This window comes from Falco punctatus (assembly GCF_963210335.1).
Source record: "Falco punctatus genome assembly, chromosome: 8".
NCBI lineage: Eukaryota > Metazoa > Chordata > Aves > Falconiformes > Falconidae > Falco > Falco punctatus.
This window is the reverse complement of record NC_137588.1, coordinates 20,601,582-20,820,892: the sequence shown is the minus strand read 5'-3', so window position 1 is coordinate 20,820,892 and position 219,311 is coordinate 20,601,582. Positions and strand designations below refer to the sequence as shown.

Sequence of the window (219,311 nt, the reverse complement as noted above, 5' to 3'; positions counted from 1 at the left end):
GGAAGGTGTGTGAATTGATCTGATATGTATGTCACATTGCCTCACTACTAATAATTTCATGGCATATCTGATCCTTTTCTAAATCTTTTATTTATCTCCATGAACTGAAGAAATTTAAAAAAAGAACCCAGACACTTCCTGCAAAAATGTTACTTTTGAGGAATGGATGAATAGTATAGTAATTGCCAAATAGCCCTGTTCATACTTGAAGAAAGTTTCTGTGTATCAACATGAATTCCAGGTGTCTCTCGTGGTAGGCAGACTGAGTAGGTTATGAGCACTGAAAGAAGGAAACAAGTTTTCCAGTATTTAAACCAATGTTAGAGATCTTTAACCGAACATCTTGGTTTTGCAGCTATTTCACAATCTCAGATTTTCAGAGAGGACCACTTGACTCTGGTTGGTAGACTTGGCATTTACACAACTATAACTTTAGTATTTGTTTCTGCTTTGCTGACCAAAATTATGACTGAAATAACCTTCAGGAGCTCCAAAAGAATTTTCTATCAATGCATTCTAATGTTTATAGATTAAATAAATTTAAAGTAGTCAGACTGCTTGCTTCGGATGACAAGAGAATAAAATGAATACAAAAATATGTTTTTAAAAAAAATAAAAGGAACCAGGTATCCTAGCAGAGTGAAGAGTTACAGTAATAACAGCAGAGTGAAGAGTTACAGTAATAACAGCAGAGTGAAGAGTTACAGTAATAACAATTGTAAGAACTGCTTTGGCTGGTACAGCTTAACAACATCCTAGTAAACTAGGAGTATAAATGCCTTATTCCTGTCTGAGTGGGTAAGGAATATGGTGTTCTTAGGAATATTACATTTTTAGAGAAGAATACATGCACATTCTTCTCGGGAAAAGATAAAAGAAGTGTGGAAGGGGAAGATAAAATTCCCTGGAATTACTCTGCAGAGTGGCTCAAGAGCTCTGGCGTACTTGAGATGCTGCAGGAGCAGCAATGCACTCCACGTGATCCACAGGATTTCAGGGTCACCAGCCAGCCCCCAGCAACAGCTGCTTGCCAGAAGCCAGATGGAGAAAATCAGTCTGTTAATGTGTTTGCTTGGATGCCCCACATTCAGACTCACACATTGACAGTTTTCCTGATTATCTTCTGGATCTGCATTTAGTCTCAGCTTTGGGTACGTACGTGTGTTGCCTGCCTCTAACATGCAACTTGCAGCATGGTCACAGTGCATTTGCATGCTCCTGGGCTGAGATCTGTTTAGCCCTCTGGAATGCCATTGCCCTTTCTTTCTACTGCCTGGAAGCTGGCTTGGTTTTATAACTGTCTTATAAACATTTGTTTTGTGGCCAAAGCAGCATACTTCCAGCATTTCTGCTTCAACAAAATCACTTTTTATTTTCTACTTCACCATGATGTCTCAATGATCAGCTATCTGGCCAGAGAGGCAAAAATGGGATCCCAGAAGTGCTACCGCTGTCTCTGTTTGTATTTGATAAATGTAGGAGGAGTTTCCCAGACAGTGCCTAGGGACTGAAAAGATGGGAAGGACTGGTCTCTCTTGAAAAGATTTGCTTAGAGCATAAAAAGATTGCACATCCTGTCTTTCTCTTGTCATCGAGTACATATTCACTGACAAGGCTGCTGAGCAATGGGGAAGAAAATGAGAAAGCACAAGCCAAATAAAAAGTGCAAGCCGTAAAATTTTACAGTCTTGCTTTGGCAGTTCCAACTACTGCCCCACAGTTCCACAATTTTCAAAAAATTTTACAAAATACTTTATTAGAAAAGTATTTCATAACTCACAGAAGCAAAATGTCTACAGATTGAAGGACAATAAAGAGTTTCATTGCACAGGTAGTAATGACTGGCCTATAACTAGTATAGAATTTTGGACAAAAGCTGCACTGCGTACCTTATGCTATTTCAGTGAAAGCTCTCTCCAGGGTGGAAAGTACAAAAAGATTATTTCTAGGAAGGGTCCCATTCAACAGTCACAATTTTTGCAAAGATAAGTAAGTAATGCCCTCAAAAGCAAAGGTCAAATGGTTCTGCTGCTTAGACATGGAACTCAGTGCCAAAAAGAGTGAAAGGATCATTCTGGTTTGTTTGTGCCACTGAAACACTAACTACCTAAGCTCATTGGTCAGCGTTACTCCTGGTAAGGTAACTTCTGAGGGACTAATTTCTAAAGCTTCCACAAGAGTCAGTGAAATGGGCTGCCAGAGCAAACCTGGCTGGACTATCTCAGCAGTTTTGTTTGTTTACAAGATGAACAGCCACCAGGGCTTCTGAAAAACTCATCCAAATCTTTTGAAGGAGACTGTAACTCGTCTGGAATGTCCTGTTTTAAGGCTGGGATCTTCAAGGACTTGTCCAGCATGGAAAAACAGAGATAAAGTTGTAGCTGGTAAAAGAGACTATAGCCACATGCTAACTACAGCTGTGACAAGTTACCGGTCACTGGAAACAACTTCCTGTATTAAAAAAGTTACATCAAAAGCACAAAATAACGATCTATGGTGACATGGTGTGTTGCTTAGATAAACATTCATGTATATTTATGCCCAGGCTGCTGCCCTCAAAATACATGAATGCTTTAGCAATAACGACAGGAGTTGCCAAGCAGCCACATACTGCAGCCACACAACAGGCATGGGTCCGCTCCATCCTCCTCAAAGTAATCTGTGAATCTCTGTCTGGTTTATGGGTCTTATTTTGTCTGTCTGCTTTGTAGGTTCTTCCAGGTCTGAAGTCACAGCCATCCTACTCCTAGATCTGACAATGCAGCAATGCAGATAAAGAAGTGTGTATGAGATGGTGTCCTGACAGAGCTGCTAAGAGGGAGCACCATGCTGACAGAGCTGGTGTTGTACTGGAAAAAATCAACATTGTCCTGGTTTCGGCTGGGATAGGGGTAATTTTCTTCTTAGTAGCTGGTGCAGTGCTGTGCTCTGGATTCGGTGTGAGAACAATGTCAGTAGCTCACTGTGGTTTCGGTTGTTGCTGAGTGGTGTTTACACTAAGTCAAGGACTTTGCAGCTTCTCAGGCCCTGCCAGCGACAGGGGCTGGAGGGGCACAAGCAATTGGGAGGGGACACAGCCAGGACAGCTGACCGCAACTAGCCAAAGGGATATTGTATACCATGGAATATCATGCTGAGTGTATACAATAAGCTGGGGGAAGAAGAAGGAAGGGGGAGACATTCGGCCTTACAGCATTTGTCTTCCTGAGTAACCATTACACGTGATGGAGCCTTGCTTTCCCAGGCATGGCTGAACGCCTGCCTGCCCAGGGGAAGTGGCTGATGAATTCCTTGTTTTGCTTTGCTTGCGTGTGCGGCTTTTGCTTTACCTATTAAACTGTCTTTATCTGAACCTACGAGTTTTATTACTCAGCCTTCTGATTCTCTCCTCCATCCCACCAGGGGGGAATGAGAGAGCGGCTGCGTGGTGCTTGGTTGCCAGCTGAGGTTAAACCATGACAGTCCTTTTTCATCACCCAATGTGGGCCTCAAAGGGTTCAGGATAATGACAGATTTGATTGGAATGTACTAGTTTAAATTCATAGCTGTTGTCGCTGTTTAGCTATTACAGGGCAGGTGTCTGTGCTTGTCATAGGGCCGGCTTGCCTTACTGTGTATTAGAGCCTAGTGCTCGTTAGTGGCTGCTTTTTGCTTTTGCTGCTTGCTGTGCTGCCGTACTGCTTATCATCTTACTCTGCTGTGCCCAGGAACATTTTGATAACAGCAGTGGCAAAATGCCTGGGCTGACAGATAGCCAGGGCATCACTGCTGTACTGGACAGGCTGGGACTCCAGTGTGAACTCAGGTCTAAGGGGCTGTGACCTGTAGATGAGTCCATGGGGGAGCAGGACACCCCAAAGCATCTGTGGCCATGAATAAGTCCATGCCAGAGCAGCTATACCTCAAAGCATCTGTGGCCATGGTCATGTCTGTGCCACAGCAGGTATGCCTCTAAAGGGACTGTGGTCTGAGGACCAGTCCATGCTGGAGAAGGTACACCTCCAAGCATCTGTGGCTGTGGATAAGTTCATGCTGCAGCAGCCATAGCCCTGGAGAGACAGTGGCTCATAGCTAGGGCTCCACTTGGAGCAGGTACCACCCTAAGGGACTGCCAACAAAAAGGCTGGAGGGGCACAAGAAACTGGGAGGGGACACATCCAGGACACCTGACCCAGACTAGCCAAAGGGATATTCCATACCATGGGATGTCATGCTCAGTATATAAACTGGGGGAAGAAGAAGGAAAAGGTAAATATTGGGCATTATGGCATTTGTCTTCCCAAGTCACCATTATGTGTGATGGAGCCCTGCTGTCCTGGAGATGGCTGAACACCTGCCTGCCCAGGGGAAGTGGCTGATGAATTCCTTGTTTTGCTTTGCTTGTGTGTGCGGCTTTTGCTTTACCTATTAAACTGTCTTTATCTGAACCTACGAGTTTTATTACCTTTATGATTCTCTCCCCCATCCCACCAGTGGGGAGTGAGCAAGTGGCTGCGCGGTGCTTGGTTGCCAGCCAGGGTTAAACCACGACAAACATGCTCCAGGAGAAGGAGGCTGTAGAAAAGAACAGAGATGACATACTGCTGTGGCACCTATCCACAGTAATGGTTAACAAAAGCAGGTGTTCATTGATCCAAGAGACTTAAAAGCCCCATACGGGGCAGTTTCATTTTTATGCCAGTGGGGGTTTATGTTCCAAACAGATCATCAAGTGCGTCATTCAGCCCTCAGCAGTCAGCTGTATGATGGTGAGCTCCCACCCCCGTGTAAACATGCAATCCCCTTGGACATCGTTGCTGTGCTAAATATTGCTTCTGATCCTGTACCAATCCGACATTTGCATCAAGTGGGCATGAAGAGGTGGAAGAACAGCAAACAAGGAGAAATACAGATGGAAGTTACTAATTGTGCTGCTTGAAATATCTTCTGCATTACAGATGTTCCATAAAACACATTTCACTTTGTCTAACAAATTATTTAGCGCTTGGTTCAGGTTTGGTTTATTTAGCACTCTGTAAGCTTTCATGTTTCTTCAGTTCTGTTTTAAAAACAACTTGTTCACGGTTAGCTGGAAAAACCGGGCTTCATTTTTCAGTTCAATAAAATTCTGTGTTTGCTCTTGTTATAGACTGCTTTAACAAGGTGCACCAGTTTGAGCTATAGGAATTGATCGTCTTCTGTAAGACAGTTTTAGGCATAATTAAAATCCACTTGGGTAGAAGGTTCCTATATGGGACTGTCGGGGTGACTGGATGTAATCAAAGCTTGTGAAATCAGTGGGAACTGGAAGCATTTTGCAATTTGGAGATTTAGGTTCATAGAATGCAGATTACAATAAATATTTTATGTTAGTTTGTAGGCTTTACAGAGACAAAAGGCATTTTGTTAGACCACATCATGTAACTGGAAAGAATAGACACATTTGGGGTCCTATGAATCCTTTTTTTTTTAATTACATGTAATCATTTTGTGATTCCCTGCATGGAATTGACAAGCAGTATGAAACTGAGGCTTTGTGATATGTAACATTTCAACACAAATCTGAAGCTTTTACAATACTCTATAACTAAACATTAAATTTTTGAAAATACAACAGAGACAATTTGATGGTTTAAGAGACAATGAGTAAAGGATTCCAGAAAAGTAGAGAAAAATATATTTTTAACTTCATTTCAGCAGTCCACAGAAAACTCAGTAAAATTTTTATAAACATAATATTGAGACGACCTACTTGCCTCACGAGCTACTGACAAGCTGGCATCCTTGGAAGTTCACACGAGTGCATTCATCAGCAGGGCTTGGATCTTGACTTCTTTTAGATGCTGTGACTTGTGAACCTGAACAATAGCAATGTTCTAGTTACCATTGTGACTAGGATGAGCAGCTACTTAAATGCTGAGAACAGGTCACACCAAATCCATGCAAATTAAAGCTGAACATCATTACAAAAGTGATGCTCAAGCTGAGTTCTTTAAAACGTCGGGGACCAACATCTATTTTTCAGAGATTAGAGAGAATGATGAAGTATATTTGCATCCCACTCCAATCTGGCTTGGTCTTCATGTCTCTGTGTAGATGTTTCCAACACTTCGGTAAGCACTGGGTTTGTAATTGGCAGTTATTCTACTGAAGCTATTTTAAGTTCCCTAAAACTGTTTCCTTTCATTTTTTAAACTTCAATTTGAGCATAAGATACCAGACAGCTCAAAGACTAGCCAGAGAGGATAGTAGGTTTTTTTTCTCTCAATTAATGCATTTCTAATCCTTATGTATTTTGACACTATGTATGTCTCAAAAGTAAGCTAATCGAATACCAGAAAAGCAGCGCTGAATGTATGTTTGGCCGTATCCTCCTGCTCCGTCGGACAGGATTCAGAGCCAGCTGAACGTTCTACAGCGAAGGAAAAAGTGACCGAATGCGGTCTGACAGACCTGGCCTAATCTACCGAGTTACGGTTTTGGCTGGCATTGCCCGTCGCCTCCGTGGCGAGGCTGCTGTGCCCGCCCGCTCCGCGCCCGCTCCCGCCACGGCGCTTCCCGAGCCTGCGGGCACTGCCCTGGCTGCTCCCTCGCCGAGGCCCGATGCCGCGGCGCTCGGGGGATCCGCCGGGACCGGACGGGATCATCTCGCCGGGGAGCGTGTCCTGCCCGTCACGTTCTGCACGCGCTGCCTGCCTCCCGTGGCAGCGGCGCCGGCCTGCGCGAACTGCGGAGGGGTTACGGCTGTGCCGGCACCGGTACGGCACGTCTCTAAATTCCTGCACCCACCGGCCCTCGCCCACCGCCCGGCCCACCCCGCGGCAGCCGCGGCGCAGACCCCGCCGAGACCCGCTCCTGGCTGCGCTGCGGGGCAGCCCGGCCTGGCGGGCGGAGCTGCGGACGCCAGGGGAACGCTCCCGGCGAGCCCCTAAAAACGGGCTTTGAAACAACTCCAAGCGGCACCTCCCCGGGAAGGAGCGGGCTGGGGCGGCCGGCGGAGGCTGGCCTGCCGCCGGGCAGGGCGGGGGGTGCGGAGGGCCGCCCTGCTCCCGCCCCTGCGGCGCGGCCTCCCCGCCGGCCGGGCTGCGCGCTGCGGCCCGCCACCGCCCGCCGCCCCGCCACCGGCCCCGCCACCGCCCGCCGCCCCGCCACCGGCCCCGGGCCCGGCCCCGCCGCCCGCCCCGCCCGCCCCCCCCCGCCCCGCCTTCGCGGCGCCCGCTGCCGCGCACGGGGCTCGGAAGATGGAGGGCTACAGGCGGTTCTTGGCGCTGCTGGCCTCGGCGCTGCTGGCCGGCTTCGTGTCGGTCATCTTCTCCCTCGTCTGGGTCTTCCACTACCGCGAGGGGCTGAGCTGGGACGGCAGCGCGCGCGAGTTCAACTGGCACCCCGTCCTCGTCGTCACCGGCTTCGTCTTCATCCAGGGCATCGGTGCGTGGGGCCCGGGCCGGGGCTGGCAGGGGCGGGGGCGCGGCGGGGCCGGGGGCGGCCGGCAGCGCTGACAGCGGGTCACCGAGGAGGGACAAAGGGTCCCTTGTAAGAAGCCCGCAGTGCCGTGTGTGTTTCTCCTGCGAGCACTTGTGTAGCCTGGCCGGGGATGGCCCGGCGCTCGGAGCGCTGCTGGCGACGTGCCGCTTCCCCGCCAGCCCGGGTTTATGCAAAGCTGCGGGTCCACACGCCAGGAATGCCCCCTAGGAAAGTTTTGGCTTTGGCTCCCGCTCTTCTGGCTCTCCCATGTCCCAAGAGGAGAAAGGGAAGCTCAGTACCACTGAAGCCAGATCCAGGATGGGGGTTGTGCCAGAGAAAATGTAGCGTCATAAGCATCGTCCAAACGCAGTTCATCGGCCCAGACTTAGCATAAATTGTTTCGTAAACCACAGCTTTTAAATTCATTCTGAAGCCCGTTGCCTAAATAATATAAAACGATTACGGTGCAGTGGTGGCTTTGGGGTTTGGTTTGTTTGTTTTTTAATAGAGTATATGAACTTTTGATTGCACAGAGCTCAGCCTTGGAGTGGCTTTTAAATGCTTCCCATGACACTTACAACATGAACAGTATCTCCTTTTCCATCCCACACAATTAGTATGTTAGGTCTTAAGTACAGGGGTTGTTCCTCAAGGCCAGCAGGAATACTGGACTTTGAACTGTTTTTGCTGTTAGCGTAAGTGGCTAATTCAAAGAAAAAACCTAAATAAGACGCGCTGCAGTTAATAGTATCAATTTAGGAAAGAAATACACTGTGCTCCCAGTAAAGTTTGAGAAGCAGATAACGTTAGAGCACCACAGAGGCACTTATCTAGCCTGTGAATGTATTTAAATGAGACCTAAATACTGCAAAAATAAAGGCACCTTATTTAAGGTACCTTAAACCCCCTGAAATCTGGGAGTGTCAATTTTTTGCTGATGGCATTAAAACTTAACGGAGAAATCTGACACAGGTAACAGCTTCCCACAGTAATTTTTTATAAATTCAGTGACAAAATTCTTGCTAGTTTCAACATGAAGAGAACCAAGTGAAACATTAGTAACTCCTCCAAGAAAGGCAAATAAATATTGCAGAGAACAGTGGAAATTCTCCCACAGCTTTACCACTGACTTTTGAGGGGCGAGGACGGAGATTGTACTGTTCTTAAGTAACAAAGACCTCCTGAAGACTTAAGGTATAAATGTAAGCAGGAGTATTTTTTCTTTGTAACAGAAGATAAGCTCGAATTTTGTCTAGACAAACTTAGAATTTAATTTTTAATAATGTTACATACACTTGCTTCACTGCTGAGTATTATATTGCATTTGTCCAGCCAGAAAGCTTGTCCAGCACATCCGGATGTTCATTCCAGTGGAACATGGTTGCATCATGTGTGCTGGTTCATCTGCTTCGGCAGGAGCCTCGCCAGTGAGAGGCTGGAAGATGCAGGAGGAGGTGGCTGTCCAGTTCTGGCTATGAAGGGAATGTTGTGATTTGAACATGCACTGCAAATTTCGTTTTTTCAGTGGGTGTGGGGGGTGTTCTCAGCTTTGTGGCTTCAAGTTACAAATTGCTATTGAGCAATAAACAATATTTTGAAGTTGTTTTATGTAATATTGCTCAATAGGAAGTGTGATTTCAGGCTATAAATAAGCAATGAGAAACACCTGGTGACTTCACTAAGATCTGTACTGTGATCAAACTACTGTTTTTTTATATAAGCATAGGCTTTGCGAAGAAAGTAGGGGGGAGTTTTTCTGCAGGTTTTTCCTACACATTTTCTTTTTTTTTCCCCTCTGAAACTCAGTTTTTCCCTATGTCACAGAGTAAGAATGTTGCCTCAAGCCTTGTGTAGTTAAAGTTATATGTAAAGTAAATGGAAGTTTACCATAGCTTAAAAAAAAGGAACATATACAAGGAATTCATTGATAATAGAGTATTATTTGTATTTAGGGAGGAAATCCTGTTATATAACAAGAAAAGCAAAGCTGGAGAATGAAGGAGTATTGTGGTAAATAAGATGAAACAACATATATGATACCACTGTGAGTCTGATTCTAATTCGGCTGACAGAAGTCTGCCATTGAACTAAAAGTGATTTGGATAAGACTAGGGAACAGGATACCTCTTTCACACATACAAGAACTCTTTAAGTAGTTAAAAGAAGAAAGGAACAGCTAATAAATATCTTGGTTAAATGTGTGGAGTGTTTGAAATAATAACTGTATCAACTGTTTCTTGAGTTCATGAAGGTCTATACAAAGGACAGAAATGTTACATTGTTGTCTGTAGGAGGCAAAGGGGTGACTATAATTGCATATTAGGAAGAACATGTGCCCCGATAAATGTGTTGTATATATCTTGTCAATCAAATGAAAAGGCTGTAGGCATGTTAGTATTAATACTTACTATTTGTAGATCAGCATCTATAGGTAAATGATACCTGACAAAACACTGTCAGTGCACAGTAATTGTCCAGATGATTTTCTAGACTTAAAGTGGGAAAAACACAGGCAATAAAAGTCTGTGTGCATATTTGTAAAGCAACATTTTTGAAAAAAAAAAAAAAGATAGGAAAAAACCACATGTAAACACTATACAATAAAGTTGTAGGTTGACACTAGAAATCTTGAGAGATGCTTGCACAATTATATTGATAAATATCATATAACTTGTATTTTAAACAGGCTTAAAACATAAGGCTGTAGCCTAATGTCAGCACTATATTAATAAAAGAATACAACAGGAATGTTACTTAAGAGTTCTTACAGAGAAAAGAGAAGGAAAAATCCTGGTCTGCCACATTATCATGTGGTATTACAGAGTCAATTAAATTTCACCCGTATGGATGAAATTACTTAGGTGGGTGAGAGAATCTAACAGCTCGCTGTGGCTGAAATATTCCTACTCTTTTCCTATACTTCTTCCTTTCAGCTTTCTCCTTGACTCAGATTTCAACTTCCTACTGGTTGGTTTGTTCCAGCTCTGCCCCTCGTCAGACCCAAAAACTGAATTAACTCAACTAGCAGAAAACTAACACCCACCCAGCCACACCAAGTACAATTTTTGCTGGAATAGAAAGTTGAATCGCCTGCACAAAGGGTCTCTAAAGTGCCATAGATGGGAGAAGGGAGATGGTGGAAATGTGCAAAAGCAAGGAGAAGGAGTGCAAATATATCCTAAAGTAAGCAGTCTTTCATCTTGAAATCACATCTAAAAATAATGCTTGCTCTGAGTTATCTGACAAACATGATTACCTCTGCTTCAAACATAACAAAACAACTGTTCAAAGGAAAAATATCTAATTGCTGGAGTTGCTAACATCCAATGGGCTGTGGAATTCTCAAGAACTGGAAGGGCAAATGACTGCTGAGCTCTAAGGGTCTCATCACAACCAAGTTGTCAAGATGCAGGTAGCTCTCATGATGAGCTTGGCTTGAGTCCCTGTCATGGTTTAACCTCAGCCAGCTCACTCCCTCCCCCTTCGCCTCAGGGGGATGGGGAAGAGAATTCGAAAAAAGGTAGAACTTGTAGGTTGAGATAAGAACAATTTAATAATTAAAATAAAATAAAATAATAATAATAACAACAACAACAACAATTGTAATGAAAAGGAGAAAGAAAGGAATAAAACCCAAAGGGGGGAAAAAACCCCCATCCAAGTGATGCACAATACAGTTGCTCACCATGCACTGACTGATGCCCAGCCAGTCCCTGAGCACTGATCAGCTGGCTCTGACCAACTGCCTCCCGTTCAAATACTGAGCATGACGTTCCATGGTATGCAATATCCCTTCGCTAGTTGGGGTCAGCTGTCCTGGCTGTGTCCCCTCCCAATTTCTTGTGCCCCTCCAGCCCCTCTCGCTGGCAGGGCCTGAGAAGCTGCAAAGTCCTTAACCTGGTATAAACATTACGTAGCAACAGCTAAAACATCAGTGTGTTATCATCATTATTCTCATGCTAAATCCAAAACACAGCACTGCACCAGCTAAGAAGAAAATTAACTCTATCCCAGCCGAGACCAGGACAGTCCCTTTGAAGTCATAAATGGGCACTTGTCCATTCTGGTGTTAAAGTGGTTCCCAAAGAATCTAGTGGGCATTCAAAACTTGCTGAAGGTAAGCAACAGGATCAGCCAAGAAGGAGCAGGAGAGGAACTAGGTGGAGTGAAGAGGAACATTTCTTTCTGGCAGCTGCGAGGTGCTGTGCGGTGACCCCCCAGTGCACTCTCAGAGCCACGCTGTGTGCCTTCTAAGGTGGAAGGCATCTCATGAGCAATCCATGACATCTCCCTACAGCATGTGAAGCACATGCCAGTCAGAAATACACAAGAGCTAACCCTAGAATTCTGCTTTGTACGTTTGGCAAAGAACAGGTGTCCCATGCCACATACAAGATAATGCAAGACCACTCTCCCCTATGTGATGTGCTTTAAAATCAGAGATCGAAACAGGAGCTGAGATCTGAGTGAAGAAGCTGTGTCAAAGGATGCCTAGACTGTCAATTCTCTTAACAGTAGTAGAGTTGTATGTAGAGAAAGTTCTTCACAGGACTGCTTTAGCATGTCACCACTGAAAATGCTGTAACTGTGTATGTCCTTCTAACCCAGGCTATTTTCATTTTGAGATGAAATTACACATCATGTCTGAGTCAGCTTTTAAGGGCTTGCACCACTGAAAGCAGATGCTTCCTCCTATCCCCTTTGCTCCCCACATCGTCTTGCTTCTTCCTGCTGGTTATAAAAACATCAGTTACGACAAAGGCAGGGGGAAGCACACAAGAGGGGAACAGAAGAAATGGGACTAATCAACAGTCAGGTCTGCTCCAGTTGCAGTGTATGACTTCATGCACAGCCCTGACGGAAAGAGGATTAAACCAAATTGTACTATCATGCACATGTCCTGGGCTGTGGCATGTAATATGCTAATGCACAGGACTGTTAACAAGTGTCCAAACCATCAGTCTGTAATCTTTGCTTTCCTATCATACTGTTTATGGGAAACAGCCCAGAAAATTCATGGCCCAGACAGAGATCTGAGACTATGTGAACGTATGACTAGGGAGTTTGATAGTGATTTTGGACATTAAATCAACTAGATGACAGCATCTTATGCACCAAAGAAAAATGTTACACAAAAATTTTACTCTGGACTTGATCCTCTGAGATCAAAGACTGAAAAGTGAGACAAGCATTTACGCATATCAAGTTTACTTCAAGACATACAGAGTCCAGTACTCTGTTGCACTTGGAATAAATCACTGACAATACTATGGGCCATATGGTAAGATAGAGTAAGGAGGTTTTAATGGGAATATCCTCGTGGGACACTAAGGCTTGTTTGGGGCCTTTTGGCATACAAAATTAGAGATCATAATCATTAGTACTAAGTTAATTAATAATAGTCTGATGCAGGCAATTATGTCAATATTAACAAGGTATAAGACTACCTTGTGTCTTTTGGGGAACTGTTGGAGGTGATCATAAGCTTGGTGTGCTGAATCATACCGGTGTCTATAAAAATAATTTTAATTAATGTTAAACTGTCTTAAAACCAAGGCTTTTATCTTCCTGGGTTTGTAGGATTTACTATTGTTACTTTTAAAAAGTAGAAAGCTGAGAACTACCTAAGTACTGTATGCACTTAAATATTCTAAGAGACACTTTCATTCCAGTACTATATTTTCACACAGTATGTAAAAGCATACATTGATTTAAAATCTGATCGTAGTCTGGAAATTTCATTTGTGAACAGTGTTTTCTTTGTGAATTATTTAGTGCACTACTGTATTTCCTGGCATGCATCCAAGCTTAAAAAAAGTGTAAACAGACCTTGGAAATTAGTAATTTATTATTATTCATCATGACATACAGAATGAATATTTCTGTTTATTTTCTATAACCTATGCTTTTTGCATAAAAAGCTATGGTTATGCAGAAGTAAGGAGTAAGGCATATGAGAATCACTTAAGTAACTTCCTCATGTTTGCATTTATCAGGTAAAACTCTTTCCTGGTACATTAAGAAAACTATTTCTTGATGTTTGGAACCGGAACAGGAACTTTTTAAAAAACCTGCATATATTCATATTCTTTTTTTTTTTAGTATAGCTAATTGTGTGTAAATATTTTAATGTAATTTCATAAGCAGAAAACTTAAATGAGGATGTGATGAATCAGATGAATGGAGCTCAGTCGTCTTGCTCAGGCAAGACATTAAGGATGTAGGTATTAGCCTTATTGGTCAAGTGATCAGGTGTCCTCGTAAATATTTGTCCCCTGTTATCTGAATATACTTATGGGCTGTCACACATCCAGAATTACTACCTAGCTTGTAATCAGATGTACCTGGGGCTTCAGTGATCTAATCTGGTCAGTGTGTCCCCCCTGTGGAAAGCACCTGGGTCATATGACAGGGAGGGGACCTTGGGGCAGGGAAGGAGCTGTGGGGACCTTGAGAAAAGAGCTTGGCAAGAAGCAGCCCTAGGCCAAGGTATTCTTACTACCATGTGGAGTTAGATCACTAGAATTTGTTGTTTTGTTCAGACTGGACAAAACGCTGTCCGCTAGTTATTAATGCAAAACCAGGTAAAACTCCCTTATATTCATCTAACAGTGGTGGGAGAGTTGTAGTTGCCAAATCCTTTGGTCTCTTAAGAGTCCGATTATGATTCCCTTATGCTGAGAAGCATTTTTGCATTTAAAGTAGTCCTATTAATATCAATGCAATGGATTGTCACACAAGTATCTACACAATTAGTGACAACAGCTTTATCCAAAGTTGGCAAAGAGAATAAATATTACAAAATAACCTTACACACTTTCTCAATAGGTGGTCTTTCGAAGAATTGGGCCCTGTTCCTCCCATCTGACTAGTAGTAGAAAAATCAAAATCCCGTGCAGAATCCCTGTTAGATCAATTTAAGGAATGAGGAAAGGATGACACCAAGTTTGCTGTTTTTTTTTAAACATGCTGAAGGTTTTATTTTAAACTAGGAAGAAATCTCCCTAAAGCTGTACTTAAGCCTCAGTTGTATATTTGGAATATGCTGTGCTATATGTAGGAGAAAAAGCCTTTTAATAGACTGTTTTAGAGGATTAAAGGTTGGATTTTCCTGTAATTTACAACGGAACTATGTGAATGAGGCATGATTATTAAAATCTGAGAGAAGTTACCCTGTAAGGCATAACATCTTGTTTCTGTTCTTTCTTCAGCTATTATTGTGTACAGGTTGCCCTGGACCTGGAAGTGCAGCAAACTCCTAATGAAGTTCATACATGCTGGATTAAATACCATAGCTATGATTCTTGCAATTGTTTCTATGGTAGCCGTCTTTGAATACCACAATGCCAGGAACATTCCTAACATGTACAGTCTGCACAGCTGGATTGGGCTGGCTGCTGTTATATTTTATTCCCTCCAGGTCAGAATCTAACTGTATTTATAAACAAGTTGTAAATTTGAAGAATGTGTTGAGTAATTCAGGCACAATAGGCCCTCACTAATACCCTCTAACTACTGGGATACCCATTTTATATTCTGTGATTTGGCAAATTAGTATGTACATGTGCAAATACAGTATCTTTAACTTCAAAGAAAAACGTATTTTAAAGCATATTTTGTTGATTTGCTGAGATAACGGCAGTTTATTTACTATTCAGTTATACAGTTGTGCGTTTCCAAGCTCTATAAACTGCTGAAGTTAAAGCAAGTTATTTGGTTTGTTGGCAGCATATTTAAATAGAGTTAGAGCTTTTATTAAGGAAGTCTCAAATGAAGTTATTGTTTTTCTTTTTTTCCAACTATCATTATTTTAAGTAGTCACGTCTTGGCCTCAAGACTTTTGTTTATCAGCAGAACAAGTGCAGCAGGGAGCAGTGCAGATCTAAAGGATCTGACATTTGAATGAGCTACTGCTGGCTAACCAGTTTTCCTGAATCAGCAAAACTTTGATAAATGTTCGTGTGCATACTTGTAACTGCTCTTGTTGGCAGAGAATTCCAGTTATCATAATCTAAAATGAGCTTAGTATGTTTTGCATTTGACATAGAAGATGAGCAGACATGCCGTGACATTTAGTGTGTACACATACAGATGTGATGTTTCTGCATATACATTTTGAATTCCCTATATTGTATTATTACACTATGGAAATTTATTTTGTTCCTTCAAATTATGATTCTTGATTTTTTTTTTGCCAAAACACTAAAAAGAAAAAATAAGACTTAATTATCTGGTGACCAAGCACAGAAGATCCCCAGCTGAGGGATTTGAACTTTTTTGAGGGTTCTGAACTTTTATCCTTCACTGCTCAGGCCAGGAGGTACAGGAAATAGTGTTGAAACAGTGCTTTTAATGCTTGGAAAAAAAAGCATATTACAGCATTGTTGAGTATATTCTTTATAGTTGAACAAATGAATGAGGAGCTATGTTAAGATTTTCCTTATCCTAATAATGCACTCATTTCAGGGCTGAAATGCTACTACTACTGCTGCTGTGTGTTGCTACTATACTGAATATCAGCACTTTTTCTAATGGTTAAGATAAAGAATTGTAAGATCTTAATTCTACTTTTAATATTGCTACCATAAACATGATCAATGGCTCTTAATGCCTTGCCTGTCACGTCAAGAGAACTGTGGCGTTACTTATGGCAGACTGGGATGTAAGTCTCCAGTCAGAGACTGATGTTTGTTAAGTGATTGAGCACTGTTGTTAAAAAATATTCGTAAAGTAGGATCTCTGCTAATAGAGAAGACACTTGGCATTTGCCAGAAATGGCATGTTAATCTCAGAATTGAAAAATTATCAAGGAGGGATGCTCACATAATACTATACCTACAGGAACAATAGTGTACATATATTGTATTTAAGCCAAACATATGTTAGTATAGTATAGCACAAGAACATACATTTAAGCATAGGGCAAAAATGTAAATAGTTCTCACAATGCTGTGACAACAGGAAAAGTAAATTCTCTAATAAGAGATTATCTTATTGCCATATATGGCATTAGCAAAACTAATATGAAATGCTATGGAATACATTCTTTTTAATGGAAAAAAAATGCAAGGAAAATCTGGAAAAGTAATTTGAGAGCTGGAAAAACTATCTTCCAGTGAATGACTTTAAAACCTCCAACTGCTTAGCAGATCTAAAGAAGATTAAGAGACAACTTGATTACAGTGTATTAAAAAGCTTCCCAGGGAGAAAATACTGGGTCTTTTCTCCAGCATGGAAAGACAAACCAAGGACTAAGACTGGAAGTTAAAGCAAGATGAAATACAAATTCATACACTATTTCTAATTTAGCAGCAGGGATTAATAATGGTAGAACAAACCAAAGAAGGGATGCAGCTTCAGTATTACTGGGGAAGCCTGCGACTGCAACCATGTGACATGATGGGTTATCTTCCATCACAAAATTAGTGCTACTGGGAGGACTCGTGTCCCCTGAATAACTTTATGCCACCACACACATCTTCACTCTGTAAATGCCAACTGATTGACATATTGAGAGACCAATGGCTTTCTAAAGGAATGTACTTTAATTTAAACTTTAATATATTGCTGAATTAGTGACACTAAAAACTTATGTTCCCAGTACTTAGTTTGGTTGCAGTTCTAGCGTTACTAGTAACTTTGGACATTGAGATTAGGTGGGATTATTTAAAAAATATTTCATGTCTTCTTCCCAGGGGCTAATCCTGAATTATTGGTTTGGTTTTGAAGGGAAACACATTCAGAAATAAAAACGCAAATTCTTCTCAAATATGTACCTGAAGCTGTCTCAAAATGGATTTTTTATGATGATTTTTATTCTGCTTGAGAAGTGTAGCTTGTTTCCCATATAGCTTTAACTATGAATCTGTTTTGTGTTTAGCTTTTCTTGGGTTTTGCTGTCTTTCTGCTCCCTTTTGCTCCAGTTCCTCTCCGAGCAGCGTTCATGCCAATACACGTTTATCTGGGTCTTACCATCTTTGCAACAGTGATTGCAACAGCTCTCATGGGAATCACAGAAAAGCTTATATTTTCATTGTAAGTATTTAATTTGCACTTATTAAGGTTATTCATTGCAAACTGTACTTCTTTTTGCACAGAATAATAACCACCTAGTATTGGGACAGTTTTGTTTTGGTTTGTTTTAAAAAGACCTCCTACTCAGCAGGAGACTGCTGGGTTTAGACCAGGATTATCTTTAAAACAACTGACCTTTTTTTCTTTTTCCCTTCCAAAGGAAAAATCCTGCATACAGTGCATCCCCACCAGAGGCAACTTTGGTCAACTGTCTTGGTCTTTTGCTTGTCATATTTGGTGCACTTATTTTGTGGATGGCAAGCAGACCCCATTGGAAGCGGCCCCCAGAAGAGAATGCTAAACTTCTGCAGCCCATTGGAGAGACTCCTGAAGGCACGGAAGCAGAATCCACAATGACAGACGGTAGTAATGCAGATAAATCTGATCTGAGGACCAATAGTGAAGCAGCCAGAAAACAAAACCTCAAACTTGATGAAGCAGGCCAACGATCAACTATGTAAAGTAACAATACTATGATACTGCCAACCCCTCCTTGGTTCCTTCCAATTTAGTTATATTGATAGATATATAGGTTGGAGTTATATTTTCAGTATGGCTTGCTCAAAGATACTCAAGTTTTCTGCATATGAATATAAATTCCAGTAAGTCCCAAATATATTATATTGGTTCATGCCCAGTCCACATTTAAAAAATGAGAGTGTGAATGACATCACATAATGGGAAAATCATAAAATTGGAAAATGTCTTAACTTAATGCTTATATCTCTTATAATCATGTAAAGTTAACAAGACAGACTAAATTTTGCTCTGAGTGATTTTGCAGGTTATGAATCAGACTCATGAAGTATACCAGACAGCAGAATTTAGTTGGTCACTCATAATTTTTCTGATAATGTTCACTTTTTTAAAGCCTTGATTTTTCAGGCTGATTAACCCCCTCACCAGCTGCTAAGATCTATAGGACTTGAGGTCACTCAGCAATTTGCAGAGTTGCACCATAAAAATGTTTAGTCTAAAATTTTGAATTCAGATCTTTAGGTTACCTTTAAAAACTTCTATGTTGGGTGTTTGGGGTTTTTTTAATCAGAACATATCTGTTGGACTCTTAACTGACTCTGCCAAATATATTGTATACAGACAACATCTGGCTTTGGATTATGCACAATCATTACTGAAAGCGAAGAAAACTGTAAGACATCCAAATGCAGAATTTGTCTTATTTGGAAAGCTACATATACACACTTAGGAAAATATGTATCACTTAAGCCAAGTCTTCCTTTTCTCCGAGAAGGTAGTATTTTACTATCTTATTTGATTGCATGGTTCTATTGATTTAGAGCATAGACTAGAAACTAGGATGTTATAAACCAGAGAAGACTGCTAGCAGTCTCCCAGAGGAAAGGAGCTTGAAGTGAGACATGCTTCCTCCAAGAAACAGCTGAGCTTTGCTCATTTGATTAAAACACTACCCATTTAATGAAAGCCAAATCTCAAAATCATTATCGTGATGGGCATGAAGACATACCTTAGTCTGTAAGCAAACTATATAAACTCTATGACTTTTTTATTTGAAATTAAAGTGTTAAATAATGCAGTTTAAGTCTCTACTGGCACTTTACTTTTATAGCTCTTTCTAGAAATTAGAATATTAAAGTATTAACCTCATTCATTATTTTCACAGATATAAACAATATTTATATTTTTATTAGTATAGAAGAATAATTATGGTAGATTATTTTGATTGCACATGGCCAAAATTGTGAGCCTTTCTATTGTAATCTCTTGTAAAAGCTGCAGAGCCCACTACAAGTCCAAATTTACCACTGTGCTGCAATAAAGACAGTTTCAGGCAGCATATAATTTCCTATTTTTTTAAAGACTACATAAATTTTTATCATCTTCAGCCTTTTAAAATGTTTAAATATTAACCTTTAGAAAATATGCAATTTTTGTAGTTCAGTGTTGCATTAGTACAAACAATTTTGGTCATGAGTTATTTTGCATCTTGTCTGACAAGAAGCACCTCAGTTCCTGTTACTTGATTTGTACTAACATTTGATTATTTGCTGAATGTGTTATAAAAAGCTAGCACAGTAAATTATTTGAAATACTTTTCTGCTGTACCATTTGGTACTCAAGGACTACATCCCCAAGTTCTGGGTTTTCACTTACATACATTGGTGGGTGACTGCAACCCACCTAGCACTAGTGTATTGTTTAATTTGAGAAAACGGCTGTTTTTAAATGCACTAGCACAGAATCCAAGTATGACGGAAGGAATACTAAACTATTGTGTGAGCATTCCTCCAGTCCCACAGCATGCAATGGATCAGACAGCTTTTTCCCTGTGTTTTAAGTTCCACACAATTATCTGTCTTCCCTAAAAATGTTCTGTGCAGCTTCAGCATAAAATCCATATAGTACTGATAGCAGCTTTCTGAGAGAAAAACAAGAACGCTTGTTTTACACGACATTAGTGCTCACCTGACACAACGTGATTATGTTATGCATCCTATTACAAATTTATATATTGAACATTAAGTAGGAGGAGGGATTAGCAGCAGCTTCTGGAGAACACTGAACTGTGCTGTCTTCTTCTGATCTTGTTCTGTTCAACAAGTCTGCTTTTATTGGTGAGATCAGTAAGCATCTTACAGCTGGTGGATGCACATTTAGTCTTTGTGAGAGGTGCTGTATTAATGCTTTTGAAGTGTAACAGGTGAAGTGAATAAAGGAACTCAACTGTTCTAGTAATTTACTGTGCTAGCTTTTTATACTGCACTCACACAGGCGACAGCCTTTGAAGTTAGTATGTATTGGCCTGTTACTGTGTCTCATCCACCTGTGAAAATGAGCTCATTCAATACTTGCATAGTAGTAAGTCATCTGTTTATGCAGAAGGTAGACAATTGTCTAAGGATGGTTCTGGAAAAAACTTTAACTGTACAGTATATTGGGGAAAAAAACACAAAATCTGTTACTGATTTTGTTACAACACTGACTTGGATGTATTGAAATCAACTGCTTTTAGGTGAATGGTTCTATATGCTATTGAAGTTAAGCTATAGTAACCAGTGTGCCTTCTGTTTTCCATTTTATTCCATGTACTGTACTATTCAAGTGTAATGATACTTGAAAAAGAATGGTGGCATTTCTTTACTTCTCTATTCTGATGATACAAAACTAATCAAAAATCAAGGATTAGCAACCTTTTGAGGGTAGTCTGCCAGACTATATCTTTGTTTTTTCAACTTTGATGTTAAACATCATAGTGGAAACTCAGTGGGAGCTGGAAGATTCCATGCTGGGAAATTATCATGATCAGTGTTATCTCATGTGTACGAACTGTGGGCTTCTGGCTCCTTTGGTCTTTGGAAGATCCCAGTGAGATGCAGTAGCTATGAGCTCCTAAACCTTGCTCAACCTTGCTGCATGCAATTTAAAACAGATTCAACATGCTATAGGCTTTTAGCTTCTGTTCTAAACTGTTTTAAAAGGTCTTTAAGAATCCTTGCAACATATAAGGTTAGTTCAAGTGCTAAATAAAAATACATTGGACTTTGGAGAGTAATTTTCTCGGAAAAAAACCCAACCCATAGTCCTAAAGCTGCTTCTCAAAGTGGCCTTCCATTAACTTCCCTTTCATGTAACTTTTCTTACCTGTACTTACAGGTAATAGCAGCGACACAGGAAATAAAAAGGTGTATTTTCAAAGATAGAAGTGGCAGGTAGAACTTCAGGGGTTTTACCGGGATTTCTGTGCACATTTGAAAATCTTCTACATTGTTGTTTTTAGAGGGACATGACTGTAGAACTTACATTCCAAGTCTGGATTCCTGTAAAAACATAGGAAGTTACAAAAGCTAACATTAAAAGTGCTACCTTTTTAAGATGCCTGAAAAAAATACTTTTAAATGTATTTACATGCTGTCATGCAGTAACAGAAGCAGAACAGTGTTTCCAACATGAATAAAAGTGAGAAATGATGGTGCAAATTAGACTTTAAAATTGAATGTACAGTAATTACACATACACTTCTTACTACATGTAACCAAAAAGATTGCTTATGATATTGTAAATATGGATTACTTGTTTACGTGGATATTTTATTGAGAGACTAAAAAGATATTGCCAAATATTTTCTATTTCAGAAGACTTTCTTTTGCATCTATTTCAGAAAATTCCTTCCTCTGATTCTATCTGTTCACGAGACCATAAAGAATTATTTTGTTACTCGCAGTACTTATTTGTAGATGAAAGCAAATGTTTAATTACAATGTCTATTTTCCTTATTCTTTTTTGTATGTCAATAAAAATTATTTTTCAAGCTTATGATACCACTGAGTACAGTTTTATATTATTATACTAAAATACAACTTTCTTAAATTTGGCAACAGATCAAATTATGATTACTTTTTTGAATACAGGAGGATAGTTGTACAAAATTTCTTAAATATTTCTTAATTCCAAGTATTCCTGATGATCTTCCTGATGGAATTTATGTACTCTGTAATGTTAGAAGGATAATCAGTATATAACAGAAAGTAAAGGAAGTTGTTGTATAAAGAAAGAATGTGTATTTCACCTTCTGATCACAATAGAAATTCCTCATAGCAGTTGTTAGATGGGGAAAAAACCCCAAAACTATCCTCAGTCATAAGATTGCCACAGCAAACAAGGAAAGATCATAAATTGTCATGTATGATGGTCACATAATACACTGTAAGATCCAAATACCCTCAGACAAAAATGAGCATAGAGCAAAAGTTTTGACCCCATGGAATCCTCTGGCCCAGATTTAACACCTGCACAATTATTAAGTTATTGATCATAAAATGCTATAAATGGCAAAACCATCTATATGAATATATCTGTAACAAGTAAGAATTAAGGTATGTTCTCGATCTTAGTAAGATTAATTGGAAACTCTTCTAAAAGTATAAAGCATAAACTGATTATTCCTGAATATCATACAACTGTTGGTTAAAACTTCCCAAGATCATCGTCATCATGGAAGAGTAAAACATACTGTTAGAATCATCAGTATAGCAGAAAAATTGCTGTATTCAAACCTGACAATTCCCTGTTGCTGATAACTTCTCTTAACAGTCTCCTGTAGGCTGGATTTTGGGGGGAAAATTATGATAAAATGGTCTCTATTTTTTCAATATGTTGGTTATTACAAAATTCAGTAAAAGCTCAATTGTATTCACACTTGAAAGAGGGAACTCAAAATTTTGGCAGGAGGACTGTGTTTGTGTGGAGAAGTGTTTGTAAGTAGTTGATGGAACCCTTGTAACCTATGTACAGATTTTTGTGTTAAGGTATGTGCAACACTTTTGATCTCTGTAAGGCTAGTGGGCAGTAATGAAGGGTAAATTACTCTACAGGAAGAGACTAAAGTCCAGGTCAACAAAATGCATGACAACCATTCCAAGTGATGTGGCTAATAGAAGAGAGGATGTAACATTGAGAAAATCCAGTTACTACTGTATGCATATCAGAACTCTAAAAAAATGACAAGGCCACAGCTAACTCTAATAAAGGAAGTAGAAACAACTGGTATAATAAGCTCACTTATGTCTGGCAATTACGGTCACCAGAGACTAGCAACAAACATATGTTAGCTTGGGGCTTGAATTTACAGTTGACTCCATGTCCATGTATACTGACTACTTGTTGGCTCTCAAATTCCATCTTTTGCCTATCACCAAGTCAAGCAATAGCTATAAACAGAGCTATCGGAAAATGGGTAAAAGTTGTGAAAATGTTTGCAATTTTTATTTGTTTTCACTAGCATTTCATTTCAATATAAAAAAAATCCATCTAGTGGTACTCAAACCTGTAGGATATTATTAAATAGTGTGATTAATAAGCAGATTTTCAAATATTTTTGTAGCAGATGATCCTTCATATATGTGTATACAAGCAGTAATCCACTAGGTGGCAAGCAGCACCAAGACGGCCTTTGGCAGATGCTAGTTTATCATTGTTTTAGATTATTCAGTATGATGAGTCATCTGCTTTAAAATAAAATTACAAGGTCTGTAGACATAAAACACACAGTCATGTCAGAATTTATATATTTAGTTTTATATTCTTTTAAAGGGATCACTTAAAATACAGTATTTCTTCATCTCAGATGTTGGGCAACTGTTCTACATTATGCTGTACCTCAGACTTCTGTGTGAGTGCAAGCTCGGTTAAAAGGCACAACAAAGAGAACATAAGAGCATGAAAGTTTAAGGATAAGCTCATATATGAGATAGGAAAGTAGCAAGAATCAGAAAAAACCAGGAACTTGTAGTATTTTTGCCACTTCATGTTGCAGTCTCACATAAAATTTGAGCCTCAAAAAGTGAATATTACGGCCATTTTCAAATAACCAAAAAGTAAAGTTCTTACCTCTGATACATGCAAACTGTTTTTAATTTACTTTACTTGTGGATACTGACTTTGTAAGCATGTTTTCTGATATATTCAACTGAATATACTGGTTTGAGTACTACTGACAGCTATTTTCTACATGGCTTGCTAGTGCTACTCCTTTAACTGACTTGCTTACCTGTCCTCTCAGGCTATACTGGAAGCTATTTTGTCTCCTATAGCTAACTGTGGCAATGAGTTTATGGTGCTAGTAATAGTGGGAGTAGGGATGTAGACAGGGCACCATAGTTTTTCAGAAAGCTTAGTATTTGTATTTAGGTGAACAAAGTGGCAAAACTCAGTGTAATTATGGTCCTCCAGGACATTACTCTCATTGCTGCTGTGATTATTGGATCTGGTAGCATGTTAAAAGACCTCCCATACAGGCAGTACCCCAGCAATTCAGCTTGAACTTTTTGTTAGAAACACCAGTTGCCATTACAGTTAAGAGACAGCCCATTAGATCACTGTGGCAATGGGACGACTAATACTGTCTGGCTACTGTTTCTGAGCAGATACAGAGAACAGGATTAAAAATACAAGAAAATTTACACCAGTGTTTGTTGCTGTTATTACTGCATCTGTAATAAGGAATTCAAACCAAAGTTAAACAAGACACAGCCCCTGAAATCACTTTAGTCTGTCCCAAATGCAAGCCTCCCATGGATAATTTATTGTTACAATTGTCAGGGCCCCGGATGCACTAATAGGCCTCAATGGCCCTGACCAGCCTCACCTGGGACCCTCGCCCACACACCCCTGCTCATGAGCCCCAGGGCTCTCATTAAGCCCACCCTGGGTGCCTTGGACCTTGCCTGTGCCCTGTTCCTGGCCTGGTTTCTGCCTGGCCCCACCACTGCGGACTTGCTTGGTGGTCACAGGGCCCCATACCTCAGCAGGCCTGGCTATGGCGGGTGGGTTGGCTTCCTAGCACCACTGCCGGCCTGCCTCAGCACCATGGACTGGCCTGGTGGTGCTGAGCCTGGCGGCCACTTCCACACCTGCCCTGCTCCCGGCCAGCTCCTGACAGCAACCTTCCTGCACACCCAGCCTGCGTTCTGAGCCGAATGGATCAGTCTTCGTGGACTGTTTGCTGTAGACAGGCTGCAGCTTCTCCATTTATAACTATTTCTTCTCTTCATATGCTTGAAGTACTGAGGCCTGAGCAACAGGCCCTGAGCCAAAGCTGACCTCTAGAAGAATCTGCCAACCAAACATTATATACATATATATTTAGTATCCAATCATTAGCAAAATACATGTGATCATTAGTGAAAGATGTAGCTTAGATAGAATTTAATCATTAGTGAAGATACAGGGCACCCTTCCTTGCTTAGAGGCAGGTAGTCAAGGCTATGAAACCAGGTACATGGCCTTGTTTGCCAGCTGGTGGTTAAAATCAAGTAGATAAGGAAGACTCCCTTGGTTCCTCACGGGGCCCTGGCCAGGCTTTGGTGAGGTCTAAGACAAGAGTGAAACCAGATGTTTCCACATTTGAAACTAGGTAAGCTTGTTTATTTAACAGTATAAAAGCTGGGCCCTCTTATAGTGACTTTGGAGACCTCACCTATGAGTAGGTGCACTGTGTAGGACCTCCCTGTCGCTGGCTCTTTAAATCCTTGCTGTGACTGTGGATCTGGATGATGGTAAAAATATTAAGGCAATTGGTGATGTTTCTTTTTTAACCACTATAGTCTGTTATATGTACTAGCGAGTGGGTGCATTACCTTGTCTTGTTTTATTCTTGTTGTATTATTTCACTTACTCTTCTGTTGCCTTAAATGTAAGTATAGAAAAACTCACTTCTTTAACTAGGTGTCTGTTTCCTTTGTGCTGATGCTGTCTATTGGCAAAAAATGGTTTTATGGAAATACTTTGCTTATAAAGCCTTAAAGTTACATTTTTAGTTATAATTCACAAATAATGGATGAGGCGTGTGGAGTAAACAAAGATGTTTGCTGGACAGTTACTCAATAAAAATAAAGCACCACTTTTTTCTGCTTTTACACAGCGATACTAAATGATACCATCACTTCACAGGCCCCCCATACCTAGTAAGAGCAGCAGCTGGAAATGTGTGAGCATGCTTCTCAAAGTTGTAGCAATGTAAAATCAGAGGCAAAACTGGTCTTCACTTCATTGCATACTGTAAGCACAAGTTGGAAGGGCCTTGCAAAACAAGCAGCAGCTTTCAAAATGCTGCAGTAGAAGGCTTCGTAGTTCTTTTGTCTGTCTTGACAGTTATACAGCTGGTGACTTAAAATTAACGACCACAGCCCAGGAAACAAAGCACTGTTATATGTGGATTTGTATGAACTGTTCTGTGCTACCAAGCAGCGGGCCCCTGACAATGGTACTGCAAAATAAAAATAAATGAAAGTTCACAGGTAGGCAGCCGTTCCCACAGCAGCTGGGGTTCAAATCCCCCACAGCAGTGTTACTCCACTTTGGAAAAAAAGGTATCTTAAGACTTGCTTCCAGAGTTTTTAGTGGACTTCAGAGAGAGTATAGTTCAATGCTATTGCAATCTCTGACTGTACATCTACTCTGTACCTGCGTTTTCTACAAAGTCAAATATTCTGGCACAGAATTACACATAGTGCTTATATTTGCTTCTTCCTTCATAAGCCTATGCCAGTCATCATGGAGTCTTATGTACTCTGAGCCTCTTTGTAATTTTCAATTGTTACTCAAGTACTAACACAGAAATAAACATGGGAACCTCTATCGGAATCTACACACGGTTTGAGCTCTTCACAGCAATGCCCAGGTCTCCTTCCTAAGTTAAGAGGTATTTACAATCCTGTGAGAGTTCAGACATTTCTTCACATTTTCCCTACAAATTACATTATTTTGCACGTACTAATGTTAAACTTTCCAAGCCACTGAGTTACATGTGCTCTATTCACTAAATACTTCCTTACTTCAAGCTCCCTTCTCCAGTGCTTCTAAGGACATTTTATTCCTGACTGTATTCCCTGAATCTCTGCTCTAGCAAACAAAATCTTTTTATCTCCGAGTACGTTTTCTCTGGTTTATAGCACTGGTAATAATTCTGTCATTTTGGGGAAGGCAAGTCAGTTTAGTCATACTAAGACATAACAAGACAGTTCCTCCTAATGCCTTAAAGGACTAATTCACTCTGAAATAAGCTCTTGTGGAATGTAATAACTGGATACAAAGACATTTTGCACTTCAGTCCAACATGTACAAATTCAGATTATAATACAGACCACATTTTTAGTTTTATTATGTTGTCAACATGTTTATATGATAGTTATTTGTATTAGACTTTGTCTTCCTTTGTCTATCTCTAAACATTTAAAATACCCCTTATCAAATTATTATTAATATCTTTGAATACGCAAGATTGTAATAATAAAGAATACCTTGGGGTTTTGATCTAACATTGAATTTTCCATTAAAAATATTTTTGGTGGCTTTAGAGTCAGTCTATATGTAAAATGCATAAAATCCATCCCAGTGGCTACATCCAACAATTTTTGGTTACTTTAAATCTATAATTTGAGGTGTGACCCTTTTTGAGAGAAGACAGCTTGTGTAGCCTTTATGCAAAACACTAGGAAAAGCAGAAACTTCAATTTGTTCTCTTTATAGATTTGTTTATTCAGAAAGAAGCTTTGAAATAAAAGGCTTTGAAAAGCTGGCAAGCTTGCTGAACAATGAATTGTTATTCTTTGAAGGCATATTATCTTAAAAATTACAAGAAAACCCGAGTGTGTCTAATGATTAGAACTCTTATTCCTGAGAGAAAATAAATGGAAGAGTTTGAGAAGATTTTTTTTTGTTGGGGTTTTTTTCCTCCTGGGGTTGCCTGTTGCGTTTATGTGGAAGTTTCCTGCTGATTTGACTTTTTATTCTGCTGTGAGACTGATGCCAAGATTTACATGATTGCTGTGGATAGGAACTAGATTTAGCATAAGGAAGATAACTGCTTTTCCCCCAGGGAGAGACAGAAAAGGGAAAGACAGAGTGGGGCACATAGACAACATTATCTGAAGCTATATTCTTGGTCAATTATTTTATTCAGCCTCTATTTTAGATTATGCTGCAACTAATAAAAGGCAGGAAAGCCACTAGCCTCAAACCAAGAACACAGATAAGCAAAGAAACTATTTGTGTTTTAATGCAAATGTCCAACTACAATGGAAACAATATACCGGTTTTATATAGAGCTGACCATAGTGCATCTTGTAGCATATGTGTAATTAAGAAAAACTGTCATTACCATTTGCTAGGTGGAGATTTGCCTTATGTGCAGGGTCCTTCAGCAGAGAGAAAATGGTGATTGTAGAACTGTGCATCATTACAGTTATTTTAGCAATTCATTGTCTGTGTAGTCTTTTGTGCATTCTTTGATTTTGGATTACATGCTATGAACGTTGTAAGATTTTTTTGCTTATAAATTAGCCTTGTGCAACATGAAATCATTTACAGCCAGTTGTCAGACTGTTGTCTTTTGTTAACCTACAGTATCTATGGAAAATGCAATGTTTTGAGATGCTGACATATGTTTGTATCACAAGCAAAGCAAGACTCCACAGTAAGCAGACAATAAATACTGAGGACAGAAGGCAGTTTGAGGGAGTTTAGCACTGAGAGGATATAGGTTTTCAAATGTAATTATTAACAGATCACTTAACAAAATGTTAGTAATTTTTCTAATTAAACCTTATATACTGAGTAAATTAAAATAAATCCCATAATTAGTCAGTAATTAAATAAATTACAAATAAATATTATCTACTTGGTTTAAAAGTTTAAATCAAGTTTTTGGAAGACAGTATCATATTACCAAGGTAAATATTCTGGAGTTCCTAAACTAGACGTATATAATATTAAAATGGCTTAGAATTCCCATCATTCCCTTTTCCTTCAGTTAGTTGCATGGACAACAGTTTATCCTGATATTAAAATCAAATCATCTAAGTAGCATGACTGAGTTTCTGTTTTCACATCTTATTGATTGCAAAGTTATGATTATCTATCCCATGAAATTTAGTTATTAAGGATAACCGATACTTTCATTAAATTGTGCCTGTTGCAGTACTGGTCTTGCTGCTAGAAAATAGCATATTTGAGACTGCAGGTGATAACTGACTACATTTTCAAAGGTTTTTTCTTGGAAAAAAGTGTCATCTTAGGGCCACTGATTGCTTGGTATTTTTGCATATACTAAAGATGACCTTTAGCATCAGTGTTTCTTGAATAAAACTTTTAGCAAAGCCTTTAATTGGGGTATATAGACAAGCTTCCTGGAGTTTAGAGCAATTGGTACTACCCAAAGCCGTAGTGAACCCTCCATTCTACTGAGATGCCCCTGAACACAGAATTATTTTGAAGAGAAACCTAATAACCTCATACATAGCTACAAAATTACCATGAAGGTTATGGCAGACTCATTAGCATTAATCTACCTTCCAGAACCATTTATTTTCTTTTCAAAACATGGTATAATGAGACTTGGGTTTACATTTTTTCCCCCTCTTTTAAAATGGAGTGATGACATGGTGCTTCTCTGTTTCAAAACCTCTTATTTATTTTTTACTACTTCCTGCTATGTCACATCAGACTTTTATTTCTCTTTCATGGGGGGGGGAGAGCACCACGGGGAACAACAGGTGCCTTATTTCTCCCCTGTTTTCCATGGTTGCCTAATGAGATTTCTAATAATGAAATTCAGGGCAAAAGGTCTTACCAGGAAATTCAGAGAGTGTGAGTCCAGCTCATGTGAACTATTCTCACCTCCTACAAATCACATGTTGTAGGCCTTTAATCAATAATTCTCCTCTCAGTTCAGAAATCGTGCCTCAGGCATACAGGAAAAAAAAAAAGGCTATTAAAGAATTTAGATGATAGAATATTCCTCCTACCCTACATTAATTCTTCAAAACTGTAATGAATCAAATTTTTTTGAAGTACTTAATATTTTAAATTATCTACCTTCAACATTTGATCACTGGATTCTATGCTTTTATGTGGTAACTAGAAGATCCTCTACTATAAGCTGTTTTCCTTCTATATAGGTATTTATAACTATGACCGAGACAACCTGTCATCTTTGCTATGAAGCTAAATTCAGGGGACTCTGCATATCAAAAAGGTAGACTGTAAGGAATAAAATGTTCGTTCTTCTGTCCAAAATGAAAGAACCTACCTCACAAAATTGACAACACAGAGGAGGATCAGTCTGCAACCTTACACAGGGCTATAACCAAGTTAAAACCTTTAACAGCTCGAGCTTGGGCTTGTCACTGCGAGCTCAAACTGTCACCATATTCATTATGTTCCAACAGGGTTCAGCAGGCTCAGTGCAGAGGCAGAACAGGTTCACATTTATTCCTGCAGAATACAATATAGAACTACCCTACATATAGTAAAGGTGGCTTTAGGACTTCTTTTGAGATATAGATGCTTACATAAATTTTCACAATTTCATTTGAAAAATAAAGTCTTTTTTAGTTTTGTAAAGATTTGGAATGATACTGACCTTTGTAACAGGATAACAGGTAACTTTCTTTCCAGTAGTTCTTTGGGCCATTTCATTAACTCATACGGTGCAGTGCAGGACTGGGACAAAACTACCAGCAGCTGACAGCACTTCTTTGCCTCACTTCTTTTCTACAGTTGCAGCACAGGTCAGGGAGGTGACATTATGAAGATGAAAGACAATTCATCAGATTGATCAAAAAGACAAAACGGTGGATACTATTTCCACCCGACAGAAAAACCTGTACAATGAGGGTTTTTTAAAAGCTACCTACTGGACATGATTACAGTCAGCAGTATAACTAGGAGAGCTTTTCTGAAAGGAAAGGAAAAAGTGCCAATGAAAAGGAAACAGTGTATGGAGCTATATATATACACCACATCAGTGGAAAATAGCTAGAAACATAGTGCTTTCCTATCAAATAGGAAAAAATGTCAAAAATCTTAAATATATGTCCAAACTGGATTTCAAATAGAAAAACAGAAGTCTTGCTGACAGCTTCCCAACTTTCCAGACTGCTGTTGCTTTATTAACTGAATCCTATTGAGCTATTTTTGCAAAACGACAAGCACGTTGCCCCTATACTTAATAATAAAATATAAATAAATATATACTGCAAGGATATTTTCAAGAATATCACTGCATGTGCTTTCATACTGTTTAAAAAATATCTAGAGGGTAAATATGATTTTATAACATATATAATGCCTTCTTGCACTATTACTGTCATCTGTATCAATCACCTATACAATTGGAAATTTAGAGATGTCAAATGATGCTACATCAATTAATTATGTAAATGTCACAGGTCATTGCACATCAGTTTTAGGGCACTCTGTTTTGCTTTGTATGACCAACATACCTTATCTCTGGCAAGAGACTTTGTTTTGACATAGTTTCATTTGACAACTCATCAAATGGCTCTTGATTGCTAGACTATCTCATTTTCCTCTTTCTCTGCCTGGCTGTAGCAGTGCCAGCAGGTCTAACTTTGTCCACTGCCAGGTTCAACTGAGGGACTGATGATTGCACTGATGGAACTGACTGTGCTTCTAAATGCAAGGCATTCATTAATTTCTGATGCTTTAAAAGTATAATAAAATCTAACTAATGCTTATTCAAAGATACATCTACACTGGAAAATCACTGCATAATGAAACATGCTAAAAGCCATATACACAAGTTCTACTCCGCACAACTGCCCGTCAAGTGTTTTTAGTGTATACTTAAGCATGGGTTAGCTTCTGCTAGTTTGAGAGGACTCGTATCCTATTTGTAGTAAAAGTAAGAAAGCTAGCCAGAGCGTATAAAAATATGCCATGATTTAAGTGTTGCTTACCAATCATCAGTTGCCTAAGCAGTTGTCTAAGCTGTTGGGATCCAGTTTTGCCAGCTCCCTGGCACTCTTCCCTTAAAACTACCTTGTTCCATGGCACTTCACAAAACCTGACAGTGCTTCAGTTACGGATACACTGAAACCGCTATTTATCATACTAGCCAATAGTCTTGGTCTTTTTAATACTAAACTGTCTACCTCTGTCCAACCTATTTTCTATTTTTTTTGTAGGACCCATCAGTGAAGAACCATCTTTTTCCTTTTTATTTGTACAGGCACTGTACAGCAAATTCCTTGTTCCTGACTGGGGCCCCTATTTATGTCAGTAATACAAAGATACAACAGTAGATAAGGTCCAAAGTATTGATTGCAAGTGAGTACTATGACTGAAGATCAGGACTATATTTCTACAGTAAAAATGTCTGTATATCACCCCAAAGATGAAATTATGAATACATCTGCTTTTCCTAAAATAAACATACTTTCTGGATGAGATTTTTCATTAACACTCCACAAGTCAATGTTGTTTATGAGTGTTATCACACGCATGCAGCCATTTGTTATAGAATAAACAAAATGAAAGATCTTTTATGCTTCTCTGGGTCAAAAAGCACTGGCAAAGATGTGCTGCAATTCATTACTATGTTACTGGAAATCTAGTTTTCAGAAACACGGACCCTCCTTTCCGGATATATTGTCAAATCACATGGAATTTTATGTCAGACAGCTTATCAAGTTAGTTTTCACTGACTTGAATATATGCTTACGTTTCTTTACAACAGTGTTTTTCATTAAAGGTTGGCAAAACTATTTAACCATATCTTAACTTCTGCACAGTTCTCATTGCTGGGATATTCTGCTAAAACATTTTGATTCTTCAGAACAGTTTTGTATATGATAAGCCCTAATCCACTATCTTTATGCAGTTGGACACAGGACTGAAAAACAAAAAGTTACAAAGCCTTGCAGAATTAACAGAATAGTCCTGCATTCATGTTTTCTATGGGTGCACTCACAAACGTTGCTGAAAATTGATTAAACTAACATATTCTACCTTACAGTAAGGATAAGATGAGCACATGGACAGAACTTCCGTGACCTCCTGCCTCCTGTTTCTGACTCTTAACTTCCTCCTCCATCATGGTAATGTAAGTGTCGGCAGGGTTATGTGCTGAACTGTATTGGAATACTGCTCCAGTTCTTCACACGATCACACAAACAACAAACCAAATTAAAAGAGGAACACAGGTGAGAATGGGTGTCCACAGTGAAACCTATATTAGCCAGGAGAGTCACTAAAAGAAATGTTTATGCAAACCATATCCTAAGTTAAAATTACATATCTTAAAGTAAGCTCGGGGATTCTGTAAAAAGGATCTGTACTTGCTCAATTAAAACTGCATTAAATTTTAATCAGAAGTTTATTTAGTTAAAAATACTTCTTAGTGCAAACAAGGCTTACAAATAAAAGATAAGGAAAGGATGACCTGGATAAAATCACACTTTTTACATTGGCAAAGTCAATCAGGGAACAGTGTTTAAGAGAGAACTGGCACACTGTTTCTAAAATAAATAAAAAAAAAATTAAAAAAAGGTCTGTCACAGGTTTCCTGATCATATAAGAAGTAAAACACATGACAGCGAGCCTGCCACTTGAATGTGTGGCAGAAATACAAATGACAAAGTTTAAAAGAAATAGTAAAAGTGTAAAGTCTTTTGTAGTATTCATTTTACAGATCACATTACCTCTCGAGTGCAGAGACAGAATCTCCTAACATGTTCCTTTTCCAAACAAAACAGGTATCCAAGTAAAAAGACAGTTGTACTGGTTGACCACAGTTTTCAAGGGGACTGTTGACTTGGCATGTGTCCATTTACATGTGTCTACTTTGAAATGCGTTAGGACTTTTTTTTAGAACTGTTGAACATCCGTAATTGACTGTTGAGGTCATTATAGTTCTTGGTGTTCATTTTAGCTACAAAATTAGACCCCAAAGTAATACCCTTTGGTCACCAAAAATCATTGTCACTTTGAAAGAAATAATTTCATGATTTTATCCTCACTTACTTATCTCCTATCTCTTTGACAGCTGTTAAAATATATATGTTTTAAATTACTACACTCAGCGCTTCAAGTAGAAAAGCTTTTTTGTGACAGGCATTATACATATGTTATTAACATCATCTCTGACTTACATCCAATCTGTTATTATCTTGTTCAGCAGTTCTTTCTATTTGCTATACCATATTAATAGAGGTATAAAAAAAAATCTTTTCTCTCTTCAACTCACTATCCATTGATAATTTCTTTGCTCTGGAGTGGTCTAGCGTGGTGTCCTGGAAGTTGTCAGAGCCATATGCAATACATGTAGGATGTTCCTGCATCAATATATTCTAGCACCGTAATTCTGGCAGGTCCTCCAGTACAAAATCAGTTCTGATTTATGCCTAATACCTTTATACTGTAGCCTCAGAAATGTCTTCCTCCACACTTCCCCAGTTTCCTGACACCTAGTTTCACAGATCTGGTTGTCTTTATGTTTTTTGCTTTGGACAGCCTCTTTCCACTTCAACCTAAATACAGAATAAAGTATATGTCCATAAATGCTTTTCTCTTTTCCTGTTATTACTGTTACTATTGCAAGCTTGCACATTCAGTAGCATTTTAGAACCTTCTATTCACCTTTCAAGCCATTTCAGCATGTCACAATATTTTTGTTCTTATTTTAATACATTTAGAAAATCAGAACTTCTTTCTTGCATTCAAATGCAAAGCAACAGCAAAGAGAACCTAGCTGTACTTTTAAAAACTCAGAACACCAAAGTCTGATTAGTATTCTGAAAGAAGTCTTTTAAAAAGGGAAATCTGGGGAACGTGTACTTTTCTGCACTACAGTACAGTGCACAGGTCTTTGGTGTACTGATGACAGAATCTGCAGATTCCCTTTTAGCTCTCTAGGGAGCCCTACGAATTTCAGATGCAGTAGTCCATGGTTCAATTTCTTGCTGGAATGGATTCTTCACAAGTAGGGATAATCCCTCATTTGATGTTTACTCACTTGGATACATTTCTGTATTCCATAGTGCCCATATCAGGCTTTGCAATGTTTATTTATTCTTGCCAGAATGCACTCCTACATTAGCTGATTTTATTACACTTACATGGTTGAAATGGCACTTTTATTCTATGACCTTCTTTTCATTAGCTTAAAATAACTTTTCAAAACAATTACCTCCAGGCCAATACTTCCCATGTTTGTTCCCAGACTAACAGTCACATCTTTACCATTTTCAGTTTGAAGAGAATGCATTCAGTAGTGCATTCAGTAGCGCATTCAGTAGCTTTTGAGGATCAGGCTTTCAAATACATATAGATACATTTGCTTTTAAAATATTTATCAATTACAATAGTTTCTTATTCCCATTCAAATTTTTTATTTTTTCCCCTCCTAATTATAAATAAGTAATATATAATAACTCCTCAAACATTGCTTTAAAAAATATTTTGTTTTGAATTATCTCCTGAAGTTTGTTTCCTCTCTGGTTCTGTTAGAGTTATAAAGTAATTACAGAATCTTTTGACTTGACTCACTATCTGAATTTATTCAATAAAACTAATAATAAGCTCAATATTATATGAATCATGCATAAATGAATATAAATTCTGTATGCATGTATTGATACATTACCTACATTACATATTCATAATTTATATAATAATAAATATATGGTACTATAATATCTCAATTTAAATGTATCTTAATTACATAAAATAGATGTTAACATAATTTTAAATCTATAAAAGCTATATAACTAGCTAAGATTTCAAAAGAATATGCTGTTCTCTAGGTAAATACAGCACGTAGTATAATATATCACACAACATTATATGATTTCATGGTCAATATAACATTTACCAATAATGCAGTTTAAGGAAACAGATTATTGAGCCTGAAAGACAGCAGATGAAGATGGGAGAAGTAGAAAAATTAGCTTTATGCAGACCTTATGCTGTACCACCTTGCCAGCTTGTGTCATGTACTCTTCAGCTACCACTGAATCTCCTGTGAACAATGGAAGATTCAAAATAAATCCAGATCAGAATAAGCCACAGTTTTTACATTAAAAATTTCTTAGTCTTCCCTAATGATTGTATTTTGGGTTATCCACTGTTACTGAACTGGCAAATTTAGTATTGGTTAAGAAAGTTGTAAAGCGTTTCCAACATTTTCTTAGCAGACACTGAATCATAGTTTTCAGTTGCTACAGTACATACAAAAAGTCTATTTAAAATGTATTTCAGCCCAATGCCTGACATAGCAATTTCTCATCTTTCAGCTTCCTAGTAGCAGCGCTATTCTTCGCAGTGCAGAAACAATTCAAATACACAGAGTCACATCAGCATTCTGTTGAGTCCTACATGTTTCAGCAAATAAACCAAGGTGATCTGACATTCCCTGATATAGCTTAATCTTTTTGGATAAATAAAAAGCCAGTAAATTACAGCATTTGCTTTCATTTTACACAACATTGTGGAATTTATTTTAATAAAATGAACTCCAATATCTAATTGATTGGTTTCCAACAGTAATTTAGAGACAGATTTTCAAAGGCATGAAAGCCTATTAAGAACGCATCTAATTGATGTTCAGAAAGAGTTGAGGACTTGATCCTGCATTCACTGCAGTCAGCAGTGAAATTTCCATCGATTTAAATCAGAACAGGTTCATACCAGCAAAGACTAGCTGCTATTTATGCTTTTCACAATATCCCTTCCATAGCTAGAGATCTCGTCCCATATTTTTTGCACAAATAATCTACACACTTGATGTGAACCGAAAATGCTAAGAGCATATATTCATGTAAAAACAAAAGAAGGAAAAAAATACTGATTTTGTACATACACTTGGTATAACTGACCTTATATTATAAAAAAATAAGTCACATTTGCAAAGAAAGGTAATGAAAGTTTCAGCACTGAAGATGAGTGAACACACTGCAAGTGCCACTCAGTTTTATGGTGCCTCTCTTCACTGAAGTTAATTGGATTATTTATGAGTAAAACAATCAAAATGTTGAATACATAGTCTAGTTTCTAGGTATTTAGAAGTAAATGAGTTTCCTATTGAGTAATTATATATAGAACTATTGTTTTACTTCTGCAAAAGTGAGGAAAATGTTATCAAATATTCAGTTCTATCAAATGATGAAATACATTACCAACAAATGAAACATTGTGATCTTATTCTGCTTTATTTAGTAAAGAATTGTACCTGAGTATTTAAAATGTATTACTGTCTAGGGAATAATTGGCTTTTAAGAGAACTGTCACCGATACACGCGAAGACCAAAAAGCAGCAGTAGTGTTAGCATTCCAAATTAATCTAGATGAAACAGTAAGATAATTAGGTGTAAAAAATTCACAGTCTTATGTTCAACACAGTAAAGGATCAATTTCATCTAAAGGCAAGTGGAGTGTACACCATATCATCTGATCCCAAGTAGTGACCTTCTTGATTCAAATGCAAAATGCCTATTCCTATTGCAGATGGCATTTACCAGGACAAAATGTTCAATAGAAAGCTTACATTTCCAGTGGGGCAGAAAGGTATTTGTCAGTGTCTCGTTACAGCTTTGCTACAAACATCTTGGATTTCAATTAACTTTGAGACAGAACAGCAATAATCCGGCATTGACACCACAAACCGTTCTGCTCCATTATATATGTGGATTTTTGTTTCATTTGCAATAAGCTATTGTAACATTTCCAAAAGAAAAGCAATAGAAAGAAATGAGATTCCAGTCATTTTAATGTCAGAGATATCACTTAGTGATGTCTGATAACTTTGCACCAGGAGGCGAGGGTGACATCATTTACATTTTTTCCAGCATAAATGAAAAGTGTTGAATCCCTTGAACCTTAAGTGTCCCATCAGTTCTTCTACCCTCACTGTCTCACCTCCTGTTATTAACATAGCATATCCACTCTGACACTTTTGATCATTTTCTATGTAAAGTAATTCACCTTCTTAATGGAAATTAATATGAAATTTGCTTTAGTACGTTTCAGGGGTTCAAACAATGGTCCATAGAAATCTATAACTTGTAGAGGTCATCTTTTAACTTTACAAATTTAGAATTTGCAGTCATTTAAAATGTTTACTTTAAGTATTATTTGGTATTAAGAAAACTAGTATGTTCTTCTGAGTTAAACATGGATCTAGGAGTTGGAAGGGCAATTTTTAACCATCCCTTGAATATCTGTGACTGTTTTTGAGTTAACTCCTGTAAAAATCTGGATAATATTTGTCACCCTTAATTTATACCTATGTCATGAGGGTAACTCTATCACCTTGTAAAATATGGCAGGAGGAAAAGCTCAGAAATCATGCAGGTATGATTCATTGTTAATTTCTTTGTTAGTAAAGAAGTTAGATCTCTGCAATCTAGGCCATGCAGATCTGATTTTAATAACACTCAAAATTCTATCTGTTGTCTTCCACTCAAAAAGCTTCCTTTCAAATACCAATTCACATAGCTTTATCTGTAAGAAATATTGAAACAAATATGGTTTATTTGACACATTAAGAAACACAGACTAAGAGAAAATAAAGATATGTCTGTAACCTAGGAACCACTGGTGGCAAAACACCAGTTTTCCTCCTTCGATACCAAGGCGAAGGAGTCTTAAGAAGTGACTTAAGTCACTTGTCCCCACAATTCCAGAGCAAGGACAAGAGCTGGGAGAATGGTCCCTTCAAAGGGGAACTGTTCTACATACTAGACACAACCTGCTTTCTCTCAGAGAATGAAATTCTAAAATATGTTTGATTTATCAGTAAACATTAAAATGATAAATACAAAATTATAAAATCTAATGGGTCTGTATTTTTTACTTCATCTTGAACTCCAAATAGCTGCTTTAAATATAACATTTGGTCAGTAACCGTCTGCAGACATACACAACGAATTAAGCAGGTATCTAGAATGAATTTTTTTCTCACTCCTGAACTACAGCCACCTTTAGGGTAATGAGTAGCAAGAAAAGATGTAATACTTTATAACTATAGTGAAATGAAAGATAATTTTCCTGATTAATGAGACTATTGCTTAAATATCGCATACTTCCGCTGACTTTAAAAACACCTGTAAGTACATTTTGCTCCTACATACATATCTGTAAATACGTGTTGGAGCTTGCTAGCATTACTACTAGATGCAATACTAACAAAAATAATGTTGTTTAATTTTTGTCATATCGCTATAAAAAATTAGATTTAACAGGTTAGACCCCTGCTTTGTATATGTAATGCAGAACAAAACCTGCCAAATCAAACATGTAGATTTTTTCAAGAATATCTGAACATACTCTATTTCATGCAACATAAATGCAAGTCCACAGCTATAAACATATATTTAATATTTTATTATAATGAAATTAAAAACATTTTTTAAAAATATTTTTCTGCAAGTATAATGTAGTTGAAGAACTGAATTTTTTCAAATTGTTTACTTTTTGCAAAGAAGCACAGTTTGACTGTAAGCCACTAAAGCTGCAAAAGATTCCAGATTGCTGTTTCACAAGAAGGTGTTGCATGAGAAGAATTACATCAGTTTTTCTTTTTTCTTCCTGTACTCACAGCACCTTAGGGAACACAGACTTGGAAAGATATCCAGAGATCTAGTCCAACCTGCATTAGCAGAATCAGTGTACTTTAACATATAATAGCTGTCTAATCGCCTGTTAAAAATACCCAGATAGAAGAGATTCCAGTAGCAAATTTAACAAAACGAAAACACAAACTGTTTTTCTCTAGGATAAACAGGCTCATATCTTATAAAAGTTTTTCTAACAGAAATGAGAGATTTGACTCCATGGAAAACTGAACGCTGACAGCCATCAAGACCTGTGATGACTATGCCTATGGTTAAAAGCATTTATTGGATAAAAATTTGCCAGCAGTACAGTATCCACTTATACACATACCTACCAGCAAAATATGTGGGTATTTCCTTATTTGCAGGAAACTGTATACTTCTCTCAGTCTTTAAAAACCTGAAAGCAGCAGCTATTTAAATTTGTATTTAATATTATATAATGTGTGCATTTCATTGTCTTATGTTTTTCTTGAGTTTTAAAATCATGTGTCATGGGAAAGATATACACTTAATTAAATCTATACAAGCTCACACATATATGCTCCATTTACAAGCCTTACAGAAGGCCTTTTGCAATTTTTTCTCTTTTCCTGTCTTAATACAGATGCACTTACCATTAAAAACTAAATAATTACTTTTTTCGTAATTTTTTTTTAAACAAACTACTTGCACAGATAAGACTGTTTCACAAGAAAACACAACCCAAAACACTTGTCAAATAAATAACAGGATATTAATGTGGTCAAATTTTTTTCAAGCCAAGTAGAAAGATCAAATTTATCCTGATTTTAAAAAATCCAACAAACAGGTTAAGACAATATGATGTGTTAGTGTAGAAAACCAATCTATAAATAAAAGTCTGAATCAAATTCAAATACAGTTTAGCTGCAACAGTCTCCACTGACAGTCAGCCAGATTTTCAAAACAGGTTGTCTTACACAAAAACTTGCAAGATCCACAGGATGTCCCTTACAAGCATTCCAAATTACACAAGGCTTAAACACCACTGTTGGCACATTACTTCTGTGAACAACAAGGATGAAGTTCTATCATACTCTGGTAAATATTCATCCATAGAAGGGCTACTTCCAGTATGGACCAAGTCTCTATATTGGGTCATGGAACACATCCCTGTTACCTTGTCCCTTCTCACTGCATTTGCTCTGCCACTTGTGACGTGCCAGCAGGTGCTTACTATAAACCAGATGGCTGCAGTAATTGTTACAGATTTACTATGCCATCCCCTTTGCGCTCAGGTGTTTTATAAAATACAGCCCAGGAGCTTGTGTTCTGCTAGTAATAACTGCATTGCCAACTATCTACTGCCTTGCAACTTGTGTTAGAAGTACAGATTTATTTAAGTTAAAAAGTAGGTGATATTATGAGAATTTTTTTATATTAAAAATTGCTGTTTATGTGTTTGCTCTATAGTTTAATGCCATGTAATTTTTCAGACCTCCCTCCAACACATTGGCAAGTTTCTTAGCAAAGAACAAGAAAAGGAACAAACTCTACCTTTATTTACTTTGCTATTAGCAGTAAAATGACTCCATGGCACCAGTCTTTATTGACTAGAACTGGCTGATGCTGTGAGTCAGTGACTCAACTAACTCTCAGTAGAATGTGAAAACATGAAAAGTTAATTTTACAGGAGAATAAATATTGCTTTATGTAAAGAAGAACAGAAGCTAGGAATCCTAAACTCTAATCTCTGTGGTCTTGTCACTTGAGTCTTTTTAACTCTCTTATTTGTAATTTTTTTGTAATTTGTAAGTTAATATGAAGTACTTGATATGGGTAATTGTTCAACATTTCTAGAGTGAGATAATTTGATGTCACTGGGTGGAAAGTGCATTCATTTTTAGCAGAAGTTAGTATTTTAGTGTGCCTTTGATCATATTAATTCTAGTCTAAAATATACTTTAAGATTATATGAGATACTCTTTCTGCTTACATACAGAAAAACAATTGAATTCCTAATGAAAAGTTTAAAAAAATCCCCTGAAAAAGTGAACACTTACTCTCTCCCTATTTATCCTATTATCTTTTTGGCTAGTAACGCTAACATACTACACACAAAAGGAACTCTATCATCTTAATGCATAGCCAAATATATTCTCCCTTTGATGAATACACAAAACTGCCATGAAGGTAAATGGAAGATAGGTGCACAAACTGAGGGTAGAGCATAGCCTGGCATACAACATATCTGAAAACAGTTCTTTTCGCTGATCTCTTGACAGTTTTCATACTCTCTCTTAAAATCATTAGAACTAGTAAAGGTTTTGGTGCATTATAGGATCCCTTAAGAAGCTCTCATTGCCTCCTATCTTAACCACATAATAGAAAAAAATGAGAATACCATTCAGACCACACTGAGGAAGGAGAACTTGCACTGGAATTTTTCAGCTGGTAAACCTATTTTCTGTAATGCTTAGTAGTGAATCACTCCTAAGTGCTTGACCATTCACTAGTGTATGTGTTTTGTACCAAAGGTTACCAGATTGCAAAAGTGTTCTCATCTCGGAAAGGACCATCACCTTATTTTCACACAACAGAAAAAACGTATGTTCATCTAGCAGGAACAGGAAAAGGGGTGTGTGTGTCTAGAAACCTGTATTAGGATTGCAGCAAATTTTCTAAGGGAAAGGCACAGACTATTAAATGATACCAGAAAAGTTCTGCCTTTATATTCTGGGATGAGATCTTCCTGATGATTTCAGCTCCAGTAAGTCTGTAAGATGGACTTTTATTTTCCTGAAATATGAGAAGAAAAAGTAAATTACAATGGAGCCTTAATGGAGAAGGGTATGCTAGCTGCCTTTTCCCAGACTCTCGTACTGCTAGAGAAGACAGCACAGCAGTGGCAGTTACTTGAGGAGGGAACTGCCCTCTCCAGCATAGATCTTGGGCTCATGCTACAGAACAAATCACTGTTCTCCAGCAGTACAATGACATGACAAAGCAAGGTAAGGGCCCACTTGCCTTTACTATCTACCCTTCTTCTGATTCAGGCAGTATGGAAGTCTAATGTTCTCCAAAAGACAGAAATAGAGGCTCTTCTGAATCACATGATATCTTCTTGTGTTTAGCCTGGATTCTTGCCCATCTGCAGCAGAGACCTGGTGTATTTTTATCATTCCTTTACATGTCTCAAAATAACTTCTCAATAATACACTATTTCTGTTTACACAGGTACACAATCGCTTAAATCTGGTGTTCATGTCTCAACCAAGCTGCGTTCATCCTAGACCCAATGCATAGGATGGGTGCATAAAATGCCCCACAACCTGTTTTCCCAGTCCTAGATATGTAAAGAGCCCATGTCACAGTACGAGTTCTTCACACTTGCAGAAACCATACAAAATGGGAGTTCACTATACCAAAAGATACTGTCACCAGGAAGCTGAGGCTAGAAGGAAACATTCACTTGCAAACACCTACAAACAGTGTGCTTTCTCAAACCTGTCCTCCCACCATATACCTCATGAGCCTTTCAGCTGATGAAAAGTGTATCGGATTATTTAAACTGCCATTACTTGTGAGATCGATGACTGCTAAAAAATCACAAATGCATTTGTGTACAGCATTCTGTCACTGTTTGTGTACTGCTAAACTGATCCAGATAGAGCGATTTGAAAACTACAGCTAGCCTTTACAAAGAAAAAGGGGGAAGTCAGTGCTGCAAAAATTAGCTATTGTAGTTTCTGGGTTCTAAAATGAAGTGTTGAAGATCAATTTCAAAAATCAATTGGTTAAATTCATTACAAACATGAAATACATTCATAATTTTAAATGTAAACTTGAAAAATATTACTGGAAAGCTTCAAATAAAAAATTCATACTTTATGGCCAAACAAGAAGCATATGTAAAGTACAGAAATAAAACACACATTCCTGTTCTGAGGTGCACACATTCTTGTAAGTGTTGTTAGAAAACTCTGGCAAATAAATTCAAAGGCAACAGCCGTTCGTGGAAGTTCATTACTATCATCTTCATATTTCCATCTCTGAAGAAAAATACAACCTCTTCTCTTGCACATCATACAATTTTCTTTGACAGTTTCACTTACAGTTTCTCTGAATGGTAACACCCATACTCTCACAAAAGGCACGGGGGTTATTCAATGATCAGAAGCCATCTAGACAACAGACAGTTTTTCTAATTTTTCTTAAGGTGTAGTACGAATCCTGACTCACACAGAAGACTACAGAGGAGTGAATAATCAGTGCTGATTCCTGCAGCAACTGAAGTTCTCCTGGGAGCTATCTCAGCGAAATACCAAGCAACCTGGTTTATGGTACCTAACACTGGATTGCAGCCTGAGAGATCTTGATTGCAAATGCAGTCTTTTTCCAGTGCTCATGAGTGGGATTTTAGACAGACATAAATGTTTGTAGATCCAGTGATTTTAAAGAAATTATTCCAATTTTTAATAGCAGAAATGTAACCCTCTCTGGAGCTGATAGCTACTGTTTCTAAAAACTAAAAATTTCATAGAGTGCTGTGAACATCTGCCTCACTTGAAGCTGTATGAGTTGTCCATATTAATTCCCCTTTGGTTAGCACAAGTTTTGGAAGATCAGCGGTCTGAGGAACCAAGCTCTCCACTGAGAGAGCAGTCAGCACCACCGGCTCAGCAGGTATGAAAAAAAGGGAGAAAAACCTGACGCGTGTTTCCACAGGATACAAGTGGCAATACATTTACTAACTTAGGAAACCGGGGAGCGGCCAAGTCACTACCCGTCGGTACACGCACCAAAACGAGCCGTGTGCCCGCAGTGGCGCCCGACGGGCAGCGCGGGGTGCGCGGGGCACGCCCCGCCCCGGCTCGCGCCCACCGTCACGCCCCGTCCCGCCGCCCGCCGAGCTCCCCCTGCCGGCACCCACGCCGGGCAGGGCTAGGGTGGGCAGCTTTGTCCCTAGCCTGGCACTGACAGTAAATGAGGCTTTAATGCATTTTATCCTCAGGCTACTGAGGCGGTGATGGCCACCAGCCCGCCCAGCCGATCGGCAGTTCAGCCCGTGGGGCGCTGGGCCGCCGCGTGTCACCGCTGGGCCGCTGGCACGCCGGCGGCTGCCCGGCACGGAGCCTCGCTCCCCGGGAACCCACACCGAAGGAGAAAGCGAAGCCCCGCACCGGCGTCCCTCCCGGGCTTGCGCTGCCCGGCACCGCCCGATCCCTCGGGCGCGGGGCGCAGCGAGGCCCCCCGGCCCCCGCCAGGCGACACCGCGAGACCCCGACACGGCCACTGCCTCCGCGCTGCCGCTCGCCCCCCCCCGACTACAGTTCCCATCATGCAACGCGGCCCGCGCCACACTCACGCGGCAGGGCGCTGGGGCCGGAGCCCTCCCAGCGGGGCGCGCTGCAGGTTGGGCGGCGCTGTTCTGCGCCCCGCGGCGGGGTCTGGGTGCCAGGCCTGTGGCGGCGCCCCGCTGCCGCGTCCCTTCGCCCGCGTCCCCCGCGCGAGTTCCTGTCAGATCGCTCTCCCTGACGGCGTGAACGAGCGGGGCGTTGGTGGCTGAGCGTTCCGCGTACTATACGGGCCACTGTGTACTTCCGCGGTTCCTGTAAGTTCCTGCGCATCCCGCAACGCTTTCGGAGCTGGTGTGATCCTCGGCGCCCGCCGTAGGCTGCCGCTTGTCAGCTGCCGGCGCCTTTGTGAGGCGGCGGAAGCGGGGAAGGGTGCTGCGGCCGAGCGGCGCTTGGAGCGGAAGGCGGTCCCGCTGCCAGGTGCGCGGCTGTCCAGCGGCGGCCGAGCCGCGCCCGTCGCCGCGGTTCCTCCCGGCTCGGCGCCGCCGCCGCCCGGCGGGGACCCCACTGTGTGCGGCCGAGCCCTGTCAAGTGAGGGGCGCGGCAGACAGGGTGGGGCCGCGGGGTGGCCCGCGCCGGGGCTCGGCCCTCAGTAGCTGGGAGAGGGTGGGGTCGGGCACTGGGGCTGTTCGGCGGCGCTGCTGCCTTCGCTGGGGCCTCGGGGCGTGCAGGGTCCCGTCAGGGTGAGGAGCGTTCCGCCGGGCTCCCCCTGGGGTTGGGGTGGGGAGCTCGGTCCCGGCGCACCCGGTTGGCACCGCGCCCCGCTGAAGGTGGGGCGGGCGCCCCTCTCCTCGGGGGTGGCGCCGTCTGAGCCGCTCGGCGGGCCCGGCTCGGCGTTAGAAAGGCGGGTGGGGGGCAGGAATCCGTGGTGTGGTGACAGCGCACCCTCCCAGCGCTGTTTTAAAGCGGCACGGGAATGCCCCTTGAAACTGCTGACAGTAAATTTATTTATTGGCACTTAAATGTTTGCAGACAACATGGAGGAATGCATACACTTACCCTGATATACGTACTTTTAAGTATATTGGGGTAGATGTATGAGGCTTACATCATTTTGCATCCTTTCTTGTGCTTAGAAGCAAATGCTTCCAGGTTTTCTTAATTTTGAATTAGTGAACAGCTATATTACTGATGCTTGCTGTAGCATCTTTGTTATCAAGCTTAGTGTAAAAGTATTACAGATCCGTCATCTGTTGTGGAACCACTGCTGTGCTTTCTTTACTGACTTAGATTTGCTTAAAAACACTTCTTTTCACGCAGCCCATTCATGGAGTTTTTCATACCTGTGTTCTAAATATTTGTTAAGTTCTGAAGTGTGGGGTTTTTTTCACCTTTTGTTTGTTGTTGACCTTCTTGTCTGTATTTAGTTATGTAGCGAAACTTTTTGTAGAATTTTCACCTTAAAAGATCCACCATTTTCTTAGTACACAAAACATTTGGAGGGGTGGAAGATAATGTGTATACTTTAGAGTTTTTCTGACCGTCGCACTTGTATTTACTTTGCCTTGCAATTTATAGTAATCCCACTAAGTCTTTTAATAAATCTGTATTTTGAATCCTGCAACTCTATGTGGAAGGATATATAGCTTACATGCTTCTAAGTTATAGCATGCCAATATTTAAGCTGTTGAAGTGAAAAGTTAAGATGGTGTCGGTACTTTTCTTGCTGTTTTCAGTCTCATAGTTAGCTCTGTAGCTGTACCGAATCCTGTGGTAAGATCAGATGACACCGTTTTTGGTGCCTAATGTTTATTTCAAAGCAGTTCCTTTGGTGTCAGAACTACCTTAGGAATGGAGGCTGTCACCATATCATAGTTCTGTTTTAAATCAGTCCCTTTAATATTGAAAAAGTGTTAAGTGAAATGTGGACGTAGAAATGTGATTTTTTCTTTTTCTAAATTATTACTTTAAGACTTTTCAGAGTTCTGTTGTTTGTAAGTTAGGGTAGTTCCTTTAGTAGCTTCTTTAAAAGAAAGCTGCTATCTTTTTTTTTTTTTTTTTAAAAAGGGGAAAATCCCCAAACCAAACAGTGGTATCTTTTCTGTTGATCAGTATTTCAGCCATGTCTGACAAAAGTGAACTGAAGGCAGAGTTGGAGCGCAAGAAGCAACGCTTGGCTCAAATCAGAGAGGAGAAGAAAAGAAAGGAGGAAGAAAGAAAGAAAAAAGAAGTAAGAAATAATTTTCTCTTAGAAATTTGACTACATGTGTAACTTGCTGAAAATTTAAGGGTAGGTTCTCTTAATCATTTGCTACATGTTGTTCAGGGAGTTGTCTGTTTAATGATCAGTTGCTGATGCAAACATAGCACTTTTCTGGTAAGAGCAAACACCTACTGTTTTCTTTATAATTACCCATCTGGTGAGTTAGGCTTCTGATTTTTCTTTTAAATCCTATGCTTGCATTAAATTTGGATTTCTAAAACTAGTGTGTGCATGGGACATCATTAATCAAATCACTGTAAGGTATTACATAAAAGCTCTGCTTAATGAGTTGTGATGTTATTTAGAGAACTCATTTCTGAAGTGCAGTTTGGACGATATCCATATGAATTGTCAGACTGTCAGTATTGTTATTGTACAAACAACTTGCTACACTCTTCTGGTCTTTGATTCGTCTTTAGTCTGATTTTTGAAATCAAAGCAACACTCAAGATGTATACGCTACTTGTGTGTCAGACTTTGTTAAGTCTTCTGGATTTCTCTTTGCTGAAGTATGTGACAGTCAAGTGTTTTTCCTCAATGCAGATTATACCTCATAAAAGAAACTTCTGCTGGAATGTTTTGGTATTTTGGGGTACTTTTTCAAGACTTCCCTGTGGTTTGGTTATCTTGTAGGTGTTCAAAATTAGCGTGTGACTTTAGACTGGGCAGCTGCCAGCTATACGATTCAGACAAAAAGGAGAGGGAAATATTTTAAATTATGATCCTGTAAGAATGTATCACCTGTATCAGAGATTCCACATATGATACAACAGCTTATCAGTTGAGAACTTGCTCTAAAATTTCAAAATTCCTTTTGTAAAAGGAATTGTGCGATAGATTAGAAGCACAATGTGCAGTCACGTGAGGAGCAGTTAGTCCTTAATCATGGCATAGGGATGGAATAGCTTGGTCTGGATTTTGATGCTTCTGTTAAAGACTTGTATTTGTACCATCAATTTATATTTATAAAAATATTCACTTGCCAATGACTGAGTTGTGAACACCTTAGGCTATGAATTATACTTCTGTAAATGAATGAGCAGTTAAATTAGAAGGGGAAGATAGGGAGTGTTCAAGCGTGTTTTACATGTAGAGCTTGTGTTATTTCTGGTTTTGAAGATGAGGATTATTTTTTTTTTTGCATGAAATCTAGCAGGTAATAGCACAACTTAAAGAAAACTACTTAAATGCTCTGTAAACTTGAAGTTACTGCAGAGTTATTTTTTTAAGACTTCCTTTTTTTTTTTTGAAAACCTGAGGTTCAAAAGAAAGCTTTCGCACCAAACAGCATGTTGATGTTTTTGTTTTAAAAAATAACTTAAAGTGCACACATGGGCAATCATTGCTTTACATCTTACGTATATTTTCTTAATTGCTACACAGTTGAGTATGTGCTCTGTCTAGCAAGTGTCCTAATACTTTCTTGACCAGAAGGGTGTGTCTTACTGTCATTCTAACTCTAGAGTGTTTTCTCTGACAGTTATTGTCACTTCAAAATTGGAACAATAAAATACTTTTATACACAGATACATAATATGTTTTTAAGTCCTTGCATTTTACAGTGCTTAGCATTAGTGTAAAAAAGGTATTCTTGATCTTATAAAGTGGCAGTCATTTTGGCAAATGAGAAGACAATTTTTGCATGTTTATGTCTTTTAAAGACAGTACCAAAGCTACAAAATTTTGTGATTCTTGTCTGCCGATTGCTTTATCTACAGAAAGGACCATCAGAATTACTAGAGTCAAATATCTAACTTGTATGATGATAGGCTTCAGTAGCATAAAAAAACCTCTATGAGATCTCAAAAAAAAAATGAAACTGTTTTTAATACCTGTTGAATGCTGTAACTTGAGTATGGAATTATTTTTAGACTGATCAGAAGAAAGAAGTTCTTCCTGTGCAAGAAGAATCTGATCTTGAAAAGAAGAGAAGAGAAGCTGAGGCATTACTTCAGAGCATGGGGTTGACACCCGAGTCTCCTGTTGGTAGGATTGTTAATACTAGTTTGGGAGTTTTTTTGTTTGGGTTGTTTTTTTTTTGTGGGCATGGTTTTGGATTTCTTGGAATATTTTTTTGGGGGGGTGGTTGGTCAGTTTGTTTTTTTTTTTTTTTTAGGACTGTGGTATTTATATAGCTAGCATGAAAATTCTCTGGCCAGTATTTTGTGATGTGTACATGGTTTTGTACTGTTTCGGTTTGGGTTTTGTACTGTTTTCTCCTGCATGATCTCTTTTAAATGTCAAGTGATGTGCTTCAGTACACGTTACTAATGTGTAATTACATTCACTTCTGTCAAAGATAGGTTTTAAACTTAGTGGATTATTTAGAATATTTTAGTTAAAATATATAAATATAATGTATTTTTTCTTTTTTCTCCTGTTTTCCCTGCACATTATTCTTCTTTATTTTATTCCTTTCTCTTTTTCATAATGCCAAATTTTAATTCCGACTTTTTTGTGCAGTTGGTTTGTTTCCTGTGTCTTTTACACCCTAATTTTCCTTATCTCAAATACCTGGCTGACTTTGATGGAATAATAGCAAAGCTAAGAATAAAATTTAACTATCAAGAATGATGATTAATGCCATTCTTGGATGGGTTAGCGTATTGGTTGTTGCTTTTTGCCTTTACCTAGCCACATCTTTCTGGAAGATGAAAGTGAAGAGTGGTAATTCAACTCTGCTTTTTGTCTCTAGCTCTGAAATCAAAGGGGTTTAAAACTTATTTTTCAGTTTGACTCAGTGTTGAAGGTCAATTGCAACTGGTTTGCAAATAAAATAATTTATATATATGCTCATCTGTGATTCTGTCTTCATAATTGCTTTTGCATAGTCCTCAAGTGTTCAAAAGTGAATGTGGAATAAACAGCATTATAGCTGTTCCCATTCCAACAGCCACAGCAGTCATTTTTAGTAATTTGAACTGTTCGCACAGACTAGAGCCTGCATTTGGGTTATTTTGGCACTAGTGCACAGCACTTAAAGTTACCAGTTCTCATCTAGTAGAAACTTTGTTTGGCAGACTAATAGTTGAACACTTTCTTGTGTGAGGTTTTACTAAGGCAGCTGATGAGACTTGCTGAAATGCGTATGGTGGTGGTTGTTGATTATTTATTTTTTTAAAAAAATCTGTGACGGAGAATCTGAAAACTACAGTGTAGACAGTCTTTAAAGCAAGTAATTGATAGACTTTGAGTAGCTGTTTGTTGAAAGCTCTTTGAGGTGCTGACACTGAGTCACACCCCTGCAAGTGTTGTTTAATTCTATTAGGCATCTATTTAACCACACCCTTCGACGTACACAGATTCACAGGGAATTAATTCTGTTCCTTTTCAAGATACCTAGATCTAATCTGTATCCTAAATCGAGCTAAAATGCCCTACTCACAGTTCTGTGCCTGAGGCACAGGCTGGCTCTGCTGACTGGGTACTGGCAAACTGTGATACTACAGTGATCTTATTCCTGAACTGAAGCTCGCTCACAGCTGACCAGCTTGGTGTGCAGATAGATTGAGCTTGCATTGTCGTATAGTGGATAGTTTGAGATTAGATTAATTCACAGAAAATCGTACTAAAAATCCCTAAGGCAATTCCTGTAAACTGCCGGAGAGAGGGAGCTCTTATGGGAGAAGGGACCTTATCGATGCGAGTACACTTTTGATACCTACCATACTCGTTATATAAGAAGCCATACGTTAGTGAACCGAAACGACTTCCAGGAAGGTATTATAGTTTCATTCTGTGCTGGGGCTGGTGGAAATTCGCATGGTCTTTTCGTAAGACTCCTGGTCTTTCCCACCTCGCTAATGGGAAGACTCTGTTGAAGGCAGTTTGCCCCACGAGAGGGCGTTGTAGCATCAAACCGGAGCTCCTGGGGTCCCTTGGCCGGCTGGCTGCTCGCTGGAGCTGCCCGACTTGTCAACAGCAGCAACACGTTTCTCGTGTCACCTATTCGGTTAAGAAAGGGTGACGTTAAAATCTCATCTTTTCTGATAACGCATAAAAATAATGTATGAATAAAGGCCTATGGACATTTCCTTTAGTATAGATTATTCAGTAGATAATAATGATAAGCTGAAGAATACATATATGTGCTCTTATATATACCCATATTTAAATAAAATATAAAATCTATGTGTGTGCATATATGAATTTGAGATATAACTCTAGATCTGTATGAAAATCTCTTCCTGTGGGAGGAATGAATTTTTATTAAATTGAAGAATTCACTGTGATTTTTGTAAATTTAGGGTGGAATTTTTGGCAGCCAGAGCCATGTCTGTTTTGGGACTGGATGGGAACATTCTTCAGAATTTAAAGTATACTTGTGATTGTGGGAATTCTGTAGGAACATTGCAGCTCTAAATTCAGAACTTTTCCTTGTCTGACCCCTGACAGAATGGATACCAATTTATATTTGTAACTTGTGTTCGGTTGACTTAAGGATTGCTAAGGAATGGATGTGTTCTATGAATGTTTTATGTATTGCTTGTAATAATATTATAAGGGCCTTCAAAACCCCCCTGATTCTTAAGCATAAGCCTAAGTTTCATTAAATAATTAGTTTAACCATTTTGAAAAAGAAAAGTTGAAAGAAATACTGAAATAACTTCATGTGTGTATCAGATTGCATGATATCATTCACTATTATGTATCAGTTCCAAGAAGCATGTTGCTCTTTGATTGCAGTCGTCATCTACATGTTGAAAATGAACTGACTTCAAAGGAAGTTTCAATACAACAGTACTAGACTGTTTGTCAAGTAAAATGAAAGAAAACATGAAAATCCCCCAAAACCCAACACTAGAAACTTTGTTGTACTATGCAGGGTTTATATTGATTTGATTCCAGCTAGAACAAAAATAACAGTATGCTGTATGACAAAGCCACTTTTTTGGTCCATGCTTTGGTGTTTATATATTTTGAAACAAAATTGCCTGTTAAATACATTCAGTGTCTAATTTTTAAGAAAAACTGATGTCAAAGCTACATTAACCACTGTCTTCCTTTTAAGTTTAAGCAACATGATTTAGTAGAAATTACCCTTTGAAAATTGATGCCATCGTTTGTCAGAAGTTCAGTTTAAAAATATATTTTCAATTCATTTTTCTTAAACGTCTTTCCTTCCATGTATTTTTTTTTTTTTTTTTTTTTTTTTTTTACACTCTAGATGCATAAATGCCAAACAATTGCATGGAAGTCCAGCATGATTTGTTAACATTGTCTTTTCCCCTCTCTTTCTACTGTTCATTTTCATCCATGTATTTTTTGTTTGCCATTGCTTTTTTTTAATACTTCATGTTAAATTCATTTGAAAACATCCTAAGCTGTGCAACCTCTGCGAGTAGTAACAGCGGATACCTGTCTGTTTCACTATTTAGTCCCTCCTCCTACCTCTCCATCTTCCAAATCTGTGAGTACACCAAGTGAGGCTGGAAGCCAGGACTCTGGTGATGGCGCCGTTGGATCTAGGTATGTCACTTTCCTTGTCATAATCCTTTGCTTAGTACTTGTATTCTGAATAATTAAGCTTTAGAAGAAATCAAGGTAATTAATTATAATATAATAATATGAAGTTACAGTGTTACTTAATCTGTGAACAGTGATTGTTTTACAGAAGTATTTTACTTTAAAATTCAAAATGCAACTACGCTTCCTAATTTGAAATTGCCAACATGAACATAGAGTTGTTTAAACTTGCAAATTTAAAATAAAATTATTCTGAATGTCTTGTGGTAATGTTCTTGTAAGCATGAATGTCTCAGGACAATAGAAAACTGGAAAAATCCAACTTCGGCGCTCTTCCTAGCCTCTTCTAAAGGAGGGTGTGTATGGATGATAGGCTATCTCCTTTTCCCCCCTCTGTATAGTTGGCCTAAGAGAAGATACTGTCTACAAACTGCATTGCTTCTAATTTTATGCTTTTCGTTACTTAGAACAGTATTTCTCATTATTTCACTCAGCCTCTTTCATTTGGCCATGTTAGTACAGCCACAGGTTGTTGGGGTTGTTTTTTCAGTTCTAGTACTTGCCACATCTATTTTGTCTTTTTTGTGTGCATGGCAGTTGGAGAAATGCTGCTTTAAAAAGAGTCAGATAAATATTTCTGTTAAACTAGGAATTCCAAATGGCAATATATGGGTGATAGGTGGGAAACACTACTTCCAAAGGGTATTTCTGCCATTTCCCATGTACAGTCTGCAAATAAGAGCAGTATTTGCATATCAGTATTGGTAAAGTACATTTTCTTGGCAAATTAAGTTCACGCAGCTACAATTTACTGAGTATGCATTATGGATGAAGTTTAGTTAGAGCACAGTAACTAAAGCAGTTATCAGTACTTTTGTGCTTACATGAGTAGTTGTTTTGGAGAAAGAGTGTATACTTGCACCTCTCTGAAACATCTTTTAAAAAGACTGTAGTAATGCCTTGTATGCGTGTGGATTACACATGCATAACTATATAGAACCTTAATCTGAAAATAAATCAGTGACTTAATGACCTGACCAAAGGTTGCAAGGTACCTATTTCTAAGTAGCAACCATTAAGTTAAAACAGAGAAGACATCAGGCAGTGAACCCAAACTTTCTTTTTCTTTTTCTTTCTTTTTTTTTAACAGTGCCCTATCTTGTGCATAGCTTATTCATTACACAATTGAAGTTCACCTGTCATGTTAATAAAGAACCAATGTAATTGTTCGTTAACTGAGTAACAAGCAAGTTTTATTTTAAATCTGTGATTATTGCTTATTAAATTGTTATCATATATTTCAATTCACTGTCTAGAAGAAAAAACAGGAAATTATTTGTTGATGACTTTTTAAAAAATAATTTATTTCCATTCATATATAATTTACATTTAATATGAAACTATGTCTGTAGGCCACATATCTGTAATTGAAAGTCGTGTTGCATATGGAATTTATCTGCCTCAGGTGTACTGTGCTCTCCGATTGTATGTTCCTAGGACACAGTAACATAATGTTCTATGCATACACTTTCTTAGGAAGCCTTGAGAAAACTGGTATCCTAAGCCTCTATAGCTTCCTGTGTCTGTAAACTTTAAAACCACGTCTGTCTCTTGACAATTCCTCAGATGCGGAAGCATAAAAAGATTGTGGTCTTGAACATGTGGAGGTATGAATGTATAGCTAAATTGAAGGCGATAGAGTCACTGTTAAGAGTCTCCCTTGCTTATTCTCCAGCCAGTGGCTAACATTCTTCTCTTCTCCCAGTAGTACAAGTTTGTACAGCATTCCTAATGTACATATATACTTGAACCTGAAAGTTAATGGCAAAAGTTGGACTGTGTGATATCCCCTTAGCATTATACCTGGCATTTCACAGGTGGCTTTAATATAAATGAGATGTTTTAGAAGGCCCAGGTTGTTCCACCAGTATGCTTGATAATCTTAAAACAAACCCTTTCATATTAGCATATTGTTTCAGGTCTCTCTTTTTTTTTTTTTCCATCTGTGGCTATTTGTTCTCTAGTGATGCTGCAAATATACAGACTGTCTGCTCTGTTAGCTTAGTCTTTTCTCCTCTGTGATGCTGAATCTTGCTGGTAACTTTACTTATTTAGTAATTAGAGCAGAGTTCAGACTGTGTTCCTGCTGTTACTTCCTCCTGTCTTTATTTTCATCAGTACAGATTTTTTGTTCCCAGTTTGATACTGTTCTTTCTTCCTTTTCCTCAGTTAAAGGTATAGATACAAGACTGGAAATTAATACAGTTGATTTTGGTTATGTGGATGCTTCATAGAATTAGTTTAAATATCAAAAATACTTTTTAGAGTTATAGGAAGTTTTAGGAATATGCTTGGATACAGAGAAGTTTGGGCATGCGTAGAAGAATAGGAACTTATATTCATTGAAGCTTGTATATAAATTAATTTAACTTAAGGCATGACAAATAACTGGAAAGCAAAAGGAACAGTATTTTACATCATTTTGGTACACATATAATAGGTACATTTTATCTCAGAATCTTAGGTTTATTCTAAAATAACATCTCTGAGAAACATTTAACTGTATATGCTGTACTGCTTGTTGATTTGAACGATTTTGAAAGGCACACTATCCCTGGTACCACTGAAGCAACTGTTGAAAGTTAAAAGAATGCTTTGAAAGCAGGAAAGCTACCTCAGTAAGAGCTAGGTTTTAAGCAGGCACAAAACTTGGAGCCTCTTAAATTTGTAGCCCTTTTCTCCAAGTTTGTCTCAAGTGTATTGAAGAAGTTGAGAAAATGTTTGACAGGTGGTGTGGTAATGCAGCATTTGGATCTGTAGATAAGTCATCCTTTGCAGAACAACATGAAGGTAGAGGTGGTGGTGATTTGGGTGTTGCCTTTCTTTTTCTTTTTTTTTAATGGATGATTGAACAACATATGAGCGATACCCAGCTTGAAGTCTCAGGCACCAAATTAAACTCCAAGCTTAAATTTATTTGGTCAAGAAAAATAGCAGAGACCTAAAGAATAAGTACACTCAAAGTAATTAACTTTATGGTAAAAGGCTGTTTTCTGATAAGGAAAAGATATGGAAAGGTTTTAGAGGGTTAGGTGTTGCGCTACTGTTGTGGATGCGATAGCAGTTTGTAGAATGATTTTCTAAATATGAATACAGTGGATTTGTAATTCTTAATTAAACTATAATTAATGATTCTTCTGAAGCATACTTTCTACAAGAACAAGGTAGTGCATGACACACCTGTATTTATGAGCTTTTTTGGCATTGCCTGTACATTTTTGAGATCAACTTTACCTTTAGAAATTCTGCACCTGGTTTATAAGAACATTACCGTGTATGGGATAGAAATGTAAAATTACCTTTTATTGACTTATAGTAAATATTACATATTCCTTATTTTTTTAATGTGTTATAAAGTATGATTTTAAACCCAAAAATAATAGCACCTAAGAACTTCAGAAAAAACATGCATGCTCTTCTGTTAATCCCTCTTACAAGCTTGTGTTAAAACTCTGCCTAAGACTAAATGAAAACTTGTGGGGAAGGGGTGAAGGCTAAAAATCAAAGGAGAGGGAAGATTTATTTCCCCCTCCATATTTCTTCTGATACAGAAGAAACTTGGAATGGATCTTTTCTGCTCATTATTCCACATGACTTTGAAACGTGTTATTAATATGAAGCCCACTATTTCTGAGAGATTTAAATATCTTAAATGGACTTTGCTCTAAATCAGATGACACTTACAAGCCCAAGGCAGTGCTTAACCCATAATTACTGCAGTGTCACGTCTTGGAAACTCTAGCAGTTCTGTATCCCAGTGGAAATGCATTTTTGCCCTGCTACCAAAAGGCTTATGTGTTGACTCATTTCCTTTACCAATATGACAGTTTCCTCCACGTATTTACTGCTCTGGGCAAGATTGCATTACGTTAACAAATCTGTCTTCATATGACATGAACAAATCTGAACTGATTTTAAAAGGGATTTGAAGTTTTTAATGGTTCTTGTCAGTATTTAAAATATTTTTATTTGCCTCTCATAAAGGTTACATTTGTTTGCAGATCTTCAACTTTCAATCTTTAAAATAGTTTAATTCTTTTCTAATAGCTCTGAATTCTGTGTTTGCTTTTTAACTTTTGTATTTACTGCATGTATTATTGCACTGAATGTTTGCTGAATTTCCCTTAACTGATGTTACATTGCTTTGTTTCTTGTGAACAATGAAATAACTATAAGCTTACTGTAACTCTAGCATTTCATAGTGTGTATTTGCTTCACTAATCTCTGGCCTTTTTTGCTAACGCTGCATGATTGTTCAACCTGGGGTATCAGGACGCTGCATTGGGATACTGATCCATCAGTTCTTCAGCTTCACTCTGATTCCGATCTGGGGTATTGCATAGATTTCTTATATTCCCTCTTTCATGTACTTATGGATAATAAATATAAGAGCTTATTTTTTCATGAAGACTTCAAGTTGTTGTTAAGAAACTGTTCTGTAAGTAACAGAAATTCACTATCCCTAGACTTAGTGCGGTTTGCTTGCAATAGGAAATTTTTACAATGTACATAAGATGCTTATGTCTAGTAACAAAACGTACCTATTCATGTTTTTCTTTGAGTTTCTTTGACAAAATATAAACTTTAAAAAGTCATTTATTTAAAATAAAAAGCTTAGAATAACTGTATTTTAAAAGTGACCCCTATCTTTTCTTGTGAATATGTTTATAAAAGCTGTAGCTCATTGTAAGCATGTACTAAAACCCATATCATGCTAAAAGAATTATGATTCAGCCCACCAAAACTTTTCAAAGGGGGTTACTCTTTTTCTTTTGCTTTTATCTTAGGAGTGGGGTGGATAATAAAAAGAAAATTAATTGATTCATTGTAATATTACAATAGTACATACTAAAATTAGCTCTTTATAGGAAGCTGCAATGGCTGAATGAATGTGTGGTTTTTGGAAGTACATTATACATTGTAGTTTGATACTGGCTATATCTGCGTTTATAGGATCTTCTGTAAGCTAAGGTCAGAAAGCTCAGAGACTTTCCGTATTGTATTCTGGAGTAATGTGTTATGGGTAAATCACTTGATGTGTGGGTTTCAGGTTAGACTTGCAGTTCTGCATTCTCAGTAGTATCTCAGAGGTAGACAAAAAAGGGCAGCAAAGTTAAAAGGGCTAGGACATGCTTTTTCCTGCTGAATAACTAAGCTGTTCTTAAACTTTAAAATCATAGAACTGTGCTTACAAACGAGACTCTCGTGAGCAGATCTGTTCCATTGAAAATAAGGATGTGTCATATATGTAGCAGTACTCTTGTCAACCACAAAGAGAAAACTTGAAAATTATACCTTATAATCCAGATATTTATATATATTTCCACATCTTTCTTTTTGTTGCAAATGTATAAATAGCTGCTGATTTTGGATAATAATGATAACAAAATATTAGTCATAATCACATGACTTCTTCAGAGTAAAGTTTTTACTGGATTTAAATTTGACTAAGCAGTGCTGTGACATGATGACTTGGGTATTGTTCTAGGCAAAATGTGAAGTAATTCATAAAGCTAAGTGTTTTTTCTGACTTGTCTATTAATTTTATTTAGACGTGGACCTGTTAAACTCGGAATGGCCAAAATTACACAAGTTGACTTTCCTCCTCGAGAAATTGTTACATATACAAAGGAGACACAAACACCTGTTATGACTCAGCCAAAGGAAGGTGAATGATTAACTTCTTACTACGAAAGTTATTTTTCTTTTCTTTTATTATAATAGTGCTGACTGTCTCATTTAGAACCAGCACCTGTGATCTTGAAACTTAATGAGGTAAATGAAAGTTGATATGTGAGGTAATTGAACTAATTGATATAAATTCTATTATTAAATTCATGTTACTGTGATTCTGCATCTCGTTTAACATTACTCTTATTACTAATACATGGTATTTTCTTACTTCTAGTAAACATTCAGATTAGACATAGAGTTGCTTAATTAGCTGACAACTGATAAAAGTGGGATATATATTGCATTTATGACACTTAAGAATCCACACACAAATTACTTGAAGGCTGTGTATCCTTACAAAAAACTTAGCAGTTACTCCCCAGCCCTTCTTAAGAATCTGAGGTTTTGTACCTGGAGCTTTTTACATTGAGTATAATAGAAGGAAATAATTTCCTTATTAACCTGTGCAGTTTCTGTTCTCAGCAATTGAACCTATGCTTTCTTTCAGTCATGACTTGTTTGCTTTTTGGGAAAGAATTTTTTCCAAAGAAAACAGTTGGTTAATGAATTTGCTTTTTGATGTTGAAACGCTTGAATTTAGCTCCAAATGAAAATACTGATCCTGACCTATTTGCATTGTACAACAAAATCTCGTAGTTATTTAATAAGACTGACTGAGTATGTGTCTTTGCTAAAAAATTTAGGACTGAATTCTACATTCATAGTTTTGCATTTTCCTGCTCTTTGGTGTGTGAACTTTTGGGTGTTTATGCAAGGAAATAAAAACACTTTTTAAAACAAAAAGGGAATACTCAACTGAAATCTTATGCTGGTGTTTCTAGAAACTGTATAATTTCCTGAAAGTGTAATACAAATGATATAGAGTGTGAAGTGTATTACAAATGATGCAGCGTTGTTGCTCTAATCTACATCAGTATGCCACTCTTGTCTGAAGTCTTGAAGTCACTTTGGCAAGTTTAATTAGATGCAAAGGACTGTGAATGAGTTCAAATGGGGAGGGAAAAGAAAGGAAGTAAATTGCAATAATTGTGTTGAGAAGTTTCTTCCCTTCTTATCTTTGGATATCCAGTATAAGGGACCTGTGTGTCTTCAGAACACAAACCAGATCTTTCAAACTTCATTATTCAGTAATCCAGAATAACAGAGGATATGCTTTTTCTTTGACTGTTGCTCCCTCCTTCATTTTATCTATATCCCTGCACAGACAGGCATTTGGGATTTTCCTGCTTTCATTTCTCCAGTGCCCTTTTCAGTTTTCTAATCCCTCAGGTTTTTTTCCTGCTCTCTGTCAGGTTCATGGAATCTGAAGAGTTAATTTGTAGTTCATGTGCTTAAAGAGTTTTACTTCTACTGCCTGCTGTCAGTGGAAATTGCCTGCGATTGTATGATCTTAGTTTCACGTTCAGGTTTACTATAGTGGAGTTGTAAAGATGGGTCATCTGTATGTATTTCTGCATTTACCAGAAAGCTCTCAATACAGATGTTGTCTCCTGATCTATTCCACCCTAAAAATACTGTTTTCTTGAAGGCCCGCGCCATTTATTTTATATATGTGTACTTCACAGAAGTCACAGATGCTTTTTCATCATTTCAGTGTTGGGGGTCTTTTTAAGGTCTGTTTTAAAGAGTACCTAAACACATTCGTAATTAAGTTCCATGTTCACAGTTTATGGTGACATCTGAAATAGGACGTAGGTTTAAAAAAAAAATTATGCTTCCTTCAAAAAGAAAGGAGTCACTAGGTGGGAGATTTTGATTCTGGGAAGAAAATTTTGAAGTCTTTAATACAATTGACAAAAGCAATATGCTGAATTTTCACAGAGTGCAATTAGATAAAATTAGAATATAATTTATCTCATTGATTCTTATTCTTACAATCTGAGTTGTGGTTTTAATTTATTTTAGTGAGTATACTGTAAACTAAAGATAATCTTACCAAGTACACTTGAAAGTTGAGCTTGCAACTGAATTTACACATGCAAATAATCTTCAGTAATTCCCTTGTATAGCAACAAGTTGCATCTCAGCTAGGTTAGATCCAGTGTGCCTTTCTTGTAAAATGGACTGAACCTTTCTTAATTATTGTAACTTGACATTTTATAAGGCTGTTGGATCTGTGCTTTTGAACAAAGAAAATAGAAGCAGTTTTATTAGATATGCTGTGCAGTCATTCTGCAGGTTTAGGTCCACTTGTGCTGTAGGTTGAATTGTGCTCATTTGGGGGACAGATGCACACCTCATCACAATAAAACACCAAACTAAAAATACAGTTATCTTTGTTCCATTTGTATGCCACAATGGTTTGTGGTTACATTTATTGTAAGCTGAATTGGGAAACATTCAAACTACAACCAATCTGTTTCATGGAACAGATAGGAGGTAGGAGTAAACTAGTTTTAAACTAAAACAGTTCCTAATTGTCATGGAAACAATTATGGCAACACAGAGTGAGTTACGTAGGGGAGATTTCATATCCTCAACTTAAAGTTGGCCTTTGGAGATGCTGATTTTGGATTCAGTGTAACAAACAGTTGAATTTAAATCGTGTACCTTTTACCTGAACACTCTTGGTTTTAAAATGCAAAGGTCACTTATATCAGAAGTTGATAGAAAAGACTGCATTCAGTAGTTGAGAAATCCAAACCAGGAAAATTCCATAGAGGAGTGAGGTAGACTTAAGTTTATATGTTCAGGCTTTCGTATAGTGCGGACATGTTGCACCATTCTAGTCAATATTCAAATATGAAGTAACTCCCCTGACCCTGTCTTGCAGTTACAAGCTTCTTGGCTGCAACTGAAGAGCCAGTGGTTGTCTCCATTTGTAATGAAAGAATGATGCAGCCCTAGATGCTAGAGCTAGAATGTGACCTCAGTGCTAATCGCAATATAGCCTCTTTATGTTAAGACAAAAAGTATCACTGCTGGAATTGTATGACTTTTTTACGGATCTTCACCCCCACCCCTTTGAAGTGTTGTATCCAAAGTAGTAGATAGGCCTTGTCTTTTTCTTAGGCTATGCTCAGCTCTTAAATTTGAAATGTGACAGATTCCTTAGGAGACGGAGGCATTTACAGCAGTTCTCACAACTTCCTTTTTTTTTTTTTTTTTTACTGCAGTACTAATGACCTGCAAGTATTTGAGAAACTGCTTGTCTTAGGCAGATGGATTCTTTTTGTAATATTGTAAAACAATAGAGTCAGGATCTCGTAGAAATCAGTTTTGTTCTGATTAGAGATTGAGTCATTTTTAGAGTGCTAAGTCTTTTGCCACAGGAAGTCATTCAGTGTATTCTGAACAGTATGGAATATTGAATTTCCCTATTAATTGAAGTTAATAAATGTGTTTCACAGTTCTTATAATAAGGTGCCGATATCCAAAGTAGACTTAGAAGGTAAAACTGCAATACTTGTTTTACGTACTTTTTGTACGATGGGTGTAACCCACAGCTGTTCTTTCCTTGAGGTCCCATACAAAAGCCTAAGGGTGTAGCAAAGAGATGCAGTACGAAGTGGTGTCAGGGTGGCAGTCTTGTGCTTTCAAACTTCTTGCTTTGATGAAAATACTGACACATATCTGTCTTCAGTACTCCCCCTGGCCTTGACACATACATATTCTTGGGTTTTTTCCTCCAGACTTTTCAACAGCCGTAGTCTTCTAACCCTTCTGTTCTCTATTTATTATGTAAAAGAAATGAAATAATGAAATGGTTCATTGTTCAGAGCAATACAACAGAGAAAATATGCCCAGGTTTTTTCTTTTCTTGTTCTCTTAGCACATTCTGTTACTCAGTTTTGGGATTTTGTCATTCTGTGATACAGTGGTGATGGCAGTCTTTTTTGTTCAGGAATCAAATTTATTTTGGCTTGGTAAGTGCTGTGCCATACTCAGTGCTGTTCTCCCTTACTTTATAACTAATAAGCCTAAGCATTAATGCCTCTATGCTGTTACTACACTTCAATAACTTTTGTTGCCATCATAACATCCTGTGATTAGGCTGCTCCATTCCCTAGCATCCTTGTTCTGCCATCCCCTTTTCCTACTATCTAAATGCATTTCTCAGTTGCTGTGATGCTATATGTAACGCTGCTCCCTGTTTCACTCATTGTCCAATTTTGGTGGACATGGTTTTTTAGTTACTGTGGTCAACTGGTTATTGGGGTTGTTATTTAGTCTCTATTTGGCATGCTGTATCAGGCAGCAGATTTTCAGATTACTCTCTGAAAATACATTTGAAATTGCGTTCTCTTTGTACCTCATTTCTTTCTAGCAGACAGCAGAAGCAGTATCGGCAACAGTGATGCAATTCAGACGTGAACTCTGCTATGTATCTTAATGTTCTGCAGACTCGGTCACCACGCAGAGTACTATAATCATTGATGCTATTTTTTTTTCCTATCTCTACTTCTTGCTATACTCTTCTGCACTATACTGTTCAATCTCTTCCTTTGTGATTTGTTAACATACTGTTCAAATTCACATGGAAAGAAATTAGTCACCAGTATGCTGAGTAAAGATGTGTTATGGAGTCCTTGAAGTAGTTAATCCAAAGACAGGCATATAGGGGAATGTGTTTCTGCTCAGCTGTCACAATTAAGGCTTTTCCTGGGCTAACAGGATACTTGTTTAGCACTGCTGTACAATATTGTGCATGTGCAATCACAACTAACTGCAGACAGTATTACTGAATTAGCTCTACTCTTTGAGGAACTAATGCCTGGTAGGGTCTACAAGACAGAGAATGAAAATATTAAGCATTTTTGTCCTTTTAATTCTGGACTTGAGTAATAACAATTTGTTGTACAGGATTGGCTTCTTGGATGTTGTTGCAGTGAATGCAGTGCTTTTCCATTTTAATAATTTAAAAAGAAAAATGGCCTCTTATATATTATCCTGTACATACCTTAAATATACAGTGAAATATAGATGGGAAAATGTGATATGAAGACATTTGGCTTAACAAAAGCCACCCATTTCACAGATGATTTAACTTTGATTAACCTACTCTGCAGCAACAGATTACGCAGACAACAGCAACTTCACTCTAGTGTTATTGCTAGGTGCAGTCTAATTTACAGTACTGCTTTTCCTTCTGTCTTGGCAAAATACATCACAATTTTGATGTTAAAGCAAAAAAATAAGTGGTTCGTTAAACCTTTTTAGCATTCATTGACAAATTTGTCACTATTAAAGTAGCTGCTATTTTTATGTAATCCTTACTGCTCAGTTTATAACGTTAGATCCCCTGTTCACCTGTCAGAAGGAACATGGAGTTAGTTGCTTAGCATATCATAATGAATATTCATCATACATTGATGTGACATAGAGTCCCATTTCCTGTCTTTGTGGCCTTATGATTTTTCTATGTCTTAGCAGCCTTTATTTAAATGAGAAATTGTATTTGTGTACTGACAATTGAAGTGGCATAAAATGTCAGTGGGTACAGTCAATAACGAATAAGGAGGATGAAGTTAGGCAGTGCCTTTAAGGTTTCCAAATTCATGTACCTGACTTGAAATAAATGCAGTACACATGACTGGATCATGGGTTCTTGACTTAGTAGACGTGGAACTGTTTCAGCAATAGTATGTCAAATCTTGCAGCATTTGCTGGGTAATATATTATTGTTATGCCAATTCCTTGCAAATACCAGCACCTGGCCTGTTACGAAATAAATTCAAGATAAAGGAGAGACACGAGGAGTAATTAAGACAAAAATTTCTTACCTCTTTTGTTTTCCAAAAGCTTCGTGCTGCCTTTTTTGTTTGTAAACTTCTGTGAGAAAGCATCCTAGTTTTGAATAATGAGGTCAAGAACTTGTAGGGGGGGGGGGGGGGGGGGTTGTGTTATTTGGTCTTAGTTTTTTTTTTTCTCCAGATCCCTTAATGATGAAGTTTGCATATGACTCTTCTTTAGAGGGAAGGTTTTAGGTTTATGTAGTTACAGATAAATCACAGTGAGATGACATGTTCAATTTCAAGTCTGATACTTTGAGAATATTAAAATAAGTGCTGTATCCTGCATTTAAATGCAGTAATATAAGCTGGCTGTATGCAGTGAAAGTACTATGAAGGAATTTAGAGTGCTGTATAATATATGCCATTTATGTTTCAAACATTAAAAGGCAGGAGCAATCAACTATATGATCTTTTGAATAAAATATGTAGATTAGGAGGTCACTTAGCACTAAGGGGCTGACCATCTGCATTTGAAAAGAATTTGACTCCTGTCACTGAAAATGGTACTTAGAATCAGTGTAGTATGACTAATGGGGGATTGGGCTGAAATTTCTAATTTGGGACTTCCCAAGCTAGAATAATGTATCCAGGGTGACCCAAAACCAAATTTCTAAATTTGAAGGCATCGTTTAAATCTGCAGGATTGATTGGCATGGCATGCAAGAGGAGGGGTTTTATCCAAGTGGCTGTAATGTGAATATGTGGTCCTGTATTTGTTGTTCGCAAAATCATGTGTGTTAACTCATATTACATTTTTTAATTAATCAGTGTTTACACCTATAGTGATTTGACGTCAAGAAATCCATTCCATTCTTTATTGGAATTGCTACAAGTTATACAGTTTTCAGATTACTAGTCCGCTGTACATGTGAATCCATCTAAAAAGGAGCAGTGTCTTTCTGTTTCTCTCCATGATTATTTTGCCAAAAAAGCTTTCATTTTTTTTTAAGTAGCACAAAAGCTGTAATTGGCATGCTTTGTAAGGAAGTGTCAATGTGCAAGAGAGTGGAGATCACTAAGAATTCTTTTACGCGTTCTTTCCCCTTTGCACCACCGCCTCCTCAGCAGGGTCACTGAGATCACTAGCTTTTCTTGAAATGGCCATTTTCACTGGCAGGTGCATTATACCCTGTATTTTCAGATTGTTTTTCCATTCTGAATGTTTGGCAGGTTGATTGCTCTGGCTGCATTGACGGAGAAAGGGCTGACAAATGCGGTTGGGCTGGCTGAAAAGACAGTGATTACTGTTTTCCTTTGTGGCTGATTGAGGCCCTTGAAAGGAAAGATTTTAACCTTCACCATTTGGTTCAAAAGTATGAGCATATATTGAAATCATTCATGCCACTTATCCTAGTTCTGTAAACTTGTCAGAACGTAAAAATCGCTCAATTTCAAGTAATGTAGGATTGGCATACGTCATTATCATTTTGATTAAGTTGGAGTTTGTATTATTGTGTGCATTATACAGTGTCATTTAAAGCTTTCTTTCCTGCAGGTACAGTTATATTTTTATTGCCTATACTATGGAGTTAGAAAGATTTTCAGACCTCTTTAAACCTATCACTATGTGTGTGGTTTGGCAGCTGGTAGGGCCTACAAGCTGTATTTTGTTTGCAGGGTAAAGGCTTGTCTGTAGACCTCCTGGAGTGCTGGTAATTGCACAGGCTTGCCATTGGGGAAAGACGTGATTGGAAGCAGTCAGGCAGAAAAATGTTGTGCCATCCCGTTGCCACCTCATAGCAGAGAGACAATCCTAGCAGTACCATCTGGTTGTTGCTATCTAGTCAGCTGGCCTCACTGCTGGGACCATGGCTTGGCAGCTGGTTCCCATCTCTCGACCACCCCCCCTTCCCCCCCTCTTTTCTTTTTTTGGTGTGCGTGTGTGTGTATTTTTTTTTTTTTTTTACTTTTGTTGTATAACTTTGAACGTGGGTCAGGGAGAAGACTGCAACAAACAAGCCTAGTCCCTGTTGCATACTGTCTCATTACTTGTGATGAGGCATGCAGCAAACTCCTGCTGCCATTCCCTTATAAACAGATGACATAGCTGTTTAACCAATAAAAATAGTCTTTTCAGAAGCTTACTCTAGAAAGTAGGCGAAGAAAGGCCAAGAAATGCATATTCCACAACACCAAGTAATTTAAAGTTATTTTCTGGTTTACAGTATTCAAAGAATAAAATGTAGAAATGCAGAAAGTGCTGTAAACCTCGTCAGTATTCGCGAACATTAACATTTTATGCTATTCATTGCAATTAGGGAAAACACATTTTGCTATAAAGTTCTCATTGCCAAACATGATACAGGTAATGAGACTTGCATTTAGAATGACAGAAAAAATGTAATCTCCCAGCTATTATCTTTAGCAAAATTTGCCTCTTGGAATAGCAACCTGAAAGCTAATGTAAGCCATCTTCATGCCATGTGAAGACCCATTAGACTGATGGTTTCAGATCGCAAGTAAGCAGCTGCTCTGTAGACTATTTTAGACATTTGATTTTTCTTTATTCTACAGCATTAACGTGTCAGTATGTTACACAGAACATGCATCCACCACATGGTTTTGTGTGGAATCATAAATGCTTGTAAGAGATTTCCACTTTGGATTCTTTACAATTTCTTATGCATCTTATTTCAGTTTATACAAGTACATAATTTAGTGCAACTAAATGCCAGGTGTAGAGAGTGTTCCAATGATCTTTTCGTTTGAGGTAATGTTATCCTGGGGGCTACATTTTACAAATGTAACCATTTTAAGCTAAATGATACCATTTACATGAGCTTATTTGAGACTCATATGGAAAGTTACTGTTCCTCTTTAAAAACATTGACAGTCTCAAAATAATGTTTCTCCTTAGATGAGGAAGATGAAGATGATGTAGTCGCACCAAAACCATTAGTTGAACCTGAGGAAGAAAAAACATTAAAAAAAGAGGAGGAGGAAGAAGGTACAGTTCATTTCAAAGAATTCAGTGTACCGTAAAAGACATCAATAATTTTTTTAACTTTCTTTTCATTAAGCTGAAATTAATTTGATTTATATTTTAACAATCAACTAGTAAAATATAAAACATAAATACTGTTTTAAATCTATGGATGTTAGGAAATAAAATTTCCAACATTTTGGTAAATACTCCGGTTTCCTTTCTTGGAAAGAATTGATGAAAGTATGCTGTCCAGAGAATATACGTGTAATTCTCTTCCAGCTGCCCCTCATGAACTTACAGAAGAGGAAAAACAACAAATTTTGCATTCTGAAGAATTTTTAAGTTTCTTTGACCACTCCACACGGATTGTTGAAAGAGCTCTTTCGGAGCAAATCAACATTTTCTTTGATTACAGTGGAAGAGACTTAGAAGACAAAGAAGGGTAATGTGAATGTTGAATACTTTACTATGAATGTGTAATACTTGCAACTAAAAAGTGATCCAAGATTAATATCTACTAATTGCTTTTCTAGAGAGATTCAAGCAGGAGCAAAACTGTCCTTAAATAGGCAGTTTTTTGATGAACGTTGGTCAAAGCATCGTGTTGTCAGTTGTTTGGACTGGTCATCTCAGGTAAAAATTAATGCTTACATTAAACAGTTATCTTCGTAAATTCTTCTAGTTCTATGCGCTTGACCCTTCTGTAAGTACAGTTGCTAGAGGCTGTATATAAGTGTGTTCTTTACATGCTCCATAGTTCACAGAAAGTAGACAGAGCTGTTAATCTTTCATGAAAAATAGCAAAAGGTTGTTTATATTATGAAGAAAGTCTTTGGCATATTTGTTTCTGGTTTATGGCCTACTTTGTAGAGGTAAACTGTTAGCTTCGCTAAAAAAAGCTCACTTAAGAGTACCGGTTTTTATGTTTAAAAACAAGTTATGATGAAAGACAGAGCAAGACTAATGTCTATGTTAATTGCTGGTTTATGAGCTAAATTTGAAACAATTACAGTTTTAACTGACAATTTCTCATTTATGTATATTGTAAGGTGGCTTTTGGTTTTCGGTAGGTTTTTTTAACTGTATTTTAGCAAAAGAAAATAAAGATCGTCTGGACCATTAGCTAATCATCTTGCTTACTTTGAGTCTTTTTTGCTTATTGTACAGTACCCAGAATTACTTGTAGCCTCTTACAACAACAATGAGGATGCACCTCATGAGCCTGATGGGGTGGCCCTTGTATGGAATATGAAGTACAAGAAAACTACCCCAGAGTATGTCTTTCACTGCCAGGTATGATTCCATCTCAGGAGGCTTAACAATTTTATGTTGATGAACTTGGACAAGTGCCTTCCTTATGCTTGTCAACATAATGATTTAGTTGGGGTGGCATTACCTTTAACTGCATGTTTTTGCAAACAGATGTTGATAGCTAGAATTTCAGTTTAGAAACATTTTGTTTCAGAATTTCTGACATCATTCGGAATTCAGTCTTGTTTGAGAACTCATTTTCTTGTTTTAATTTATTTTAAAACAAAAAAACTTTCTTGTGTAATAGTTGAACTACAAGGAATGTTTTTATGTAAGGGGATTGAGTGGGATTGTATACTACTAGAGCTTAGTTTACTGAATAGAATGAAGATGGCCTGAGGAGATGGAGCAAGGATGAAAACTAGAAACATGTGTCCAGAAAAAGGCGATGGAGGTTTTCTAATAGTTTTATGAGAGACAAAAACACGCAAATTTCTTCCATTATGCCAGACCTAGGATAGCCACTTTATTTTCAAAATGCCATAATTCTGAAAAATTGAATCAAAATTTAATCTCATGTTGTCAGATTACTGTCAAACCCTAATTTGCAAAAGTAACTTTATTGTATCAAAACAGATGTGTATGTTCTCTAAGAAAACAACCACAAAGTGTGTCCAGACATTCTTAGAATCTTGTGTGTTTCTGGGCCTTCGCTTGCTAACAAACTATGCTAGGAGGAATATAAATGTATACATATGAAAAAAAGAGGAGGAAACCTTCATTTTATAAATACAGGTTAAAACGAAGACTGGGGCTTCACAAAGGGTTTGTGAATACTTAAGTAGTTGGACAGTGAATTAATGTAACAAATCTAGGTAAAGAACTTACTCTGATATTTGGCCCCATTTTCTTTAGTTTTAGACATAGCATAGTTGAATGATAGTTTGTTATGTATTTTGTTGTTGGTTTGGTTTTTTTCCTTTCAGTCAGCAGTGATGTCAGCTACATTTGCAAAATTTCATCCCAATCTGGTGGTTGGTGGCACATACTCAGGCCAAATAGTGCTATGGGATAATCGCAGCAATAAGAGAACCCCAGTGCAGAGAACTCCACTTTCAGCTGCTGCTCACACGGTAGGGGGTGAAATATCTTCAAGGACTGATCCCTGTTGAGATGTATTTAACCTCTAGGAAACTCTGTCCAGTGCACTTGATTGATAATGCTTAAATGTTTGTGTCCTTATTTTGCCAATGCTATCACTGGAGAACTGGGCTATTTGTAAAAATCAGTGTCAGAAAAACAAATACTGCTTTTCTAGGGGAGTATGTATACATACACTGTACCATGATCCGTCTCTTAGGCTTTGTTAAATGGTGAAGTTATGTATTTTACTTTATATTAATTATATTAGAATAGGTTGTGCCCTGGAAATCACTTTTTCTGATAGTATTTTACATTTCTTAGCACCCAGTCTACTGTGTAAATGTTGTTGGGACCCAGAATGCTCATAATTTGATTAGCATCTCAACTGATGGGAAAATATGCTCTTGGAGTCTGGACATGCTTTCCCAACCACAGGTAAGATAATTTTGGATATATACAGTATCTACTCCAGATGAGTATTTTGTAAAAACTCGATGAATCCAAAAAGCACTAATAAACATTTTCCCAACGTACAGAGTTTTACTTAAGGTAGCATGATAAAATATTTCCCCACCTGTGGAATCAAATATTGTCTGTTGAGCCTTTTGTACATTGTTGTTGCACTTGTGTTAGTGGTGAACACAATTTTAGCAAGAAACAACTTTCTTATTCCTGCCCAAACAAGTAAAATACAAGAAACCCACCCACCCTCCTATTGAGAAATCTATAAAAAATTGAAATATTAACATCTGAAAAGTCATTTAAAGTAAGTTGCCGATATTTTCACTACAGGATAGCATGGAGCTGGTTCACAAACAGTCCAAGGCTGTGGCTGTTACCTGCATGTCCTTCCCTATTGGTGATGTCAACAACTTTGTTGTTGGCAGTGAAGAAGGCTCGGTGTACACTGCGTGCCGTCATGGAAGGTGAATACAAACTTTATGTATTCAGAGGAAGTAGAAATAGTGAAAGGGTGAATCCCTGCATGCTTTATACTCCTAAATTTATTTATAGAGCACATTTACTCCTTTGCCTTTAAAGAGTTCAAAATAGCTTGTATATGAATTCCTGTGCGTGCTTTTTCCTGAGTAAGAACTTCATTAAAAACAGAAGTTGGAATATTGAGTTGGTACTCTGCTGCCTCCAGTGACTAAGAGTTGTTTGTGTTGATGAGGGCAGCATAGGTCACTGCTGTTCTATTAATTTGAATTGTAGCAGAATGTGCCAAACTTCGTATCGGTTCTATAGATAATTGTACAGTAGCATCACGCACAAATCTTAAATTGGCTAGCTTTTCTCCTGCTGTTCAATCTATTTTGAAATTGTCTGACTGTATCTTATCAATTGCTTTCTTAAATATAATTGAGTGTCCAGATTTCATCTCAAATACACATCACCCTTGCTGCACAGCTTTTTGGTTCCAAAATACCCAAAATTGTATCACTTTTGTGTAACATCCTTTCCATCTGTTACCCCCTTCTTTTTCATTGCTCCAGATAGAAGACTATTAGGGATATATTGTTACCATTTTCTGTCTGAACACTGTGTCCATAAGGTACATGCAACTTCACTTAAGTGAGTTGGAGGTTCATGCTCATCCCTGAAGACTGCATTTTGTTCTTCATATGAATGGAAACTTTAGCTATTGCTTGGAGAACAATGTAGTTAAATGTGTGTGGACTGGTACCTTCTGAATGAATCTCTTCTCCCTGTGCTATATTTTGGCACTCACGGTTAGCAGAAGATCGATGTTGAAATTAAGGTCCATGTTCAAGCCTGGTCTTCTGTGATCCTGTTGTCATGAAGCCTTTTGCACTGGGGTAACATCCATACAAAGCAGCAAAATCTTCTTGTGGCTATATTTGAATTGCTATCTCTGTCTGCAGATATATGGTTTCCAGGTAAATTAACCGTGGTTATATATTCTGAAACAGCAAAGCGGGAATCAGTGAGATGTTTGAAGGACACCAGGGACCAATCACAGGTATCAACTGCCATGCAGCTGTTGGACCCGTAGACTTCTCACATCTTTTTGTCACCTCTTCTTTTGACTGGACAGTAAAGCTTTGGACAACTAAGGTAACTTAGTTCAGTGGTTTTCTTCATAGTCCTTGACACAAGGTGGTGCTATAATGTAAGAAACTCCAGTAAACTTAATGTGAAGTCACAAATATCCTAGCAGCAGTCCTGCAAAGAGGAGACAGCTGATGAGCAAAACTATAGTTAATAACATAAAAGCTTTGCTTCTAGATTCTACATCACTTGTATATTTCTCATCCATTCTGTTCATCCTTTTGTGCTTTATCAACAACAATTACAATGTAATCAAATGTAAATCATGTTGTAAAATCAATTACTTCGTATGATGCTTAAGCAAATGTTTTGCTACAATTTGTGAAGGACTAGAGGAGTCAAAAGCTGGTGTCTGTTAAACTCTGAGGCTCACAACTGAAATACCTGTCATTCCCGTTGCCAGAATTACCTCTCTCACTGTTAGTCTGATGTCCTGAGGAATGCCAAGCAGAGTTGGAATCTGCCAGTAATAGCCTGAAGTGCTGTCACTGAATTATACTTGGCTTGATTTGTAATTTTAATGCATTAAGAGTCTTTTAATCTCTTACAATATTGGCTTGCTACTAATTATTTTGTAATAGCAGCCAGCAAAAAGGCTGCATGCTTTGGGAAGCATCCCTTTAATAACAACAACAATTTTGGCAGCTTTTTGCAGAGCCTTTTTTTAAAGCAAGTCAAAATGTGAATCTCTTTGTAGTTATTGCTGATAATGCTGTTCAAGTTCTGTATTTTGCTTTACCCATTAGCTTTATGGTTTTGAAGCGCAGAGTTTGGGTATTGCATTGTTATATTTGCTTTTTTCAGAATAACAAACCTCTCTACTCCTTTGAAGACAACTCAGATTATGTTTATGATGTGATGTGGTCTCCAACTCACCCAGCCTTGTTTGCCTGTGTGGATGGGATGGGAAGGCTTGACCTGTGGAATCTCAACAGTGATACTGAGGTGAGGCAGTCAGGTTAATGGGCAAATGTAGCTGGAAAACTGTTCATAAACATGGGAGGCGGGGGTAATGTCAGGAGTTTACCGTACCATTTTGGTTTGGTTTTATGTTGTTGTTAAGTATTCTGTAGTTCCAGTAGTTTCTGCGTAACAGATAGAGTTCTTTCATTATGGGGTTGTAACTCGGATGACTCCTCATAATGAATAGCAGTGGTAATTAAAGTGTTTTACCTGTAACAAGAGTGCGGAATATCTGTTGGTGTCGCACTGATCCGTGTTGTGGAAGTGATTATAGACCTCTCCCAATACGGCCTTGGCAGCGTAACAGTGTGAACAAACCCATTACCCACACACCACATTCCTGTTGTCGTTCCTGTTGCCATATTACTATTGCTATAGCAGTACTGCAGTGAAATTGTGATTTGTTTCTAGACTTCAATAATTGAATGTTTGGGTTTTCTGGTGTGAGTTATAAACTTTTAATTATAGTACAAATCTCTGAGACTCAGACTTGTTGGAGGTAGGTGGGAGGAAGAACCTGACAAATACTCAGTACTTGAAAAATTTCACCTTCTTAAAACTGCATGTAGAAGAGCAGTTCTGTAGGACCATATGCCAGCCTATGGCTTGAAGTTGGAATTACCTGGTTCTAGCCTTTGGGCAGGGTTTGACCTGGCAAAGCAGCTGAATTCATCCCTGCCTTCTGTCATAATAGTTTTTGAGATCCCAGGGCTCCTCCTTGCTGTCTGACTGAATGCCTGTTCGTGCCTCCTGTCTCATGATGTGCTTTTTGATAAGAGAATGTCTGTCCTTTGGCCAAGGGATAGAAGATGTGTTGTTTTGGTCCTGTCTGGTGATAGCTTAAGGCCACTGAAGAATCTTTTGAGATCTACGTACGCTGCATCAGTTGAAATGTTGGGCATTTTTGATACAACACTAAGGAACTAGGTGTGTTATGTAATTTATAGCTTATGGAATCCTCATGTGTTTTTACCGATGTGTTTTAAATGGATATAGGTGCCAACTGCAAGCATTACTGTGGAGGGCAATCCTGCTCTGAACCGTGTGAGATGGACGCATTCTGGGAGAGAGATTGCTGTAGGTGACTCGGAGGGACAAATAGTTATATATGACGTGGGAGAGGTATGTATACCGTGTATTGTGCAAAGTACATTACAAAACACTTGAGTTTCTTTGACTTTTATTTAGCAACCTGCTTTAACCTTTTTTCCCTGTGATTAGAGGAACAAAGTTTTAATTTTTACTTCCAAATTTATGTTTCCTTTTTGTGTTTATTTCAAGTATTCTATCGTAACTTTCTAGCATGTTATCTGGCAACCAATCAAAAAGTAAAAACATTATCGGAAGGCTGGTGAAATAAGGTGAAAGAATCAATCATTTTGTTTGTAGAGACTTTTGTGTTCTTTATCTGTGGCACATGTGAATCTGGCCATAGCTTGTCAGGTACCGAACACGAGATTTTGCAGTGAGGCAGTTCTTGATGTTGTTTCTCCAGGGAAGCTGTTGCTATTGCAGGTATGTATGCTGCAGTAGTGTGTAACTAACTGATTGGATGAAGGCATTAGTATTGCCTTTTGGAGGCAGTCTCTTGGATGGTGATGTATCATGTGAGCTTGTCATAGTACCATTACGTACTTAAATAGACGATTCTCAAATTCTGCTTCTTTTATTAGTTAATCTTTTGATTATGTTCCGATGTATTTTAAGTTACACTAAATAAAGGTAAGCTTTTTTATTGGAACCTCTTCTGAACATTTCTTAAGCGCTGTGCTGCTCAGTATGAGCTCAGGTTTTATTTATCAGTAGGCTTGAATAACGTTCTCTTTGTCAACAGCAAATTGCCGTTCCTCGCAGTGATGAGTGGACTCGATTTGGTCGAACACTGGCAGAAATAAATGCTAACAGAGCTGACGCAGAAGAGGAAGCTGCAACCCGCATACCAGCGTAGATCTTTGAAGACAGGCAGCAGTAGTAGACTTCTGAATGATTTGATGCAAATCTTAAAAGTGTAAGCATGTGTCAGTTCAAATAATAGCTTAAGGGGGCAATATATGGATTCAACTATGGACTTTAAAAACTTAAGATTACTGAAACTCAGATCTTGCGTTGTCACTTTTTATATATAAATTACAAGCACATTCTTGGATTTGTGTAACTTTTAATACAGTTAACTTTGACTTTGCAAGAAACTTCTTTTGCTGAAACACTAACCTGGTGTAAATTTGCTGTTGGGCTTCTGGAATTTCCACTTTGTAACAGTATCTATTTCTGAAAAGTACAAGTTCTGTTTCTAAACTTTCTATATTACATAGACTTACCTTCGTTAGGTAGTAAATGTCTGAAGCATTCTTTAATTTGAACTCTTCAAATTACCCATAGATATGCATGCATATGTTCCAAGTAAGTTTCATTGTTTATATATAGATAAGCCTCAGACTCTGGTAGTGGGTTACATATGTGAATAAAAATTTGTCTGTAGTTACAAACTTATTTGATAATTGGACCTGAATTAATGAAATACATATTTAATACCAAGTTCTTTTGTTTGAATTGGTGCATTAAAAGGTGAGACTGATTCATAAATAAATATTACATGAGCACTTGTCAGCTGCCCTGACCCCTAATCTGTATCACTTCAGTAGTTTTAAGAGTAGAAAGTTCCTGGGAGCAGCTGCTTTCATTTTATTACACACATCACAGAGTTGTTTTCTACCCCCAACCTCCACCTCCTACCATGGCAATCCGCCAAAAGGAGAAAGGCTACTGTTGTCAAATTTTTCTTTTCCAGCGGATGAGGAAGTAGACTCTGACTTAACAGAACGCAAACCGTCATGCTATAGAAATTAACTATAGACTTGCTACTAATTTTCTGTATTAAAGAAAGAGCTTTCATTGCGTTTCAACTTTTTTTCTGGTATTGAAACAAAATCTCTCAATGGCTTGAAACAGAACGGTTGATCAGTGGTTAATTTCTGTTAAAGGTTTAATTTCTGGAGTACACCTTAATACCTTATAAAGTTTCCCATCAAGACGGGGGGTGGGGGGGTGGAGGGGATGAGTTTTGTTTGCTGTTTTATTTTTAGTAAATATTCTGACTTGTACTAATCAGGCACTAGAACAGTATTGATGCCTTTAAGTCAGGACTATAGGTTTGTTTCTGGTATTAATCTGCTACACGCTTATCATTTTGCCAGAAGAGCTATTTTGTATGCTTAAAAGTAGGAAATAGCTTTACATTTCTTAACCGGCTTTATGTCCAGAAGTATTCTTACTGCTTCTGCATTGTTTGTGCTTTAAGTGTGGGGTTTTGTGTTTGGGTGGCTTTTTTTTGCGTGTGTCTCATCTCAGTTCTGTTACAAGCAGCTCACAGAGACAAAGGCAGCAGTAACAGCAGCTCTGTCTTCAGGAGGTTCTCTTCTTTCAATGGGCTTGAAAGTGAAATGTGTTTAGGCTTTCATTGCTGTTGGCTTGTCAAAAGTCGCCCCTCTTTTCAATGCAAAGTCATGCTGTTCAGTTTGACATTTACCTTGTATATTTTCCTCAACCTTGTAACAGCAGCTATCTATTCAGTTGAGAAATGTGAACTATAGAAGGAACAGGCACACCGTGTAATGATTTTTACCCTTTAGGCACAAGAACTCTTAACGAGCAGAATGTTCTGTTGTCTTACTGGTTTCTTGGGGGGGGTGGTGGTGTTTCGGAGTTGTGGTTTTTGTCGTGTTTTTTTTTTTTACTGAGACTGTTACTTCTCATTTAGTAATACATTTCCTTCAGACTTACACTTTGAGAAATTCAGTGGATAAGGCTTTCTTTCAGTGGATTGTGGCATAAACATATAGGTCATATGGCACTAGTTTTACATAATTTCAGCCTTCTAACAATCTTCTATTATTAGATTTCAGTACTGTTCTGTGTATTCATTCCTGCTTGTGTTCCTCCCTCACAAAACAGTTGAGTACAGGTTAAAAACGTTGTAAAACCTCCACCTGCAATGTAAGAGACAAACAGTGATGCTAGATACTATAAATGATCCTCCTGGGAGGTACACTGTCCAGTTTTGGAGCTGTAAGAAATACAAATGCTGTCTTGTGTTGTAAAGTCTCCTAAGGCCTTGATCAAGTCAGTCAACAAGCTGTGAGTAAAATGAAATGCCAGTGGGTACCTACCATTTTTGTATCTATTTAGAAAAGCACAGAACAAAAAATGCATGGATATGGGGGAGAGCTCCTGGGAAACTTGTCTCTAGAATAAACTGCACAGAACAGGTGATTCTTTATAAAGCCAGGAAGCCTTCTAATGGGGTTTTATATACGCATGTTGCAAAACTGTGGTCTAACTCCCAAGTTCAATGTATTGTAACCTCTAGCTCATTGAATAATATTGACGACTGAAAGATTCTACATCTTGCTTAGAGGCCAGAACTGAAGGAGGGCTTGTCTGTGTTTGTAGTCTTCAGTTTTTAAGAAGCTATTTCTTCATCAGCTGACTAAAACTCTTCATATTGGCCTGCTGTCACCTGAGCAAGAAAATAACAGAGCTTCAGGTCAGTTTATACCGTGGGGATGCAGTGTCAGGATGTTGAACCTTGAAGATGGGAGGTTGTTGTACTTCAGTAAGGCTGGAAACTCACCCACCTCTCCTCAGGCTATAAGGGTAGTGTAACTGTTTTTCCTCTAGGTCTGTAGAAATCTGGATACCCCTGTTCCCTCTCACATATTTTTGCATTTAAAAATTCCACCAGATAAAGTTTTGGCAGACATTAAGCCAGAAACAGTTCAAGCGTTCCGTTTCTCCTGTCCTTCTACTTGGCATTCCGCTCAACCGGAAATGTAAATGATCAGTTTTGCATACAAAAATAAGTCTTTTTTCCAGAATAACCTAATCTTTCAGCAGTGAAGCAATCTAGAAATAAAGAGAATGCCTTCAATGTTGTTTTTTTTTTTATATTAAAAGCTTTCAATTCTGGAAAAAAGCACCGAGTAATAAATCCTGTAAAAATTCTTGAGCCTGTTAATAACTGGCAAATACCTCACTGTGTTTTCAATCTGCTACCATAGAGGTAAGATCTATTACACATTTCGCATTACCTTGTATTTCAAGGGAATTTCTTCTTACAAAGTAGTACTGCAAAATAAAATACTGCATGTGCTCATCTCGCCACCGTGTTCTTGCACTTACATTGCATTTTAATACCTTTGCTGTAACTAGCAGTGAAACACACGCCTGCAGAGGCTGGGCACTGTACATTCATTCTTTTACATTTTAATCTGTGATTTGTGATCTGTGGAGGAAAAAACCTCACACTGGACCACTTTTCTGTAAACACAAACTAGTGAACTGATTTGAAGTGTGTTTAAATATTTTATTGTCACAATTGTTAACAAAACAACTTCAAAACATTCTGTACATTTCAAACTATTTTGAACTGCAATACCCATTATATAAATGTATGTGTATAGATGCCATGATGTCTCTGTACAAAGATGTACAATATGTACAGTAACATTAAATGCAAGCTGTGCAAGGCAAAGTCTAGGCTACAGATTCATGCCACTGGTTAAAACAAGGCATAGAACCACAGCTTCAATCAGTTCCTTGTGTGCAAATAAACAAATGCAGTATGTATAAATATTAGAAAGGAGTAATTAATTTGCAAGCTCAGTTCAGCTAGAACAACATGCAGCTGACTGGAGAAAATACAGTACTACTCTTGGGAAATTTTTCCACTGCATCACTTTGTTAGGTTGAAACATCTTTTCAGGATTCAGCTGCTACTTTTTGGTTGAGCTGCGGCGACGCCAGGAGATCGAAACTTTGGAAGATATAAACCAAATTTATTTTCTATACCAGCAAACGTAGCTGTAGCAAGTCTGTATCCACCTATGTGCTCAGGGTTAGCAGGAGGAAGATCTGTAATTCGAGTTTTTGGGGAGGGTTCTGATCCAGGACTTTTACTGTTTGAAGAAAGAGGAAAAAGAAAAAAGCTTTAAAGTTTTTTCTTAAGCCTGAATAACTTTACAAAATCTAGAGTAAATACTATAAGGCTTTTGTTTGAGTACAGAAGACAGTTAAAGTTGACCTTTGTTCATTCATTTCTATGGTCAAGTAGAATTCAGGCCACTATTTAATGGGAAATCAAGGCCATAACTGAAGTTACGTTTTTACTGATAGCTTTGTACATTCTTCTGACTTCCAGTGACAAGGGGAAAATGGGCAAAATATCTTGCTACAGTGGAAATACAAATTAGTGTATTGAATAAAAAATGGCTTTTTATCTCCTCATCTGTTTGGAAGTAGCATGCAGGTTTCCCTCAATTACATAAGGACAGGAGGATTTGAAGTACAGGTGCTCAAAGTCACTGAGTTTAAGTGGTCCCATGTCTGAAAAAAAATTCTTTTGGTACAAGCTAAAAGGAAAATATGACTTACAGGCCTCCAAAATCGACATAAAGCCATCTCTGCAGAAGTTCGTAAGTGACCAAAGTAACACCAAACTGGGGTGAAGATCTGAACACACGAGCTGTTAAATATTACAAATTGTAGCGTCAAACAAAAGAGTGTCTCGGGAGAGAAGCTAAACATTTTTAACAAGAGGTTATGTTTTTCAGAACCAGACCTGGTAAATACTGCTCTAATGTCAGTCTTTAACAAAGCAAGTGCTAAATTTGCAGATTTGGGGTCAGCCTTAATATTCAGAGCAGATTTCTCACCTCCAGCTCCCTTCCAAAAAGCTGAAGGGCCTTCTTCCCTTAGAATCTTTCTAAAGCAGTCGATAACTCCACTGTATGTTGTCTGACCAGCGCGAGCTGCCACTTGCAGTCTTGTCTTGATGACATCAGCAGGGGTTACCAAAGAAGCAGCAGGCACACCTTTTAGAAGAAAACCACATTTAATTTGCACAAAGAATCTTGTAAAAGATGAAGCACTTCTAACTGAAAAATACAACTTCAAACTTTAATACTTTTTAAAGGATTAGACACTACTAAAATTGCAAGTTCTTAACACTTCATGCTAATAAAAACCGTTGTGCTTGGTATAATAGTGTTGCATTTCTTCTACATTTAAACAATAGTAAGGAAAGTAATAATGAACTATCAACAGCAATTCTGTCAACATCTTCTAATGGTCTGTCATTAACAGTAGTTTCAAAAAGATAAAGGAGGCATTTTTGAATTTACACATATGCTATATATGCAGTAAGATCTCCATGACAAAATTTAATGGTGCAACCTTACCGTATTTGTTAATATTTTACAACATATTTTGTAAATTGCATATATAGATGATTTGGGAACATGAATCCTACGTATCCATTTGTTAAAGGTGTTAATAAGAAAGCTACTGCTTAAAACACCTATTTGACAGAAATATGTCTGCGCTGCTGTTTGGACTGTTCTGTAGGAGAGCAGATGCTGCTTACTCAGTCTTTTTATGGGTTGCCTATTGAAGGACAGTGAAGGTGTTTTACAAGCCTGCTTAGTACCAACAGCGTGATACTAGCCAACAGTGATGGAAGAACAAATCTCCACTTTCAAGGCACCACTCTCAGGCATCTAGTCAAAGGAAAGGAGAAAGTTTTCAGAAATGTACTCCACAGTATATAACTGTGTTATCTGAGATATTTCTGAATACTGTAAAAATTTCATCCTCTTTTTAAAAAAAGAGGAGCCATCTTAAATCTGACTTAAAATTTTGAAACTGATTTTGACTTCTGCTTAACTTTTACAACTGGTTAATAATTAAAAAATTAACAAGTCACTGATTTGCATACGTGTGAAAAGATTATAAACTCTAACGTGTCGCTGATCAGTTCAGGAGGTTTCAAAGGAAAACAGAAGCACCGTAGTTCAGCCTACAAGCATACACTAATAGCAACCATATGCAGATTTTCCTTTACATTCCTGCAGATACATTCAGACTGTATTCTCTGCTGCTGCACGTGCTTAGCAGGAATAGATCAAGCAATCGAGAATTTGAAATATGCAATTCTGAAAGGCAGATTCCAATACACAGTATAAAACTAGGCCTACCAGATTGACATATGTTTTTAATAGGGTTCATCGCTTGTCCTGAGTGACCCAGAAACACTAATCAAAGAGAAGCCGTGAAGCTTGCAATCTAAAAAGTCTTTATACAAGTTAAATAAAAATATTTATATGTGCTTCTATGAGTACAGTAAGCTAAATAATTTTCCATTTCTGTCAGCTCTGCATTACTTGAGAATAAACAGGGCTACGTATCTGTTCCTAGTTTCCTAGCTGGTCTCTCCCTGCCCTCTGGCACAAGGAAGAGACCAAAATGGCAAAGAGCCGGTGCGGCCAAACTCTGTATCATAAAATCCAGTGTGGGAGACTGACACACAGACAGCTCGTGACTGATGCATCTACAGTGATTCCTTATGACTGTAACAAGTAACAAAAGTTCTGTTCGGCCCAATGATGTTTCTAAACTGCACAGATGCCATCACTGAATCGTTCACAACTGAGGCTACAGGTACCTGGTTTTCATCTTAGTGATCTAATCCTTGGCAGCACAGAATCTGCCCATCTGTATCCACATTTTTAAATATCCACCACTAGAGTTCCTACATCTAGTATTCACTTGCCATTTAGTACAACCAACTTTTTATCACAGCAGCATATTCTCTTTATACTAAACGTTTTTGAGAAGCCTTAAAATACTTCAGATTTCAGAGTGTGATACTCTTAACTTCAGCTTCTTTACAAACTAATGCCCTATTTTTAGCAACTACATTTAAACAAAGTTTCTTCTCAGTTATTCAGGAATCCAAAACTAGGTAAGTCATTTTCTTCTTAGCTCTTATGATCTCTCATTTTATGTTCATCAAAGATTCAAATTAGCCTTCAACTCCGAGAGCACAGTAACAAGTAAAACCCCATTGAGACAGACAGATCAAATTTGACTACAAGTTGCTGAGCTGCATTACGCTGTTTATCCACATTATGCAAATGTAATTAGCTCTCATCAAAATTACATCGCCTCCCACTAAGGATAACAGTGATCAAATTTAGATTAAATCAGATACAATGGTACAGTACCCTTCCATTATATGGGGCTACTGAATGAATATTAAATATTACTAAAAGGAAAAAAAATTACTTCTAGAAAACAGCCTGCAGAATTACCTGCAATGGCTCCAGCTGTAAGGAGATTAAGCCCTCCCACGTGGCCATTTTCATCAGCAAGCATCAGTTTACTATGAGCATAAACAGGAAAGTAGATTGCAGAAAAGGGAATGTCTCTGAGGAAACATGCTTTGGCACCCTGTCACACAGAAAACAGACATAATACAAATAAATTTTGTAAGTAAGGTTAAAATTGATAACCAGTAAGCAGCCTGCGCCCAGAAGGTACCAATTGTTTTGATCTACCAGGTAAAGAACACGAAAAATGTCTTAGGAAACAGAAGATGTAGGGTTGAACTTGAAAAAACAATGAACCACATGTAAGTTTCTAGAAGAAGAAAGATTCAAGGTTCATGTCTAGTTCTGGTAAGCAATACATGGTACCAATCCTGCCATCGGTACCTAGGATAAACACCTTTTACGTTCGATGTGTCCCAATGTGATGAAGAAAGTGACAAAGCTCTGTCCTTACGTCTGACAACAACCCACAACCACGGAAGCAGCAAGGCAAGTCCTTGCATGCCATTTTTTCTACCAAACACAAAAGCATTACTAAAATATCAGTGAGGGCTGTAAGACCTCATACTGATCTCCACTGATCATCACCTGGTTGACTGCAGAAGCTGCACTGGAAGATCAACAAAAAGAGGGAAACCACCACGAAATAGGAGCCGTTTAGTAAGGGGAAGATGCAGGGAGACAAAGCTAGCAGCCTATGACAATACTGCAAGGAGTAGCTCCTGGCCACAAACTGGCTTAAAGAGTTCCTTAACAGAACCTTCCATGCTGTAAACACAGTGGAATACTCCTAATAAAATATACCTAATATTCTTCTTTCAGTAACTTCAGTCATCAGTCTGTTACAACTAAAACAACTCCTGTACAAAGCTCAAACAAGCCCCTATATGTTTAAAAAAATCTTATTTGCAGACCTTGAAAGCATGCATGTTACAAAACCACCGCTCCCTGCCTAAACACCCAGCTGGTGTACACCAAGCCAGCAGCCTCCACACAGGGGACCCACCTGGGGGCAGTGGCCCAGCACTTTTATTAACAGACAGCACATTGTACGAACTCTACATGGCTTAAGCAGAAGACCTGATAAAGAGAAACTCGCTCTTTCAATATTTCTACACAGATACTTTATGCCCTAAAATGAGTTATTACAGTTATTGACAAATGATAATGTAATTCTAAAGAACGGCAGAATTTTTAGTAAGCTCAATTGTTTAATTGCTGCAAACAGAAGTGTAATTTTGTCCCATGTACCTAAACACCTGCAATCTTTACGAAATGTAATGGTCATGAACTGAATTCAAAACACAAGCTTCAGCTCTAGAAGTAAATTTGCACGTTTTTATAGCATTATTGCAGGTCTATGGACAAATCACATAAGCCCATGTTTTGTAAGTGCACAGCTAATATAACTGCTGAACTTACGTATCACCCCTTGCACTGGCAGCAGATAGAGGAAGAAATACTCTTCCTTGTTTAAGAAAACTAATAGCTTCTGCTCCATTACATCTGATCTGTAATGATGGTAGTAAGTATTCCTGCAGGGAAGGAATCTGTTGACTGGCATTCTGCTGAGGTACGGTACAGTACGGGCTTTTTTTAGTGGAATTTGTTATTGACAAATCCCACCACTTAACTTCTTAGAAATCTGAATCCCACTAAACTCCCCTACTGTTTCACTGCCATCAAATTATTAAGACAAAGAGAATACCCTGCTGCAAAAGATAACAATAGAGATAACAGAGATTCAAAATAAACATAAGGAAAACACAGAGGGAAAACTAAAGAAACTTTTCACAAAACCCCACCAAACGAAATGATCAGTGCCAGAAGCCAGCAGGTCTGCAATACAGGACTCCCTGTAGCTTGGCATAAAAGCCTGAAGGATAGAATGGGGGAGTATTTTTTGTATCCCACTGCCATTAATATAGAAGTGGGTTTTCTTCTGTTTTCCACTGTGGGGCTGCCCTGCAGGAAGAGACTGGTTTTAAATTCAAGAGGTATCTTTGTTTTTAACAGTTTTTATTTCAGCAATGTAAAACTTCAGCATAAAACATAAAATGATGAAGCCACTCAAAGCAGAAATACATACCTTATAAAGACCAAGAAGGCCTAAATCTTTTATAACAGAGAGGGCACTGACTCTGGGTCCTGTAGTAATTTCTCCTGCCACCTGCAACCGAATCTTAACAATTTCCAGAGGATTAGTGAAGATGACCTGGGAAGCTCCTGCCTGCAAACCCAAAGAAAAAGAAAGTACATTGCATTACTAGAGCATGTGGTGACAGATTGGCAACTGCAAGGTGCTGAGTGCCTTCACTTCTCACTGCATTGGTTGATATTCTCATGTAAAAATATATGATAGAGTTTTAATAAAGGACCTGTTTGGAAGTTAAAAGCCTCGAATCAAAAATCATAGGTTTGTACAAAAAAAAATTTTACATTTATATGTTTATAGTCCACAGAGGTGGATTAATTCAGTTTGTCTCCGCTTTCCTCCTTTGACATCACTTTCTAGAAGTAATGGCTGTGTTTAAAAGTCTATCAGATATTACATGAAATACTAAACTAAAATAATCATTAGACTTGTGCTCCTAGAGCACCAAACACATATAAAGAATACCTTATGTTTATTCAATAATAATGCATCACCAGTGTGTAGACATATTATTTGCATTTAGTGGTGATGCTGTTTAAAAGGTGAATTTGCATTTAATGGTGTAATTTTAAATTATTAGAAAAGATGTTTGGAATTTTGTTTGGCAGCCTTTAATTGTCCTAAGTGGAAACAAAATACAAAATTTAAATAGGAAGAGTAACATTTCAAGATATGATACCAGACAGAAACAGGAGTTGTATCTTTCTCGGAGCTGAGCACGACAGATTTTACATGCAGGGAACCCTGTTAGCAGTGCTGAAGGTCTGTCTTGCAAACCTCCGAGCCACAGTGTTGCAGAGCTGCTTCAGATTCTGCACTTTAACCAAAGACTTTCAAAGAAGTAAGTTTCAGATTTGAGCAAGATTCAGTCTGACAGTTCAGTTTCAGGAGCATGTAAATCTACTTAAAAGACATGTTTAGGTTTCTCCCTGGTTTGCTGTAGGTACCACCGTTCACTTCTGGAGAAGTATGTGGTTCATCACAAAACAGCTGAATTTTGCCAAGCTTTCTTTTTCCCCTCTTCCTATGCCACCTTTTTTCAGTTAAAAATTAAAACCACTTCCTTAAAATTTATAGGGTATAACCGCTTGAATACAGCCAACTTTTAAAGGCATTTCTTCCACAATCTAAAAGCTGCTCTTAGTCCTGATCTATTCCTCCAACCCATCACATTTTAGCAAAGGAAACAGATGCAGAACATCTGCAATTAAAGCTTTTTTGACTTCTAAATCGCCCAGGAAATAAACACTCTTTGTGATGCTGGGTGGGGTGTGTGTGTGTGTGTGTGAAGTGAAATCAATAGTCTGCTGCAGCACCTCCTGGTCAGCACGCATGGTGTTCTCTGCTAATTGACTCAGAACTAATGAACATTAATCCTTTCTGCCTACAGCACAATCTTCCCCTCTCCAGCAGCAGGCAGAATGAACTTGAGATTAGCCTTGAAGCATGCTTCAGAAGTTGGTAACTTGAATTATTCTAGACTTGAGGCACAAGAGCATTGTGAATCTCAGCAGCTCTTACCGAGAATGGCCAAGCACTTGGGTAGTATCTACAAGGGGGGGATGCAGGGTGTGAAGCATCAAAATCTTCACTGACCAGGCATCCGATACCTCACTGAACCTTTACTGAGCACACTGCCATCCTTTTATTGCAAGCTCTGTTTATTACTTCACTCAATAATGACATTTAAAATCATCATTGTTATGGCTTTACTAAAGCACCTTGACCCAAACAGTGGGAGATCAACCCCTGCTTTTAATGATCTCCACTGTAGTAGTTACTGTCTTTTAATACTTCCCACTCAAATAATCTGTCTAGGTTGCTAATCTTCGTTTTATTCCCTCACTTCTTCACCTCTGAAAGAAAACCAAAGCCTACATTTTTGTGGACATTTACTGCAGCCATCAGGAAGATCACTAGAACTCCCAGGCCAGCCAAACAGATCCCATCTTCCCTGTTCCTTGGACTTGCTGCATGGTGTTTACTCAGATACCTGACACCACTTGTGTCCAAAGCCATCCTTCAGGCTCTCTTTACTTCTCACCTTTTCCTTCCCAGTTCATACACACCTATGTGGGCAAAACGGAATGGCTGTCTGCTAGGCAAAGTTCCAATCTAAATAAAATATATAAAATTCACATCTGGCAATTGTTATTTTAAACAATAACCGGTCTTTTTGTTCATATTACATTAAACAGAAAACCATTTTCAAATGTTTATCATTTCCCTACATCACTGTTAAAAGTAATTTTTGAAGATGAAACATTAAGCAGAATGCTCTTACTAAATAATACAATGCACCACACAAAAAATTCAAATAACTTTATATTTAGATGCTAAGCTAGAAATTCACTTCTAGATAATTACTAGCTACCTGCCTATTAAATATGCATCCTTTGTTTACCCATATATATGAAATTCCATTTTTTATTTTTTATGTTATAAATTAGCACATCCTACAGAGCAGCCAAAATAACTCTTTCTATTTGCCTAACACCCACCATAGAAACACAAATAGGCCAATTTGAAAACATTTCTATTTCCTACCCTGAATTCAATCTTCCTGCAATTAACATTCGCCTCTCTTAAGTGCACAACTGCCTACCTTTCTGTTAAAATCAGCAACATCCCTCTTCTGATATAGAAATGCAAAGGGAAGACTCTGAACACAACACATTTTTATAAATTAGCAGCAATACTAACTATAAATGCAATGTTACAAATTGTATATGGTTAATACAGAATTATATATTATGACTATTAAAATATGACTTGATGATTGGGGATATTGACCAAAATAAAATGTAAGGAAAACTCTAACATATGCTTATATTATCAGTAGAAAGTCATTTGAAATGCTCTTTGATTAACACTTCAAACACTGAGTATTTACAGTGTTGACAAACTTCTCAACCAGCAGCTTTCCCAAAAAGAGCTGTGACTGCCAAGATACATGGTTAAATACTCCCTATTAGCAATACGTGCTTCTATCCAAGTCTTGCCTTTTCTACCGTTAAACCTGCAGCTCAGCAAACTTTCCTGCACAGCAGTGATCCAGTTCACACGAGGAGGAGCACTGAATTCCGGGGAGCTGCCTGAATGAGTTGGGTCCTTGTACATATCACAAGTACAAATAAGAGAAGCATTGACTTTAACATAGAACATGTAACACAAGAAAACTCACTTTTTAAAAAATACACCATGAAAAAACAAATTTGAGGGTTGTTTTTTGTTTGTGTTTTCCTTTTAAGCAAAGGATCATTTCTCTATCTGACAAAGAATGTGTGATGCAGACAGCGCTGCCTGGGGAGCTGAGGAAGGGCACTCCCCAGAAGAGGATGCACAGGAGAATGACTCAAAGGATCTCCAAATAAAAATGAACGGGCAGCGTGCAGGGCTGCCATACAAATATCCACGCTTCTGTGCCAGTCATTGGCAATCGTCATCATTCTTTCTCAAAGTATCTTACTTCAGCTGTCAGCTAGGTATGTTAAATACACGCGCACATGTATATACACAGAGAGGTATACATTGCAGTCCTTGAATTTCTTTTGGAGAAGGTGCACTAAATCTAGATTTTCCCCCCATAAAAACCTCTCTTCACACATAAATTACAACAGACACTTTAAAAAAGGTTGACAAATTTGTTTCTGAATGGAGGTTATTCATACACATCAAAAATACCCGTAATAAAAGCTTCTACTTAACCTTAATGTCATGTAAAATAACTCTACAAGGAGCAAATAAAGGAACTAAATCTGACAGCAAAGGTTATGAGAGAAAAGATGTAGTTTGAGATCCCACAGCAAACGCCCCGTGACATGCCAAAGGCTAAAGGAAATACACAAATGACCTTGCAACATGAGACCTCTTGCCCTTTCCAATTCCACCCGAGAGGCATATGCTGCAGAGGGGGAGAGGCCTGTTTCGAGCCCTTCCTTCCTTCCTTTTCGAAACCACCATATCCTGGATCACAACTGTGTCCCACACAGGCAGCTAAAATAAGAAGTTACTTAAAACAGTCTGGTTTAAAAACATCAAAAGACCTTGCACTTCTTTCTCAAGGCAAAGCTGTCATTGTTCATGCACCTACAGTAATCTTACTGTCTCTTCTACTAAACAATAATGTTCTCCCTAACTTCAAATGTCTGCAACAGAGACCGACATAAAGCAGTGAAGTTTAATTCTGCTTCTAACTGTTGCTGTTTAAAGTATTATTAAAAAAGATCTTGAAGGAAAAGTAGTCTGACAGCTGTAATTCTATATTTTTTTATTTATTAAATAAAAAGAGTAACATTTTGAATTATTTTTAAAAAAAAAAAAATACTTGACATGTTCCTATTTGACTGATAAGCATATGTGTTTGTGTGTATGTATGTATATATGTAAAAATATGTATGAATATTATTTTACAAGTACATCAAAGTATTTAGACTGTTAGATTTAATATTTAAATATATAAAAGTTCTTTAATTGGTGGTAAATTTAGACCTCTAGGTGTATATATGTGCAAACACACACACACACACACACATCCTCCCACCCCCCACCCCAACTCCTAATCATCAGCAGATGCACTGCCTACACCTCCAAGGATTCTAGACCATTTCTGCGTGGCACCCCACATCCTCTTCCTCCCTGCAGCACAAATCGGAAACGTCTTTCTGATGAAACAGAATTCACCTATTCAAAATGCTAAGCACCATGCACATCGCACTGATGGAAAGAATCCATTTCTTCCTGTGTAACTCAGGAATTACAGCTTAAAATCACAGCATCTTTGTCTACTGTAACAGTACTTATGAATCATTTACATAACATTAGATGTCTACTTCAACACTGCTTCCCAGCTGAGGACGAACAGCTGCCCTGCAGCATCTTGCCCTTCACGATGTACTCACATGTGTCATGCGTGTAAGTTCCTTTGGGAAGCACTGTCCATATCAGGTATGCGCTCTCTCCTTCCCCAGCCGCTCTCGGGATACAGGCAGGCATTGCCAAAGCCTCACTCAGTCTCCCTGCAACTCAAAGCTAATGGTAGCTGAAAACTCCAAAGGCAAGAATGCAGGCTAATCACTGAATTACAATGAAATGTAATTCAATTAATTACAGTAACAGTAGGGAAAGAAACTGTTTGCTCTGAACATGCATCAGTGTGGGTAGTGCTGTTGATGATTAACAAACCAGCATACTCTCTGGAAGGTAGGAAGATGGGATATCAGTTTCATCCACCAGGGACCACAGCCCCTCTCATTGACGGGTATGACATGAGCACTCTTAACCAGGCTGTCCCACGTAGCTGTTCTGCAGTTTTCACATACAGTTTGGGAGCAGCTGGGAATAGTGGGCTCTGGCAGAGCAGACCCTGTACTTCCCAGTGCCATTTACGCTGCCCAGTGGCTAGCAGGTAGGTTTCACGGAGCACAGGGCACAGGCTGCCCACAGGAGGTCCCTGCCCTGCAGCAAGGAAGGAACCACAGCAGACCAGCAGCTGACCATATGCAGAGGCTGCTGCGTGGGGCAGTGTCTTTGTTGACAGACACAAGAATGAGACATTTCCTCTCACTGGGAACGGGAGTTTATTCCATCAGTTTATAAGAGCTGAGAAGAATTGGGGCCTGAGAGGTAAGGTTCTGGCCAAAGAGATCCAGTCTCTTGAAGTTACCGTTTCTGGAGAAGGCACATGGCTGTGGGCAGCCCCTCTGCTGGATGGCAGAGCACTTCTCGCAGACACGCCAGAGCTGAGGGCACTGAACAGCCTAGGCAGGTTCTCTTGAATCACTACTGTCTTAATGTCAAAAGGTTTCACCTGTCCTCACGGGCGGGTCTTAGAAGACCATAACACCATACATAGGCTTTGCTATGGCACTGCCATCCAGGGAGGAGAATTTGCTAGGTCTGCTGCAGCCTCTCGCAAGCTGCCTCCTCTTCCTCACAAGAATTTTTTTGGTTCCCGGTTGAGGACTGTGGCATGCATGGCGTGCTTCTGTACGGCTCCCAAGGGGGTGGGCCTTCAAAGATCAGGAAGGCCTCTGCTGTGAGCTCTATAAAATGGCTGAAAATATGGCTCCCTCATCTTGCTCACCCACTACCAGTTCCATGCCAGAAATGGTGAAAAAGTTCCTGTTAATCAGGAGAATGTTCAACACTAAACACAGGCAAATGATGGTCAGAGACAGTAATAAGTACATCTCTGAGAACTACATATGGGCATGATGCTGTTTCTTCTGATATTATGACAAGGTAAAAAGCATGTTTTGAATTTATCCTATATTTATACTGTCCTATTAGCAAAGTATTTAAGTGTCAAACAATAAAGAAAAGCCACAAAGAACCAAGTTACCCAAACCCATGTGCTGAAATAATTTTTATATATATAAAACCCAAAGAGTCCCACAGTAAACCATCATTTTATACCAACAGAGAGAGAAGGAACAGAACAAAAGAAAAATGAAGAAAGATAGCATCACCCAAACAGATAGTCTTGTATGACCCTGCATGTAGAAACAGACTGAGCTCACTTGTGGCACTTCCCCGGATGTAACTGTTAGTTAGGTCTCATAATATTTTGTAGAAAAACAGTACACAACGAACACCAGAAGTGCGAAGATCAACACGATTTCCAAGCAAGTCAACATAGAAAAGAGCTGTCACAATGAGGATGAAAAGGACCAACAAGGAGAAAAAGAAACACTAATATAGCAGCTTGCCACTGCTTCACTCAACTGATACTTTCAGACTTAGTAATAAAGATTCTGGTATTTAGGAAGAAGTGAAATTGCTAAGTGGAACTGAGCAGCAGTACAGACAGAAAAGTCATCAACTGGTAAGATATCAGATGATCCAGAGGAGGCTACAAAGAAATTAACATCCCTGAGGTTGCTAAACTGTGGCCAACTCCTCTCCTACAAAAGCTAACTTTGTTTAAAATCCTCCCAGATTGAGTGAGGTAAGTACTACTCTGAAGAAGGAGATGATAGTATCAGGTAAAACAGACAGCTAGAAGAAAGGTCTGTGTTTGGACAGATTATAAATCTGCTCAGCTTCACAGAAACATCTGAATTTCTGAAAGCTTACCTGAAACTCAGATTTCTCCTCCATTTTTGCATGTTCACTACAGTAAGACAATAAAGTTATTTTGAAAAAGGAGCACCTACCAGGAAGTGGAAAAGCCCCTAACGTAGATGGAATTTAATACTATACGTTTCAGTACAAAAGAATGTAAAATAATAAAACTGATTATCAGATGTTTGATTTTAATTATGAACTTGTAAGAACAACATAGAGAAAAACACTAATGAATTATATTCACCTCTGTTACAAATGACCTGTATGTGCTTTCTGTGTTATTGAGCTTTCCAGAAAAAAGGTTAGTTTTTTGCTAGCTATACATCACAGCTGCTTTCTCACATTTCTCAGAAAATAAACTTTGTACACTGACAGGTGAAGACTCAAGCATGTACTAGGCTGCCAAATGCAATCAGGCAGAACTATAAGCAGCCTCCCTTCAGGGCTGCTTCTTTGAATTAAAAGTTTGCAGAGGTCAACAACCTTTCTGCCCCAGGTTTTGTTGTAAGCTGGGGAGGTTTTATACCAGCCTGTCAGCCTACTCAACTGGAAGTTATTAGTGTTCTCTGCTACAAAAGAAACCTAACTCAAGCCTTAAATGTTTTATAGGGTTAAACAACTGTTGGGAATCCCACAAATGAAATTAGCCAATGTGAAAACCCAAAAGAAATCCATCAATACGAATTCAACCCACTTAAGAGATTGCCAAGAGATCCACTGAATTACAGATCTCAATCTCAGCCAAAATAGGATTTGTTTTTAAACTGTATTTATATGATGGATATAGTTAGTGTTTGGTCACGTAGCTACATTTTATACAAAGTCATTTGAACAGAAAATTCACTCATATCTGTTACCTGAATGTTACCTCATTCAGTTTTTCCACATTTTCACAACCAGAAAAATTTCACATATAGCAAGTTGAGTACATTTCTTTTCCTTCTTAAAATCTTCAGCAAGAAATATTTTTCAGACTGTTCCAGCTTTCCCCCCGCCCCAAAAGAAGCTCAAACATGATCACTATAATCCCTTCCCAAGGAGTACCTGTATCTTTCCAAACTAACCACAAACTAAACCAACACAAGCAAAAGTATGGAAAGGGAGAAAAGGCACCCTTTCCTTAGCCTTTTGTGAATAAAACCACCGCTGAAACTGACAAGTTAGAAACTGGGCCAAAATAAGTTGTTCAAGTATGTAATTCCAAGGGAACTCAACTCCGAAGTATGCAAAGCTTTCCAAACAGAAAAAAGTACTTTTTTTTTTATTTTTGTGACTGGGAGAAATAAAGAACAGTTCTGTTCAAATTGACAAAGCACACCCATTAACTGTCATTCCAACTATACCGCACACGACTGAGAATCAATTTTTCCTAGGAATATAGGATGGATACTTACACAGCCTCCAGCAAGGACCTCTGCAGGGAGTGGAATGGAACCATCTTTCTTAGTAAATTTGTCTCTGACAAAGTCATTAACCTAATAAAGACACAATACATTACACACAATTTTAAGTTACTTTTCCTCCTTAATAACATATATCAAGTATATCTGTAACCATACATATTAGAGTGGTTGTAAGTGGTCATCTTTCACACATTTTAGGAAATAAATCCTGTGTACGTTAACAAACAAAAGGATGCCAGGGGAAAAAAAAAAAAAAAAAAGATACGTACAGTTAGCTTAATAGCCTTTTCTGGAGCAACACCTATCAGCTGTGGTAACAAGCCTATAGAAACAAAGACATCATAAGGCAACATTATCTTCCTAATAGAGAAACTAGTATTTTGTAAGAGCTCTACCGAAATGCCTTTCTGCACATGGGATATGCTTTAAGATGGATAGCATTTAAGTACGTGATGCTGCCATATTCATACCCATATAATTTTATATTAAGATCTCTGCTGAAAATGGCAATTAGAACTGTGACCAAATCTGCCTTCCACAGCCAAGTCAAGTCCGACACTGTTGCTGTACAGAAGGAGAAAAAAAAAAACAACAAAAAAAAACGGTAAGGACTGAACATATACCTTGGATATGTGTACTACATAAGAGTTTGTTTGACTTTTTTAGCCCCTTAATACCATTTTCCCATAAAGCTTACAACCACTTTTTAAAATAGGATAGTAATTGTGAGATATACACATGACTGTTAAATTACCAACTCACTTCTACTTGAGTAACTAACCTGACTTTTCCAAAAGCTCCAGCCAACTAAGGATATAAAGGATTTTTTCTTGTTCAGTCCAACATGGTAGCATGAACTTTTTAAAACCCTATTACTATTAAGTATATTCTTTATCTCACCAAGAGGAAGCATTAGTGGACAGAAACTGATTTTGAAAATGCCCTTGCTCCTGGAAAATAGCTACTATCAAAATGAACTGCCATTTGACAAAAGCACATACACTTTTCTAGGAACTAATAGGTTTAAGAAAAAAAAATAAATCAGTAGATGGCAGTCTTAACTTTCTAACATACAAGATTATAACAGCATCTGTTATTTTTAAACCCATTTTCTCCACAGTCATTTTGGCACATGTACAGATTATAAAACTTAAAAGGTTTATTTTTATTAGAAGTGGGTCATTTCCTAATGTTATTCCATGGTTATGGAATATCAGTTTGTCACAAGTATTTGCCAGTTAACTAATGAAAAATCCCACGCCAATTATATCAGCTATCAGATTACAGCAACAAAACTGTATTGATGCAGCTTTCCACCACCCATGAAGTGAAAAGAACAGCTAAAAATTCATAAAAAATTCTCAAAGTACTCAACCTGCAGAATTTTTATATTACTTCCTAAAAGGCAGCTCAGAGCAAACGTAGCTAAAGTAATGCTGCGGTTAATACATGTGGTGTAGCGTTTTCTTCCAACATAGTACTTTCTCTGTGATTTACAGACTTACTATGCTGAGGAAAGGTAGTTATTAAATACAAAGAAAGGTTGACAAGAACAAAAGGAAGTGCTGCCCTCCCAGCCTGGATTTCTGATCTACCATGAGAAGAAAATCCACCTCTGCAGAGCCTACACTTTAAAAACCCAAAACTGCCAGACAAAACACCAGAAGACAAACACCCACACACACACTTTTATGCAGCTGAACTCACTGGGCACACATATTTGGTGTGCCAGAGAACCTGCAACCCTGCTTGATCTAGTGAGGGACTTTAGAAGATACTTCACTAGTTCTGAAGTTGGATGCCAGGATTCAAAAGTGTAAAATTTACTTGACCAAAAATTGGAAGTTCTTATTTAAAAATATGAACTTTCCAGTATGCATTAAGTTCTATTTTTTTAAAACTGCAGTAAACAACTACATTGTACAACTTACAATTGTACGTTGTAGTTATTACAATACAATTAGGATAATCCAGCTCAGGAATATAAAAACCCAGTAACAGACCCACAGTCGACTCCATAAATGTTTCTGTTGTTTAGTTTAATACACTCCCACAGACCATCTAATTCTACGAGTCCAAGACCTTAGTCACACACTGACCATTAACTGTAACATTTTCGAAACAACAAGAACTTCCTGTGCTAAACAACCTTAAAGGCAATTATTAAACAGACTATTAAAAGTTTAACAAACTGACACTCTGTCAAACAAGTCCATTCAACACATCAATAAAATAATTCTTGATTTTAAAGTGTTTGAGAAAGGTTAGAAAACAAAAATATAAATAACATTCAGTTTTAGAAGCTGCTGTGCAAAACCATGTGGTTGTGGGGAGGGTAGGCAAGATAAGAAAAAAAAAACAGTACTGTAAAGCAGCACTGTAGAAACAGTCTCATAACATAAGGAATATTTTCTCTCATGAGATTTAACAACAAAAAGGGAAAACAATTGACCAGTAAAATGTAATTTATAGAGATTACAGCTGTTTCATTAATATTTTCACTGACATATTCCTCCCTCACTCACACAGCAAAATCCTGCAAAATTACAAAAAACTCTTCAGCCTGAATCCACAGACTTCTACATGCAAAAACTTCTCAGATACTGTCCTTAAGGGCCACTGCCCAGTATCTTCATTGACAGAACACATTGCAAAGTGGAAAAAAAGGCTGTGATCATCACAACAGTAATTTTTGCTCCAACTAAAAAAAAAAAAAAAAAAAAAAAAAAAAAAAAGGCGTGTCAATTAATAAATACCTTACTGATGCTTATGACAATTCTGCACTTTATTCAGTTATGTGAATGACAATTAAAAATAGATAATTCAACTAAATATCAATTTCAGAGGACTGGCTAGCCTCTGGAAATAATGTAAGTCACCTTACTGATGTGATAAAAACTCTTACAGAATCTTTTCCTAAGCTAAAACAAGACGTAAGATAGCTTTCAGTTTCATATAATTGATAAAAAGTTGCTTTGAATTCTTAGCCTGTATTTTAGATAAGTTTTTTTATTTTTTTCAATCACAACTTTTACTAGTTCTACTGTTGATATTTTAAAGTAAAATAGAGCAACGTAATACAACAGCAAGTTGCAATTCGTTTTATGATTTTACCCTGTGAAAAAGAAGTCGAACTGCCTGCAAAAGTATGAGCATAAGATCTGGCATCCAATTTATAAGTACATTTCAGAATGACTGTCTTTTGTCTCTTAAAAAAAAATAATGCAGTAAAAAAGATCTTTATTCCTCAGATGCTAATCTGCTCTGGATGTTTGCCCCCAGTTTGTGAAATAACAATCATGTCCACAAAACTCACACCCCAGAAATTAGGATTTTAAAAAAACTAACCAGCAAGGAACAAATCACTGACAACAAAAAAATGCCCAGTTTTTCCTGGAAATTGTTTATGATGAACAGTGCTCAAGGGAAGCATACTGAGCTCTATAAAACAGAAGTAAAATTGTACATGATACCAAGTTTCCTGGTTTTCCCATAAGAAACTAGCTGTTGAGGTTATTTAAGAAAAAAAAAAAAGGCAGAAAATCCCTGACTTATCTATTTTTTATTCGCTTACCTCTGTAAAGACCAAAAAAGCCTTCAAAACGCAAAACCTTTTTAAAACAGTCAAAGCTGTTTTTATACATCAACTCTCCTACGACTGAGCCAGAGGAGCGCTGATTCTGCATACGAGTTTTCACCAGGTCTATGGGATATACCGCAGTAGCACCAACAGCTGTAAAAAAACATCTCAAGTATTATTTCTGCAACATCATTGTTGGTGTAATATGTAACTATTACAATGATTTTCTACAATGTTTATTTAAACACGAAGTATATATAAGCTGGTAAGATCTTTGATATGTTGGAAGAAAGAAAGGACAATTCTGAAAGCGTAGAAAAAGGTCTCAAAGAGAATGGATTACACTACTACATAAAACAAGGTATGTAAAACAAAGAAAACCATTCCGAATTACCAGTAAGGAAATCTGTTACTGGAGGAGAGTTTCAGGGGAATGTGGAGAGATACTAGAACAGAAGCAGTAAGGAAAGAAAGAGAATGGCACAACCAAAAGTGGTTCCATATACATTCAATGTATAACAAAAAATGCACATTAGATGAGACCAAGTAGTCTGGAAAGACAGTGTTAAACTAATCCACGCTGGAAAAATAGAAACCAGAAATATTACTCACCTCCCGCAACTGAGCCCAGAGTGAACCTGTAAGCTGACTCAGCGACCTGGAGCCAGATAGGCCTGCCTAACTCTTCAAAAGATTGCTGTGTGAGGAAAACAAAAGAAAAAAGAAAAAAAAAGAAGCTTGAAAATCTGCATGGGAAAACAAAGATGCCTGTGAATTCACTTCTATAGCGTTACAGAAAGAATGTGATAAAAGGTGGTAGCTTTATGTTACAACTGAGAAAAAAACAAACCAGAAATTACTATGTAACTTCCATTATACCCAATGAATGAAGCACATGTTTCAAATACTCCTTCCAGAAAATATTCTTCCTTGCATATTCCTAGCATAACTGAAACAACTATGGTCAAGCAAAAGTAGACAGAAACTCAAATCACCTTTGCTACTTTCCATTCTGTTGCCTTTGAATTTGTAAGGCATGGAACCCCCTTTTGGATCAAATAAAATTCAGTATCCCAAAAAGCAATTCAGTATCTCGCAGACAGCATCTATCAGCATGGGATATATTTTAAGATTATATATACACATTACTACATAGCATAAATACAACATTTCCAATCTTCAAAACAAGTAAAAGGTCAATTATTCCCAAAACTGTTCTCCACAAAACTTTTTCAGGCAGTTGTTAACTTCAGATTAAAAGATACACCACCATAAATGTATGTGTTCTAAATAAATACAAGTCTGCAGAGAAAATAATTGCAAAGACTCATAATCATATTATTAGATGGTTATTAGAAACAAGGTAACTAATAAACAAGATGTAAGCGTTCACAAACTTGCACTATAAAGTATGCAAGATGGGCCAAATTTTCTTCCAAATATAACTAAGGGGATTAAAGATTTTTTCTATGCAGTATAACTTGTCTGGGCTATGTAAGTGGCCAAGACAGTAACTGTTACATTCCATATTAAAGCAGATACTAAAGTCCATCTCCCAAACACAAACTTCTTAAAAGCACCCTGTATCACTAGCAGATGTGCTCCAGACAGCACAGCTGGAGTATATGCGGATCTCAGACTGCTACAGGAATCTTTGCTCTGATGCACATAATGAATTCTTACAAAGATCACTGCATGCACATTTCAGAGCTAACTCACCAAGTTATTTACTTAATATATACAACTTAATTACGTTACATTCAGCTTACTCAAGTTCTGAAAACTGGAATACCCACAGAAAGACAGCATGTACCTCAGTGTAAGCTACTCTGTTTGGACTGGTATTACATTGGACGTGCAAAAAGCTGCCTTTATTGCATACTGTTACACTGTATGCACACATTGTAGGACAAAGGCTTATGAGACTAAGATGGAATCATTACTTGTAAAAAAACATGAATTATATTTTTATACAGTTTTCCCACAAAATAAAAAGATACAGCTACCACCATTTCCTTCCACAAGGTATTTTCCTCCCCCAACAATATAGAGAACAACAGAGAAATTCCAGGTAGCACCAACATTACAAACTGCACATGTAGACTAGCACAAAAAAGCATAAATCAAACATACTGTCCTTACAAACAAATAGAAGCAATAAATCTGAAGAATGTCCTCACTATTCTCAAAATACTAAACTTTCCTATCTAAAAAAAAAAACCCAAAAATATATCACAATAGAAACAAAATAACCACAAAAATAAATTTGAACATACAGAGCAATTTCTTTTGATTCATGTAAATAAAAGACATGTGCAATACTAATACCCCAAAAAGGCTTAGATGCAGGACTGGTTCTTCATTCCACAAAATTTCTCTCCTGTTTTAGCACACCTGCTTCCTTTTAGCTGTTTTAAGGTTATTCTTTTTCTTCTAAGCTCCACACAATCCTCAGCAAAATCCATCATCACATTCAGACATTAATCTTAATGAATACATAGCTGGATGTTAAAAATCAAATTCTTTCTGAAGGAAATGTCAATTTTATATTATTAAATAAGTGTTCACAAAGTTTGCAATTTACTTGTGTGTTCAGATGGATATGTAAATGAATGTAATTAATGCTATAGCTTTCAAATCATGAATATTTATAAACAGAAAATTACTGTAGCTGTCATCCCCATAGGATAATTCAGCTGCTAAGCTTTAAGAAAATCTTACACAATGAAAAAAACTGACAATAAAGTAAACATGGTTGAAAGCAGGCTAATTTCCATTTCCACCAAACCTACATAGAGTGAATTTAGGTAAAAATTTAATTTTCCTTTAACAAGGAATTTTACAATCATATAAAAGTTATTACAGACTTAGTTTCATTTTCCAGGGACAGTAGAACCTCGCTAAGATGACATTTCTGTTTTCCACAAAGGGATATCTTCCATTTTGTCAATACAATTAAATAAGGAACATAAGGTTCACGTAGGATAAGATCTAGTAAAAGACTTCTCCTTATAAATCAAAGAACACTAGGTTATTTTCCTTTTTGCTGTCCTCTCAATACAGAATGTAGACTAGGATGAAAATACAATATATTACTCCAAGAGTGTGAAAAGAGTATATTCTGTTCTAGTGATGCATGACACTTATCTGAGCTCATTTTCTAACAGTGCCAAGCTACAAAGGTAATTCTGAAGTGTCAAACAAAACAAGTCAGTGTTGCGTCTACTCAGAAAGGTGAGTACAAAGACATTGATTTCATTAAAACCAAAGTTGGCAGTTAGGAATGTAATTACAAAACTTCATCAAAAATATTTTTTAATCTGGATAAACATTGTATACACATTTCTGCATCAATCCATTCTGTCATTCTTGTCATCAGGAATCCACAGGAAGACTGTTACCACTAAGTAGGTTTTGGACACTTATTTCATTGGCTCAGGTATGTCTAATTGCCTAAGGACAAGACAGTGGTAACATTAAGGACAGACCAGACACTGCATTTCAGACCAATTTGTATGAAAGAGAACTGAATGATCAAATCCACCTGTAATAACAGTAACCAAAATACACTCAAAGTCTCATTGTGGAAGACTTGCTATATTCCGAATAGGACAATTTTTCAACCATAGCAGTTGAGCTAATGCAAGACTTCCCTGTCACAATACGTGTTCTAGACTTTGTATTGGATGTAACTGCTTCAAGGAACCTTTCTGCAGAGCACATATAAAGCAAGCTGAGAAATAAAAAGGCTTTATAAACAAAAGCTTTCATTTTCAGATAGAGCCCTGGGACCCCTCCTGCACTGGCAAATACAGAACATTGGTGTGGTGAACAAGGCACCGGTGATTTTGCCACTGCACTGTCTCTTTGTCTCAGACCACCCTGCAGCAGAACTATCTGTCACTGGCATCACCAGGGTAGAGAATCTCAATTCCATCGTATGGGAGACAGCACAGTTTGGAATGGCTGACAAAGGTATTGCTGCAGCTGCATGTCCTCCTGCCCCGACAGCCCAGATGGCTGAGCTACTTGGGAATCAGTTGCTGAATCACTGCAATTCAGGACCAGAATTTTAACACAACTCATCACCAGCATCAGATGGACAAAAATGCTGAGCTGCAAGATGTGGCCGTTCAGCAGCTGATTCCTAAGAAGATCAGCTGTCTGTGTACCAAGCGAGGTGTGGGACGCTGGAGCAGACACCAGCTCAAGCCAGGCTATGCCCACTTGGCAGTGACAGCTCTCACGTGTCTTGGTAGGCACCCCATAAACCCTTAGCACAGACTGAGAGAGAACTGGAGTTGTTTAGATATTGTAAGAAAATGTGAACCTTCAGTATGAAAAATTACATTTATCTACTGGAGTACACAAAGATGGATTTAATCAGAACTATGGGATATGCTCATACAGGATCTTAAGACTTATATTCTACTTCCCTTTGTATATTACAGAGGGAAAGGGGATATAGAGACATCCTTGGAGAAAAATGCACTGCATCAGATGAACACCATTTTATTTTCTTGTAAAGCTTACTTAAGAATGTACAGCTTTGTGTGGAACTGCATTTCTCATTAAGTTCCAGCAGTAAAAATAAGTAAAAGATTGTGCATTAGAAACTTTCAAGATCAGATCCTGGGGTTTTGTTTTGCATAATAAACACTGATGTGCAACCAGTCTATATATTTTATGATTACGCAACCATGTAATTCGTGGTATGTATGCACATCTTCTCTTCTGAATCTGCTGTGTAACTGTTTCAAGGATTTTCTTGAGCGCATTATTATCCTTACATTATTAACAGTTGAGTTAATTCCCCCTGAACTACTCTTGTGAGAGCAGTCATCTACAAAAGGCTTCAAAAAAAGTATTCCCCTAGAATATCTCTGCAATGGAATGGACTAGAATAGAATATTTCTATTAGCAGCACAGCAGATGCCCCATTATATTGCAAGCTTTAATATCAACAGTACTTCAGATTCAAACTTAGATGAAGGTTAAGGTAAAATTTAATTCACAGCTTAGCTAGCATTAGACAGATCTGCCTGCAAAAGGAAACCTCTCAGATTATATGTTGAAACAAAAATAGCATGAAGATAAGCTGCCAAAACCCAGATGTATTTTCAACACAAACTTGAAAGATACACTGCTGGAGGTGAACAGTACGGTACCCAGTTAACTGTGGTGGAAAGTCTAAATATAAGCTAAACACATGCATAATATTTGGCCCTAAATCTTATAGTTCTTACAGTTGTACAAAGAGTCACTGCAGTAAGAAACAACTTACATTCAAAATCCTACCGCATGGGCTGGGAGTCTTATGCTGTACTATACATGTGTATGTTTAATAAGGCAACTATGATAAAAGCAAAGCTAGCAAACATGAATGTAAAATAAAGGTCTGGTGAAATAGAGGGTTAACATTCTACACCAATATTTTTCATCAGTCCCAACAAATTTAAATTCCCGTTCTACTGCCTAGGTCAGGTAGCCAACAACTACCGCACAATTCAGTGATCATTTTAGATAAATGGTTAAGCCAATCATTCATGCCTTCTTAAAAAAAAGAACACATTTGTAAGACTTGCATTTAAGAGTCATATTTTTTACTATCTGTATCGGGTTTGCATGGCAAGGTTTTTGTTGCAGGGGCTGGCTACAGGGGTGGCTTCTGTGAGATGATGCCAGAAGCTTCCCCAGTGTCTCCAAGCTGGCTCCAAGACAGACCTGCACTGGCTGAGGCTGAGTCCTTCAGCAACAGTAGTAGCACCTCTGGGACAGCATATTTAAGGGGGCGAAAAAAGAGTTGCTGTGCAACAGCATTGCAGCTGGAGAGAGGAGTGAGACTATGGGAGAGCAGCAACTCTGCAGACACCCAAGATCAGTGCAGGAGTAGGAGCAGGAGGGGCTCCAGGCACCAGAGCAGAGCTTACCCAGCAGCCCCTGGTGAAATCCATGGTGAGGCAGGCTGTGCCCCTGCAGCCCATCAAGGTCCATGGTGGAGCAGATATCCACCTGCAGCCCATTGAGAACCTCAAGCCAGAGCAGGTAGATGCCTGAAGGAGGCTGTGACCTCCTGGGAAGCCCACGCTGCAGCAGGGTTGCTGGCAGGACCTGTGATGCCATGGGGGACCCACGCTGGAGCAGTCTGTTCCTGAACGACTGCACCCATGGAAGGGACCCAGGCTGGAGCAGCTCATGAAGAACTGCAGCCCATGGGAAGGACTCACATTGGAGAAGTTCATGGAGAACTGTTTCCCACAGGAGGGACCCCACACTGGAGCAGGAGAGGAGTGTGAGGAGCCCTCCCTGATGAACTGACCACAGCCCCATTCCTCATCCCCTTGTGCTGCTGGGGGGAGGAAGCAGAGAAATCAGGAGTGAAGTTGAGCCTGGGAAGAAGCAGCGGGGGAGGTCTTTTAAGGTTTAGGGTTTATTTTCTTTTTATCCTACTCTGATTTTGACTGGTAATAAATTAAACTAATTTCCCCAAGTTGAGTCTGTTTTGCCAGTGATGGTAACTGCTGAGTCATCTCCCTGTGCTTATCTCGACCCACAAAGCCTCTCGTTATATTTTCTCTCCCCTGCCCAGCTGAGGAGGGGAGCGGTAAAGCAGCTTTGGTGGGCACCTGGCATCCAGCCAGGGTCAACCCACCACAATATCTAAAAATAGTTTTGTAGTTACAGAGTTACTTAGTGAAGTAAAATGCATTTTCAGGAGCGAATAAATACATTCACAGTAAGGAATCCAAGTATCTATACCTGCTCATCTCTTAAACAGACCATCCTTCAATAGGACACCTAACACCTTGTTTAGACACAATAGTTGGCCCCGCTTCTACCCTTATAGCTATACATACAGCATGTTGCAATTGTTAGGAACCTGTTTAAAGTGTATTTTTCATATGCAAATACATGTAAACATTCATTTCAACAATTTTATCCTGCTTCTACCTACCTGCCTCTGGAGTTCTGCCAAGTTGTAAGGTAATGCACCTTCAGCCAACGGTGCTATTCTCTCAATATCTGCCAAAGTTAAGCGCCTTTACACAAGGCAGAGAGAAGCAAATTACTGTTAGATAAAACATCAAGCATATTCAATACAGTATTCCTGGCCACATCCCACAGAATACATCCTGAGTTTAAAAAAAAAAAACACCTGCCATATTTGAATGCACATCTAAGAAGTCTGCTACACTGCAATAAAGAATGCTTAGAGTTAGAAGGGCTTTCTCTTCTTGTGGCTTGCAAACGGAGATAAAGGGAGCTTGGATTATTCAGAAGCAAGTTCTTGATTACTAGTAGTAAGAGATATAATAAATCAATTAAATAATTTCTAAGTAATTCCTACCTAAGATTTCACATGTGTTAAAGACCTATGCAAAACATCATCAATACAAGTGTTAATAATACCAGTGTATTGTAGCCTTTTGGGACCACTGCAATGTATGTTTCTATTTTATATGTATACCTACAATACACTTGATATACACAATTCACTTACAAAACCCATGCATACAGCAAAGTTAAGTTACATTGAATAAATTACTGTAATGGAATAAAATGGAACAAAAATTTTCTTAAAATTAAGATGAAAATTAGTAGTTTTCACAGAGAAAATAGCAAAATAATGATTGTAAAATTATAAAATTAATCATTATGTTACCCAGTAACATTGTATAAATCTGCAAGTTGGTAGAGAATATCTATTTCCAGTGGTGTAACTTGTCCAAAGTGGATTGCAGAGTGGGCAAATTCCTCTGGATTTAAAAGGGAAAGAGAAATAAAGCAATTGTGTTATTTGTCAAATTTCCTCTTTAAATGCTCACAAGTAACTTTAATATCATAAAAATAAAATCTATCACCAAGAAGCAAAATCCATAATGCAAAGGGAAAAGGTATCTTTAAAACATCTATCTCAAAACAGGCCTTTGCAACGCAGAGCAAGTCTGACTTCACAGCTGATTTACAGCAAGATTTCAAAATCAACAAAAATCCTCATATTATCAAGCTTAATAAAACCACACCCACAACTTGTGATTCTTGTTTCTGAAGTTCTGCAAAACAGAACAGAACAGAATAATGGTCCATTATTCACAGCTTTAAGGGCAACTGACTCATCTATTGCTATCATGTGCAGATTTCTTTCTCTGCTAGCTCTGAATGACCCCAAGCTTAGGTATTCATCTAGCCAAATTACATGACATGTTCATAACATAACTGGCAACTTACAATAAACAAGTCTGAGCAGTGAAAACACAGTAGCTTTTTTTCACAACACACATCCAAGTTAGATGTATTTATGCATCTGTACCAATAAACACTGCTAGGCAACTTGTTAGCACAATTTGGAGGATAAGGACAGGCATTTTTTGCTTACCTTTAGAGTCAAAGGTATGCAGAGCACATGAAGTTTAGCCAAATAAAGAAGCCAGGGGGTAAGAAACTTTGCATGCTTTTTACCACACATAGGCTTGGCTGGTCCCATACATACAGGTAATAAAATTGGTGATAAAATCTGTCATAAAATCACTACAGAAGCAATCCACGCATGCCTGTGGCAAGACTGAAATACGGCAAACTTTCATATGCACAGGGATCAGCTATGTCCTAATAGACATAAACCATATATAAAACCACTCAGATAGTTTGTAACTTCTTAGTGCTTACCTATTACAAATTTTCTAAAAAGGATTTAATCATGGATAAAGTAATTAGAGCTGAAATGTGGAGATTACTGATGATGGATTTTGAAATTAACCCATTCTATCACATTCCCTAGGAACTTCCTATCTCTAAGCAACCATGCATCCCTTTCAAGGAGCGGTAAACTTCTCAGTAATATACTGAATTGCAGTTATCCATTCAAACTAATAAGGCCAACACAGCTCTTGCCAGAATCCCAGTTCTTCTCCTTAATGAGCTAGCTGAAAATCATTACTTACCAGTGAGGATGAAAATCACCCTTTAAACACTTTCACAGTGGCCCTAACCTTGCATACTACTGCAGCTTCTGACTTGCCCCAATACATATGCAACACCAGATTACAAACTGGACAGAACTAAAAAAATAATAAAATGTAGGAAATATACTTTACCTTTTGTGACTTCAACATCTTTTCTTGTACCTGCTATATTACTGTATATCTTCCTAACAAGATCCATGTTATTCAAAAGGGCATTAAATGCATTGAAATAGGAGAAGCTGACCTGATGTGAAACAGTTCCACCAGCTACCTTTAAAAATTAAATGAATGCAGTTAAGTGCCTTAAACCCTATTACAACATCTTATTACAAATTACAGAAACATCCATTTGGGCAAATAAGGAAAGAATTAAAGATCTTTCTATTCCTGTAATTTAAAGGTATTTTTAATAGAAACATGAAGGGAGAATTATTAGACAGGATAATATTTTTTGGTAAAAATCAAACATTAGGAAACTATCTGGAAATAATCATGTAAGTAGATTATTATTCAATTTATCTGATACACACACTAAATGCGTCACTGAGTATTTTTCCAATACTCTGTTTCTAATAGAGAAATGCATGTAAATGCTACTTTAGATAAAGGCACTGACTTCTTGCATTTCATACAGCACCGACCATTTATTTCAAACTCTAAATTATGTACTACAAATTTTATGGAAGATAGTATGCCTTATTAGTTAGGCAAGGCAAGATTTATAGGTAAAATAGTATGATAGAAGTTACTGCTTTATATTTTATATAACTTTCATTCTTATATACATTTTATACTATATACTTCTAGTTTATAACTTTTATATCATTACTTCACCTACAGATCTTGCCAGACTACCACAGCTGTAACCATCCTACCTCTACAATCTACATACTGATTTTCCAAATTCTGATCTGAAAAAGAATGCAGATGTATATAAAAGGACAAAACTAAGTAGTCACTACCTTTTGAGATCTGTCACATATTAAACTATGAAAATTAGATGCTTTTTTCCCAAACTAATTTTTTTCCTGCACCAAGTACAGCTTGCCCCGCTTTAGTGGAAAGCATAACAGACATTCAGACTGTTTCCAAGAGCACTTCAGGCATGTTAACCAGACTACCAAACTTTTCCACTGCTGCAGCCAAGGACTACTGCCATGTTTCACCATGGCCACTCTGTTATGAAGGTGATAATCTCTAGCGCTAAGGCAGTGATAAACAGGTAGGAGAAAACAAAATGGGAGAGAAGTAGTAACATCTTAAAATGTTACAGCTATTAAACGCTGAAATTCAAGGACTTCTCTTTACACTTACTGAAACTAAATTTTCTTCCACAAATGGAGTTAGCATATGCGAGCGAAGGGTAACCATGATGTCGCTGAAGTCCAGACCAGTTATCATACCACTTTTATTTTTGTCCTTCAATGCAAAGGCTTGTCTTGCATGTTCTGACTGCAGCTCCTACAAGGAATATTCAGAAATGGCAGGTTAGAAGCAAATTCTGTAACTCACTGTTCAAAAAAGCTCTCACTAATCTCATAATCTTACAGCATGCCTCAATACAGCTGTGCATGCGGACCACAGCACAACTGCAATTTAAACTTAAAGGCCAGCTCAAATAAAACACAAAGCTGCATACCGATTCTATCCACAGATTCATTCCTCTGTCAAAGAAAAGCCTCAATTCAACTGTACGGAAATATGCACTTTTACCAAATGATCTGAGAAATAAACTTCACATACATGTCCTGTCTACTATCTATTCCTTTATTAAATACTTAACTGCTAGAGAGACTTCTGATATTGATCTTAAAGACTCAAAGTGAGCTGATCTCTTACACATCCAAGATGAAATATGACTGGACTGTTATAAACTAACTCATTGAAAATAAACAGGAGGACAGTGAAAATTACACAATATAGATTTAGATTGCCCCCAACAGCTACCTCCCATAATGTCAGAAATGGTCACTCATTTCAGGCATTTCAAAACTCCTATACAATCTGTAAAAAACTTCATATAAAGCACACTGCAGTAACCTAACCCCAAGATAATAACGATGGTTGTAAATTCTATGTCCAGAAAAAGTTGTTTCCTTCTATTCAAGCACACAATAAAGCAGATTCAGCTGTCATTCAGAACTCTAGAAGCAGCTAAAATAATAACCATGTTCTGACAGACAATAAGAAGAGGGCAAACTATCTAGCTTATATCACCTTTACAGAAATTTCTCAACTCTTATAACCTCAAGATGAAGGTTTTCTAGATCAAGGTGCAACAAACCTGCTCTGATACAAGTCCCAAACCCCACAAGATGCTGCTAGACCAAATAAGAAAAACCACCTGATCTGAAAGGAGGGACAACAATATCCGATTTGTGCACATGTTGAAATTACAGCAGCCCACACTACCTTTCCCTACTAAGGATTTTTATTATATTATGGCAGTAAGAGGTTACTGTATCTTACATGACAGTATCCTGGAACAATAAACACAAAAACAGAACAGAAATTTACCACTTTGCTCTGGGTTCCCAACAAAAAGATTCTTCTCACCAGCAATATGTTTTGCTTCTACACTAGTGTCCCAAGTTTGTGCCTGGGATCACTTAAAATAACGCAGTATCAAATGTAGGACACAGTTTATTCCTGAAAGTAACATCGAGTTATACCACAGCCTTGAAAGACTGTGCCAGACTCCAGTATTTCAATCTACAATATAGGCTTCAGATCCCATTAGTTAGGTATGCTTTTCTACAATCTGCTCTTGATCTAGATACAGCTCAGCACAAGAAAGACATGGAGCTGTTGGAGCAGTTCCAGAGGTGGGCCACAAAAATGATCAGCAGGGAGCACCTCTCCTGTGAAGACAGAGGCTGGGAAAGCTGGGATTGTTTAGCCTGGAGAAATCTCCCGGGAGACCTTACTGCATCTTTTCAACACTTGAAGGCGGCTTATAAGAAAAGGTGGGGACGGGCTTTTTAGTGGGGCCCGCTGCAACAGGAGAAGGGGTAATGACTTTAAACTAAAAGAGGGCAGATTCAGACTTGCCAGAAGAAATAATTTTTTTATAATTAGGGTAGTGAAACACTGGAACAGGTTGCCCAGAGAGGTGGTATATTCCTCATCCCTGGAAACATTCAAGGTCAGGTTGGACAGGGCTCTGAGCAACCTGATTTAGTGGAAGGTGTCCCTGCTCACTGCAGGGGGGGTGGACTACACGGCCTTTAGAGGTCCCTTCCAACCCCAACCATTCTGTGATTCTATGATCTATTTTTATCCTGGACAATAATAACAGATTATATCAAAGCGCATCTATTAGTCCCTACTTTTAAGACATGTGCCCAAAACTGTTTTGTACCAAAGGCCAGCTCTGGAAGTGCAACACCTGTATTTATCCAGGTCTACTGGACAGAAAAAACTGTTAAATTATAACATGATCACTGCATGTTAATTCATGGAATTCAGGATTTATGCAATTACCTACAATTCTGCTAACTCCTTTTTCGTGCATTTTAATGTACCTTTCTCCTGCTTTCCTCCTTCTCCATCCTTTATAACTGATGTCTCCCTTTACTTCCTTCTAGTATAACGTTAAATTCCTAGTATGTTTTTACTGCAACTTTTTGGCTCAGCACAAAGTCCAGTTCTATGAGTGAAATCCTTTAAAGCCTGATCCCTAGAGGGTGCTTCAGCAACATCTCAGGAAAGCAGGTTTGCCTCCTGTGAAGCTGGCTGCATTTAAGACCAAACTCTGAATCTATGTGTGGTGGCATGCATGCCAGTGAGAGGGAAAAAAAAAAAAAAAAAAAAAAAAAGGGTAATCATAGGATAATGTTTATAAAACTAAAAGAAATGTTGAAAAAGCTAAAACCTTTATGTGAGAGGTTATATGGTTAATAACAACCAATTATATTAAGGATGTTATGTTTCTCTGGTAGAGGTTAGTTTTGCTATTAAATTCCTATGACAGAAAAAACCAGACCCTCAATCCAGATTAACAACAATCAGTAAAACAGTTAATTTCATAAACAGTATATTTGGTCCCACTCTTTTATAGGATGGTATTCAAGTTAAAGCACACCAAGTACACACTGCTTACAGAACTGGTATGGAGAAGTAACAGTTCATTAGAACTGTCAGAGTTAGTATCAGATAATGATTATCACTACCAGAATAAACTCGAAATTTACAATGGTATTAGGTTATTATTAGAAATTTAAAAGAATTTCAGTTCTACTTTGGAAGAAGGTTAATAACTGACCTGAAGAAACTGAGTGAACTCTGAATAGTTAAGATGCTTCTTCCTGTTATGTCCAAAATGCAGTCGAATGAACTCACAGTCCCAGTTGAAAGGGATTTGGTGATGAATAATAGATTGTTCAAATATTTCTTTGACATTTGCTTTGGGGGAGGGAAAAAGAACAAGTGAGCTTTGGGGTACAGTAAATCTACAAACGTTCCAGGAAGGATACAAACAAATTATGTTTTAAACAGCTGTTTAAGAAGTGGTTTAGTTTGTTAAGAATAATTGCTAACGAAACCTTTACAGAGCTGTATAAGAACACATTTGCGACACGACGTGATACTTTTTGTATTACTGCATAAAACCTTCGAGTGCGTGTTTTATTTAGTTTTAATTAAGAAGCAATTTCCCTCATACATGACAAATAAGAGCTATTTTGCATTCTGATATAAAAATCAATAGTGGTTCTCTGTCTCTGGTAGGAGTCAAATTAGCCCTTTATCAAGAGCACGAATACCTGCATTACAATCTCACGCAATATTTGTCATACTAAGTACGGTTTGATTGAAACTTGATTATTACAATCACACTGTCTGAATATGTCTATTGAAGATAGGTATAAGAAATGACATCTAAAACATATCATTAACTCAGCAGAAAGCACCTTATTAGATGCTTTTGATAAGGCCTTAGCACAAAAATCAAATCCTATAAAACGTAATTGGTAGACTCAGTTATTAAAATGTTTTAAGATAAGTGAAGATAGAGATGTCCTCTTTTAAATGAAGTAAAGAAAAAAACTGTCATTTCAGAATATGGAATTCTCCATATGTATACTGTGCAATTGAAATCTCAATGCTAAACATATTATCTGAATTCAAAAACCTCATCTGAAAAAAAATCATGCATTATTCATACACAGCATCGCCATGCTGCGAAACAAGCCTGCTTTCTGTGCGGATTACCCACCCATACACATAAACAGTATAACCGATGTCTACCCATAGCACAGGAACACTTCACAAAACCCACCTCCAAGTACCCGAATTGATTTGTTTTTATCAACTAACCTAGGACCTGCTAACAACCACAATAAAATGTGGCATATAGCTTAAACTTAAAGTACAAAATATTTTAGATGAAAACACACCTTTTCTATGTTTAGTGTAAACAGTTCTGCTAAAAAGACAAAATGCAATAAGAACTTTAATACCATTTGGTAACTTCACATCAAGAGCTATTTACTTGGAGTAAGTATGTTGCTTTCCCTATACTAAAGGACTAATTGATTGATTATTTAAATTCTACAGCCATTCCACTAGTTCTAGACCAAACTGAGGCAAAGCACTATATGGTTTTACCTTTTGAGTGAGTAAAAGAAGGGAAATGTTCAAAATAAACCTGTCTCAGAAGAGGGACATACAAAGTAGGATTCCTTGGCTACATCACCAGCTTCACAGTTAGTTTGAGATTACATATTCAAAGGGCAGATAATGGCTAGGAAGTGATTTAACTGTAATTTAGCCCTTACTTAAAGGTCAAACATAGTCCATAGTCAAAAAACTGCAGTTTAAACCACAGTTTCCACTGCAAGGTAGGCTAAAGGAGTTGCTCGGGTAACAAGAAACTTCAAAAACTACCCTGACTACTTGTAACTGTCTGCCCACATCTATTCATCGCTATCAATATGCAACGTGAGCATTAAGAAAATGAGAGATGAAGCACCCCACTTGTTAGTGCTGAACTATTTTATTTTGCCTACTTCATTTGAAAGTTTTGTCTGTAGCAGATTTATTCATCATTGATAATAATGAATCAAGGAATGCAGGAGATGTAAATTTAAATTATCTACCTACCACTGATTCACTGGTGCTTCAGAGCAAGCTACCTAGAGTTTCCATGTACTACAAACACAAACACGTAAGTGCAGCTCACTATTGACCTTGCAAAACGGCGCTGAACTGTGATCAGTGCAGAAGGCAGGGCTGCTTAATTGGCTGTTGGCCTGGCTACCAATATACAAACAGGGTGCCAACTAGCAACTTCTTACACATCTGTTACATTGACCTCTAATACATATGGAGTTCCCCTAATGAGAACTTAGGAAAGAACATGCTGAAGCAGCCAGAAATTTTCAATTGTTTCCAATGATTACTTCTTTTAACCTTAGAGAAAGGTTAAAAGACTCTCACTTTTTTCATATAATATTCATACATGCTAATATAGACAGATCTTCCAATTATTTTTAACTAGACTTAAGGCCTTGGTCTTTTCATAATTCTCATCCAAGCATTTAACTTCATACTACTTAAACAACCAAGAATCAGTTTCCTAAGCTATTGATTTTTTTCTTCTTAGAAACATTTACAATTAGTCATTAACATGTAACAAGTCAAGATTCTTCAGCAGATAAAACTTGTAAATTAATTAATAAATTTCTATCCAATCGTTAAGTGCATTGGTACTTGAAGAATTCCAGTAGTGCTTAACTAGCTTTAATAAATGGCATCCAAATTAGCCTGTTGCTTCTCCGAAAACTGAGGTGCCTTATCCATTTTTCTTCCACAGGCAATCACAATCAGTAATGTATGCTGCACGTATTACAGTACTATGAGATTAAGGATATACTGTTTTATCTAATGGTTAATTAATTTTGTGTTGGCTTTGGTTATGAAAGACTTGGGGTACAGGAACAAAACCATGTACCAATTGTGCATAACTGACACAGTTAAAACTAAATGCAATTTTCCAAAGCCATTTGGGATTCTCAGACATCTCTAGAAAAGCACTAAAATTTACTACTACTACTCGAGTTGCAGTGCTTTCTTTACAATATATCAAAAACATCTTTTTAATCCAATTCTGTTGGCTGTTCTCTAATATTAAAGAAAATAGCCATCATGACAACTAACAACTTGTGGGATGAGAAGCAGCGAACGGACAATCACATTTCAGAAATTATACATTATGTGATCATCACCTACACTTTCACCACTTTAAATTATGATCAAATGTCTTATTTTTAATATTTTTTTTTCACAGCAGAAGCAAAGCACTGACAACAAAGAAAATGGGTAACATTAAGGTACAGATGCTGGGGTTTTTGCTTTTTTCAAAATCTCCCTCAGTCAAAACTAGTAATGCTTCTAAATTAAGATAAACTACAAGTACTTCAAAATTTCCAACAGAGCTATTCTGCAGGGGGCAAACAGCAAATTATTTTTAAACCCTTTCATTTCAGTATGACATTTTACAGAATGCATTCATTGTCCCTGTCAATAAATATTGCTCATTTACTAATGTCTTCTCCTACTCTTTGCTCACCTTACCGCAGTGGAATTCTTTCCTACTGAGCTGATAACTTTCTTTCCAGGCTTATAGCAATGAATTTTCTTCTCAAACAGGCATACAAGTCAGCAGCCTGATGACATACTCAACTTACCATCAGCCCCAGGAACAATAAACCTACTACTCTAGTGCACTAGTACATTACCTCTAAGGCGACACACATTCTCTCAAGATTGCTTCAGAATTTCCCCACCCAATCATTTTAAACAAATTACAGATGCCGGAGCAGCTATCTGCAGGCAGCATACACATGACTGGCTCAACCTCCATCAAACACCATTACCTATCAGGCTCAGAAAAACGATACAAGAAAAACAAAGTTTTTAGGCAATACTGAATTTCATACAAGGAGAATATTTCAAGTTATAAACACTAAGATGTCTTGTTATGGCCCATGGTGGGGATGAGCTCAGTACCCCAAGGAAGCCTTGAGGAAGTACCTATTCTATATTGTGACTTAACAGCTCCCCAGGAAGCCGAGTAGAAATCTCACCCAACTCTAGTGCCACCAACCTGTTAGCAGCCTGCCATTCCCTCTCACCAGTGATGGAATGTCAATCATGCTTGTTAGAGACACAAAAATATAAACATGATAGTTTTAAGCAGCAGTATAAATATGCTAAAGATTTGTTGTTTAACAAGGTTGTTTTAATGTCTACTTAGTCTTCTACAGTCCCATTTGTACATGTTCAGCCTTAATGTACATAATGAATTTTAACATATTCTGTGTTGCTATTTTTCATTATCTCTGCTAACAGCAAATTTTACATGTTTTTACTTTCAAGCATAAAATGAAAAATCACAGTCAAAGGCAAAAAGACTTTTTTTTGTAGCACCTGGTGCAACAGAGGTATATTAAGAGTGATCCAAATGTAAATAATGCAGTAATTACTTTGATGTGAGAGCAAAATGGCAAGTGGCAGGAAAAGTGAGAAAGCTAAATTAAAAATAGTTACATTGTATTTCTACTCTTCTTTTAAAAGGATTAGTGATCAGTTCAAGGTTAAGATTAGTGACAGGCATAATGACAAATTGTCAATATATATAATTTTAACGTGGAGTTCTCCTTTTCTGTTCCCTCTTGCTGTACTGCAGCTTTGAACTTAGTACTATATTATTACAAAAAATAAGGAGGGGCTCCCATCCTCCACTGCTTGCAAGTGCTCAAAACTGTGGTTTAAACCTGAAAGAATTCTGTAACAGGAAAGAAAGAATCAAAAAACCAACAACAAAAAACATGAGGACAAAAGAAAGTCACAACATACAGTGATGTTTCCTACATTATCTGCATGTGTTAAGCAAAAGACATCTGGAAAACAGGCAACTAACATATGGCTACCACAAGGCCAAGAAAAATAGCAGTTCTAGTTTACAGCACACTTGATTTAAAAAATGTTTTTCTTATATCCTCAGATCTGTACCCATGTGATCATTAGTTTTTTCTGTTTACATTTTAAAAGGTTTCCAGCCTTTATGGTTGCAAACAATATTTAAGATTAAATCCAAATCCCAGCATTTCCAATCCAATTGCTCTTTTGGAAATGGTGGACAAGCGAGTACTAGGAGTGATCTGTGTTTCCTGAAAAAGAATACTCAAAAAGCGAAGAACTATAACAACATATATTCAACTCCTTTCTCTTGTTCTCACTCACCTTCTTCCAGTATTCTCAAACTCTACGTCCTGATTAAGGGAAACTTTTTATCCCAGATTAAAATTTGTTTAAGAAAATAGATGGAAGAGATTTCAGTATCACTGTATACTTAATTTCTGAAACTATTACATTCATGTTTATTATTTCAGTTCACCAATATCATGGTAATTTTCACATCGTTGCATTACTAGGAATCCAATTTCCTTACTCCCCCCAGTGCTTTTAAAGAAGAGGCCATTATGCATTTTGCATTCTCAAGCATACTTTTAATTAGATTGAGCTGCAAGGTGTTTTTAGAAGCTTTATATTCAGTTCCATAAATATTTTCCAATCATCTCCAAAATAATGTAAAAATTCTCAATAGAGAATCACAAACATGAAGGCATTAAAATTTTCAAAATCTCATTGTACTAGCTCTATCTTTCTATCCATACCAGCATAGGTATTTAACTAAAAAAGTGTCTCTGAAATTCTCCAGTTTATCAGAGAATGGTCTTCTCTGTGGTGACTCTACAAAGAACAACTGGAAAAAGCCTTGAAATGGTACATTCCAATTAGAAGTGATACAGTCCAGATCACTGTACGGTTCTACAAAGTGATAAATTACAAAGAGTCATTTTACTTCGAGCTAGACAACCTATTTTTAAGAGATGTTTCAGTCATAGTCGCAGACTTCACCTTTTAACTACAGTAAGGATTATCTGCTTCAACATCAAAGCAAATCAAATATCATGAGCAGATTTAATATTCAGGTTTGCTTTAACCTGAATTCAGGTCAAAAGACTATCAATAAAAATAAGTTTCCTTAGTACAACAGCATTAATTTTATTGAGTGTTTTTAAATTTCACTCATGTTAAGTAGCTTAGTCACATCCCACAATCATAAAAAGCAAAGTGGTTGTCAGTCTTCTCTGGCTACAGATAGCAACCCGTAACAAGACAATGCATGGAAAAAGAAAAATCACTTTTCTTTATCAGCTTTTGCTGTTACCTTTCAAATATTTTATGGCTCACCAGCAACACATCTCCCATAAAAGTCACCTAGAAATCATTTAGGAAGACATACAAGCATTTGATTCAGGAAAATAAATGCTTTTTTTCTATCTATCCATGATTAAAAAGTCATTTAAACTACACTGTCACTTGTATCAATGGGCTATTAAAATAGTAATTTTATTCACCAAGCTGACAGCAAGTCCAGTGCAGCTGAAACATGTAAAAGAGTACAGAGCACACTGTACAGTTTGCTCATACAAAGTAGGACCAATGTGATGTTCTTGCAATGGACGTGCTATCTGCACATTTATGGCAGTCATTCATACTGGATTTCTGGATGTCTAAAACTGGAAAAATGGCCCAAAGCAGTAAGAAAGTAGATGACATTAAAGTGACAGAAGGCTTCCCATTTCAACAATCCCGATTAATATAAGATACTGCACAAAGACATTGATTAGAATAGCATAGCTGACAAGTATTTCTACCAAATAGTTTCTAAAGAATCATAAAATCTTTCTCCCTCTCCTTCCATTTCTCAACTCACAAGAATTAAGTTCTTCTGTAACACAATTTAATTACTTTCTGCATTGAAGTTAAAATTTTTTAAGAGACAAGTGGCAGACTGAGGTTCAAGAGGACTACAAGGACTACAAGTGCTCAAGTATGGTCCAAGTCCATAAATATAATATAAAAATAAAACCTAAAAAGGAGATGTGAACCTGAGCGAAGCAACTTGCTTTCAAATGCAGAGCCAGCTATAAAAAAAAAAATCAACAGGTACATTTAACTTTCTCCAGATAACTGAAGATTTGAGTAGATCGGGGTATTTCTTGAAAATACTATACAGTCATGCCCAAATGATTTTGAGACATTATCTCACATCCAGCAATGCCAGTGACAGATTTAAGTTACTGGCCTGACAGACCCAAGTTGATTCTGTGTTCTACTCTCCAGTCCCTCCACCCCTTGCTCCAGATGAACAGTGCAGAAAAACCTCAGTAAATCAGTGTCACTTCTGGCAAGATTAGCTTTGGAATCAACACAATCACATCCCCATAGCATTGCATCTTAGTTGGAAAATCTTTACGTGTGGTTGCTCCCATAACCAACATGGTTTATCTGCAGACTGGATACATCACACTTGTCCGACAGCAATTCTCACACCAACTGGCTAAACTTATTCCAATTCAGTATATTTCTAATAATTCATTAAAATGTCAAACTTTAAGACCTCATTTTATATACTCTCCTGTTTTCACCTGAAGCTCAACTCCGTGTCTTTCTGTTTATGTGGTGCAAAAATTAAAAAGTGCACAACTCATTTATAAAACAGCCTCTATAGGCCACAAGACTGACCTGAAAATTGACTGCAAAGTTACCAAATTCTGAACATGTCATATATTATTATTCACATTTTTTTCCATGTGCATTAATTTTTATGATATGCCTATGAAATAAAAATAAGTAGCCCATGTTACAAAGAACAGCAACAGCAAAAAAAGCAAAATAACAGCAGTAAACATGGGAACTGTACCATAAAAATATGTACCACTGATATGTTACAACATAGTATTAAATATAGTAATAATCGCAATATAATTAACTTTGTAAAAACAAATAACCAATAGTAAATTTTAAATTCCCTAAAGATTTCCCTACTCAAGATTTATCAGCCTTATTAAAAAAACAAAAATCAGTGAGAAAGATATTGAAAAAGTCATGTCATTTTCTGGTTTACCATTTATCTTGGTTTTATTGTTCTTTTAGCCTTTAATGATGTGCTCATAAAAATAACAATTCTTAGTCTGACTGAGGAATCTTACACAATCTGAAATTACTTCTTGTTCATTTATGGAACCAGCTATTTCAAGTGTGTTCATGAGAGCTACAAAGTGCACATCCCTGTTCTGCGAGATTATTAAATATACCATCATTAACACGGTAACACTGATTGTAGTAGTTTGTCAGCTTCCTAATGACTGCATTTACTGACTTCACCTTTACTTAAGTTCTAAAAGATTTTCTTTTCAAGATGTTGTGTATCCAAATTGCTTAGTATTTGACCCTTCAGTTAACGATGTAATTTAACACATATCGTAAGTCAAGCAGTTTGTTTCCATACAAAGACCCTTGCATTTTTTTCAGTAAGTTGCAACAATTTTCATAAGAATGAAATAGTACAAACAGCAAGTGGTTACAAATCCAAGCATATTTTGTATTTTCTTTATTGAGAGCTTTATTCTTTTGGATAAAAATAACATTTAGTTCTCATTTCATTTTATTAAAATTCTTAGCATTGATTAATCTAATTTTCATAAACATATGAAGTTTCAAAAATAAAACCTAGTCCTCCTTAAACTGCAATGTTAATAACAGTTACCTAGCAACATCATAAAGCAATATAGTTAGCCTAAAAAATTTTGTCCAATTACTGATTTATGTGTTTAGGGGGAAAAAAAATTAAAAATCTTACAGGCCATATTTTCTTTCTGATTTTTCAAATATATGATCTAGTTAGAAGTTATACTCATAACATTAAAGTAAGATTTGCTCCTCAAGAAAAGGAACACTAAACTATGAGTTCCAAAGATTAGACCTCCTTCATTTCTGTATTGAGCTCCTACTGTATCTAATGATAATTCTTCAAAGATATGTGGAGATTCAGAATGCATTTTAAAAAACCTTTATCACTGAAGGAGTGCAAAGCCCATGACACAGAATTTTACTTAGGATGACAATGAATAAAACAGCAGTGTATTAACTACTTGAGGAACACAAAAAATTTTGATTCAAGAAGACAAACAAAATATATTTTGTTTCTGTGTATTTCTTAAGTTTGTATCACGTGAAAGAAAAAAAAAAGGTCTACTGCAAACTCTTAGGAAATCAGTAGAATACTGCACAATATGCATTTCTATGCACCAATGGTGATGAACCATTATTATGATTTATACTGTTATAATTACTTTCTTAAACTGTTTTTCTTTAGATATTCTTACCAAATGTTACTTCTCCATTGCCACTCTTGTCAAATAACTGAAAAGCAACAATGAATATTGCATCTGGAGTACACAAAACAGATTCAAATGCCAAAAACTCTTGATAGGAAATCAACCTACAAAGGAAAATACAGAAGTTATAAAGATTTCAAAAAATTATTCACAATACCAATGGTATTTTGTGTTTGATACTCTAGAAAATTGTATGATCCAACTATTAAAATAAAATTCCAATATAAAAATGTTAAGACACTACACTAGAAAAAGTATTTGTTATATTTAAGTGCTTAACCTTTATGCAATCTAGTTTCTTCCTCTATGAAAGAACTGAATTCTTCATATCCATCAACGACAAAATATAATTCTCAGTGAATATACACAATTCATTACCTTGTAATTATAAATGTAAGCAGACAGCACTTAAAAATTAAGACATAAAAAACCCACAAAAATTCTACCAACATGAAATTTACAGGGTTGTCATTATATTACTAATTTATGTATATATTTCTACTGAGAAAGAAAAGATAGTTTAATGCAAGTATAGGAAAATACTATACATTGTTTTAAGAAAATACATACATTGCATAACATTCATTAAAAATCAACAGGTTCAGAAAAAGTTACACTTAACTACATATACAGAAAAAATATTACACTTCAAATATAACATGAACCACACAGTCATGTACTTGACAAGAAAGAAGGAAAGAAAGAAACTGTAAGAACATTTGGACATAAGGACAGTTAGACATGACCAAGGCAGGCAAGGATTTAAGTGTAACAGCAGATCACAAGATTCTGAGCTGTGTATGCAAGACAGTCACCGTAGAGAAAAATGCAACTTGTGATACATTAGGAAAGCTGCCTCCGTGCAAGATAAGGAAGCAGCGATATTCCCACATACAGTTGCCACATCATCTCTGGAACGCTGCATAGAAATTGAACTTCTTGTGTTCAACACATAAACTTAGACTTGAATGTATGCACAGGTAACTTATTAGGATAATCATAAATAACTTTTCTAGAGAAATTCAGCTAATTCTGACTAACAAAAAAAACATTCAGAAGGGATCCCAATACTGTACATAAGAACAGCTACAGAAAGATAAACCCTAAGTCAGAAGATAAAGGGTAATGTTGGGTCAAGAATAAAATCACACATCCATCAAAGTAATTAGAGCAGGCACACACTGTGGCCTTTCCAGAATATTGCAAGAAAAAGCCTTAGTTTTAACAGCAAATTTGGTTTATTAAAACTACTGTGTGTTTTCATCCTTGTAAAAATAAAGGACTTAGCTTGATGACTTAGAATATTCCATCCAGTTACAAGTTCTTGAGCTCAGTTTATCGAAGTAAATGATGGGATATCTATTTTAGCATCAAATAAATTATCAATGGAAATTAAGAATTTTAATGATTTTTTTAAATTAAAAAAAACGCCTTATTCCAGTAGATGCTGCTAAAACAGAATTATCACTGTAGATGGTGCATTTTCCTAGAAATTGTACATAATTGATCTGAATTTAGTACTCTTCATAGGAGATCATTAGCTCACAGTGATCACTTCACACATATACTGCTTATTGCTAAAGAATCAAGTATAAATTTTGTTCCCTACAGAAAAAAACATCAAGCCACACTATTCATTAGCTTATCTAGTCGTTCTCTGTCAAAGGATACATAAAGCAGAACTGAGATACTTTAAACAAGGTTACATCTGTTAACATTCTTGCATAGATGCATTATATAGAAAATACAGAAAAAATGTAGTGATTTTGAAAGGAATTCAGAGGTGGCAAATACAGAATTATGATATTAATTTGTCACACGTCAGCCACAAAAAGCAGAGATGCGAGAATGGTTCTTCAGATGCAAAAGCCAATTTCATTCAAAGGATGATCTTGGTTTAGTATCAGAGAAACAGAATATCCTTTAAAATAATTGTAAATACTGTCATTTCAAAATACATCTCACATACAAGCATAAACCTGGAATACAAATTAATTCCTAACCAGGAAGCTTTATAACTGACAGAATAAAGTGACGATCTCTGCAGAATGCATTCATAGAAGCCTGAACCTGAAAGAAGCCATCTTCAGACGTCTCACTTTAACAGTGCCTACAGCAAAAGGAGATAGACACATTCAATTTCCTTTCCATATATTCAACTCGCAATGCCTAAGAGCAGGGATATCCCCTGCAATCCTCCATTATCTGTTAGGGCAGAGATAACAGGAGCTGGATTAAACAGAATGATGGAGCTTCCCACCCAATCGCTACTCAAGTACCATTCAGCGAACCCACTGCATCAGAGTCCGTAACAATAGCAAAACACTCACCCTTCATTTTATCTGTAACATTTTAAAAAAATTCCTTTCCTGTTATGTCTTGTGTACCATTACCCTTCACAAGCAAGCACACAAAGTATGCCACAATTCTCCTCTAGCTTCCCTTTTTCCCTACTACAATTCTTTGCTCTTTTTTCCCCCACATAACATAGCTTTTAGATGTTATGTATAGCTCTGTTGTGACTCTCCATTATGTGAAACACCAACTATTTCCTCAGGACTTAGTTTAAGAACAATTTCCAAATTGTAAGAATGATAAGCTGATACAAAGAGTACCCAGAAACAAGCAATTAAAAATTAAGAATTCTGAAGTACTGTGAAATTTTGAAGGAAGAAGAAAAATCCTTATTTCTATAATCGCAGTACCTACTAATGTTAATTGACTTATATAATTGGGAAGCTGGTTTTGACACAAATATATATATTTAAGTACATTATTCAGATAGGATATTTATCCTAACTTCAAAACTACTGCCTGCAGTCTGAAGACATAGGAATGCTTAGACCATCAGTGAAATCCCATTGTATTAAACAGATAGCAAAAAGGCAGTTTAGGCCAATTTCTAATTTAAGGATCATCACATGAATTTCTCAGAACATGCATTTGTAACAATGAGGAATAACCACTTGAAAAGTGAACAGTTGTCTGTTTTAAGAATTACCTTACAGACTTCCACTAGAGCAAACCAGTCTTGTACTGTAGTAATGGGAGAAGGCAACAGTACTGAACAGTTAACTAAAGATCAAGTTACTATCAGAAAAAAAGTACAAAAACATTTTTTAAACATATGCGTAAAGACAGCCAGTTCCAAAATGTGTGCTTTTTTTTTTAAAGTGCCAAACTGAAATCTAAATGGGTTTTTAAAATATTCACAAAGAAAAGTTACCAAGGACACTTTGAGTATTTATTTGAAGGGCAAGCAAGGCTAAGAGAATATGATAGCAGATACAGGAATTAAATTTTGTAACAGAACCCAACACTTCTCAATGACTTGCTGTGTGACACTGGGCTGTCATTTAATTTACAAATATATGCATGGAATAGGACTACTGATACTTCCTTGGACTTCATAAAGTAACTTTAAGTGCTTGGAAAGATGTAATGCATTCTGGAATTCAGTTGAAGATTACAATAATTATTCATGCTACAGATTAAACTCTCTGTATAGATGATATAGTTATTAAAGTCTGAATTTTGATATAGCTCACTACAAATGCAAGAATGCAAACGTAAAAGTAAATAAATTAATGAAGATGATGATGATGGGTGTATAACAAATTTTCACATGAAATACAGATTAGAGATAAATATAGATTAAAACATTTAGGGAAATAAAGTTTCAGACAAGTATTCAGACAGACAAACATTTTGCATTGCAGACCATATGGTAATAATTCCCATTACCATTGTTGCCATAGATAAAGCACACTTACCTATATTTGATTTTCTCACTTCAAATATCACCCAGATTTGAAACAAAAATAAACACAACCAAAAAAAAACCCCAAACTTATATTCACAGGGAAAGCAATAAAAAATTGATGCTTCAATGTCAAGTTCTGTTGTAGCAATAAAACAAATTATTGATTTCTTACTATAAGAAAGATCCTTTTAAGACATTTCCTGAAGAAATGCACACTGTAAAAGATAACCAACAGCTTTCAGAGAAACAAGATAGTCAACATGTTTGCTTACGAGTCATCAATTAGACTCTTATTTCAACAGATACGTACAAAATAGCCTTTTCAATTGATAATATTGATAATGGTCATAATATTGATAATTATAATAATCAGTGCAAAAAACTGCAGCCATGTATTGCAGAGGGACAGGTTACTTGGATTTATGAAATATATGTATGTATCAAGTGTATTATCAAAATGCTGCAGCTTTATAAAAAATATAACCAGGTAACATTACAGTAAACAGGAGATCCTACATTTGTCATATAGTGTAAAATGTATACAGCACATACAATTTCATTTGTAAAGCACAGATACTGTGCAAGCTGCTCAGGATAACATGCAGACTAATACAATATTCTAAAGCAGAACACAGGAAAACAAAAACATTTAAATTATGCCAAAGGTCAGATTTAGACTCACAAATCCAAGGAAGTTCAGGGGCTTTCAATTTAAAATAAGTTACATCTATGTATTTGCAAACATATTGTATACTATTTTAACAGCAATTTTCTCTCTCTTCTCTACAGAATACCCACTCCCTTCTGCATTCTTGAGCTGTTCTCTAATCCATCTTAACCTTCTCACTTTACTTGAACAATGTCCACACTTCCTACTGCAATCCAAGGCCAAACCTAGAAGCCTACATACAGCAAGAGAAAAGGCTCCTTTGAAGACAACTGAGTTTGAGGGTACTACCTCAGCAGAGGGGACATTTTGTAGATCAGTATCAGAGAACTGTCTAAAAGCAAGTAGTATCATCTGTAAACAAAGTTGGAGAAGTTTTATGTGGTGTGACCTCATCTCGATTAGGCAAACATCTTCATTCATAGAGTCATTAAACCTCTCTCCTAATAGCTAGCACTCTAAAAAAGACCTCAATGGTTTAATTTGAATTGCACACTATAGAAATAAAAAAGATCTTCCATATTTCCACATTTTTTTACAGGTACAAAGGACTCTATATAGTATCTAATCATGGATGTGAGCACACAGAAAAGAACTTTTCCAAGGCAATCATACGTCAAACATTTGCCATTCAACTTCCTCTGCCGTAGTAATTCCTTTGTAGTAATTGTTAAAACTCCTTTAAAACTTTATTTTAAAAGTGCATGTTAAGCATCGTATTTTCCCCCCAATTTCCACAGATTTATAGTCTATTGTACTTGAGAAAAAACTTAACGTCTAACTAAGCTTAAAGTGTAATAAAATCAATAATGTATTTTAGAAGATGAAATTATCAAACTCATTCATTCACATATTTACCAATGCATTACAAGCTTCTAATGGAAAGCGAAATTCTCACCCATCCTTAGTTTGATCTGCCACTCCGGCCAACAGCTGCACTGTTTTAGGATTGTAATGCGGATCTGTATAAAGTCCTAGGTATTTTTGCACAAAATCTTCTGGGGTCATGTAACGCTCACCATCTTTCTCAACACTGGCATACTACAGTAAAAATAAAAAACAAAACCACACAAACAAAAATGAATCCATTTAGATGTTAATTACCAGTGATTACCAAACTAGTATCTTTACTGAGTATCGCTTAAAACAGTGCACAACTGTCTGCTCTGAAATTAAAGGGCTTGATTAAACTAATAGCGTTACTACACTAGTTGCATATCACCAACAATCAGATTATTCCTGTAGAATAGATGTGTTCATATAATGGCCAATATCTTCTAATAAAAAGACAATTACACATTTTCAGAAACTGTCAGGTAATTGCATAAATTTATAAAAATCACAGCCCTGCTGTAGCTTTCCATTTGCAGCTACACTGTGAAAACACAGCACATAAATTTTCTTACATTTCTAGTAGCAGATATCTTTTGAATTGTTCCTGATCATTATTTTAATTAGTTTAGAAAATATATATTATTTCTTTTCTCTTTTTGTGAGAAATAAATTTTCAAATTAATTTTTATCCTGAAACGAATGGTTTTGGCATCTTTCATTTAAGTAAAAATTCACAAACACAGACAAAAAGGATTTGAATAAATGGAATTGTTTTGATTTTGAGTTTTAATTTCATTAACAACACATTTTCAAATAAAAATCACAAGGAAATTTTAAATTATAGAATTTAAATATTAATAAAACTAACTAAAAATAAAAAACCAAGTACATCTTTTTTACTTGTATACCAAGACAACTGCCACATGTCTGTATCAGTATTCTTACCGATTGCTTTTCTGTTTCAAATAATTAATTGCTGGTTCTTATCTATAGGTCAACTTTTAATTTAAAGTGAACTTCTTAGCATAAAGTAAATTCCTCAGCTGTCCAGTTACACTGGGTAATACCAATCTTGAACTAAGAACGTGTGGAGACAGGAGTAGAAAGCATCACAAGTGATGAATAAAAGGCAAATGTATTATAGAAGTTCATATTCCTCAGATCATGTTTCAAGTTGGCAATGTAGTTGAAGGAAAAAATTCTTGTGGTTTATTTATAATATGAGAGCAATCTTAGAAATAAAACCTAAGTTTTCAGATTACAAAGTTACATTATGTTTGCATCCTGGAACACTGAAAAGTAGCTTGAAAAAGATTTCTAGTTTCCTAAACAACTGTGACCCAATTCGGTTTGACAGTTGAGGTTTTTCTCAGCATATTTGCTCACAAAACCTGTAAGCAAGCTTATTTGTTTACAATCCACCTCTTCTATTCACTCTCTACTGTAATGTCTACTCATACACACAATGATCTAGATGCAGACCTTCAAATATATACATAGAATTGCCTTTCTACTGAGAAAGTTTAAAAACTACACAGTTGTTCCATTAGAATTTTGATTTGCAATGGAAGTAATGGTTTTTAATTAATTTGTAAAAGCACAATTCACCTTTCCAGGTTCTAGTCATTTACAGATGACTATATAAGCATTCTCTGCAGAAAAATTAATGGTAATGCCCCCCAAGACCTATAGTGCAACATCTACGCTAGTGAATAAAGTTCAATTAATGGCCTTATCTGTGATTTGTAACTTCCTCTATATACAGCAGTACCTTGATTAAGTTGACACAGCCTTATGTGAAAGAGTAACAAAATGGGCCCTTACTCTGCCAGGGACCCACAGGAATCAGAATATCAACAATTAAGACATAACAACACATAATACCTGTTGATGCCATTATGATAAAGGGGATTATTTACAATGTCGCATGCCTGTTTCAGCTGTATGCGACCCAACCGATCCAGTCACAACACTATTTCAGCGTAAAGAAGCTTGCATCAGCATCAACGCCTGCCCAAGCTTCTCACCTACCTCTTCCACAATACCAGCCCCTCACACCACCTATCCTGCTTCCACTCTGTAGCTGTGATGACAGCTGTTTGCAAGGCTGCACTGTAAACCACATTACTGAACTAATGCAGAATCAAAATAGATTATTTCCACAAAAATAGGAAGGAAAGGACAGTAATCCTTTGACTCAGCACTGCTTCTGACATGACAATATAACAAAACTGACTTCACTGAATCAACTCAGAAAGGTTCTCTTCTCAGTCATATACAGATGTGACTAAAAAAATGCATTATGAAGACAATTCTGCTGCAAGACATGCAATCCAAAGAAAGTTTTATGTACGAAGGACCATCAAACATGCAGAGTATTGAGCATATCTTCAAGAATAACAGAATTCAACTGTATGACAGCAGAGTGCATATCAAGGACAGCCAAAATCTAAAAATCATCATCTTTTTTTTCTTCAGACACCAATTTATCAGAGTTCATTACAAATAGTGAACTGTTTTACAATAAAAACTGTGTGGAAAGTTTTGTTAAAAAAAATTGAGACAAAAATAATTAACTGACAGATACATTGAGCTCCATATGAGAAGGTCATGGTATTTTGAAAGAGCTTGGCAGCAAGCCAATAAATTAAGGCCTGACAAAGTAGCCAGGCATGTATTTACATTTGTCCTCAAGTTATCTTTTCACCATATAACTTAGGTCAAGAATCTTTTAGCACAGAATAGGCAATTGTAAACTATATTTTAATTTGCACATAAACCATGACAGCAATTAAATATTTATTTCCCTCACTCTTGAATTATATTTATAATACAAAATTCCTACTATACATTTATAGACTATCTCAGGTAAGCACTTGATGAATTTGCATGAGATTTTTTCATAAACATCATCACGTAACATGAACACACAAGAACTCTAGTCACGCAATATAGTGCTAGGTATCATCACACTTTCAAAAACAATCCTTTCCTTGAAAAATTGGTTCATTTCCAATTTAAAGGGGTTTTCTATCCCAATGATTTTATCTGGGCAGAGGAGAAATAAGTTCCAAAACAAAAGATATCTACAGGTACTCTTAGCTTTTTTTTTTTGTTAGGCTAAGCTATGAGCAAGAGATTCAGGATGTTGGGGGGTGGGCAGGGGGGAAGTTTCCTGTATTAAAATTGGAAATTTGATTGTTTCTTTCTCCACCTTGCTGGAACAGGTTCCACTTGCATTCAGCAGGCAGGGAGTAATTCAACTATATTCCCCAAGGGCTGACTGGGCCTTGCCTGAGAAAAAAGAATGAAGGCTCACTACGAAATCTGGTAACTATTGTTATACATAACTCTTTTATCCTTCCGTGAATTTTTGTTTTGTTCTTTTATGGTTGTTACTGAAATCAGTGGTTAGCAACACCAGAAAGGTAACTTATTTGACAGTGCACAAACATGACATTTCAGTGTCTGCATTTCAGTTACAGGATTACATAGAAAGAATAGCACATCCTTTTAATACAAGTCTAACTTAAGATTTTTAACAGTTTGAAATAATAAAAAGAAATATATAGCAAGCCTCAGAAATTCTAAGAGAAAGGTATATATCAAGCAGCCATTAAGATACAACATAAACTGGATGGACAGAGGGGCACATATCACATTAGAGGGTACGCATGAACAGAAGGAAATTTAAGTACGCTTTCTATCAATAAGGTGGATGACGAAGAGGCCTAGAGTTCACATCTTCCCTTCAAACCATTTCCAAGGGAAGCCAAATTTAGGAAGGAATGCACGACCTTTAGCTGAGGCTCACAGAACAGGCCGGCACTCTCAGCAAAGAGCACAACATAGCTGACCCCTGATGTGCGCAACACTAGTAATATTTCATAAGACTTTCTACAACTTAGTCTTGGAAAGCGTGGGCTCTCTTCTGATTTTGAGTTTGCAACTAAGTTTGCTTGCTACCTATCAAACAAAAACCACAATTTCAAACTCAATTATAAACAAATCTAATCCAACAGAAATACAAACTTCCTTTCTATGCCAGAGGTATATGTGTTGTTTCTGGTCATTTACTGCAAATCTCAGATACTCAAGGGGAGACAGGAGAGCTTTTGTATTTTTCATTCCTCAGAGCACAAAACAATCCACAACTTACTTCGCATGTTTCTTTGAAGACTGCAAGATAAGACATGGAAAAGACCAAAATCCACTGTCTGCTTTTTAGGTCAATAAAACATGTACTGTCAGAGAGACAATTTCAAGATGCAATTGTACAACGTTCTTCCTCTCCACTTTTCCCTGTATGACCAAAATCAAGGACTTCAAACCATTACTTATTTCCAGAAGCAAGCACTCCTACTGACTCAAGTCAAGAATCAAAAAAATTCCACATTTCCAAGTTGAATAGAAACCATATTTCCCTTTTTTGCAACCAGATATCCAAAACTATCTTGCAACAAGTTGGAAAAGAGCTGTGTGATGTTGTAGAACCACACATTTTTATACTGTATTGATATTTTTTAAATTGTATTTTCATGTTGCTTATTTATATACTCTACTGTATTCCTTATTTACAAAAGCTAAATGATCTATCAACAATAAATGAACCTGTGATAGGTTTTTTACTAGAAACTAAATGCTGAGCTTTCACAGTTTGATTCCAACATTCTAAGTTTTCAGACTCCTGCAACATTACCAGTGTAACCCAGTAGGCAAAAGCAAAAATCTGCCAGAACTATAGCTGGGATATAATTTCTCTCTCTCAGGTAAAAAGGTCTCTTCTGTCTACTTATCATATGCGGAAACTGTTAGGTAATACAGTAAGACCAAACGATAGAAGTCAAAGATTAAGTAATTGATTTTATTATTTACAGTATTAGCTCTAATACTTGATTTTATATTCTTTCCCTTTTCATGGAGGAAATCTTCTTGAATATACTGTGTAATATTCAACGTAAAGGGAAAAGAAAAAGTATTTTAGTGATTCTGGAAGTATCAGTGGCCCAACTATGGATGTAAAACAATAGTTGTTCTTATTCCATCTGCTGGAATCAAACCTTCATTATTGAAGTTTTAGGACTGACTGAATTTTCCTTTCACATTGTGCTTCACTGTAACTTAAGGGGAGTGAAGAAAGCTTCACGGTGTTATTTAAATGTTAATTCTAAGGCCCTGCAAGGGATAGTATTATGAAATCAATCAATCTTAAGAAATCAATTTTAAATTCTAAAAACGTTGGCAGTTGTCAATCTGTTTGGAAGAGCAACACAGATAAACCCTGAGGGCAAAACGTAACAGCCATGGAAGAATTTTTTAGAATCTTTCAAAAGCGTGTTTAAAAAAATAACTAGTACTTAGTTATGGCTTTAGCTATTTGTTTTATAGGAAACTGGAACACACTTCAGAAGATTATTTAGGATTATCATTTGGAAACGGTTAATCGTGACTGGTGTCAGGAGCAGTTTCTCCTCAGCGCCTGATGCGCTGCGCCTACAAAGTGAACTTTTAAGTGTCCCACGGGCACAACCTGCGTGCGATGCGGTGGCAAACCGCTGAAAGGGCAAAAAATAAAAGCCCTTGAACCGAACAGCATTAGACAGATCTCTTTACCTGCAAAAAAATACTTCGTAGTTCAGCAGGATCCGCTCTTTTGGTTGATTGCACCTGTGAACACAGGCAGGTTAACGCCTCGCCAGCCGGGCTACCGGCAGAGCGCGGATAAGAGCCGCCGGTGCGCCCGTCAGGGCAGCAGCGCCGGGCCCCAACCCGCGCACTGCGGGACCCCCCCGGCAGCTGCCAGCCGCGGGGCTGCCTGCAGAGCCCCCCCCGCGCGACGCCGCCCGTTACCGCCCGGCGGGCCCAGCCCTCACCGCCCGCGCGCGCCGGGTAACGGCCCCGCGGCCGCCCCACGCCCGCCGCCCCCGCGCCCGCCCCACGCCCGCCGCCCCCGCGCCCCACCGCCTCACCCCGGAGGGCGGAGGCAGGGCAGGCTGCGCTGCCCCTGCCCCGGGGCCGCCCCGGCATCGCGCCCCCCCCCCCCCCGCCGGCGACTTCCCCCGGCCCCCCGCGGGGCTCCCGCAGCAGCGGCTGCCTCCTCCCGCCGCCCGCCTCCTCCCCGGCTGCCCCGCGGGTCGGCCCCTTTCCTCCTGCGACAAGCGACGGAGGGGGAGAGTCACCTTGACCGCCATGCTGCGCCCGGCGAGAAGGAGGAGGAGCCGCCCGCCGCTACCCACCCGCCGCGCCGCCGCAACAGCCGCCGCCTCAGCGCAGCGCCGTGGTAATGAGCGCCCTGCCCTGCCCTGCCCCGCCCGGCGCGGCCCCGGGCTCCCCTCAGCGGCCGCGGCGCCCGCCGGCAGGTCCCCGGGGGCGAGGGGAGCAAAGCGGAGCCCGCCGGCAGGGGCCTCAGCGGGTGCCCGGGGCAGGAGGTGCGCCCTCGCCCCCCGCCTTGGCCGCCACACGGACCCGCGGCCGGCGGTGCTGGGCACCGGCGCTAGCACGGGTTGGACGGCGGATCACCCGCCCTGCCGAGGGCACCTGGAGCGCGGGTGTGGGTCCGTGCTGCAGGGGGGCGCCTGGTAGCACCTCCACAGTGCAAAACTGAACTTTTTAAGATGCTGCTGGAACTCCTTTCTCGCTTAACAGATGCAGCCGTGCCCCTGAGGGTCGGCGACGCTAAGCTGGTGATACCAAGTGCTGGAACTGTTCACAGACCAGCATTCTGGCAGCACGGCTGCGAGGCGGCAGTAGCCCCGTATTTCAAAGAGGCACAAAGGAATCAGTTCTGACTGGAATTCAGTAGCTTCTGACAGCTTCATAACACTTCAGCAGTAGAGCACGTTGACTTGCTTTAAGCGTCAAAATGAAAAACATGCAGGCCACAGCCTCAAGAAGGGAGAAACTTATACTTTGTTTGGACAATTCAATCACAGTAAGTGCTTAAATAATAATGCATGTTATGTCTTGCTGTACTATTTCAAGGACCCAACAACATCTTTCTTATCACATGTGACTGGAAAACATAAAAAGGACAGCTTCTGTTATACCTCAGATAACACAGTGCGATATAGACTTACATTATAGTAGTTGGGAATTCATAATGGTGGTCACAAAACAAGGGCTTATAACCGTAAGTTTAGAACAACGCATTTTCTTCAGAAAGCAGAACTTTTTTTGGCTACAGGTCAACAAGAACGTCCTGAAGATAGTTTGGAGTTCACATACTATGTATATGCCTATGTGCCAGCCGACAGCAGAAACAGTTTTGCTAGAAATCTGCCTATTTGTGAAGCATTTGGCCACTAAACCATCTTGTTCGGCAAGTCCGTATCTATGCTAATTGCAGTTATAGCATCTATCAGAAAACTGACACAACTGCAGAAATCTCCATGTTTCTTCCAGCCGTGGCTGTAACAAGTGGTTCACCGTATCTCTTACTAACAGTAAGGCCTTATTTTCTTCCTCAGAGACGTAACTGGCGTTGAGCCATGAAGTCTATATGTGCAGGAAAAGTGGAAGAGTTGCTCCACCTGCTCCAAAGCGGGAAGGGACGATGCTGTACCCTAAGACTCCTCACAGAGGGTTAACATCCCACAGGCCCCTGGGCTGCGGCCGGGTAACACTGCCCAGGTCCCCGCACAGCGCTCCAAGGGGCTGGCAGCGGTGCACTCCAAATGGCACAGCCAGCCAGCGCGCGCCCGCTGCCAGCGGTGCCCGCGCCGCCGGGCCAGGTGCGAGGCTGCGGCGGGCAGCACTACGCATGCGCGCTGGCCAGGCCGCGCCGCGCCGCGCCACGCCCTCCCCCCCGGCGGCGCCCTGCGGGCGGGGCCACCAAAGGAGCAGTCGCGCGGATGCAGTTCTTCAAGGCTCCCGCCGCGACGGGGCGGGGCGGTGCTCGCGCAGCGCTGGGCATGCGCGCGGGTGCGCGCCGCGCACGGTGCCGTTATTGGCTCCTCACTGCTTTTCGGCGGGCGGAAGCGGAAGTATATGAGTGTGCTCTCACTTCCGGTGAGTGGGCGCGCGGGTTGATTCGTTCTGCCCGGCTGACTCGTCTGCCACCTCTTCGGAAATGGCGGGTGAGTCCCTGGGCCTGGCTTGCCCTGCGCTGCTCGGCTGCGTCCTGAGGGATGACAGGGCCTGCAGTGCCGCTTTGACCGCGGCGGGGGGCCGCGGCGGCTTGGGGGAGCCGGTCTGGGCGCAGTCCGCCCCTCTCCGGGAGGGGGAGCGGGGTACCGGGTCCGGTCTGCGCTGTTCCCCTCCGCCGTGCTTATGCGGGCGCGCGCAGGTGCTGGGACGTGGGGCAAGGAAGTGGAGTGCGAGCTGGGGGCGGCCGTGGCGGGACTAGTGGGTGCGGGTGGCGTTGAGGGCTGGCCGCGGTGAGCTCCGACCACCGGAGAGTCAGGTGCTGGGGGTGGGGCTGACTTTCTGCCCTCCTGTTGCTATGGTTATGCTGCTGCTCGGCGGGCAGGCAGGTAGGCATCCTCGGGCTCACAGTCGCTTAGTAGTGGTAAGCCAGAGTGTGTCTCCATGATCACTAATTTAGTGGGGGTGGGAAGGGAATCAAAAACCCAAACTTGCCTTTACTTTAAGACTACTACCTGATGTTAGAGGAAGAACTTTCTGGTAAGACTTCTGGAATAAAGGGGAAGCTGGATTTGTGAAGCACTTGAAAAATATCATAAGTGAAACATGTTTTCAGTGCTGAACTATGCTTTGGAAAACAGACTAGATGTAATCTGTTTGTTATTTCCTTCTGGGTCTACTCTGGAACAAAGTGGTAACTATGTAATTGCTGGTGGCATACATGCCACTGTAGCCCATGAACACCTGTTTATGAAAACAACTTCATGCAAATACTTGAAATGCCCTGAAGCATGTTACTTAATGTGTTCTTTAAAAGAAACATGTTAGGCTGAATACTTAATCTCTACTTAGAGCTTTCAAATATGTTTTGTTTGTAATAGCTTAGAACATTTAACTGCGTTCACTGTAATGCCCTTCTTTCTTGGAGAGTAAAAAGGGAGATAGTTGTGATCTGTTTTCTAGTTGTTGTTTCTAGTTCCACAACAGCATTTGAGATAAATCGCTATATTCCTTTTATACATTATAGGTTTTTTTTTAACCTGCTCTTTCAGTATTTTTGGTGGGTTTGTGTTGTGTTTTTCTGGTTTTGAGAACCTTTTTCTAAATATGTTCCTTGAATAATAGTGACACATAGATTTGTACACCATTTAATTCTTTAAAAGATACATCTTTTTATTCAGGACTTACTGCTATGGAGAAGAAGCTGGCTGAATACAAGTGTAATACAAATGAAGCAATTCAGCTGAAACTAGGTAATGTCACTTTTAAAATATTGTGCATTTGATACTGGAATATTTTAGTACCTTCTTAAGAAACTTCCTTAAAAGTCGGGTGGATTTAAGTATAATATGTACTTATTAATATAAATGTACAAACACAAGAATAGAAATACACAGTCTAGTTTTGCTGAGACTGCAACGATTAAGTACAGCTATAGAAATTCAGTCTTGTCTCTGCATAGTAATGTTATTAGCAATTTATTAGCATGTTACCAGAGTGCGTTGGAATTATGTCTTATTTTCTTGAAGTATTATGTCTTTTCTTCTCTAATCCTTATGCCATGTTGCAGTTCTAAGTATGTTGTCTTCATGGTGACCATAGCAACAGAACTAATTTCTTTAGTTAGAAATATCAGATTATTTTTTTTAAACATCTTTCTCTTTTTCATTGAAAGGAAAACACCAAAAGGAAGAAAGACTCTAAAGTGTTGTTGGGTTAGGTTTTCTGCTGCCCCATCTAGATTACACAAAACAATGAAAATTGTTTAAAATGTGGATAGAAAAAAACTCAATTTTTTGAGGACTGTTTATTGCGCTCTATAGTTAATTTGCTTACTAGGACACCCAGAATACAGACAGAACTACTGAACTCTTGGTGGAGTTGCTCATATCTCAAACTTACATGCAGCAGTAATGACTTAAAGAATAAGGCATACCTGTCTAACTTTTGATCTTTTCAGCCCTTCAGCCATTTGTTCCCTTGAGCAGTACAAATACTATAATTTAAGAAAATAAAAGTAATGAACCTGTGAAACACTATCCTGAATTACTACTAGCAATCTATTCTGTATAGTTTAGTAGCATTTTTAATACAGAATCACCTTCAGCTTGTGAGCCAAAATGTCATTATAACCAAAATACTTAAGTTTTTAAGCCACTGTAATTGTGCAATATTTCCCTTGCTCTTAAATGTTATTTCAAAAATGGTTTTATGACTGGATCTATCATTTTATTTTTCTCTTCCACTTTTCTAAAACTAAAGGAGTGAATGAGACATAGTGACATCTGAGTGAATTCTGTCTGAAAATCCAAGGAACTGCTATACCAGGCTTCAGGGGGACTGCTAGAGAGTTTTTAAATAAGGTGCCCATTGCCCATTTCACCTAATATCTTTAGCTTCCTTTTTTCTTTCAGAGAGTATAGATGTTCCACATACAAATTACATTAAGAAAAATGATGAGAAGCTGCAAAGTGGTGCCATTTAAGAAAAGTCATGCATTTCCCACATGCCTATAAAAGCAGTCATACACTGTCCTCTTCAGGGTCCTAATTTAGTCTGTGGTGACAGTTCAGAATTGCTCTTTAGTTATTGTTTTATTTCTTTTTTTTGTTGCTTTTTTTTTAACACTGCCACTTGGACTCAAATGTATTGCTCATAGTTAAACCTGAGAAGCCAAGGGCAACTGTTCTTTTGCTTCTGAGAGGGCCAAGCTTCTATCTTGTCACTAAGACACTCCTCATATGCATTTTTCTCCTTGAATAATTCCTTTCTAATATTATCAGAAACAAACTTTTCTTAATTTCTGTTTTTACTGGAGTAAAGCAGCAATAAAGCTGCAGTTCAGTATTCCACATGCTTTAGAAAAAAGCTTTAATAGCAATATTAACTCATACAATATTGTATGCTCATGCAAATGCCATATTATCTCATTCAACAGAAAAAATAGGTAACTGTCGTTTTGAGCTACTTGTGCCTTGTTAATGTGGCTGAACTATATAACTTTAATGCTTAAGTTAAGAGTTAGATCCCTTCCAGTTGCAGGTAACTGTAAATACACAGCGGGTGTTTGGGAATCAAGTTTCTCAGTCTTCTAAAATTTTTCCTAGAAAATCCTACTTTAACCTCTAACCTCATCCACTAATCATACATCATATATTTTATGATGGAAGAACTGCTGTAACTCCATATAATGGAGTTACATTATAAATGCTTGTTGGGTAAGTTACTGAGTTTGAGTAGATGCCATTATAGTGAATATTTTTACGTTACCAGAAAAGACCTTTTTAAGTAGGCTTTAAGGAAAAGTAAAGAACCAGGAAACAAAAAATCACTTAATTATTTTGGTAATATTGGTACAAGGACCAATATAGTATTGGCGCAGTGTTCTGTATGTATTCATGCTGATTCTCCAAAACTTTGACATGAAAGTAAACGCACATAAACATTTCTTTCTATTCATGACTCCATGAAAACGCCCTACAGTGAAGAGTACTCATCTGCGTGTAGAAGAATGGCAGAATGAGAAGGCAACATTGTTGACATGATTGATCTGGCTTACTGTGGGGATATCTGGCTGAGCAGTGCCTTCAGTGCTCAAGATAAAGTTAAAGGCATAACATTCAGGGGAGTGAGGTATATGAAATATATAAATCTGTGTCAATTTCTCAGTTTTAATCTCTTTAATGATTTGATCTCAGATCAAATAACATGCATCTAAATTGAACAAGATGTCTTTTTCATTTGTATGCCAGCCTAACATAGAAATGTTCATAATTGAAATTGTCTGACTGTAGTGGAAGAACACGTGAACATCTGCCAGGGAATCTGTGGATAAACAAACTGGAGCTGATAACTTGGTCATGCTCTTTTTTTGTTGTTTCTTCAGTTCGCTTTCCTGAGGATTTGGAGGATGACAACACAACATTTAATCCAGAGTATAGCCATCAAGTGTTCGGAGACGAGTAAGTTAAAGCATCCAGAGTCAAACTGATAGGTCCAGAAGAGGAGAGTTGCTTCCAAATTGTTAGAAAACAAGAAACCCTGCTATACCAAGCTATTTTAAGTGACACAGCAATACTTCAGTTTTATGACTATACAGTGAAACTGTGGCCTTGGTGCTTAGCTTGTGGTTTGAGCCTGTAGTCATTTTATATGGTATTTTAAGGTAGATTAGCAGAGAATGAAATACCTGATCTTGCAGTGAGCTTGTTTAAGTGGGTATTGTGTTCATGGCATTTCTCAAAGATTAAGAAAAATTACCAATTATTGCTAATAAGTTTCACAGTAATAAATACCAAAAATGTATATCTAGCAACAGTATATCAATTTTTTTCACTGTTACATGGGATTTTTAGTGAATAAAACATAGAAGTACTTACTTAAACCCATATTGTTGGCTGTTCTAGATAATTGAATGTTAACTTTATTGAATTCAGGGGTTTATTTTCTCTAATATATACACTTCTAACCAGTTAGACATGCAGGGGATACAGAAACTATAGAATCATTTAGGTTAGAAAAGACCTTTAAGATCATAGAGTCCAACTGCAAACCTGGTACTGCCAAGTCCATCACTAAACCATGTCTCTAAGCACCACATCTACATGTCTTTTAGATACCTCCAGGGACGGTGACTCTACCACCTCCCTGGGCAGCCTGTTCCAATGCTTGACAAGCCTTTTGGTAGACAAATTTTTCCTAATACCCAGTCTGAACCCCCCCGGTGCAACTTGAGGCCATTTCCTCTTGTCCTATCGCTTCTTACTTAGGAGAAGAGACCAACACCCACCTTGCTACAACCTTTCAGGCAGTTGCAGAGAGCAATTGGTTTCCCCCAAGCCTCTTCCTCTCCAGGCTAAACAACCCTAGCAGTTTCCTCAGCTGTTTCTCAGAAGACTTGTGCTCTGAACCCTTCACCAGCTTCATTGCCCTTCTTTGGACACACCCCAGCACATCAATGTCTTGTAGTGAGGGGCCCAAAACTGAACACAGTATATGAGATGCAGCCTCACCAGTGCCAAGTACAGGGGGACAATCGCTGCCCTTGTCCTGCTGGCCGCACTATTTTGATAGGAGCTGGAATGGTCTTGGCCACCTGGGCACATTGTTGGCTCAAATTCAGCTGGCTGTCGACCAGTGCCCCCAGGTCCTTTTCTGCTTTTCAGCCACTCTTCCTAAAGCCTGTAGTCTCGTGCGGGGTTGTTGCGACCCAAACGCAGGACCCAGCAGTCAGCCTTGTTGAACCTCATACAGTTGGCCTCAGTCCAGCCTGTCCAGAGCTGCCTTGCCCTCCAGCAGGTCAGCACTCCCCCCCGAACTTAGTGTCATCTGCAAACTTACTGAGGGTGCACTTGATCCCCTTGTCCAGATCATTGATAAAGATACTAAATAGAACTGGTCCCACTACTGAGCCCTAGGGAACACCACTTGTGACCAGCCACTAACTGGTTTTAACTCCCTTCATACCACTCTGGGTTCAGCCATCCAGCCAGTTTTTACCCAGTGAAGAATATACTTGTCCAACCCATGAGCAGACAGTTTCTCCAGAAGAATGCTGTGGGAAATGGTGTCAAAGGCTCTACTAAAGTCTGAGCAGAAAAGTGTTACTTCTTTTTTTTCCTAAAGTGTCATTTAATATTTTCAGTAGGGTGATATTCAATAATCTGGCCATAGTTTAAAACAAAAAAACAAACCACTATGGAAAATCCCCATGCATGTGTCTGTGGACTTCTTGAAGTAGTTAAGTTTCTTAATTTCCAGTTAATTTAAAAAGCATGCTAAGTATTCCAAGTAGGATGAACTATATATATAAAGATGTAGTAGTCTGATTTTATTACAATCTACTGCAGCTATCATTGACAATAATTATACTTTCAGTAATGGGAGCACTCTCCAATCTGTCAGTAGAACTACCAACCAAATTCTTGTTCTGGCCCTTATACTTCAAATTTTAAATTGTAAGTGTGCTACCATAAAAGAAAATCTCAGTTTAAAAAAACTTAACAACGCATTGAAATATCAAAAAAAGGAACCTGTTTCTTTGTGACTGGTACCATATTCTGCCATTCAGTGTTTTGCCTGAAAAGAAATTCTCTCTGCTTCACAACAATATAGTACTTAGGTTCAGGCAACTCATATTTTCAAAGTGTAAAAAAGGCTTTTGTATTCTATACTTTGCATTTACTTGCTTCTAGTTAGATTGTATACCTATATAGAAACTGTCCACCAAGCCCACACTTAACTGCTATGACTGGTTATTTGTCTGTGTTTTATACAGTATAAATTGCAGTAGTGTGTTCCAAATTATTACACTATGCTGTAAGTTTTCATAAGGTATTGAAAAACATCAATGCAGTATTAGCTATTTCAGGTATTCTTTCTTGAGCTGTCACAGTAAGGACACAGACACTGCCTTACTGTGTTCAGGCACATGTTCTGTTTCTCCACTAGAGGAGCAAATAACTAGTAGAAATAATGTAAGGCATTATCTCTGTCTAGATAGTGCGCATGCAGTTTGATCCCCTTTTCCTATTAGGAAACTTAGTATACCTCACTGGGAAGGATGGTGCAAACCTCAAAGCATATTAAATGAAAGCTCTGTGATGCAAATGTTTTGCTGTGTATAGCATTCCTGATTGTTCTGTTCTTCTTCCTCAGTGAAGTTGCTTTTGGATACAAGGGACTGAAGATCCTCTTGTACTATATTGCTGGTAACCTGTCAACGCTCTTCCGCATCGAATATACATCTAAAGTTAATGAAAAGTTTGACTGTGTGGAGGTAAAGACAGAACCAGACTTGCACCTAAAATATTGTTGAGAAGGTTTAGTTGGGATATGGACAAGTATTCTAGATTTAGTAATTGCCCACCCAAAAATGATTTACATTAAAAGCTTCCTCTGTTGCTAAGCTGAAAATAACTTCAAACTTCATCTATACATTTTCCCATTGTTCCTCATTTAACTGCAGTACCATCAAAATTGTGTCAAACGGTACAATCAAACATGAGATGCTAATACCAAAGCCAGTTCCACAAAAAAAGACCCCCAACAACTTAGCAAGACTGTATTTTTGTGTTAACTGTCTCCAGGAGGAGGACTAACATTGGTGGGTTTTTATGTTGAAGAGAATTCAGGAAGAAGGAAAAGGATGTTTCTGTAAACACTTCGTGAGGTAGGGTGCTTGACTGTGTCTCTTTAAATGGCAGGTGTGGAGAACAAGTATGGCAGAAATGAGATTAGAAACTTCTGGTTAGGTATCATGTGTGCTTTATGCATTACTTAAAGGAGTACAATAATACAATTACCTGCAGGGTGTTTTGTTTGGTTTTGGGCTCTTACTTTTTTCTTTTTTTGCCTACAGCTTTTCCAAGCTTATAAAAAACTTGAAGAAAAGCTTTTTCCCTCCGCCCCGCACACACACCCCCACCACTTCTTCCTATATGCTCTCAGAATATTTTTGAGAACCCCACAAAAGCTAAGCTAGTCAGTCTTTCAGCTAGCTGAAGAAAGGTATATGGAACTTAGAAATAGGAATAAAATACTTTATTAAGAATGTTTTTAACCATTACATTATTGTATAATTACCTGTACAGTTATTTAGAAAAAAATTAGTTTTTCAGAGTGGTCTTTGATATATTAAGAAAACTTAATATCCTCTGAGTTTTACTTCGTCATAAGGAAGAAAAAATTGAGTTGATTTCTTTCCAAAAGAGCTACTGGTATGGTTATTGATGAGTCTTCGTAATACTCTGTATTTGCACTGACTTCAAATTACTCTGCCTGAGAAAAGTTTTTTTTTTAAAAAAAAGTAAATATCTTTATGACTTCAAGCTGTATTTTAAGTTCCCAATTTCAAATTAATCAAGTTTATTTAAATATTTTCAAGGAAAGGGCTATTGTAAAGCAAAAACCATTGGAATCACTTTTGAATGAATTTGAATGTTGAACGAATTTGCCCAAAAGATTTGCCCTTCCTTGTTCTGAAGTTGTATTAGAATATACTTAGTTCAACAAGCTAAGTGCCTGGACATGTCTGAAATACTTGTGAGGCTAGGGCAACATTATCTTAGGAGTGAATGATCTTCAATCTTTAGAAGGTTTTTAGAAATAAGGAAAAAAGGAAAACTTGTTGGCAAAGTAATAATCATATTAAAATCAAACAGTCCAACTTCTCACCAGCATAACTTCAAAATCATGTCACAACAGGAATCCACACCATAGGGCCTTTTTACTTACAGCCTATCTATTTTCTGTACAAATGGCAAAGCCCCTTTACTTCTCTGGAGGTTTGTGCAAGCTAAAGGAAAGATCTGTCTTGCCCTAAGTGCACTCTGCAACTTTTTTGAATGCTTGGAATCCTTGCTTCTTTCAGGTCCTGTTTTCTATATTTAATTATTCCTCCGATTGCTTAAGGGATTGAGATGGGGACAAAAAAAGACCTTTCTGAGCGAGGCTTCTCTATACTTTCCAGAGTATCCATAGGTTTTGACTGAATCGGAAGAATAGGTAGCTTACCCTGTGCTTCACTTAGTACTGTTAACAGTGTACATCCAAATAAGCTGATCATGTGGCTATATGTAAACCTAAATAGGAAAAAGGTATGGTGGTCATCAATCTTGTTCTGCATTTGCATTTGCCATTAATTTAACCACCTTCAGATATGAATGCAGTTGCAGAGATTAGAACATAAACTGTCATTACAGCAGGGTGTCAATTTAAACATATTAACATTTACTTTTTGAGGTTAACTGTTTAGTTGCTGATCTTGGTTCCTCCAGGATAATTATACTAAGATGCAGACTATCTGCTATACATGACTGTTGATCTTTGTGTTGTGAATAGATGGTGTTTAGGAAAGGACAGCAGTTTCCGCATTTAACATAACTGGTTACAAGGGAGAAGTTAGTTTTATTGCTCTGCAAAGTTATTCACAGCTTAGGATTTTGTATCTAAATACCCACACAAGCCCATTCAACAGCAGGTGGTTTTATTCAGTGGTAGTAGGTTTGGTTCCATTATTGCTAAAGCAGCTGCTACAGTCTCTGCTGGGGACTTACAGAAATATTTGCCCCAATACCAATATTTTTTTCTCCAAGATCTTTTCAAACATGAGGTAAAAGATAAGATCCTGAAATGTCAAGAGTCAGAACTCCAGTCATATTTATGCATCTTAGTATCATCTCCTTAAAGATGGATCTAAACCATGGTAGTGGGGAAGGCTCAGCAAAGTATGATCATGTTTTGAACAGAAGCTGGCACTTCATTTAATGAAAATAGAAGTTATTCCTTGAGTGGAATTGATCCTTTCAAATATCTGAAGAGAGGCTGCTTTCTTCTGGTGTAAATATTAATAGCCTTGACCTCCAAATTGCTTGCTGCTTTGAGATTTGCAGCTGTTCAAGTATCTTCCTTTTCATCTGCATTTTCTGATGGGGCAGGAGCGAAGTATTTCACTAACCTCTGAAATAGTCTTTACTATAAATGTACTTGTCTTGCTCTGCAGCTGGGCTAACACATTTGCTTGACACAAAAGTTAATGAAAAAGTGTAATTTTAGTATTTGGCATCCTTTTTTAAGCAGTACTACTGATCACTCCATTGCTCCCCACTGGAAATACATGTAATTGTTGTAGAAATTTAGCTTTCAAATATTTTTCTATAATTATTTTAAATTAAGTCACTTTGAAACAGCATCTACATGATACACAGATGTTATAACTGCCTGTTAGTGCAAGAATAATCTCTATATTGAAATTACGCAGTCAAATGCTATGTACAAAGAGACACTCCCCACTTAAGTAGTACTACTACAAATGAAGTTTAGTTACAAGTCTATACCAAATTCCCCATCATCACCTTACATGATTCTGATTATGAAGGTTATACATTACAGACAGTACCTCCATGAACCATAAGCTCAACAGCTCTCAGCTGGCTTCGTTCAGGTTTTTGCATGCTTCATTGTAAGTGCTTCACCTCTGCTTAATACTGCTGCAGTAGTCAGCTGGATTGTTCTTCTGGAAAGGAACTTGTGTATCACCGTTGCCTCCATGCCAGTTGGTAAGATAGGACTGCCTTACTCTGGCAAAAGAAATTAACCTCTCGCCAATATCAAAGAAATACACATGGGAAAGGCAGTAAACTAATTTTAATAACTGCTTAGTTTATAAGCACTTCAGAAAGAAGTGTTTGGAAAGTGCCTACTAAGTAATGGATGTTTCCATTAAAAAGAACAGGTATTAATGAAAACAGGTATTAATGAAACAAATTCTTTGTATGCTGTTGCTATTTCAAGATTCCAGTATTCCAGGACTTACTGAAAATTAGATCAGTTAAATTTATGCCACCACTCAAACTGAGGATTCTGGGATTTCCTCTGTGAGAAAGAGAGATCTTATTAACCCTGAAAGTAACTGAAGAATATGGTTTCTTTTCTTAAATTATGCCAGACTCCATTTCAAGTGGAGAGAAATTGTAGGAGGCAGTAGCTGAAAATTTGTTGCAGTCATACAGAACTAATAAGAATTATCTACTGCTTTATCTGCTAAGCCTCTGTTCTCATTATTTAATTCTATTTTATGGAAAACAAAATTTTTCTGTGGTGGGAGCCAGATTGTCTTACGTGCTTTCAGCAGGTTGGAAGCTTGCCTTCCTTACCACTCGTGAAGAAACTTAGAATTGTGAGGGGAGCAAAATTACTTAAACATTATTTATGTAATACTTCATACTGTATATTCACCCTTTTTAGGTACCTTGCACGTAGCTTAAGTTATTGAACTGATGCTTGAAAGTATTCTTTTAATTCTAGATTATTTTCACATGCTCTTTTCAGATATATAAAATAAATCGCTACACTACAGATTCTTAGTTGCAGTTTCCTACAGCTTTGACAGCAGTGCAGTTTAAGATCTGTGTAAAAAATGCACTTGCACAGTTTAAAAAAAAAAGGCATTTCTAAAATGTGTTCCATACTATTAACCTTTTCTTTATGTAAGTCATTGATTCTGGGAAAAAATGGCTGATTTTGTGTAACGCAGTTAAATCACTTAAGTGTAAAGAAAATGTTTCACTAATATTGCTCTAAGAAGAATAGCAAAGGTTCCAATAAACGCATCTCTTTTGTTTTGAGAATTAAATGGATGTAAAGATTGTACGCATGTTAACTGGGTTCTTACACCAAGTATTGTAGAGCTATATTTTAATTGCTTAATAGAGCTCTCTACAAATATAAATATAAATGTTGGTAGTACCAAACCATTAAGAATAAAACTTGTTTGTGCTGAACTACATCCATCTTTCTCTGCACTAAAAATGAAACTGAATGATAAAGTGCTATTCATTTGCAGGTGCATTGCTTCTACTTAAGGGACTATAGTTGAAAGGACAGGAATTAGTAGCATGTTGTATTAGCCTTTTGTAGTGTATTTTGTTCTAAGCATCTTAATTTCCCTGTTTTGAATGCTAAGTAGCAAGGGTCTTGGTTTTGAACTAATACCCATCATGCATGTAAACGGTGTGAAAGAGCTGCTTAGTAAGTTAACACAAAGTGTTCTTGTGTCAGCCCTTGTGGAAATAGATACAATACAAACATTACAGCTGAACTCACGGCAAACTCCATTAAGTAAAAACCTGGATTCATTGTTCAGAGGAAAGTTTGAATTGAATGTAAGCTCATTTTGTTGAATGTAATGTCAGGCTTTTAGGGGTTGTATTGAGGAGTACGGTTTTGTTAAGTTGAGACCAATTCATTAAGTTTTATTGCCTGGTGAGAAGCAGTAATACGTTATTGTGAAACTTCATCAAATATTCATGGTTAAAAAGGAGTAGTAAATGTATTCAATCAAGTGGTCTTTTTGGGGTCTGAAAGGGATTATGAAGTCTGCTCAGCTGATAGTCTCTAACTTTCACTTTGGTTATCTGAAAAGAGTAATTTTAATCTGAGTTTAATTTTGGGGTCAGAATATTTTGTCTTCCCCAGTATGTTAGACCACAGGTGAGATTTGCTGACAGTATCCTTAAATTATATTTTTATTATGTTAAATTTTGTTTTCAGTTTTTTCTTTGATTAGAATGCAGGATGTTGTCTTCAGAGTTTGTAAGGTGTTTGCTGCTGATCCTATAGGCAGGCATTTCAAGCAGGAAGACACAAGAATGCAAGTGTGCGCTAGCTGTCACTTTCCTATTTGGGAGCTACCATTTTTGATCTTTGTCCCTTTTCTTCCACATAGTTTTGCTTCACCTAATACCTCTTGTAAGCTGCTTGTTTGGGAACCTGTGTTCCACAAGGCTGTGTAGGTCTTAGAGAATTGCTGACTGGGAAGTCTTAGCTTCTGAACATGCTGCACTTTCAGAATAACTATCAGCACTATTAGGTTTTGAATTGGACAAATGTAACAGTCTGTAACCATAAAAACATTCATTAACCTATGCTGTAACTGCAAGCTTTTAGATGCTTGTGGTGGCTGCTGGATTGTGACTTTTCTGGATCTCATCAGTGCAGCTCCTTTACTTGCTGGAAAGTCACTACTGAACACACAGGAATGCTTGAGCTATTCCTTGTCTTTTTTTTCTTCTTTCATTACTGTTAGGCCATAGCGTCTCTCTTACATACATTTCTTATACCACAATAGTGACATCAGTGCTGTCTTTTTCCAATCTTCCACTGATCCTGCCCCCTTTTGTAATCTCCAGGCAGATGATGTTGAAAGTAAAATTAGAGAAATCATTCCTCCTGGCTTTTGCACAAACACAGATGACTTTGTGTCTCTTCTGGAGAAGGAGGTCAACTTCAAGCCCTTTGGAATGCTGCTACACACATATTCTGTCCATAATGAGGAAGCTGGTGAAGATATAACATATCAGATATACAAGGTATGAGAAATAAGTTTAAAACTTGTGATTTTGAGCAAACAAATCACATTTTATTTTGCAGTGATGCATTTTCAGTAATGTTTTTGACTGTAATATATAAATACTGTCATTTTTACCAGTTTATTGATAATTATAAACATGCTTTTTTATATTGGAGAATTTAATTAGGTTTTGCATGGGGTTTTTTCCCTCTTACATCTGTGATAGGTTTCACCTGACTTCTCCTGGCTTTTTCCCTAGGCCGACATGACATGTCCAGGCTTTCGAGAATATCATGAAAGGCTTCAGACGTTCTTGATGTGGTTTATTGAAACTGCTAGCTTTATTGATGTAGATGATGAAAGATGGAACTACTTTCTAGTGTAAGTACAGTTCTAAAGCAACAGTGGACCTTATTACCTCCACAAAGCCTGCATTTTAATTGTGGCTGGCCAATTATTGGAGCAGTATAATGATATTTTTCCCAGGAAAGAAAAACCATTGTTTATGAGGCTTGAGTTTTCCTCCATTATGCTTTGGGAAAGCTTGAGAATAGAGCTGAATTAAATGCTGTTGTCCGTTAGAGCCCTGAATGTAGGCTTAAACAGTAAAATGAGCTTTGCCTGTGTTTTCTTTTACTTGCCACCTATTCATCTTTATAATAAGCAAGTGCACTGAAGTGCTGTAAAGAGGCCTGATTTATCCAAGTTGCTGCACACCAATTAAGTGAATTGTACATTCAGAACATAGCAGGTGTACCCATTGGGCCCTCACAGAGTAGCTTGCTGACACTGAAAATTCAGTTGGAGAATGGAAAAGAAAATGGACACTGCATGGGAGCGCGACTGTAATTGACCTGCTTGGCTTTCTGTTTTATCTGCAGATTTGAGAAGTATAATAAGGATGGAGCTACGCTCTTTGCGACCGTAGGCTACATGACAGTCTATAATTACTATGTGTACCCAGACAAAACCCGGCCACGTGTAAGGTAATTGGCGGTGTAACTCGTGCCTTGCCTTTTATTTCAGAAGAGGGAACTGCTGAAGTTCCCAATACTTGTTTATAATGGTGTTGATTTGTTTAAAAAAATCCCCATTATTAGCTGGCTATGCACTGATTTATTTCATTGTTCCCTTCCTCAAGCAGAGGGAATCTTAAACAAGTTTTGAATATTTAGCAATTTTAAGACTCCATTAAAAATTTTATTTTAACATGAAGATTGCTACATGTACTTTAATCTAAAATGAAATACCGTTTTGGTTTTAAGCCTTTGCATTATAAAGTTTGCAAATGCGTGCATTTGAACTGAAAATACTTTCCTTTGTCTGTAGCCAGATGCTGATCTTGCCACCATTCCAAGGAGAAGGCCATGGTGCTCAGCTGCTTGAAACAGTTCATAGATACTATATGTCTTCTCCTACAGTACTTGATATAACAGGTTTGTGTTAAATTTTTAACTCAGCTCACCTGTTTCATAAGCAACTTGTAGCATTTACAGGTTGTTAGCCTGCAAACTAACTTTCATGTTCATTTGTCAGAATTTAAATGGCCTTTTGAAGATTTAGCTTCAGCTCTGTTCAGGATTAATAGTACCCTGGTTTACAGAAGAACTGTATATAATGTAGCTCTTTAAATCCTTTACTTAGAGAACAGCACACCAGGAAAATTCAATCCCTAGCATGAACGGATTACCAGCTAATTAGCCATTTTATTGTGAGAATACACAGCTGAATTTTCCAAGAGATCGAGCTTTGTCAAATTCCTTGTTCTTCTACTTACTCCTATTAGCCAAAACTCAAAATTGGGAGCAGGGGGGACACCAACGTAAAATTGCACATTAATATTACTGTGTAAACCAAAATTTTAGAGACAGTAAAAATCTGTAGAGAACTTGTGCTCCCAAAGCATGGATTGCTGGCTGAAGGCATCCATGATATTGAAGGTGTGTGCACAAATACCTAAAAAAAAAAAAAAAAACCTTGAGAAACTTGAGGAAATGGCAGAGAAAAAGGGTATATGTGCATAAAAAATAACATAAATGGCTACAAACATGACATTTGTTCTGTGGTTTCAAGTGCAATATAGGAAGAAATGCAGTTCAAACACATGACTGTTCTAGGTAGGGGCTGTCACAGACCTCACCTTAATTAGAAATAACTCCTCCATTCTAATTAAAATACAATAGAACACTTGCTTTCATAATGCAGTGCTGCAGGATAATCCTAACATAAAGTAATCAATCTCATCATTTTAATCCAGTTCATAGGAACCTAAAGAAATATAACTTTGTTTATGCAACAGGAAATCACGTGCATCATGCATTTACTTTTTTCTTTTTAATAGTACAAAGCTTTACCTTTACCTAGCTGTTAGGATTGAGGTTAAAAAAAAGTCTTAACATGTTATTGCATAAATCATATGATGTGTTCATGGCTCAGTGCCATAAACGCAAGGTTGTAGCAAACAGTAAACATGCACTAAAATTGGTTTTATTTTCTTTATGGAATAAAGCAGGAGAAGCTTGCAGTATTTTGCATGACGCTCAAGTTATGGAAATTAAGGCTTTTACAAAATTATTTATTCTCCTTTTTGAGAGGAAATTTGGGCTGGACAATCTTGATATGGCCAGAATATTTAGTTACGTAGCCTCTAAAATTGTGAAGTAAAGCCTTTAACCATTTTGAAAAGAGGAAATTGATATATGTAACATCTGTAAATGAGCTAGTGCTTTAAAAAAAATACTTTGTTCACATTTACAAAAAATATTTTGCTTTGCTTATAGCTTGTCCTCCTAATTGACACAAGCAAAATGTATGCTGATAGTGCTTACGGTGCAGACACTGCCTTGTCTGTTTTCTAACTAATCTGAACAAAAAGGAATGGAATCAATCATCTCTGCTTCTCCAATCTCTTCTGCAGAATAAGTGCTATAAGACTTGCCATACAAGATTAGGCCACTCTGCATGAAACATTTTAACTGATAAAATAGTCATAAGCATTCTCTATCCCAAAAAATAAACTGCCAGTTGTGCAGTGCTGCATATACAAAGTAAAAACTTCTATCCCAGTCCTCCTTGGAAACTTACTGGCTTTTGATTGTCCTTAAACTACAGATTTCAACTATTTACAGTGGTCCTCAAAACTGAAGAAAAACACAGCTGGGATATGAGCTGTTTAGCAATTTCACAATGCCAGTCCACAGAAAAATGAGTGCTGGGGGGAACATGACCCTGCTACTTATTTGTAGTAGTCCTGTCTAAACAATTAAGGAAGAAATATTCACAATGTTGTAAGCATTTTCCTTCTGCATATTTCATAAGTGGGAATAAAGTTGCATATGGGACCATGTTGATGTTCCCTGAAGCTAGTTTTCAACTTTGCTGTTTCTTTTTAAAGCAACAGATTTGATAGTTATGCTGCTGTTTTAAGCAAAATGGAAGGACCTTAAAATTGTGATCAGCTTTTGCTTGGGTCCTTCCAGCCTTTTAATTTTGTATAAGCTTGCCCTTTGGGTCCTTGTACCTTTCCTTACCTGCCTTGCTGACAAAGACTATAACTTGTGGTCAATAATTGCCTTCGGCTAGTTTAGTTGTATACAGCAGGATAGTTTCACCAGTCTTTTTCCACATAGTTAGTTTGTATTCTAGTATTCTACCATTCTGTCAAACATGGAATATATGGAAAAAAAGAAAAAGGGGTTTATACATAAGTAATTTTGTTTTCCCAAGAGTTAAATTGCATTAAATGTGTATATTGACAGTCTGAGAAGTGCCTATATAATACTGTACAGTACTGCATACACAGAATATTGGAAATTTTTTCTTTCTGCAAGCTCTTTAACATCTATTGTCAAACATGTAAAACTTAGATAGTAGTACTTAAAATTCAGCACAGTTGTTCGTTTACTGATGAATACCATATCTGCTTTTGTTTTCCGTAGTACTTTGTAATTACATACCAGAGATGAGGAAACATAATGCTGATATTAACCGTGTGCTTTTTTATTCTTTCCAGCTGAAGATCCATCTGAAAACTATGTGAAGCTAAGAGACTTTGTCCTTGTAAAGCTCTGTCAAGATTTGCTTTGTTTTTCCCCAGGAAAGTTAATGCAAGGTTTCACCCAGGAAATGGTGATGGAAGCTCAACAAAAACTGAAAATAAATAAGGTATTAAATCAGAACAGTTGTAGTTGGACATTATTATCAAACTAGTAGAATAACACTTTAAAAAGAGGTGGAGACTTGGAATTCGCATGCTCTGGCTTATTTCTACAGATTTTTAGGTTGTATCTGGAAGGGAGAAGATACCTAGGTTGTGGGTTTAGGTAAATGGTTTTTTTACCTACTAATTCTGTTGATGTAATAGAATTTGACATGGTTTCCATTTCTTTCAAGTATACTTATACAAATAACAAGTGTTGTTTTGGGAATGCAGAACATTAAAGTAGCAAACTTAGAGAACTAAACAGTTAAATTTTCTGGTAATCTGCTCAGTGATTAAATTCATTAGTGAGTATGGTAGTGGAATGGCAGAGCTGCTTAATTAAAAATGTATTTGAACGTGGTTTAATGAAAACTTAGAGGCTTGAGGGATGGGGAGTGTGGAGCCATATTCAAATGTGTTCATGAAAATGGTATTGCTTGTATAAGGACACTACATTTTCAGCCTTTTATGTCTGATACCTTAAACCTGAAGGGATAAATAAGTCAGGTTTGGGTTTTTTAACAGTATCTAAACATATGCTAGCTAGTGTAGCAAAGAAACCACCTTATTTTTGTTCTGTTGCTCAGCAAGAGGATACTTAGTCTTCTGTTTTCATACAGATGCAATAGTTAATAGGAATGTAGTAGCAACATGATTTTTTTTTTCCCAGATGTGATACTAGCTGATCCTAGTTCCAAAAGCACTTCAGTTTTCCCATTACTAATTCTTTTGTTTTCTTCCCTAGTAAACAAAAAGTTGTAAATATTATTTCATTGTCCTATTTAGAACTCCCAGGGGGCCTTGTGAAGGGCAGTAGATATACAGCAATTAATAAAATAAGCAATGTAGATAATGTTTAGCAAAATACTGCTTAGTGTTACTCTAGTTCAGTCATTCAGTTACTTGAAGTAGTTTTGGTCTCTGGCTTTCTGGACTTCATGCTGTTCATCTACAGCAGGTCCTTGAAACACCTCTACAGCTGGTGCAACACTTTGGGACATCAGGCACTGGCTGCATGGAAGAAATGGTTTTGAAGGAAAAACAAAAATGTTTATTCATTTAACCCACCAGACAGGAGGATAGGTTTGACAGAGGCTTGTCTGTGCCTATCTCCCAATAAGCTGAGGAATGACTTAATATTTCAGTATTTCTCCACTTTGAGTTCTGTTGAGTGACCGCTTTATTCAGACATGGTTTTTATTCTTTCTGTTCATTAGCAACACACAAGACGAGTTTATGAAATTCTCCGATTGCGTGCAACAGATATGGGTGATGCAGAACAGTCCAGAAGCTATCGATTGGACGTTAAAAGAAGACTGATTGGCCCTTATAAGGTGTATATGACTTAAGTATCATACTTATTTCAAGGCTAATTATACTTGATTTTACTTTCATTTCCATAAATGTAGCTGATGCCAATTATGTTGCCAATCAACTACTATTAGTTATGCGGTGTTCTACTGACACATATACAGATGCAGAGAACGTTCATGTACAGCAGTGCTGAAGATCCTGTGCTTGGCTCCTGACTCTTTTGTGCCCAGTTCCAGCAGGAAGTTACTACTAAGGCTTTTTATCTAGCTACAAGTGGCATTGTGCCCAGGTAGGCTTAAGGGGAAGAAAATGTCAATTTCTTGAAAAGACTAAAAATATGTTAGTAGACAAGCCAAAAATCTGAAGAGGTAAATGCTGTTACAAGTTTACACTGCAGACTAGGCATAGTTCAGATTCCTGTTCTACTTGTTAGCTAGGTCTTAGCAAAACAGCTTGCTAGAAGTAATCAAGCCATGTCAACATAGAATTCCATGCAGATGGAATAGAAAATAATTTCAGCAGTAAAGTTCAAGGAAGTAATAAACTTATTACGAAGTAATTTTCTTAGTTCCTATAAAGTATGTGTCTCAGGATCTTCAGTACTGTTGGTCAGTATTGCATAACCTGACTCTGAGATACAGCTTAAAAAAAAATACATATCCTAGTCGCTAATGGCATCAGTCTTTGTATTAAGAGTCAAAAGACCACAAATAAATCTAGGTTTATTGCTATAATTAGCATGTTAGTGACTCTGTTCAGTACTTGCTAAGCAAACCAAAATCCTGTTGGAAAAGTTTTACAAAGTATGAGAAATACCTTGATTAGCTTGCAAGCCTTCCTAAAGCAGCACTTACCCTGCTATACCAAAATAGCAAAACTTTGATTGTGCTCATGCAGGACTTAGCGGGGCTGTTAGCAGAAATGAGAACCCAACACTATTAAATACTTGCCTGATCTGGAGATAACACTGTGTCATGCTGAGTGGCAGGGCCTGAATCAAAACGCTTTCTGTTCTCTTTCATGAGTGTCTTGTCTCATTTGCTAAATTTGCTACAAATATGGCCATGATTTTTCAGCTAACCAGACTGTTACAATGGTTGCAACTCATTCACTCAGCACTGAAGTCCTAGGGGGGAAATCCAGAATTGCATAGGCAACTTCAATTCTTGTGCTTCTAACAGATGTTTCCACTTCAGTCTTTGCATGCAGTAAATACATTAGTAATTAATGGATTTTGTATTGCTAGATATGCGATGCTGCAGCCAACACCCTTTCCCTGATTTTGTTTCATGTTCTGAAATACAGCTGTCTTGTTTACGATAGTTCTACCTAGAAAACAGCTTACTCGTGCACTCCTCCTAAATAATATTTCCAATAAATGTTAGTCATGGTGCTGTTTTCAAAATTTTTTCAGAACTGGAATTAAATGAAGTTTTAGTAAGTATATAGTAATTGGTGAGGGGGGAGAAGCAAATTTTAGTAAAGAATCAGGAATATTACTGCACGCTCTTAATGCTGGTATCATTTTTTATATAAAACACTTGATAGTTTCATTTGAACAGTGCTGCACGGATGTAGAATAATTCCAAATTGCCACTACCTTAATTTAGTAAAAATGGTATTACAGCTATTTCCTTGACTAACAATAGCAGAAATAAAACTGTCTGCAGAAACTCCAGATGCAAAACCCTGTAGTACATCTATTACCCTTCAAGTCTTCACATTAGCAAGGAGGCTGTTGCTAAAAATACTGAGATTTTTATGTATATGGCACCACTAGATTAGAATAACTGATACAGAAAGTAAAAGTTTTAGTATCTTTGTGAACAGGGCATCACTCTAAGGTAGCTCAAAAGGTGAGCAGCTTGTGAAATTCCAGGTTCACTGTGGCTTCTCCATTTTTTAAGAACCCTGTTTTTTATGCTCATTAGTAGACTCTGCTGGTAGACATGTCTTCTTGATAGTATGTCTTTGTTCTTCATGTCATCCCTTCTGCAAGTAAACACCACTGCTGTGCAGCTTTTCTTAGTCATAGTACTTCTTTTGGGTTTGCTACTTCAACAGAGTATAATTTTCTGCCAAGTCCAATAACTTGCTCCCAAATAATCCTCTTGAAACTGCTTGGGTAAAATGTCACTGACTGTGGGTTTCAGAATCTTGTGTACCTGCATATGCTGGTACTGTATTTGGGAGGAAATGGATATTGGAACAACTGGCTATCTGAATGGTGTGGAGGGAATTTGCTTTTTACCCAGAATCAGGAACTTAGAGATGGCCTAATGCTACAGTATCAGATGTAATTGACATTTAAAAGCTGACACCTTTTTTTTCAGTGCTTATATATAATCTTAACAGATATTCCTGTTAATCAGAATTAAAATTAATTCTAGAATAAGGAGGTTTTAGTTTTTCTATGGACAGAAGCTTGCACAGAAGGTACTCATCTCTATTTTCATTTGGGAAACTCATCACACGTTTTGAGTATTGTACTCATTTTGACTAGCTAGAGCTAACGTGAATCTAAAATTTAAACAGCTATGCTACTTTTGACATCCTTCCTACAATTAAATCTTTCTTGATTATTGGCTAGAAATGTGCCTGGAGGCCTCATAAGGACTCTGATGCAGAAACTCCTTTTCTGAACTGAACTTTGGCTATGGGATCTCTGGGAGACTAAAGAAGTTTTTCTGATCTCACTCATTTACAGTTTAATCTGATCTCCACTTCTTTCTCCTGACCCTCAGCATCAATGACAGAAAGAAAACTGATTTTCCTTTGAGATAAGTGTAAAATTAAATGGAGTACAGAAGGGCGTTGATTTTGAGACTGATGTTAGAAGTAGAATAGTTTGGGGAAAAATTTGTTGTTTTAACAAACTCTTATGATTCCACAGGCATTGCAAAGATTTATTGATAAGATGCCAGGCACACATAATGCATTTTTTTTAAATGAAATATTGAATGACATTTCGCTTTTTACAAAGCGAGGGAAGACTGGAGAATGGAAGGTAACCAAGGAACTGAGAAATTCAGAAATAGATACCAGCTATATAAAAGTACATCCAGAGAAAGGAAGTACAGAAGTATTTTGAGGTATTTTTAAAAAACAGGTAAAAACACCACATATGTGACACTGCAAGGGGAACTCCTCATCTTTTTGCTGTACAAATATGTTTATACTTGTAAATAATCTTGCTGCATTTCAGTGCTGTTATTGCTAATCCCTGGTAATTTTTGAATAATTTGTAAATATTTGTGAAATGTTTTCTCTGTACAGGAGGCTTAAAATTAATTATTGATAGTCAGTTATGGGGAAATCAGTTGGCTGAACAGCCACATAATGGGACACCAGTGTAATTAATGACAGAATAGAACTAAATATCCTGAGTAGTTTTCTACAGTCTAGTTCTTCATGCCATACATCTTCAGGAGTTGACCTGATCTGTTTGGTCAAGGAAAAACTTTGAAACCATTTTTACTTCACATGTTGATTGGTAATACAGAAACTCAGGCTTTACCAGAACAGATGTCCTAATCAAACACTAACTTTTTTTCTTAGTATTAGGGACATCTTAAAGAACTAGATAATGAAATTGAATACATTTGATGAAATAGCATATTCTTGATAATTATTGGTTGTGTTCAAATTACTATTTGTTTGGTTGCATAGAAAAAGCAGAGAGAACTTGCCAAGATGAGAAGGTGTCTAAGACCAGAGGAGCTGACGAACCAGTTGAACCAAATAGACCTAAACATGCAACATGAACAGTTAGAAGAGAGCTTCCAACAACTTGTTTCAGATTACCGAAGAGTCCTAGAACGACTTGCACAAGCCTGAGGATCCTGCCTGTACAGGAAACTTGCAAATTTCTATACAGTGTTGTAAAGCACATCCTTAATTGCCACTTAACTGCAAAAAATCTCATGTGACGTTTTAATCACATTAAAGGTGACTTGTGTTTCTGTGCATTTTGAATATTTTCTATTTTTGTGTTGTAGATTTTAAAATGTTGTACTTCAGGTTTGGGGGCACTTATTGCTGAAATAAACAACGTACATTCTCAGATACAGTATCACTTCAAGTGTACAAATTTTCTTTACCCTTCTGTTTTGCCTCAACATTTAATAGATACCTGAATAGCAAGTTAATACATAAATCTAAGCAATATAAATACTGCATCTCTCCCAGATTTCTCCTAACTTGATCTTCCTCAGGAAGATCTAGATCTACTTGGATCCTGTTGTAGTGTGTAGGTAGGGCCTGTGCACTCTTTGGTTTAATGGCATACGAGCAGCTTACAAGACTGGTTCTGTGATCTAGCTGGCATGCTTCCTGAGTACAGGCTCCTTACCCTATATTCAAAGTGGATCTTGCTCCCATATTCTGTCAGATCCATTCTGCTTAAGCCTCTAAAGATTCTTGAGCATATTCCTTTTCAAACCCCCAAATTGTCAGGTTTGTGATTTCAGGAAAATAGCTCACAAGCTGGGGAAACAGCCAAGACTTTGTAAGGACCCCAAAAGCACTTCTACTAGTCTAAGAACCATACAGATCTGTGGGCAGCAAGTGCCTTTATATAGGTCCTTCATTCTATTCTGTTATCCATTACTTCTCAGATGTGAGGTTATTTCTTAAATATCCTGCTTCTCTTCCCTCAGAGCACTACACCATGCTATCTTTTCTGGTAGTTCAGACTTCAGAACTGATTTGTCTTGGCCCGTATCCAAGAAGACTTAATCTGAATAAGGATTCTTGAAATTCACTAACCATGCTTTGTGGTCCTAAATGGGATTCAGGTCCAGCTTTCAAAACTGGAGTTTGTAGATTCACTGTTCTCTACTACCTTCCAATATGATGTGGAGGAAAGTGTAATGTTTTCCAAATGTTTAAAACCTATGGATAATTTTTTTATTCTCTTATTAAATCTGGTTAGGATATCTTGTCTATATGATATGTCATTCATCTACTGTACTATCTAAATCTTACTCATTAACAACAGCAATTTTAGAAGACCTCTCCTGATTCTAGTAATAAACCTGAAGATAAATTGCAGGATTTGGGGGGCTGGGTGGGCTTTTTTGTTTGCTTGGTTTTGATTTCTTACTGAACATGTTCAGGTGTTTGTGATAAGCCAGAAGAGGGAAAGCTGAACTGAAGAACTGTGTTAAAAAACCCTGTGTTTTCTGTGTAACGATTCAGGATGTTTCTTGTGCTTCTGGGGAAGTCTATGCTAACATTGCCTGAGCTTTTGCATTACTGAGGCTGAAACCAGCCACAAAGAAGCTTAAGCCTTTTAAGAAACTGTAGGACCAAAGAGAAAAAACACTAATGGGCTGTTTGCCCACTTAGAGAGACTGAACGTTGTTTCCCTCTTTGTAAGTTGTTTTTATTGTGGGCAGGGGATAAAAAGGCAGAAGAATCTGGCACATCTGTTCCTTTCATCATTCTAGTACCTGAATGTGAGAAGGGAAAGGAGGTTTGTCTGCTATCACCCCCAGGTTATCTGGATGTCCAAAAAGGACTGAGAAATGCCATGAAATGTAGGCTTTATGCTAGAGGTAGTGGAGTTGCTGTATTCAATTGATGGTGCAAGACAGATGTGAAAGAAACTACTAAGCCAAAAGGAGAAAATTGCTTTGCTTAGACAAATAGCGAAACTTCTCATGCATAGCAGTAAGAGCAGATTAATCTCTTCATAACCTATCAGAAGATGTTGCGGTTTTTTTCATTTTTATTTTGACAGTGTTGGAAGAGGTGAGCTAGTGCTTCCAGTTCCCTTAGTGGTGAAGGTGCAGTCTTTGGCTGAGCATGGCTTCTCATTCCAGTATGGCCTGGGAACATTCTAAACTGTTGGAATGTGCATGTGGACAGCAAAACTTATGACCTGGTTTACAGGAACTATTTTGTTACTAATTTTTGGCACCAAAGATAGGAATAAACAGCCTCTTGGAGATCTAGAAACTGAATCCTTCCATCCTGCAGCTGATTACAGCTTCTGCAGCATTGCTGCCAGGGAAGACACCATGTGAGTACTCCCTAATCCATTACAGTTAATTAAGACAGTTATCTGAAACAACCTTCATCAGCAAATTCAGCTAGTGCTGCTGACTTTGTCTAAGAAATGTCTGGACTGTCCTTTTCCTTGGCAGAGAGAAAGAGGCAATAATCTCTTGCACAACAGCTAGAAACCAGTGATCATCCTGCTGATGCTACTGCTTGGGGAGTATGTACCAGTTCAGTTCGGTAGGCTTCTGGGGTGAGTCTGTTTGAACTAACATTTTAGAGACTAAGCATTGATGGTAAAGTTGACTAAACACTCAGCTTTCAGTGGATGCTGCTGGACAAACTCCTAGCTTTCTGACTTGCCAGTCTGGATGTTTTGTTCCATGGTTTTCAACAGGATAACAAATTTCACCTACAAGTGAGCTGCAGGATCCTTGGCTCTGGAGTACATACAGCAGCAGCTCCAGCTGTGCAGTGAGTCAGATTTATGAGATAAAGTTGAATACTGTTAGTAAGTTTCGTGTAACTCCCGTTTATGTTTCTGTATTAATTAAGGTAGGGACCTCCTACTATATTTAAACAATTACTTACCAGTGTAGTATAGAAAATAGCATAGCTACCTCTAGTGTTGTCAGATTTGCATGCTGAAGGGAGGACCTGTGAACTAATTGCAGCCATCTATGTAGAATTGCAATTAGATACTGGAGGGATCCAATTTTGTGGATTGGTGAGCTGACAAATGAACACAGGCTTAGTAGCAACTTTTCAACTCTAGTTGTTAGTGTAGGAATTGGATAGCTGAAGCTGAATGCTGTGAGAGCCCTCTCCTATTCTGGGCACAATATGACGCGTAATCCTGGACAAAAATTATTTTTGTCCAAACATACTTCGTTATCCTGGCTTTATCTTAAGCCACTATTGTTCTTTTTTTGAGTTATTGCATACTAACAGGAATGTAGAGCAAACACTAATAATAGGTTTATGTGATTTAATTTGCTGTTTGACTTCATTCTGCATTTTGATTAAATCCAGGTTCTTTAGTCACTTCACTCAAACATAAAGTGAAACTTTGCATGACATACTGATACAGCATTTAAAATAGTTTTGTGCGTTTGAATATTCTTTTCAGAATGTATGTAAGATCTGTAAGTGTATTTAAAGTTTTTCATTGTAGATGCAGTTGGTTTGCCCTTCCATCACTTACAAATCCAATCACAGCAACAGTGAATCTACTTCAAGAAAATTCAGTGGAGTATATAAAATTGTGAATTTAGTTCAACTGGTAGAGGCATATTTTCTTTCCATACAAACCTATTGTCAGTGGTGCTAATGCAAAAATTTGTCCTAAGAGGTAAATCAAACTGAAAAATATTTATGTTTAGAAGCCTGGGTCAAGCTGTTCCCTTTCATGTATTTTGAAACATAAAAGTTATCTAGCTCAACAACTAATAACCTGAAGAAATACAACAAAATATCTGTAGTTTCAGAATTGAGAAAGTGAGCTACCTGAAGCTACAGGATTTGAAGGACACTAGCTGCTGTAGTAGGGGGGATAAAGGTCTGTGTAGCTGAAGCAGTGTCTTGGGCAGTAAATGTCCATGCCTTCTATGAACAAACACACAAAGCTGCTATGTGGCAGTTTAGGCAATTCAGGACTGACCTTTTGTCTCTCTCCGCAATGTCAGCAGGAGGGTAAGCAGCCCATAATGTCTATACGAAGGATTTACGTCTGCTTATATAGATGGGTTTTTTCAATTCCTTTTTGTCTCTCACTGAGACTTTGTTGCTCTTTATGCTTTTCCTTTATCATATTGTATGACTGTCAGACACTAGAAGGCTTGAAAATCTTACGTTGCATATTTTGCTGTTTTACCTTTTCTCCCAGTGTCAGTTCTGACCTGATTTCATCAGTATTGAACTGTTAGAGCTAGAAATACCTGTTATATTCGTAAGCCTATCACCTAAAAGCTTGGACTCTCAGCTTTCAAACTGAAAAATATTATTCTCTAATGCTACTGCTTTGTGAAACATTGCTTGCTAGAATAATTTGGACTTGAAGTTGACAGAAAGACAGCATGGTAAAATATTAAAATCTATATTTCATAAGCAAGTAGCTGTTGCAGACATTTCAGTTTTCTCCAAAAAAGTCATGGGGAACATTTTTTCCCCCCATGCTCTCAGTTATTTCCAGCCATTTTACAATGCTAGCTCTTTCTCCAATGATCAGAAAGATTCCAATTGAACCCTGAGTTTTATCTATCTATGATAATGTTTCATTTACAAAAGGCTACTACCACATCCGTGACAGTGTTTGGAATTGTGAGGTTAAAAATGTAGTGCAACCAGTAAAAAAGGAAGGCTATTACACAAAGCAATAAAATAGATGCAAGCTTTGCTCAGGCAGAGCATGCTATCTGCCATCATAGTGGCTTATAACTGTGGAGCGAAAATTGTAGGAATGAGCTTGCCTCCCTATCACTCAAGTCTTTTTTACAATGTAAAAAGAAAAATAATACAAATACCAATTGCTGTTCAAACCTACTCATTCAAATACATGCTTACTAGGTTCTTTGTTCCTTACGCTAAAGCCTTCAGTAACAGGCATTGCAAGAAACGAGACTACAGACTCTGTATCTGAGATTCCTTTTAGACCTATAACAGTACAAGCTAGTGTAAAAAGGATCATTAATCTTAACAATGTCCAGATTTCCATGTTCAAAATATTTTTAATTCTCCAGAATAGGAAAGCAAAGAGAAAAGAGGGGGAAATGTCCTCGTTCTGCTCTTCAAAGCTCATTTCAGATACAAGACTCCCACCCAAATTGAAGGAATCTCAGGTAGTGACATGATGAAGACAAAGCCTCGGGAAGAGCATTTCAGAATTCCCTCTTAGCCGTTGCAAAAATTCTATATAGCAGGAGCAGTACTGTGCGCTGTTTTTTTCCCCTAAGAGTAGCACTATCTTCTTTCTTTAGTAAATAAAGGACACGTAATGCTGTAAACATGCCTCATATAGGAGGTATGTGCTTCATTTACAGTTGTTGCACAGTTTGAGCTGAAGAGATAAAACTTAAAAAAGAAATCTAGATCAATAGGAAGAGTTTGACATCCCCTTTTTTGTTTCTAAATGGTATGGCAGTAAAGGAAGTGTTCCATGTTCAACAGCTGCTATTTTTAGACACTTGTCTCTTTTCCAGTTAAGCCTTCCTCAGAGCTGTATGGGGTGTCTGAGTTTTTTAAACTTTCATAGATTCACGGAAAAGATAAAATCTTTGCCTAGAATGAATTTAATATGATAGGGACCATGAAGATGTCATTTTGCTTTCCCTAGAGCTGTGACGTAGCAGTTTGGTGTACTTCTGTCTGATTCTATATGTTTTGTATCACTGATGTAGGAGGCTTATGGTTTTTTGCAAGTTCAGGACTCCAGACTGTCTCACTATGGATCAAAAGACATTGTTCGGTGCTGAAAAAAGGACACCCATCTGTGATTAGCGCAGGACCCAAACAGTACCAGCCTCATCAGCAAAAACTGCTGTGGAACTAAATCATCTTTTAAGACAATCTTAGGTAGGAAAGTCTAAGAAGTTTAAGCCTAACCCCAGTATCCAGCTGCTATACTTGAACTGGAAGGATATTTCTATATTGCTTTATATAAGATTTCATGTATACATAAAGCTTAACTGTTCTTTTATAGACTGCTACAGAGTGCTTTCAAACTTGCATTTAAAAACCTACCTTTATGTCTTCCTTAGTAGATCTTTTGCTTATTTTAATATCAGCCTGCCCAATCTTGGGAGGAAATAAAGTTGGTATTTTACGTTTAGAACATGCTGACTGACAGCACAGAGCCAATCTAAATGAGATGGGATGTGACAGACTCTTCTGGAAGAACATAACCCACCAGATGTGTTCAAAAGAGCCTGAGCTGAAAAGTGATTTCTCCAAAGCTGCCTCTCAACCTTGAAGCTCAGGACAGCTTGAGACATCAGTGTCCATCTTAAACATTTCAGAGGATTTGCCAAATGTAAACAAAAGACAATTTCATACATGAGGGAAAAGTGATGTATTTTCTTTGGTGAAAGAACTTGAACACAGCAGAGTATGATTTTTCAGGTTTGCTGTGTTAGGATATGGTGTATCTCTCCTTTTCTGAGATATTCATCCCCAGTTTACTGGTATAAAGCTCCTAACAAACCTGTATCTGTTATTTACATTTCTTAGTGAGAGGAAACCTGCATCTAAGCATTAATTAGAGACTACTGAATGATGACTGTTGTTTAGGCTTAAGATTTATCCAGAGACTGAAAATTACACAGTTCTCTTGGAATCCAATAGGTCGTAATTTGATCGATCCCCTCTTGGTTTCTGATATGCAGAAAGAGTTGGTCCAGTCTAACCGCTAGCATATACCTACAAGTATCTGTGAAATAACCTGACACTTAAAGACAAGGTAATTACAAAGGCAATAGCAACATAACTAGTACTGTCTCCAGTTCCTGCATTTTATTATGCCATCAGCCAGTTTTCAGGCTGTTACAATATGGCATTTTGGCCTTATGGCTGTAGACAAAAGCCAAGTATTCACTACATTTTCTCTAACAGCAGCCTCATTCCACTGAGTAGGACATACTTACTCACATAAGAAAGGTGGGACTAGTCTACCTTGGAGCACTTGGTTTCTTTCCTTTAGTGACAGTTCAGGAAAAGATGGTGAATTACTCATCATGCATGCATGGCTACCTCCATGTTAAGTGTGCTGTTCTCTTTAGGCACACAGAAGCATGCCCACTCCAGCATACTTGTTGTTGTTTACACCAAGCAGCATAATGTGTGATTGTTTTACACTGTACATCGTTGTCATAAAACCAGCGTTTGGGTGTCCGCATTCCTAAAGCCTTGCCAAGATAGAAAATAAGATTGAGTGATGCCTGATGAAATTCAAAACTCCTGACAGACCATACTATGTTGTAGAGTTAGGACAAGATTTCTGCCTTGCAAATGAAATGTGTGCATACCTTTCACCGGTGAGCAGTGGGTAATGATGCTTACGAGGTCTAACTGGGCAGCTTAGCAATGCTGTTTCTTCATTTACTTCTAGCTTTATTTTCCTTCTGTTAAAATCCTCTCATTCTCCCCTCACTGAATAACAATGAAACATGTCAGCTGGTGCAGAAGGTGGCTATAAAGTGGATTGTTTTATTTTTTGGAGGCAGTGCAAGGTATTGTATTGTTCTTTAAACTACTATGTGGTCTGGATATAAGCTGTATGGTAGGCTGCCTGTCGTGCTGTGGCAGCTGACCACATGATGCACTTTTGCTAGCAATGTCTGTATAGGACCACTGAAAGGATTGCGGCACATTTTTTTGATCAGAGAACACTTGGAATTTGTTCCTTAAAGACAGAAATACTTGCAGTGTAACCTTTAGGTTCATACATTTTCCAGGCTTTTTCCAGAGTACAGGGGGTAAATAACATCAACGTTCCCATCGGCCTCGGGCTTTGTGTCTCTCTATTCGTGTTAATTAAATTACAAAATTTGTACATGTTAAGTTAAAAACTACTAGCAGCAGCTGCACCAGAGATAAATAAATCTGGAGAGCAACACAGCCTCAGTTCTCACTCAAGAATTTGCTTATCCCACAGGTTACCACTGTATGTGTACATGTGCATGTGTGTAAGGATACAAAGATCATTACCTCTGTGTGAGAATATGAGAAAGGATACTTGTATTACTTCTGCATTTTGGGGTTTTCCCTCTGCTTTTGCAACCACTACCCCAATGCTTCTATTCATTCGTTCGTTTGGTGATTTGATTCCTTTGGGTTTAGTATTTGCCTGCCAAGTGTCAGATTTCTGTCCTGTAATGTTTCTCACACAACTATTAGCCATTAAAACTTCATTTCAAAATGTGTTTAATTGTTCATACAGGCAAGCTAAATGCAGGCAAGGAAACAAACCAGTGGAAAATAAAAATGATGAATGGACTTTAGAAGTATAGTTTGATTTTTACTTGACTGAAAATGAAACCTACCACACCAACACTGCATTGAGATGGTCTTTGGGTATTTCTTTAAGGTAGGTGATACCAGTCCCAAAAAGAAGGTTGAAAGGATGCTGCTCTACTGAAAAGTTTGTGCTTTTAGATCTTTTCTAAACACACAATGGTTGGCTATGCAGATGAAATGATGAGTTGAGCTAGAAAAATACTTGAGTTTAGGGTTCAAGCTTTAGCCTTCAGATTCTGCATAGGCCTTTACAACAAATAAGAACTTAGTTCATAAATAGTAGTTCATGTTTTTATTCACAAAAGTACAAAAAAAATAATTAAAAAAAAAAAAAAGGTAGGGGTGTGTGTGTGTAAATCATGAGGTAGCTCCAATATGGTTGCGACTGTTGCGAGCCTGAGCCGCGCTCTGGGAAGCGCAGTGGCGCTGCCATGCCTCTGGCTGGTGCGGAGCAGTGTCCCAGCCGGCCAGGTGTGTCACAAAGCCGAGCGGGACCGGACTGCACAGCAGGGCACCTCAGCACTACGGCAGGGGAACCGCCTGAAGGCCGCCCCGCGTCCCACCGTAGGGCAGGAGGCGAACGCTGTCACCTGCCGGCGCCGCCGGGCGAGCCCCACGGCACAGCGCGCCCTGCCCCACGGCCCCCCGCCGCGGGAGGGCTGGAGGGCGGGAAGGCGGGAAGGGGGCGCTCCCGCCCCATCGCCACAGCCCAGGGGCAGCCGGGCCCGAGCCCGCCGGGGGACGAGCTGCGCCCCGCCAGGACCACGGGGGCAGCGGGCGAGGTCTGCACGGCGGCGGCAGCACTCGGACGACGCCCCCGCTGAGGGAAGGAGCGGGCGGCGCTCACCTGCCGGGACCCGCCTCCGTCTCAGGCGGCCCCGGCCGCCCCGCTGCCCCCAGCAGCCGCCCGGCGCCAGGCGGCCAGGGCTGCCCCCCGCTCCCGGCCCGCCGCCCGCCACGTGACCCCGCCTCACATGGGCAAGATGGCGGCGCCCAGAGCCGCAGTCAACGTGCTGCGGTGCGGAGGTGAGTGCGCGCCGCCGCCGCGGCGGGGAGGGGCGGGGGGGAGGGGGAGGCGCGGGCCCGGCGCGGCGCTTTGCCCTCCGGCCGCCCTTCCCGCCCGGCGCCGCTGCTGCCTGTGGGGCCGGGCCGGGGCAGGGCCGGGCAGCCCCGCGACGGGCGGGTGACCTGCTCGAGTTTTGCTGCGACAGTTTCTGCTGTTACCGTGTGGAGTGTGACAGGAGCAGTGGCCCGGCATACGCGTGCGCGGCGTTTTCTAGCAGCCCGCGCAGCTGCGGAGTGGTGCCGGTGCGGGGGGGCAGTGTGCGGGAGGCTGCCGGGCCGGCACCCCCCGTGCTCCCAGGGCCGCCCGAGGGCCCCTTTCCTACCCCGCAACCTTCGCTCCCGTGTGTCTTACTGACTTACTGGTGCATAAGAGCAGTTGTACGAGATGTTGCACTTTGCTGGAAGTTTTGCACAAAATAAACTTTCTGACGCGGTGTTATTTACCTCCCGTTCCTTCCCCGGTGCTTTGCAGTCTCCTGTTGGGTACCACTGTGAGCCCGCTGGGCTGTAGCGTTCTGTGTTTCTTTTTAGCTCCCGTTGTGAAAATCAAATGTGTGAACGGAAGGAAATACCTCACAATGATCTTGATGAAAGACTTGTACCATAATATTTTTTCTAAGGCTGTTGAATACTTCATGTAGTAATAGGGGATGGAGTGATCCCAGATTAGTTTTAACATAAACATCAAACTGAACGCTGCTGTCAGCTGAAGCCTGGTATTGCAGTGCTTTACAGCTGGTGTAACAAAGTTTCAATCCCATTTCTTATGTTACTGATTCGGATCTTACCCTGTACTTTTTCATTCTGTCCCAGTAGTCTTGAAAAACATTGGAAAATGTAAAGGCCTCTTCATAGTTAATCCTGAATTTTGCAGGGCAGAAGTGCCATATAACTTTTTTTTTTTTTTTCAGTGGTGAAGGCTCATATCTATAAGGAAATTTCAGTTTGACCAGACTCTTAGAATCTGAGCATCAGCTGAACTCTGGGAAGAGTTGCAACATTTGGCTTTCAGAGTCTCCTATTTGTTTTATTTCTAACAGCTGTCAAAACCTTCACTCTTTCACATGCGTGGAAGTGTGTGGAAGGGAATCAAATTTCTTGATATATGGTACCATACAAAAAATGATCTTTTGGGTTTGAATCTCAAATGAATTTAAATTTAGCATGCAGCTTCATACAGCTGTTCATTATTTGCTTCAGCAGTTCTGTGTCTGCAGCCTTTTTGTTCTGGATATTGTTTGGTCGGGTGTCCATGCCCTGCCACCACCTCCAGCCCCAGACACACCTGGAAACCCAACGGCTGTCATCCAGTTAAAAGAACCAAGCCATTTAAATTTGTTAAGCCTTCATACCTTCCGTTTAGGCATCAAACCTTGTTCAGCTTCCCCTAGTGGATATACTTTTCTAGAAATTGAAAAAGCAAAACTGTCATAGTTCAGACAGGACTGATTAAACTAAACCAAATTTTCCCTGAATTGGACAGTTGAGTATAATTTAATTTGCAAATACTGAAAGACAGAAGTAATTTAAATTAGATTTTGTTCACCTAAGGGAATCTGTTCTACCTAAATTGAGCAAAAATTACTTTTTTGTAGCCTCTTTTGTGATATTTTTTTCATATTTCTGATGTCATGTTTTTATAAATCATGAAAGGAAAGTTTTCTTTGTTGTGGAACTGTTTCTAGTTAAGTGCATTTGAACAGCAAAGATCTGGGAAGTTTTTATACTGGTTAAATACTACCTCCGCTTATCAGAAGGACTTAGGCTAGCCTAAAAAAATGTTTATTGTATTTGAAAAAGAAAATAAGTTGAATGAAAAATAGTAGGAAGTTAAAAATGACAGTTTGTACCTTTTCAGCAGGCATATTGGGAATTTGTTTGAATGGTCTCTGCCTTGCTAGTGGCAGAATTGCAACACTGTCAACCTAAGGAGAAGGTACACAACTTTGTAAGAGTGTGAGTGGCTTGCACAAACCTTTGTGAAATTTTGTGTGCTCAAACACGGCATTTCAGAGAAGCCTTGAAGTGTCTTGAACTGCATTTTAGCTGCCACCAGTCTTCAAATACTTGAAGAGTATTTGAAAATAATTTTACAGGTATTGCATAGAAGTATGAATTGTGTTTACCGTTTTGTAAAAGAAAACCAAGGAACATCCCAAACATGGGCACATCAACTCGGTGTGTCATGTCACGGTTGGTACCTAGGAATAGTACGGATTATATGGTGATTCATTGGCTTGTAAATGGTCTAATTACATATTATGACATTTTCAGTTATTGCAATAATTGCATCTGTGATACTTCATTGGTGATAAGATAAAGGAGAAGACATCAAAGAACTGCATGTCTACAAAGTCAGCTCAGATGGTTTAAGGCATAGTAGTGTCCTATTGATTTATTCATTTTAGGCAAGTAAATTACTGTAGAGTAGAAGCCCCTGCTTTCTTGTAATGAAGTTTCAAGGCTTTGAGCCACACAAAAATAATTGGTGAGAAGACATCCCTTGTAAAATGAGTTACTGATACAACTGATTTCTGATCTTGCTTCCCTATCTCTAACAATGAATAAGTATTCTATTATAATCTATGTGATGTATTATTGGCCAGACTTTTAAAGTTAAGTCACTGTAGACTGACAGCGTATGATACATCTCTTAGATACGTAGTCTGTTCTCAGGCTTTCTGCTTGTACACTGGCTAGTTAAGCCCCTTGTAGAACTGGGAATTCGTATGCAGGCTTCTAAACAGGTACCGATAAACCTGGAAACTGCTTTCAGATAGAAGGTGTAGCTGTCTCCAAGACCACAGTGTGTGAGATCTTGTGAGATATTTTTCTTCTGCAAAACCCTTTAGAAATTACTGGTTTCAAATTTTTTTCTGAATGGTACTCTTTTCCCCTCAGTAGTAAAATGAAGAGGAGATCCATAAATGTGTTTTTAAACCTTCCTCTAAAAAAGCAGGAATTTTATTTTTTTGCAGTACAGCTTCAAAGCCTCAAACAAGTTTGCCTAGAAGTGCTGAGTCTCATTAGAAACCAGTCTTTTTGTCTTTTTTGTCTTTTTTTCTTTTTTTTTATTTATTTGTTGTTACAGAGCATTCTTATTTGGGCTGTATAAATCACAAGTTTGGTTTACAGGTCTTCTCAGTAATGCGTGGTTGAGTATTGTCTGTACTTCATAGTTAGTCTAGGCAAGATTGAATATTTCAGGGGAATAATAAACTCTTCTCCAGCAGGGTATTTATATGAAAATCATCAAACTATTCAGAAGCATTGCAGAAGTTAGAAATATTAGTTTGAACCCTGCAGAGAAGTGGACTAATTGAAGAAGGTATAACAAATGAGTGAAGCAATATGAAGTGATTTGGTTTACATTGTTCAGTTACAGTGCATATATATATATATATATATATATATTTACATAGTGTTTTTCTTTGTGGTCAGACATGGCTTTGCCATTCAAGATGGTAAAACTGATAGTCAACTTTTAAATTATCATTATAGGTTGAACTCTGCATGTTAGTGTACAGAAGTGTGCTGTGGAGTCTCCAGCTGGGAGGTGGGTAAATAAAGTGCCTGCTGTAAATATCTTCAAATCTCCATTTCCATGGCTTTTTGATTTCCAAAAACGTGGTCAAGATCAAATCAGTTACTTTACTGAGTCATATCTATCCAAAACCATTGCCTATTCCACCACCTGCAAGGGGAGAGGACTGTCTCCACTCCCTGGCAATCTTTTTTTCAGCCTTTTCTGATACCTTGTTGCTGTCACTAACTTACTTCTGTAGGCAGGAACCTGGAATTGCTGGCATGTCACCACCTCACCCACACAGCCTGCCACAGAGAATCTAGCATCCTTCTGAATAGTTAGCAGAATCGGTAACACAACTGAGTTGAGGCATCTTTCCCACAGTGTGCTTAGTTTCCTTTCGTTTTATATTCCTTTTACTAGTGTGTTATCCAGAATTGATCAACCACCTGTGCCCAGCTTTGTTTCATGAATGCGGCTGAGGGTGCCTACTGGTCCTCACGGAAGCAGGGGACACCCCTGTGAAAATTAAGGTACTGGACTGTATTTTAGGGACATGTAATTTCCATTACCTTAACCTTAATTTGTAGTCAGTCTTTATCCTTATAAATATTTAGCCAGTTTGGGCATTCTGTCCAAATGGGAACCTGGGGTTTTTCACTCTTGCATTGGAACTGGAGTTGACATAAAACATTCAAGCCAGCTTAAGAAATTGAGTGAATTTGGGTCAGGAGATGGAACATTAATGACTGTTTAATACAAGACTTCTTTCTCTTGAGTTATCCATAAAAACTTCACTGAGTTTTTTACTAAGCAGTATTTCTGATACACATGGTCCGTATCTTGTGTTTTGTTAGTCTGCAGCCTTTGATAATGCTCATAGCCTCATGAAATGCAGAGTTTTCGGTATTTTTAAGAGGAAGTGAAAGAAGGGCTCAAAACAAGGTAGTTTTCTTTTTTGCTGAGATCAAAACATGTGTGCCAGATTCTTGAACTGCTATATGCTACTGAATCAATCTGTTTCCATCTTTCTGATGTGTTTTGGAATAAGAGTTACATTTATTTGTTAAAAGTGGTTGTAGTTTGTCCTTTGATAAGTGTATTTAACCATAAACCTCAACATAGATAAGATTATTCTCCTGTTAAGAATGAACCATAAAAATCTTCTTGCACTATTAATATTCATATGTTAAAAGTATCTCTTCATCCGTGTCTTCGTCACCATTAAAAAGAAACTTTGAAATGTACAACTCAAAAAATTAATCCTTATTTATGGTAACATTCAAAAGCTAACATTTTAAAAAAAAATTAACCATAGCATATACAGATAACAGTTTTGGGGAGACTTGACTAAAGATTTCCTGATATTACAGACTGATTGTCCTGTAATTCTGAGGTTTTTTGGCAAATGAGAAAAAGTGATTGAAAATTTTTGCAAGAGGGTTTTTGAGATCAGATGATGCTTGGCTGCACTGTGCAATATATGAGCTGGGCAATTAGCTGGAAGAACAATATTAATTCACATTTTCCATTAATTTGTAGACAGACTCATGTCTCCAGAATTTAACATTAGCCTTATCAGCTGCAAATGATGCATGGTGGAAGTTCAAACCATTTGATTTTAGTACACTTTTAACGTTTTTCAAATGATCCTAAGGTAGTTTCATCCCTGTCTTGAAAAGAATCAGGCAGATGAGGAATTATTCCCATTTCAACAGTGCAGCAATGAGTAACTCTGGGGGAGACATGCACTTTTATGGTTTGAGGCACAAGAGGAAAAATATTCCCCTTTCAATAAAGTGTTTAATTGTTCTCCCCTTTCAGTTGAGAGGTAATGTATTGTTGGCAGCACACAGCGCCTTTGTTCTGACAAGATCTATCACTGCTGGCTGTGGGTGGATTTGTAGGGTGTGCTTTCACCGTGAGCTTAGGTTTCTTAATCAGCATTAGCTAAGAGTGCCTTTAAGTGAAGGGAAGTCACCAGCAGATGTCCAGCCATGGCGTGAATTGGATCAACTTGTTGATCTGCCTGAAAACCAGGCGCTGCAGGGGAGGCTGTGTTCGGCTGGCAGCTCCCTGGTCGGGTTTGAGGCAGGAGGGAAGGTGGCTTATAAAGCAGCAGCATTTTCATGTGCACTTACATGTAAGTGATCTGTGTAAGTGACATTACGCATTATCTGAGTGTTTTTAATTACTGGCTAGCTGCTGAAACTCAACATTTTCTGCCACATCACCAGCTTTACTGACTCACGCCTGCTAATGCAGCCATTTGTTCCAGCACCTGAAAAGTCTTGTCTTGTTTGTAGAACCTGGTGCTGGAGAGTCACCATCGCAGTTACAACTAAAATCCAAGTAGAGACAAAATTCTTGACAAGAGTACTTAGTTTCAGCCTTTTTCTGATGCTTTCTCTGCTTTGTGTGCCTTGTATCTTGGGTGGCCAGGTCCAGGCAGTGTCCTTTATCTGCCAGGACTTAGTCTGTGGTAAATATGTTGGACAGGTAGGTTTTTAGATACCAGAAGTTACATGAGGTAGGCCTAGCTGTAAGCCTTCAAGCAAAACTGAACTTCTTTGGAAATGTATTTTACATGTGTCATTTTTCATTCTGCAAAGTTTTCCTTAAAGATGACCTGGACCTTTCCCTAAGCAGAAACGAGCTGCTTCCTCTTTCCATTCCCATCGCAGAACTCTGAAACTTTTCCAACCATCTGCAGCAGCTTACCAGCTTGGTGTGGTGATTCTCTGTTAAGGGCTGTGTCCAGCTGCGTGCGTAGGCTACTGACTCTGAAGGAAAAATACCAGAAAGCTCTGGGAAAGCCTCTGCCAAGAAACTGGGATGCCCCATCACAGGGACTTTGCTTGCTGCTGTGTTTCCAAAGTGGGTTTTATCGTGTTCACTCAGTCTTCAGAGTTAGACGTGGGGATGTCCGTGTGCAAGGAGCACTCCCTGTTTGCATGCACAACTTTGTATTGCCTGCCAGAGGCTGTTGTCCTCATCTGTCATTTCCTTACCTGGCTTCAGGTATAGAAACAAAGGCTCAATGTAATACAGTGTAATAGGGTGGAAAGTCTGAAACAGAAAGTCACACCTGTGATTTTAATTCCAGGTATGCAGTTCAGTGCTGGCTTTGGACAAACTTTGTCTCTTCCTGAAGGGGTAGGTCTCTTCAATCTCACAAATGCAGTGTTAACCAATATGCAGATCTTAGTGTTGCCCTGCAAAGAACCCAATGACTGATTTAACATCCTCTGTATTCATACAGCAAATCAATGAAACAAAGGACACCACAATCCCTAGGGATTAAATTAAAGAAAAAAAAATACAGGCTCTTAAAATCTGCACCAGAAGATGACCCTGCCAAGCCTATGTACAGGATCAAACTACAAGTGAGGTCCCTGCCTTCTTGGTCCTTGCATGTTCTGTTATTTAAAACATCTGGAAGAGTGGTAGAGTGTATCACAGCTGTCTGGTGGTTGCTAAGCTTGTTTTGTAATATATAGCATTTGAAGAGAAAGAATGAAGGACTGAGTTATCCCTAAGAAATTCTGGACTTCAGATTGTGAGTTATATTGTATTTTAGAGCAAATAACTCCATTGTCCAAAATCACAGGATCAGATGCCCTGTGAACACATAGTGTAACATTTTTTTTGCCTCCAAGAGCTTGTAGCACAGGTAGCTATGGCAGACAAAAGGGGCTGAAATGGTGAGCACTAGCTGATGGATGGAGAAACTGCAGTGCTGAGGGAGTAATTTGTGGAGGATCTTGTGGCAGTGTGGCATCAGTAGGATGAAACAGGGCCTGAAGCTGCCCTAATGCCTGCTGCTCTTAAGCTGCCAGCCTAATGCACGGTTTAACAGTGGACATGCATGAAGTAGCTTTCTAGATTTAGATAATGTATTCTTTTTACTCAAGCTTTTGCACTGAATTACCCTACCTAGACCTGAAGCTGAATTGAACAAGTACATAAAAAAACATACCACATGTCTGTAAGTGCTGGGAATTTTGTGTTGTGGATGTTCTCTAGCTGTGCAGGGGAAACTGAACTGAGCTGGTCTAGCATGCTTCCCCTCATTTCTTGCATGGTTTTCTACGTATAGGTAGAGTTTGCATGTAAGATTGAGGCTACCAAAAAATACTTCTGTAGTGTCATGGTATTTTTGGTTTTTATTCTGAAGAGACCTGAGTTTCTGTCAAAGTCACCTTGAAGACCTACTACTGGTTTTGAAGCTCTTCAGGTGCTAAAGCTGTAGCAGAGGTCTGTGTCATGAAATCTAAGCTGGTTTTCCTTTCCATGATATTCAGACATACTAGACTAGACATGATCTGGCTGTGACAGTTGCGAATCATGAGAAAACTGAATTGAAAGCTTAGGAGCTTTTGAGCATTCTTCAGTGACAGTTCTACTGGTCTACCGCAAACTATGATTTCGAAGTAATGCTTGATCACATATGCAGTCTGTAAAAGGCCTTTTCTCTGCTAAAACCACCTGTAGGACCCCTAGTCACAATGATCTTCTTAATTCAGGATTGTGTAATTTTCTTTTCTTTTTTTTTTTTCTCTCATTCCTCCTTCCTTCTCCCCTGCTCCCAGGCACATTCCTAAAGTACTTGGAAATGCACATCTGATGAGACAGAGTTGCTGCCTCTTCTTCTCTTTGACAGTTTGACATGATGATGTGCCAACCCTGGGTAGCTTGCAGTGCTTCTAAACACCACATCGCACTACTGTTGATCTAGCAATATTTATGAGCATTAAAATTTAATTTGAAAATATTTTGAAGTAATGAAGTGGGAGGGGGAATGGATTACAGGGCAATTGTTGGTTGTTTTTTTTTTATATTGTGCCTGTTGAAGCTGTGTGTGTTTGTCACAGTGGTTTCTTTCCAAAGTATTTCCATTTTAAATCAATGTTTGTTAAAATACACTTGTGTGCCTCGTCTTTCATATACGTATGTGAAAAAGCTAGAGAACACGTACAAGGAGCAATCTGTACACTGTGTATTCTCTGCCTTACAGTTATTTCATCCTTTAGAAAGAGGCTGTTTGGCTACAGCAGTGTTTTAATTTCATTTTTTAGTTTTCAGTTACACATTTCTGGAGTCTCCCTGACCACTGCTGTTACCTGATGGCGCCAATATTTCATCAAGTTTAGACAAGCAGTCTACCTGGACTTAGGCCCAGAGGAGCTGCTGTAACTGATGAACATGATCCCCTCTTCCCTGGAATCCAAGACCTGTAGTACCACAATTTCCAAGGGAATTGAAAGAAAACTGTGTTCAGGCCTTGCCTCCTGCTTTTTTCATTTTCTTTGTTGTTTTTACATAGTATTGCCTTGTACTGATGGGTAGCATACCTCACCACCAGTAAAACCAGGTATTAGTTTGTTGATAATTAGGAGAAAAGATTCTTTTAAACCCAGACTGAAAACAGCAGCAGTGAAGAGCAGGAGCACAGGCAGTGACAGAAGTTACTCTGACATCTCTTGATTAATTGCTTACAAATAAAGTGACAAGTTACTAAACAAATTAATGAAAAATGTTGCAGCACTATTGTTTCTGTGTTGCTGGGTTTTTTACTACACCATCATTTTTATGCTTCCAGAGTTTAGTGGATACAATTTGTATTTTAATTTTGTTCTTGCATATTTCTCTTTAATCCGTTTCATTCTGTTGGAAAAGCTGCATTATATAGACATCATATATTATTTTAGCTGCAGAATATTATCATAGTGGATTTTTTATTTAGAAAATGTTTTTAGAATTTTTTAATGATTGCAGAGTGAATGTTAGTGTTCAATGTAATTAAATTTAATTGCATTTCCTGTATGTTTTATTTTTAGTTTGCTCTCGTATGCCTTTATTTTCATCAGGAGTTGTAAATTTGACATATTTTTTTAAAAAAGCATGGAGCTGGCAGTCAGACACAAGCCCACTTTAAAGCAATGAAATAATTATCTTAAAATTTTTCTACATGTGGGGAACATGTAGTTTGTGCTTAATGATCAAGAACTGTTTTTTTCATGTTGTATTGGATTGTATGACCTTGGTAGGTTTTTTTCTTCTGTAAATTTTAAAAGTTCAGATGGGGAAGAGTAACTAAAAGCTGCTTTTATGTCCAGATCGACTGGACAAGCAGGCAGAACCTACTACTCTTTCAGCTCCATACATTTTTGCTGCTGTTCATTTATCTTTTACTGCTCATGTTTACCTAACTGGCGTGTTATACCATTACTTGTAGAGAGACTTTTCCTTAATCTCTTAAGGAAAAGTGTGGGGAAATTTGCCTTCAGCTATTGTTTGTTTTTCTGTTACTGTAACAGTTTGTCTGACTTACTTATTTTTCTAAATATGAGCTGTTTACCCTGCAAGGAACTGAAGTAGCTGGAGAACTTGTAAAGCTCTGGGTTCACGGATGTGAAGGCTGAACAGAGAAAAATTTACTTATTTAAGTCTAGTGACTAATAAACATATGAAATAAAGATGTCTTTACTAAAAATTCATTATTCTTTTTCTCTGTGGAAGAGAATATAAGGTCTGCTGTAGCACAGTACAGGTATTGTATTGTTCACATCTTCCAGGCTTCTTGTCTGCTCCAGGTTTGACATTCCTGGTATTTCTGAGGGTTGTTTTAAAAAAAGGCATGGAAAAATAAATCATATCAGATCTTTTTAAACCTCAAAAAGGTAAAAGTGCAATCATACAGTAGAATCATATTAAGATGATTTTTCTTCCAGTCACCAGCAGGGGAGTGAGTTACTGTTCTTGCTAGATAAAATTCATTCCAAGTTTTTCATAGAGGAAGCCTGAGGCATGAAGCTGAAGTTGTTTTCTTGCATTGTGGCAGTACTCTGAAGCCACAGGCTTCAGGTTTCTGTTGTCCGAATTGTAGGAATCTCCTGCTCTAGAGACTGTGCAGCGGTTTGCAAAATAAGTAAGGGAGAGGGGAAGGGGCTGGCTAGCAGTGCTTGGGAACCCACCTACTTCTGAAATGGGAGGCTCTCCTGCTGGTCTGCCACTGCCCTTCTCGCAGCGAGAGGATTTCTCCCTATGGCTCTGTGGCTGAAGAGATGGCATGATCTCAGGTCCTTCATGGGGCTAGGAGCTAGGGAGTTTGGGGCTAGTGGGGTGTGTGGCCTTGGATAAGCCATTGAACTTTCTGTGTCTTTCTCCACCTACAATGCAGATATTTATCTACCTTGCAGGTGCGTTGGTTGAGATTAATGAGTTGTTTGTAAAGCACTTTGAAGATGAAAAGCACTATAAAAATGCTAAGTATTATTATGTATGAGCTCTTGAGTGCATAATGGCTGTTTGCCTGCCAGTATTTAAAGCAGTTTGTTACACAGTAAGTATGAAAGGCACTGTATGAAGTAAAGTTCTAGTTTTCTTTTAGGAAAAGTCACTCATATTTTGTATTCAGCAGTTCAGATCACACCACTGGTCTTTGGTGTTATCTAGAGTGAGAACAGACTCCAGAAAAATGTTTTGAAATGAACTGTTTCAAAACTTGAAAATCAGGTGGTTGTTATAATCAGGGCTTCTTCTCAATTGGTCATTTCTTACCCTCTTTATACGTGTTGGGGTTTGTTTGCCAAATTCCCAGGTCTTCTGCCTTCTTCTGTTTTGCCAAATGCTTCTACTGTCCCTTCTTACGCTTCGGTGTGAACTTCCGTAACTTTTCTCTCCCTGAACCTTTCTGTCCATCTCTGCAGTTTTCACCAAAGCTCCTGTTCTTTGTGCCGCTTCTGTGAGCGGCTCTTGCCATGTTGCCCAGGTTTCTTCAGCCCTTCATCTCCCCATCCCTCACTTCAGTCATCCCTGTGCCCAAGCGTCCCCCTGCGCTCCTGCCCTGGCGAGCCCAGCCCTGGGCACCTGCTGCCAGCCAGCACTGCACGGCACAGTGTCCTTCCCCATGGCGCCGCTCCGATAAACAGCCGAGCGATCCACTGTCAGACAGGCAGAAACATCCACGGAGGGAACAGTGCTGCCCTGTGCTTGAGAGGAGACCTCCCTGCCTGTGACCTGTTGGTTCAATGATCTTCAAGCTTTTTGAGCATGGGTTTTTCTAAGCGTCCTCCAGTGGCAGTGTGGACTCCCATGTAGGGAGCTGAAACAAATTGATAATGAACTTGTTTTCTAAAAAAAAATATTATTTTCACAGTCTTTGGATGGGGCCATCAAATTCCCAGGTTTCCTCATATCACAGGTTGAAAACAACTGCATTTGTTTATTATGTATCAGCACCATATAGTCTGTCCAGCTTGGATGATAAAATACTCGCTTTGGCCTCAATCTTAGTTTACTACATTGGGTTAGAGATGTCAAGGAAACAAATGCCCCATCTTAAATAGATTACCTGAGTGCAGTCCACTTTATAAGGTGTGTCACATAACCAGAGCATGTCATGTTTTAATTGTAGGAGAGAGTAGGCATGAAAATTCATATACCAAAGAGTAAGGTCTTGCAGTTTATTGGATGAAATTCAGTCGGAAAAATACAGTGTGTATATATGTATATAAAAAATATTATATTTTTAATATATTTACATATATATATACATATATAAGCTATGCTTAGTATGATAGAAGTGTCAAGATTCTTTTATTTTGTCTTAGTTATTGGATTATCTTGCTATGTTTTTGAAAGGATCTAGGAGAAATCATCTAAGGTAATATTTACAAATTGAACTGTTAATTGGCAGAGGGCTTTGTTCGTATGATAACTTGGCTGTTCCTCAGAGGTAGTTACTACAGATGTTCCTGGGCAAGGGAATTTAGAGTTATTATTTTTTCTTAATTCCTTTAAGATAGTTCATATTAAAAACATTATTTTAGTGAACAGCAATCTGGAAATGTTTTATGACATAGAAACAAAATATGGAAAGTTTGTTTGTTTATTTCATTAAATGACTTATACCCTGTGGAGCTCTCCTTTTAGAGTCGTGGTCCTTTCCAAATCAGTAGATGTCTTTCCCTTTACTTAATTTCTGAACAAAGAGGAAAATGTTGGAAACCAAATGTTTAACAGACTGCCCTGCTGCATGGAAGCCTTAGAAACGGGAATAAAGGCCTCTTCAGAGCTCCTCAGAGGTCTTTTGGCAGGCATACTTTGTAGTGTGCAGACTGAGAAAACTTTCATGAGTGTTTTTGAAAGTCGCGCTGTTCTGTTTCGAATTTAGATGATAAACAGGCACTCTAACCAGCTGTATAAAGTCTCCAACTTACCATTTTAAAGATGATTACTTTCAGGTATTTATGGTTAAAATACCTGTTTAAAGCTGTGTTTCAATTTTAGATCAAGCTTATTTTGAACTGTGAAGGACTATTGCAGTAATGAACATGATCTAAATTTATACATTAATACTTATGACATATCAGATGTTACCTAAAGGAACATGTACACTTCTCAGATTATCTGTTCCATGTTTAGTTATACATAAACTGAAATTAGGTCCTGCCTTATATATTTTTTAAATTATGAAAGTCAACAGATTTGGCAAAACATTGAAGGAATATGTCAAAGAAATTGTTCGTTTTTCACATAAATTCCAGCAGTTCAGCCTCGGATTTTATGATAGACACAGGTGAAGATGGAGTTGGAAAAAAGCAATAATGAGCTCCTAACCTCCTTCCACAAGTTGTAAAAATGGTTTTATTACATAAAATTCTTTATGTAATAGTTGGTGTGGTCACCGCAGACCTGCCTGTATGCTGCTTGGGTTCGTAGCTCTCAAGCGTGTTTGTGAACTCATCTGGAGCTGTTGATGTGAGGTCCCTCTCCACTGGACAAAGCGGACAGGCATCCTGCAAAGACGTCCTGGTTTGACACCAAGATGAGGTGTTGCCCACAGTGGTTTGTGGTCCTTTGCATGTCGCTCCCTTGCATGGTGGATGAGGTGGTATGTGGTAATGAGGCTTGTGCCATGTGCTTTCTGAACTAACATGTGAGGGGACTAGGCAGGTCTCACCTCTCTGACCTATTGCTGGTCGTTCTGCACTGATTGTTTATTAACATACATGTGGCTTATGACAGAGAATTAAAGGAAATGGGTGTTCCTTGAAGAAATAAAGTCGTGGGACTTGTCTGGGTTGCTTGCTCTGGCACACCCCACTAATTCAGCAGAAGCTCAGGTCACGGGAAGAATTCACTTCTAGGAAGATGTGAATTGGTTCCTCAAAAAGATCGAGTTGTACCAGCAAGAATTACACAGCTCTGTCCCAAGGTTTTCTTTTTGAGTGGCGTTGTTACATTGTCTAAGAGGTTTGGGTTGTAGAGTACTCTCCTTAACTAATGCATGTTCTCTGGCAAAACTTTAATGGCAGAGCAACCCAAAGACTGCAGGAGAAGCGGCTGTTTCTAAAACAGTGTTGATAAAGGCAGTCTTGCTTTTGTTCCTTTGTGGTCTGTTTTGTCCAAATAAATCTTTAGCAAAAACTGTTTCACAAAATCAGGTATAGAGTAAGGTAGCTGGTAGACAAACTTCAGCAGCTTTTGTTGCAACAGTATCCCCAGCTGTGGGAGCCAGCTGGAGGTTGCAAACAGGTCGGTGTGAGGTTGGCAGGTGGCAGTTCAACCAGCTGAAAATAGTCTGCTGGAGTGGCTGGGGTAAAGCCACTGGTTTTCTCCTATCCCCTCTGGTGCAGCATGTGGTGGTGATGGACTACCAACCACTGCACCATGAGCAGGCACGGCGGAGACTCAAGCACATTGCTTCTGCCGACCGTGCCATTGCAGGGGGAGCAGCCACATCAGGTTCAACTTTGCTGGAGTTGTTTGCTCAGTGAATGTGAATCAGGAGCCCAGACTTTTATAAAGTTGTGGCCAGGGTCATAAAACTCAAATTCACAGTCACATCACTTTGCAGTAGGCCATATAGGTGGATTGAAATGGACTTCATGTTTACAATGATTAAAATTAGAGCAGGATTCTTAGCACGTAGTTGACTGGATTTGCTGATTTGGGGATTGCTTTAGAGTCCAAAGGAGAGACCTTCTCCTGTACGTGTCTCAGCCATGATTTTATCAATGCACATGACTTCTGTAATCGCACTTTCATATATTTTAGCACCCAAGTTTTTCACCCAGAATTTATCCAGGTGTTGGATCAAAGTCTTCCAAGAGACAGACCAAAGATACACAGTCAAATGCGAAAGGTGCCTGTTTCTGTGGCTGGGCTTCTGCAGAAAGTTGTGGGAGCACCAGCACTCGCTCCAGAATTGAGCTGGACAGCAAGAGTATAAAAGCCTCTATTTTATAATTCTCAGAACAGTTTGTATTACATCGTGCATCACATCTGGATAGAGGTTTAATGAAAAACTCCACTGACCTGATTTTTTAATTAGAAAAATAGTGCCATTGCAGCTGAAATCGCCAGTAAAATTGAGACCTCAGTGTTTCCCCATGCAGATCTGCAGGTTTAGTGAAGCACTGTCAGGATGGGTCTGCACTATCATCAGATTTACCAGGGGCTGCCAGGGTCACTGGCTTTTCTTAATAGCACCAATGTGTACTTCTTGCTACATGCATGGCTTTACTACTAGCCTGGTTTTTATTTGTTTTTTCAGTCCTCCCCATAATGAATGCAATATATGCCTGTGTCTTGTGTGACACAAGACAGCTAGCTACGCAGCCTTGTCTTCTAGTCATGTTAAATTTTATTGAGAAGTAAAGCCACCTTTTTTTTTTTTTTTTGGTATGAAATTGAACGGGAAGCCTTTGCAAAAACTTTTCTTCTTATGCAGTTAATATCTTTATAAATTTTGTCTCTTGTGTCAGTTCTGTGGACCTCTTTCTCTCTAACCAGAGCACCAAATAAATAAGTACTTGGGAGCTGTGTTCTGGTTGAAACGTTTCCTCACTTGCAAGCAGCTGGCTCCTGTCAGAGCAACTGCGAGATCCAGCCATGGGCTCAGGTTGCTGCCCACACCAGTCTGTCTCTCCAATGTGCAATACTATTGCAAATCTGTATATTTAAACCACAAACCTGTAACAAAAACAACAAAAAAAGAGAGTTGAGGTAGATGTTTGACAAATCATGCAAGGCAATCTAAAAGGTCTGAGTTGAGTTTGCAAATTATTAATTGGTCAAGTGGGATGTCCCCCTGGAGAATTCCATGGATTACTGCCCAGCTTTGCAGAAAAGGTAGCAAAGCCTGTTGTGAAGAAATGCCTATCATATTTAGCTGACAAGTTAGATTATCTTCATCTTGTGGAAATCAAAACATTTATTGCTTCTCATAGATTTACTATCTCTGCAGAAAAGAGCTATGTAAACCCTTTTCAGCCTAGAAAAAGGAGTTGGAGACCTAATTTCTTGCAAAGACCCTTTGCTTACTCTAAGAAAATCAGGTGGTGTAGTAGTCCAATAAACTGTACAAAGTGAGTGAACACCTGATGGAAATAGTTTAGAAGTATTCTTTTTTTTTTTTTTTAAGTCAACCTGTGTGGGAAGTGGCTGTCATGGGCAATGCGGTACCCATCTTTGCAGCACCGTACAAGGTGGGGAGGTGTTACGTGGGTGACTGATACCTGTAAAGTGTGCATCAGGAGAAGTGACTGAGAGCGAGGTCAAGATTTAGAGGTGAGAGGCACTGCTATAAGTGCAACTGGGCTGCATAATCCTCTCTTTAGGAATTAAGCAGCTTCTGTAATTTGTGATTTACTGAGATGAATGCTTGCAGTTCTTCCAGGAAATCTCCCATAGCAGTAGCTGGGGTGTTGACCATGGAGTATGGGGCAGTAGAGAAGCCCAAAGCTCCTTCTTTACCGCTTAGGGCTCACAGCTAGGTCTTGGGATCTAAATGTTGTGTTTTCTCATTGAAAAGCAAAGGGCCAGATGGGCAGGGCTGGAGCCAGTCCCAACGATGGGCTTTAGAAACCCAAAAATGTTGAATGTCACTTGTCTTAACTCTTCCTGATGTGTATTACATGGGCCATGGCACAGGGGGAACAAGTGTGCCAGATACTGACCTGCACGTGGGTTGAATGAAATAAGCCGACCTCTCTTCCATGTTCCCAACACCTAGAAAAAGTCATGGCAAAGACTGAATGTTAGTCATCATAGTGGTGGTTATTGTTTAATTTACTGTAAATCGGCCACCAGGTCAGTGCCCACTGATGCCTTAGCTCTTTGCACTGAACAATTACTGCATCCAGTTAAGGTGCCTGCTGTACCCACCTGTTCATTAGGTACTGGTGAAACACTTGCCAAATGACGTCTTGTGAGGTCTGAATAGTTGAAACCTCCTGCTTTGCCATATGTTGATTATCTTACTTTAAAAGCAGAAGCTCAGTTCCTACCCCTCTTCATTTACACCTGTGGATGGGAAAAGGAAGCATGGTAAAAGCTGTCAGAGAAGTCCAATGGCCAATGCTCAAACTGTATTATTGGGTTTTGTATTTCAAAATCAGTAATTTTGGACTGTGTTGGCAAATGAGTGGCCAGTATAGCTTCTGGAGATGTTGTGTGTGCTGTATCACTGACACCTATTTAGCAAATAACAGCTACTTTCAATGGTAACCAAAACCAGTTTCAAGAGTTTGTTACTAGAAAATAAACTGAAATATTGATGGCTGTGCTGGTATCAGTGTGTCTAAATAAGGATGGATGTGGAGAGCAATCACTGGTAAAGCTTAACCATCCATTGCTGGGTGTCCAGCAGTGATAAGGGAGGAGGTAAGGAGTCCTACCGCCTGCCCGTCCAGTGCCTCACAGCCTGTACATCCTGTCCCCAGGTGGTTCGGACCTCCCCTGTGTTGTCCAGCAGGATCTGGCCTGGCATATGAACAGCATGGGGTTTCCCAGGCAAGCTCTGCAAGTCCTGTTACACTGTAATATAGTCGAACATGTCATCTCTGCCTTTATGGAGAGTTTGTGGCATGACAGTACTTTTGTGTTTGAGGCAATTGATTGCTGCTTTTTTTTTTTTAATCCTAATAATATATTTATTGACTAAATTAGTTTGAACATTTGGTACCTGATCATCCTGTTACTTTCTGCCTGTTTTGTACTTATGTTCTTTCCCTTTAGCATTTGTTAGAACAGCTTCCCTTTCCAGAGAAGTGCTATATTACTTATAAATGACCGTTTTGTTTGCAATATGCCATACATGAAATGGGCTGTAGATGATGGTTATGTGGCTTGAGAATAGAGCTCTTAATTTTGATGTGTTTTATAAACAGTCGGCAATAAATGGCCTGATCCTGTGTCCTTTGACTTTAGTGGGAGTTTTCTGACACGTGTATGTACGCAACGACAGCCCGGCTGCCAGCATCGCGTCAGCGGGCAGCACGCCTTTGCGTTCAGCACAGTCGCATGTCCCTGTGCCAAGAATGAATTTTGCCGATTCAAATTTGCTCAGTTTGTCAACACACAGCTCCCATTGAACTTTGCGGGCAGAGAATCATTCTTGGCACAGGGCCGCAGGCAGCCCGGGGAGCACTGCCCGCTGCCGGCACCAGCTGCGACAGGAGCTGTGCACCAGCAAGAGGAGCAGCGCCCAGCCTTGGCTCCCCGCTTTGTGAGGCTCCCATCTCCTGTAGCACGTTTGCTGCTGTTTGACTAGTGGGAAGAGTCGGTGATAAAAAGAGATTTCCTAGGTTAGTTTTCAAGGCTTTTTTTTTTTTTTTTTTTTTTTTTTTTTTGTGGCTGTCTGGATGATTAATGTGAATAGGAAAATACTGTTGACCCATTTAAATCAAGTTAGACGACATCCATTGCTCATCTGCATAATGAAATACACACTGAACATTACAGCCTAAGAGCCAGTGAACTACAAAAATAATATTTTACTCATTTATATTATGAAGTAAAATATAGGACATTAGTACTAATCATAGTATTAAATTTTAAGCCATGCAAATTGTAATTGTCAGTGAAAAAGAACTATAAGTTGAAAAGGCTATTAGCATTTCAGCTTTAACAGTTAATTTGAGTAATTTTTATTTTTTTTTATGCTAGCATACAGCTTAGAAAAGTCTGTAGACAAAACATTTAATAGTAAGTGCAGGAGTGTTTGTTTCATATAATTATTTAATTTCAGTCATTAAAGAAATTTTAGAAATACTAATTTGCAGTATTAAAATGTATTAACATTTTATATTACAAAGAGTAAGCGGTAATCTTTACTTGGATAAAATCAAATCTAAAAGGCAAATTATCAGTAACTGAGAGGTGAACTAATTTTAAGCATTTATTTAAGTAGAAAAACAAAAGCTGAAGCCTTTAAAAATATGGGTTTTGTCAAATAGAAACATTGTTTTCAGTATTTTAAACTAAATAAAAATTTTAAAGTACTGGATTTAGGCTGTCAGGTTTCTATGGTTACCTACTTTTCCAGCAGTTTGGTGAGATGTGTAAATAGACCTATGAGTCACTTGTAATTATTTGTTTTTTGTTTGTTATAGTTGTAATTCTGTGTTCGGTTTGAATTTAATATAGCTCACACCATATGCTTTGGTTTATGTATGTTTTAGTGCATATGATTGACAGTGATTGAGCATTTCTTATGGAGTGCTTGGTTTTTTTGTCATAAGTGATGTATGTTGGTACTTCTGAAAATGTAAACAACTTCTTCCTGTATCACTGTTTGATAAACAGGGACTTTTATGATAAGAAAGAGGTCTTTGTAAATGTTAAGCAAGGAGATAAGTTAAAGGTATTTTAAAAAAAAAATGTAAACCAGCTTCCAAACATTATACTGTACTCTTCCAAATTTGATCCATAATCCTACCATTATAATTCATTCAGTGACCCAAATGTCACATATTTATGAATAAGCTTCCAAGTTACACATTAATAGCACCTACTAATGACTGACAGGTTTAAAAATAAGTGTTTTAATTAGGATCCTACAAGTTATCTGCAGCAAGCTCTTGATTGGAACATCTTCCCTGTGCAGAGCATCTTCTGGTGGGGGGGAGCATATTTCCACCATCACCACAGCAGTTTAGTAGAAACAGCTGTAAAACCCTTACACCTCTCTGCTCTGCTCATTATATCTTGAACTCCGGGTTATAGGATGCAATTCCCCAACCTTACACTCTTCACTCTAGTGAAGGATATATAGCTGTTTTCTCAGTACGCGCTCACTGTCCTAATGTAACTTGTGTTTTCATGTGAAAACAGGACAACAAAAGTAATTAACATTTAATACAAGGCAAGAAACACTGCTAACTGTCATTTTTACCAAATTAGTAGGAATGTAATCTTATTTTACTGAGATATTCATCCCAAAATTGCTAGCAGTGTACACTTTTTGTTTTAATTTTGAGATAAGACTGGTTTACAATTCAGAAGTCATCTTGTATCCATAGAAATTCAGCTGCAGGTATATTGAAAATTATTATTGCAGTGAGTCTTACGTTTTGTGTGGTAAAAGACTCCTGACCGCCCATTCTCTTTCTGTATCTCAAGCTACACAGAAAATCCTGATACAATTTTCAGAAGCACTCCTAAATATTCTATGCAAAGATTACTCTTCTTTCAGCAGCCTTGCTCACCTACTGAAAGGGTTTCTGTGGAAAACATTTTTTCGTGGTGATCCAGACGTATTTTTTCCATTTCAGTTGGAAATTTAAGAGGTTAAAGTAGGATTTATTTTCAACATTTAATAATGTACCAGGCATGTATATAAGAAATAAACATGCCAGTTGAAAAACAGTTGTTTCACAGAGCACCTGAAAAGATTTTATCCCAGTAGGATTCAATGAATGTTGAAGCTGTGGGTGGGTGCATATAAACAAGATTGGGTATTGTGCATGTGTGTAAGGACTATTTGAATAGTTTATTATTTTAATCTGAAACAACTGCTATTTTTTAAACTGAATAACTTGTTCCAACAGTTGTTACTCCCCTGCAAAATGAAAATAATTAATACAGTAACCAATCTTTCAAGCGAAAGTAATTTCTGTGATCTTTTAAAAAACCTAAAGATAGATAGAATGTGATTGGAAGATGTATTTAAATATGCTAACCTGAGCAGACATGTTTCTTGTTCTAATTTATTCACTTTATGATAAATTAATTTACTCAATATAGGAATGCAGTAACATAAGAGGAATGTTTCTCCTGCTAGTCACAGAAGTTGAAACTTCCCAGATGCTGTGATCTGGAGCCTAAATTCCCCTGATATTAACTGTGTGTGAAACTCCTTAATATCGCTTCATCCAGCCTTTGTACCTGAGTTGTTTCATTTTGCTGTGATACTGCTTTAGGCAACATTTCCTTTTTATTTTATACTTGTGTTAGTCTATCAGAGAGAGAAAACGTAGTAGAAATAACACTGGGATGGAAGGCTCTATTGGAGCAACATAAAGCAATATCGTGTTCCCAAAGTTAAGCCTGTATAGCCCAGTCCCATTTTCCATAATAGACAATTAATTTCCTTTGGTATACGAGTGAATACCATTCAGATATAGTTGGATTATACTTTGCTTTTTTTAAATCTTTTATTAAAATGAGAAAGTGCTGTTTAATCAAACCAGGGTTTTACTCAGTCAGTGAATTTATTTCTTGTACTGGCTTGGTGTGACTGTGCATATAGGTATATACACAACTACTCAACTGGTCAAAGGGATTTTTAAGGATATAAAATTAAATTTTTCCTTTTCTTCTTGTTTGTTAAAGTTGCACTGTTGCTGCTGATAAAAGGTGGCACTGAGCCAGCTTCCTGAAGGAGCTATGGGGAGGGTCATGGCTTGTCATGACCTGGGCACCGTTACTTGAATGTTGTTATTATTGGGATGAAGTACCCTTAGGCTGTCATCCTTCCTGTAAATAGAAGAGGTTCCGATCCTCTGTGGTTTCCCAGTTTACCAACTTGTAGAACAGCTATTTCGTTGGCTATAAGTTTGACTGAATAATGAATTAGAAGAACAGCACTATTCCAGAAGGTACTGATTCATCATTTTAGTGTGCTGGTCTAGACAAAGTCGTATTAAGTAAAGCCAAACAAGAATGTGTTCCCACATAGTTTATAAATTTACACCCAGTTAAAAACCTCATTTGTATTGGGATACAGCAGCTTGCCCGGTTCTGCTCTCTGTGACATAAGGGCAAAATTGTAATTAGCAGGGAGCATAACTGGTCCTGAGGGCCAAATCTGACTTCTTTCAGTGTCAGGGAGAAGTGCCAGTGGTGTTGGCAGAGGGGCTGATTCTGCTTCCCTGGAGTCGGCCAGCATTTTGCCATTGCTTTGCTTTGTTCCCTCTTACGAAAGTAACAAGAACAGCAAGCAGTTCTGTTAGTGCCTTTATTAACTAAACAACTTGTGTTATTAATTTCAATAATTAACTAAAACAAAGTCAATTAGAATGGAATGTTTGCAAGATACTGGCCTGTGTTTCAGTTTATCAGGGTACAGTCATAAGCGTACTGTTGCCGAGGTTTTCACCAATGTGTTGCTGTTGTAGCTGAAGCCACATCTATCCTGATGAATATTTCATTTCCCCAATCATGCTATTAAAAACAGAGTGTTTTTACCCTTTCATTTCTGTTTTCTCTTTTCCAGTGCCATCATGACAGCTGTGGTTGTGTCCTGTTTACAAATTGCTGCTAGTCACATTTTCAGTAGTCCTTGTGGGTTTTGCTTTCGCCTAATATGGGCAATTAGGAGGAAATATTTCTCACGAGCATGGACTTGCTCTTCTTGTAATGACATAGTCCTGCAATCCAGGAAACAGTGCTGCATGGTGTCCATGTCCACGATTTCCTGATGTGGGAAAAACGTGTGGAAAGCATCTGGAGAGGAGGAGACCCCCTTTACCAGCTTGTTTCCTGTAAGCGAAATTGGAAGACCTTGTCTGCACAAATAGATTTCAAAATAGAGTCTGCCCTTTGACTGTCTCCATAATTACACAGCGCTCTCTGTATTTTATTTGGCTGCCAGAGCAGTTAACCCCTGGAAGTAAGGGGCTGATGATGGCGTGACCAGCACGGGTATGCAGACATGACCATGTGAATACAGTCTTGTTTGGAGAAGCCTGTCGTTAAGACCTCATTACAATATATTTTTACCAAATTTAAAAATTGTTATGTGTTGGGTTATGTTGATTAAGATATGTTATATCCTTAATGCACAGAAAACAGGGAGGTATTAGTTGCAAAAAAGGAAAAAAAAAGAAACAGGGGAAAAAGTTTTTTCGTAGCTTTGATGTAATCAACATCTGTCAACAGAATGAATTTGCTTTTGTTTAATTTCAAGGGCTCTTGTCCTTCTACTTTGCCCAATCAGTTTCAACTTCTGCCTCAGGCATTTCCCTATGTTATTCCCCCCCCCCTCCCTTTTTTTTCCTTTTTTCTTTTTCTTTTTTTTTAGCAAATGCACAGGTTATTGCTTGTGAAATGTGAGCTGCTCTTCTGCTACACAGGTTACTCAGAGTTGGAAAGAACCTTTAATCTTTCCCATCCTATTTTTGAAGCTTGGAAGCTTGGAAGTACCTTTGCAACACGGGGATTACAAAGTCAGTGTTTTATTAGACAGTTAGAATTACAATTACAAGTGAAGCGCTTTCAAGCCACAACCATTATTTTGGATTGAAAAATGGGAACATTTGGTAATTAACAATGTATTCTTACCTGGTTTCATTGGTTGGATTCAACAGTTACCCATATAGATTTTTAATATCTCACTTTAAACATTATTCCTCTGAAGTTTCAGCAAAAATAGTATTTGCACAAGAGGCTAAAACACAATATAATATTAAAATGACCTGACAAGTCAAATTAAAGATCTCTAGTGTTTTACTCTCAAACGCATATATACTAAGAAAATCTCCACAGTCATGCTTTTTTTCAGTTAAAAAAAAAATCAACTATTTTGAAAAAGAGTTAACAGAAAAATGCTTTTAATGTTGTTAATTGTATATCTTAAGTAAGATTTACTTTACCAAGAGCAAATTGATTTTACTTCGTAAATGGGTTGGATGTTAATTTTTGCATTCCTACATAATTTTGGTACTGTGCTTCTGCTGATACTTTGACTAAATTATTTTAAAATATGTTAATTTTTCTTGGCTCTTTTAAGATGAACCCTTGTATTTATTATAGCTTGGAACTGACACAGTTTATCCTTTGGTAACAGTCTTGCTAATTGCTTGGAAATTTGAAGTCTTTTATAAATAAATACCAAAAAAATGGTTGCTAACAATCACATTTGATGAATCATGTAGATGAGCAGTTTTTTGCATGGCTTATTCATTGAAAACATGGCTGATAAATGGCTGTAACTGTTAAACAAGAAGCATTAGAAAAGGGCTTATGTGAGAGTTCATTTCCAACATCTCCCTTTAAAAATACTTCTTGACCAGAGGAAAATCACATTTAAATGACTAAAATCAACTTAATTAAGGGTCATTAATAGAGATACACATAAAAAACTCTCTACTTTGTGAGTGAAATGGGAGCATTTCATTATATAGTGTAGCATGCATGAACAGATAACAATTAAAATAGACCTAGAGTAAAAGGCTAATAAATATAGGGCACGTTGTGCTGCAAAATCAGTCACTTAAAATGCTCCCACCCATCATCATACTCGAATTCTGTATTTAGCCCCTTTGGCTGACTCATTTAAAAGAAAAAGAAAATGTAATTTTCACATAAGATAGATTCATCTGGTAATTCACAAAAGCTCGCAGTGCATATTTATATTATTAATACAAATTAAGATCTGGAAGGTATGCTGAGGAATCCAGCGGCTCTGGCAGGACGTGCGTGCATGCAGATGGCACCGTCTGATTCACTGTTGAGTCAGAGGAGCAGTTGTCTGTAATTTTCTGTGCTGGGTACATTGTATCTGCTGATGTGATTCAGTAATGCTGGTAATAATTCTCCTTACGGCAGCTGATAGTAAATACCCTGCTACTTGTAGCAGGTGATGTAGCCTTGCTGTTGGAGGAGGGAAGAAACACCTAACGGGTCAAGTTTGCACCCTGGCTGTGCTGGTGTGTTACCGGCTTCAGACTTGGGGCTGTCTCCCGTGGCTGCAGTCCCCACTGGAAGCTGCATAAATCCTGTGCTTATGAACTGTCTTAAAGTAATTAATATACATAGAAAGCTTAACAAAAAGGATGTGCTCGAGCACCAATGTTACAAAAGCAAATAAGGCACTGAGAAAAGCTTTGATAGGTGCAAGGGCTGGGGAGGAGGGAGTATCTGCGCCAAACTTGGAGAATACAGCCAGTTGTTCCTGTCTCTGGTGATTGATGATGTTGCTATATCGAATTAGCTGTGAATGTGGGAGCTTAAATAATAAAAGGAGCTGTGGAGACATTAGGAAGGCCTTTTTAAGGAAGGAAGTGTGCGGATGGAGTCCAGATTTTCATTATAGAACAGTAACCTTATTATATTTTAAAGCCATTTTATTTTTACTTTGTAGGAGAATGTTTTCTGTTACAATTTTTTGTATTTCAAATAAAGGTTTAGTTGTCCTGTGTTTATAATTCTTGTGATGTATTTCTGGAGTTGTATTATGCTATGGTGATACTTACTCGGTTGTCGCATTTCACCTTTTCAAGTAGTAGGTACTTTTGTATGCGTCTGGTTTATAATGAGTAGTTAGTATAATAACAACAGACTACAGTGCCTTATTATCCTGTTATCTTGTGACAACACTTACAGTCTATCTTTTGGAGAATAGAGGTGAAAATTTTATTCCAAATAAAATGGTATCCCTTATGAATGTGGGATAGTCAGTAGGCATGCACTCATGAATATAAGCTGCTTTAATGTATTTAAGGGTGCGTATTTTGGACATTTGGAGTTTTATTGTTGAATAATTGACAAGCACTCTTGCACCTTTTCTTCCCCAATTAAACTTTTACACAGCAGACAAGGTGCCTGGGCAGCATGCCATGTGTCAAGGAGACCATTTGAAATAGACGGTCACATATTGATGTCCACATGGACTTTAGCTGACCACATCAGTGAATGTGGGTTTTCAATGTATTTATAATACCTTCAGCTGTGGTAAGAGCAAGGTACTTCCACTGCACTCTGTAAAAGAGCTACTTCAGCTTACGCAGGCAGACTGATTGCTGCTTCCGATGGCCCAGAAGTTACTGCCTCAGCAGTTTCTGTGCTTCCAGAAATGGGTGCAAACCAGCCAGGGAGTTCAAAGGATGCTTTTGGCTTTTGGGATGCACTTACACATTGTGCAGGATAGATAGCCCAGATTTCTTTGCTTTTTTCTTTTTTCCTTAATTGTACAATTGTGAAGGAAAGTCTAGGAAAGCAGTAGATCATGAGGTTGTTGATTACATTATAATTAAACCACCACCAAACCAATCCAGCCTTCTGTTAACTGGGCAGCTCCACTTCCATAGAGACACTCTCTTCCCTTTTGAAGGAGGCAACTTCCACCGGGGTACCAAGGTGATACTGAGAGCTTGATCTGGGCCTCACTCTCCAACTCTGCCTTGTTGCTTATCAGCAGTTTGAAAAAAAATAGTAAAAAAATCGCTTGCACTGAGTAAAAGTCTCTACAACCTTTCAGATATTGGTAACAAAACATAGCACTGATCAGTGTGCAAAGAGATAGTCAGGAAACTTCTAAAGCAAACCCCGTACAACCATTCCACTCATTCTGGGGTTTGGGGCTCAAAAAAAGGTGCAAAACTAAAATTTCCTGTATATCACGGAATGCTGTAAAAGGGCTATTTATGAAGCTAAGTGTGCATGTGAAAGGATAATTTCTGCATCTGGATATGATAAATTCATCCAAAGGAAAGGAAGGAAAGTAATCAAATAAAAAAATACAAGATATGGAAGAAATTCTTCTTCTAAAAAAAAACAAACAAACCATTTTTGCATAGTTACAAAATACACAGTAGATTAATTTCTTAATTTCTATGATGTAAAGATGTTTAGTTACTCCTATTTAAATGAAAACACTTCCTTTTTAATAAAGAGTAATTATTTATGTGGGTTACTTGCCACAAAAGATTGCTTGCTCTTGTGTTTGTACACAGATGACATTTTTCAGAAGCAGATTAACTATTATGTTAAGCTTATGTTTCAAAAACATAATTCTCTTTGTTTAGATTGTAGAATGTTTGAGTAATAGAAATACGCACTATGTGTAATTGTAGTTTAATTGGACAGTGTCAATAATCCTTTTGAATTTAGATGTTTCCCTGTTTTGATGCTAGCATCATCTTTTGTGCAGCATTGTTTCGGTTTTGATGTCTCGAACAACTTTTGAGCCTCAATGACCCTTTTTTTCCCTTTTTTCTCTTTTGAGGGGGGCAAAATGCATCATTGCCCAGCAGCTAAGTTTGAGCAATGAATACTCTGATGAACTGTCATCCTAGATTCCCAAGTGAATTAAATGGAAATCTGATTCAAATATTCCGAGTCAATTACAAATATTAATCCCTTCAGTTGGCTTTGGCCAAGATTAAAATATATCTGGAAGTTTGTTCTATTGCCCTGCTAGGCAGGACAAACTGAATCCCGTTCCTTGTGTCTTGGCACAAATGACAAGAGCAACATTAGCTTGGTTATGCTCAAATTGGTGATCAATTCTGCAAAAGTACAGCTGAAAATATTGTCTGAAATCAACATTAAATCATTTTTTCTCTCCTCTTGTCTTGCTGTTGTCCCTTATTCACTGTTTTGCCATGCCTTGGAAGAGTGCAGCTTCTAGCCGTGCAAATTGCTGCATGCGGGGGCCAGCTGGAGTGTCACTCCTGTCTGTAAGCTTTGGGGAATTTACCCACACTACTTTTCAATGCATCCAACCAAAACAGATCTGGTATTTTATAAAGCTTTGAAGTATTGTTTTTGGAGTTTTTTTGTTCTTATTGCTTCTCAGTGTTAATGCTCTTTCTTTAACGGTCAAGATGTGAACAGTTTGAACTACCCCTAGCTGCTACATGAGTTCTGTGGTTTGTTTTACATGATGCCGTTCTTTTTGCATACTTCCCATTTTGTAATATGGTAGCAGAAAAAAAATGTTAACCATTTTTAACTTATCTGTTAACAGGTTCTGTGACTCGCTGCCACATAATCTTTTCTTCGTGTAATTGTATCTACCTGCACAGGCAGTCAAGCAATCAACAGCGAAGATGCTTCTTTTTTCAAGGACAAAGAAATACTGCTTATAGTATAGTTTGGCCAGCCACAGTTTCTCCAGCTCACCCAGTTCCTAAGGTACTGTGATTTCTATTATCTAATCTGTTCTTCAGTCAATATAGAGTTCGACTGCAGGCATGATCAAGTGCATTCGTTGTCTGACAGCTAGGGGTTTGGATCATCATCCTGTTGCTTGGACTGGTATTTAAAACAGTAGCGCTGGTGAGAGAAGTTTTCAGCCACCTACCCTGTTAAACACAGTGGCATATCCATTTATTAGACAGTTTAAACCTTGGGTTTGTTCAGTTATGGTAGTATAAACATGGAATTTTATAATCATCTGTCAACACTTAATAGTTCTGTGTCCAGATTATCATTTTGGAAAATTATAGATAGCCCTACCGAAAGTCAGTAGGACTCATTCGTGATCATCTGAGTCCTTTTCTGTATAAATCTCTAGCAAGCTAATTATAAAAATGTTTATATTTTGCTGAAGGTTTTGTTAATTGGTTATGTCAGATTTAGGAAGAGAACGTACAATACCTGCTGGTGGCTGCTCTGCAACCCCACTGCACGTTCTAAATTTGTCTTTACTGTGCATGAGTGGGGATTTTTTCCTGCAACATATACTTCTATTTTTATTTACTTTAGAGCCAATAGGAACTTTTTAATGCAATTTTAACATGTTTTCCACTTCTGGTTTCCTTTTCTTTTTCTCTTCTCTTCTCTTCTCTTCTCTTCTCTTCTCTTCTCTTCTCTTCTCTTCTCTTCTCTTCTCTTCTCTTCTCTTCTCTTCTCTTCTCTTCTCTTTTCTTCTCTTCTCTTCTCTTCTCTTCTCTTCTCTTCTCTTCTCTTCTCTTCTCTTCTCTTCTCTTCTCTTCTCTTCTTCCCATGTTTAATTGCAGCATATAGATTAACTGTTGAGTATCTTTCCTTTAGCCAGAAGAAGACCAAAGTACCCTTTCTAAACAGTGCTTTTCAGGATGTGTATTATTACTATTTTTAAATCTTGCTTTTCATCTTATCATAGATTTCTTATCCATAATACAGAGTATTTCAATGGGCCAGAAATACTAAAAAGCTGTTAGATAGGAAAGCAGATGAGGATGCTGAATGTAGGGCTCTTACACCTAAGATGCTGTGGAAGCTCTGTGTGCAGGGAGAAGACAGGGTTACATACTTTATATATTTGCAAAACTTTTAAAATTGTAGAACTTATAGACTTTTTTTTTCTATATTTAGATGCTTCTTTTAGGATAAAGAAGGGGGAAATGTATTGTCATACTGAAAAGTTGTCTTCACAGATCAGAGTTCTCAGACTGTCTAAAAGTCACTCCAGTTCTTCAACTCTGAAAACTTGAGGGCAAAATTACTACTTTATACAGAGCATACCAGAAATCACATTGAAATAACACAGGTTTTTTCAAGAAGTTGGTATGAAACTGTATACATAGATGTTTGTACGTACACTGCTTTGGGCTTCTCCCTTAACAGGCCTTACAGGTCAGCAGGGTCAGGTCTCAGCCATTACTAGATAAGTGCCCTCCAAGGGGAAAGCCAGGGTGCTGTGTATGGAGTTGCTAATCCAGCACACAGTCGGGGAGGGGGGTGGGGAATATAAATTAAGTCCCAGACTACTGCAGTAGGATGTTGTTAGGGTTGCTATACCATTAATTTGAACGAAATGTAAACCTGAAATTCTGTTGACAGAAGTCCACTGTAGTTAGTTTTGGGTTTTGTCAGAGTAGAAATAAAATGTCCATAGGAGTAACAATAGTCTTCCTATTTGAAGTCCCGCTAGAGCTAATTGGTTGCCCCACTCTTTACTCCTACACCCTGCTGTTGTATGGTCTTGTTGTGTACAGCCCAAGTGCCCACTTTTTTTCCTACCTGCCAGCTTTATTCTGTGTTTCGTGAAGTCACTGCAAAATGTGCCCTGTGGCCAGCATGGCAGAGGATCAGCCTGGCTGTGGTGGGCAAAGGGAATCTTCCCCAGCCTGTGCAACAGTCCAGGACCCTCCAAGAGAAAGTGCATTTCCATCTCTGTGCAAGATATTACCATTATTATTAGGTTGTTGTGTTCATACACGTGTTGTGGATTTAAAAAAATCAGAAATGAAATTTCATCTCTGTACAAGGGATGAGAATTTTATGTGTGGAAAAAATGAAGTTTAATACACTTTCCTTGACACAGTGAACTGGAATACCCTTGCATAATGTTGTAGATGGACAGATTTGGGCAGAGCATATGAACTAGATTCATAAGTAAAACCCTCTAAATTAAAATAAATTAAATCCTAAGGTTCATAGTCAAAAAGCAGTCTCATGGAAGTTAATGGGAGTTATGTCTGAACAAGAAACTAAGGATTTGATCAGTTTTATTTTTGAGCCTAATTCTGTATGTTTGTCTGGTCAGTTCCAGTATTTAAATGCCTTTTCTAGAAAGTGTACCTCTTTGGAAAAGAAAATGAAGAGTTTTTAAGTCTTGGTCACAGTTTCAAAACTTGCAACTGTCTGCGCTGGAAGTCAGCTGCAGTATCTGGGGTTTCAGCTCTGGGAGGCTAACAGACTGTGTAAGTCAGTAGTAACAGGCAATGTTAAGTTCAAAAGGGCAGTGGAAGAAATACTGAGGCAGCCTTGAGGGTTTGCCCTGATGGCTTAGGAAGGTCGATACTACGACAGAAAGGGCAAGCTGCCATGAAGCAGGAGGCAGTATCTGAGAAAATGATCCCATTGTCATGCTCAGTTTTCTGATCTTCATTTTCAATCCTTTTTCTCCAAGCACATAAAGAAGCCAGACTATGTGACGACAGGCATTGTACCAGACTGGGGAGACGACATAGAAATTAAGAACGAAGATCAGATTCAAGGGCTTCGTCAAGCTTGTCAGTTGGCCCGTCATGTCCTGCTTCTGGCTGGAAAGGGCTTAAAGGTAACAGTTGCAGAAGTCCCATAACAGTTTGGATGTCTTTTACACTTTCACTTATTTGGGTTTTTTTCCTACTTTTTTTTTTTTTAACTTTCCCTTAATATGCATCCAATTTTGAGTTAGATCCTGAAAAAAGAAGGATTTATTAACTTTTGATTCGATCCGTGATATACCTGTTCAATTATTTCTGTAATTTGGACCTATGCAGTAATTAGAGCGAGTTGCTGACTCAGGTGTAATATCTCTCTGTCTGTAATCTCCCTCTGTTCAAATTGTGCCAAATCATGTGAATTTCTCATAAGGCCCATGCTACGTTTTTTCTTTCATTTCATGGCCCATCTTCCTCCTATGTCATGCTTTTTGGCTCTGCATGTGTGCAAGTCCGAAAGACTGGGCTGCCCCCTCTGCTCCTGTCCATCCTTCAGCCCCTCGCTGTCCCACGGGGTCTGGTGCAACTCGTAGAGCTGCCATTGGAAAAAACAGCTGCCAAATTCCACACAATTTTCCAGAGTGCATTGATAATAAAGCCTTATGGTTTCCAGAAATGTTTCTGCAGTATGCTTTTTAGGTTACCTCCCAAGTTAAAATATACTGGAAGGAGCCTACTACCAGGTTTTGCAGATGGAGTGCTTTTTTAGCCTTGCCTTGGTATTTCATGTAATAGCATACTGGATAGGGTGAAATGGGTTGAGTAGCTATGAGATGCAGAGATAGGTGGGGACTGTAGGTCAATGCCATTGACTTAAAAGGGGAAAAATTATCAGTTTACCATGCATTTTTCTTTCCTCTATCATTGCACTTTCCCAGAGGTTTAAATTCTGGAGCTGGGGTGGCCAATAACAAAAGTGCCTGAACCTTTAATCTTACATAGGCTCATGTATGTTTAACTTCTGTGCAGTTATTTCCCAGTACAGTAAAACTTACTTATGTAAAGTTAAGATCATATACATGTTTCTGAAGGATCAGGGTACAATGTGGGTTTTGAATGAGAGCAGTTTTTCACTTATACTTTTTGGTTGTTATCATGTGTAAAATATATATGTATGCAGCATGGTGTAGTTTATGATGCAGTTCATAGTATGTGCCAAATCATACATAATAGCAAAATACATAAAACAAATGCTTTGGAGCAAGGTGTATAAGGTAAGAATTATGTGACCAGGAGCTGTGGTGGCAGGAGGGAGGCGGCAGAGTTGTGGTGCCAAGACCACTGCCCAGGTCAGCTGCAGACAAGTGGTGAGCTCCATTTTACACCATTGAATGTTTGGTCAAGACTCCCCTGACTGGGAGGATGCTGCAAAACCTTCCCTCATTGACAGTGAGCATCTTCGGCTTTCCAGCCTGGTGCTGCACGTGGCCAGTTTATACCCATTTGTTCTTGTGCCAACACCGCTCTTTAATTCAAACGGCTTCCTGCATTCCCTTGAGTCTGTCCCCTTCATGCAGTAATAAAGCTATTACAGCTTTCAGTGCAGCAGACTAAACAAACCAAGCTCTTTTAGGCTGTTCTCATAAGATAAACTCTGCATTCCTATTTTATCTGAAGAGCCCCATCGCTCCACCTGTTCCTATTGTCTTGCTGAACCCACCTCGCACACAGCTGTCCAAGCCAGCTCTCCCTGTGCTTTAGCTAATGATGGTAACATCCCCTAATATAACAAAGGTGCACTACAACGCATGGATGCAGAGAGACGAAGTTGGGGCTGAGCATGGTTTTGATATTACCATTCGCCGCCTGTGGGACTTAAAAATACAATGTGGTACTATATACAATAGCATTTCCTTGGTTTGAGTTAAAGATTTGGGAATGAAGCCACAAATTCTATGATAGGGAAGTATTTTGTTAGATACCATCAGATTGCCCTGTCCCAAATAAGGGATGAGGTGCACAGTATGTGCCTCCCCAACCTTGCCCAGCTAGCAAAAGCTCCTTTAAAAGTAAAGCAGATACTGTTAAAAGCAGAACTTTTCACAGCATGTAAGCCTGTCATGCACAGGGCACGGCTCGAGTGCCCAAAAACCACAGTGGATTCCTTGAGCAGAGCAGCAGCAGACAGCACCCAATCTGGTACATAGCGGTTCAGTTTGTCTATGGGCTGAAGATGATAAATGGTGAGCGAAGGCAGGAGCAACAAACCTGTATTTATCCAGAACCAATGGCTGCAGTATCCAATACAGACAGCGCACCAAGGCTGCAGCTGCCATCCCAGCGCAGAGGCTGCAAATGACTACTGCAAAGCAGGGGGGTTGCACAGTAACCCCAATTCCTGGTCTTGCATGGGTTCATCACTCCTCATCTGCCCAATCATGGGGTTTTGCTGAACAAGATGCAAATAGACATGGTTTTATCCTCAGCACAGTACACAAGTGCACTCTGCTATTCTCTGTGCGTGCTCAACAAATATTTGAATACATGGATAAGTATGCCTCCTGTGCCATAGCCTACCTATATTACACATGTTACTAAAAAGTCCTCCAAAATCACAGCCACTGTAGTATATATGTACGAAGTATGATTTTCAAAGGCTCAAAGCTCATTCAAATCAAAATCAATTTGCAGAGGAACCCTCAAAGGCACTTCTTCTCAGTGAGGGAGGTTTCCTACCAGATTTCAAATTTCAGTTCTAAGCATTCCAGGGACCAAGTCGATCCAAAAGAAAAGTGAGAAGAATGTTATATTAAGCATGTGCATTTTCCACTCCATGGATACTCAGAAAATGACAGAAAATGGGGGTTTTAAAATGTAAAATCATGATAAAAAGATGAATCTAGAAAACATGCAAGCATAAAAATTAAGATTTCTGAAAATGATGGATTTGCAGATTCAAGAAGAGCTTGCAGATTCACTGTGATCATCCAGGCTGTGTCCACTTTAAGTAGAATATCCTCAAGAAATTAAGTCAAATATTTAAATCTTTTATAAAATTAAAGAATACTTGGAAAACAATTTCATGAAATGCACAAGTATATTATGATAAATGTACTGGGCAGTTACAAGAATTAAGATCCTTTCTTTTACAAATAAAAGGGAAGGTAATGTGTTTTAAAGGACTGAAAGCATTGAAACCAGACATTTCTATAGCTACTGAAACAAGATGTCATGGAAAATTGGTGTCTTTGAGAAAGCAAATGTGGAAAAAAGAACAGAAAGGAAATAGACAGTATTTTAGGTTTTCTAGGAACCTTTGAGTGCTCGTTTCTACTTCATGCTATATTTAAAACCTTTTTCTCTTAAAAAAAAAAGGTCCAATATATCAATAAAGTGTATCAGACAGTTTAGTGTTTTGTATCAAAGCAGCATATTTGAAACATCCAAGATTTCATTGAAACGCTTGGCTGCAATCACATTCAGTAAATGTGAGAAACTATCTTTGCTTTTTTAACAGGATGTTATGTTTGATATTTTAGGTTGGCATGACAACTGAAGAAATAGATTCTATTGTTCATCATGAAATAATCAGACAGAATGCCTATCCATCACCTCTGGGCTATGGAGGTTTTCCAAAATCTGTTTGTACTTCTGTAAACAACGTGGTATGTCATGGTATTCCTGACAGGTATTTCCCCAGTAATATACATTTTACCACCAGAAATGAAAATGTTAAACTGGAATTAATAAATTATGTTTAATATTGAACATACTTCAGCTTAACTAAATGTTATACGTAAACATATTGCAGATGCATATCATGTTACCACACGATGCTGATGTATGTGAAATAGAAAAAAAATATTATCCTGTTTGTCCATAAACTTAAAAAAAAAAAAAATAATGCCTTTCACGTTCACGGGAGGTGGAGGGGGGGACAACACGACAGAACAGTACAGACTGATTTTCTGACTTTTTTTTTTCCTCCAGCAAAATAAGTATAGGTTAAGGAAAAAAATATATTTGAATTTATGTGGGTTGTTGGGTGGGTATTTTTATTTGCAGTACATTCAGCTACTCACAAAGTAAAATATGAACCCTAGTGAGAGAAAAAGAATAAACATAATGGTAGATTTTTCAGATGTTGATATGTTTTTCTTGTAGTTGTTTCTCATTATTTTATATTCAGCTAAACTTGTTCTCTAAGTAGTGAGAGCTGAACATTAAAAATGGTTATTCTGTTTGCCTCTGCCTTCTTCCATCACAAAATATCTACCCCCTGATTTTTTATGTATGTGTCATTAGGTGCTTATTCTTATATTCCCTTTGTTGGGAACTGTCTGTCACTATTATTATTTTTTTTCTGTTTATGTTTCAGTCGACCTCTTCAGGATGGAGATATTATCAACATTGATGTCACGGTGAGTAATTCATATAAAAAATAGTCTTTGATCAACTTTAGAATCACTAGTAGCAACAGGAAGAATAGTGTATTGGAGATGGGGGATGCACAGATGGATGTGCTGTTTACTTCTGAGCCAAGGCACAAGCAGCTGGTTTCCTTTTTTGTTTTTAACTGTGTGTTTATTCCAGCTAGACCCAGGCCTGACTTGAATTTAGGACTGGAATCAGATGCACTGAGATCAATGTTGGCCTAAGTGAAATGTCAACCCAATCCTGCTATGTGTCATGTTTTTGAGAAGGTGTAATTGTTATTGATCCACTGTGTAGTTAATGCAGAGCACCACAGTACTGGGCAGCAGCTGAAGATAGATATGTATGAGATGAGCTAACATGAAGAAAGCCAGCATTTTTCCTTCACTCTGCCAAGATTGATCTTCCTCTTCCTGCTGATTTTGAGTGGGGCCTGACATTATCTTACTCTGTCATTAGAGGCTACATTGGCCTGTGTATGTCAGTCTATTTGGACAGCAACTCTTTTGCTAGCAGTGTTCCCTACATTTATTAAAATCCCCGAAGGTAGTGTTGTATTCCATTTCTGGTATAAAAGCCCTGAACCTTTTGCACAGAAACAGAAATAGTGTGATATAACTGTGACTTAATATTTCCAGAGAATGGTCAATTATAGCTATTTAAATAAACGCTGGCTGGGTTTTCTTAGGAGCAAGAAAGTACGGAAACAGGAAACCTCATTCTCGTTTCATTTATGAGGGAAAAAAATTATACATCTCTTGCAGAAGCTTTTTTCTGTTTACTGTGCATGTTTTTATTTCCCCAAAGGGCTGTTTATTTCTAATATGAGCACAGACGTCTTTTGAATCCCACTGTTATTTTGCAGTAATATGTCACATACAAGGGAGTAACATCTCATAAAAACAAGCTTTTTTAATCATTAAAGAAACTCTTGGTAACTTGATACTGTTTTCCATGGGCCCAAATTTCATACTGGCAGAAGCAAAGAAATCTCCAGTAGACCTACCTCTGAGCATCGGATTCAAGCTTTCTAAAATATTTTTTCTATTAAAATTAGAGTCAGTGACCTTTTTCCCATGGTATACTCACGTGTGATCCAGAACTGCATGTGGTTTGGTTTGGCTTTTTAATCTTTCTAAATTCTTCCCCATCTCCATACTTTCTAATTGTAGAATTCTGACTATCAGGTTTACATAGTGCATTCTGTCCTTTTTAAAATTTTGGCCTGCATTTTTACTTTTGTGAGCTGGTGTAGCTTTGCTCATTTTATTAGACTAAATCATTTTGCAGCAACTAAGAATTTAACATGATTTCTTTGTATGTCATTCAGGTTCATTTTATTTTTTTGTTTTATATTTCAGGAAAATAATGATGCCTTCAACTAAAAAAAAGTGTAGATTCCTATCACAGATAGTTTCCGTGGTAAACTAAACGAAACATTTTTATATAGATGTAGTGTGAATATCTTGTCCACACTGCTTTACAAATAATGTCTGACTAAATGTTACTGGTATTTTTTAAGACATTTTAAAATTTGTTTTCTATTTACCCTCATAAAATAAAACAAATCTTGATGTTTCTGTGATTGTGAAGATTCCTGCAAGGGTGGGAATTGCTGATTGTAAGACTTTTTTTATCATTTAAAACTGAACTGTGTTCGATAATTGCTCAGTTCCAAAATAGCTGAGGAAAAAATATGACTTTTCAGCATTACTAACTGATCTTTTAGCTTATTTTTAATGAGTAAAACTGGGACGTTTCACAGTGAACAGAATGAAAGTCAAATTAAATAATGCATAACAAATTATTTTAAATTGTGTACAGGTTCTATAAAATGATTAAATAATATTCTGGTTATTAAGTATAAACACTTCACATGTACAAATTATTTGAAGAAAAAATCCATTTTTGCACAATTAAGATGGTGGAGTTTCATAGATGAAATAAAAATTTTATTGGCTTGAATCACGTAGCCTTTAAAATGTATTTTAGTGTAGAAAAGTAACATTACCCATCACTGAATCCTCAGCGTAGTGCAATTTTCAGCCTGCCATTACCAGGTTAATGTTTCTTACAACTTGGTTCTTTCATTGACTTTTAAGGAATTAGTGTATTACAGTTGCTGTGGTTGTAGTTTATTAACATCAAAAATACGTAATTGCAATTCATGGGCTGCAGTAAATATTATTATTATTATTATTAAGCTCTCCTATATTTTAAATCTGTATTTGCTTTTCCAGGATGGTGATATTTAATGCTGGGGTTTTGTGTGTTGTATTTGTTAGAGCCAAAAATTAACTAACTCAGTTTAAATATGAGCTAGCTAGATTTAAACCTGCCCAATGAGCATTAAATTAAAAAAAAAAAAAATCTAGTGGCAGCCTGGACTGGCAGGGGAAGGTGTGGAGCAGGGAAGTGCAGCTGCTCTCTGCAGCACAGTTGGGCCCTTGCTGGCACTCACCTTTCCCAAAAGCACCCCTCACTCCTAACTGCCTGCATTTTCTTCACATCTCAGCCTGAACACAAACCTGGCCTTGAGATAAACTGTCTGTAGCCAAATTTGGTTTGGTTGGTTTTTTTCTTGGTTTGTTGGTTTTTTTTTTTAGTTTGGAATCAACCAAAAAGAATGTGAGTCTGTCTTTCACAAGTAGCTTGCCAGTGGCAAAAGTTCAGTACTTCGAGCTTGGTGAGTTATTAATCCTAGAAGGATAGTTTGCCCACTGTTCAGGGGAGAAAAAATGTTTTAGAAGATCAAAACTGCACACCATGGTAATTTGTCTTTCCATAGGGAAATTTGGCTTCATCTTACAATTATGTGCCTGCCTGCCGTATTGCAGAGCTGCAAACCCCATTTTAATGGTGCGTTGCTGAGCTCCGTAGTGCATAGCCAGGTTTTCCTGTGCCCAGCAGAGAATTTCTGGAGAGCTGAGGTTTAAAATCTATGAAATGTCAAAAAAAAATCCAAAGCAAAACAGTATGTAATTAATTCAACAGGGTGCTACGTTTTCAGCACATGAAACTTTGCAGTGCCAGAACAGTACATTTATTCTCTTTCAAAATTCATCTCTGGAAATCAGAAGTAAAATCCAATGTTAACACAGCGTTGTTTAAAAATGAGATTAAAGAAAATGTACAACGGCTGGCAGTGGATTTGGCCCATGCTTTCCATGGGGCTCCCTGTGGGTGTTGGTAGCAGGGTGTACCCCTCCATCCAGCTGTGCACAGCATCACCTCAAAACCCCAGCAGGGAATGCTGGCTGGGGAGGCATGGGTCTCCCTGCCAGCCACCCACAGGTCTCCCAGTGCCCACAGCCAGCACTGGGGTAACACCCTTCCCATGTGGGATGCAAGCCAGTCCCTGGCCCAGGGGCATGTGGCCAGGTGGGTGGGCACCTGACAGCCCCCCAAGGCCCCCTTCAGCACATGCATGGCCCCCATCCATCTTCTCGCATACAGCCCAGTTAGCCTTACGTCCTGTAGCTGAGTGATGTCATCGTCTGGTGCACTGCTGGGCAGTGATGCACAACTTTTGCTTTTCTTGAAATTTTAATTGGCAGCCCTTACGCACCTTGCAATCTTTCAAGCTTTTTGTCTTTTTTTTCCCCCTCTGCAATGTTTTGCTTTTCTGGTTTCATACTCACAAATACAGCTCACCCATGGTCTATGTGTTGGAATACATAGCTTGTTCCTAGCAAGAATGGATTTAATTAAGGTGGCTATCTGTTTCTGGATGCAAAACAAGAAAATGTCTTTACATTTCTGCATATGTTTAGGTGTATTACAATGGCTACCATGGTGACACTTCTGAAACCTTTTTGGTGGGCAATGTGGATAAATCTGGTGAAAAGTTAGTGGAGGTTGCCAGGAAATGTAGAGATGAAGCAATTGCAGCTTGCAGACCAGGGGCTCCCTTCTCTGTAATTGGAAACACAATCAGGTAAGCCTTATATTGACAAGTAAAGGGAGGGCTGGCAAATGGGACAAAGGTTATTGATGGTTTGGTATAAAGCTGATGACATGTTTTATGATTCAAAACCATCATTTCCGTCTGATATCAGTATGTGAACTGCCAAGCTATAATGTTGTTCCTTGAGTAAGAGATTTTTTTTTTTAAAGTGAATTACCCTAGGGTCAGCAAAGATAACTGTAGAAAGAGTCAAAGATATTCATAAGGTAGATTTAAATTAACAGATATAATTTGCAGTGAGTTAAGTCTCTTTGTTTAAAAAGTACAAAAATATTTAACTCGAGAGCTCCTGATATCACAAAAGGCAGTGCATGCTAACGTCACAGGAGAGAAAGAGCTCACATTGAGAGATTTTTTTTCCCTATTTTGCATCTCTTCTAGCCTTCACATAAATGCAATCATGACTCTTCTGCTGCTGCCAATTTTGAATAAAAATACAGCTTAGTTTTTTGAAGGTACCTATGGATTATTTTAAAATGTTTGCCAAAAAATAAATAGACATATATCATATACATTTCATTAAGCAATACTTCTCTGGACTGTTAATGGTCCCAACATGCTATTGAATACATTCCGATTACAAAGGCTTAGTCACCTTGAAAGGATGCTGCTTTTTTTTTCTTTGTAAATCTTCAAATACTTTAAGGAAAAAAGCGAACGGCAAAATATCAGTTAGATGTATTTATAGCTTTAAAAATATTGTAACAGAGCTTGAATCAAACTTTAGTAAAACCTCTTTGGGTTATATCTGAGAAGCTTTTATTGAAGACTTTGTATAAAATTGTGTTTTTGACAGTTTTAAATTATAGGCTAACTAGCCTGGAGAAAAAGGATAGTGTCTTTCTGTTCTTTCATAGGAAATGTTGAATCAGACCCCTACTGGGAAAAGAAATTTAATGCATATCTCACTATCTTACTGTCCATGAATATAATAGAAGTGAATTCAAAATGTAGTTTTATTTTTGCAAATGGGATGAGTCGATAGATGCACCTCATATTTTTGAACACCTAGGGTTCAACAAATTTACTGGTGGTGCTCTTGCATTTTAACAAAATTTATTCTTGAGTAGAAGGGGGCACAGAACACTGGATTCTTATTCAAGCATTCTATCGAGCTCTGCATTCATGGCTGTGTCTAAAGGGCATGTCAGCCTTTGATTCTCTCTGAGAGGTAATTATCCTTTTCCTGTCACGGAACAATAAATGATAGCTAACTACAGAGGCACATTTGCAGTAGTCACATTCATCAACTGCAGAAAAAAAATTCAATTTAATTGTGCAACACAGCTGCACATAGGCTTTTTGAGCATTTCTGTTGTTCTCCCTGTCTTGCTATTCCTCCCTCCAGATCTATTTTTTAAACTTTTTTTCTGGTTATTTTTTTCCCCCTTTTTGTCTCTTCTTCCATTTTTACTCTCTGTACTTTCTTGTTAAAGTAATTTTCCTTTGTGGCTCTCATTCTTTTTTCCCCATTGAAGGCTATGAATGTAGAAAATTATCACAATTACTCATATAATTGAGCCTCTTTGTAGCAAGTGCAACTCCAGTAGCCTTTCTCCATCATGAAAATGGTTTCATTATAGGGTTTTTCATATTCTCTGACACCATCTACACAGAGGAACAGGCGTGCAGATGAGATGTACTAGGAACAGGGTAGATCAGTAAGGTCACAGTAGGAATAATTAGCTCTGCTATGGAAAGAGCATCTAGGCCTTTTACTGCTACATAAATGTACTGTCCGTGGCTTTTAGTCACAAAAAAACTTACTAACAAATGGAGCTCCCGCCTACTACTTTGAAAAAAAGATTTGTATCAACACTACAATTTTCCATCATTAAGACTAATAACACAGAGCCTAGTATACATCAAGGGGAATAAAAAGAAAAATCTCACATTCAAGTGGCGGCTGGGTGCTGACCTTTGTTCCCTTTTTTTGTGTTCAACTTAACTCTTTACAAAAAAGAGCCACACGCCACACCAACATGCAGGTGAACTCCAGCTAGTGCTAGTAAAGCATGGCATTCAATTGGAAAATCTGATAAATCTTCATGCAGGATAATGCATTTCATTACAGATTCACTACATTAATTCTAGCTGTATTAAAAAAAAAAAAAAGGAAGAAGAAGAAGAAAAAGAACAGAACTGAATGTGACATTGGATTTTTGCTGTGTTGGTATGGAGGTCGGTTTACTTGCAAAGTGTAAATATATAGTCAGCGCCCCCTTTGAAAAGCAGATTAATCAAAGCTAGTAGCTGTTCAAAACTACATATGAAATAGCAGGTCATTAACTTTATTTCCCAAGATTTTATTGTGTTGATGATTTAAATGTGCTGATTTGTTTACAACTACTTTAACACTGCCTCTGGTAAAAGATTGCCTTGGTTTGGTGAAGCTGTGTTTTCTGGTTATTTGACATTCAACGTTTACATGCAGACAGACATATATAATATACACATACATCAAAATCTTAAGTTTTGGAGAAGTTAGATACCATAAATACCTGAGAACAAGCACCTACAAACTGAAAACATTTAGGCTTATCAGGATGGAAGTGTGTCTAGGTTTCCTTCATCAGTATTTCTATAAAGGTGTTCAAGTGATATGCGGAACGTATCTTACAAATAATCAGAATATTTCTTTTCTACAATAGCTGTGGGAATAGTTATATTGCAGAGGTAAGTTTGCATTCAGCGTTCTAACATAGTCTTTGTTATGGAAGCTCGGTAGCTGACACTGAACATTTCACGGATATCAGTTCCTTCTCCCATCAGCTACAAGTTGCAAATAAAAGATTGCATGGATTCCTGAATTACTTGGCGTAGGAAAATTTGAGTCTTCGCTAACCTGTTCTTATTGGAGGTGGTAGCAAAACAGTTGGTCAGCTCCACTGGAAACAGGATTGGGCCCTATGCTGCATTTTCTTCCACCACTTCTGACATTTCTTTCAGACAGAAACAAATCTAATTTGGAATCTGTTTTTTAGACGGTGAGTTTAGGTACGTGAAAGTGTTGTGAGTGTAGAGATCTAAAAAATATAAACATGATATTGTTAAATAAACCAATTTCCAGCTCCTAGGTAAAAATAGTAGTGATGAAAGTATTAATAAATTGCTTAAAATGTTTAACTCATAAGTATATGTTTTGATATTAATTTAGAACAATATAAAGCAGATTTTTTAAAAAAATCTGTTTCTATCAGATTATGCACATTTAAACAATAAGTGGCTCAGGCAAAATAAGTCATTTTAATGTCATCTGTGATAGATTTTCCTTGACAGCTACTGTAAATTACAATTACACTGCTTCTCTCTGCACTTGAAAGTAAGCATTGCAATAAATTATCTTTTATTTCAATCCATCATGTCTGCTTTCAGAAACAGAGAACCTCAAATAAAAGTTCAGCACTATTGTAAGAAAAATACAGTAATTTGTGTTCCAGTTTGAAACTAAAATGTACCTTTCTTTCAAAAAACAATTGTTGGCTTTCAAAAATATTACTAATTATACTTCAACATTTATTGTCATTATAGGGAATCCCTGAACTTGTGCATTCCCTCAGTCTAGGATTACTATTGAGAGAAAAATACTTTTCATATTTTCCCAGTAGAATTTTGTAGTTTCTCAAATTAGATAATATGGTACTATTCAAAATTGGTATTTTTATCACAGCAAATCTAGTTTAGGCTGATGCGGTTTTCAGTAATTTTTTTTTAAAAGCAAATATGCCACTCAGTGGTCATTTTGCTAACAATAGATCTAAGAAAAACATTATTACTTCCAATTAAAAAAAAAAAAATCAGATCCCTAAGTAAGAAAACAATTATCGTAAGTCTGTTATCTCTTTCAGTGTTTCCCAAGCGTGTTCACTGCCCAGAAGTGTATGACAGATTTATTTAGCAACTTCAGCCATTCATGCTAAGCTGCTCTGATAAAGTTTCATCCCTGGGGAGAGAAGCTGGCGCTGTGGGAGAAGGGTCCCTAGCTGGGAATCAGTTCACTGGGATGTTCAGCCTGGGTAGCAAAGCAGTCTGTGCCATCTTGTCTGATCAGCCAAACTCTTCCCTTGTGCCACCAGAGCAGAGAGCCCAGAGAAGCAGTTGCTATCAATGTTGAAAATGGAATTTGTTTCACTTTGTTTCTTCAGTGAGGTCTTAGGATACTGGGCCAGACCTGCCCTGAGAAAAAAGTGACAAAATTTGGTAAAAAGAAAAGAAAATGCAGGTCTGGGGAGTCGTGTGTCATCCCCACTCCACCCCCCCAAAAAAAAAAGGGTGAGTTCCAGCCCTAAGACTGAATGGATGTTTTTTCCTCTGGAGCTGGGATGCCTGTTATCCCATAGATGCTCCTAGAGTCTGTCAGCAGAGGGCCAGCCCCCTAAGGAAATTCTTTCAACCTGTTTTTCAGCTTCTTAGCAGGAGGGATTCGTCATCCAAGAGCTCCCTTCAGGGGAGACTCTAGAGTATCGGAGAGAACTTTGTAGAGAGTTGGTCCTGCCTGTTGCTGCTTTGTGGCAATTTCCCTGTCGGGCTGTTGGCAGGATAGCAGTGCCTGTCTCCGTGCTCATCTCTCCGTTTGGAGAATTAGCTGTTGTCTGGCAACATGGGAAGAGGATGCTCAGGAGGAAACTGACACCCAGCTGTCCTGTCTCTGTCCACTCTCAGAAGCATGATACCACCATACAAGAGACTCCACCTATGGGTTTAGGGTTTATGGACAGCCTGGCCCTCAGTGATGTTCCTTTACCAGCTTGGCCGCTACTGGTAGTGCCAGACACTTTGCCTGGCTTTGCCATCAGCAAAAGAGGAACAACACTGCAGGTACTCTTGACTCTGCAACCACTGGGCTGGAACACATGGCAGCAAAATGTAAAATCGAGTACTGGGCTCATTAAGTGATTATGCTTTTAATCCTGCCCAATTCACCTCTGCCCAAGCATGCAACACAGCTCAAAGAACAAAATGTGTGATGATAAATGTTGTCAATGGTTATTTTTAACAGTGATTATTCTGAAAACCCTTTGGGGTTTTTTAGCTTGATGCTGTCGCTGCGGTGTGACTCTGCTGCCCCAGCCTTTGCTCTGGAAGTGATTTGGCTGGGGCACACGCCGTGGCTGAGGGGAACTGGCAGCCTGGCCCAGCCACCCAGCTGTGCAGCTCTCCTTTCCCACAGCAGATGCCAGACAGCCCAGCTCAGCCATGCCACCTCCTCGCAGTCAGGACTCCAGCTGCCTGACCCTACCTACGCTGCCTGTCTGCAAGGAGCAGTGCATGGAGCTGGGGCTGCAGTCTTGTGATGTTGCCTTCCAGGGAAAGCTGGAAAGGCCAGCCACTGCTGACAGGTCCTGAGCCAGGCATTGAGCAAGACCAGAATGTTGAGCTGTTCTCAGCAGCAAATGGCAAACTGGTGTAAAAATGCTCCACTCCTGGGCATCCTGATTTTTAAATCAAATTCCACAGCCTGGGAATCCCAGAGGGTGGAGAGACTCACCAAGATCAACAGTTCATCACCAACACTCTTTTGAGAGCTGTTTCAGAGTCCTCCCTGCCAGCATTTACAGCCAACAAGTACACTTACAGGATTGCATGTGCAAGTTGTAGCTGGGGTTAGTAGCTTTGGGTTTTTATGAAAGCTGGGTGTTTTACTGTAACTCCACAAGGATGTAAGAGCTCACTAGGATTTTTTTAAGTACTCCAAAGTAAAGCTAGTAGTTGTGGAGTAAAATTCCCCATAAGGTGCTCCCAAAGCACATGCAAATACCGAAAAGAGATTGAATGTGGCTGTTTCATACCTGCAGCTTATTTTCTCCACAGGTTTTCTATGTGTCACTTCAGGTTCATTGACCATATTACATTTCATGTAAAGAATACCCAAGCTCTGTCTGTAGACATTATTAAGTGGGAATTAAGCGGGAAGGAGGAGGGCACGAGTTTCTGTCAGTGCAAATGTCAAAGCCTTGTGAGCTCCAAGATCCCCTATTTTGATCACAGACAGTAACTGCAGAAGCACTGATGCCAACAGAGTGGTTTTCAAGCTGTTTGGCAAGAAAGTGGCAGAATTCACCACTGAAATGCACGAGAAGCACTTCTTTCACCACGTGAGGATGGGATACTGCCTTAACACTGCCTTCTGTGTGTCCCGGTGCTCACGCGCCCGGTGCCCAGCAAGCAGCTGCTGCTGCTACTGCCACCCTCCTCGGCAAGAGCTTCCCCGGCCCGCAGGAAGGTGTGTAGCCATGGCACTTGGAAGAACAGCTGTCCAGAAAAAGCTTTCTGTCTTGCTACAGAATAATACAAAACATCTGAAAAAATGATCATGCTTTTTCAGTGGCCAGGGATGCTTTGTAAGGACATCAGCAAAGCTGTGTAGTTAGTGGAATTGTTTATGCTTTTGAAAAAAGATGCAAAAGAAGGTGAAAGAAAAGCTTATCACATGTTGCATGGACAGCTTCTCCCATCTCTTTTCAGAGCATCGCTTCACCTGTATGGGAATCATTATCTTATTGCTCTGGGCTTGGTCACCAGCGACCTTCTGTTTCATTTTGTGTATGTTTCGGAGTAGTCTGGCTAACTCATCACTGTTCCCCATGCTTCTTCCTTGGCCTTCAGCATCGTTACAGCTAGCAGTCCGTCTCTGACACAGACGTGGGTAGTGTAATAGGAAGGCAGTGGAGAAAGTTTTTTCCAAAAGTCTTTTCCATCTCTAGTAGGATTTTTCACTGTGTAAACCTTCATACTTTTTTCCCACATAAATGATGTATAAAATAAAAACCTGGACTTTAAACGCAACCAAATGAAGCCCAACTTCTAGCCTTATTGGTAACCCTCTTTGCCGGTACTTAGGTTTTGGGGAGCAGCTGAACTTGAAATTTCCATTTTTCTCCAGAGTTAATGAAAGAAATGGGATGAGTCCTCGCATCAGGGCAATGGGTAGGTAAAAGCTAGTATACAAATTCTGCTAAAACGTGCTCTTAAGGTCTGAACACTTCAGCATTATTAACTGTTGGCCTGACTCTCTCTCATTGCCATTTTGCTGTGGTGGAGCATCATGTCCCTCAATCGCAGTGGCATTAAATTCTGGGACAGTGACCCACAGGCACTGGAGCCAGCACTGCAGGGTTTGTGAAGCCTGATGTGCAAAGGGATTGACTCCTACAGCAAGCTGAGGCCACTTTACACCTGAATAAGAGCCTCCCCGTGGGGTTTAACATGCTTTAATTTCTGTGAGAGCTTACACCTTTATTTGAGTTTCTTAACTTTTCTACTTTTTCACCTGTAGTCAGACTCGGAGAAAGCATTTGTTAAGGTGTAAATATAGTCAAACCTGAAGTTTTTAAGAGCCTACCTTGTTTTAAAACAACCAAATGAAGCTTTTAATGTTGTAGACGAAATCTTTTCACGCTAAGTGCCTGCCTGTCTTACTCCTGTTTGATTTTAGAAATAGTTTTGGGGTGATATTTAGGAACTGCAGTTGCTTCCTTGTCACTTCTACTACACCTTCAGGTCCCCCCAAATCCCCACACCTTTCTGTTTTGGATGTGGGCAGCCCCCCCTGGCTGAGCTGCCTCAAGTCACCCCCTTCACTGCTGCCTCCACCACTACTTGAGTAAGGGCAGAGCCCAAAAGTGAAACCTGCAGGCGTGGGGTGGCCCAGCAGCCACAGGACACCCCACATATCTCCAGACCTCCAGTTTTTAGGGATCAGGATAGGAATTTGCTTTCCCAGCATGGGTAGGGATTGGTGCCTGGCTGAGTTCCTGCAGGCAGCTCTGAGACACTCCTGCCTGAGGCAGACCATGAAGGACAGGACAGATCTCCCAGGCAGAACTGAAACCCCGTAGCTGTTTTTGCTGGTGTAGCGATGGGTTCATTAGAAATACATTGTTAATTAGCGTGAACAGATTTGCTAGTGTTTCAATACATTTTGGTACTGAATGTTTGCAGTATTCCAAAAGGGAAGCAGCAGGGCTCTTAACTCTCCCTGTGGGTAGCAGGACCCTTTTCTGCAGAAAATCCAGTGGAGGCAGTGGGTGCACAGCCCAGCACGGGCTCTGCACCTGGGGGGGCTCACCAGGGGCTGCGGTTTGGGGGTGCTGGGGCCTCGGCTGCGCGGCTGGGCTGCTGTTCAGCTGTCCCATGGCAAAAAGAGTTCCCGGTGTGCTTGTGGGAAAGGTTACTCGCCAGCAGACAGGGAGACAACACTTAGACGGCAGGGCTGGCACAAGAGCTAGCGGCTAATGCTGGCGGCCGTGTTAACTCTGAAACCTAACGGCGGCTCCCCAGTGCTAGCTTCCCCTCTGTCCTTCAGAGTGGCTGCGAAGCACTGACCCGGCGCTGGGGCGGAGGTGAGGATGTGGAGCTGGGTGGTGGAGCCGGGTGGTGCCGCCCGGACCAGCGCAGCGGCCGGGGCCGGCTGGCGGGGGCGGTCAGGACGTGCTCCCTCACGGTGTCCCCTTTGCCCCCGCAGCTCCGTGGCGCGGCGGGGCGGCTTCCAGGTCTGCCCCTCCTTCGTCGGCCACGGCATCGGGTCGTACTTCCACGGGCACCCCGAGGTGTGGCACCACGGTAAGGGGCCCCGCGGGGAGGCCGCCTCCCCCCGCGCTGGCGCTGAAATGACGGGGGGGGGAGGGCGGTGAAACGAGCAGAGCCATCCCGGCCCCGCACGCTGCCGGGCCCGCCGGGGGTACCGGGGGCTCTCCGCGCCGGGCAACTCGTCGTCTGAGGGTCGCGCAGGTATTTTTAGGACAAATAGCCCGTTTAACGGAGCCGTCGGGGCAGCTGGGCCCCGCGGGCCGCCTCCGCGACCCCGCTGCGGGCGGCAGCCGCCGCCTCCCCGCACGCCCCCACCCCCGCACCCCACCGCGCCCGAACCGCGCCGGCGAAGTTTGTCACGGGGCAAAGAAAAACCTCGGCTGAAACGGTGCAGCCGCCGGAGCCGGCCTGGACGGGGCCGCCGTCGGGGCGGCCGGGGCGGGATGGCTCTCGGCGGGCGCCGCGCTCCGTGCGCCGTACCTGCCAGCCCAAACGGGGCTTAAACCGAGTGCTGGTTGCGCTTACTGAAAAAAGGGAAGAAAAGAAAAAAAAAAAAAACACACCACCCATAACGGCCTTTTTATTTTCTTTTGTAGCCAATGACAGTGATTTGTTAATGGAAGAGGGAATGGCGTTCACAATAGGTTAGTAACTCTCTGCTATGGTTTTCTTTAAAAAAGCACACACAGAGCAGCCCACATCCGTACCATTTCTTTATTGGGATATAAAAATATCCATGCAGACAGGGGGGGATGTCGGCGACACTGACCCCTTAGGAAGCAGATTAAAACACCATTTTAAAAAATGCATTAAGGAACGAATTTGAGGAAATAGCTTCCAAATGAGAAGATTTAGAAAAGGAAGTGTTTATTATAAACCTTGCTAAATGACATATTTGACGCCTGGTTTTGGCCAGGTGGAGACCCTGCCGGCATCCTTGGGCTGTGGAGGATGAGAAGGGTGAGATTGCGTGTCCCCGATGCCGTGGCTTGCCGGCGGGCAGCCCGGTGGCTCAGTCACTCGCTGCCGGCCAAAGCCGCTGCCCGGGCCCGGGGCTCTGGCCCCGCGGACGGGGCGCGCTAAATACCAGCCGTGAGGAAAAGCCCTCTTGCTCCCTGTGCGGCTAAATGGCGCGGCAATTAGAGGGAAATAAGAAAATTGATGTTTTGCTGTTTTAATGAACATTTTAAGCCTGTTTAAAATTTTCAAATATTTAAAACTATCTGCTGTTTGTAAGTGTGGTTGGCGCTTTGGTTATTATCCACGGGGTCTTAATTAAAGCTTGATTAAAATTCCCCGCTTTTACAAAAGAGGAACGGGCAACTTCCTACCTTGATATTTTGTCTTCCTCTTTAGTTCACATTTTAGTGTTGCCGGAGAGTGCCGGTCCAGGGAAGACAGGACCTGTGCGGGAGGGGGGTTGCATGGTGGGACACCCCCCATGTCTTGCTTGCTTCACAGTCCGCACACAAGTGTGACTAACTTTGGAATACTTTTTGTTTTCCTTGCTGCAGAGCCAATAATAATGGAAGGATCCCCCGAATTTAAGATTCTGAAGGATAAATGGACTGCAGTTTCCGTAGACAATAAAAGGTGCCTTATATTATTTTTTGGTCTTTCCTAAGCTGTAGAACTGATTGCTGACAGCTGGGGGAAAAAAACAGGTGAGTTTTACAGGCATGGTGGACCCGTTTGCCCCCTAATAACTGCTAAATGTGCCTTTCAGATCAGCGCAGTTTGAACATACCATTGTGATTACTTCAGAGGGAGCAGAAATCCTCTCTAAACTGTTTGAAGAAGCCTAAATGTGGAGCAAGGAGTGGAGGAACTCGCTGTACTTCTGGGATTTCCAGTTTCACTCAGGACAGAGGAGTTTTCTGTAATTTCTGTGGGGAATGGGTGCTGCCTAAGTCCACTGCAGGGGACGGAAAAAGCAACTTGGGGGGGCAGCTTTCTGTGTGTTACCTAGTTAGTATTTAATAAAAGTCTGTTGGCTTGTTTGTGACCCTGGAAGCAGCCATGCACAGCCTGTAAGTGCAAAGGGTTTGGGTTATTTAGGGTGAGGGGCAGAAAGCAGGTCCCCTCTCTTCCACTATATGGGACAAACACGTATCAGATGACACAGTCTCTGTGCAGCTGAGAGGACAGAGGAACATAGTATTTTCCCTGTATAGCTGAGCTATGGAGTCAATTTGTCTTCACTGCAATTAGCACAGTGCTGTTTCCCAGGCTGTAACTTAACAGGATGGAAAAAAGTTTCCCGAGGGTGGCAGGCAGAGGCAGCAGCCTCTTCCCCCGCAGCCTTCCCAGCAGCAGTCCCCCCTTTCCTGCCTCAGCTAATTCCTCATAGCACAGCACAAAAAGTGATTAAAAATGAAATGGGAAGCGCGCTTCTCTGGAGATCAATAATTGCCCTGCTTGAAGAATTAGTCGTTTTGGAGTAATCACTGCTCTGCGGTGCCCACGTTAGTTAAGGGAGAGGCACTCCACGGTTTAAGCGATTAAGGGAAGCAGAGAGGTTTGCGGTCTGGAGGATGAGCCCCGGCTCCTGCCCAGAGCGTGGAGCTGGGGGTCCTCGGAAGCTGGGGGTCCTGCTCAGCCCCGTGCTCGCTGTGGTCCCGTCACGGGCCTCCCGGGGGGCGGGTGTGTGTGGGGGTGTTGATTTGCAATTAGCAGGTGGCTGAGCGCCCCGTCGGGCTGGACGGGTCTGGCCTTGGCTACCGGAGCAGGAGCCGGTCCTACGAAATGCGGGGTAGCCTTGGAGATAAGCAAGTGCCATCCAGAAGCGCCGCAGACCGGCAGCAGCAGCGGTGCGGGTTTGGTGCAAATAACTTGCCCTTAACCGCAGGATGGTGCCGTCCCATGCCCGGGGCTGGCGGCTGCACACGCAGGCGACCAGGGCTGCTCAGCACCAGCTCCCTCCGTGGTTCAGGGCAGAAGCAAGCCGCTTTCTTACAGCTTTATGCTGCTGTTTGTTTCCACTCGAGCCCAGCGAGCTGTCAGCTCGAGCAGTTTCTACCAGCATCTTTCCAAAAAGCGGGGACCCCCCCTCAGAACACGGCTACCGCCGCGGGGCAGCTGCTCAGCCCCATCCTGCTCCAGAGGAGCTGGGAAGGCCCGAAAACCTGTAAAAACAAACGATGCAGCCAACAAGTTGACAAATCCCCGGGGATAGCAGCGCGCCGCAGCCGCGGGAGCCGGGGCCAGCCAGCACCGCGCGGGGGTGCGGGCCGAGACCCCCGCCGCCCGGTCACGCTGCCCCTCCGAGGGGCGCGGGGTGTCCCGCACGTCCCGGGGGCTTTGGCCGCGCCGGGAGCCCCTGGGGGGTCCGGCAGGCGCTGGGCTTCTCCCCGTCCCCTGCCCCTCACCGCGGCGTGGAGCGGGGCAGCCGCGAGCAGGGACCCCCCGCAGCCCGGCAGAAAAGGGGTGCTGGCAGCTCCCGGCGGCCGCTGTTTGCTCCGGGGTCCCCCCTGTAACTCCGAGGGGGCTGCGGGTTGTACTGGCCGCCGCGGAGCGGTGGCAGCCGGGCCCCGGCACTGATGGCGCACGTCGGTAATCCTGATCATGAACAAGACCAAAGGGATGGCCGGGCTGTGCGGGGACGGCCAGGGCCTCGCACCAGCCCCTCACGCAGGAGGGCTTCCCGGGCCGGAACGACGGCAGCCCCGACGGGGCGATCGCGGGGTCGGGGTTCCTGGGGTCGGGGCGTCCCGCGGCCGCGGCCCCTCCGCGCCCGCCGAAGGTGCGCTGCCGGGGCCGGCGTCGCACGGAGGGGCGGCGGCGGCCCCACGCCGTCCGGTCCGCCGGGTTTTGGCGAGGCCGGCGGGACTGTGATCCGCCCCGGGACTGGCCGGCCGGGGGACGTGGCGGCAGAGCCGGGGAGCGCGGAGCAGCCTGCCCTCCCCGCAGCCCGGCAAAGGCGCCGGGGCGCCCCGTCCCCTCCTCGGGCAAGCGCGCAGACCCGCCCCGGGCGGTCACTTACATGGCCAGGCGGGCAGAGCCGGCTGCCGGAGGAGTCCGTGTGGGGACACACCGCACTGCCCCTTCCCGCGCCAAGCCGCGGCGATTTTGTGAAAATGAACTTTGCGCATCGCGAGAAAAAAAAAAAAAAAAAAAAAAAAAAGGAGGGGGAAGTAAAAGAGGCGTTAGGAAACGGGCAATTAAAACCGACAGAGCCACTAATGAAAGGAGGAAAAAGGGAAAAAAAAAAAAAAAAAAAAAGACCAGGAGCAGAGGGGCTCGGTTCTGTCAGCTTTGCACAGCCAAGAGCCGGGTGCCCCGAGGACCGTCGGTGCCCGGAGGAGCCGGAGCCCCGTGCGGGCGCTGCCGGGAGTGCCCCAGCCCCGCTGCCGGCGGCGGGGAACGGCAGGCCGGCGCCGCGATTTGTTCGGAACGTTCACTTCTGTTGGTGTTCTCCCTTTGCCAAAATGTGTTTGATCACACAGACGTGGTGCCGGGATAACTGCGCACCCTAGACAGCCTGGATGTAACCGGGAAAGTTCAGCCCAGGCCAGATCAAATCCCAGGCTGTTTAATGCTGGAAGGCTGCATGTTGCTATTAGTGTTAAATATATGGCTAATTATGCGTATGAAAATTAAACATCAGTGTTATGCTAATGGGGCCGCCTTCAGCTGTGGATCAGAGCACTTGAGACTAGCATTTAATCAAATGAATCAGTAACTAATACATCTGCACGTGTGAACTTTCACAAGATCATTTTCCTGTTACAGTCACACCGCTGAATTATGAAAGAAATAATTATCAGCACTTTCTAATTATCTAACAAAGTAATTTGGGATTCATCGTGGGCTTTCTGGGGAGGATCTCCCAAGTCCCACCTCATTTACCGCTCACGCACGCGGAAGTTTTCATTTTAAGCTCAAATGCGCCGTTTGGCCCGTTCAGGGCGATTTCTGTTTCGCTGGATTCCCGCCCCCCCCCGCCCCCCATCCCCTTAAGAACAAGAACGGCAATTCCCGGGCGGCGCGCCCCGGGGGTGCGGGCGGCGCTGGGACCCGCGGGCCGGGGCGGAGACCGCTGCGCGCCCGGGGGCTGTGCGCGGCCGCGCAGGCGGGGGCCGCCCGCTTTGTCTGCGGATGCCGCCGACGGCGGCCGGAGTGGGGCAGGCAGCGGGGCCCGCGCAGCCGGCCGGCACCCCCGAGGCCCGCGGGAGCTGGCGGAGCGGGGCTGCCGTCCCTTCCCCGCCGCCTGCGCGGCGAGGGGCGGAGGAGAAGGGCGGAGGGAGGCGCGCAGCCTCCTGCCGAGCTCGGGCTCGGCGCCCTCCGTCGCCGGCGGCGGGAGCGGGCGGCCCGCGATGGGAGCGGGGGGCCCAGGCGGCTCCTCTCCCGGGGCCGGCCGGGGAGCGGGGCCAGGGAACCGGCGTGGCCTGGCGGAGGCCGCCGAGCCCAGCCGAGCCGAGCCGTGCCGTGCCGCCGGTGCCGTCGGGGCGTGCGGCCGGCGCTCGGGGACGCGCGGCGCTGCCAGTCCGGCTCTCCGTGCTCACCGGGGTCCGGGCGAGCCCCGAGCGCCTTGGACCAATCCAAAGCGATTATGCAAGACGGCGGACCAATCAGCTCCGTCAGCTCATGAATATTCATAGACTTGGCTGAGTCAAAGCTTTTAGGCGAGTTTGTGTAGATCTACAGCATCATGCTTAGACTTTTCAAAGAGACAAACTCCATTTTCTTATGAATGGAAAGTGAAAAACCCTGTTCCGCTTAAATTGGGTTCTTTCCTGTCCTGAGAAACACAACAGACCCCAAAAAGGCAAGCTGAAGAGAGAACACACACACAGACCAAGCGACAAGAAATGACCATGACTACCATGCCAGAGAGTCTAAATAGCCCCGTCTCAGGGAAGGCTGTCTTTATGGAGTTTGGGCCGCCCAGCCAGCAAATGTCTCCTTCTCCCATGTCCCACGGACACTATTCCATGCACTGTTTACACTCCGCGGGCCACTCTCAGCCTGACAGCTCGTACAGCACAGCTTCGTCCTTCTCCCGACCGCTGGGCTACCCCTATGTGAACTCGGTCAGCAGCCACTCGACCAACCCCTACATCAGTTCAGTGCAGTCCTACCCCAACAGCTCCAGCCTGACTCAGACCCGGTTAGAGGAGACAGGTAGGTGCACTCGGCTTTGGGAAGGGGGGGGAGGGGGGGAGGGAAGGCAAGGAGGGAGGGAGGATGCTTGTATCAGGGAAAAAAAATCTATCGGGGGGGAAAATTAAATTAAATTACAAAATATTAGTCAAGAGAGGCTGAGGATCACAGGGGAGCAGTACACAGAGCACACAATGCCTGGCTGGAAAAGAAATCAACCCAGATGTGCACGTATTAGTCTTCGTAATTATTTATTGCGTAGCGCTATAAACAATGTATGCAATTAAGGGTAATTAAACCTAAACTGCAGCCTGTAAAAATAGCAAACTTTCTCTGGGAAGACGCCTGGGCTGCCATAATCGCCCGGAGCCTTTGTTAGCGTTACTCGAGCTTCACTTTTCTTCCTTCTCATTATTGTTATTGTTGATGTTGCTGCTGTTATTGTTACTATTGCTGCTGCTATTGCTGTTACTGCTATTATTACTATTGCTGCTATTATTACTATTTATTCTGCATCGTTTGTTGTTTGTAGGGGCCGAATCGGAGAAAAGCACTGTGGTCGAAGGAGGGGAAGTTCGCTTTAATGGGAAAGGGAAAAAAATCCGCAAACCCAGGACTATTTATTCCAGTTTGCAGCTACAGGCTTTGAACAGGAGGTTCCAGCAAACTCAGTATCTGGCTCTTCCCGAAAGAGCCGAGCTCGCAGCGTCTCTGGGACTCACCCAGACCCAGGTACAGCTCCCACTGAGCCGGCCCCTCTCCCACGTCCTCTCCCTGTGCACCGCCGGCGTGGGAGACCCCACGCGTGATGCAGACGGGTCACGGCCGCGGGCAGCGGGGCCCGGCGCGACGCCCGCCCCGCCGCCGAGGTGCAGCCGGTGCCGCGGAGGCCCCCGCGGCGGGGGCGGGTGGGGGCGCTTACCGGGTGGTTTGGCATCACAAAATGGCAACGGGCACAGCAGCCCTGGGGGGGTAAGGGGGAGAAGGTGCGAGGCCGCCGGGCGCAGGGGTCCGTCGGACCCCTTAGCAGGGGGGAGGTGTGCTGGACCGTACCGGGGGATGCTGAGCCCTGCCCCGTTCCCCTTCACAGGTGAAGATTTGGTTTCAGAACAAGCGCTCCAAATTCAAGAAGCTGATGAAGCAAGGGGGGGCAGCCCTGGAGAGCAGCGCCTTGACCAACGGCAGGGCTCTCTCGGGCAGCTCGCCCCCGGTGCCCCCGGTGTGGAATACCACCTCCGCCTCCGGTAAGGCCTCGTCGGGGACCCCGGGCACCTACATCCCCAGCTACACGTCGTGGTATCCTTCGGCCCACCAAGAAGCTATGCAGCAGCCGCAGCTGATGTGATTATAAACCCGTTTTCCCCTACCGCAAGCACTATCGATCCCGAAAAGAATTAAAATTATTACGAAAAAAAAATTTAAGTAAAATAACAGGAAAGGGGGAAAAAGAGGAAAAAAAAAAAAGGAGGGGGGAAGAGAGAGGAAAAACCACAAAAGAAACCCAAGCAAACAAACAAACAGGAGGTCTCTTGCCCATCCAGCCATTAGGACGCTGCACTGAGCTCGGTGCAGGGAGCACAGATGTGATGCGGGCCGGTTCCCACCGCTGACAGCTGACGGAGCGGCCCCGAGCACCGCACAACAGCCTGGGAGCAGAGCGAGCGCCGGCCGCGGCTTTGTGGGACAATCAGAAAAAGATGTTGGGGGGGGGGGGAGCCCTCTCCTCTGTCCTGTCTGTCTGTCTGTGTCTGTTGAAATGTAGGTCATTTATTTACTACCCCGATCTGACCGTCTCTTCAATTGCAAGGGGGAGGGAAGCTGTACAACTTCCAGAGCTTCTTTCCCTCGACGTTTTCTGTACCTTTCACTATCCATCTGTATATTTTTTGTTGTTGTTAAAAGGGGAAGACAGGGGTTTTATTTATTGATTTAAATTACCACTATGAGAGCGCTAGAAACAAACGGACAATCCGGCTTGCGGAGTGCACTGCTCGGACGCACAGTTTACTTTATACACACGCCCCCCCCCCCCGGCCCCCCACCCCAATAAATCACCACAAAAGAAGGATGCGATTTTTAACTTTTACAGTAACTTTTATACTTCGCTGGTGTGGAGAGATTTGGTCCGAATGATTTGCATTTATCGCGTATTTAGCAAAGGAAATAAATGCGCGTTGTTCGGTACCTTGAAATGGAATCGCAGCAACTGCCGAGCGCTTTGCCGAGGTGCAGCAAGGCGCGGAGGATGGAACGAGAGCCCCGAGGGCGGCGGCGGCGGGGGGGGGACCCGCCGGGGGGCGGGGGCGCACCCGCGCAGCTCCGCTCCGCGCAGCCCCGGCGAGGCTTCCCCGCGGAGAGCCGGCCCGAGGTCGAAATGCACAAACCGACGTGCAGGAGCTACTCGCTGTACATATTTTATTCTTTATTATTATTATTATTATTATTATTATTATTGGTCTGTAAACATGTTGCACAAATTTAGCCTTTTTTTAATTATTATTATTATTATTTCCGTTCTGTTTCGTGTGGCTGTAAAACATGATGCTTTGTGTACTGAGATCTTGACATTTTACTTGTGAAACTCGGAAAATGTGATAAACTGAGCTCGGCTGTGTTTAGTGTCCTATATGTCAAAGTTTAGTTTTATATTGAGAATGTTAACTTATTGCTTTGTATCTGGGGAAGGAAAGGAAAAAAACACACAAATCTTTGTACATAAGTTATAAAGTTTCTTTGAGACAGTAAAATTATGGTTTGGAAAAAGAGACACGCGTGCTCCCTGTCTCGTAGCGCGGGCGGGAGTGGGGCCCGGGCCAGGCTCCTCGGCTGGCGGCGGGGCTGTAAGCGGGGGGCCCACAGCGGGGCGGGCAGCGGAGCCCCCGCGGGGCTGCAGGACCCCCGCGGAGGGACGGCTCGGGGCCGGGGGAGACCCGGGGACAGCTCCCGGGCTGGAGGGGGAACGCGGGCCGGCTGGGCCAACCCCGGCGCCCGCCCCGACAGCCGGGCTGGCTGCCTGGGCCGCTCAGCCCTCGACGGCGGAGCCTCCCCGGTGCTTCCGCGGCTGGTGCCAGCGCCGGGCTCAGCCGTGCCAGCTCTCCGGGGCGGCCCCGCGCCGGGCGCAGCCCGCAGCCGCTGCGGGGGAAAAGGCGCTGCAGAGCGGCGGGGGCCGGGAGCGGCGGGGCTCGGCCGGCCGGCCGCGCGCGGCTCTGCGCGCAGGTTCCGCGGGGGAGCGGGTGTGCAGCCCCGCGGGGGCCGTGCTCATCCGCCCCG

General features: G+C 39.2%; 6 protein-coding genes and 3 long non-coding RNA genes across 25 annotated transcripts in view; 6 read left to right on the top strand and 3 right to left on the bottom strand.

Annotated features, from left to right (window-relative positions):
• Positions 1-7,046: 7,046 nt before the first annotated feature.
• On the top strand, positions 7,047-21,810 carry CYBRD1 (cytochrome b reductase 1). Its single transcript, XM_080399054.1, has 4 exons — positions 7,047-7,407; positions 14,655-14,863; positions 17,324-17,478; positions 17,678-21,810. The coding sequence occupies exons 1-4, from the start codon at positions 7,221-7,223 to the stop codon at positions 17,976-17,978; spliced, it is 852 nt and encodes a 283-aa protein (XP_080255180.1). The 5' UTR covers positions 7,047-7,220; the 3' UTR covers positions 17,979-21,810.
• A 128-nt stretch (positions 21,811-21,938) lies between these two features.
• Positions 21,939-44,849, bottom strand: LOC308068433. The gene is made up of 3 exons (XR_013929959.1): positions 44,737-44,849; positions 42,082-42,167; positions 21,939-35,815 (listed from the first exon to the last, which is right to left on the bottom strand). It is a non-coding gene; the product is annotated as an uncharacterized lncRNA (long non-coding RNA).
• On the top strand, positions 44,809-77,395 carry DYNC1I2 (dynein cytoplasmic 1 intermediate chain 2). 7 transcript variants are annotated; one of them, XM_080398934.1, is made up of 17 exons: positions 44,809-44,982; positions 46,778-46,895; positions 48,800-48,914; positions 52,307-52,397; positions 56,727-56,786; positions 58,007-58,122; positions 66,741-66,830; positions 67,089-67,251; positions 67,343-67,442; positions 67,977-68,102; positions 69,047-69,193; positions 69,525-69,638; positions 69,996-70,129; positions 71,138-71,282; positions 72,081-72,221; positions 73,236-73,361; positions 74,074-77,395. In XM_080398934.1, the coding sequence occupies exons 2-17, from the start codon at positions 46,788-46,790 to the stop codon at positions 74,185-74,187; spliced, it is 1,890 nt and encodes a 629-aa protein (XP_080255060.1). In that variant the 5' UTR covers positions 44,809-44,982; positions 46,778-46,787; the 3' UTR covers positions 74,188-77,395. The 7 variants fall into 7 exon arrangements, with proteins under 7 accessions (XP_080255060.1, XP_080255059.1, XP_080255063.1 ...); XM_080398933.1 differs by lacking the exon at positions 44,809-44,982 and adding an exon at positions 44,989-45,145; XM_080398935.1 differs by lacking the exon at positions 44,809-44,982 and adding an exon at positions 45,108-45,256.
• A 192-nt stretch (positions 77,396-77,587) lies between these two features.
• On the bottom strand, positions 77,588-129,366 carry SLC25A12 (solute carrier family 25 member 12). The gene is made up of 18 exons (XM_080398932.1): positions 129,269-129,366; positions 128,703-128,756; positions 123,154-123,296; positions 117,814-117,929; positions 108,837-108,976; positions 105,887-106,033; positions 104,705-104,843; positions 103,273-103,366; positions 102,565-102,649; positions 96,222-96,306; positions 95,604-95,762; positions 92,299-92,351; positions 92,021-92,101; positions 83,493-83,633; positions 81,386-81,524; positions 78,950-79,108; positions 78,669-78,759; positions 77,588-78,193 (listed from the first exon to the last, which is right to left on the bottom strand). Exons 1-18 carry the CDS (start codon positions 129,278-129,280, stop codon positions 78,004-78,006), a joined length of 2,028 nt encoding a protein of 675 aa, XP_080255058.1. The 5' UTR covers positions 129,281-129,366; the 3' UTR covers positions 77,588-78,003.
• Positions 129,367-131,042: 1,676 nt separating this feature from the next.
• HAT1 (histone acetyltransferase 1) lies at positions 131,043-153,601 on the top strand. 2 transcript variants are annotated; one of them, XM_080398968.1, is made up of 11 exons: positions 131,043-131,164; positions 132,353-132,424; positions 135,058-135,133; positions 137,829-137,949; positions 143,861-144,040; positions 144,281-144,402; positions 144,903-145,007; positions 145,351-145,457; positions 148,034-148,185; positions 149,440-149,556; positions 153,206-153,601. In XM_080398968.1, exons 1-11 carry the CDS (start codon positions 131,158-131,160, stop codon positions 153,371-153,373), a joined length of 1,227 nt encoding a protein of 408 aa, XP_080255094.1. In that variant the 5' UTR covers positions 131,043-131,157; the 3' UTR covers positions 153,374-153,601. The 2 variants fall into 2 exon arrangements, with proteins under 2 accessions (XP_080255094.1, XP_080255095.1); XM_080398969.1 differs by lacking the exon at positions 153,206-153,601 and adding an exon at positions 149,698-153,199.
• LOC308068437 lies at positions 135,558-137,819 on the bottom strand. Its single transcript, XR_013929963.1, has 2 exons — positions 136,627-137,819; positions 135,558-136,266 (listed from the first exon to the last, which is right to left on the bottom strand). It is a non-coding gene; the product is annotated as an uncharacterized lncRNA (long non-coding RNA).
• Positions 153,602-153,739: 138 nt separating the features above from the next.
• METAP1D (methionyl aminopeptidase type 1D, mitochondrial) lies at positions 153,740-211,944 on the top strand. Of its 9 annotated transcripts, none has more exons than XM_080398980.1 (11): positions 155,439-155,561; positions 155,686-155,792; positions 190,181-190,289; positions 192,994-193,143; positions 196,549-196,697; positions 197,388-197,430; positions 201,217-201,380; positions 209,875-209,972; positions 210,536-210,583; positions 211,454-211,532; positions 211,666-211,944. In XM_080398980.1, the coding sequence occupies exons 2-11, from the start codon at positions 155,743-155,745 to the stop codon at positions 211,742-211,744; spliced, it is 969 nt and encodes a 322-aa protein (XP_080255106.1). In that variant the 5' UTR covers positions 155,439-155,561; positions 155,686-155,742; the 3' UTR covers positions 211,745-211,944. The 9 variants fall into 9 exon arrangements, 8 of the variants coding, with proteins under 8 accessions (XP_080255106.1, XP_080255105.1, XP_080255107.1 ...); XM_080398979.1 differs by having other exon boundaries at positions 190,123-190,289; XM_080398978.1 differs by lacking the exons at positions 155,439-155,561; positions 155,686-155,792 and adding exons at positions 162,480-162,574; positions 166,115-166,169 and having other exon boundaries at positions 190,123-190,289.
• LOC308068434 lies at positions 155,800-161,527 on the top strand. The gene is made up of 2 exons (XR_013929960.1): positions 155,800-159,109; positions 159,367-161,527. It is a non-coding gene; the product is annotated as an uncharacterized lncRNA (long non-coding RNA).
• Positions 211,945-213,909: 1,965 nt separating the features above from the next.
• DLX1 (distal-less homeobox 1) overlaps positions 213,910-219,311 on the top strand; it is a 9,815-nt gene continuing 4,413 nt past the window's right edge. The window contains exons 1-3 of one of the 2 annotated variants that reach the window (XM_080399030.1): positions 213,910-216,062; positions 216,574-216,773; positions 217,132-219,311. The exon at positions 217,132-219,311 is cut by the window's right edge and continues 4,413 nt beyond it. In XM_080399030.1, coding sequence (XP_080255156.1) covers positions 215,750-216,062; positions 216,574-216,773; positions 217,132-217,386 — 768 coding nt within the window. In that variant the 5' untranslated portion in view covers positions 213,910-215,749 and the 3' untranslated portion in view covers positions 217,387-219,311. Of the gene's footprint in view, positions 216,063-216,573 lie in introns of both variants that reach the window. The other variant, XM_080399029.1, reaches the window with a different exon arrangement.

Coding starts and splice junctions, on each gene's coding strand:
- CYBRD1 (XM_080399054.1), top strand. CDS start 7,221: ATGGAGGGCTACAGGCGGTTCTTGGCGCTGCTGGCCTCGGCGCTGCTG. Junction 7,408..14,654: donor CGTCTTCATCCAGGGCATCG/GTGCGTGGGGCC, acceptor TTCTTTCTTCAG/CTATTATTGTGTACAGGTTG. Junction 14,864..17,323: donor TTATATTTTATTCCCTCCAG/GTCAGAATCTAA, acceptor TTTTGTGTTTAG/CTTTTCTTGGGTTTTGCTGT.
- DYNC1I2 (XM_080398934.1), top strand. CDS start 46,788: ATGTCTGACAAAAGTGAACTGAAGGCAGAGTTGGAGCGCAAGAAGCAA. Junction 48,915..52,306: donor GACACCCGAGTCTCCTGTTG/GTAGGATTGTTA, acceptor TTCACTATTTAG/TCCCTCCTCCTACCTCTCCA. Junction 56,787..58,006: donor CACTCTGATTCCGATCTGGG/GTATTGCATAGA, acceptor AATTTTATTTAG/ACGTGGACCTGTTAAACTCG.
- SLC25A12 (XM_080398932.1), bottom strand. Junction 83,634..92,020: donor AGGTCCTTGCTGGAGGCTGT/GTAAGTATCCAT, acceptor TTGGGTTTGCAG/GCAGGAGCTTCCCAGGTCAT. Junction 78,194..78,668: donor TATGTCGATTTTGGAGGCCT/GTAAGTCATATT, acceptor TTCTTCAAACAG/TAAAAGTCCTGGATCAGAAC.
- HAT1 (XM_080398968.1), top strand. Junction 135,134..137,828: donor CATCAAGTGTTCGGAGACGA/GTAAGTTAAAGC, acceptor CTTCTTCCTCAG/TGAAGTTGCTTTTGGATACA. Junction 145,008..145,350: donor AAAACCCGGCCACGTGTAAG/GTAATTGGCGGT, acceptor CTTTGTCTGTAG/CCAGATGCTGATCTTGCCAC.
- METAP1D (XM_080398984.1), top strand. CDS start 184,852: ATGTGGGAAAAACGTGTGGAAAGCATCTGGAGAGGAGGAGACCCCCTT. Junction 184,916..190,122: donor CCTTTACCAGCTTGTTTCCT/GTAAGCGAAATT, acceptor ATCTGTTAACAG/GTTCTGTGACTCGCTGCCAC. Junction 196,698..197,387: donor TGTCATGGTATTCCTGACAG/GTATTTCCCCAG, acceptor TTTATGTTTCAG/TCGACCTCTTCAGGATGGAG.